Source organism: Equus caballus, chromosome 18 (genome assembly GCF_041296265.1).
Source record: "Equus caballus isolate H_3958 breed thoroughbred chromosome 18, TB-T2T, whole genome shotgun sequence".
Classification (NCBI taxonomy): Eukaryota; Metazoa; Chordata; class Mammalia; order Perissodactyla; family Equidae; genus Equus; species Equus caballus.
The window spans coordinates 45,291,714-45,535,506 of record NC_091701.1 but is presented as its reverse complement, the minus strand read 5'-3'; the positions used below and the strand labels follow the sequence as shown (position 1 = coordinate 45,535,506).

Sequence of the window (243,793 nt, the reverse complement as noted above, 5' to 3'; positions counted from 1 at the left end):
TAGCCAGACCCCGGCCCCGCCTGCGGTCAGCCGGGCCAGCCCCGCGCGCGCGCCGGCTCACATGGGGCCCCGCCCCCGGCGCGCGGCCCGCCCCGCCCCTGGGCTCAGCCGCGCGCCGGGCGCCCACCTGGGGAGGCGGCGGCCCGGGCCTTGGGCGCCGGCAGCCGAGCCCCGGCGCGGGCGCTGCGGGCCCGACGCCAGCGCCCCCGAGCGCCCCGGGCCACGCGCGGGCCCCCCGCCCCTCCGCGCCTCGCCCGCCGCCCGCGGCCCCCACCCCCCGGCCGCTCCTCCCCTCTCCCCACCTCCTCCCCCGCCCCCGCCCCTCCCCCGCCGCCTCGCCGGCTGCTCGGCCGCGCGTCGGAGCCGCACGGGCCCGGGGCGCCGGCGGCGAGGCCACCGCACCTGCAGCGCGCTCGGGCTGCCGCGCGGGCACCTCGCCTCCCGCCGCCCGGCCTCCTTCTACCCCGCGCCGGGACGCCCATGACGCCCGAGCCCCCCAGCCGGCGACAATGACCACTTCCCTGCAAGATGGGCAGAGCGCCGTGGGGAGGGCGGCTGCCCGGGACCCGCCGCTGGCCGCCCAGGTGTGCGGCGCTGCCCAGGGGAGGGGCGACGCCCGCGACCCGGCGCCGGCCCCCTGGCCGCCCGTGCGGGCGTTCGTGCCCCCGGCGGACGCGCCCCGCGGCGCCGCTGCAGACAGGTAGGCTGCCCTCGGCGGGCGCGGGGGAGTGTCCTGGCTTGGCAGCCGGCGAGGGGTGAGGGGGCGGGCCGAGGGGGGGAGCCATGTGCCCAGAGCTGGGCCAAGTTTGTGAAAGTCTCTGAAGACAATTCCTTTTGAGCTGGCTCCTACCGGATCAGCAGGACATTGCGATCTCCCAGCGCCTTATAAATAGCATCACCGTTTCATTGAGAGCTCCCGGTCTCTCTCGCCTCTGCCCATCGGTGTTAGCTAGGAGGCCAAGCTCCAGGCTGACCGCCCCCCTTCCTTATTTTTTCGTGGCCCTGCGTTTAAAAATATAAACAATCCTTTTGATTTTGTATATTTAAAAAATCGTGGCATAAATGAGTTCACCTCCCACATAGAGTCTTACAGCGACCCTGGAGAGGCAAAGCACAGATTGACATTTGAGCAGTCTAGCTCTTCGGCAGGAAAGAATAGAGGCTTTAAAAGGTTTCCCAATCTCCATAGCTTTCACCGCTAAGTGCCTTTAAGAGTTCACAGTTATGCACATACTTCAGGAAAGAAAAAGGCTGCAACAATACAAAAATCTGTAGTCCTTTATATTCATACATTGAAATGGTCCCTTTTTTTTCCCTTCAGATTTGCAAAGTGCTTCAACTTCACTGAAGTTAAAATTACTCTGCAGTGGACTAGAGTACATTCATACTAGCAAGCTCTATTCACTTACCTCCTCAAAAACACTGCCTTGCGGTTTAGTATCTATAAGCACTTGAAAAATCAACAGACTGTGTGTGGGCAACATTGTGAATGAAATCTGAAGTGAGATGAACCACAGTTATAATTAATAAACCATAACTTCCAAAAGTGATTAGTAAAATAGCATAGGGATGAATTCATTAAATGTTTATAGACTTTGTCACTTTACTGGGTGCACAACAATGTCTAACTCCTCAGGATGTTTTACATTAATAATTACCTAGTCTGTATTTTGGCTCCTGGAAAATTATTGAAAGTTCTGGAAATGGGGTTTCCATGCCCGGTGATTTTTTTTTAAAGCCCCCTCCCTCCAAAAAACACGTATAGGCATACTATAAAAGATTGATTTATATCAATTAACATATTTTATTTTGACCGACAGAAAGTACATCACTTACCTTTGCTGTATACTTTATATAATACTGGTGTTGTCACGGCGTGGTATGTGTTGGCCTTAACTTTTTAATCCTGACAGCAATTATATTTTACATTCTGTTTTATGTAAATTACATCCTATGTTCTCTTGGTGTAGGAGAAAAAAGAAAGATCTTGATGTTCTGGAAATGCCATCTATTCCAAACCCTTTTCCTGAGCTTTGCTGTTCTCCATTTACATCTGTGTTGTCAGCAGGCCTGTTTCCCAAAACAAATTCAAGGAAAAAACAGGTATGCATTTTAAAATTTTCTAATTCAAAGATCTTAGGAGTTCCCAATCTGTAGTCTTTAAGATATTCAGTAATTTATAATGTTAACAAAGGATTAGCATAGCCTACTTTAAATAAGTCTATTGACTGACATAGTTCTTTGGTAGTATTTTCCTTAAGGGTCTCAGTTTTCACAGCTCTATGATGGGAATGTTAAAACTTACCTGTCAGGCTTTTGGAATGGGTTAAATTAGAGAATATATGTAAAGTACAGAGTCTGGGAGCTGTTTTTATTCACAGGGTAGCTGGAGAGTTTTATGTGACAATAGATTATCAATTTTAAGTCAGAAATTGGAAGAGGGGGCAGTGGTATGGGGATGAGAAGGGGCTCAGCTGGCTCCTTTAATACTTTCTTTAACCTTTCACATTTTCAATCCAAGCCAACCTCATTTACCAAAGGCAAGTGACCTAGTGAATCTGTGGGAAAAGGTAATTGGAGTTTAGACTCGACGTGTCTTCTTCCTTTCAGTGAATTCCTCAGTTTGGAGGCTTGTGGCCCCAGAAGGCAGATGACTTGTAAGTGATGATTAAAAGATGGACTTTATTTTTATGATTTCCTTTCTTTTCAGGTTGCTAGTTTGGGACTGACTTAAGCAAACTAGATTTCAAGAACCAAGCAACTATGGGGAGATACATCGTGATTATACATTTGTGAGAAAAAAAAATTAGCGTATCCTAGAATAATCCCATGTCTTCTTAATGCACTTCCTCCCAATTTTGAGTCAGCAAAACAAAGAGAGGCTTTACTAGGCAAAATATACCTTGTTCTTGTAAGGAGAGAAGCAATCCATTTAAACAGTCAGATGCATGCAGTGAGGAGAGGGATGGTGAAGGGAGAGAGGACAGTCGATCATTTTCCCCCCATCTGTTGTTCTCTTTCCTTTTTTCTGTACTTTTACTACCTATGATGGGTTCAATACTGTGTGTTTATAGTTTGGTGAATGGAGAAAATACCTTAGGAAATAGGTGAATTCTTGATAACATACAGCAGTAATAGAGACAGTGGGAAAACATTCCTTGGAATATTGTGTTTTGGGAAGTCTGGTATTGCAAGGCATATATACTTTTTTTGGTGGGGAGGAGGTTGAAGTTTAATTGGTGCATGTACTTTTCCATAAGGATTGGAGAAAGTGGGAGTAAATATTCCTGGAGCAGAGGTTTGTTCTGAATTAGAGTCTTTGATGGGGGAGGCAAGTCCTCAAGTGAGCGGGACTCTGGCTTGGGATAGGGAGCTGAACAAGGAGGGGCCTCTCTTGAGCTTTATTATCAGAGTGAGGGTTGAAGTCAGAGCCCTAGGGCAAAACAGCCCTGCTGAAAGGCCTGGGCCTTTTAAGAGCTTGGCTTTTGGGTTAAGATATAAGATGGGAATATGGATGATAGATTTGACTGTGTGTCATGGTGGTGGAAAAAATTGATTCTGGATTGTCTCTGATCCAGAATGGGAAAAGGAAATGTCTGAGGATGACATAATAGCCATCCGGGGAACTGAATAGATGATTTCCCTACTTATGGGGGGCCAGCTCTGTTCCTTGCACCATCCTAGGCTCTGAGGCACTGGGCTAAGCAGACATGCCCTGCAAACCTGTTTACAAGGTGGGGCTTTGATTGGGGTTGGGCTGGGGCTAGGAGTTGAGCAGAGGAAGGGAAGTAGAGGGAGAGAGGCCTGGGCTTACTCTGATTTCGTGAATGAACACTGGGAGAATGCCTGTGTCTAACATATGGGTCGATGGGGCAGGGTTTGTTTGAATAGAGGGAGAAAAAGTGTTTTATGCTTATGTTAATAGAGGAGAAAAAAGAGAGAGTAAGTGTGGGCGCCAGGGTGTTCCCTAAGTGTGGAGTCATCATTCTAGAGTGAGACATCTTCTCTTGGGGATTGATAACATTTCTTCAGATCAGGCTTAGTAAAACGGCAAAATGGGAAAAGGGTGCTGTGTTACTTTGACTCCACTGGGTTTCCTGCTGTGGCCCTGTGTCCAGTTTCGATGATGACCTTCTCAGAGAGCATTGCATCTACAGGGACAGCTGTGCTGTTTCATGAGCAGGGAATTCTGGCCCGACTCCTGGAGACCAGTCCCAGGGGGGTGTTCCCACCTGAGAAGGACCCTTCCTGCTGCCCTCTTCCTTGGCTGAAGAGTTCAGGTCTAGGAAGAGAAGGATGTCCCAAAGTTGGGGAGGAGGAAGGTTCCTTTTCACGTTCTTGTATGTTTCCTTTTCCCCACCTAGACTTTGCGTTTAGCACTCACCCTTTGCTTTTATTCCTTGGTGTATGCACTTTCTTTGGATTGAGTGAAGTTTTGGGAATAGATGACTCTATGTCAGTAATTTCCCCAAGCTCTGTGTCTTTGTGACACAGACTACCCTTTTACAAGATGCTATTTCTGGCCCAATTATCTCTGACCTTCAGTTGAGATGATGTAAATGACTGTATGTGATAGTTTTCTGTTGACTTTATTTATGGTTGAAATATGGGAGATGATATCTCTTTTCTTTATATTCTCTCTTTCGTTTGTTTTGTTTAACCATTCCAGTCATTTTAGCAATTCTTTTCTCCCCATAGAAAAAGTGAAGAATTCCACTTGTTATTTACAAATAAGTGACCAGAAAGTTTGAAAGAATCCAGACTAGAAATGTTAAATTTCATGTGGGCTTTCAAACCACAGTCAAAAATCATTTTATGGGCCGTAAATATTTTTTTACAATTTGAGTTGCCTCCATAATGCATGAGTGGAAAAGTGCATTGAAGCCACAAATAGGATATGCTTTATCTCTTTTTGCAAATAAAATGTCTCAAAGTATACAAAACTGTAGGCTTTCAGTATTATCATTTTAAAATAAGAGTTAGAATGAGATAGACTCTGGACCTTCATTCCCTCTCCATCTTTGTATAATACTGGCCAGATATATTTCCTAGGTATATTTCTTTGTGTTTACCAATAAAGCAGATTTAAAGTGTAACTTTATTTATATACGTTGTCCAGAAAAGTTACTTGCAATTAAATTAAATTTTGTATTAAAAGTAACTTAACTTATGAATTTACATGGCTCCTTTTTTTCTATGTCTGGTTGAAATTTACCAAGAAATCATCCCTTAGCACTTATTATTTGAAGGAAGGGAAGGAGTAAGAGATCTTTAGCCCTTGCAGAAGAATCAGTTGTTGTCTCAAGTTTGTCTACCCTCAGGTCATTTTTGTGCTTGAACTAAGCTTCTATGGTAGCTCTAGTTAATTGCTTCCCAGGACTATGCAGTATAACTGATTCACAATAAAGGCTCTGAAGACTTTAAAGATAAAAAGACACCTGTGAAGAACTGTGTGTCGTGGAACGTTCCAGCTGCAAGAGATCTTTGAGATCATCTAGTTGAATGCTTTTCTTTTACAGATTAGTAAATGGAGGCTAAGAAGTGCTATATGACTAATGGTGGCACACCTGGGACCTGAAATCTGGATTTCTTGATGCTTTGTCACAGTCTTTTTGTAGGAAGGTAGAATTTCTGCAGAAATTGAGAACTGTAAGAGTAGTACAAGTGTTAAAGTTATATCAGTATTGTTGGTTATGACTGCCCAAAATACAAGAGCAGGGGTGACAAATGCCATTTATTTATATTCACCTAAAGACCTGGATTCCTCTTTTTTTCCTCCCTCAAATATAACTGTCTCTTTTTGTTTTTTCCTCTCCATCTTGTCCCTAAAATTGATAGGAAAAATTCTATCAGATAATTGGTTAATCACCAGATAAGATTTGCTAGTATTATTAATAACCAGGTTTGGTGTGTAGTTTGCAGTCCACAGTCACAAGAATGCCAGGAAGTGGGTCTGTCATCCGCATTTGAAGATTTTTTTAAAAGTGCAAAATCCGGAAATGATTTGCCCATGCTTCCACAGTTTAAATTGAGGGAGATCAAAAAGAATATCCTGTCTGAAGGTGCTTTGCCCTTCATCACACTGTTTCTGGTCTATTCTGTATTGAATTAAGCCGTTGTATATATCTCAGAAAAATAAAAAAATATCTTCCAAATAATTAAAAAATTCGTTTTCCACATGCTCTGCCTTTGATTTTATTTTCCTCCTACATATCAGGTACTATCAAAAGATAAGTTCATCTCTGTCACCAAATTAAAGGGCCTCTGATGTCATTCCTTTGTCATAGCAGTAATTGTCCCAGTTTGTATATGTTGTCTGGCTGCTCTACTAACCAAACTCTCATGTATTCATTTTTCTAATATACACAGAAGTAGAAAGCAATAAGCTATACCCCCATATTCCCATTTTCCATATTCATCTAATATTAAGTTTTTACCTCATTTACTTCTTCAATTCCTTTTTGAAATTTTTATTGTCTTTGTTGAAGTATTTTAAAATAAATACTGTCATTGCGTTCCTACTTAGTTTTGTATATATCTCTGAAAAATACATTTTCTTATAGAACCCAAATGCCATTATTCCCTAACAAAAAATAGTAATTCTTTGGTATCATTTAAAACCATCCAAAATCAAATTTTCTCCGTTGGAATGATCTATGACATCCTCAAACTACAAGCTGGTTATGTTTCAAAAGTCTTTGGAAATTTTTGGAAATTTAAATTCAGTTTCAGATGGAAATAGCATCATAAGTTGTATTTAGGCCCCCCAGGCCATTTTACAAAATTCCATTTAATGTGAAATGAAGTGCAAATATCATATATATGCAGAAAGAATAATAGAAACAATACTTGCTTCTATTAGAGTTTTGGACAAATGTGTCTTTCCAACAGCAATTTGCTACTTTTCAATGCTGGCACTTGATGAATATCATTTTTCTTGGGAGGAATTTGAAAGTACACAGATCTTTGTGGCAATATTGAAGCAGGCTTTAGAGCTGTCCTCCTCAAAGTGTCGTCACTGGCCCCCTTCCTCAGGATCAGCAGAGTTGCCTGTTAAAACTGTAGATACTTGAGCCTCTCAAAAAACCCACTGGATAATAATATCCTGGTGAAGCACAGAGGAATTTGACTTCTTATTTTTTTTCTCTTTGACATTGTACAACATCGGGGTACTCTTATTCTCTGCTGCAACGCTCTGGGGCGATCTGACTTTTCATAATCGTGGACAATTTCATTTAGTTGAGGAAAGGTAGGAATATTACAGATGGACTTTAGTTGGTATTTTATCCAAGTATTGATTGTTTGGGGGAAACAGAACCTCACATGAACTAGCCTGAAATGTTATGTTATAGTACCTGAAGGCCGAAAGTTCACTGATCTCATGACAGGTTGGAATTGGGAATTAGAATGTCAGCAAAAATCAAGGCAGCCACTTTCTCCATTCTCTCTTTTTTTCCTCCCACAAGCACAGCACATAGTCTCTGCTTTTCCTTCTAAATCCATTTCATTCTTGACATTTCTCTGTAGTCTTGCTTGTCTTGATTGCACGTCAGTGCATGTGGCCCCACATGGCCGTCCCTATTGGAATAAATATTTCCTCCTACTAGTGGTTTAGCACTTGGTGATTAACTTGAATCTGTATCTGGAGAGTGCTATTAACCCAGCTTGTCCAGCTCTTAGTCAGCTGTGGCCCAGGGGACAGAGGGACCTGGACCGCTGCTCACTCAGCAAGGGTTGTGGGAAGAAATTTTGTGAGTGGGAAGTGCAGGTTCAGTGGGTATGGTGTATGGCGGTGGGGAGGAAACAGTGGACAGCTAGTGGCCCAGGAAAAAGAGATCTCAAGCAAAAAGTAGCGGACGTGAAAACAAATTCTTATTGGATGCTATGATATATGGTGATCCGCTGATTCGTTTGTCTGACTTAGCCTAGACAGTTTACAGTATCCAAGTTCTTTGCTTCAAATCACTTAATTCACTTGAAGTGTATTTATTTGACAGTGGTTTCAGTTGATGCCACCCTTCAGTGATGGTCATATTCCTTGGCCGTTGTCCTGAGCTTGCATCTTAGTGAGGTCCCTTAGACAGGACCAACCAACTCACGAACCTGCCTACTTCGTGCTAGTTACCTTCATTTGTAACAGAAGACAGCTGTCTCTTTCTATTTTGGAACTTAAATCCCCTAGCAGATCTTCTGCTTGTCAAGGTTTTATTTCCAGTTTGAAGGTTGACTCTAATTTTTGGTTAATTTGCAGGGTACATTTGCAGTCCAACGTTTATCTGCAATATGGGTTTTATTTTTCATTTACTTGAAAGCTCAGCTTCTGGTTTGTTTTTCCCTAGGGGCATGTATTATGTTCTATCAAGAGAAGGAAAATTGGAGTCATTCATGGTTCAGTATAAATGTGGATCTTAATTAATATAAAAAAGCTTTCTGCAATCTTATGGATATTGAAACATGTCAGCGTATATGAAATAGTAAAAAATTCTGCTGTATAAATATACACTGATGTGTATTTGAGCGGGGATGAGCAGACTTGGGAATTGTCCTTAGGGCATTCTAGATGAGGGATGGCTCACTGGAGAACCTAGGAAATGGCCACAAGTCTTTGCCAAGGCAAGGGAGCGGAAGGGAAGCTTTCAGAATCAATTTAGAAGAGAAACGGGAGAGCTGATATAAGGAGAGCATCCTTTACCTCTCGTCCTTCCCTTTGGTTCCTCCTCATTTAGTATTTTTCAAAGCCACAGAGAAAATAAACAAAAATAGGAGGATAATATTCTTAACTAGTTTACAAATGCTTCTGTCTATTCCAAAAGATAATTCATAAGACTGCTGTTTATTCAATATTTTTTTTCTATAGATGTAATGTTACATGTGGTGGTTAGGTTGTTAGGGCAGTGAGTAAAAGTTTTTTAACCCATAATAGCTTCAAAGAATGATACATTTACAACACCTTGTGCTCCGTTTTTAATATTGTTTCTATGGAAAGATGTGAGTCAGTATGTGATTGAAAGATATTGGACTGGGAATCTGCAAGCCTAGTTTTTAATATGGTCCTGCTGCTGCTGAGTGATGTGATATGAGACTGTTGGCCACACTTTCTGGGCCTGAGAATGCTGCAGTTTTATTCTATTCCTGGAGCAAGTGATTCTCATGGCTCTTGAAATACTAATGATTCTGGGTAGTAGATACAGGAGTCACAGGAGGCTTCTTCGGTCCCATTGGCCCCAGAACTTCCCTCTCAGCCTTTGTTCAGATCATCCCACGTGGTCACCACACCTCCTTTGATAAAGAGCACATTTGGGTGCCATGGGGAAAGGAGCACAGGAGCCACCTCTATGGGGATGATGAGGGCAGGAGGGGCTAGTTAAACTAGAAATTGTGCATCAATGTCAAGGTCCAAATATTAGAAAGAGAGTCAGAAAAGAGATCATATCTGGGAGGGGCCAGATTGGGTGGTGAAGTTGTGTTTAAATTTAGAAATAAGGATTTGAAATTAGATGTGAATGTTTGAGGCTGGCATAGGTCCAATATGCACTTGGCTTTGCTTGGCTTAGAGGGTTTAAGGTGGTCTTAACCTCTAAGTCCTTCTCTAAATTCCTCTTGCTCCCCCTTCAAGTCATCCATTTGGTTGCTCAAGCCAAAATCCAAAGAGACTTCTTTCTGGTCTTTGGTTGTCTTGCTACATCTTTCATCACAATATACTTGAATCTGTAAACTTCTCTCCATCTCCACTGCTACCATCCCGACTTCAGCCACTGTTTTCTCATGTTTAGGAGCCTCATATATGGTCTCTTTATTTCTACTTTACCCTATTTTTGTCCATTCTTCATACACGTGTTAGAAGTCAACTTTTAGAAATGTCGATCACATCATGTCACTTCCTGGTTGAAAATTTTTTGATAGCTTATAATAGAATTCAAATTTTTTTTTTAAAGATTTTATTTTTCCTTTTTCTCCCAAAGCCCTGCAGGACATAGTTGTGTATTTTTAGTTGTGGGTCCTTCTAGTTGTGGCATGTGGGATGCCGCCTCATTGTGGCCTGACGAGTGGTGCCATGTCTGCGTCCAGGATTTGAATCGGCAAAACCCTGGGCTGCCGAAGTGGAGCGCAAGAACTTAACCACTTGGCCGCGGGGCCAGCCCCTAAAATTCAAATTTTTTCCTTAGCCTACAGGATTCTACACGTTTTGGCTTCTGTCTACCTGTTAACCCTCATCTGCTTTCTACTCTTTGTTCATTATACTCTAGCCATGGTGGAGGGGCAGTCCTGCCTTGTTCATGATCTTGACAAGCTTTTTTCTACCTCATAGCCTTTGGCTTGGCTGTTTTCTCTGCCTGGAACCACTTTTGCCGGCTCTTAACATAACTGACTGCTCTTTATTCTTTAGATCTCAGCATAAGATCATCTCATCAAAGAGGCCTTTTGAAATTAGTCTACCGAAAGTATCCCTCTACACCCGTTTTTTTTCCTCCTACTTCATCACATTTCCCAGTGTATTTCCTTGCCTGTACTTACTATAATCTGAATTGTCTTGTTTATCTATTTGGTATAATTATTTATTGTTTTTCTCTCTAAGTAGAATATGTTGGGTTCATTGTTCTTGGATTCTTTCATTGAAAGAATGAATGAGTAAATGGATTATTGAAGATAAATAGTTAAAATCAATTTTAACAAATTGTATTTTGACATATTAATTCAAATAATGATCAATCAGCTTCCTCCTCTTCATCAAATTTTAAAAAATATTTCTAATATTATTAACAAAAATAAAAATATATGCTAGGCCTCTGGACCAATGGGGTTTTAGCAGTATATATCTTTTGTTTTCATTACACACATAGGAATTGATCGTTTTTAATGAAGTTAATGGATATATTTCTGATTTTATACCTAATTCTTATTTAATGGAATTATAAGTGAAAAGTACTTGGCGGACTGCTGCTCTTTCTTCCAGCTTACTGGGTATTAACAAAATCCACATAGTTAGAAAAACTTAAGTGGAGATAGCAATTGAGTTTATAATATGAGTCTCTTTGAGCAAAGGATAGATGTTAGCAAATGTTTTAATTATTAACTATTAATGTCATTGGTGAATGTTTTAGGCCAGGGCTCATGGTGTAGAAATAGGGAGACATTTACCCTTTGAGTATTCAAGAAGACTTTCCAAGGGATGTACAAACTCATGGATTTAAGAGAATCAGTTTCCAGATCCTCATCTTCAATATGTACTTGTTCCTAAAACTTATCTTCTTCTCTCTCCCTGAATCGTCATCTTTCTGAGAGCCCGCTTGTGTTCACAATAACCTTCTCTGCTGGTGCAGTCCTCTGAGGCATGCAGACCTCCCTGGCATCACACGTAGGGAAAGCTTCCTTACTGATTAGTCAGAGTGCCACAAATCAGAAGGGCTTCCTGACTTTTTATGCCTTAAACATCGTTCGGATTTTGGCTAGTGCTGAAATGTTCTGAATTCAGATAGATGATGGTGTGATGGGAGTAATGACAATTTTCATTTCTTATATTTCAACTTCAATTACTGACTTAAGTTCTTCCCTCTCCTGACTATTGTCAGAGAATATATAACCTTTGAGGGAGAGTGTCCTAAGAACAAAGCAATTTATCACATCAATGGGAAATACTGATGCTAAAAATGGCCTTTGTTATGTATATAAATATATTTTCCTCTGTTCTCAATACTTGGGACACATCAGTAGCTGAAAAAAAATGCTCCTGTAAACACCGGATGGGATATAGGTTAGTGCTGCAGGTGGGGTTCCCTGGGAAGCCAACTTAGAGCAGAGCTTTGCCTGCAGGAAGTTTACTGGGGAAGAGCTTTTAGAAACAATGCCTGTGGGAATGGACTCAGGGAGAAGTTGGCGGCAGTGCAGCCACAACAGAGACCTCAGCTGATCCCATAGTTGCTCTGGAGCTGGGATGGCCCTGCGGAATTGTTTAGAATGAAGGGCAGAGGGGCCGGGCTGCCCAGGAAGGGCCTGACCTTGGGCCTGGTGGCTCTCTTAGCTGAGTGCACTGGTGGGTAGGGAGGACTTAGCCGGGAGGTCTTAGTGGCTGACGCTCTAACAGCTGAGAAAATGAGTGCTTTAGTGCTGAAAGGGGCGGGTTTGGGTGGTGTGCCACAGCATCTGCAACAGTTAGTAATTCTGATTCTTTTAAATGTAACAGAAATCCTTTCTGAGACCACCAAATTTTTGAAGATAAATTGAGTAGAACTCAAGGATATATATAACTTGCATATGATTTCTTTCAGATTTTTTTGTGTTATTCAATCTTGTGGTTAAAACCTATTTTATCAAATCCTATCATGAAATATTTCTTCCAATACCAGTCAATTCCCATACTTTATATCATAAAATACCTCAATATTTTCTATTTCCTGTTAATACAAAAATATACTAGCTGCGAGACTTAATTTTTTACAAGTATATACATTTGCTTTCACTAAAAACACAAATTTTTATCATGATGAATACTACAATTAGTGGAGCTATTTCTAATTTTATGTTTGATTTTTATTTAATTACATCCAAAAGGTGAAAAAATCAGGTTGGAAATGTACACACACAATTATCAAAGGAATTCCATGCCCTTCCTAGGGCTTCATCATACTCCTCAGAACTCTTAGTTCTGTATTATTCTAAGTTTGACTGCTTTCAGCTATTTCTCTTGTAAGATATAATTCATAATTAATTTTCAGTGTTTTTTAATACTTTTTGCTTCTCAGAATGCATATTGATAACCTCTTTTCGAACTGAAAAGTAAAGTTGGACTTTATCTGATAAGTCTGACTTGGCTGATTGATTTGAGAGTGAGGATTAACTTTTCCAGTTATATGGTTGACATTTTCCTTAAATTGAATAAACTAAGTTTAGAGCCTTAAACTTTTGATGAAACTATATTTAAAGCACATTATAAGACAAAAGCATTTTATTAAAAAAAAGTTGGAAAGAAATCATGCAAAAGCCTCACCAGTGTTTTAGTTTGGCCAAGGTGTGATAAAATTAATGCTTTTCCCCCCAATTTCTGTGAGTGTATTAGTTTGAACAAAGTGCATTTAAATGAAAGAGTAACATAACATTAATGGTAAAATTTTGTTGATAAACTATCCAGAAACTGAGAAAGTGAAATAATCTGATTGGGTAACAAATTTTTTCAAGTCAGGAAGTTTCCAACTCATTGCTTTCAGTTACATCCTAAGAGGCTTTAATTGATTTACTGGATGATGGATCATTAAAAACGATTTTAACTCAGATGGAATTCGAAGCTTGACATTGCCTCCCACCGCCTCTGCACTCTTTCCTCCCTTACCCCATTACTCTGACATACTATATGTGTTTATTCTCTGCCTTTTCCCACTAGAACGTAAATCCTGTGAGGGCAGGGACTTTGTTTTACATACTACTCAATCTCTAGCAGACAGAGCGATACCTGGCACTTAATATGCCCTCAGTAAGTTTTTGCTGAATGAAAGAATAAATGAATGAATGAATGAATGGGGAAGGAGCAGAGGAAGTGGTTATTATAAAGGGAGGGAAGGAGGGAGTATTTGGGAACATACTAATAGTTTAGTATAAATGATAAACAGTTTGCAAGGAAGCCTAGAAAAGTGAAATTCAGTTTAGTTACTAGGAAGGGTCTGATATTGTTAGATGTTAAAAGAGATCCTATTCAGGATAAACTTTTGAGTATAGATATACCACTATTAGCACATTCTAAATTTGGGTTACCCTTGCTCAGAATAAGTCCTGTTCTTTGTCTCTTTGGTCCCCTTGTAAGCATTTTCAGTCTTACCAGCCCATGTGTGCCACTTAAAAAGCACATATATTTATGGGGCTGAGTCCAGTAAAAGCTTTTCAATGAACCCACATTCACAGTGGAAGATTACTTTCATTCTTGGGAAGGGTGACATATGCATGTGCAGCCCAGTGTTCAGATGAAAGGGGTACTTTGGTATTATTTAACTGTGTATTGGCAAGATTCAGGCCAGTATCTGGTTTCTCTTTAGAGACATTTTGCATTATATTACAGTACTCTTACTGTGCTGTGCCAGGGAAATTAAGATCAGCTGGAACACTCTGTAGGTCATTGGCTTGGATTCTTAGGGCACTGGGAACTTGATGTTTTGTTTTAATGACCTCATTTAGGCTGAACCTGCCTTTGTCCCAAAGACATAAGGGCTCCTTTACAAAACCATGTCTGCCCCTTGGGAAATATATGGGATAGGTTTAGAGAAAAGTGACTAAATATTTGAAGGCATTGGGTCAACTGCCATGTAAACAGTACTTGATAAATTCTAACTCCTTAGTCAAGCAGGATGAAGAGGAGGCATAATTAAAGTCCCCTCGACATGGATGTAACTATCAAATTCCACAGTATCTGAAACATACTTTAAAGGTTGAAGAAGGTAGTTTTAAGAAAAATGAAAGGAAGAGATGCTTACGGGTCATGTAGCAGTCCATGGGACTTGTGCCCCCGCAGATGGTTTCTGCGGAGATTTCCAGAATGAATGAAGCACCTCCTCCATATTTCTCAAAGTGGGAGTATATGATGCATATATGCATATGGGGTGTGTGAGGATTGTGGGAGGGCCATATGGGAAGTTGCATGATAAACATGGAACACCTTTCTGGAACAATAATTTTAATTGAAAATAAGGGGAAAACATTTTTCTATTAAAATAAACACTCCTATTTCTATAAGTAAAATGCACACTTTATGCGGATTTTTATGAACAAATTAAATACCTTAGAGTTATTGCCTACCCTGGGATGGCAAGGGCTGTGTAATTACTTTCTTTTGCGTTTTTGGGAGTTGTGGTGGAAAAATTTGAGAAACACTGGTGTTGTTTTCAGTTCTGTGGGAAGTAGCTTTTTGTAATCCTCAGGAGGATTGGTTATCATCTCTCTTTTTCTTCTAAGTTCTTTTCTAGCCAAAGTTCTTTCTCTAAAGCTTCTCTGATTTTTTGGGTATCTATATCGTTGATATTGAGGATATTGGGTTGTTAAATATTTGAAGTGTTTTTCTATTCTACTTTCCTGCAGCTTGGCAGGAAATTGCTAAATTGCTAAATTCACTAAAGTCTCTGAAAACCACCTTATTCCCGAAGACCTCATTCAGTGCTTATTTTGACATCTCAGCAGTTTTGGGCATTTTTGATTACTCTTTCCTTCTTGAAACATTTTCTTGACTTTTACCTCTCACAGGTCTCTGTTGTAGGATGTTGGTGTTGGTGAAAACTTTCTGTTTTCATTTTACTGCTGGGGTGATCTCATTTACTCCCTGGCCTCAATAGCAATGTACATGTAAGTCTAAGCTAGGTTATCCTGGGCTGTCTGCTAGATATCTTCACTTATACAGTCCATAGACATTTCAAATTCAGCATTTTCCAGACCGGATTGATATTTTCCACTTAAACTTGCTCTTTTTCCTATGTTTCCCTTCATTAGGAATGGCATACTCTCTGTTCTTATTAGAAAATCAGATATCTAAGTTCTTTGGCTCTTCAGTATTCTTCTCTCTCCTCTTTCAATTGGTTACAAAGTACTCTTGGGAAAACAACTCTTGAATGTATCCATTCTTTACAACCTCTCGCCAGTTGCGCTCGTTTAGGCTAAATCATGTGTCTCATAATTGCTTTGAGAGTCTTCTCACCGATTACTCTATTTTTAGTCTTGTTCCACTCCTAGAAGTGTACTGTGCTTTAAAACAATTTTGTTTTATATTGAGGAGCTAAAATCCATCTAACACAAAATTAACTATTTTAAAGCATACAATTCTGTGGCATTTGGTACATTTACAGTGTCGTGCAGCCATCACCTGTAATTCCATCACCCAAAAAGGAAACCCTGGATCCATTTAGCAGTCTCTCCCCATCCTCACCTTCCCCCAGCCCCTGGCAACCACTAATCTGCTTTCTGTCTCTAAGCATTGACCTATTCTGGATATTTCATATACAGGGAATCATACAATATATGACCTTTTGTGTAGGGCTTCTTTCACTTAACATGTTTTTGAAGTTCATCCACATTGTAGCAAATAATAATACGCTTTTAACCATGAGATAATTCCAAATGTGTAGAGAAGCATATATTTTTTGTTTTGAAGAAGTAGGAGGTGGTTCATACATGATAGGAACCCTCTTTGTTCCTTTGTTCTCAATCCTGTTTTGTCTCTCCTTTTCCCCTACTTTGAGGGAACCACTGTTCTGAGCTTGGTGAGTATCCTTCCATGTTTTTATACTTTCACGGTGTATAGCACTGTGCTGTGTTTTAATGACTTATGTAAAAATATATGTGTATCTCTGCAACTTGCTGTTTCATTCAACATTTTTTGATTAATCCATGTTAATATGTGTAGATTAGTTTATTTTAATTTTGTTTCATTGTATGCATACATCACAATTTATTTATCCTTTCCCAACTGAAGAAAATTGAGAATCTTTTCAATTTCCATGATTAAAAACCACACTGTACATTCTTGTGCCTATGCACAAGGGTTTCTCTACTCTCTGTATTTAGAAGTGAAATCTCTGGGCTGTAGAGCAGGTGTGTGTTCATTTTTACTAGATATTGCCAAATTGTTCTCTAAATTGGTTGTACGCACCAGCACTATATGTGTCTCCATTTCCGTACTTTTTCATCAACAGCTGGTATTTTCAGATTTTAAAGTTTTTGCCAATGTGGTGAGCATAATGAAATTTAATTATGGTGTTAATTTGTATTAGCTTAATTACTTGTTGGGTTGAGTATCTTTTCATATGCTTCTGGCCATTCATATTTCTTCTTTGTGAATTATCTATATTTTTCTATTGTGGTGTTTGTCTTTTTTAATTGATTTGTAAGAGTCCTTTGTATGCTATTGGATACTAATCTTTCTATAATTATAAACATTGCAACGATCTTTTCTCGGTAATTGTGACTTGTCTTAACTTTGTTTCCAGTGTCTCTTACAATAAAGAATATTTTTGTTTTATTTTAGTTAAATCTAGTTTTGTACTTTTCTGTATCTTATTTAAGAAATTTTTTCTTCCCTCTCCATCCTGAATATATTTTCGTCTAATCATTTTAACATTTTACTTCTCATGCTTGGGTCTTTAACACAGCATGATTTAATTTTATATATGATAGGAATCTTATTTTTTCCAGATGAATATCTACTTATACAAGTACCATTTATTAAAGTAATCACTTCTTTTCCCAAAGCTTTTTAGCATTTCTTTGATCATGTATCAAGTTCTCTTTTTGGTAGTGGAGTGATAGTTTTAAAGGACAAATCAGATTATGTCATTCTTCTCTTAAACCATTCCATGGATTCCCGTCATTCTTTGAATACATATGTTAATAGGGCTCTGGGGGTACTGCATAGCTGGGCCACCTCTCTAATCCTGTCTCCAAAGCTTTCCTCCTTATACCCTGTACTTTGACCACACTGAACTTCTTTTAGTTTTCTACTTCATTCTTTCTCTTACCCGACCTTGGGAGGATCAGGTCTTTCCATAAGTTGTTCTGTCCTCCTGCATCTCTTTTCTCCTTAATCTTTAGATAGGTGGCTGCAAATCTGTCTCTTTGAAGACTCAACTGAGAGAGTCTTCTCTTCCCCTACCAGATCTGCATTAGGTGCCCTGCTTAGAGATAATCTACCAAGTCAGTTATGTTACGTTATCAGTCTATTTACTTAGCAGTGTTCCAGTGTCCAGGAAGCTCTCTAGGGGCAGCAGAAACCAAGTCTGCGTTGGACATCAATGCATTTCCAGACCTTAATGTTGTGCGTGGTGTGTCGTAGGTCCTCTGTAAATACTTGCTCAATGACCAGATGGTTCAGATATCACTTTTATCCGAAGTAGGACTTGTTTCTAAAATCTCTGATACATAGATGATCATCCATATAGTCTTCTTGAGCATTTTTCAGTGATAATGAGCTATTTTGCTTGTGATCAATAAAATCCTAATGTAAATGCTTTCTTATGAACTGCATATAAACCAAGCTTTGTATAATTGTTAGAAAAAAATTTAATTGCAAAAGTTTTGAATTTTACTTTTCCCCAATTAAACCTTTATTTTGATCCCTTATTCCAACATGTCAGGATATTATTAAATTGTATTTTTTCATTACGATAATTGTCTCAACTTTGCTTTGTATGCACCTAGGCATAGATGATATTAGTGTCTTCATTCAAGAGTGAAAGACGAAGCTCGCCACGTGAGCCTGCCTTCAAGGGTGGTGCTAGTGGATTAGCCAACACTTTACGTTTTCTCAGTATGCTGCTCATCCATTCACTCAGTGCTTATTGAGTGTCTGCTTTGTACTAGTCATTGTGTTTGATATATATATAATTGTGTTATCATTCTGGTCTTGCTCATCTTGTCTATCAGGCGTGTCATGAGGCATTTCTCAATTATTCTTTAGAAATCAAGATATGCTCAGTCTTAGATATCCCTCTGACCTATCAGTATAGAGACTTACTTAAAAAGTATAGTAGTTGCCTCTTATCCACAGTTTCTCTTTCTGTGGTTTCAGTTTCCTGTGGTCAATCGTGATCCAAAAATAGTAAATGGAAAATTCCAGAAATAAACAATTCATAGGTTTTAAATTGCACACCATTCTGAGTAGTGTGATGAAACCTTGCATCATCATCTAGCTCCATCCTGCCTAGAACGTGAATCACCCTCTGTCCAGTGTATCCACACTGTATACACTACCTGCTCGTTAGACACTTAGTAGAGATCGTGGTTATCAGATCAACTGTTGCAGTATCACAGTGCTTGTGTTCAAGTAATACGTTTTTTATTTAATAATGGCCCCGAAGCACAAGAGCAGTGATGCTGGCAATTTGGATATGCCAGAGAAGCCATGAAGTGCTTCCTTTAAGTGAAAAGGTGAAAATTCTGGACTTAATAAGGAAAGGAAAGAAACTGTATGTTGAGGTTACTCAGATCTATGGTAACTTTTATTACAGTATATTATTATAGTTCTATTTTATTATTAGTTAGTGTTGTCAATCTCTTACTGTGCCTAATTTATAAATTAAACTTTATCAAGTTATGTATGTATAGGAAAAAACATCGTATATGTATGTGTTGGTACTATCTGCGGTTTTAGGCATCCACTGGGGGTCTTAGAATATATACCCCGGGGATGAGGGGGACAACTGTAATAATTCAGTTGTTACTATTATTGCTAATATTTATTCAGTCTTTACACTGCACTAGGTACTGTGCTAAGAAGATAAAAAGTTTTATAACATCCACTTTTCCCAGTCCCTCAGTGGAGTAGACACTACTGTCATATCCATCTTATAGAGGAGGACGTTTAAGTTTATGAAAGATTATATGATGTGATCAAAATTATACAGATGGAAAGTGACGGAGGTGGGATCCAAACTCAGACTGCCTTGTATTAGTGAGATGGGTAGATTCCTGATAACCTTTCCTTCCTTCCTTGCTTGCTTCCTTCCTTTCTCCACTCTTTCCTCTTTTTGTTGTTGTTTAAAAAAACATTTTGAAAACAACAAAGGAATGTTTTTAGTAGATCAGGCCCATCCTGTGAGTAGTAGTAACGGGTAGAATTCTAGAGGTAGGCGTTGCTGAGATGTCTCTCATACATGGTGTAACCAGTGTGCCTGGTGGAACAGAACCAGTTTTAAAAGGTTCCTCTCACTGAACATTAGCTTAGACTTGATTCGTATATATACATAATTATAGTAATCACACAAAATTTAAATATAAAAATGCTTTTTGGTTCTTTGAGGAAAATGGTTCTTTAAAACTGTTGACTGTCTCCTGACTCATGGAGGTCTGTGCAGTTGTAAAGCAGTGTGACTTTTCTCTCACACTGGTTTTTAAGGGTGCATATATCCTGACTTTATATTAGCGATGATACAGTTTTCAAGGTACTTTCAAATATATTATCATTTTTATCCTCTTAATATCTGACTGTAGTAAATATATGAGTTAGTTTTATCTCACTTTCATAGACGGAAAGACATAGGGTCAAAGATCAAGGGTAAATTATATGGTGTTATATGACAGCCAGGACTTGAACCCAGATTTACAGATTTTACTTCCAGCCCTGAATACCTAACACAAAATTGATAGGTGGCATTCTATTTAAATTTAAATACAAAATACCTCCTTTGTGCTTTTTTTTGTACGTATATATGTATAAAAATACAGATTTTTATATATGAAACTTGGATTGTGACAGTAATAAAATGAATTGTCCTTTAAACTGCACGTGAAACCCAAACTTAATATATTCTGATCTCCCTCTACCTCTAATATTTTTCCTATGGTATTGGTATATTGCTTTCAGGAAATATAAAAAATCCTTTATATTACTGTTTCAGGAAATGTCAGAAATCCTTATTATTATTTTTTAGTTTGTAGGATTTTGAATGAGTTTTAGAAACTACCAGGGAAATTGGATCATTCTCAAATCAGGATGTATTCTTACTGAAAGAGTTTAGCTTAGCTTTCCTTACTCTGGGGTGTTAAATTAATTTTGATTGACAGAACCGTGCCTAGGATTTAATTGAGATTGAAGTTAGTAAAAATCTTGTCCCATGGCCTAGAGAACAATTGGACAAAGTAGATGAAGTAGAGAGGAGTGTGTTTTCTCAACCTTTTATTCCCTTTGGACAGAACCCAGGTCACCTGCACACACAGTAGATTTCTGGTAGTGGAGCTATCCTGCCACTGTGTGGTCACCATTAGCAGGTCAAACACCCATCATTAAAATAAAGGTGGGGCTATAAATATCAGTGCAGAGAAAACTGGTTTTTAAAGCATGAGAGAAAAAATGATGCAAATATTTAAACATTGAATTAAATTCTATTTTCTAAAAAAGAAGTTATCAGTCCTTCACATATCAATATGTTTACCCATCAATCTTAGAAAAGTTGTTCTATATGTAATGCTTTAGCATGGCAATTCTCAAACCTCACCAGGCATGTCACATACCTAGAGTATTTGAAATAAGTGCAGATTCCTGGGCCTCATCCTTGCGGGGTCTTTATTTGTAGGTCTGAAGTGGGGCTGAGGTATTAGAACTTTTCACAAGAACCTACCAGGAAATTCTTACGATTCTGATGCAAGTTGTCGGTAGACCACTTTTGAGCAAACCATGGGGTAATCTGATTCAAACAGGAGTTTCAGAAGGACAGCATTTCCCTTCTAATGCAGAGGGAGAATTGGACAATCTGCCATCGTTGTAGGGGGAAGTGTTATTTGTACAAACACATGCTTTATATACATTTGTGGTTCTGTAATATTTTTTCTAAATGATAACACGTGTCTAAATATTTTTACTTCTTCTTAAAGCTGATTTGCTTTTGCTTGAATTTTAAATTGCATTGCTTTAAAAAAGGAAGAGTATTTGTTCTTTAATAAAGAACCCCTATGGCAATGGGAATTGTCAGGGCTCCATGACTGCAAAAGTGGTTATTGAAGTAGATCACACGGGGGCGCTGTTGAAATATGTTTTCGTCTGTGGTTAGTTCCAAATACAGACAGCAGAGGGGGCATGCTGTAAATGACCCAAAGAACCTGTGACCTGCTGTTTTAGTATGAGTTAGTCTAGATTGCATTGTTAATTTGTTTCATTTAGACTATTACAGAAGTATCATTTGTCGAAACAAATGATGGATTTAAGAAAGAACCATGTGATTGTAGGATTTTATAAGTCAGTTATTTGAGGAAAAATATTTTAATCCTATATTTAAATGATTCTGATTTCTTTTCACATTTTTACGTTACATTATGAACAGTGGCTCTAGCTAGCATCTCTTGTAGGCTGGATTTTTATTTTTAGTTCCAAGAAGTAAGAGTCTGATATGTTAAAGTGTTAGTTGATATTATAAAAGTAGAATTGACAGATATCTCCAATACATTGTTTGTAGAATAAACTTTTATAGTGTTTTGCCTAAGAATTGAAGATGTATGTTGTTCAGACCATATTATATCATTAAAACATTGGAAATGAATCTTATTTCCTAAAACTTGTTTCTATTTCCTCCCAGATTTGGTGTATATGTAGAGACTTTGTTTCTAACTTGGTGTTCTTTTTTTGTGGCATTCTTCCATACATGCTTTCATCAATTTATGCTCTGTTAGTAACAATAGAATATATCAACTTGAGTTAGGTTAAGCAGAAAAAGAATGCCTCCTTTGCCATTCTTTTTGTCAAATTGTGACCTTTTTGAAGGCAGGGACTGTTCCTTCTTTTTTTTATCTCTTTAGTTTCTACTGTGAAACATTGGACAGAGTAATGAGTGTCACCACTGGTGTCAAATCCTAGGTACAGGCTATGGTGGGTTAAAGATGGCTATGCATGCTTTGCTATACCTCATATGGAGAGGTTGGAGTCTACGCCTTGTCCTCTAGTTCTTGGTGGGATCTGATTATTTGACCAATATAATACAGTGGAAGTAACACTGTGACAATTTCTGGTTCAAGGCTTTAAGAGACTGGCAGCTTCCATTTCCTGTTTCTTGGAATACTGTCTTTGAGAAATGTGGGCTTCCTTATCTGAGCCCTGTGTGACTATACTGAGACCACCATGCAGGAGAGGTCATGTGTAGGCTCTCTGATCTCCAAGCCCAGCTTTTCAGTCATACCTGCCAATATGCTAGACATGAGAGTGAGACAGTCTGGGATCCTCCTAACCAGCCCATCCGCCAGCTGAGTACTTTGTGATGTTCACTGACACAATGTAGAACTTAGGAATCTAGCCAAGTCCTGCCCTCCTGACCCACAGAATCATGAGATACTATGAAAGCATTGTTGTTTTAGATCACTGTGTTTTGGGCAATTTGTGATGTAGCAATAGGAAAACCAGAACACAGGGAAAGTACCTGAGAGAAGAACAGATGGTGGCGATCGGAAGGAACCTTGGAGAATCTTATTTAACTACTCCCTTTTGTAGGGAAAGACTGCATTCTGGAGAGATGAAGTGACATGTTCACTTCAAGGTCATCCAGACAGTGATGGTCACAGTCAGAACTCTAATCTCTTTGCTGTCCTTGCCTCTGGAAGACTCTATAACATCTTAATTTTACACTTTACAACTGATAAGTAGAGGCATATAGATATAGGCTAGAGACATCTAAAGAACTATTACCATGACAGAAAGAACTTTTGCGACCTCAAAAAGGACCCCCAGACAGTGTTTTTTTTACAGGAATACCCAGCCCAAACATTTTGTACTATTTATCTAGTATTATAAAAAGTTACATTCTAGTGTAAATGTATGTTTCATTTAATATTCAAATACAGTAAATAATACTAGAAAAATAAGCATGCACACAAATAGTAAATGCTCATTTCCTATATAGGCAATCTAAACATTTATGCAGTTTGTATTACAAAATTCCATGGTAAATTTGGAGACTTTGAATGTATTTTCCCATTGAAGCAATGATATTCAAAATTCAATTTAACATGTAGCATGCCTAACATATAGTTCTTTAAATAATCACCATATGTATCAATTTTCTGTGGGAAAATGCTTTCCGAATTCCAGCTTGGTATCTGTGAACCCATCAGTCCAACCTCTCCCTTTATTGGATTTTGACAGAGGATGTGGGTTCTACTCTTCCTGTGAGCGATGGGAGTGGGCCCCTTACCTTGCACTTAGCATCGGCTGGTGGCAGATATCTTATGTTTAAGGATCAGGGAGAGAAGGTTCTGAGGGCTCCATGCAGATGGAGAGATGGTGATGAGGAAAGAAAGGGAGCAAGAGCATGGTTCAGGACTTGCTAAATTTCTTAGTTCAGGTCTGCTCCTGGTGCTTTCCCTCCCTCTTTCTTGTAAGTATCCTAGAGGTTGGTGTACTTGCTTTCCTTTCCGTCCCTCCCAGTAGCTTCCTCCTTTCCAGGTATCATTCTTAAACTCACTAGACAACACGATGAAGTCTCTCCGTTTTTCTATACTTTCCTATTTCTAAAGATGACAGTGATTTTCTATTCTTTCCTTTTCCTTTTCCTTTCTCTTCTCTTCTCTTTTCCTCTCTCTCCCCTTCCTTCTTTCCTCTCCACCCATTGTCTTATTTCTCTTAAAATCAACCTAATTTCTTTTATGCCTTGGGAATTGTTAGCTGCTGTAGTTAATTAAATTCTTCAGTTTATTTTTAGGCTTAGGGAAGGTGAGTGGCAACTTTACTGCTTATATAAATAAGACAAAATATTTCTGTTAGATTCTAAGCCCTTAATAGGAAGGACTACAGCTGATATTTCTTTATCATTCCTTTTCACATACTTTTGACATACTTAGTAATGTTTGTTGTATAAATAAAGATTAAAGATCACAGTTATGACCTCTCTCTATGATTATATATCTGTGCTATGAAAGAGGTGAAATGCACTGAAGATTACTTTAAAATCCTGTGAATGCTTGCATATTGCCCACGTTCCTAATCTGTGTGTTTAGTGCAAGTTTATGGAAATTTTTAAGTCAAAATTTTACTGTTGGTTTTCTCTTTTACCTTTATTTGTTACTTTTACTGATGTTATGGTGTTACTGCTAGACTTTCTTGTTATGATACCATCAAACAGCAGAGATATGTAAAGCCATAGATGTGGTGTGGTTAAATTCCCTAGTAATAAGGGGGATATCTGACATTACTTCTATTCCTTAGAGTAGGATTAAATAAATGAAGGTTTTGTAGATTATTTCAAGGGTTAAAGACTAGATCGAGGAAACATTTAATTTTTTTTAGCTGAGTTTTTGATAAGTGAACTATAGTTCTTTAGTCGAACAGAATAATTTGCACTGTGACAGTCCAGCTTTCCTCAAGGATAAGACGAAAATTGTGCTGAAAAGTTCAAGGTAATTTTTGTATTTTATGTTTCCTTGAGCCTGATTTGAAGTGTAAAAATAAGATGCCAAGAAGTCCCAAGTTGAAGAACATATTATTCCACAAAATGTTATCTTTGCGTATTTATCAGTTTTTTTGCTCTAGCCATTCTAAGCTGTTTGCTATTTTTATCTTCTTAGACTAAATGCACTTTGAATAATTCCTCCAGTAATCAAGAAGGAAAACACAGCTATGAGAGAATCCCAAATAGTAATTTTAAGAGAAACTTAGAATAATATGTAAAGAAACTTTTTATTAAGGATCTTGGTTCATTCTTAGTGCTTTTCTTTTTAAAGAAAGTTGGCCATTTAATGACTTGAGAGGTATTAATTAACTTCTTATGTTAGAGTCAAGTTTCTTCAGACATCCATTGGGGCACAAATTCTTTAGAAACTCAGTATTTCAAAAGATGAAACTTAGCTCTATTTGCCTTACTAAAACAGGACTTACTGTTACAGATTTCATAAAAAGCAACTGTAATTATATCCCTTCTACCCCACTTAATCACTTATGTTTGGGAAAAATTTATTTGTGATTGTGCATAGAGTGGAATACCTACAGTATATGCCAAGTTGGAAGTTCATATGTAGGTACCAAATATAGAATGCAGCTTTTGTTTACATTGTCCACTAAGCATATTCTAATTAAACTCGTCATCTTATTCTGCCCTATTGCAATGGTCTCTAAATGCCGTCAACAGGTCTCCCAGATCATACCTTTCTCTTCTTTTTCTGTTAGTGCTAGAGTACTCTTTCTAAAAACCTAAATTTGAACATGACATTTCTATGTTAATTCTTGAATGACTCTCCACTGCCCATAGAATAGAGCCTCAGCTCTTAACTATTGCTTACAAGGCCTTCTGTGATCTGACTTCTGACCACCTCCCCCCTTGCCTGCTGTCTCTTCTCACTTCACATCTTGCTTTCCCCGTCAGGCATAACTTGCCATCCCAGAATGGATTATCACCTTTCCTAAAGGGCATGTCCTAATATCCTCAAGAAAAATGGATCACATTCTCTTTGGGCCCCACTGTATCCTATGCATTTGTTTTCATATTATCTATACCATCTGTGCCCTTATGGTTTTTTTATATCTGCCTCTTTCAACCACTAGGCTATCAGACCCTTGAGATTAGGGATTATGTCTTACTCATCATGGATCCTTAGTACATAGCCCTTGGCATAGTAGGGTTTAGAAAATGTTTATTGAATGAAAGAATGAGTAGGCTTACCAAACTGAACATGTCTGCTTGACTACATAAACATTGATATATTATAAAATCTTTTGCGTGCTCTCAAGTTAATTGATCATCTGGGCTTGTTCTATTGGTATGTTTCATTGATTTATTTAATAAATGCATGTTTTATTCCCTATATATATTGATACTGTGCTGGGCTCTTGAAGTGAAACAGTCATAGACCTATTAATGGGTCTGATACTGTAATTTGGCATTTGAGGATTAAAACCATTTTCATGAAGAACCCTTGGCTGAGCCTAGCAGAAACTGATTTTGTTGGTATGAATTTGGACCTTGAAAACAGTAGGGGTACTTTCCTCTTTTTCTTTCTCTAAACCCTGTTTTTGCTTTTGTAAATTTCCTTTTGTTATAAAAGTTAACAGGAAAATATCTAGTAGGTAAGTTAAAATTTACAAAATATTTATGGTAAAAATATATAGCTGTAGAATCACTTAATGAAGAAATTTAAGAAGAAATTGATTGCTTTTTCCTGCCCTTACACATGGCTACTTTAACTAACAACTTGGAGATCGTCAAAGTGTGAGTCCGGAGTTCCCTGTGCACCAGTGGTAGATAATGAGCAGTATTTGAAATTCCCTGGTAAATAATTACATGCAACTTCTGTACTTGACAAGAAAAAATACAGTGGACAGCATCCTGGAGTAAGACGCAAGAAAATTGATTCTACTCGTGGCTCTGATTAGCTAGATAGTTTTTGAATAAGTCAGAAGACACTCTGCGTGTTTCTTCATCAGTAATATAGAGGGGATGATACCTATCCCATTTATCTCACATGGTGTCATGAAGATTAAATATGAAGTTAGTCTTGAGGACACATGAACTTATTAGTTATCAGAATAATACCTAGATACCTTAAAAAGTCAAGAAGTAGGTTTTATAAAAGGAAAAGAAAGCCTCTTTTCTCTTCCTACCCCAGGGGCAAATGCCAGTAAAGGATTTAGTTCTTTTTTCCCGTTATTTAACATAGTAGTTTTAATCAATGTACATAAACTGTGGTCTTGTGAGTCCTCACATGTAATATTTTTTATTAGATAGACTGTAAACACAAGATATTGTAGATGTCTACTGACTTTCTACTGTGGCAGCTGAAGATTTTTAGTTCTTTGGCAGCCTCTCCTCCCCTCCTCCTCTACTGACAACATGGTCACATTACAATTTTTTGGTAATTCCTTTAATGTGACTATGTAAATATCATTCACTGCTACAATGTGCGTTATGATTACATTTCTTTTATTGTGAGAACCTTTTGTTTTTCCTGAACTTAATAATTTCCTCCTCTTTTTTTCTTCCATTTGCTTCATTTTCTTTGATCTTATGATTAAATTTATTCATCCTTCCAAAAATTTGATAAAATACTTTCAACACATCTTTCCAAGTGGTCAACTGTGCAGATAGTCTATTAGTTTCTTTCCCCAGCCTAGGTATCTCTCCTGGACCTTTCTGTTCTTCTATTTTCTTCTGCTCTTGTCTGGAAAGCTTACTCTCCAGGATTGCCACAGGGCTTTTGTCAATTTGGGATTTTGCTTTGCCTTTATTCTGGGAATTCCTTTTTTCTCTTTCCTGTATTGGATTTCCTATTTCCTGAGTCTCATGATTTATTTTTTTCTCTTTTTGTGATGGTGTACATAGCTGGGGTTGGGAAGAATAATAATTTTGAGACTGCTGGTCTGAAAATGCCTTTATAATTAGGCTTACAAGTCAACATTTGGTTTGTCTAATATAGAATTAGTCACTTTTACTCTTTTAAAGATATTTCTCCATTGTCTTGTATTTCTAGATTATCGTTGAGAGTTCCAGCTCACTCATAATTTCAATCCTTTGTGCCCTGTTTGTTCCTCTCTCGAAGCTTTTAGGATCACCTCTTTATCACTGATGTTTAGAATTCCATGATGAAATGCCTTGATGTGGGGATTTTTTTTTTTGATTTATTGTGTAGAGGACTTTGTAACTCTTTCAATCTAAGCATTAGTCCTTCTGTTCTGCATTTTTTGCTGTAGTATTTATCTGGTGTATTCCTACTTTCTGTTTTCTCTATTTTAGAGTTGTATTAAGTCAGATGTTGAGCCTATTGAGTTCATCTTTTCTTTTATCATTTCTTCTTTCATCCTTTTTTTTATTTGTCTTTCTGTTCTACTTTCTAGATGATTTTCTCAATTTATGTTTCCATTTTTGAAATAATCATTTTGTTTCAGTAATTAAATCTTTAATGTCTAAGAACTGTTTTCTTATTTCTAAATATTCCTTTTTTATTTTTATGGTATCTGGATGCTATTTCTGCCCTCTCAGAATATTATTCATAGCTTTTTTGAAGTTATCTTCTGTCCCACTCATTGTGTCTGATTCTTTTAATTTGTTATGCTCGCTTTCTTCTGTGATGGAAATATTCATCAAATATTTGTTGACTTGGCTGCCCAGTCATAGTTAAAAGTGAGGCTATAAAATGATGATTGAAAACTCTGTTTGTTGGCTAGTAGCTTTCATAGTATGGTAGTATAAATCAAGCTTATCCGGGAATCCGTGTGACCCTTTATGTCTTTTATCTGAGGCCATTAGCTCATCTAGACAGGGATCCTCCAATATTTTGCTTGGGGATATAAGCCTGGCAGCCAGTGTGTGGGAGCTAGGTGAGGACAGAGTGCTTAGGGAGTGGGTGTCTTGTTATTTGGGATGTAGTTTTCCACCTCCAGCCTCCTCTGATCCTAGAGCCTCTCCAATTCCATTTCTCTTAAGACTATATCTCCCTTGGGTGGTGGTAGAAGTAGTGGCCTGACTCCATAGGCTGAGGAAGGAGGTCTTGGGAGTGTAAAGACCCTTTATACAGATTTGCAGGCCATGACATTTAAAAAAAAAAAAAAATATATATATCTAGTAACAACACCTCCTCTGTACATGCCTTATATCTCTAATTTCTGAACATTTCGGAATTTGCAGGACATATTTGATTGTTTCTCATTGCTTCTGCTGCCAGATTTGGACTCATTCCATTCTCCTAACTGATCTACCATTCTTCCAGACATTTTATGTTTTCATACATTAAAGTTCATGGTTAAATCTGCTTCCTGGTCTCTTTGTAGATGGAGTTAGTGTCTTTGTTTATTGTTCTTGTTTGGGGAATTTGAAAAGGAGGAATTTCTACAGTCTTGAAACTTTAAAGCCATTGAAAACACATTCATTCACTTATTTATTCATTTAATTTTTAATTTTATTCTCTTGAGTAGGTATAACATACATATACTTCACAGTATAAAAATATATTAAAATTATTCATTGAGAACTCTTGCTCTCTTCCTTGAACCCATTGGTCCATGACATCTCCAATCCCTACAAGATTCCACTTTTATTAATGTCTTTTATGCATTCCCATATATACATTTATATAAATATTAGTAACTATAAATATATATTATTTATAGGCATACCTTATTTACTTTGCCTTTTGGCTTAGCAGTTTCTCTGGATATCTTTACATGAAAGCACTTTAAAGGTACAAGCTACTATATAACATACATTGATTTGTGTTAATTTATAGTTTAGGACTGATCTTTGCACAGTTGCAATCACCTGTTTATGAAACTCAAGACTTATCACTGGGAAATGCAAAATTTTGGAGAATAACACATCAAAGTAGTAGGCAGAGTTGAGATGCATTAAGAAATGAGAAAAATCGAGGTGGGTATTTAGGCCAGCTTTCAAAAACTGAGGAGTATTTCCACACACGCAAAAAATAGTTTATAAAGTACAGTGCTCAACTATATACAAAGCACATACAAAGTAAACAAAGAGAAGAGAGTCTTACCATATACTTCCCAAAATATTTGTAGTAAATAGCAAAGTTTGCATAAGAAAGTTTACCATTTCCAAAAGAGAAGACATAACTGTACGCATCTTGAAAAGTTTTGGTAGACTTGAGACTATTAACGTATTTCTGTGGCTTTTGGCTTGTACATGTATATTCAGCAATAAACATACATTCGGTGGTTCAAAATGAGGATGATGCCCTCAAGGAAGTTATTTTCCAAGCATCGATAACAACATTCTCCAAAAACGCTACTCAGAAACTTTGCTGTTTGGAATTCAGATGCTGAATAAATAATTCCATCAGGCTTTGTGTATATATAAAAGAGAAAGCTCTACTGAAACAGCATAAAATAATACAAAAAAACATTTGGTGATTTGGAAATATCCTGCTTGCGTGATCTTAAACATCAGTCTTTAGTTGGGAAATAATATAATTTTATTTTATATTTTAAATTTAAAATAAATACTTCCATTTAAATTTATTTAAACTCTTAAATATTATGGAAAACTAGAAACTATATCCTAAAAACAAAGGATAAAATTAAAACTACTGAACAAAAACTGCAAGCACAATCCCATTGCTTAGAAATAACTTCTGCTAACATCTTGAGTACTTCATTTTTTTCTACCTTTTTAATGCATCTAAACATAATTTTAAAATTTTTTTATGGAACACTGTATATTGATCTAGAATCATAAGCTTTTAGCAGGAAGGGACCCTATTAATGATTTGTTTTCTTCTTTTATAAATGGAGAGAGTGAGACCCAAGCAAATTAAATTACCTGCCAGTATTTGGCCAAAATCCCTTATCAAGTGGAGTGGAGGCGAGAGTAGAACTCAGGTTTCTAGTGATCTTTTACAGTGTCACTAAAGGCAGGTCCCACTGTTCCTGTAATGTCTCAGGTTGTTAGCAGGTTGCTGTGCACATGAATACCAGACTATGAAGACTAAGGCTGGATGAACACAGTGTGCCTAGTGGCTGCCAGCCACCTGCTTGGATCCCAGCCTGGCGATGCCCAAGAGGCAGGGCCTCCAAGTCAGAGCTGGCTTGTTCAGGGTTAGGTCCCAAAGGCCTCACTGAGATCAGTAGCCTATGAAGCAGAGGCTCTGGGCCAGGCTCACCAAGTGTGTCTGCTCAGCTGCCCAGAACAACAGATACTGCTTTGGAGAAGGCAGTGGGATCAGTTTCTGAGGATTAGTGAGGAATGATAGGGAAGTAAACTGCCCTGAGGCCTTTGGAAACCTCTAGCCTCCAGACCAACAACACAGAGGATTGGCCTTAGCGGGTCTTCTTGCATCTGTCCTCTTAATTCTCTGAAAATTAGCAAAAATCACAGGATGGTGTTGAGGACCCAGTTGGATCTGGGCAGAATAGCCTTTTCCCTATCCCTCTTTTGTTGAAGAATGTAAATACTATTAAGGTACCCTGGACCCCAGGCTATGCTTGAAGAATTATTGATGTAGGGAGTGGGAGGGATGGAAAGAATGATTTTTTTTTTAAGTCTTGAAACATTCCAAGACTTGTCACTCAATAGACATTTTCAATGCAGTGTTTTGATCAAAACCCCTTATTTAATGGACTGGGGTGGAAGGCACCTCAGTGAGATGCTGACAATAGTAACAAATGCTAGTGTAATATCCCTGAGTACTCTTTTTCTTTCCCTAGTCTTAGAAAGTCTACATTCTACACAGAAGACTGATATGCGAGAGTATTTTTAAGTGCCAATTTATCTCATTAACTGCTGGGTTTGAGAGGAGCTCTCAGTTAAATACACAGAAATTTCTATGTATTATCTCCAATTATCTTAATATTAGAACTGAAAGCAATTTTTTAGGGCTGATAGAAATTCATTAGGCCAAATAACTTTACTGGGTTAACAAACTACATAATTGATATAGGATTACAGCCAAGTATTGCCATCATTACACATGTGATGTAGCTGTTTGCAAAATAAATCGTGTCAGTTTTGCAAATATGGATTAGAATAGAACCAGTGCAGTTATGTATTTAGAGCACTTTTAATACTAAAATAATAAATGTTTTATTTTCATAAAACAAAGAATATAATTGTGTCTGGTTTGTGGAATTTTAAAAAAGTGAACCACTTTTACAAAGCATTGTCAAAGTCATGTCAGCCATAGGTTCAGATGAAGTAATGCTGTGGAAGAGACATGTTTAACCATGTAGGGGGTGCTGTATCTAGAGCATAAATTAAATGTCAGTTCGCCCTAGATTATAATCTAAATAATAGTTTTGTTGCTTTTTCACCTCAATACCATTGGACTCAGTTTCATTCGGGTATGGCTTCATGTCATGTGATTATTTATTTTATTCCAGAATTGATACATCAGAATGAGTGCGGTCTCATTGAAGGTAGTCACTGGGAGATGACATTGATTCTAGTGATGATGTTATCGCTCAATAGTTTTGGAATAAGTATCTTGGTTTTGGAAATTGATAAAAATCTTTTAAGCTTTCCCATTGGTGATTGATCTTAATTCCTTGTGACTATCTGATTTTGAGAAAGAGCAAATTTTGTTTAGAGCCAGTGCTGGAGAATAACATGAGCACGCCAACCAGGAAATATATGAAGAAGTTAATGGGGCTCTGAGTTTCTTGCATGACTTGAATACCTTGGTATTCCCTAGGAAGAATATAAATATTGCTTGTGGAGAGGACCATTGTTAGCTTCAGAATATAGGATGTCTAAAACTTTTTCTGGGACATTTTCTGTGGAACTGCAAAGTAGAATATTTTAATTAGGAGAGTATTTTTTCCAAGGCAAAGTATTATTATTATAATTTGAACTAAATACATCCTAGTACGACAGCATCATGAAAGCAAAGACACAATAACCATAAATCACTGTAAGTAGCAGTTGAATACAATCTAATATTTCAGCTCCTTTAAAATGTCTGTAAATGTACACATTGACTCTAGGAAAGACTCTGTTTACTGCAAAGTGTACGTTCAACATACAAAATGTGTAATTCTACTTCATCAATTTTGTCATGCAATTAATATATACCATAAAATGAATATTATCCATTTAAATATAAATATAAATCATTTGGAATAATTTATATGAATTGAGAATTTTCATAAAGGTATCTTGGAGGTTTAAACAGAAATCATCTTTTTCTCCAAATAGCTTTGACTGTGCAGCAAGCTGAACATTCAAAACTACTGCATTGACTTTAGAGCCACGTTACTTAAAATAGCTTGCAACTCCTCCCATTTAGGCTAGAAAATAAGTCTCTCCTCTGTTAGTAAATTGTCAAATGGATAAAGGTGCTGAAAATAAAAATATAGGTTTATTTTAAACAATTTGGGATGAAGCTCCAAATGGTGAGATGTACCTGAGTAACTTCTGAGACAGTCACTTTTAAAGGATTTCACTCATTTGCTGCATCTATAACTTCTGTTATATTTGTTAAATCAGTATCATTATCGCATAGTCACACCTCATAAATATTTGAATTTGTGGTCAAAAAAATGCATATTCTCCCACAATTACAGTTAAGAATACTTTTCTCTCTCCACCTACATACAACTCTATAATGATGTCCGCATTTGCTTTCTTGAAGTTTCTGCTGTGACCACGGGCAGAAACAGCATAGCAGACCAGATGGTCTGTTGATTTGAGTAGAGAAATTCTTTGGCCCTTGTTTAATTCAGTAGTTCTGCTCAATCTGCTCAGGAGAGTCTAATGAGAGAACATAAGGATGCTGCTGTTAAGAAGAGGTACATTGGCAACATTTCTGCATTTCTTGCCTACCCTTGGCTGGGCATTGTCGTTAGTTTTGTTATCTTTATAAAACCATTAAATGAATCATGGTTTTAAAAGCATTTTTCCATGAGGCATAATATTTTAAAAAGATGGCTCTAGCTTTAAATCCTCTTACCTGTACAGAGTTTGTGAAGACCGGAAACACAGATTTATCTGTTAACAATTGATGAGAAGTTGACCATCTCATTTGGCTTAAATATTTTGGTGACCGCTGTGGTTGTAATGTGGAAGGGTTGGAATGAGTAGGTGTGAAGTCCTAAACAAGTGCAGGGACTCTCTTTGGAACTGGATGTTTATATCAGAAGTTGCCATGACAAACACTGTCTTTGGAAAGACCCTTCCAGGGCTCACCTCCTTCTAGTGTTGTCAGCAGTAATTCTACTTAACTCTCTATCTGATGTGGTGTTTTTACTTCTGTAGAACATTTTTATGTCAGGTGCAGTTTTCTTTACAGTTAGTCCTGATATCTAGAATGAAAATTTGCTTTGGAAGATAATCCTCAATGTCAGTTTCTGATCAGTAAGGTTAGCTGACTTTGAATTGGGGAAAATAAAAATGAGTAAAGGTATTTGCCTTGAATTATTTATTGAAGTTTCAACTCATTGATTGCTCAACTCACTCCCTCCTTCCCCCCTTTCCTTTATTGTCAGTAAAGTTGTAAGCCTGTCGTATGAGAGTTGTGAGATATAAACAATATTACTTTATTGTTTCAATTCCAGTATTAAAAAATACCTATCTATAGATATATGGGAGTTGACCATGTTTGGACAATACAGTACTCCAATAAACTGATTTTTTTTAAATTAACTAAAAAACTTTTTTATGCAGAAAAACTGTCTTGGACAGAGGAGTTCACCTGAGATAATGAATGCCTACCATCATGCCTAAAATAGAAAGAATGTTCATCTATAATTAATAGAGAAAGGAGCTCTATTTTTAAGGATGTCTTCACTTGACCCTCACTCTTGTTTAATAATTTGGCTAGATATAGAATTCTAGGTTCAAAATAATTTTACTCTCAGAACTTTGAAGATAGTCATCTCCATTGTCACTCAACATCCAGTTTCGAAGATAAAAAGTGTGTTGCTGCTCCGAGTCCTTGTTTAATTTTAAGACTTGTTGTTTTGATTTGTTTATTGGTTCATAATCTCCTCTCTGGAAGCTTTGCAGTTTTTCTCTTAGTGTTAGGGTTATGATATTTCTCTAAAATATTTAAAAAATTGTCTTAAAAAAATCTTACTATTCCTGCTCTGTACTTGGTAGGCTCATTTAATCTCAAGCCTACAGTCTTTTATTCAGCTAAGAGAACATTATGTGTTTCATTATTTTCTCTCTTCTGTTTTCCCCTTCTGGGTCCAAGTTTTGCCAAGCATAATGTCAGCTTTGTGGTTTTGAGCAAGTTAACCTCTAACATCTTTGATCATCAATTGCATTATTATAAAGTGGAAATTATAAGCCCCAGGAGGCCAGTACCCAATATGGTAATTATTATTTCTCCTTCAGATGCCTTGCTGCTCTAAGCTTATCGTTTTGATCAAGGCACTTGAATCTAAATATAGACTTCTGGCTCTTAAAGTGATGTATGGGCTGTTTTTAGCATGGGTTATTGGGCATGACTCTGGTCTTCCTCATGGTAGCACTGACTCGTTTCTGAAGGCTTCTTTGGATACTGTAGCCTGTGCTATATGGCAAATATGGAGATCAGCACAAAGCAAACAGTCAAAGTATATGTGGAAATGGGAGATAAAACGTTAAATAACAGGGTGACACAGTTTGTTATAAGGTCTAAAAGAAGACAGTGGGATCTACAATATTTCTGTGTGGATTCATCCGATGAAGGGATACCAGGTTAAGTTTCCCAGAAGAACAGCTCTGGTCATGTCACACACTTTAAAAATCTTCATTGGATCCCCATTGCCTACAAGATTAACATAAGATTCTTAAACTTAATTTTCAAGTTGTCCACAAAGTTGGCTCCAGTGAAACTTTCCAGTATTGTATCCTGCTATTCTCTATGTGTTCAGTCAATCTAATCAAAATATATTACTCTGTTTCCCAGATCTGTTCCATGCTATTTGCTTTCCATGCCTGGAATCTGTTCCATGCCTGGAATTCTCACCTCCTGGTACACCAGTGAAATCCTTCTCTTTTAAGGTCCAACTCCACAGCCTCTTCCTTTAAAAGCCTTCACCAATCTCTAACTTTTTCTCTGTATGGCGCAAGACACATGATTTGTGCATCTCTTATAGCAGTGACAAACTGCAGTGAAGTCACTTTAGGTGGGAATACATTATACTCATCTGTGATCTACTAAGGTTTAGCAGTGCCTCGTGTAATCTGTGCGCAGTAAATGTGGTTGAATGAATAGGTGAAGGGATGCATTGCAGTCCTGCTGCATTGTAATGTTTAACGTGGAGCAAAATAACTTTTAGAGGGTCTTTAAAAAATTTTTAATGGAGCTGACTGGTATCCAAAATTGTGCTTTGTTGACTATTTTGATTAGAGGTTTTTATATTGTCCATATGAGCACTTCTTGATTTTTATGAATAACTGTAAGCATTTGCTAAGGACACAAGAATACTGTTGGATATTTGGGAAAGAGTTACTCAGCTTTCAGTCCTTTTCCTTTGAAGAGTTTATATGAAGAAAAATGAAAATCAAATATAATATTGCCTGTGGCTAAAAATCCTGTGCATTTTGATGAAGTTTCTTGTGCCATCTAACTTGTTTTGCTGTAGAAATAGTTTGAAAATAAACTGACTTGTTACTTGGGATTGATGGTAGTAAATCTAAGAGTTGAGGTCTGTTTCAAAATGCATTCTGTCTTCTACTTTGTTGGGTGAAATTGAAGATAGTGAAAGATCTTATTCTTTAAGTTGCAGCATTCTCTATAAGGAAGTGTGTTACTTTTATGAAAGCACTAGCAGCTTCTTGATGGATATGAAGAAGGGTGTGGTACAGAACATTACATGGCAGTTTATGTCTGATTTAAAATATTTGGTAGAATAGAAGCCATAGTTTTGTGTCTTTGGTTAACAGGGTGACATTGATTTGTGGCAAGTCAATGTATTCCTATGTATTTTTCCAACAATGACCATATTTAAGAGAAAAGTACTTAAATCTCCTGAAGAGGACTTTTAAATTGTGGGGACTTACTTCTAGTCATCCTTCTGATAAATATACGGATAGTTTCTTTCAGGAAATGAATGTGTTTTCAAGTTTATATTAATGGCTTTTTCCCGTTCTAATTGGAAGAATATTTAAAGACCATTTTTTAACAATACCTTGTTTTGCAGATAAGGATAGAGGCTCTGAGAGTTGGTAGAGGACTTGAGATCAAAACTCAAGTCTTCCAACTTAATGCTAACAATATTAACAACAACAACAATAATGATACTAACAGCTAGTAGGTATAATGTGTAGTATTTCCATATACTATCACTATTATAAGAAAACTGAGGCACTGCGAAGTTAAGTAGGTTGCTCAAGATCACACCATCAAGTGGTGGAGTTGGAGTTGAAATACAGATCATCTTTAGGGTCTCTCAATATAACCCAGAGATGTGGTGTCTGAGTTTTCACTTTTTTCTTGCTGAGGAGGATTGTCACTGACCTAATATCTGTGCCAATCTTCCTGTATTTTGTATGTGGGATGTCACCTCAGCATGGCTTGATGAGTGGTGTGTAGATCTGCGCCTGGTATCGGAACCCATGAACCCTGGGGCGCCACAGTGGAGCACACCAACTTAACCACCACACCACTGGGCTGGCCCTGAGGTTTCACTTTTTTTCAAAAAAATTTCACTTAATTTTATTGAGGTCATAATAGTTTATAACATTGTGAAATTTCAGTTGTTCATTATTATTTGTCAGTCACCATATATATGTGCCCTTTTACCTTTTATGGCCACCCCCTAGCCCCCTTCCCTCTGGTAACCACTAATCTGTTCTCTTTGTCCATGTGTTTGTTTATCTTCTACATATGAGTGAAATCATGTGGTGTTTGTCTTTCTCTGTCTGGCTTATTTCGCTTAACATAATAACCTCAATGTCCACCCATGTTGCTGTGAATGGGACAATTTTGTCTTTTTTATGGCTGAGTAGTATTCCATTGTGTATATATATATATATATATATATATATATACACCACATCTTCTTTCCATTCATCACTTGATGGGCACTTGGTTGCATCCATGTCTTGGCTATTGTGGATAATGCTGCAATGAACATAGAGGTACATAAGTCTCTTTGAATTGTTGATTTCAAGTTCTTTGGATAGATACCCAGTAGTGGGATAGCTGGGTCATATGGTATTTCTATTTTTTATTTTTTGAGAAATCTGCGTACTGTTTTCCATAATGGCTGCACCAGTTTGCATTCCCACCAGCAGTGTGAGAGGGTTCCCTTTTCTCCACATCCTCTCCAACATTTGTTATTTTTTGTCTTGGTGATAATAGCCATTCTAATGGGTATCAGGTGGTATCCATTGTAGTTTTGATTTGCATTTCCCTAATGATTAGTGATGTTGGACATCTTTTCATGTGCCTGTTGGCCACCTGTATATCTTCTTTGGAAAAATGTCTGTTCATATCCTCTGCCCATTTTTTGATTGGATTGTTTGCTTTTTTGTTGTTGAGTTGTGTGAGTTCTTCATATATTTTGGAGATTCTAACTCCTTGTCAGATATATGAGATGCAAATATTTTCTCCCAGTTGGTGGGTTGTCTTTCTTTCTGTTCTTGGTTTCCTTTGGCTTGCAGACGCTCTTTAGTCTGATGAAGTCCTATTTGTTTATTTTTTCTTTTGTTTCCCTTGACCTAGTAGACATGATGTTCAAAAAGACCCTTTTAAGGCTGATGTCAAAGAGTGTACTGCCTATATTTTCTTCTAGGAGTTTTATGGTTTCATGTCTTGCCTTTATGTCTTTAATCCATTCTGAGTTAAATTTTTGTGTATGGTGAAAGATAATGATCTACTTTCATTCTTTTGCATGTGGCTGTCCAGTTTTCCCAACATCATTTATTTAAGAGACTTTGCTTTCTCCATTGTATGTTCTTAGCTCCTTTTTTGAAGATGAGCTGTCCGTAGATGTGTGATTTTATTTCTTGGCTTTCTATTCTATTCCTTTCATCTGTGTGCCTCTTTTTTTTTTTTTTTTTTTTTTTTTTACCAGTACAATGTTTGATTACTATAGCTTTGTAGTATATTTTGACATTAGGGATTGTGATGCCTCCAGCTTTGTTCTTTTTTCTCAGGATTGCTTTAGCTATTTAGGATCTTTTGTTGCCCCATATGAATTTTAGGATTCTTTTTTCTATTTCTGTGAAGAATGTTATTGGGATTCTGATTGGGATTGCATTGAATCTCTAGATTGCTTTAGGTAGTATGGGCATTTTAACTGTGTTTATTCTTCCAATCCATGTGCATGGAATATCTTTCCATTTCTTTGTATCATCATCTATTTCCTTCAATAATGTCTTATACTTTTCATCATATAGGTCTTTCACCTTGGTTAAATTTATTCCTAGATATTTTATTCTGTTTGTTGGTATTGTAAAGGGGATTGTATTCTTGAGTTTTGTTTCTACTAGTTCATTATTGGATGATGGAAATGCAGCTGATTTTCGTAAGTTGATTTTGTACCCTGCAACTTTGCTGTAGTTCTTGATTATTTTTAATAGTATTCCAATGGATTCTTTAGGGTTTTCTATATGTATAATCATGTCATCTGCAAATAGTGAGAGTTGCACTTCTTCCTTGCCAATTTGGATCCTTTTAATTTATTTTTCTTGCTTGATTGCTATGGCCAAAACCTCCAGTACTATGTTGAATAAGAATGGTGAGAGTAGGCACCTATGTCTTATTCCTGTTCTCAGAGTGATGGCTTTCAATTTTTCCCTGTTGTGTAGGATGTTGGCAGTAAGTTTGTCATATATGGCCTTTATTATGTAGAGGTCCTTTCCTTCTATACCCATTTTGTTGAGAATTTTTATCGTAAATGAATGTTTGATCTTGTCAAATGCTTTCTCAGCATCTATTGAGATGATCATGTTTTTATTCCTCATTTTGTTAATATGGAGTATCTCGTTGATTGATTTGTGGATGTTGAACCATTCCTGCATGCCTGTTATACATCCCACTTGATCATGGTGTATGATTCTTTTGATATATTGCTATATTCGGTTTGCCACTATTTTGTTGAGGATTTTTGCATCTATGTTCATCAGCAATATTGACCTATAATTTTCCTCCTTTGTGTTGTCCTTGTCTGGCTTTGAAATCAGGGTGATGTTGGCCTCGTAAAATGTGTTAGGAAGTCTTCAATTCTTTTGAATAGTTTGAGAAGGATTGGTGTTAAATCTTCTTTGAATATTTGGTGGAATTCTCCAGAGACGCCATCTGGTCCTGGACTTTTATTTTTTGGGAGGTTCTTGATTATTTTGTCTATCTCTTTACTTGTGACTAGTCTATTCAGATTCTCTGTTTTTTTGGATCAGTTTTGGGAGATTGTATGAGTCTAAGAATTTATCCATTTCTTCTAGATTGTCCACTTTGTTGGCCTATAGTTTTTCATAGTATTCTCTTATAATCATTTGTATCTCAGTAGTGTCTGTTGTAATTTCTCCTCTGTCCTTTCTAATTTTATTTATTTGAGCCTTTTCTCTTTTTTTCTTAGAGAATCTGGGCTAAGAGTTTGTCAATTTTCTTTATCTTCTCAAAGAACCAGCTCTTAGTTTCATTGATACTTTTTACTGTTTTTCTTTTGTTTCAATTTTATCTATTTCTGTTCTTACTTTTATTATTTCCCTCTTTCTGCTGACTTGGGCTTTGTTTGTTCTTCTTTTCCTAATTCTTTTAGTTGTAGTTTAAGGTTGCTTGTTTGAGATTTCTTTTTTGTTAAGGTTGCCTGAATTGCTATGAATTTCCCTCTTAGGACTGCTTTTGCTGCATCCTATGTGAGTTGCTATGGTGGATTTTCATTTTCAGTTGTCTCCAGATAGTTTTTTATTTCTTCTTTAATTTCTTCAATGATCCATTGGTTGTTCAGTAACATGTTGTTCAGTCTCTACATGTTTGTCACTTTCCCAGCTTTTTTCTTGTAGTTGATTTCTAGTTTCATAGCATTATGGTTGGAAAAGATGCTTGATATGATTTCAATCTTCTTAAATTTATTAAGACTTGCCTTATTTCCCAACATGTGGTTTGTCTCTGAGAATATTCCCTATGCACTTGTAAAGAATGTCTATTCTGCTGATTTTGGATGGAGTGTTTTATATACATCTGTTAAGTCCATCTGGTATAATTTTTCATTTGGTCGTACTGTTTCCTTGTTGACTTTCTCTAGTTGATCTATTCATTGATGAGAGTCGGGTGTGAAGGTCGTCTACTATTATTGTGTTGCTGTTAATATCTCCTTTTAGATCAATTAGTAGTTGCTTTATGCACTTTGGTGCTCCTGTGTTAGGTGCATATATACTTATAAGTGTTATGTCCTCTTGGTGGAGAGTCCCTTTTATCATTATATACTGCCCCTCTTTGTCTCTCATTGCTTTTTTTATCTTGCAGTCTACTTTTTCTGACACAAGCATGGCAATATGTGCTCTCTTTTGTTTGCCAGCAGCTTGGAGTATCATGTTTCATCCCTTCACTCTAAACCTGTGTTTGTCTTTAGAGCTGAGATGTTTTTCCTGGAGGCAGCACACTGTTGGGTCTTATTTTTTAATCCATCCTGCCACTCTGTGTCTTTTGATTGGGGAATTCAATCCTTTTACATTTAGAGTGATTATTGATATACGAGGGCTTAATGCTGCCATTTTATCACCTGTTTTATGGTTGTTCTGTATTTCACCTGTTTCTTGTCCTGTGTATTGTGGAGCACCAATTCAGTTTGGTGGCTCTCTATGAAGGTTTTCTCTTTATTTATCATTTGTGTCTCTGTTCTGATTTTTTTGTTTAGTGGTTACTGTGAGGATTGCATAAAATATTTCATAGATGAAATAGTCCATTTTATGATCACCTCTTATTCCCTTCGTCTAAGCAGTTTCCATCCCTTTTCTTCCCCTTATAAATTATTGTTGTCACAGCTTATTCCGTTTTGTGTTGTGAGTTTGTGGTTAAAATGAAGTGATTATATTTATTCTTGATGTTTTCCTTCACTTTATCTTTAATGTTTTAATTAAGTGTTTGCTAATCTGTTCTGACAGACAGTTGAAACTTTTTGATTTTGTTTGCCTGTTTATCTCCTTGCTCAATGCTTTGTAAACCCTTTCTTTTTTTTGTTCAGATATGAGTGCCTTCTTGATCATGTCTTCTGGGGGCATCTTGTGGTGGTGAACTCCCTCAGCTTTTGTTTATCTGGGAAAGTTTTTATTTCTCTGTCATATCTGAAGGATATTTTCACTGAATAGAGTATTCTTGGCTGAAAATTTTTTCTTTTGGAATTTTGAATATATCATTCCCCTCTGTCCTAGCCTGTAACGTTTCTGCTAAGAAATCTGCTGAAAGCCTGATAGAGGTTCCTTTGTAGGTTATTTTTTTCTGCCTTGCTGCCCTTAATATTTTTCCTTTGTCATTGACTTTTGCCAGTTTTACTAATGTATGCCTTGGGGAAGGTCTTTTTACATTGATGTAATTAGGAGTTCTATTAGCTTCTTTTACTTGTATTTCCAGCTCCTTCCTTAGACTTGGGAAGTTTTAAGCTATTATTTCTTTGAACAAACCCTCTGCTGCTTTCTTCTCCCTTCTCCCTCTGGAATACCTGTAATCTTTATGTTTCATTTCCTAATTGAGTCGGCTATTTCTCTGAGAATTTCTTTATTTCTTTTTAGCCTTTGTTCTCTCTCCTCCTCCACCTGCAGGATTCGTATATTCCTTTCCTCTAAGTTGCTAATTCTGTCCTCCATAAATCAGCTCTGTTATTTAAGGACTCCAGATTTTTCTTTATCTCATCCATTGCGTTTTTCATCTCCAACATTTCTGATTGATTTTTCTTTGTAGTTATCATTCTCTTTTGTGAAGAATTCCCTTTGTTAATTAATTTTGTTCTTAATTTCACTGAACTGTCTTTCTGAGTTCTCTTGTAACTTGTTGAGGTTTTTATGATAGCTATTTTGAATTCTCTGTCTTTTAGATTGTAGATGTCTGTGCCTTCAGGATTGATTTCTGGGCGTTTGTCATTTTGCTTCTGGTCTGGAGTATTCATATACTTATTTATACTATTTGATGGGGTGGATTTATACCTTTGCATAGTGCCAGTGTCTGGTGGTAGATTCTACCTGCCATCATTGGAGGTAATACAGGAACTGTGTATTCTGAGCCCACTGCAATCCCTGTCAGCTGTGCCTGTCTGCACCTTAGCCATTCCTTAGGACTGTGGTGGTCCTGTGGGCTGTCCCACCAAATGGCAAGGCAATCATGTGGGGGCTCAGGGCTGCCACTACCTGCTCCCAAAGTCCTGCCAAAACACTGCCCCACCCCTTCAGGGCGGCAGTGGTACCATGGGCATTCGGTGCAGCTGGGAACTTGTTTGCTTGGGTCTGCAGATCTGCTACCGTCTCCTCCTCGGTTGCACCAGCTGTTGTGCTTGGTGGAGAGGGCTCCCCCCCAGGTCTGAGCCCGGGCCACTCCCTGGGGACTGCAGTAGCACTGTGGGCTCTCCCACTGGATGAGAAAGTGATCATGCAGGGGGCTCAGTGCTGCTGTCACCTGTTCTCACAGTCACTTGAAGGTTGCTTCCACCTTTGGGGCTGCTGCAGTGCTGTGGGTGCTCCAGCTCACAGAGAAGTCGTGCAAGAGTGCTCATTTATCTCCACCATCTTGCTGGGGGTAGTCCATCCATCATCAGATGTATAGCTGCACAGGTCTCTCAGGCATCCTCGTGCTGTGTGGCTATCCTCTGCTGATCAATGAATGTCCATTTAGTTGTAGTTCCAATGGGAAGAGACAAAGGGAACAGCTCACTCTGCCATGGTGCTGACATCACTCTGAGGTTTCACTATTTTCATGAAGATTTTGGTACATAAACGTTCTCTATGAAAATAAGGATTAACTTTAAATCTAACATCAGAACATTAGTATCAATAATGGTTTCCTAAATATTTCTTCTCCTTTCCCGAGCATACCTATGTCACAATTCATAAAGATAAAACAGTCATTTTTGGGCTGAATAAAATTTTCTTATTTAAAATAAAAATATGATGGAAATTGACACTGAGTTAAATCTTTTGCAGCTTATAAGTTGAATTAAATGGAATGCATTCTAAACTCTGGATATTAATGTAGAACTTGATTATAAGACCTAAGTGCATATGAGGTCACCAAATTGTGTTAGATCCCCAGAAAGAGAAAACAAGTATGATTTTCAGCACTGGTAAAGGAGATCCCCTCAAATAGGAATAGTTCCACTTCACTGAACTTATGCAGAATATTTACAGTCAGAAAATGTATGAAAAACTATTTCAATTTTGATGTAAAAATGAATACAATAGTTTTCAATTTCAAATGCTTTATTATATACCCTTTTACTATTTCCTACCTGTTTTATGTTACCTGTCTTTTCTTTCCTGCCTTCTTTTGGACTAATCAAGTATTTTAAAATTACTTAACTATTGGGGCCAGTCCCGTGAACGAGTGGTTGGGTTCGCACACTGCACTTCAGCTGCCCAGGGTTTCTCCGGTTTGAATCCTGGATGCAGACGTGGCACTGCTCATCAGGCCATGCTGAGGTTGCATTCCGCATGCCACAACTGGAAGTACCCACAGCTAAAAATATATAGCTATGTACCAGGAGGCTTTGGGAAGAAAAAGGAAAAGTAAAATCTTGAAAAGAAAAAAATTATTTAACTATTTCACTCTGTAAGCTTATGGTTTATAGTATGTTACTATTCGTTTTGTGGTTATCCTAAACTTTGTAACATGCATCCTGGACTCATTGAAGTGGTATTGTTGCCATTACTAAGACCAGTTGACAAACACTATTATTGCCCTCCATCTGTTGTGTTGATGTCATATATTTTAATTCTACATGTCATATATTTAAACTTCATAAGACATTAATATGTTCACTCAAAATTCAGTTTGAATTGCTGATATATTTACCTTTTCCAATGCTTTTTCTTGATTTGCGTTATCAATTTCCTTTTGCCTGAAGAATTCCCTTTAATATTTATTTTAGTGATGTTCTGCTAGTGATAAATTATCTCCAGTTCTTTGTCTGGAAATGTCTTTACTTTGAAGGGCATTTTCACTGGGCATAAAGTTGTAGGTTGGCATTATTTTCTGTTAACATTTTGTAGATGTCTTTTCATTGTCTTCTGACTTCTCTAATTTCTGTTAAGAAACCAGCTGTCAGTCTTAGTGGTTTTTCAAGAATATTTCCTCCCCAGGCTGCTTCTAAGATTTTACCTTGTCTTTAGTTGAGGTTACTTATTTTTATTTTTATTTTTATTTATCTGCTTGATGTGTATAGTGCTTCTTAATTCTTTGACTTGATGGCCTTCCTCAGTTTTTGAGTATCTTGATCATATGAAGAAAGTTCTTTAAATATTGTTTTTTTCCATTGTTTTCTCTGCTACCCTTATGATCTTTTTTTCTTTCCTCCTATATACCTCAAGCTCTTTTTTCCTTCCTTTTTGCTCTTCTTTTATCAGTCTGAATGTTTTTACTGAGATATTCCAGTTCACTTAATCTTCCCTTTGGTATTAAGGCCAAATTTTGAGTTTTTAATTTCATTATTGCACTTTTCAGTTCTAAGATAACCATTTCACTCATATTTATAGGTTTGACTTCTTTTGTGAATTCTCCATTTTGTCATCTATTTTCTTGAACATATTAGTTATATTTATTTATTTAGGTGAAGAAGATTGGCCTTGAGCTAACATCTGTTGCCAATCTTCCTCTTTTTGCTTGAGAAATATTGTCCCTGAGCTAACATCTGTGCCAGTCTTCCTCTATTTTGTACGTGGGATGCTACCATAGCATGGCTTGATGAGTGGTGTGTAGGTCTGCACCCAGGATCCAAACCTGTGAACCCCCAGCCTCCAAAGTGGAACATGCCGAACTAAACCACTACGCCACTGGGTCACCTCCAGTTACTATTATTTTAAAGTCTATATCTAGACCTTTTTCTATGGTCTCTTCCACCCCCATATTGCACCCCTTCTTCACCCTGTTTCTTTGTATGCCAGTAGATTTTAAAAAATCGAATGTTACACATTGTATATGAAAACTTGAAGACGTTCTAGATGAAGTCATTTTCCTGAGATATGAATTCTATTCTACACTGAGATGCATTACCTCAATCTATTCATGATGGTAGCTTAGATCACCAAAGATGACTGCTACAAGGAGGAATAGTGTGTGGTATAGTTTAATGATAAAAGATTAGCTGGGAAAATTTAGAGAAGAGAAAAGGAGACCTGTCTAAAAATAGCAGTGAGGAACAAAAAGAACCTCTGCCTACCTCTAGGTAAAGGGCCATGAGAAGTGTGGGAGAAATTATAATCATAATGTAAGAGGGCTATGTGCAGCACAGTGATCCTCAATGATAATCGGGGTTCAGTTAGAATGAAGGGGACTTTGAGAGAAGAAGTTGAGTTTTGGGAGTTTGTTCATGATTAACTCTGAGATCCAGAGGCATAGTAAAAGAATTTCAGTAGTTGGGGAAGTTTGGGGGATGAGGTAAGAGGAGGCAATGTACTGATCCTAAGCAGAGAGTCTGGGGCCTGAGAGTGGATGACCTCAGAGTTCTGGACTTGGAGTGACTGACATAAGCAGGAAAAAGGGCACAAAGAGATTTGTCTTGAGGAACTCAGACAGATGATCATGATGAAACTGTAAAAAGGGAGAATCTTTCTATCAGCACACAGAGTTCTATGTTCAGCTATTAGCTATTCCAGTGACAGTATGGAAAGGGAGGTATGTGGTCATGAAGATCTGAAGCTTCCACTTCATTCCTACAGTGAAGTATAAGAGATGAAAATACATGGATTGATTTGACAGATATTTAGGAAGTAAAATTAGCAGGACTTGATGATGGAATTGATATGAAGTGTGATTAATGAGGCATGTAAAAATTACTCCCAAATTTGTGGCTTATGCAACTGGGTGTATGATGGTGCCATTCACTGGGCTAAAAACACTGGAAGAGGACCAAGTTTGGATGGCAGATGGTGCCATCATGAGTTTGATTTGGACCTTTTGAGTTTGAGGTACATCTGAGTTATCCAAATAAGGATATTAAATAGCCAGTTAAATCTATGAGTCGACTGCTTCACAGAGATATCTGAGCAGGAGATATAAGTTTGTGAGCATCTCCCTTAATGTGGTAATTGAAGTCTTTTTTGTCTGAATAAGGCTGGCCAAAGGAGAGTCAACAGAGGCTAGCCAAGAATGTCAACATAATGCTGAAGGGCAAAGAGAATGGAGGGTGGAAAATGTCCATTTTACTTAGCTTCAGGGAGGTCATTGGTGAAAGAGTTGGATTAAGACCTTTAGAGCAGAAGTATTAGATAGTATTTGGAGAAGTCTGTTGGTAAAAGAGAGAAGAAAGATGTTTTAGCTGGAGGGAAATTTATTATCTTCTGTTTTCAAATCTAGGGACTTGAGTGTGTTTAAAAGCCAGTGAGGAATCTGGTTGAGAAATGGCTAAATATCCAGGAGAGAGCAGAGATTGTAAAGTAAGGCTCCTAAGAAGCTGGGAAGGAAAGAGGGATGTATTAGATTCCTATTTTTGCTGTAGTAAATTACAACAAGTTTAGTAGCTTAAAACAACACACATTTTTTTATCTTACAATTTCAGATATCTGAAATCAGTTCACTGGGCTAAAATCAAGTTTGTCAGCGGGGCCTTATTCCTTCTGGAGGCTCCATTTTCTTGCCTTTTCCAGCATCTAGAGGCTGCCTGCATTCCTTGGGTCTTGGACCCACATCTCTCTGACCCTGCTTCTGTGTTTACATCTCTTTCTCTCTCTCTGCTTCTGCTGACACATTGCCTTCTCTGACCCTGACCCTCCTGCCTTCTTTTTTTAAGGACCCTTGTGAATACCTTGGAACCACCTCGATAATTCAGGATAATCTTCCCTTATCAAGATTCTTAACTAAATCACATCTGCAAAGTCTGTTTTACCATGTAAGATAACATATTCACAGTTTCCAGGGATTAAAACATGGGCATTTTAGGGGGAGGCACAGATGGGAGATCCACAGAAGAAAGTGCCGCCCTAACAACTAGAGCCACTCCTTCACTTATTTAGCTAATCGTTATTAAGAGCCTGCTGGGAACCTAGTGGATACAGGGATACAAAGACATCCATAGACGATGTTTATTATTTTTCTGCATATGGAGGTTTCGAGGGTGTGCTCAAGGACCATTTGAGGAGTTTAGAAAGGATTCTAGGAACTATGTTACAGGAGATGACTTCATAGACAATTCCAAGTACTTGTTGATTGTATAAGTAATGGCTATTTCCTAAATATGATATATTTTAAAGAAATGGATAATGTATCATAGAATGCATTAAATGCCAATACCACAGATAATTCCTGGAAAGTAAAATACAGTAAGATTCCTCTCCCCTCAAACAAGTAAAACAAACTCCATTTTAAAGAGGAAATAGGAAACATCATCCACAAAATATGTTCTACTTCCACTACCAGTCAAACAAACCACTCATATCTTGCACTTGTCAATATTTGAGCAGTCAGAGCTCATGGCACTCTACTTTCATTAAATATTTGATTCTTAACTTGAATAATCTTATAATTTTTTATATTTTAATTTTTATATGAATAGTAAATGAATTATAAAAATAAATACATTAGAAATCCCTTCATGATCACATCTCTTACTTTCCTCCGTGAAGATAAAGATTAATAAAAATTTGGCATGAATTCTTCTGGGTCTTTTTCTATATGGGCTTAGCTACACTTATGTGTATATATAAAAGTATAGGTATTTTGTTTGTTTTTTACACAAATGGGGTCAAACGGAATTTGTTGTTAGTGCCATCGATGGATTCCAACTCCTAGTGACCCTGTGCACAGCAGGGTGGACCCTTGTCTGGTCTTTCTGTGCCATCCTCTACCTTCCAGCCCTGTAGCAGACAGTGCTCTGCTGCTATTCATAGGGTTTTCATGGCCACTTTTTTTCAGAAGTGGGTGGCCAGGACCTTCTTTCTAGTCTTTCTTAGTCTGGAAGCTCTGCTGAAACCTATCCACCATGGGTGACCCTGTTAATATTTGAGATACCAGTGGCATAGCTTTCAGCATCACAGCAACATGCAGCCATCACTCAACAGGTGAGTGTTTGGTTCCCTGACTGGAAAACAAATTCCAGCCATGGAGGTAAGAGGACCGAATCTTAACCACTAGACCGCCATACACTAAATTACTGTCCTGTAATTAAAAAAAGAAAAGTCAACAGTGTGTTTGGCAGTCTTTTTTGTTAATCTATACCTTAGTTATATCAGTTGCTACCTAACATTCCATAGTCTGAATGCAATAGGTTTTATTGATCTGTAACCATTTTCAATATATCAGTTGTTTCCAAATTTTTTCTCTTGTAAACAATGATACAGTGAACATTCTTCTAGGTTCCTTTCTAGATATTTGTGCTAGTTAGTCTTCAGAGTAGAGAACTAGCGAAGGAGTAGCTATGTCAAAGGATGTGGCTTGTAAAGATTTTTGTAGATGCTGCAAAATTTTCTTCCAAAGTATGTTCCAATTTATCCTTCTTTCATCAGTGTGTGAGAGTACCACTCTCTTCCTAACACTTGTGCTAGCATTTTGTATTATCAGTCTTTCAAATTTTTGTCCAGTAGTGAAAATGCCTTACTTTATTTTATTTTATTTTTTTGGTGGGGAAGATTGGCCCTGAGCTAACATCAGTTGCCAATCTTCCTCTTTTTGCTTGAGGAAGGTTGTCGCTGAGCTAACATCTGTGCCAGTCTTCCTCTATTTTGTATACGGGGTGCCACTGCAGCATGGCTTGATGAGTGGTGTGTAGGTCTGCATCCAGGATCTGAATCCATGAAACCTGGGCTGCCAAAGCGATGCGCGCCTACCTAACTACTACACCACTGGGCCAGCCCTGAAAATTCCTTGTTTTAATGTGCATTTCTCTTATTACTAGAGAGACTGAATCTCTTTTCCACTTCTTATGTTCAGTGACATAATACATTGATGTGCATGTGTGAATTGTGTGTTCATATCTGCCCTTTGTTCATTTTTCTTTTGGGATGTATTTATTTTTTCCTGTTAATTTTTAGGAACTTTTTATATACTCTGGATGTTAGTCCTTTCTTAAATATGTTGCACATATTTTCTCTCAATCTGTGCCTCTTATTTGAATCTTATGTATGGAGTCTTTTATGGCTTCTAAGTCTTATGAAGGAAAGCTTTTCCCACCACAATATTATTAAACCATTCTTTGGTAATTTCTTCTAACATGTTTATAAATTCGTTAACTTTTAGGAGTTTCTCTTTAGTTTTATAATTTTGGAGTCCGTTTTAGCATATCAAGTTAGGTAAAGAATCGGCATCTTTTGTTTGCTTGTATGGGTATAGTCAGTCTTCTTTGAGTGTTTCATCCTTTCTCCATTCATTTCAACTGTTGCATGTACACATGAATCTGTCAGTTCCTTTTTAAAAACTGGATGACTAGTTTAATAGTCTGTTACATACATCAGCTATGGAAAGACCCTCCTCATTGATCTTGTTCTCCTAATTTTCCTGGCTATAATTGTGTATTTTATTTACTTTGGATCAGTTTGAATAGCACAGAAATTATTTGTTCCTTAAAGATTATATCTGGGACTAGGCCACTTTTTTGGGGAGAAGCTCTTGGACGACTTTCTCTCTTTCTTCTGTGGTAATTGATGTCTTTGAATTTTCTGTTTTCTAGATTCAATTTGTGTAAATTCTATTGTCATAGAGAATTATCCATTTCATCTAGGTTTTATTTGCATAAAATTGAGGGGAAATAGTTTCTTTTGGAGGAAGATTAGCCCTGAGCTAACATCTGCCACCAATATTCCTCTTTTTTGCTGAGGAAGAGTGGCCCTGAGCTAACGTCCATGCCCATCTTCCTACACTTTATATGTGGGACGCCTGCCACAGCATAGCTTGCCAAGTGGTACCTAGGTCCACACCTGGGAGCCCAACTGGTGAACCCCAGGCCGCCGAAGCAGAACATGTGAACTTAACTGCTGCGCCACCGGGCTGGTCCCTGGAAATAGTTGGTTAATATTCTTGTAACTGCTTCTTCATTTCTCTGGTATTATTTCTTATTTTATATGTTGATACTTTCTCCTTTTTTCCACTTAGATTTGTTTCACTATTTATTTAATTTAATTTAATGATATTTTCTAATTTTGGGGTTTTAATGAGTTTATTTTCATTCTTGTTCATTAATAGAAATGTGTTTAAGGCTATGAATTACAGTATGATGGAGTTTTATTTGTGACCTAAAATGTGAACAAGTTTTCTTTTTAAATCACTTTCTTAAAGAGAAGTTATCTTCTTGGATTTACTCTTAGAGTTCAGTATGTAACAGTTAAATCTATTTTTTTAATTATATTAGTCTATTTATATTTTCCATATTTATTCCTACTTTTCTTTTTTTTTTCTTTGAGGAAGATCAGCCTTGAGCTAACTGCTGCCAATCCTCCTCTTTTTGCTGAGGAAGACTGGCCCTGAGCTAACATCCATGCCCATCGTCCTCTACTTTATATGTGGGATGCCTACCACAGCATGGCGTGCCAAGTGGTGCCATGTCCACACCAGGGATCCAAAACGGCAAACCCCGGGCCGCCGAAGGGGAATGTGTGTACTTAACCCCTGCACCACCAGGCCAGCCCCTATACCTACTTTTCAATCCACTGTGCTTCATGGTTTGAGAGGGTTGGATACTAGTCTATTAATAATGCATTTGTATCTGATTCTCTTCATATCTCCTATGAGGTGTGCTTTACAGATGTATGTTATATGATACCAAATATTCATAATCAGTGTATTTTTTATTGTGAATGACATCATTCAGGATTATAAAGTTTTCTTCATTGCTTGTTTAGTGCTTTTCTGTCCTGAGTTGTCTTGCATGACATTGACCACTACATCTCTTCCTTCCTTCCTTCCTTTCTTCCCTCCCAACTTCCCTCCCTCCCTCCCCCCTTTCTCCATCCCTCCTTCCCTCCATCTTCCCTACCTCACCCTCATTCTTTTGTTTTCAAGCTTTCTCAATCACTTGGTTATAGGGGTCTCTTTCCCACACAATAGAGTGGAAACTGCTTTATGATTCAAATGGAAAGTTTGTTTCCTTTCAACAGGTGAGTTTGGATCTAACATTTACTGAAGCAAGGTACAAGTTTGGTGTTATTACTCTTAGAATGTTTTATATTATGTTTTTAAACTTACGGGTTTTGAAAAAAATTTTGGTGTGCTCTGCTTTCTTAGCTTTGTGTTCTTTTAATTAGAAATGTTTATATTTCTGTTATTATAACTGTATGAAAACCCTTAATCCTCTTATTTCTTCAAACATTATCTGTTAATCCTATCTGAGTAGCAATAATAAAATTAATATTTTTCCTCTTCCTCCCTTCTTTTTACCAGCTAATTTTAGCATTATAAAATAATTTACTTAAATTCTCCTATGACTTCTCAGTTTTAAATAATATCTTTTGATCTCAGTAACATGACATGTTCTTTCTCCCTCAGCTTTCATCTTTTTTTGTGTGTTTTATCATTTCTACGTTGTTAAGGCTTATATTACTTATATTTTATTATGGCAACATAATCACATAGGGATTTAGCCCCATAATTAGTTTCAGTATTTATTCTAGTCCTTTTACTTTGATTTTTTCCAGCCATCTCTTGGACGACTGCAGTTTATCTTCTAGTAAATTCATCAAGAAGATCCCATGGGAATAAGACTTTATGTGTTTGCCTGTGTTCAAAACTTTTGAACATTGTCTGTTGCTTTATAATTAATGAGTTTGGCTGGGTTTAAAAATCTCATTTATATTTTCTTTCCCCAAGGATTTCATGGGCATTACTCCAGCCAGTGGAGTGACCAGTAGGCAGTGGGGTCCACTGAAAGCTATTGTTGAACACTGTTGTGGAGAAATACTGCAACAGACTGATCCCCCTCACATAAGTTACTAGAGCGTTTTTGCCTTGATGTCCAAAGGATTCTTGAAGTTTGAAGTCCAGTAGCTTTACTAGGGTTACTGTTAAAATGAGTTTCTCTGGGGAACTAGGTGCCCTTTCAATAGTTATTTTATTACAAAAAGTTTTCTTATATTTTATCTTTATGTATTTATTCTCTTCCATTATTTTCTTTTTCTTCTATGGAGAGTCCAGTTACATGTATATAGATCTCCTTTACTTGTCTTTGGATTTCTGTTTCTAATACTTCTTAAATTTAAAACAGTTTTTCTTCCCTCTTTTGCTGCTTGTCTTGTATCTCTCATTTATTTACCTTAACTCTGATTTACTACAGATTTCAATACACAGTGATGAAATCTGTTGAGCTCTGCCGGCTAAGGTTGTATTGTCTTGTTATTTTAATTTTCTGCTTTGTGTGTGAAGGATACGATTGTGCTTCATTAATTGTTATTCTTGGTTTCATGTATGATTTTAAATTTCATCTGATCTTTGGCTGTACTTTTCTTGCAAGTAGTCCTCATCTGCCATTTGTTTTTTCTGTACCTTTTCTCCTTTCTTTCCATTCATAGTATGCACAGATTTGATGATGGTTCTATTTTATTATTCATCTTTAAAGGGGTGGGTTTTTCTTGGAATATATTGTGGGAGGTTCATGAGGAAGATAGTCAAGGTCCAAGTACTAAGTTAAGAAGAATTTTCGTTTTTTGTGTTTGAATATTTTTTTCGGTCTTTAATTCTTCTAAGCTAGTGGAGATGGTGGTTGTGAACTTTTTCTTACTATAATAAGAAGTAGGGTGCCACAGAAGTAGGGTGTTGTCTGCAAAGATGGCTTTCTGATCTCCTTTGGTTTCTATTAATTTTTAAGGATTTTTGTATCTGTGTTCATGAGGGATATTGATGAGAAACCAGATCATATTCTCTTACCAGTCTGATTCTCATACCTTGCAGGTAGACATTAATTCCTTTCTCAGGAAGTGTTAAGAATTTTATCATTTCTCTTTGGAGTTGTCACACTTCCTGTTGTTGGTCTAGCATGACTCCTTTATCATTCAAATTGCTTAGCTATCTGTGAGCCCTTTTAATTTAAAGGCTTGTAACTTTCATCAGCTCTGAAAACTTCTCTTCCACCTCTTTTTTCTTATTTCTTCCACTTTGTTTTTTTACTCTTTGTGTAACTCATGTTCTATAGGGTTGATCTTTCTGGATTGTTGCTCCATGTTTTTTTCTTTGTCTTTTCTTTTCATTTCTTTGACTTTCTTTCACATTAATTTTATCTTCCATGCTACATATTAGTTTTTAACTTGGCTCATTATAAGAAGAAGAAGATCTTATATTATCATCTTCCCGTACAATTATAATATACAAGAATGGTCTGTGGTTCTTTGCTGCTTTTACACGGCAGTGTTCTATTTCATGAATGCTGTAGCCTCTTGAATCTTGACCCCATCTGAGGAGTCCAATTAGACTTAAAAAATTCTGATCTTTTTCCCTGAATTGTCTCTGATACTTTTGGAATGGGCTCATTATTTTTTGGTTCTCATTTACATCCTTTTTCATGTTGTTTTCTTCAAATGTTTAGTGATCCTTGGTTGTCTGTTATTAATGTGGAATTATTTAGATCTGTTTTTTTTTAATCTCTTTTGGAAGTTCTGGATTGCCTTGGCCTCTGCATTCCTTTTCTCTTAGGTATTTACGTGATATTTATAATAAGCTTCTGTTTTCTCTAGGCATACTCCAAGCATAATTTCTTTGGATCTGCCTTCACCATCATTTCTCTGATACACAAATTCTGGCTGTGATTTCATGTATTCTTATCAGTTTAATACCAACGACTTTCCGGTGTCTAGAAATTCTTTTGATTTGTCTTCCACTGAAGATACTTTTCTTATATCCCAGCACAGTAAAAAAAGAAATGATTTTTTTCTTTCTTAGTAAGGAAATTATTTCTTCTTTTCCTTTTCCTCTTCTTCTTGTCATTTGAAGCTTTTGGGGCATGAAGAAAGGCAGGTGCTTGTTTTCTGTCTTTTCTCTAGATCTAATCTCTCTCAAATTTCAAAGCCTATTTTCCTTAAGAAAACCTTAAAGTATATGAAATTTGAAGAGTTTAGACAGGATGTTTATCTTTTTATAGCCTTTACCTTTGTTAATTATAACTTGTGTTGTAAGCTCATATGGAGGAAAAATTAATGACTTTTATAGGCATTCAGCCACTTGATCCTGTTGTTTCTTTGTCATCTCCTTCCTCATTGTCATCACTGAAATCTTAACTTCTTTCTAATCTGGGAATTTCTATTTCTCTCTGGAACTCATTTAGGTCTTTCTAACTGTTTTGCTTGCTTCTACTTACCATTACCAGAAACAACACAGTTCGTCTTACACACTGAAGTAAAATGTACATCTTATCAAATATTGCTACTCTTGAGGACAAGAGTCAAACTCCTCAGCATGACACAGAATCACCATTCTTGTCTGGCCCCTTCCTCTATGTTTTTCCAGACTCATCTTGTATACGTTTTTCTTTACCACTAATTACCTTCCTTCTTGAATCTTTTGTCCACTTGGAGAACTTGGTTGCTATCTCATGGTGAAGTTCAGCTCTTCCTGTTCTGTGGTTCCAGCACTTTATTTATGCTCAGTTACAGACGTAACACATTGTTGTAATTAATTGTGAACCTGTCCTCCTGTAGACAGTAGTTCCTTGGTAGGCAGGCTTAATGCTCCTAGAAAACTATGTCAGGTGTGGAATACATAGGCACTTTTTAAATACTTGAATATACTGTGGATTGGTAATGTTTATCATCACTAGGGCTTATAAGTCATTTGGTAATATCTTTGAAAGAAGAAATTTTCTATTAGAGTTTAAATCAGTGAGAAACGCTAGACATGCTTGATAGAAGGAAGTAGCTGTCAGAGTGGAGGGGGAAAAATTGGTTAGAAGTACATCAGATGAGGCTCATCAAGTGTGAAGACTGATGCCATGTCATATACCTAGGAAAACGATGGGTCTTAGTGGAGTAAGATGAGCTGGTGGAACTAGAGGCACTTAGTTTATGTCTAAAGCTCTAGACTGTTAATTGCTATTACAGAATATTTTAAGATTTCTCTGAAACCAGTGTTCTCAGGATAACAGTTAAATTTAGTGTCCACACTACTGACCACTAGCAGAACTATGTCAGATAGCAAAAGAATATCCAAATGTTCTTGTGAAGAAGACCGTGTGCTTTTGTACAGAATAAATCATAAGGCTAGCAATTGTTAAGATGAGAAAGGAGGCTTGTCCACTATAACTGGAGTGACTAGTCTTTCCACATTGATTGTGTGGGAACATAATGCCTACTGTGTACAGAGAGCACTCTGCTAGGTATTCTGGGAGCAGCAGAGGAAATAAGAGCCTGAGTCCCACCTTTGAGGATTATATTTTCATTAGGCAGAAAACCAGGGCCTCTGAAAGGATTTATCAGTTACCACAGCAATGTATTAGTAAGCACAGAGCAAGACATGAGAAATGGGAAAGTTTAAGTCCTAAAAAAGTACAAAACAAGGAATGATATCATTTTGATGGAGGAATGACTTCTTGGAGGGGTGAATTTTGATCTGAGTCTTTGAGGAGATGATGAGCTTGGATAGGCAGTGAGCGTCCCCAAATGGGTAGCATGATGGCACAACATAACAGGGGGAAGAAGAAGGGGCAGGACCAGTTCTGTTTTGTGTAAGGCAGGAGATTGGTTGATTGGTTGGCTAAAGAAGTATTTGTACGACTTTGTAATTAAGAAGCATTCTTCTATCTTATTATTATTTTATTTTTTCTGTATAAAGCCACTGGGTAGACGGTGTGATGGTTAAAGAGAAGTACCCTCAGGGAGCCTACATTCTAAGTGATATAAAGTGCACAAACGTAAGAAATAGTAGCTGAAGCTTAAATAAACTAGTGTATGATAAAGGATAAAGAGACAGTATGGAAAGGATGGGTATGGTTTGAATCTGTAAAATGGGATTAAATAATACCTGCTTTACAGGTGGTTAGAATAAAATGAAATCACATGTGAATTGCATAACACTTAATAGGCAAATTGATATGTGTGTGTTCTCTCCCTCCTCACCTCTCAATTCTAAGGTAACTGGTGCCAGAAAAAAAAAAAAGGAGAGATACTTGAAGGATGCACGATCAATGAAACTTTCAGAAGAGGTGTGCCTTGGGTCATGAAAGATTTGTGCGTTTCCTGGGTGAACATTATGAACAAAGAGGTGGCACTACAGAACATGCTTTTGGGAGCTGCAAGAGCTTTTGTTGAAGTTAGGTGGGAGAAGAGGTTTGAAAGGCAGGCTTGGAACCTAGAGCTTGGCTGTGCATATGTAGCGTTCTTCTCCTGCCCAGATCCCTCTTTGCACACTCTGTTGACTAATTGTTTACATGTCACCATGTTTCAGCTCTTTTGATAAAGAGGAATCAGGAGTCAATGAACTTTGAGTTCCCCACAGCAAATAGCATAGTCCTTTACACATAGTAAGGCCCTCAATACATATTTATTAAGTGAGTTGATAAAACAAACAGATATTTAGGTATATCAGAAATAAGGGCTCTATGAAGATGACACTTTGTGCTAATATTATATCAAATTATATAGTACAGTGTGGGAGAGAATATTGTAGGGGGGCATAGTGGAGTCTCTTGGAGAGGGCCAGACACGGTTTTCACCCTGGCTTATATCCTTTGTGAACTTGGGCAAGTCCTTTTGCAGGATGTACTTCTGTCTGAGACCGTTTCTTAGCAGTCTGCTCTTTTGGCCTGAGTTTCCTCCTCTCTGAATAGTTAGTACCTACCTTATAGAGTTGTTGTGAGGATTAAATGAAAACTAGCTCAGGGCCTGGCTCATATTGGGTGCTCACATAAATAGTATTAATAATCATTGTAATAGTTTTGTTACTCTTAATTCACATTGAACCTCAATATGAATATTTTGAGTGGCAAAATTCACTCTTGTACTATTAAAATATTCAGCAAAAATCGAAATAATATGCAGTGCTATTCTATATACTTCCTTGTTAACCCTGCTGTATTAAGTTGGAAATTCTGTTATGTCGAGATTTCATTTTGGAAATAATGACCTGTGAGACAGTCTGGGGAGGCTGTATCTTAGGCCCAAATCTCTGCAGTGGCACTTCCAAGAGTGTTTTCTTATCCCCTGCCTTGGGCTCTTTCAGGTCCTATACAAACTTGATTTTCTTGATCTTCACAGCAATTCCAAAATTGTTGATCATAGCTTTTTATCCCTATTTTGAGGCAACTGAGGAAATTAAGGCTTAGGTGACAAGGTTAGTGAGTGTGAAAGTCGTTTATAATAATGATTCAAAACCCCACACAGGCTTAAGTTAAATTTTGAATCAGTATCGATAATAACTAGGAAGTAAGATAAAGTGCAGTCCATACGAACACTTGGGAAGAATGGCTGAAAAACTCGACTCTTAAAACTGTCCTTAAGTGTGACTCTCATCTCATTAGTCTCCCAGGCTGTTGACTATGAAAAGTGTATGTAAGTTTCATTTTTCAAAGACACTTACCTTTTTGGTAACATAGAGTCACAAAATGACATATTATGCTATTTGTGGTTTTCACTGAAAATTTATAAACTTCAATTTTGTAGTGTTCCAAAGAGATTACCTATTATACTTCAGCAGTTAGCTGTCTGTCAAATGTTTTTAAGCCTTTATAGGGCAGGTGTGTTGTACTGTAATAAATACCAAGCCTGGACATTGTTTTGACTTAAAGGATTCATTTTAGTGTTTAAAAAGCTCTACAGTGGGATATAAAACAGCATCTTTGATTTCCCACTCACCTTGACTTCAAACCTTGAAGTCAGCTTTGAGAACCTTGCTCCGTATCCACACCAGTTATCAGGTTCTGCATGTTCTTTTCCTCTTAGCACATGTCAAAGCAAATGGTTCCTCCTTGAAGCCTACCGGAATCTCCCCTCTGATGTGTACTTTTTCAACCTTGCTGCACCCCTGCTACTTGGCATTTAATCACTCTTAGATTTACTAAACCCACTACTGAGTGTGATTTTTTTTTAAATTTAAAAACAAATCTCTCTATTCCAGTATGAGACAGTGGCCACATCTTATTCCATACTGTGTTCCTACTGCCTCACACAGTGTCTGGCACATAGTGGGTACTTGGCTTCATGATTGAGTGAAATTAATTACTTTGATTATGGTGGAACCCCATTTTTCAGACCAGAGATAACGCTTCTTTGTAATATTCAAAGACTAAATTGAGCAAAGAAGAAAGAAAAAGCCAAATATTATAGATAATAATCTTGAAATTATGTAGTTACTGTGGGCTTTGTTATTGTTGGCCTGCCAAAAAGCAACTCAGGGTTAAACCAGAATCTTTTATTTTACTTCACAAGTGGTAACTCCCCTGCCAGTGTTAGTAGATTTTTGTTGGTAGATTTATTTAAAAGATCATGATAAACCTAACTGGATAAGGAACAAATGAATGCCCCCAAACTAGATCTGTCTGTGACTTTTTATATTAAGTGAATTTTTCCCCCTGCCTACCATTAGGAGGGATGTAGGTTTTGAAATTCAAAGCAGGGACCTTGGAGTTTGTGGTGTCTGTTCTCTTGGGGAATATGAGATCGCGGTGCATAGAAACACACCCCAGTGTCAGGCAGTAAAGCGAATCCTGCCTGATAGCACTCTAGATAATGAAATGGAAGGTTTGTGTCTGAGTGGCCAGGAATCTTCCATTTTGCCTTATTACTGCAACAACCACCTTGTCATCTAGAAATTACCAGGAGTTCCCCTGAAGCTGAATGCGGTTGGGCATCCGTGTGCCAAGGTTGAAGAGCACCAAGTAGGTACTTATTTATTAAGGCATCAGTCCAGCAGGGGTTTTATAAGCATAAAACTTCAGATAAGTTTTAATATTGCAATACTTTTTGTTATTTTTGAATGTTTCTTTTACTCTTTTTTTGGACTTTGTTGAAAATCTTTTTGTTAGCGAGCGATGTTTGTATTTGTGACCCTCCTCCAACCCCTAAAAATTTAAGAATACAATTTTTAGTTATTGTAAGAAAAAAGGCAAAACGGTTGTTAAAATTTTGAGGTCACTTTGAGCAATGATTATTGCTTAAATGCTTTGGAATGAAATATGCTAAATTATGAAGATCTGTGCTTTTTAAAAACATAAGCATTTGAGATTCATACACTGGGTTTAATACCCCCTTTATATTTAACATTATTATTTAGGTTGATAAGGTAATATTTAATAGGACTATTTAAGCATGTAACCTCAAGGATAGCTGAAAGGTCCATAATACAAAAATTATAGCTGTTTAGGAGATGAAATGCATAAAGGTATATGAAAAATGTTTCATTATAACATGTAAATTAACACTTTTGGACTAATTCTAACTCCAGGATTATTTTTTGTTGCCTCATATAATGTGTTCCAATTGACCCATTTGTCACTTTTATGAGCAGCAAAAGTAAATTTAGTTCATCTGCATATTTATATACTTTAAATAGACCAATGTAAACAGTTTCTTATCTGCCATATGTTGAAATGTTTTAGTAAAGTAAAGACATAACTGCCTAGTCAACAAAGATGGCATTGAATTGCACTGTTTTGGAAAAAAAAGTTAAGTGAACTAGATGCCTGTTAATCTGGTTCTTTAAATATCATAAACAAAAGTATCAGAATGTGTTTCCAAGGACAAAGGCGGGGTTTTCCGGGCTTTGATTGGTTGCTGCCTTGTCCTGTCCCACAGCCATCCTTAATTGGCTTTGGGTAGATTGGAATCACATACGCAGGGTGACATTTATTACTTTCTAGTTGTTTCTTTGCTCTGAGCCCTGAGATTCCCAAGGAGTAACTGTAAAAGATTTCTTTCATTTTGTCCATGATCTACGAGGGGGGATCATTCTGAGAAGAGCAGGCATGAGTTTGAGTGCGAGAAGAGTCACTCTGCCTGCAATCACGCCAATAGTTCTGCAGAAAAGGGTATGTGCCTCCTGCTTGTTTTCTTTTCTTTCTTTCTTTTTTTTTCTTTTCTCTGTGTTTATTAATATGTTGGAAACTTTAGTTACGTATCCTGAGAGAGACTGTAATTCATTGAGGCTATAGGTAATTAAAGGATATATTATTGGAATTGGACTAGGGGAAAAAATGCTGTGCTAGAACATCTCTGTAGTAAAAAAAGCTCCGTGTAAAAGCAGTTTGGTCTCAATTTCAGGTCATTGTGATTTAGAGACTGTATTGAAGCCTTTTCTTTTTCTTTTCCTTCTACTGTAACTTCAGGCCTTTTTGCCTTTAGTTCAGTAGGAAATCTGCTAGCTATTATGTGTTATATTTGTTTACTGAGGAACAGTTTCTTTGTTTCACTATAATTCATAATACATCCATCTTCAATGTTGAATGGACTATATAATTGTTTTACTGTTTAAACATATGGCACCAGTTTATTATCCTCTTGTTTCTACCCATTTTCCTCTAGTTCTTTTGAATTTCAGCCTATTTGCCTAAGAAAAACTTTCCATTAAATTCCCTATGAAAGGGCTTTCTGTTAATTATTAGTGCAGTCAATCCTGTGTATGAAAATGTTGCACGTATTAGTTTTTTGTAAAGTTTATTTCCATGTCTTACTTGAAGCATTGCATTTTATAAGCTAATTAATATACTGTGTAATGTCACAATTAAGTAAAACTGAATATACTAAACTTCTCTTGTAAATATACTAAATTAGAACATTGCATTGAACTCCTTAAAGAGTCAAATCTGTTGCACAGAAAAAGAAAACACCAAAACACATTTTTGGCAATCTGCTTTCTGAAAGGTTTTGGTGACACTAGAAACTGTAATGTTTATTTCCATACTCGACTTTTAATAGTTAACTGTTAGTTAACTATTAGTGTATTTCATTAAGTCAAAGGTCATGGTTAATTTGTTTGAAAATGACAGATCTAACGATTAGGGTCTTTTGGTTTTTTTTAAAGAAGTGTCTCTTTTTTATTGTTCCTAACTTTTAGGTTTTCAATTTATTTTCTTATCCAATTGATCATTTATTCACTAGGCACGTTTTACTTGGCATTGGAATAGTAAATGGTAATTTTGCCAACATTTGTTCTTTATCTTTCTTAATGCCTTTCGTTCATCTGAAGCAACTTTAATTAAAAATATTCTGCTTTGAGCTTGAATCTTTCCTTTGATTTAGACTTAGTAATGTATTAATAATGACCATATAGATTCCCTGACTCATTGGGAATGTGAAAAGTATATTAAAATAGCATATCAAATCTCTGTTCTTATGATTGAGCTCTTCTGTGCAGTTAATATTGTGGCTTAGATTGACCAAGAAACTTTCATTGTGTGGTCTTTTGGATGACAGGTTGGTATGGTGGAAAGCATAGCACCTGGGCTCTCTGTTTCCTAGCTGTGTGACCTTGGGCAAGTCATATAATCTCCCACAGTCATTATTTCCTCACCTGTAAGATAATAGCTGAGAGATTTTTGTTAAATGCTCTCTTCAGTCTTATTCATGTCTATAATTCTATGAACCAAATAATATATTTTGTATTTTCACAATTTTAGTGAAATATTTAAACCATTTCTTATTTTCCTAGAGAGAGTATAAAACATTAGAAAAAGATGCTGTCCTGTCGTTTTCAAGGACTTGAGCAGTTAGTCTAGGGGAAATTGGTATAGTAAAATGTGGTTAGAAAATAGCTGCTAGCACTGACTGGTGAGTAGCAAAACAGGATTACTCTGGAAAGCTCTGATTATAATTGATGTTAGTTCTGATCTGCCAGTGGACACATCATTGTGGTTTCTCTTGGTCTTTTATAGTAAGCTTCTTGTTAGGTTTCTATTATAATAATTACATAAGTCACAATTCCTTAGGCCCAAATCCATGTTATTCCTTTCCAATGAGTACCACGTATTAAGTATTCATATAATTTAGCACATCATCATTTGCTGAAAGTCCTTTCACCTGACTTTTAATCCCCAAAGGACCCCTTGTCTATAAGATTCTTCTGAAAATCTTGGTATCTCTTAATTTAGGAATTGGGTATTTTTCTGACTAACAAACATTCCATCTGCTTTGGTTACACTGTGACTTTTTTTTTTTTTAAATAGATTATTCCACACTTGTAATTGACTTGTCACTTTCTATATGTATCATAATTTAAGATGATCTTATAAATTAATATAAGCATTTCTCAGAGTATTTGGAAGGCAGCTTCTCATTTTCCCGAGAAGGCAGGTGCTTTTTGCACAGGTTTAGCAGAAAGTTTGTCCATCCTAATGAGTAGCTCTTGCAAAATAATTTGACAACTAGAATCCTAATCATCTGAAGAGCTGTGAGGGCATTTCTGAAAATGCTTAATAGCCTAGGGAGTAATTTTCTTATCAGCTAGTGTATCTGCTCTAAGTGGCCATAAGATTCTCCTGAGAGTGGTTAGAAACTTGCATTTTAAATACAGCCCTTAACATGGTATGGGTCTTTTTTGTAGCAGATCAAATACACTTTGATCTTTGAGGAACAGAGTATTTTGGTAGACTATCAAGTAAATTGGAAAGAAATTTTTGGCTTCCTCTAATTCAGTTAGGATCTGATTGCCTTGATCCAAGTGAATCAAGGTTCTAGTGAAGAAGGTTTTATCATATCCCTTAGAAATTGTCGCATCCTCCCCATGTGTTCTGAATGAATCCTTTACCTCTTAGTTTTTTTCTCATATAACTACAGGTTATGCCTTTTGTTTTTCAGATGAGAAGACTGAGTCTTTTAGGTGTTGAGTGACTTACGCAAGGTCACCCAGAAGGTCAATGGCAAAGCTAGAAATAGAATCTAGGTCTTGTGACATCCAGTGTGTTTCTCCTAGATCCGTGTTCCTCCTGAAATTAATATGTTAATGAATTGCCTTATGGTGTGTATAATTGCCATTAAACTTCTAGTCTGCAATTAGCTTAGGCAAATCCTTTCTTCTTCCTCTGCAGCTCCACCAACTCCCATATGCTCTAGTGTAGAAAACACTTTATTCAAAAAGCAATTGTAGGCAGCAAAGTGAGTGTGAGTGATAGTGTATGTGTGTGTGTGAGAGAGAGAGAGATGGAAAGACAGTTCATACCCAGAGCTCTAGATTGGTATGTTACTTCAAGAAAACATTTTAAGGGTCCAAAGAGTTAACAAAAGACTCAAGCACTGTAAGGTATAAATTAAGTGCAATATAAAATTCACATTCTTTTTCTAGAAAGCCTTCAAGGTCAGAAGGCCCGCTGTTCATATTCTGATTCTGTGGGGTAGGAGTGTTTCACGCCTCTGTCAGATTAACATTGTTTTTCAAATTATGTTTACAGGCATTTCTTCATTCTTTATCCACATGACAATTACAAGAGATATTCCTAAGCACGAAAGAGCCCGAAGTGTCTTCTGAAATTGCAGAGAAAAAAGGGATAATTTTTAGAATATATTTTTCTTAAGATTCAGATCCTTTTGCAAATCTGAAATTCATGAGTGTAATACGGAGCAATGCTGGTTATCAGAAGGTCCAATTCCCCATCTATACAAGAGAATAGTTTGTTATATTCATTTCCTTCCTCAAACCATTAAATTACTGCTATGATTTTTTAAAAACTACTTTGTAAGAATAAAAGAATACAGATCTTCATATCACTTTCTGCCCAGAAACTTTTAAATACCTACAAAATCCTTCCAAATGGACGTAGCATTCCGTGCGCCTCAGGGCCTGGGTGCACTGCGGCTTCCCAGGCTTCAGAGGAAGCCTCCACTCCAGCACATTGTTTTCCTCTGTGTGCTCCGAGCGTTTGATGTTTGTCTCTCTGTACTTCTGCCCCTAGTCTGTGCTCTGTGGCCCACAGACAACTCCACACTCCTGTTTGTTTTTCCAAAGGCTGTTGATTGTTTCCTAGCTCAGGCTGCAGTACCACCCGGAAGCCTTCTAAAACTCTTTCCCATCTATCCTAATGGTGTCTTGATTCAGTATCAATGGGTGCACCTGTTACTCCTTGCTTAATTCAGTAACTGCTGCCATGTGACATCAATTTTTTTTATTACCTTTTATGATATTTAAGTCTTATTAGCTATCCATAGGTGTGTATCTTAGGCTTTCTGGCTTTTCACATTTTGACTTTTAGTCTTCTCTGTATATCTTGTGTATTTTTTGCATATCTTGTACTATGTGCTTTTCAAAATTCATCTTTTTTGGTCTTACAATTAGATTTTAAAAATTTAAGGGAAAGGCTCTTTGAATAAAGTGCATTGTCAGTTATAGGCTGAGTTTAATTTCATGTAACCAGAAAACTCAAATGAGGGCATATTCAACAGGGAAGAGATTTATTTTTCTTTCACTTTATAAGAAGAATCATTCTGAAGCTGTTGTAGTGGCCCCACAACGTCCTCAGGCAACCAAACTCCTTCTTGTTTTCTGTTATATCTTCCTTAGTGTGGGTCCCTTTTCCTTTTATGTTCTCATTCCTAGGATACAAAATGGGAAGACCAGGAGCCTGCTGGCCAGTTTCTGTCAGATGTTAACGTGCCACCCTGGCATAACCGGGAGCTTCTGCTTACATCTTCCTGGCCAGGATTGTGTCACGTGGTCCACCCTGGACACAAGAGAAGCCAGGAAACGTAGGCCTTGAGCTCAACACACTGCCCTCCTCATCAGAATCAGGATTCATTAGGGAGGGAGAGGGCAAAGGTGGCTTTTGGTGGGCAGCTGGCCTTCTCCACTATAGGTGCCTCAGAAATATTGGGCATTCATTAGATATTTGTCCCTTGGATTTTTATTGTCATGCCAGATATGAAATATGGTTATGCTTTTTGAACAAATGTATTATATGACTTGTATAGGGAGAGTAGAAGGTGTGGTAAGTGGGGAGAGAGCAAGTTTTCTGAGTATAGGAGGGTAATGGAGGTCCACAGATGGTGCCCTGGGTTTAGATGGCTGGCTTGCTTGGAAGATGGTCATGATGGGTAGTGAGTATTGTTATTGCTGTTTATCTGGAATTCTCATTCTTGCTAAACTTTGGTCTGTCTTCTGCCCTTTTAATTTTTGTACAGGGTAACTTAGTTGCATATTCACCCAGGAAGGGTGCTACATAGATGAATGGTTTTTGTATTTTCACAAAATGTTCCCTTTCTCAAGAAGTGAGTTTTTAGGACGGGTGACGTAGTAGCGATTGCTTGCGTGTTTCGGAGCCAGGAACCCCTGAGTTTGAGCTCGCACTGTCATTGACGAGTGGTGTAACTTTGGATGTCTGCTTTTAAACCTTTCTGAGAATCAGTTTGTCTGTCTTGGGGATCACAGAACGGTTGTAAGGATTAAATAGAATAAATATTTAGAAGTACTTGACAGAGAGTAGAAGCTCAACAAATGTGAATTCTTTTTTTCCCCTCATCTGTGAAATTGCATGTTTTACTAGTTTCATAAACAATTTAAAAATCTCCCTATTGCTATGAATTTAAATTTTTTGTGCCCTGTCCTGTTAAGGTGGTTATCCAAAAATTTCCTTGTAGCAAATGAGTCAAACAAAAAGTGGTTGTCTTTGATATAATGCATCTAGAAAGAGAAAGACAATATGCTTTCAAATGCTTCTTCCTTCTGCTCCCTTTCTGTAACTTTAGGTGCACTCCAATTTGAACTTTAAAAATTAATCCAACTATTGTAATGCTAATAAATATATTTAATCTGGAATCATAGATTTAAATATAATAAGATAAGTGGTTAGATTATTTCTCCTTTCACTATTCTACGGAGTATCAGGCAGGGGCTTCTGGGTTGTATATTTGAAAGAGATAAATCTGTGGCTGGTGTAACACATTGTTTCACTAGACACAGGAGATGTTACTGGAATGTTAGCATATGCTGCCAGAGGGTGTGTCACTTTTGATCATCACTGGATTTAACTGCCCAGCACAGGGAAGGTCCAGAGTTAGTATATAATTACTATTTGTTGAATAAACACCGTTTCTCAAAAATGAAGATCGGCCTCTTTTGATACTGACCTGCTATTGGATTTTCCTTTTCTACGTTTGTCTTTCTGTTGCATTCGCTTCATTTTTCCTGGGTTTCATACCTTGTGCTGGAAAGCCGTGCACACAGGGCCCACCTGAACTGGTCCACCCTGCCTTTTCCTTACCTTTGTCCAGCTCCAGCTTGCTGCTGTGGGCAGTTTGGTGTACTCGCTGCCCACCACACACGCCAATAAAAATAAAAACAGCTATAATGTGTTGAGCACTCATTACACATTCTCTTTCATTTTCACAAGAACCCCCAAAGTTGGTAGACAAACCTGGTTTGGGATGGGGAAAGTGAGGCTTGGAGAAGTTAGGTGTCTTACCAAAGCACACCACCCAAAACGACGGAGGCAGGCTTGAGCTTCGGAATCGCATGGGTGCATGCGTGCTGCGGAGCGTTGTCCGTGCAGCTGCGGTGCTCTGCCATCTCGCCTATAGTCCACTCATCGGACAATCTCACCTTTCCTCCAGTCTGCCTTTTGCTCTCCTCGTTATTTTTCTCTTTTTGTGCACTCGGTCTTGCCTCAAAGACGTAGTGACTTAACCATGTGTCAGCTGTCCTTAGAGCTTAGTGGGACTGTAGGAGTCTGTTGAGACTTATCATGAATGCCTTGTTTTAAAAAATTTATAATAATAATGTCTAGTATTAACTGAGTGCTATCAGTTTGCCAGCATTTTGTCCATTTTCCAGTGTAAGGAATCTAAGACTCATAACTGAAAAGCTGGTGGTGTGGGATCCGATCACAGAATAAATAGACTCCAGCATCCCTCACTACCCTAAGCACCTGGGGTAAACCTCCTTGGGAGCGGGTCGTGCCTTATATTATTTTGTAAACTACGATGCCTGGTCCACGTTTGGCAATGAAGGCAGATTAAAAATAGCTGGGCTGATTAACAGTCTCAGACTCTTGCTTGGGGCGGTCTTAGGGCTGGCTCTCTTGGCTATGCCCCAGCAGCCGAAGCCAAATCTAGAAAATAAGAATCTCTTTTTGGCAGAAAAAAGAAGCAAGACTTTTGGTAATTTCAGATATTAAGCCCTCTGAAAGGATAAAGATTTTTCTACCCCTGTGGAATATTAAAAATGCTTGCTCTTAAGACAGTTCCATAAGAAGGATTCAAAAATTATTTTGGCAGAAACAACGTGGTCAGAAAGTGATTATAGCCTTCTAATTGGACGTGCATATTTGGACATATAGGTTCAGCAATATTTGTGAAAATAAGAGGGATGTTATTTTATAGTTTCAGAAGTCAAATTAGTTTGAATAGTTCTATCAAGATTTGAAGAAAAATTTTGACATCGTCATTCTAAATGCCTGGGAGAATCTCCTCCATGAATCCCAGGAAAGACTCCTGGTGAGGTGATTTTATTTATCTATGAGTGTGTGCATGTGTCTATATATATGCCAAATATCTATCTACCCACCCCAAAAAATCCCTCTTATTGAAGTTTAAGGTACAGACATGATTTATCTTAAAAGTTCAAACAGTTAAGAATATTTAAAAATAGATTTAAACTTTGTTAAAAGCTTGTAATTATATTAAACAGGACCTCCATGGGGTTAAAAATACTAATGTTAAAGTTGTAATTTTCAAAACGAGTTTTCTCTTTGCGCCCACTGAGAAATAAAGGCGCCCTCTGCTGGCGGTTTCAGTATATGCCGTTTTTCTGGCGGGCAGCGCTGAGAAAAGTGAAACACAAAGAAAACCAACTTTTTTAACCTTCCAAAAGCTAGATACTTTGTGTATATGTATTTTTATGTTCTGATGTTTAATTATCTACGACTTTTATCCAAGATATTGTGTAGAAGCTACAGCTTAAAGCAGCACGAAAGTTGGATGAGCAGAGGGGCGAGAAGAGGATCAGGTAGCCCAGAGACGGTTCCATGGCCTGCCCTGCCAGTGACCAGCGGCAGCTCCACGGGCACCTCAGACCATCTCTAGCCCTGGCTGCTTCATCTGTAAAATGAGAGGATTTCAGTGGATATCCCAGAGCCCTTCTAACCTTGAGTATTTGATGATTCTTACAGTACTGATTCCTTTTCTTTTATAGGAATATGCTCTAGACATGTTTTGTACTGATATAAGTATTTAGGAAAATGAAGGAAAGGTAAAATTAGGAAAATGAGTATAAATCGGTTGTTCCTAGTGCTGTCACAGCATGGGAATGTTAGGTCTAGGAAGTGATATTGGGTGTGCTCTTAGAAGTTGATAAAATAATACTCCCAAATGTTCCAGAAGGACTGAACATAGCATATTTCATGGATTTTATGGCACCTTAAATTACAAGAAGCATCATTATTTTATATGCTTCCAGTTAAACTGTGCTATACCTTTGATGGTAAGTTACATCTAGATTTCAGAGAAGTTAAAGGTGAGAAAATGTGCTTTTAAAAAATCACTGAAATAAGGCAGTTCCTAAAGTGTTTCAGTTAATGGCAGGCCACTCGAGAATTGCAACGAAAGCTGATGTATCCTGGGCTCTAATAAGTGGTTTCTTTCCTCGTGTTTTCCCCTTTTCCCTTCTAAATACTTTTCCTTCCTCACTCCCCAACTAGTCCTTCTTTCTCACTGGGTGAAACAGTTTTTACTTTTTCACTTAGACATGTCTTACAGTTATTCTGGGAATAAACGATTGCTTAAAAACTGAAAGGAGATACTGGAATAACATTGTGTCCAACATAAGCATGACCAGTGGTTTTCTGCTTCAAATATGAATAAGCATTAGCACTTGTGAAGGTTTTTTCACTTCAAAGATGAATTAGTCAGCATTGGCATCTTCACAGGCATTAGACGAGTTTTAAAAACACCAGGGCTTCAGGAACACTCCTTTGATGAAGTTGTTGGAAACATGAGTGTGGGATTTGTGATTTGACCCCTCTTTGTTATTCCTAGCAGATTTAGCTCCTAAAATAACATATGTATATACATATGGATATGTGCGTGTGCATGATTTAGGATATTTTTAGACTTAGTTTTTAATGTTTGCCTTCTTTTGTAAGGAAATCGGAGCTTTTTTTTTTTTTGCTTTTTTTTCCTACCACATAACAGAGCACATTGTTTCCAGGGCTTCCAGTTTCTCGCTTCGTAAAATCGAACCCCGACTTGAGTTAGGGTCTGTCTTTCTACCCTCTAGGGAGAAAGGAAGCCAAGGAAGGAGCAGTCTGCAGGGCTCTTGGCCTGAGAAGGAAAGCAGCAAGGGTCAAGAACAGAATAGGAGGATAGACTAGAGTAGAGGGGCTTCAAGGAGACTTTCCGGGCCTCCTTTGCCTGCAGACTGTCTTTCCATTCTTGGTTGGAAGCCTAGACGTGGCATGATTCGGCAGTGTCACTGATCCAAGCTGTCAGGTGTGGCAGTGCTAAACCGCCTGCCATGCCAAGTCTGGAGCATTTCCGGTAGTGAGTCCGTACTGGGCCTCTTTGGCCAGAAGCTGGATGGGAAACAAATTAATACATCACAAAACCCCATTGTTGCCATTTGACTTCATACCCAGAACTCCTGGAAGATCTGTGGATCCCTGGTAGTACAGGTCCTTTAACTCTGAATTCATCTCTTTATCCAGGCTTTATCCTATCTCCTCCAGGACTATATAGGATGGTTTCATTCATCACTATGTTTCATGGTTCACTACATGCCAGGCATTGTTCTAACTGCTGGCAATATAACAGGAAGCAAGCATTGACATCATCCCTGCTGTCATGTGGCATTCTGAGTGGTGAAGGCTGATGGATAGTAATTACATAGTTGTACACATGCATACATGGAAGAGAGGGCCTGGACCTAAACTTGGGAGGGTCATCAAAAGCTTCCCCACAGAAATAATGTTTTATCTGAGGGTTGGGTGTATAAAGTGGGCAGACAAGTGTTCTAGGCAGCAGAAACAGTATGTGCAAAGGCCCTGTGTCTGAAAGGAGGTTGGCTATTTCAAGAAACTGAGGGAAAAAAACCAACTATGGTCAGATTTAGAGACTAGGAAAGGGATTTTAGGGAATAAAGTTGAAAGGGGCCACAGGGATATGGAATAGATGTGTTTGGTCAGTCAGTTCCTGTAATTCTGATATTGTTTGAGTAATATCTTAGAACTAATTAAACACATACTGCTCATGCTCAGGTAAAATGTGTTGTTCAATATCTCTCTCAATGGAGAGAATTTAAGACTCCCTGCTACCTGGTTTCTCTAAACTATGTACTATTTTATTTTTTAATAAATATTTGACAGCTAGAAAATTAATATGGGATGGCAGTAAGGAAGTGACAGCTTTTCTTGAGCTGTTAGGATTTTCTGGAACAGTCTTTGTTTTTAAAATATAACATTTTGTTAGAGATTTGGAATAAGTAATAATGAATATATTATAATGAATATATTATGTCCCATTCCCTTCAAGGGAACTCTTTGAATTGCTTAATTCAAAGTATCTCAGACTGTCTCCTCTTATCTTAGGACACTGCATTCCTTTTTAGAAGAATGTAAAAGTCCAGGGCTGCTCTGACCTCGATATAAAAATATTTCACATGATTTAGGTACATTGCCTATCTGTTAAAAATAATAAAGAAAAAAATCTGAAACATTAAAAGATGGCTTTATAATCCTACTGTATATGAAATATAAACTTTTAAAGAGCTGAAAATAAGCTTTACTTTGAGACATAGCAAATTTCTATGGGCCTTATTGCTTATTTTCTATTAATTGTATGTTAATATATATAATTGATAGATATAATAAGTAAATGAGTTTATTTTTCTGTTGAAGAGTTATATACTTTAAGTATTCCTATATACTTTAAGTGGAGACCTAGCCGTCAGTTATTAATCAAGGCCTGGCCATTTGGGGCCAGTTGTTCCAGAAGTTATTGTTTACCTTCCTGGACTGTCACTAGAGATAGCAATCTGGCTTCTTGCGAGTCTGACTTCTGTCAGGCTGGCCTCCTGGACTGGCTGTGGTAGGTGGCTGCAGGTTGTGGGTCAGAGTTCTGTTTTTATCTATGGCCTGGCCGTTGTCTGTTTGTCTCTCTATTGAGATGTATAAATATTAGCTCTACAATTTTGATAAATGGGTACACCCGTGTCGCACATACTCCTGACATGATATAGAACAAGGTGTAGATCATTTTTAATTGCTAAAAAAATTTGAAACTTACTAGATGTTCAGTGAGTTTGGGCTGAATGAAAGGAAGATGTGATGAGTGAATGAAGAAGTGAATGAGATTAAAATCCCAGATCATTGCAGCATGGGACGTTGTGAGGGGGACACGAAGGAAGTAGAACCATGCTGTGATCCTGATTTCTTGATGGAGGAAATAGTGCTGCTGATTAAATTTAGACTTGATAGAAGAATGTAAATTTAAATATTTGTATTAAAAACTTGAGTAACTACTAAAATAAAAAAAGAGGCGCCAGAGAGCTCCCTTGCCCTTTCCTCCCAGTGAGGACATGGCAAGAAGGTGCTAGCTGTGAACCAGGAAGGAGGGCTCCCCAGAATGCACCCATGCTGGCACCTTGACCTTGGACTTCCCACCCTCCGGAACTACGGGCAATAAATTTCTGTTTATAAGCTTACAAAATTAAAAAATAATAAAACTTATGTATGTTACATCATGGTGAGATCCTGGTATTTAATTATGGCATTTAAATTAATTTAAATGAAATATTAAGAATTAGTTATTTAATTGATAAGAATTACATATTAAATGTGTATTTAAATGTAGTTAATTGAAAAATTCAATTTTCTTAAAATAGAAACTTTGGCATAGAAGGTAACCATGCAGGGGCTGGCCCCGTGGCCAAGTGGTTAAGTTCGCGCACTCGCCTTTGGTGGCCCAGGGTTTCCCTGGTTTGGATCCTGGGGCAGACATGGCATTGCTCATCAGGCCATGCTGAGGTGGCATCTCACATGCCACAACTGGAAGGACCCACAACTGAAATATACAACTATGTACTGGGGGGCTTTGGGGAGAAGAAGCAGAAAAAAAGAGAAGGTAACCATGCCTCAGTGATCTTTTCCCTCCTCTTTCCTGCCTTCTTTCTTTCTTCTTATTATTTTTAATTTCCCTCACTTCATCCTGAGGATTCCTGCTCATATATTTATCTGTGCTCTGCTTTTTACCTGCTGAGTGATTATCCCTCTTCTAGAAGAAACAAGAGATAAGTGGAGGGAAGCTGTTGAGTAGCTACTTACTTACCAAGGGGTCCGATGCCCCCTTTCTGCTCTGTGGCGTTGCCAAATGACCAGGTGACAACTCCGAATTTGTTTCACGTATCCTTGGCTGAACCAGGTTGGAAAAGGACCTGGCTGTACCGGGCCATCCTGTTCCTAGGGTCCGCCGGGAGGAGGAGGCCTGGCTGTTCAGCCCCAGCCCGTTCTTTCCTAAGGCCTTCTGCAGAATCTCTTAGAATTTCCAGGGATCGTGGCAGAGGAATACGATGCGTGCTTTGGCGGCAGGGTGATACATATTGAATTGGCTTTCAAATTTGATCTCTTTATTTTGTTTGTTTATTTTTTCAGAAATGGCCTTTGTCTGATATTTTCAATATTTTGTCTCTTTTAGTCTCAAGGCTTTAGGGGCCTCAAGCGTTTTTCTGAAAAGTTAACCATTTCTTGTTGTCTCTAGGTATTGGAACATTGTTGTGTCTACTGCTTTAAAAATGGGTTGTTAATTTTTAATCTCTTGCGTACACTTACTTTTTATGGAGGGCAGTTCAGGGAAGTTGAGGTATAACGTGTATAAACCGCATGGATAAGGGTGGCAGCCAAAACAGAGGTCTGGGCCACGCATATTCCAGCATATCCCCGGCAGGGGCTCCTCTCTCTCTGTGTTAGATTGTCATTGCCAGAAGTGTCATGCTCCCAGAGCAGTTTTTGAAGCTCCACTCCAAAGGCCAAGGTTGCTCTAATTGTCAAGATTGCTGTGACATTGAAGGCTTCCTAAACACAGCCTGTTTGTACACTGTGGGCCGTCCTTGGGCTCTCTCTGTTTATGCTGGCGGGCTGTTGTAGACAGACCTTATCAGTGCGTGTCTCTCTTGCTAGTCGAGTGTCTGTGCACTGATGAAACAAAGAAAGTTCCTGTTCTCCTGTAGAGTCTGTGTAGGAGTTCTTCCTGCTGGCATACAATTTTAGATGTTCTTGTAGATCAATTGATAGGAATAATATTCTTCTCACTCTGTTTTTTACTTTATAAAGCAAGCTGGGAATTTGGGCCACTGAACTGGAAATGTTTAATATCCCTTTATTAAATAGCATGATTATTTGATCTTCAAATCTCTTTTTTACCTCTCAGTATGTAGAGGAAATAGGATACCAGTATTTTGCTTTAATGATTTTTAAGAACAACTCTGCTCTTTCATTTTTACATGCTCCCAAAAGTTTTTAACATAGTTTTAATCCATGGTAGTCATGTACCTTTTCTAATGACTTGATTTCTTAAATAGGAAGGTTTAGTGTAGTAATACTTTGGCAAGAGGCATAGTCAACTCTCCTAGAGAATTAAGACTCAATTATCTTTCCCTTTTCATATAATTTAAGGAGAAATAAATAGAAATAAAATGAGACTTTTTAATGAAGGTATCCCATTGGTGGTGAAGGAATTTTTCACAATTACTGAATAGATGTAAAAGATGACAGGGCTTTGCTGCTGTGGAATATCAACCAGAATATAATTTTTCATTCATAGATGAATGTGTATTTTGGACAAATGTCAGCATTAAATTGGACTTAAGAAAAACAAGTTTGAAATGGAGCTCCAACGAGAGTATTAAGTTTTTCTCTCAGCAGGTGTTATTTATTTTAAAAGAGAGTCCATGCACGTTTTCCAGAAATTTAAGTGGGCTTAACCCTTCTAAATTTAGGTATCTTGATTCTTGGCAACTTGTTTCTTTCAGATTTGCAGCGACATAGTCTGAAGAAAATATTGGCATTTCCTGATTGGTTAGATACGTTTCTCATTTTCCCCAACTTTTCCTCTTGTTTTCTTCTTGCTCTCTTTTTGAATTTGGCTTAAGCTCCAGAACATCTCCAGTTTTTCATTTTCTTAGCTCCTCAGAGATACGTAAAAAAGCGTGAAAAATGAGAGCCTGCTCGTGTGACCGCAGGTGAGGGGAGTTTTCTGTAAAACAGCCTGCGGTGGTCTGGAAGCACAGGGAGCTTTTCCAGCAGCCGCCAGGTCACCACCAGGTCCCCCCATTTCCTGGCGTGGAATCTGCAGCGGCCTGGAGGGAACCGAAACTGCAGCTCTTCATTGCTCCACAGGAGGGAGCAGCCCCAGGGTCAGATCCCCTGGGCCTCTCAGGAGTGGTTGCCTTCGTGTTGCTTTTGGCAGGAGCACCCAGCAGTGCGTGGTCTAGTTGGTGTTGACCACGGCAGCGTGGATACCTGGTGAACGGTGTCCCTGAGCATCCTTCCAGTGGTCGAGCACAGGCACAGTGCTGAAGGCACCCGCTTGAGAGTGATCGTTTACCTGGAGCCAAACACGGGAAACACTGAGATTCCAAACAGATTTTGGGATCTTACTGAACTGCATGTATTAACCAAAAAATAAATGAATTGAAGTGAAAACACAGACAATTGCATCTGATTTTGGCAGTCTATTTTCATAGGACTTTGTAGCTGCCTCCATGACTTCACAACTCAGCCCTGCCCATTAACAGCAATGTTGAATCAATCCTTATCTAGGATTACTTAGCAGAAAACTTGTATATCTGTTGCTCACTAAGAAGAATTTTAATTTCCTGAGCATTAAATTTTAATCATACACTTTGTGACAGAAAATATTTTTAAATTAACGTTTACAAATGTATATTGAGTACCTAATATGTGCACAGCCCTTGGATAGGCTTTGCAGGGGTACAAAGTTCATTCGTTCCAAAGATCTTTATTAAGCCATACACTGCGGTGGGCTGGGTCCCCGGGATACCATGTCAAATGGTGAAAAAGCAGAGATTTTCCTTAAAGGTGCTTACTAGCACAGTTGAGGAAGAAGACAACCTGCAAACAGAAAATTACAAAATAAGAGCATGTAAGAGGGGCACATGACAAAGCCGTGGGCAGTCAGGGAAGACTTTCTGGAGAAAGTGTCATGGAAACTGGGGCCAGGTGATAAGTAGGAAGTTGCCAAATAAAGCGTGTTAGTGGTGGTCAGAGCATCGATTCCAACTAGGGGATGCCTCGTGTGCAGCTGTGAAGGAGTGGATTACAAGTGTTCCTCATGTTCCACTAGGGTCACAGTGACCTGTTCCAGAGGCAGGTTTTCTTGCCTCTAACTCACCATTAAATATTGGAATTTCTCAGGGTTCAGTCCTAGATTCTCTTTTTCCTTTCTTCTTCCTTTTCTCCCTTGTCAGACGTATCCAAGTCCCTGTGTTTGTTTACTATATGTAAGCTTGGTGATTCTCAAGTGAACTCTGAACTTAGGACCTTTCATCCCTTTCGCTTACCATCATGCTTCCCCACAGTTTCCCTGTCTGCTGCTCCTGCCATCCCTGACTCCTCTCAATCCTTAGAACCTGCCAAGCTCCTTTCTGCCCCAGGGACTTTGCACAGCCTCTGTTTTCTTAGCCTGAAATGCTCTTACTGTCTCTTTGCCTAGCTGTTGCCTACTCCTCCTTCAGGTCTTGGCTTAAATAGCACTTTTTCGTGGATATCTTTTGGGCTTGCCTAACCCCCATTTTATGATTTAGTAACATCTGCATTTTTATGCCCTACTTTGTAATTACTCTTTTTTTAATACTGCTTTTCACACTAGACTTTAAGCTCTCTAAGGGCAACAACCATCTCTGTCTCTGACGGCCTTATATTAAAGCACTTAGCAAAGGACTTGCCCCTTGTATGGGGTCTTAATAAACACAATGAGCTGCTTGAGTTAGGACAACAAGGAGCCCCTGAAGAATTTTAGTAGCAGAGCAACCCGATTGGTTTGGCTGTTAGAAAGTTTCTTTTGCTAGCACTATGGAGAGTGAGATGGAAGAGGTCCATGGCTACAACAAGGGAGCTAAGTAGGTGGCTGTTACCACTAACAGCTTACTGCCTCATAGCACACATACGACAAAAACACCGAGAATTCAAGTGCTCATTGATCCAGGGGCTCAACGATATTCTCAGGACTCTTTCCATCTCTTGGTATGGCTTACTCCTTGTAGTCTCCATTTCCCACAGTCTTTCTCTTTGTGAACAGTACCTGCTTCACTCTACATCTGCCCAGGAGAAAAGAGGGCCCGCTTTTTTGTTATGTGAGCAGATATCCAGATTGGCTCTGACTGGCTCTGAGTAGGTCATGTGCCCTTCTCTGAGATAATCGCAGTTGCCAGGGGCATTCTGGGTGCTGATCGATAAATTTGGATAACATCTCTCTGGAACTGAGACAGTGGTATGCTGGTAAACTGGCTCTAAAAATAATTTCTTTTTTTTTCTGAGGAAGATTCACCCTGAGCTAACATCTGTGTCACTCCTCCTCTATTTTTTTTGTATGTGGGATGCCTCCACATTATGGCCAGTGAGCGGAGTAGGTTCTTGCCTTGGATCCAATCCTGTGAACCCAGGCTACCTAAGCAGAGTGTGCAGAACTATTAGCCATGGGGTTGGGCCCTAAAAACAATTTTGTTTTTAAAAAGGCCTTATTTGTAGCATTTGCAAATTTCTTTGGTGTATGTACTCCCACCATGGCTAATTTCAAGATGCTTGGCTTGCAAATTCCTGAATATTTAACGACCAGCTCTTATAAGCCAATTCCAGCAGCTCCAACACACTATCACTGAGCTGCAGATGGAGCTGCCAGAATCACAAAAACTGTTGGTGAGGGAGGGAGTGGTGCTCTGCAAGGCAACCAGAATACTGTTAGCAGAAGAGGGGTAGGGGGCTGGGAGCCAGTCCAACAAGTAAGTTTGTACTTTACCATGTAGCATATACTTAGGTGTCATGATTTTATTTAATTAAGAATTTTTTAAAATTCTTATATCATTTCCTTGAATCACATTTTTAAGCACCATATAATATTCCATTCTGTGAAAGTATGGTAGTTTACTATTCTTTTATTGCCGAGTATTAGGTCTGTAATATTAGAATTATACATAGTGCTTTGCTGTATGTGTCTAGGCCTGAAGCCATTTTCTACATTTAGGACAGATTTATTGAGATAGTTTGCCTAACTGAAATTACTGAGTCAAAGGAATGGACCTTCTAATGTTTTGATAAATACTTTCTAATAGGTATACAAAATAGTTTTACCAATTTATATCACTCCTGTCATTGTAAGAGAGCAACTGTTTCGTTGCACTGTCATGAAGTATGATTTAAAAAACTTATTGAGAGGGCAGAATTGATACATTGTTTTAATTTGCATTTGTTTGAATTACTAACAACGTTGAAATGTTTCTATTTTTGTAACAGGTGTATTATGTTGCATTTTCTTACCATTTCTTACTTTTGTGTTGATCTTAGTCCACTGTTGTCATAGGTATTTACCTTCTTATAATTAATATACAACATACCATAATTAATAGTGGAAATTCTAGCATATAGCACAGCTTGGCAAATGTTGAAGGGAGTGTTGTATGAAACTCCCCCTAGTTCTATATAATTTAGGGTAACATTAGCTACTGTAATAGATAAATACAAATTCACAGTGAGTTAGCACCATAAAAGTTTATTTCTTGCTCATGTCAAAGTTCCATATGGACCTTCCTAATTGGGCACCTTCCCTGTGGTCATTCAGGGACAAAGCCTCCTTCTGTCCCACAGCTTTACCCTCCTGTGGGTCCTCCTAGTCACTTCCATGCAGTGGGAGGGTGGTGTAAGAGAACGGGGGACAACATGTGGGAGATTTTCATGGGTTGGGCCTGAAAGTCTAACACCGCATGTGCTCACATTCCATTGACTAAAACTCAATCCCATGGACACAACTTAATTGCAAAAGAGAAAAGGAAAGGTATTTGGTGAACTTCTAGCCAGTTTTTGCCAAAATTTCTATTACCTGAAATAGAGAAGTCTTTTCACAAAGTCTGATTCTGTTTACTGCTTTTACTACTTGTATATATCTGGGAATAAATCACCTGTGTTACCTGGATTATTTAAAGGACTTAAATATGGAATGGAAAATTTAAAATATTGATAAGTGATACATAGATTCTTACTATACCAGAGAGGTGGGGAAATGGCACTGAATGGTGATTGAATGGCCTCTCGTTTAGACGCTGAAGAGGAGAGAGTTTAAGTTGTTGGACAAAGTGATTTTGACTTGTTACAGTCAAGTCTTGGATAGGCAACGTTCACTCAATGTATAAGAAAATTAGATGAACAAGAAACTGTATAAGGGGTTTGTAACCAGCTTAACCAATAACTTTGATGACTTATTAGAATGATATCTTTAATAGAATGTTTTAGCTTCTTTTCTTATTTTTACCTATACAGGTAATTAAAGTATACAGTGAAGATGAAACCAGCAGGGCTTTAGAGGTACCCAGTGACATAACTGCCCGAGATGTTTGCCAGCTGTTAATCCTGAAGAATCATTACATTGATGACCACAGCTGGACCCTATTTGAACATCTGCCTCACATAGGTCTAGGTAAGGATAAAGAATTATAGTCACATCCTTGCTTTTCTGTTCCTTATAGTTTTGATTGTATGGCAAAGATTTTCTTCAGGTGTACAAAAATAGAAGAGATTTATGAATAGTCCTTTTCTTTACTATTTTTATTTTTGGTGTTGGTGGTTGAGAGGCAAAGAACGTAGCACAAAATGGAAATAAGGACAGAAATATTACACATGTACCATCCCTCTTTGTTTAAATGATGTATGGGAATTTGGGAGCTAAAACATAGAATCCAAATTGATGGAAAGGTAAAATTCATGATAATCCTTAGTAGCCCAATGAACATTTTTTGAGAAGTTAATGAAATAAGCTGTTAGCTGTTTTTTGAATGGATTGTAGTGCAGACGTGGAGAGTATCCACAGTGGTGAATCTCTTTATGGGAGTGTACACCCGAGAGTTTTCTTGAAGAAATACAGTCATGCATTGCTTCATGACAGGGGTACATTCTGAGAAATGTGTCGTTAGGCAATTTCATTGTTTGTGCAAACGTCATAGAGTGTCCTTACACAAACCTAGAGGGTCTAGCCTACTACACAGTTAGGCTCTATGGTACTAATCTTGTGGGACCACCATCACATATTTGGTCTGTCATCGACCAAAATGTTGTTATGTGGCACATGACTTTAGGTAACTCCTTCCCATTTTTAAATTACAAACATAAAGAGTAACCTTTCAAAAAAACTTTTAAATTGGAAATGCATCTCTGTATTGTGAACTGTAGAGGGCCTTTTTGCCAAATGTTTTAATAAGTTTATAAAGAGTTTTCTGTCTTCTGCTAGAGTGAGACAGGATTTGGCAACAAATTTATCTCCCCTTTTCTTATTTTTACAGATATTAGTGTTCAAAACATGTTCCTGTAGTAAGTGGATGAGAAAGGAAGGTGTTTTTTGTGGCAATGCCATTCGATTCTTTGAATTCTGTATTAGCTTCTTGTGGGCGCTGTGACAAATTACTTCACACTCGGTGGCTTAAAACAACTTATTCTCTCACAGTTCTGGAGGCCAGAAGTCTGAAATCAGTATCACTGGGTTGAAATCAAGGTTTCACCAGGAATGTGCTGCCTCTGCAGGCTCTACGAGAGAATCCATTCCTTGCCTCTTCCAGCTTCTGGTGGCTTCTAGCATTCCTTGGCTAATGGCTGCATCTCTCTAATCTCTGCCTATGTGGTCTCATGGCGTTCTCCCCTTCTGTCTGTGTCAAGTCTCCTTCTGCCTCTCTCCTAGAATAGTAGCCTTGAGGGCACACCCAGATAAGCCAGGATATTATCCTCATTTTAGGATCCTCAACCATATCTGCCAAGTCTTTTTTTTTTTGCCGTATAAGGTAACATTCACAGGTTCCAGGGGTTAAGGTGTAGATATCATTTGGGGGGCTATTATTTTGCCTACCACAAACTCCTTTGCATTATATGTTAAAAAAAACTTTTGGGGACTGCCCCGTGGCCCAGTGGTTAAGTGCGTGCGCTCTGCTGCGGCAGCCCAGGGTTTTGCCGGTTCAGATCCTGGGCGTGGACATGGTACTGCTCATCAGGCCACACTGAGGCAGCGTCCCACATGCCACAACTAGAGGGACCCAGAACTAAGATATACAACTATGTACAGGGGGGATTTGGGGAGATAAAGCAGGAAAAAAAAAAATGGTTGGCAACATTTGTTAGCTCAGGTGCCAATCTTTAAAAAAAAAAAAACTTTTAGTGATACATCATCAAAATTACTTTAAATACTTTATCAGTGATAGCTTAATTAGTTCTCTCACTTTGTTTAAAGAATTGAGAATTTTATACCTAGTCATAAGAGTCATTCGCCTTCTTGCATAGCCAACTACAAGATATAAAATTTTCTCTTTGATGCATAGAGAGTTTACCCCCCAGAGCAATATACCAAAGTAAGGTTCAGTTCAGATGAGAGATCTGTCTTTGTCTTATGAAATGAAATAAAGATGACGTTGGCAGAAAAGGTATGTTCTTAGGAAGATTTGTTTTTAAAAGATTATGGAAAGTGGTTCATGTAAAACTCCCTAAATCCCCTGGACCCTTCAGAAAATGTTTGTGTATTTCCAATTTGAAGACTACCATCCTAGGATATGTCAGAACCTCAGAGGACAGAGTGAAGCCTGTGGAAAAGAAGCTTGTGTAGTTTGATAGTGTCCACAGCGATTCTGAACCCCAGCCTACGTCCCCCTCCCCCCAGCAGATAGTTGACGAGCTACAATTGCCAGCTGATCTTGACAGCTGAGCATATACCTGCCAAAAACCCTGAATTCTGAAGGTATGTTGTACTGGCCAGTGCAGCTTGCTGTCTCACCTTCCTGGAGCAGAAAAACTTCGACATACGTCTTCTTCATTGCCATTTGTGACTAATTTAACTTGTATTCATGATCATTAATCTCCTAAAAGTATGATGTTAACTCTCAAGAGATAGCTCCATGTTCCAAATGATTTCGTTTACTTATGCTTGTAGGAGTATAGCTGTTAATTAATATATAATTACAGTATTTTATACTCAGATTTTTATTTTTGAGACTTTAAAAGTTTTATTTTTTTTGTTATAGGCACTATTGTTTATTCCTAACAAATAGCTTGAAGTTCAGTGATAAAGAATATACCCTGTAAATCAAGCAGCAGTGTTCTCTGAGATCCTGCAAGTTATACTAAGGAATAAAATGCACAAGTCTTTTAATATAGAGGCTTAAAATGGAACATTGAGAATTAATTTGAGCAACACACTAAATTTAAACTTTTAGCCATGAAATAGAAATAGAAGAATATTTCTCCATTACTATATTTTCTAGAAACTGCTGAAATAAAATCAAAGATGTGGGAATATTGTCTGTTGGCTTTATCAACCATGCAGTGAACCAAAACTTCTGAGAAAGAAATTTAGTTTCAGAGCTTTCTTGTGTTTTTTTTCTTTTTGTTTTCACTCAGATTGTACCTTTAAGTAGCAGAAAAATTACAGATGTTAATGCTACCCAAAATCTAATGTGTGTTAGATTAATCAGCTTCCATTTTTTTTCCTTTTTCCAAATTTTTATTTATATGCTTCTTTATTTCTATAAGGATAGACAGAAACAAAACGTTAGATGATGATAGCTAATGACTATCCGGATGAGCTCTTGAGGAACAGTTTTCTTTATCTTTTTTTTTCTTCCATTTCTTTATCTAACAATATAACAAGAGAGTAACTACTGTTGAGGTGCTGTGCTCTTCCTCAGCATCAAATATAAAACTGATGTTTTTGAATTTTGTTTGTGTGTGTAGCTTATAAATACTCTTGCAATATCTATTCAATCTAATAGTGGTACTAAGTAACATTTTTTCCATTTGCATATTACAATGAATGAGAAGAACTAGATTGGGGTTTTTTCCCCCCTTAAATGTGATATGCAGTTGCAGATGCCCTCTGTCAGCAGAATGGACCGCGGACACCTTCAGCAGCATGTCGTCTGCTAGTGCTATTGATATAAAGAGCTGAGGGACAAACTATTTGCCAAAACTTTGGTGACCAGCTAGTGAGCTCTGTATATTGTTCAGGAGATGTTCTTGACCTTTCTTTGATCAAAATGATGAGTTATCAGTGAACAGAATTCTAAAAGGGAGGAGGTGGTATCTATTATTTTAAAAAATATTTTTAATACCAAAATAATTCATCTCAGTGTAAATAACTGAGAAATGAAGATGTCAAGCAAACAATATTACCCATAATTTCACAATACTGAGATAACTTTTATTAGTTTCTCTATTTTAACATAATGTCTAATTCTACTACGTCTTCATTTTTGTAGACTGCCATCCCTTTTTATATGTGTGCCCTTAAAAATACATCCTGAATATGTTAATTTCTTTCTTTGCACTTTACAGATTCCATAAAAATTGGGAACTCTCCCTTCCTTTCCTTGTTGCCTTCCTCAGACAGTTTAGCAAATATTTGGTGACTATTCTGTAGCAAGTCTGTTTTGTGTGTAGATCCTGGTGGTAGAGGATGAGCATAGTAGACAAAAACACTGCCCTTGTGAGTGTGCCTTCTCGTGGGAAGAGAAAGGTGAGAGACACGTGACTAAAATTTGTAATCCCTTAGGTGATGAGAAACTCCGGGGAGAAAAGGCAGGCAGGGACGAGGGATGCTGGCGGGGGTGGGAGATGCACATTCAATAGAAAGATCGGGGAAGGCATCCCTGACAGCATGATGTTTGTGCAGAGACTTGAAGCAGACAGGAGAAGGCTTTGCAGTTACGTGGAAGAAGATTGTTCTGGACAGAGGGAATAGCAAGTGGAAAGGCCCCATCGTGGCAATGTGCTTGTGTTCAGGAAGCAGCCAAGAGGCCAGCATTTCTGGAGCGGAGTCAGTAAGGGGGGAAGCAGAGGGAGAGGACTTTCTAGAGTTACCGCAGAGCCAGCTCACGTAGGGTCTTGGAGGCTGGAGGGGCTTGACTTTTACACTGAGTGAGAGAAAAAGTAACTGGAGGTGTTTGAGTTGGAGAGCAATATGATCTGATTTAGTTTTAAAAATCTACTGCTCAGGGGGCCGGCCTGGTGGCGTAGTGGTTCAGTTCTCACACTCTTCTTCAGCAGCCTGGGGTTCACACGTTCGGATCCCAGGCACGGACCTATACACCGCTTGTTGAGCCGTGCTGTGACGGCATCCCACATACAAAAAATGGAGGAGGATTGGCACAGGTGGACAATCTTCCTCAAGCAAAAAAAGAGGAAGGTTGGCAACAGATGTTAGCTCAGGGCTAATCTTCCTCACCAAAAAGAAAAAATTACTGCTAAGAAGGCCAGAATTCAAGTTTTGACCTTTTGGAGGCTCAGCAACTTTGTTTTGCCTTTGCATCAAATTACCTGTGGCTTCCTGGATTGATCCTTGCTCAGCTGTCGCTTCTGCTAGTTGTGCCTGCCCCATTGTGCCATTTTCATGTTACAGTCTGCACATTTAGAGGGTTTTGTGTTTGTGAGATCTGAAGCCTTATAGGGAGAACATTTTGATTTAGGGGATAAATGAGAGAGAGTTGAGGGTTTTCTGCACTTTAGTTCATGTTAATCACCAAAATAAGCTTAGGAAAGTTTTAGAGACATTCTTTTAGAAACATTCTATCTATTGTTAGTTAATAGATGTGCTATTCCTGTTGCTTCTGATCCATTAAAGCACACCACAAATTCCTAAAGTCAGAAGGAGGAGCACTTGACATTCAAAATGTGGTAGGTTTATGGAATCTAAAGTCTGTTTTCAGAGTGACATTTTCTGTGGCAAAGGAAACTTCTATCTGATTAGTATTTTTGATATTGCATATGTGTGATAGCTACTATTAATGTGTGTCTTATATGTGCAAGGCACAGAAAGGTTTTACATTAACCTGATAGATGCACTCATTACTTAGTCTCATAGCAACCCTACAGAGTATGTTTTTTAAATCTCCATTTTACATACAAGAATACAAAGACTCAGTGATGAAATACTTTGCCCAGAATCAAACATTGCACAAATATAGGTGCCGGAAAATTCTAAAGACTGTGTATTTTCCACTGAAGCGAGTGGATTTCTCCACACCCCACTAGGTGAGACAAGTGTTCTTGAGATTCTGTGGTTGGTTTGTCTCTGTCTCACTCTCCATTTCTATGCCTCATGCATGCTATAAGCACACATTTAAATTTTGAAGCTTAGAGAACATTTTCAGATCAATCTTCCTTCCCAAGGTGGTATTGAAATTACTGGGATCAAACTGATCCAACCCAGTTCACTTTATAGCAGGGGCAGCTGTTTATTTTGGCTGAGCAAGAGGATCACGTTGAAAACGACTTGTTCTTGAATTTGTACACAACGTGAATGGTAATATGACATTTGGAACTTTGAATACCATATCAATATTTCATATCCTCTGCCCATAATTATTAATGTACACTGCTGGGAGTTTTAATAGGCAGAGTTAATTATCAAAGGCAGCTAGACATCCTGATTTTGTCATGAACCTCTGATTTGCCTGATTTTGGATCGTGTTATGATGAGGTTCTAGTTGTACATGTAGTTTTATAGATATTTAATTTAAAATATCCATCTATCAACAGATATTTCCCCTTCTCTCATGATATAACATCCCAAGTCTTGTAACTGGTGTGTCTTACTTTACAGCCACTGGATGTCACTGTAGTTCCCCAGATGGAGTCCTCTGCTGTTATAATCATTGTTAAGAACTTGAGTTTTCAGTCCTCTGGAACTTAATGGAATCTGTGTTTGTCTTGCTCCCATTTTGATTCCTAATTGAAGCCATGATATGAAGCAGTGGCAATTAACACAATACCTCAAGCGCATACCTATAAACTCCTCAGGAGGAGGAATTAATTGTATTTTAGTGTCATTGCTAGGGACAGCTGAGATTTCCATTGTGAATATCATTGTGGAGTGGCTTTAATAAGCAAAATGAATGACTGGGGGCTTTTAATGAAACTGTTTTTATGTGTGCAGCTGTACCCACTGGTCTAAGCTAGAATGCACAGTGGTGGTGAAGAAACCCTTCACGGCCGCCTGCTTTGAAGCTGCTCCTTCACTCTTTTTCTTTTTCACAAAAGAGGCACAAGTGTTTTTCCTGTTGTCTGTGCTGACACGTAGTTGTACCTTCTGTGCTGTTTGGAACCTACCAGCGGTCAGAGTTGTGACCACCGTCATCACCAGCAGAAATACTTGCGAAGCCTTCAGGACACGTGGCACTGGGCTCTCATCTGTACTTACACTCACACAGCCCTGACCTGAGCTTTGAGGAGACATGGTGTCCTGGTGGCACACTGAGGCTGGAGACGGAGGCTATGAAACCAGCAGAGTGCTCATGACTAAATCTGCCTCCTGGTCCAGCTGATTTTTCCTTGTCTCTATTCTCGTAGCCTGAGTCTGACCTCATCATCTCTCTCCTCTGGTATTACATTAGCCTTGCTACTGGTTCTCTTGCCTCTGGTCATAGCAAGGTTATCCATCTGAATGCAGACCTGATTCTCCTTGCATGAGGGCCCAAGGTCTTCTGCAGGTCTTATAGCACCTGTGACCTGACCACCCCTTGTATTTCCAGCCTCATATCTCGCCCCTCCCTCCTCTTAGCTTATACAGTCGAGAACTGCCTGGAGTTGCCTGCATACCCTACAGTTTCTACTCCTTGGTTTCCTTGCTCGTGCTGTTAAGATTCTCAGGAAGTCCTTTCTTGCCCATCTTAACCTGCCTAGCTGCTGTGCATCTTCCAAGGCTTTCTTGAAATTGTAGTTAAAAATGGCAGTACGGTATAACCACTAGCCATTTTCTAAAAATACCTATGAAAGTAAAGTAAGATGAAAACTCTCATCTGTCCAAACTGACTGACAGCTAACCTAGTGCCACATTCTGGGGAGAGGAGAGAGAGAAAAGCAGTTGGAGGCTCCCACGCTCAGCCTCGTGAAGCAGAGTCCCCCTTTCCCTCGGAGAGCAGGTAGGGAGACACATCTGCTTCTCCCGTAGCCCCTGGGCCCAGACCTCTGCTGCTCAGAGCTGTTCCTTGAGACACTCAGGGTACTTGCTGGCACCACCCCTTCTTGAACATCCTTTAGGAAATTACAAATCCCAAAAATAACAGAGTGGTGCAGGAAGTACTAGGACCGATATTGATGAGTTGTGTCCTGCGAGGTGATGCTCCTCACAGGTACACGCTATAGGTGGGTGGGAAACCAGCAAATTTGAACAAGAAGTAGATAGAAGGCTGATCAAGCAGGATTATTTACAATATCAATTAATTAGAAAAGTAAAGCCTCATGGTATAAAATAATAGGGGACTGTTGTAAGTTAGAGTGCATCCACAGGATCGAAGGTTATTGGCTTTTGATCATGTTTTTGGAGTTCTTTTTTTTGACGACTGATGTGGGCAAATGTAATATTGTAATGATTGAATATAAGTATATATTTTTCACAAAATTTAGGAAACGTATATGTGTATGTGTGTATATATATGTTTATATATATATGCTTTTATACATATATATGCACAGTATTTCCCAAATTTTGTCAAAAATATATACAAATGCACTCATATAGGCCCAGGGAAAAAGACAAGAAGGGAATATACTTGATTGATAGGTGTAAAAATGAATTGTGTTTGTCAGCTGTCTGTGTTTTTCAAATTTCTGTAATAGAAATATAGTATTTTAGTAATCAGAAAAAAAAAATTTTTAACTTTCTCAAAGATTTTTAAGGACTTAGCTCAGACATCTTCCTGAAGCCCCAGGTTGGACCAAGTACCCATCTTCTGTGCTGTTGTAACATTTTCTGCAACTGTCTTAATAGTAATAAAAATTAGACAGTAATTCTGTGAAAGCTGAGACCCTGATTATGTATACATCTTTGTAACCAGCGGGCCTACGACAAATAAATGGTTTTTGAACTAAGGTGTACTAAACTGTAAGGTATTTATATCAGACAGTTCAAAGGATGGCTTGCAAAGTACCTAGAAGGAAAAGACTTGGAAAAGAAGCCAAAGAAATTGCATGCCATGCCCAAATAGAAATTTACTCTGAGTCCTTAAAGGGTACTTTGGGTAACTTAGAGTTTATGGACGCTGTTTTAAAGTTCTTCAGGTAATTACCAGTCGGTTTGAAATAGTATATATGCAAATACTTTGTGGAAAAATAAGGCTTTCTATGAATACAAGTTGTGATCGTTGAGTCTGAGTTAACATGAGGACTGTTTCGATTTGTTGAAGAATGATCCACAAGGCCTTCACAGCCTTCAAGCTGAAGCGTCAAGATTTTCCTGTTAGAACGTTGAGGGAGCTGAATCTGGCCGTGGCAATTTTCTGGGGGATTTTGCCAGTATTAAGTAGTTTTCTTAGGTTAAGGAACCTTTTAGAAATTGAGCCCTGTTTTATTCTTTGCTTCTCCAGTTTTTGCTTTGCTTGGTCAGAGGCTGTTCATTTCTATCTGAAAATAAGATTGACAAAATGTATGTAGTTTCTACCCAGCACAGAGAAGTACAAGGACCAGTTGTCTCCTGGAGTTTCCTGTAACAAAGGTATACAAAGAATTGTTTTCTGGGCGAATTAGAGGTAAAAGCCACTTTTGTTTCTTCTCTTATCAAGTGATGAGAAGAGTAGGGACTCAGGTTTCTATTTGAGCCCACGCTGTACTTTCAGTGGATTCAGTGAAGAAATCCAGGCAGAAGGTCACAGGTGAACACTTTCCGTTCTGGGGGAAGATTGAGGTTTTTTAAAAGACTTTGAAGATAAATCAACAGTTTCAGAAGAAACTTCTTTCTTCTCTCTCTTTTTTTAAGAAAATGTTTCTGAAAACTAAATAGAAAATAGAATTATATGTAGTTATCATTATTTGGTAATCTCTCATTCTGTTACCATCAGGCTTCACTTGTCTATCAGAAACAAAAATAAAATTGAAAAAATATGAAGCTTTTGTTTTTGTTTTTAAAAAGCTTATTTTACTCTTTTGGAGGCTTTCTTCCTTTTTTTCCTCCCTTTTGGTTGCTGTTTTGAAGCGATTTAAGAGGGCTTCTCTCCTGTTTTCCTACCTACACAAGAGTGGTATTTGATCATTGTAATTCACTTTCCAATGCCTGAAAAATACTTCAGATAGTTTTTTTAAATAGACTTATATTTGTGAAGTTTTAATAATATATTTTAATATAGTATTTTAGATGGGTTTATGAAGTTTTAAAAATAAAGTCTTTAAAAGAATCTTGATGAATTTATGTGAATGATACCGGGGTCGTTTCTCAAATGATAGCTCAAAATGTATCTGAGTTCGTTCTGGGCAATAGCTCCTAATACCCTGGTTTTTTTGGACATTGTGGCAAAGAGTCTGTAGTTATGGAATTGATTTACTTCTTTTTGATATTTAAAAAAGATATTCTAAATTACTAGCAGGATTACTTAGATGGTTAAAATCTGCTTGGTTTTAGAATGGGGTAAAGAAGAGTCAGGAGAAAAGTGGAAACCATCCCGATGAGTATTTGTTTTGTTCTTCCTGCTCTTAGTTCTGGATGAGGGTGTCTTATGTCCAGGCCTAGGCAAGACAAGGCTGGTCTTCAGCACCTTTTCACCTCCCCTTCAAGCATTTTTCATTTCCTGTCAAAGTAATCCATCTAGGTATCTTGTATTTTCATGTTGAACTTTCTCCCTGTTAAAGTCTGTAGTTAGTTAGATTTCTGCCTTTTTTAAAGAAACGTGAACTTTCTGTAAGATGTAATTAATTGATAATCAATTATGCCTCTTAGGGCTATTTGGATTATTGTAACATTAATCTTTTAACATTATGAGACTTGGTTGGGGGATGGAATTTGGCAGTGTATCCAAATTGGGATGGGGATGTATGAATTTAAACAGATTCTTTAATGTAATACAATTTTAAAAAGCTGGAAATAAGAAAATTTTATTTTTGTTACCAGATGAGTATATGAGGTAAAAACCTGCAGCTTCATTTGATCCTCTAGACTTTGTTTATTTGCCCTCTTATATGTTATCTGAATGTTCGATAGAATAGTGCCAGAGTCTTCTTTGAAGGAAGGGAAAGTATGACTTTTGCTTTCTCACATGTTCTTGTTTTTTGCTAGCTTTATTTGAAGCAATTTTTCTTCTTAAGATTACCAGAATACTTTCCTGATGTTAGTAATTGCATTATTTAAACATTTGGTATTATAGTTCCGTGAAATGTTCTGCCAATATCATATCCCTTATTTTTCCTTTCTAGATTGGTGTGCTGGGCTTCATTTGCGTGTGGTCCACGAGACCCTGACTAGCCCGCCACTTGTTTGGTGACCACCTCTGTTACACCAGTTCTTTTGTTACCCATTGGTCATAGCTATTCACATGCAGCTTGGTTCTTCTGCACTTTTATTTTCTTTTTGGATGCGGTCCAAATTCAAATGATTTATTTGAGATTAAGATTGATATAATTTGAAATATTGTCCATTATTTTCTTTCCCCTTGCACTAAAATCGTGGGTTTTTTCACTTAGCACGTGTTTATTGAACGCATTTCAAAATAAATGATTTTCAGGCAATTGAAACATGAAAACCTCAGGAATGTGAAAGAGAGATTTTAGCTGACACAGAAAGAATGAACAGGATATAAATAGACGCAGCAGAGGAGAAGGGGATGCTCCTGCGGTGGGAACTGGAGCGAAGGCAGAGGCTATACCGTACAGAGGAAAGAGTGACATGGGGCCAGACCTGTGGCCGCCATTCAAATCCTCAGATGTTTGCCTTTCTGAACTTCAGGTTCATTTTCTGTAAAATGGAAATACGACTTGCTCATTAGATTTTGATATTAGTTTCCTAAGACTATTGTAACATATTACCATAAACCTGGAGACTTAAAACAATGGAAATGTAATCTTTAACAGCTCTGGAGGTGAAAAGTCCAAAATTAATTTCACTGGGCTGAAATCAAGGTGTTGGCAGGGCCACGCTCTTTCTGGGGGCTTTACAGGGAATCCATTCCTTGCCTCTTCTGGCTTCTGGTGGCTGCCAGCATTCTTTGGCTTGTGGATGCATCACTTTAGTCCTTGCCTCTGTGGTCATGTTGCCCTTTTCTCTTATGTCTGTGTCAAATCTTCTGTCTGTCTCTTATAAGGATACTTGTGATTGGATTTGGGACCCACCTGGATAATCCAGGATAATATCCTCATCTCAGTATCTTTAAGTTAATGACATCTGCAGAGGCTTTACCATATAAGGTAACATTTACACGTTCCAGAGATTAGGGCCTGATCTCTTTGGGGCCATTAGCCTACTGAAGATATTACTCAAATTAAATACAGTAATGAAAAAGATCTCAGATTGAGACTTGCAGAAATATAATTTTCTTTATTTCTATAACTTGAATTAATTTTTTACTCTCGGTCTCCTGCCTTCTTAATGGCAGACACTTTAATCTTCTATTGTTTGCTTTACAGATTGTTCTCAGTCTTCTTGGGGGTAAATAATAAGTTCAGGTTCTATAAATGAGTTACACCGGGTTTAGAATATTCTCACCTGAAGTTTCAGACCTACATTAACTCCGCCAACAGTCTGGTGGGGCATTTAAGTCCCAGGAGGGGTATTTGTCTGACTCTTGTCCAACTTGTAATGTTCTGGAAAGCCTTGCTCCTCTCAAGCTTATTGACTGTAACATAAAGTCCCTTAAGTTCATGGTCTTCTCTTAGCCCTTCCATCTTCCTTCTGGACTTGATACTACTGCAGTTCTCTTTCCCCTCACCTAGGATGCTGTGAACTCCTCTGCCTCAAGGGTGCACTCTTCCATTGCTTCTCCACCATGCCAGATGCAGGATTTCTGTATGAGCCTACAGATCTCCCAAGGCTACACTCTGGTTTGAGCCACACACCACCGTTAAACATATCTGGCATTTTATCACTATCAACTCCTCACTCTGCAAGAGTTCTGGTTCTCGGAGGGGACAGGAGACAGGGTCACTTGGGGCCTACATCATCCACTTATTGTCTACCTCCCTCTCAGTCTCCATTCCGCCCTTTCCTCCACTAACGCCTTAACTCCAGCTCCTTTCCCAGAGGACAGAGGCTGGATCCCTGTGTGAGGCAATGGAGACATGATTCTCTCCAAGAAATTCTATTTGTCAATGACTGATAAGTCTACTTTGAAACTCAAAATGCGTCTCTGTCATTTTTTCCCCGCTCTATACAGTGTATCTTGAGGGCAGAACATACGTTGTTTCCTTATGGTTGAGAGAGGTAATGGGTACAAAGAAATACAGGTTGGTAAAACAAACAAGCAAACATCTTTTTCACTGCCTTGAAATTTTCTCCCACTGTAGTTGCAAAGAATATAGATATAGTGCTTCACATACTGTGTGTTTAGTAATGTGAACCTGTGTTTCATAAGTTTGAAAACACCAGCTGGGTTTGGGTGAGAAGTCAACAAAAGTAAGGATAGAAAGAGTTGCAGCTTCCTGCTCGGTATCTCAGTGGCCACTGGATCTCCCCACAACCTGCTTCTCTTACATCTCGAGCTCATTAGTCGTAAAATAGTCCTTCTAAGAGCTTAGACGAAGAAGTTTAGTGTCTTTCTTAATTACCCTGTCTCTCTCATTCCATATCCAATTTGTCAGCAAATCCTGTGGGCTCTACCTTCAGAATAGATCCAGATTCTGCCTACCTCTTGCACGTCCGCTGCTACTATTCTAATCTCAAGCCATATCCCTTGTTAATTGCAATATTCTACTAAATGGTCTTCCTGCTTCTACCCTTAAGCCTTTTAAAATCAGTTCTCTACCCAGCAGCCAGTGTGATCCAATGAAAACATAAATCCATTTATGTTACTTCTCTGTTCAAAATGACTTCTCTAACTTAGAGGAAAAGCCAGATCCTCACTATGAATGGCAGGGCTCTATCCAATCCCCCCAGCTCATCACCACTACTTTTCTAACCTCTTCTAGTTCTTTCCCTGTTGCTCACTCAGCTTCAGCCACATTAACCTCCTTGCGGTACTTCAAACATCCCAGCCTTGCTCTTGCCTCAAGGGCTTTGTTCTTGTTCTTCCTCTAGATATCTTCTTGGCTCATGCCCTCTTCTCCTTTGGGTCTTTGTTCAAACATTACCTTCTCAGCGAGGCTTTCCCTCACAAGCTGTTGAAAATGAATTCCTTTCCCCTGTGCCCTCCTCTCTCCCTCTTCCCTGCTCTGTTTTTCTCTGTAGTGTTTATTGCCGCCTTTGAAGATTTACATTTTATTTATTCTTCATGTCTTCCCATTAGAATCAGTGATTTTTGACTGTCTTGTTCACTATAAAATTCCAAGCGCCAAGATGAAAGTCTGACACGTGTAGGCCTTCGATAAATATTTGTTGAATGAATGAGTGAATGAATATTATAGCTGCCAGACCACGTGGGTTTATAACAAGTAGGAAGTAGACAAGCTTTTTGAGCAGGGGTCACATCGACACAAATATTTTATGAGGTTTGCTGTGATATTAGTGTCCCGATTGGATTGGAAGAACTAGAATTCTGGAGATAAGTTAAGAGAAGGTGAGGGCCTAAAATGGAATGGCGATAGTGGGAATGGGTTGGGGGTTGTTGGTTGTGTGAGAGACGCTTGGAGGAAGAATCCCTGATGTCTGGGGATGCCAAGAGTGGAGGATATTGAAGTGCATATAGAGAAGGTGTAACGGAGATGGGAGAATTTAGGAAAAAGCAGTTTGAGAGGGAAAGAGGAAGATGACTTTGTTTTGTCTTTGTTTTCTATTTTTATTTTGGTAAAATGTACATAATATAAAATTTACCATTTTATCCCTTTTTAAGGGTAAACTTCACTGGCATTATGTACATTCATATTGTTGTGCAGCTATCACCACCGTCCATCTCTAGGACATTTTTGTCTTTCCTTAGTGAAACGCTGAAACCATTAAATGATAGCTCCTCATTCCTCCTTCCCAGTCCCTGTCACCATTCTACTTTCTGGCTCTGTGAATTTGTCTATTCTAGGTACCTCATGTAAATGGAATCATACAGTATCTGTTCTTTTGTGTCTGTCTTATTTTACTTTAAGGTCTTTAAGGGTCAGCCATGTTGTAGCATGTGTAATATTCCATTATATATATATATATATAATATATATATAGTATATATATAATATATCCATATAATATTCCATTTTATGTCTATACAACATTTTGTTTATCCATTCCTTTGTTGGCGGACAGTAGGATGTTTCCACCTTTTGGCTGTTGTGAATGATACTGTGGACGTTGGTGTACAAATATCTGTTCCAGTCCCTGCTCTCACTTCTTTTGGTTGTATACTTGAAAGTGGAATTGCTGGAATTGTTTAATATTTTGAAGAGCCACCATACTGACTTTGGTTTTAGACATTCTGTGTTTGAGGTGGTGGAAAGTCTGGCAGTTAGGCCTGGTATATGAGTTAAAACAACCGTAGCCTGAGATTTTGCTTCAAGGAACTTGACAGACGTGATGGCTGAAGAGGGGAGAGTGAATTAGTTTAGAGAAAGGGAAGGAAAAGCGTTGAGCCAAGGACTGCCTCTTAGGAGGGAGAAGGAGCTACAGGGGCTTGTCGATGAGACAGAAAAAGAGCAATGGGAGTTAGGAACAGGACCCAGAGTGTTGATAAACACTTAGCTCAAACTCATCCGTATTCATTGAACACTCTTACAAGAACTTCCTTTCAGATGAATAAGCTTCTATTTAAGTATGACATTACTTTCAAGGGTTCGGGTGTTGTAGGTCACAGATCACTCCCGAGTGTTGAATTTCTGAAACACAGGTACTTTTTAAAAAGGTCTTAGAGGCACCTAAAAAAGCAGATTTCTATATTCCTTATTTGGCTGTTCTCCATTCCCTGTTTTGCGTTAGTAATTTCACAGTTACTTTTCTTTAACCTTTTATTAAAGTATGACATACCTCAAGAAAAGTAAACAAACCGTATATGGACAACTCAGTGAATTCTCAGATATATATCTGAGGATCCAACAACACCCAGATCAAGAAAAAGAATATTACCCCCACCCAGTGATTCTCCTCCTGCCCCTGCCCATTCACCCTCTCTCCCCATGATCTTGATTTCTAACACCACAAATTTGTTTTACCTGTGTCGAGCCTTATATAAGTGGAATCATGTAATTTGTACTCTTTGTGTCTGACTTCTTTCATTTAATATTATGTTTATGAAATTTATGCATACAGTTATATGTTATAGTATATATTTCATTGTGTGATTTTACACAATTTATTCATTTTCATGTTGATAAGCATTTGGGTAGTTTCTAGTTTGGGGCTATTATGAATAGTATTGCTATGAATATCATAGTTTCTTAGTAAAATAGGAATTTTGAGTGTTATATTTACCTCTTTAAAGTTGTCATTGCTTATTTCATTTAAGTGCCTTTTCTCGTAAGAGCCTTCTCACCCTACCTACCTATCTTCCTTCTATCTTCATTCCTTTTTATTTTTTTGTGGTGAAGAAGATTGGCCCTGAGCTAACTTCTGTGCCAGTCTTTCTCTATTTTGTATGTGGGATGCCACCACAGCATGGTTTGATGAGCAGTGTGTAGGTCTGCACCCAGGATCTAAGCCAGTGAACCCCAGGCCACCAAAGTGGAGCGCCCGAACTTAACCACTGTGCCACTAGGTCAGCCCCCCATCTTCATTCTTAATAAAAAATATATTTGCCTGAACACTAGTTTTGAAGTGTAAGTGCCACAAGAAGTTAGGTTTCTTAAAAGATTCTGTGTACTTGCATTAAAATTTTCCTTTTAAAGCATTTGTTTTAATTTTTCTTAGCTTTCCATATTATGTGTCTTAAATGCATATTGAACCTGTCAAAATTTTTTGTCTCTTAATGAGGTGAATTGTTCAGCCTTGAGGCACATATTTTAATTTTGGCAACATGATGAATTAGAGAAAAAAAGAATAGCTCCATATTCTTAATGTAGATTTGTTATCCAACTTATAATTTACATAGCAATAAAAGGAGATTGAGAATTAGCAAAGAGTGCATTGTGCTATTTTATGTCATTTGCCTCTTCAGGTTGCAGTCTGTTTTGGCATAAAAATCAACATTATTAATTCAAAATTGGTGAGAACTTTATCCATCTGGCTATTTCAGAATTGAGTTGAAATTTGCTATGTTTAATAAAGATAGATGCATAATATATTTTATATAGTTTATGAATATTTATATCCTTATATATTTGTTTACCTACCTGTCTGTCTGTCTATCTACCTACCTACCTATCTTGTCTATTTGTTGACGTGTTCACTGAAACATTCTTTACAGAAAGAACAATAGAAGACCATGAGCTGGTGATTGAAGTGCTGTCTAACTGGGGAATGGAAGAAGAAAATAAGCTATACTTTAGAAAAAATTATGCCAAATATGAATTCTTTAAAAATCCAATGGTAAGTAAAATCCCCATTGATAGTTATGAAAAATAAATTAATTAGTTAAATTTTATTTTATTTTATGTGAAGAAAAGAGTCCCTATAAGTAAAATACACTTCCCTATTTGGTGAATTGTAGGTAAGAATTCTGGTCCTTTAAAATTATAGTCACATTTTTTCTTACTCTAATAGTGATTAGTCAGCATCATCACAGAAGTTCAGACACACAGTTTTGGGCAACTATTGCTTCTTTTTCTTTCTTTTTAAGAAAAAGAAAAAACTACTAAACATTTGGTTTGGGGAATAGATTATTAGAGATCCTCAAGCAGTTTCCAAAATATTATAGTTTAACACTTTTCACAGAATTTAGGAAATTTAAATAAGAATTTTTTAAAAGTAAAAACAGATTGATCATTGTTGGGAATGTTGTAACTTAGCCAGATATTTAAGATTGACGTGAGTCTTGCTGTTCCAAAGTATTTTGTTTTCAGTGTAATAATTACTGAGCTAAGTAGAAATGAGATAAAGACCAGTGCATTATCTAGTAAATAGTACTTTCATTATAGTTCTCTTTGAAAGAAAAAATAAATGTATGTCACATTCTAATGAAGATTAGGGATCTGGAGAAGTCAGAATAGCCTCTGGGCTCATTATTTTAAATTGTTTTTGTCTCTGCAGCTGTAGCATATTTTTACACTAAGTTTTGGATAATTGGATTGAAATGATCCTTTATGAAAAATATATGATACACACCATAATAGAATATTTTCAAACCCTGAAAGACCTCTTACTTTCTCTTTTATTTGAACCTATTAATAGAAACATAATGGGATGATCTTTGACAAAGAAGGGTCCTGAGAAAAATTAAACAGAATTAGAATTTGAAGGGAAACTGTTTTCTTGTTGTGAATCTTTATTAAAAGGAAGAATTTAAAAGTCATAGTTAAAGGCATATGGTTTAGTGCTCGTTTTTGGTTTTATCTTTCTTTTTAAATTTAAACAAGGTTGTGCATTCAGTTTGTAGGCCTATAGCAGTGGTTCTCAACTAGGGGGCAATTTGACAATGTCTGGAGACGTTTTTGGTTGTCATAACTAGGAGGTGGGGAGGGCTGCTCGTGGGTAGAGACCAGGAATGCTGCTAAACACCCTACGATGCACAGCACAGCCCCCCACAACACAGTGTTGTTAGACCAATGTTAATAGAACTACTGTTGAAAAACCCTGTCTTACAGGAAGTATAGTAGAATGTATTTTCCCAAACTTCTCTGATCATAAAAATTACCTAGGGGAGGAAGAGAGTGCTTTTTAAACACCCAGGATCCAGGACCTACCCAGACCTACTGAATTAGACACTCCGGGAATGAGGGTTGGGAATTCCTGTTTTAGACAACTGCCCTGGGTGAATTTTATGATCATACAAGTTTGGAGAAACAGTAGGTGGAAAGGACTGGACTTTCAGCTCCCTGGCCCCAGTCAAAGCCCTTGCTCCTCTGCACTGTGGGCTGTGACCTTGGGTGTACCCTTTACTTCTATGATCCTTGACTTTATAAAATAGAGTTGATAGTCTTTTAATACCTGCTGGAGCCGTCGCAGGACTCAGGGACAAGAGACGGGAGCAAGCACACTGTCACCCCGAGGACAGAGTTTTGTAACTAGACGTACAGGAGTCTGTGCATCAGCATCATCTGAGGGGTTTGCTCATCTTTGGGCCCTACTCTTTTTGTCTCATTAAGATACCTGAAGGTAGAGTCCAGGGACCAGCATTTTTACAAGCACTTTGGGTGAATTTCAACACATTGATTTGAAGAACTTTTGCTGTAGATTACTATATTGGTCATATCTGAATCTTTCTAGCATGGGTTTTGTGATAATGTAACTTGTATCTTTTCGTCAGTATTTTTTTCCAGAGCATATGGTGTCTTTTGCAACTGAAACCAATGGTGAAATATCCCCCACACAGATTTTGCAGGTAAAATATATTTTCGTTAAAGTATGTAAGTAATAACATAGAAAAGGGAAACTTTAAAATATGTATAAACATGCCCAGATTTTGAAATGTTATGCCTAGAATGGTTAATTTTTGCTAGAGGTAAAACGAAAAAGAAAAGAAGAGGAAAGAAAAGGACAAAACCTGCATAAAGAATTCCCTAAATTGATAAAGCCTCCAACAATATTATTATTCCCAGTTTTGGCCAATTGTCAAAGGATTTTTAGCATTTAAAACGTATCGTGAAAGGAAACTTCCAGAGTTTTGCTCTGTGATATGTTTAAAGATTACGTTAGTTTTTTTAAAAATCAAAATTCCCCGTAAATTGTAGATATTTTACTAACAGATTAGTGTTAACTTTTATAATAAATGCCCTGAACCCCTATTTGTGATAAGATATTTAGCAATTAAATGAAAGGAGAAAAAAGATACAGAATAGATCTATTTCTTGCACTCACATTTGTAATAGCTACATTTATAATAGCTATGATACAAATACTTCAGTAGAATTTTGTAGAATTTGCTGAATTACGAATGTAGTTATTTAATTAAAAATCTCTTTACTTTTGCATCTGTTGGGCTCATTTCTTCCAAACTGGCAGTGGCTTTAGGTGATCATTTTCCCAGACATTTTTCTTGCAATAAAAGAATGATTTCAGTTGCGATTTTGTTTTTGATAGACTAGTCGATTTCACATCAGAAGCTCTACAGTTGTTAACAGGTTAATGTTGAGCAATGTTTATGTAATGGTTGCTGTTTGAGTGAAGCCCTGGGCATCCCCATACCCATTCGGTATTCTCTGATCTTTGATGAAAAAGACTTAATATTTCCAGTATAGATAGCACTTTAAATATATTGGTATTTAAATATATTGTTTATCACAGATGTGTTTTCTAATAGGTTATATTTAATTTTTGCACTTCAAAATATTTTAGAAATAGGGTTAGCCTCAAGAGATTTTTCTTGAAAAAGCTACTTATATGCTACTGGGTTTTCACAGGCACCCCATCAGAATATTAGGGCAGGGCCCCAGAACCCCAGCTCTCAGGGCTTCTCGATGCTTCACTACTGTATTGTGACAGGGCAGTAGGTTGGAGTTTTTCTTCTGTCTCCTTTCCCAAGTTCTCCTATAATATAGTTATATTACCTTAATATTCATTTATAAAAACAAGAAAAATTTTAGCTTTGAAATCAGATAGTCCTGCATGTGCCCCTGACCTCTTCTCTCCACTGAGGCAGTGTTTCCACTTTCTAAAACGTTTCTTCTTTTTCCAGTGTGACCTCTATGACTCCCTTTTTAAAATTTAATTGGTTTGGTTTAATAACTTGGAAAGCACTCAAAACTAAAAAACCTACTTGCCTGTTTTGCATGTCAATTAATTAATATCTGTGGCTCATTAAATTTAATTTTTTTTAGTAATTTACTTTAAAAAACATAAATATCTACTATCAGCATTTCCCTGAGTGGCCTTTTAAAATATGTTACATTGTTTTAGCTAATCATTTCTCTTACTTTCAGTTTTTCCATTTTGCATTTGTTTATTCATAGGGATTTCTATTTTCTTCTTTTAATGAGACACTAATGCATTTCACTGTCTTATTAAAGATGCTGAGCACAGCCACTCGGATAGAGCCATTCCTTTTCATTCGCATTTTCCTGACCAACACATGCCTGCCGTCTCAGCTAATTATTCCTGTGTAACACACTGTTCCAAACGCTAATGGCTTAAGTACCCACTCACATTTTGCCAGCAATTTTATGGGTCAGGAATTTGGGAAGGCTTTAACCGGTGGCTCATCTCTGAGGCACATTGACTCCCAGTGCGGTTGAGGATCCCCTTCTAAGATGGCTTTTCACTGTGTGCCTGGTACTCCTGATGTTTCTTTCGCCACATGATGTCTCCTCCTTCAGGCCTGTTCTAGTTGCTTTGGGCTTCTTACCACATAGCTGTCTCAGGGTTAGTCACTTTTCTTATGTGACAGCTAGCTTCCGAGAGTTAAGTAGTGGAGGCCCCGGAAGCCCTCAGGTTAGCTAAGGACTACAGTTAGAACCACCTGTCACTGGTTCCATATTTTTTGGTCAAAGCAGTCACAAGCCTTACTCAGATTCAAGGGCTGGAGAAACAGACTCTCCGTTTCCTGATTCATTGGCAAGATTACTGTGCAGAAGAGCATGTAGGATGGAAGATATTGTTGCAGTTCTCTTTGGAAAACACAATCTGCCATTGGCACCCACCACTGAGAACCATAGAGGACAAAGAAGAGGTTGTTTGTTTTCCTCTCATGAAGGGAGTGAACTTGGCTCAGCTTTCTTAATAATTGAATAATTGAAGTCAGGATTGTGGTCTTAGACCATATGAAGTTGAAGTTGATAGGTTCTCAAGCAAAATCGTAGAAAAGGATGAAAAATATCAGGATTTAACTCCATAGATGAAGTCCAGCTTTTCAAATGGACATTCAGATAGCTTATAATTTTGGTGTTTGGTCAAGTACTGATCCCTTAGAATGTATATTTTGTGAATATATTTTCATTTGGAACTCGAAAGACTTATTTCCTGTTGTGTATATATTGTCATTTTTGCAATGGCATGTAAGTGGTATTGACATTGTTAGGTTTTACGTGTTTCTGTTTGAAATCTTAGCATGATTAGTATATAGTACAGTATCATTGATTCAAAAACAGTATGAGAATGTCTGATTTTTCTTTCAGATGTTTCTGAGTTCAAGCACATATCCTGAAATCCATGGCTTCTTACATGCAAAAGAACAGGGAAAGAAGTCCTGGAAAAAGATTTACTTCCTTCTGAGAAGATCTGGTTTATATTTTTCTACTAAAGGGACATCAAAGGTAATTGAAATATCAGTCGTGTGTTATGAATCTTATATAAGTTGTAAGTTAAAATGGATTTTGCTTTATTTATTACGTTATTACTTGATGTCAGGAGTTGGTAATGTTTTTGAATTCCAAACATTTGCCATAATCTGTTTAAAAACTATTCAGCTTTATTTACCACTATTTTCAACATACGTTGTTTGATGGAATCTAGGTACTCTCATTACAGTACCACATACCTTGCTCATTTCTTCCCCACTCTGAATTTTACCCCTTTCTCCTCATCCTAGGCCAAAGATTTTGAGGCCCAGCATAGTTCACGTCTTTTCTTTTTACTTCAGGTCATATGACTGGTCTTGCCCACTTCTGAACTTCTGTTGATGCAGTTAGTAATAACAGTTCTTTAATTCCTTTGAGTGTGTTAGTTTTGGCTCCTTAGCTAGATTATAAATTCCTAGAGGAAGTTATGTTATGATCAGGGGTAAATATATCTGTTTATTTGTGTGCTTGTATATACAGTTATAGAGACATGCGCTTGCAGATGTCCATACACACATAAGTAATCACTTATATAATTCCCACAGTGCTCAGCGCTATGTGATCTGTGTTTCTATGTAGTCTAGTCAATGTTGACTCTGCCATATGGTCTATGTTTTATAAGTGTTGACATTTTATGCAATACATTGATATCTTTTAAGTGGAACTACTTTTGAGAGTTTTCGTGAGAGGCTATTTTAATTCTATTTTCATTTAATCCATTGTTGTCAATGACAACATTGTTGATTCTTTATGGGTAAACTGTCATTTTTCCCTGGCTATTTTTCAGATATTGTTCTATTCATTTGTGTTCAGTAATTTCCCTGCCATATTCCTAGGTACGTTCAAATATATCCTGATAAATCTGGCTTGATTCTCAATATACACATTCAATTTGCAAATTCCTATTTTTCTTATATGCTGGAAATGCTCATCCATTATTTATTTCTCATTCTCATTATTTGATCCTTTAATTTGCAGTAGGATTTTATGTCTTGGCCAGTCATGGCTCCAGGTGCCTCTTTGATTGTGATGCTTAACTCCATCTCTGCCTCTGTCTTCAAATGACCTTCTCCTCTTTCTCTGTGTGTCTCTTATAAGGACATAGTCACTGGATTTAAGGCTGACCCAGATAATCTAAGATGATCCTATCTTGAGATCTTTAACTTAATTACCTATGCAAAGACCCGTTTTCCAAATCAAGTCATATTCACAGTTTCTCAGGGTTAGGGCATGGACATATCATTTTGGGGGCTATCATTCAACTCGCTGCAGGAAGCCAGTAAAAAATTTTGAGCAAGAGAGTGAAATGATCAAGTCAGAAAAAGATTAGAATGGCCATAGGGAGCTTAAAACATCAAGTAGAGAGATGGAGAGAGAGAGAAAAAGAGAGTGAGGGGGATGGAGCAAGGGAGGCAGGGAGAGAGTAGGAGGAAGGGAGAGAGATTGATTAGAAACACAGAGGCTAATTAGATGATCATTTCAATAATCTAGGGTGGAGGTGATAAGATCTAACCTAGGATGAGCAGTGGAGGGAGAAGAAAGGGATGGGTGCAAGATTAAGTGGTAAGTGGCCAGGTTTTGCTGACTGATTGATATGAAAGAAGAGGATGCATTTAAAAATGTTTTTGGAGAAAGAAACAAAGAAATAGAAAATGATTTAATAGAATAAACAGGAATAGAAGGTTTGCTAGAAGGTCACTATGTTAGAGATAAGATAATGATTTTAGTTCTAGATATACTGTGTTGAGGTTGAAGCATCCAAAAGGAAATCCCCAGAACGCAGTTAATGATGGAGACCAGATATTTGGGTAGTGGTACTAATGGGAGATTTGGAGCCTCAAAGGAATAATATTTGACTCTTTTCCATATTTTCCTGAACTGTTCTTTCATAGTTTCCTCCTTGCCCTCATATACAGTTTTCCTTTGTTGCTGTGTGTGTGTGTGTGTGTTGTGTGTTTCCTTGAGTTGTAACTCGTAGAAGTCTTCATGGAATGGGGCTCTACTAATTTAGTAACCCATCCCCTTACAGAAATCTTTCGTTTTAAGTGTGTATCGCTTGACTATTAGTATTCTATCTTATAGACGCATTTAAATAATTTTCCTTGAACATTTAAACTAGTTTTCAAGTTTTCCTATCATAATGTTAGGATGAATGATTATCCGTTTTTGTAATTAGGATTTTAGACTTTTTCTTAACCATTTTATTGAGGTTGCTCCTTTCCCAGTTTTCTGGACCATCAGAAAAGTGGCTTCTGAATTCAGTAATCATATCTGTCTCAGTGTCTTTCTAGTGATTCTTCACTGGAAGATATGATAATGTCTCTTTAATTCCTAAATTCTTACCTCTTCAACAAGTTTCTCATTAAAATCAACTGCCCATTATATTTTTACGTCACCCTTCACCTCCTGTCCCTCCCCATCCATTATACAACAAGACAGCGTTTATTCCTTCTGTTGGATCCATTCTTTTGTCCTTACAATGGTCTTCCCCTTGGCTAGGCAAAATTATAAGCATCAAATCTCTAGTCTCAGTCCATACCTTAGCTCTTTTCAGCATAGTGTCTGACTCTGCTATGCATCAGTACGTAATACTGTTCTCGCTAGCCTGTGCCTAATGAGCTCATGTTCCATAGGCTATACATGAAAATGATTTTAAGTTCCTCTCAAAAAGGAAATTTGAGGTATTAGATAACCTCAAGGATTATGACCTTGATACAAATTATGTAGGTTATCTGATATCTAATACGGCATTCCTACCTGGCAAGGAGATCATTTCCTGTCCTTTTTCTGTGAGAAGTCATAATTTATTTTACTTTCTAAAGATGTAGGCTACGTGGGAGTTAGATAATCACAGCAAGAGCCTTGCAGATGTGGCTATAACTTATGTTTCCAGAGAAACATCTTAAGTACCCCCCTCTCCAGTTCTCCCCTTACATACACATTGTGCATGCTTAGCTCTTGCTGACCATGCCAGTCTTAGTGTAGTCTTAGTGTCATAAGCCTTGATGTGTCTGCAATCATGGAACAAAAATCAGTCAAGAGAGAAAACTTCTCATGCCTCGTATGGCCGTCCACTGTTTCTCTGGCTGCCGTTGTCTTACGTCTGAATGACTCAGCTGCACTGACTTTTATAGTATCAGTGCACAGGGATGATTTTATTCCATCTTCGTACAAATCAGACCTTTTTACTAGTAAATCAGTGTCTGTCAAGGAATAAAGTTTGAAAGGCCATGACAATAAGAGTACCTTTCCTCCTCCCTTGTTCCAAGGGCCCTGGGCTGAGTTTCTTGCAACAGTTTTCTTTTCTGCCTTATTTTCCTGTGGAATTGGGAACAGTCATTCATTAGATCAAATGCCTAAGAACAGTGATGCACGGAGAAACAGTGACATACAGAGAAACTCGCTCTCACTCTTGCTCTCCCAGTCATCAGGCACGGGATAGCCTGCTGGTAAATGACTGAATTTCTTTGGGTTTGGATTTGAATGAGTTGCTCAAATTGCGGTTTTCTTTCTTTAGTTTTATTTTAGAGTACTGCTTCTCAAGTGTCCATGCACATGAATCACCTGGGATCTTGTTAGAATGCAGATTTCGATTCTGTGGGTGGTTCTGGGTTGGGCCATAGATTTTGCATGTCTAATAAGCTCCCAGGTGATATTGATGTTGCCTGTCTGGGACTGTACTACCGGTAGCAAAGTTTTAAAGAAGAAATGCATTTTGGTCAGTTTTGATTATACATTCAACCCCAGAATTAAGCCCTTCTCCAAGTTATTAACCTATCATAGGATAACATGACCCTGTGATTTCCCATGACCAGCTCTAAAGCTCATGGACTTACCAGGGAAGAAATAGCCGTTTATGATTCCACTTTGCCTTGAAGATCAGACACATTCCCCTGCCAGGTGATTTTCCTGAACTCGTTGGGACAGGCTTCCTTCTTTTTGGAAGGGAAGATAGTCATGCTGTCTATCTCGTTGCCTGCTGTGGTGTACTGGGCCGAACACACGGCAGGATGGTCTTTTCTGAATGAAGCAGGAGTCATCGGCTTTCCTTCTCCTCTAACTGCTGTGGAAGTGCAAGGCAACCTTATCTTCTTTGTTGAATTACCATTATTTGAAACCTGGACGAGGAAAACATTTTCAAAAGCCATTCTTTGTTATCTTCTCTCCCTCAGATTCCTTGAAATAGTGGTTAAAGAGAATAATTTTAAAATAGGAAGATGTGGTTTTTTGTATTTTGGAAGTTTAAATTATAAACAAATTGCCACTTCTCAAATTACATAATATTGTATCAAGCTCCTGGTTATTTAAGGATATAATGACTTAGTTTTTCTTCCCTTTTGTTTCTGTGACATTATTTGGAATAATTTTTGCCAGGGGGTAAATTATGTCATATAATAGAAATACAAAAGAGGTAGTGTGAAAACATGTGTCTGCTTCAACACTTAACATATACTTTTTTTTAAGGAACCACGGCATTTGCAGTTTTTCAGCGAATTTGGCAATAGTGATATATATATGTCACTGGCAGGCAAAAAAAAACATGGAGCGCCGACTAACTATGGATTCTGCTTTAAGGTACAGGCTTAATATTTTGATAGATGAATAAAGCAAGCCTCAGCCTTTTAGGTAAGCTTGAGTTTCTTTTAATTTCTTTTGAAAAGAGACAGCTTTCTCTTATATATAGGAGAATTTTAGTGACTTTTATTTCAACAGGTGTTACCTTCGAGATATGCATTAACGATAAACAATGTGCTGTGGCCTTCTAGCCTCACAAAGCGGGAGGGCCGCGAGACCTGAAAATGCTCTGTGCAGAAGAAGAGCAGAGTAGGACGTGCTGGGTGACCGCGATTAGATTGCTTAAGGTAATCTCGCTGCAGGCGTGCGTTTCTATTTTAAATGCTGGGAGGACCATCAGAGTTTGAAAATATCTGTATTTCAAAACACAAAGACTCACTATGCATCTGTGTGAGTATATGAGAAAGAAGAAAATGAACCACCACCAAATGTGTATATTTTACTTTTTTATCTAAAAGATGAACATTTGCAGAGTAAAGTGGAATAATCCAGTACATTTAGCTTTGTTGTGTGGAGTAAGTATTCCTTTTTAGAAATGTTCTGACTTTTATTTTTTGTAAGAGTATTACATATATACCCAGTGTAACTGATTGAAACTTCTCCTGTACACGACTTAGTGTGCATTTTGAAAGCATTGCCATTAATCTGTATGAAGTGTATTTAAAATGTGCCCACCTGGGCATGTTTAGTGCAGGTGTTTTATGTCTCATTTAAGTGTTGTACAAATTACTTTCTAGTTTAAGTATAACGCAAATTATTGTATGAATTTTACTGTAGATATATTTTTTAAACATCTACCTTTGTGCTAAGTAGATATTAGAACTTCCATAAACATAGTTTGTTAGTGAGCATTTTGAAAGGAGTAAGAATGTTCTAAAGGTAGGTAGGGAAGAGAAACAGAACTGATTTCTTCCATAGTATCTGGAAATCACATATAAATTATAAAAATTATCAACCACAGGGCTGGCCCAGTGGTGTAGAGGTTAAGTTCATGTGTTCTGCTTTGGCAGCTCAGGGTTTGCAGGTTTGGATCCCAGGCGTGGACCTACATGCTGCTCATCAAGCCATGCTGTGGTGGTGTCCCACATACAAAATGAAGGAAGATGGCCACAGGTGTTGGCTCAGTGGCAATCTTCAAGCAGAAAGAGGAGGATTGGCCACAGATATTAGTTCAGGGCCAATCTTCATCACCAAAAAAACAAAAAAAAAGATTATGAACCATTTCTTCTTGAAGAAGGGCAGAATAATCAGAATCAGAGTGATTAATTGTTGTACCAAGTTTGGAAGAAAGTTTTATTTATTAGTCTTTCAGCTTTTTAAAAATGAGGTGAAATTCATCTGACATAAAATTAGCCAGATTAACTATTTTTAATGTGAACAGTTCAGTGGCCTTTAGTACATTCAAGAGGTTGTGCAGCCACCAACTCCATCTAGCTCCAAAGCATTTTCATTACCTACTCTGTACTCATTCAGCAGTTACTCCCAGCCCCTGGCAACCGTCAGTCTGTGTCTGTCTCTAGGATTTAGCTATTTGGATATTTCATAGAAATGAAGTCCTACAATATGTGATCTTTTGTGTCTGACTTCTTTCACTTAGCCTATTGCTTTGTGATTCATCCACTTTGTAGCTTGTATCAGAACTTCACTCCTTTTTATGGTTGAATAATATTCCATTGTATGTGTATGTATGTTAGATAAATAATTTATCCATTTATCCATTGATGGACATTTGGATTGTTTGCACCTTTTGAGTATTATGAATAGTACTGCAGTGAACATGTGTGTACACGTTTGTACGTTTGTACATTTGGTACATTTGTTTGAGTACCAGTTTTGAATTTTTCACATATATACCTAAGAATGGAATTGTTGGTTGTATGGTAATTCTCTGGTTTAACTTTTTGAGGAATTGCCAAAATGTTTTCCACAGTGGCCCAAACCATTTTACATTCCCACCAGCAATGAATGAGAATTTCAAAATTTCTCCATATCCTCACTAACATTTATTATTTTCCTTTTTTGTTGTTGTTAATTATCCTAGTGGGTGTGAAGTGGTATTGGAAGAAAGTTTTAAAAAGCGTTTAAAGGAAGCTTTTGGATTAACTATGAAGTTTGCTTCCTTTTGCTACTGTGGCAAATAGCTACTTTAGTTACCTTTTTGCAAGAGGTTTGTTCTACAATAGCATCCTATTAAAATGACTAGCATGATTTCCGTTTCAACAAAGCTTAGGAGTCTTAACTCTTTGAAATCGTCATGATAAGTAGTTGCTTCTTTGTTACTCTCATTGTCATACAATTTAAAAAAAAGAAAAAAGAACTTTAGAGAGTCTTGGAAAGCAGTCAGTCAAGGGAGTAGTAAGTAGAACCAGATTGGAACACCTGAGCTTTCTAAAGTTCCAGCTGGCCCAGCCCCAGCCTTGGGGGAAACCCGTTTTAGCAGGAGAGCTCCGGGTGTTTGCCTGCCTGATTAAGAACCGCTGACTTCATCCAGTCCTCTTGTTTCGTAGATAGGAGGCTGGCACCCTTTGGAAGACTTGGCCCCATCGTAGTTATGGTAGAGAAAATGCCTGGAGGTCTCTGGTTTTCCCTCCCCTTCTGTCAGAACTCTGGAAATGAGGCTAGGCTTGTAGAGGAGATGCTCTCCAAACTTGTTAGCCAAGTCTTTGTTCCTTCTAACTTGGGCTCAAAGTCAGACACCCAACACAGAAGTGGATGGTAAGCCCCCTTCTTTTAAACAGTCTTTCAGTGAATCTAACACACCATTGATTTTACTAGAATACTCCATTATTTTTTGCATAACTTAATAGAAGAGAATTATGCCAATAAAATTATATGATGCTTTCGTATCACTTATAATTTTTATTTTCATTTAAGTAGTTGTTTTAGGTTTATTTAGAATTATAGACCTGTATTTTTGTCATTTATCAATTTTGTGTGCACACAGATAAATGTGAAAATATGTATGTGAAATAAGTAGGTTGGGGTATCTTTAAAACTTCTTCATATTCTAAGTCTAGCTTTTCTGAATCTTTGTCATCTCAGAGTCATAGGTATCCATATTTTTCACAGACCATTCAGCTCTGTGCCATCAAGAGCTTTAGGGAGGCAGAACTTGTCAGTTGAGTGCCCTGCCATGGTCTGTGGGCTTGTCTTTTTAGCCACTGACATCCGTTTTGCAAGGTTTGATGCTAATGCCTTCTTGATCCCATCAAAGATTTCACGCAATGACAAGTCACTTGGTCCACGGTGAAGATAGGATACCTTAGATTACTAGGCAAATTTATAGATGTTAAAATTTGAAAAGAAATGTGTGTCTAAGAATTGAGGAAAAGCTTTCTTTGATCCTTTCATATCTAGAAGGCTTAGTTTCTGGAAGATTGTCCCCTTCTCACTTTTTTCTTTTATCTGACTCTTCTCAAAGCCTCCTTTAAGTCACAGATGCCTGGTTTAAAAATACTCTGTGTATTAGTTTTCTATAGGTGCTGTAACACATTACCACCAATGTAGTGGCTGAAAACAACACAAATTTATGGTCCTACACCTCTGTCATTCAGAAATCTGACATGGGTCTTCTCAGCTTAAAAACCAAGGGGTCAACTAAGCTGCATTCTCCTCTGGAGGCTCCAAGGGGGAATCCATTTCCCCCTGCCCATTCCAGTCTTCAGAGGCTGCCTAAATTCCTTGGCTCATGGCCCCTTCCTTACCCTTAAAGCCAGCAATGTCCGGCCCAGTCCTTTTTATACTGCCCATTTATCTGATTTATCTGATTCTGTTTCTTTTGCTTCCCTCTTTAAGGACTCTTGTGATTACATTGAATCTACCTAGATAATCCTCGATAATTACCTAATTTCAAGGTCAGCTGATTAGCACCCTTAATTCCATCTGCAACCTTAATTCCCTTTTGCCAGGTAGCCTAACATATTCATAGGTTCCAGGCATTAGGATGTGGACATCTATGGGAGCTATTATTCTGCCTCCCATATCTGTATTCCTTGTTTGTTTTAACTGTGGTAAAGCTTTTCCAGATGAAGCTCGAGAAGGAGGCAGGCATCAGTGAGGAGCCAATTAGAAACCATTGAACAGTTTCAAACAGGAAAGTGATATGATGTGTTCTGCACTTTACAATGTCCAGACACAGGAAGCCAGGTGTCGCATCACAGACACATTTGAGGCACTCTAATAGGGGAGTGAGTTGGTTTTCCCTTGCAGCTTATTGTCAGTGGGGCACCTGTTTGACCCCCCAGGCTGGTGCAGCTGGGCTCACCTTGTGTTAGAGGTATCTTTTGATGGTCTCCTTTGGGTGTCTGTTGTGTTATTTCTAGCGTTTATCATTGTACTTCGTGGGGAGGAGCAGGGAGAGACTAGTCCATGTTCTGTTGGCTGGACTGGAAGTGCCTCTCTTGTTTTCATTATACACTGCTTATTAGATAATAGCCTCTACCAAGAATTTGGCCTCTTGTTTTATTTTTATTTTGCTTTCTCTTTCATATGCACAGGTAAACTCTTCTTGTAGCATCAGATGAAGATACTCTCATTCTCTTTGGAGAAATTCTAGTTACATATAGAATCATAGAAAATCTGAGACTTAGAAAAGGGGAGATTTGCTCATGTACAGTGTCCTAGTTACATGGTGTCTACTTCCCTTCCCTTCAATTAGAACTCTGCTAGCTTCTCTCTAACATATTTTGGTCCCTTATCTGCCCCTCCATAGGACAGGGAAATGTTAAAGTGACCCCTGCCCTACCCCTCGGTCAGAGTTAAATGCCTGCTAAAGGCCTCCAACAGCACAGAAGCAACTGCCTAACCCCACAGGTAGCGGGGACAATACGTCTTTGAAGAAAACAGTCTTATTAGTAGGTAGCAGGCTTTTCACTGCAGATAAATAAAAGGTGGCCAGGCAGCGTGTACCTTGTGAAAGTGTTGGTTGGAGGTTATTGTATATTCTCCAAAATGAACTTGACTAGGAATTAAGCTCCTCTGTCTTCTTTTTAAAGTGATTGTAGGCTCAGAGTTGATTTAAAATAAATTTCATTAAGTCCCATTAATGTCAATCACACCTTAAATTAAAAAATAATTTTTGGAAGTTGGGAAATAATTGGATAAAGAAGTCAACACAGAGAATTTTAAATGAGTGTGGGTTTGTATTCATATTAAAAGCAAAATCTTGAGAACAGTGACTTCCCTCACCCCTCTCTGATTTTATGCCTAATTATCAAATATATCCACTTTTCTGGAACTGCTTTTAAGGAAATAGCTTTTAGTAGAGAAACAGCTTTGTTGGACTGTTTAAATGGAATTCATCCTAAGGGTAAGATTGGATTCCATGGGGTCTCTTCAATCTCTTTTATATAGGACCTGCTTTTAAGTTCATTATTGCTCCATGAAATGGAGAGAATTGCAGACTGTAGCCCAAAAAATAGCCTGTCTGTCTCATTGGTTTCTTTCTTTCTTTCTGTTTTTTGTTTTTTTTGTTTTTTTTTTTTTCTAAACAGAGTGACTTAAATCAAGGAGGGTCATGTTCTAGTTTTTGATGGGGAACCCTGCAAGATAAGTCTGATCATGGCAGTTGGCATTCTTAATATTTTTCAAACAGATAACCGAATAGTAAACCAGACCCACTTTCCAACTGTAGCGTGGCAGCTCAGTTCTTATGATGCTGCCACCTGAAAGTAAAGATGTTGCTGTTCTTATCTACTGTCATTTACATTGTATTTTGTGACCCTTTGTCTGAAATTAGCCTGATTCCCCAATATTTTGATTTCCCTGAATTTAAAGCTAAAAATTAAGAGTGCCCTAAGAGTATTGTTACCAGAGGATGATACAGTGCCAAGAATGTTCAACATAGGGCCAAGTTTATGGATTTACTAAAGAGACAATGTAATTCATCAATCAGACATTGAACAGTTACAGTAAATTTTACCCGTGTTTGCTTAGCATATGTGTAAGATTTTTGGTGTCTTTGTACCAGTAAAGCCTGGCACCCTTCCCAAGTGAGCTTTCTTATCACTAGGTGATGCACCACTCCAAATGGTTTTGGTACTAAGAATAAAGAGTAGGAATGTCAGTTCCAGATCTTTCTACTAGTGAGCTAGACCTTAAGTGTGGGTCCACGTAAACACTGTCTTTTTAACTGTATCATTGTAGGGCACTAAAAGTTTACCTTTCAAAATTTTGGTTGCTTCACTTATTTATTTTAAGGAAAACATAATTTTTATTTTTTGTTTTGATGATATATAATTATCGAAATGTTAATTTTCATAAATTATGTAGTAAAAGTGTGGGAATGTTTTTGCTTGTTTATTCTGCAGTATGGCATGCAGCTGTACCAGAATTACATGCATCCATATCAAGGTAGAAGTGGCTGCAGTTCTCAGAGTATCTCACCCATGGTAAGGACCATATTTTTGAACCTATATTGTATTTTATATTTACTTTATATTAATTTGCAATTACCTTATGTTATAAGTGTACATTACAATACATTTATATTCTTTCCTTTTGGTCAAGTAAAGTAACTCTTTGGCATCATCCTATCATAATGTTATGTTGAATTATTTATTCTTGGATTTTATATGATTGCATCCTATATAATAAAATCAGAGCAGTAAAGTATACATGAAGTATTCAATTAAAATAGATAATGTTTGTTAAAGAAAATTTTTAAATATTTAAAAGAATTATGTGAGTCATTCTATGTCATTACATTTGAGGATTAGATCTTAATAAGATAATTTATAGAACATTTTCCTTGGGATTGTGGAATTTTTCTGAATTATTGATTTTGATTGTGGGTTTATTGATTTTAGTATTCTGAGATTTGCATAGCCTAATGTAAAGATGCCAATGATTTGGAATTTTAAAAGCCACATTAGACGCATGTGGGCTCTTTTGCATTCTGGCTTTCTAACAATGAAATTTTTAAAGTTTCCAGGTCCTTGAAAAGCAGACTGCTCTCCAGGAAGCCCAAACACTGCGAGCCAAGATATAGGTCGTGCATTACATTAAGTCTAGCACCACTTCTCAGATTTGTACTAAATGCAACTTGCTATTTATTTGCAGATGCATACAGAGACATTGTTCCCTTCTTTAGGACCTAATTTTAGTTTCCTGCGCGTTAGCATAAGAAATCTATTTCTGAACTTAAAGTTTATGTTCTGCTAGTTTTGCTTGCTTTCCTTAATATTGAGTGTATTAGGAATTCGGCTGTATGTGCGTTTGTTACAAATCAGCTAACGTGCTGCATTTGCACTTAGGTTAAAAATACGCTCTTCATGGCTGTGACCAAGGAAGGCACTTTTCCCCTCATGTAATGTAGCAGATGAAGAGCTCAGTTCTAGGAATGAGGCATGAAATAATGTTGATTATGAAGCCTGATAGACTAATATGGGAAAAGAACTCCAATTCTCTAGTTCCGTTGCTTTAAGTTATGGAAAAGTAACTTTTCATCTTTGTATCATAATTACTTTTAAGCCCTAAAATAAGGAACTAAGGAATGTAATGAATATTTATAAAAGCAGTCGCTTGAAGGTGAGTATTTTTACAATTTGTCAGCTTACCTTTATCTTTCAATTCATATATATATATATATATATATATATACATACACACATATATGTATGAAGAATAATGAATTTTATATCTTAATCCTTTCCTAAATCCTTCTAAATGTCTTTGAGAGTCTAAAGTGATTAGACTGAGCATATTAATAGCAGCCATTCATTTGGAGGCAACTATTGTTTAGTGTCTTCTTAATCATAGGAAACAATTGTTATAAACAAAGTGCTTTCTAGTCTTATCATTATCATTAGCATACAAGTATGGTGTTCTTCACCTTCTTTCCACTGAAGGTGATCCTACTGTAGATCAATATGTATATGATAGTGTCATTTGGTTAGAGTAGCTTAACTTGTTCAACCCCGTGTATAGGAAAAGACGCTCCTTGAGTGAATCTGGCTGGAAAGAGGGATTGAAGGAGTAGTAGTTTAGGTGCTTGTGTGGTGAGGACCCATCCTGTGTGCCAGTTGTCATATCAGAGGGAATAGCATTTAAGAATTGTATCGCCACTCTTCTTAATTTTCATGAAGGAAACTAAGAAGATTGAGCAGGCATTTGTGTTTACTCTGGTGTCTAGACAGAATGCCACCTTTTGAGATTATCCTGGAAGAATCAGTGACCTATATAGTGGATGCCAGTGCTCCTCACCTGCCTCTGCCAGTTTTCATCCAGGCACTATTTTCGGTGAACAACATAGAAAACTTAGTTTACTTTAGTTATGTTTCTAAAAGAAGAATATTATCTTCTTAACTTCTCCAGGGATACGTTTTGAGGAGGGAAATGAGGAAAAAAAATTTGCTCATACCATAATGAACATCACCTAGTAGCCACCCCTATCAACCTTTGAAATGAGAATCATAGCAGATATTTCAGGAAGCCAAATATATTTGGTTGTTTTTAGGGCAAACAAAGGATTCATTGAAAGGTGCCTCTGTTAGTATGGCCCTGGCTGGAGTGAGGGGATGGGGAAAACAAGTCTGCTCGAGTGCTTGTTATTTCTCACTTTTGACCCTGAGCTAGATGTTCCAGACTGCAGTTTCTTCCTTGTACCTCACGCGCTGTGGTACATAAAAGAACCGTCAGAGGGCCTAGCTGTTACTGCTTTTACCATAAGCTATTTGTGTGACCTTGGTCGAGTCCCTGGTGTCCTGCAGTATAAAATAAGGGAGATGGTTGCATAGTCTCTAGAATTGATCTAAAATCGATCTCTGATGTCCTGTGGCTCTGTATGAAGCAGATGAGAAAACAATATCTGAGGAAATTCTGTGCCCTCTTGCTAAGGACCGTGCTGCAGGTTTATCTGGATCTTTCAAATGGGGTGAGCGAGAGTATGTGGCTACTAGTTGCCACCTAGCTCACCTGTCTGAAAAATGTTTTACGTCCAAACCTCCCTAAGAGTGACTGGCTCTGATCTCAAAGTGTGGCCTGGGCAATCCAGGATGTACCCAACCCACTTCTTTCTTAAAAAGACAGGCATGCCATTAAAATCATGGACCTATTTTTTAGGACTTTCCCTGTTTATCCCACCAGGAAAAAAAGCTAGCAAAAGGGACAGATATTTGAGAAATACACTGGTTCTGAATGTTATCAACCTCACTTTCCTATGTGAAAGAAATTGAGCTGAAAATGACCTTTTGAGTTCAAGTCAGATTTTGCTTCACTTCCATTTCTTTGTCCACCAAAGGTGAACTATTAATGTTTCATCCACCACCTGCCATTCAGTCGGAGACATTTGCTGTATTCCTGTGTTTTCCTCTAGTGTAGTTAGTGTAGCAAATGAAAATTCTTATTTGTTTTGTAGACTCCCTACTTATGTCAAGTAATTATGGAACGGGGGATCTTGTTTTGCGTTCTGACCTGTCATATTCTAGGGGAAAAAAAACACTAAGAACAACTAGTTATGTTTATTTTTCTTTCCTAACAGCATTTTTATGTTATCAGGACCTTGCGATTACAGAGCCCATCTTGGCATGTGAAGTAGAGATATTATAAGGATAAAGCTATCATTATGATTGAGATTAGTTACTCTGTGGTTTGAGCAGGTGGAAGCTTTTCATTAGTGTCGGCAAAGCAAAAGTATATCCGACTGGTCCACAGCCCGGCACAGAAGATCACCGGGTGAGAAGGGCAAAGTAAGGTGTGACAGCAAATAGAGATTACAGAGACAGCATCTGTCTGGAAAGAGCAGCTGTCAGTTAAAAAGGCTCCTGTAGCAAATGAAAGATTGCACGCTGGATCTCTAGAAATAAAGATGAACCGTAATAAGATTGTGGACCACTATAGCATGGTTTGAAGAGGAAATAGCAAATGCTAATACAGTGGGATGTGGATGTGGTGATAAATGAGCCCGCCAGTTTTTTTGTGTGAACGAGATTTTGTTTCAAGCACACATTTGACTGTAGTGTATTTGACCAAGCTAGGTGTGGCTGAATCCATGGGAGGAGACAGGCAGCGGTCTTAAGCCACAAGTCTCCATGTGCACATTGACTCATCCTTTATCATCAGAACTCCATTTTTTGTCTTGCATCTCTATTAACCAGTGAAAAAAACCTGTTAAACATTGTCCATGCTGTTCTTGAATGTTTTGTCTTTTTTAGAGTTTTAATTTTTGTTAACTGAGTGACATTGTTGACTGGAGATTTTGACAATTGGCTTTTCTTAGGATGCATGACTTCAGATGGCATATTTTTTAAATAAAAATAAGGTCCAGGTTTTGAATATTTTATTTTCATCTTCAGAGAATATGAATACAAAAACTAATTGGCGAAAAGACGACTTTATTACTTGTTTAAAATTATGTTTGTTTAAAGATGTCTTCCTTTTATATCACTTCCTCTTTCGTTATTCAGACTTATTTTTGCAACTCTCATTTTGCCATATTCATCCCCACAAGATGAAAAAGTATTCATATATTAAATCAGAAATTTTAGTATTATGGAGTTACCTGAATTATTTCACTACATTTCATTTTCTAAGTAAGACGAAAGTTGAGGTGATAAACTTTTAAAACACATATTGTAGTTTGTTCCGTTATAAAATATGAGTATTATTTCTTTCTAAAGAAGTGATATAACTCAATCTGTTATAGCTTTAGTGTAGCTTGAATCTTAATAATAAACTGCTTCATAAGTTGATAGATTTGATATTTAAATGATAACTGATGAATCTCAAAGCTCAATAGAGAGATGAGTTCAGAAGTAATGGCTCTTTTTAGCCACAGAGGGATTATTCTTTTCTAAATTGGTGTTTTTCCCTTTTTACTAAAGAATATGTACAGATAGGGATGTTATAGGAGAAAGACATGCTTACCTTGAAAGCTTTTAATCTCTTATTCAACACTTAATGCGGTGATGTTAACAAATAACTGTGTAACCTCTTTAACCAAGATATTTGATAGCACCATTTTATCTTGAACATGTATTTTTAACTTTTTAATTTTCTGCTAGCCACCATTGGAACCACATCCTAGAATGGAAACATATTGCCGGCAAAGCACTGAAAGACAACTTCAGGCATATTTTCATGGTAAAAACTGTGGTTTTTTTCCAGAGAAGTATATCAGAGAATTCCTTGGTAGCAATGGACTTCTCAGGCCAGAAAAGCAGAGTTATAGAAAATCCCACAGAAGCCCTGTCTGTTGCTGTTGAAGAAGGACTTGCTTGGAGGGTACAAATAACTTCAAGTTCTTCAACTTATTTATGATTTGAGTTTGTTTCACCCAAAAAGTTGAAATTTGTTTCCCCCTTCCTTGTGCAGAAAAAAGGATGTTTACGCCTGGGCACTCACGGTAGCCCCACTGCCTCTTCACAGAGTTCCACCACAAACATGGGTATGTCTGTGCATATTCACTGGGACTGAACGGATGCATAGGTGTGCGTTTAGATGGAGCCACTGAGGGGTTATGGTGGAAAGTACATATACCTCAGTTATGATTATCTCAAACAAAGCTTTGTATCCCTCCATTTTATCTTCAGCTATCCACCGGTCCCAACCATGGTTTCACCACAAAATTTCTAGAGATGAAGCTCAGCGATTGATTATTCAGCAAGGACTTGTGGATGGGTATGTTCGAGTGTGAATGGTAGTCATTTTGATTTCTCCTATAATCAGTAATTACTTATTCCACACACACAAAGAGTTTTGACATCAGCTTATTAAAACAGAATTGACTTTGTATAAGGATGGTTACCATTGTATCCTAGCAACATCTATATAATACCTGTTACATAGTATGTGCTTAGTATTTGTGCATAAATGAACAGATAACTGAATAAGATGCTCTGCTCTTAACCGATGATCACTAGTATTACCCATTCTGTGCCAGTATTAGCATCTCAGATATTAGTACATGGGGAAAAAAAATTGAACTTGTTTTTGGATGTCAACATTTTGATTTGAATATATAATTAATGTGATTGCAAAGTATGGTTTGTGTCGTGACCTTATCTTACATTTTCTTTTTTGTTTTTAAGTTTGATGCAGGGTGTGTTAAATAAAAAGCTGTTTCATATATATTTACACTGTTTGCTTTATTTCTTCTGTTTACATGCCTATTTTCTCTTCTTTAAATTTTAGCAGATTAAAGTAATATAAACCTATGCGAAAAGTACATCTTGACTGTTTCTCATTTTATCTTTTAGTGGGGTACCATGGAAGATACAGGAGAAATATAAAATATATTACGAAAGACTTATAATCCGAAGAATTTTCTTTTTCTCAAATTATTCAGTATTTCAGATACTTCCTATAATACTGGCTAAATTCTCTTCTTAAGTGCAGTACAAATTAAGGAGGTTGTATTGAGGTTTGGATGAGAAATAAAACCAGCATCAATTTAAACAAGGGCTGATGGGATCTGATATTTTCAAGGATTGGCTTAAAATGATGCCAAGATTTCAAGTTGATTTAATACTGACATTTGGATAAAATGCGTCTTCACTTGGAAGATTATTAATAGCAAGTCAGCATTTCCCTAGACTCTAAATAAGGAAAGATTTTAATATGCTTCTCTGCATGGAGCACAGTCTTTTTAGATATAAATTTGAACAATCAGCAGAATTACGATCTGATGAGACCAAGAAAAGAAATAAACCACAAGGAATTGTCAAAATGTTTTGGAGGATTATTTCTGAGCCCAGTTTTTGTAAATTGAATGAAATAATTGCATAAAGAATGACAGTATGTTTACTTTTAAAATTTTTTAACTAAAAAAATTTTTTTTAGTACGCCTTTGGAAAGATGCAATGATGCCAAGCAGTCCACTAGGTGGTACTGGTGATCTGCTCAGGAGTGGGGAGAGAATAACAGCTTGATTTGCCAGTGAAACTCCCTTTTGTCCCATCTCCCAATGATGTAATGTCGGAATCTCACACAGCACAGATGAAATGGATAATCTCGTCAGACATCTGTGATGGCTCAAATTTGGCTGCCTCTTTGCCCAGGCACAGTGAGATTAGTATTGGAGTCACCAGTGGGGACTGTTTGCACAGTCTGTTTGCCAACAATTAATACAAAGCTGGTTTTGCACTGTATTGCCAGTAAATAAGAATCCACGCCTGGCAGCATTTTTCTCTTAGGTCATTAAGCCATGTCTTGTTTTTCTAGCCTGACGTTAAAGAAGTTTTCTGCTGCATTCTTCAAGGTTAAAGTACATGTTGTTTGGGTATTTCTTTCACTTAAAACATTTTCTTCAAACATTTAATAAATGATTTCGGGATTGATTTCTTAGAATATATTTATTTCTCACTTTCTGTTGTGTGTGTAACAGTAGGAACCAGAATCAAAAGAAAAAAAGGGGAGCCAGTGTAGAAGAGGGGGTTAAAAAATGATTTTAAGGGCCGGCCTGGTGGTGTAGTGGTTAGGTTCTTGCACTCTGCTTTGGCAGCCTGGGGTTTGCAGGTTCAGATCCCGGATGTGGACCTACACATTGCTCATGAGGCCATGCTGTTGTGGCGTTACACATGCGAAATAGAGGAAGATTGACACAGATGTTAGCTCAGGGCCAATCTTCCTCACCAAGAAAAAAAAAAAGATTTTATTCTAAATAAGGTATTCTTTTCAGGGACTAACATGACCCAAAAACTAAGAAAACAATATGCTAATACCCTATTCTCTGTACGAAAGAGTTACATGTGAATAACCAATTTCCCAGTAGAAAAAGGACATAACACTAATTATTGATGCCAACATAGCATTATATTGGTTATTGTAAGCAGTCTGACAAATGTATATTTATCCTATTAAAATTAAATTAGCACTGATAACAGTTTTGTAGTATCAGACTATGTCATACCATGTTGTTTACCATGTTGGATAATTCCATAATTTAATACACAGTAAAGGAAAACTCTGGCTACATTTATAAAGATACTTCCTGGGTTTGTTTCACACTATATTTTGATGAAATCCATGAGTAAATGTAGAAATATATTGAAATTCCTTCTCTCTCTTTAGAGTTTTCTTGGTACGGGATAGTCAGAGCAACCCCAAAACTTTCGTACTGTCAATGAGTCATGGACAAAAAATAAAGCACTTTCAAATTATACCAGTAAGTAATTTGTGATTTCACATTCGTATATTAGAGGTGATCTTAATGCATACGCTTTTGGAAACTTTGGTTTTCTTTGGGTCTTTTATTAAATATAACTTGGGAGCTTGCGCTTTGACTAGACTTAAGTTTGGCAGAAATGGTTTTATGAGCCTGAATTAATATAACAAATACAGGAATTGTAAAAATTAAATTTCCCTTTTTCCATGAAATATGATTTGGCAATATTGTGTAGACCCCATGCCACCTATTGTTAAAAGGCCACTAAAGATTCTTTCTGAATTCTACTAGTGGTTCTTTAAAAACCATTTTTTTAAAACCATTTCTCCTTTCTTGTCTCAAAGATGTTTTTTTGTTTTGTGATCATTATGATAGATACACAGGTGCTGCAGAACTGGAGAACATTTAAACTATTCTGAGCATATTTTAAAAAATTCTTTAATTCTGCTTCTGAGTGGCACAACTTGCTGTGGGATTTTTGGTGCTTGTGCTGCTGCTCTGTGTGTGTGCATGTGTGTATGCAAGTGATCTGTGTATTGGAACCGGATAGCGTGGAATAGAGAGTCAGTCCACTTTCAGCAAAGTATTACATAAGATTGCCAAATTGCTAGTGCTTCCTTTTGAATGGCCTCTTTTTTAAATTATCCAAAGTCCACATGAAATATCTTCCCTGCTTCGTTGATTGTGTGAGTAATGTCCCTGGCAAGTATGAATTGCTTAGTGCCAGAAGACCTCACTGCCAACAAAAAGACAACTGTCATTCCCTTAACATAATAATTGATTGTTTCACAGTTAATTTACTGATACAAATTATGTGAATATTCATTTTTAATATACTAAGTGTGGCTGTTAGGTAGACACCATTTAGAACTGGAAATTAATTTCTGTAAAATGGGAGCACTAAAATCTTTTATTTTTACACTGCATAGTGCAGATTTCTCTGTTTGTTGATTCAGATTAGTCACGCTATCCTAACTACAGAACATAGGGAGAATTGGAGGTGGAGAAAGTAGAACCACACTGCTAACGCTAGCATCAGATGATATTTCTTTTAAATGCAAGCAAACTTACAAAGAAGAAGTGGACACACCATAACATTCTTTTCACTGCCCTTTAGTCCTGTAAACTTGTCAGTTTTGACATATAAAGACACAGTGTGCAATAGAATATGATTATCTTTCTGGGTATTTTGTCCTTCTTACGAGTTTGTTATTGTTCCTCTTGCAGGTGGAGGACGAGGGTGAAATGTTCCACACCCTGGATGACGGCCACACGAGATTTACAGATCTAATCCAGCTGGTGGAGTTCTATCAACTCAATAAGGGCGTTCTTCCTTGCAAGTTGAAACATTATTGTGCTAGGATTACACTTTAGCCAAACCAAAAGAGACTTATTAAACTGTTGAAGAAAAAGGACTCAAGAAAGAAAAAAAGAAAGGGAAAAGAAAGACCATAAATAAGAATGGAAGCATTGCCGTGGTGAAAAGAATCTATTTCACCTACAAGTTACAAAAAATAGTTTGTGCATTGCAAATAAGCAAAGATTTGGATTGACAGTACATTCATCATTTAAAATTCATTAGTTAAAATTAAACCTGGGGAAAAAAAGATTTGGTGTGTTCTTGTATCATTTTACGTTACTGTAATATTTTCTTCAAATATGCACATTATGAACATCTTTCTTCCTTATTTACCATAGCAACATTAGAATTCTCAACCACAAAATAAGAAAAAAAATTGGGGGTTCAGGATGAATTATTTGCAGACTGAATTTCAATTACACTATTTTTTTTTGTAGCTTAAAAAAGTGTAATAAAAACTGGTTATCAATTAAAAAGCTACCCACAACCTGTTAGTAAAACTAAACTATTTTGAATTATGTATTTTCTGAGTTTATTATAATCGTAAAATCAAGTCATATTTTGAAGTAACTTAAAATTATTTTGAAATATATTGATTTTTTCAGGGTGACATTACGTTATTAAATAATTATAATATTTACACTAGTATTGTACCTATTAGTGGCACATTATTCACTACATTTTTTCATTCATTTAATGATTGACTGGAACTATTTGTTTTTAAGAAAATGATCAAAGCGTAGAGGGGATTTATATGATTTGCAGATGCTTTCTTGTGGCCTATAATCTATGACAATGTTACATTGTCACCTTAATATTTCACAAGTGCCCCATGTGGTAACTTTCAGAAGGCTCTTTAGATCCTTACATTACCAGATCATTAGCCTGGTCAAACTCAGTGAAATCAAAGATTCAAAATCTCTTAAGATCCTAGTAGATAAATTCATGCTGTTCTCTCTGCCCTCTGTGCAGTTTCTTATCTTGGCAACATCAAGATGGAAGCCAAAGACTTTGGAAACTTGAGACCGTAAAGTCCCATATCGCCTCTCTGAGACCCTCTGGGAAGTGTTTGTTGGGATTCTGTGCCTCTGTTTTTCCAACTTTGTGGGAAGGATGTTCATTTTCCTAAAAAAAGATGAGAAACAAAACATTAAATAAACATTTCGTCATATTGCCCATCTCCTCTAATTGATCCTTATAACAATATTATGAGAAAGTGAGGAAGATTTTATTTTTATTTATTTATTTATTTTGGTGAGGAAGATGGGTGCTGAGCTAACATCTGTTGCCAATCTTCCTCTTTTTGCTTGAGGAAGATCGTCACTGAACTAACATCTGTGCCAGTCTTCCTCTGTTTTGTATGTGGGAGGCGGCCACAGCACGGGTTGATGAGTGGTGTGTAGGTCCGTGCCTAGGACCCAAACCTGGTGAACCCTGGGCTGCCAAAGCAGAGTGTGTGAACTTAACCACTATGGCATTGGACTGGCCCCAGGAAGATTTTTAAAACATATTTCAAAAATTCATACTTTAGCTTTAGATAGAAGCTATACATTTTTGGTAACAGAACATCTGAAAGCGTTTATAAGATGCTAATAAAATGATTACTGAAGAAGAATTATTGGCAGAATTTTAAAAATATTCAATTTACTTTTAGCTGATGCAAACCTAATTCTTAAAACTTTGAACCTTAGAACATAAATCTGGTGTTATAAAATATTAATCTGATGTCTACAAAGGTTTGGAAGACACATAGGACGTCTAAATGGAGGAGTGAGAAGTAAGCACACTTGGCCCTTTCAGCTTAGCCCTGAGTGGTTTCTATTTATTTCCAATTTCTAAAAATATTTTGTGTTTTGAACTGAAATGCGTTTTCTCCTTTTGCACACAATTCAAATTGACAAATCAGAAAATGTAACATTTTAAATACTAGATTCTCATAAATTGGCCAATTTGTGCTTGTCTTTGTTATTTGTGTCTCTAACTTCATAATCTTCATTTATTATTGTGGAGCCCAGGTTTTGTATGTAATTGCTTACTTTGATCTTAAAGCGTGAGTCAAGAAAAATTATTGAGGAAAGGTTGACACTATCCTTCCTGACTCCTTCTGATAAAGGGTTTTAAGTGTGAATGTGTGTGAATCTAATATGAAATTAAATCTGAGAATGTCAGATACATCCAGAGTTAGTAGAGTATGGAAATGGATTTCCAAGAAAAATGTGAATTACCTTTGGGTTGTTTTTTATTTTGATTTAGCCAAATGCTGCTATTTTGCATCCTTTTGGGGGATTAGGACAAATCAGGTCTGTTTTCTTCTTTTTCTTTTCGTATGTTGGAGTTAGTGTGCTTCATTCTCCTAGAAAGAAGAAAACCCCGCAGACCATCTGGTCCACGTTCTTTTTTATTTCCTTATATGGAAGAATTAAGTAATTATTTCAAAACATTCAGGAAGCCTTGTCAAGATAAAAATTATTAGAAGTGTGTCAATTCAGAATAATTACTTGTGTCATATATATAATGGTATAAGCCCTGACTGGTTTGAGTATATTAGATGGAGATTTTTGTTTTAGTTCGGTTTTAGGGTGGTCAGCATCAGTTAATCAGAGTCCCATGTGGTCTCTGGCTTCTGATCACCAACAGTGACAACTTTACATATGGTAGTTGTATAATGGTAGTGATATTAGACTATGCCCTGGATTATGACTTCTCCGAAGAGAAAAGATTGTCATTGGTATTGGTTGCAACTTGGTGTTTCAAGCTGTCTCCACTATTTAGAAAGCTCTGCTCTCTATTGCCAGGCATTCTTAAGCTTTTCTGTGCCTTGGATTCATCCAGCAGCCTGATGAAATCTGTAGACCCCCTTCACAGAATGTCTTTAAACGCATAAAATAAACAGAATTTCAAAACAAACTAATTATAGAAACAACTCTGTATAATTGTATATGTAGGTGGATTGCAGGTGGAAACCCTGCTGCAGTGTGACCAGCTCTGTCTCCTGGCTGTGCTGACTACTGCCCATGCCAGACCTCCAGTTTTCTGTCTTATGTTCACTAGGGAACACAGTGAGTGATTCTCAGTCAGTGTTACCCACACCAGTGGGGCACAGAGTTGTAGTCTGCTTGAGATGCAAGGTTCTCATAACGCTTATTGAACATTCAACCAGACCTTCATACCTGCCTCTTGTGGGATGTATCACCTCCTGCCAGCCCTGGCTCCCACACTTGTCCCATCTGTAACATTTAGGCATGCTCACTCATAACTGGGGTCCTGCTTGTAATGTCTAATTCCATATACCTCAGGCGACAAATTACAGATATGAACAAGAAGACAGCCAGCCTCTTGGCTGAGTACCTCACTATACTCACCCAAAAGTTCATTGCAGAGATCCCCCAAGGTGAGAAAGTACCCAAGTGAATTTCTAACCATCAGAAACACTTGTTTCTGCAGTTGGCGGTATCAGGTGACTAGTCCTTTGCCATACCAATTCTCTTTGTAATTATAAAAAAGTTCACCAGTTCCTAATTCAACTCCATGTAATACTCAAGGCATTAGAAACTAAAGATTATAGCTTTGAAGAGACATTGTAGATATGAATTCTAGCCCATTACATAGTAGCTGTGTAGCCTTGGTCAAACCACAGTTTCTTCATTTCTGTAGAGGGGATCACCATCAACATCAGCATCATGGTGGTTAAAGTCATTCCTGTAGAGTGCTCAGCACATTGTCTTGAATCTTAATTGATATATTTTTTTTATTGCATTAGTGATTGTACAGTTAGGTACTCCACCTCCCTGGGACATTATCCTTTCCATCACTGAGTGTTTTTGCTATGTCACCTCTTGTGTGCCCTTCCTGCTGAGAATAATACAATGTACATTAGACATTGTGCCTCTGCCCTGCCTTCAGTCCTTCCTATAAGACTACTTCTATGGAAGTGGCCATGGTTACAGTACTGTGGGGGGTGCCCAGACCATCTGTAGGGACTATGTGGACAACTGTGCCCACCTGTGCCAGATCCTACAGACTCCCTTGCTCTTATCCTCTTGCTGATTAAAACTGTAAAGTGAGATTTGGTATTCTCACACTTTCCATCTCCCTTCCCTCAAATAGCAGTGATTCATACGGATGGGAAATATGGAAGGCTGAAAACCTGTTTTAGAGACCCTGCCTGCCTGGACAACACAGGAAATACGCTAATGCATGGCTGAGTGGAGGAAGATGAAAAGACTACTAGATGATTGGTGCATCTCTGAGAAATTAATAAACTTTCCGTGAGTGAACATGTCCCTGGTCATACACTCAGAGTGGCTTATGCTCCCCTCAGAAGCTCTTGTCATGCTAGTGGTCTGATTAGGAGCTGAAAACGATGTTCTTACCTTGTGTACTTGTTAAGTTCACTTCAGCACATATTGAGTGCCTATGATGTGAAAGGCACTTCCAGAGATGCAAGATTGAATAATAGAGTATAGATATACAAGTATCTGTCCTAGAAGCCAGGCTAGGTAAGTGTTATACTCTAAATACAATGGGAGAGAGACATTGGTTACACTTGCTGAAAGATGGGAGGAATAAGATGGGGCTTGTAAGAGTTAGATTTACAAAACCTTGGAGAAAGAGCTGTACAGTGTCATCAGAGGGGGAGTTGGCAATGCTAGGCAGCATGGAAAGGGCACAGATTGAATTTAAGAGTTTTTCAGAAAATGATAGTTTCATTGAAGCTGAAGTATACAAGGGCTTTGCGACAGAGAGGGAAGTCATGGCAAATAGGACTGGAAAGACAAGCTTCGCTGCATTGGGGAGAGCTTCAAAGCTAAGCAAAGTGGTTTACATTTTAGTTAAGGAAAGCCAGAGCCGGGTATCTCAATGTGTCATCCCATTCAATTTTTACCTGGTTGAAATCAGGAATGGGCTTGATTCATCTTTTGATCTCTGCCTGCATATTGGAAATTCTCAGAATATATATTGAATAAATGAGTGTAATAAATAGAGGGTAGAAATCCCCTGATGATGTCTGCATTAGATGGGCAACTATGTATAAGATGACTAAGGATGGGGAAGGGAACCGAAGGAGGATGACCATCAAGAAGCCCTGGCAGCAATGACGAGAAGAACATGCTCTAGAGCCACCGGCATGGAAAGGATTTTATGGAGAGGGAGTCATCAGTAATATCATCAGTGGTTGGATGAGAGGGATGAGGGAGAAGCAGACAGTGCTTGCCTGAAAATGATTGGTAGGTTTAGGGCCAGACAAACTAGGAAGGTGGTGATAATTATGCTGAAAAAGTAGTGATTTTAACAGATGTCATTGGAATTCTTAGAGAAACAATTGTCTTTATTTAGAACCTCTTTATATAGGAAGGTGAGGCCTGAAGGCTTGATGCTGAAAGAAAGAAGTACAGAGAACTTCATTTTGCATTGGAAGTTAAGAATTTGGGCGTGGAAATGGAGAAGGGAGGCAGTGAGAGAATGAATCAAGGGGCCCAATGAGATGGTGGGAGACTGAATGCTGAGGAGAAAGATGGCCATTGAGAAAGTCCAGAGATCAGGTGGCTAAAAGACGCTTAAGAACATGGATATTGAGTACATATTTTTTAGGATGTTTGCTCTGTGGTCCTACAATTTAACCACTTTCATCTTCCCAAACCTGACAGAAAGTCTCCATATGTACAAATAATGTGGAAGAGTATTGTAGAAGGTCCAGGGAGAGGACCATGCTCCACATCAAGGTTTAGGTGGCATGTGAAGTTGTAATACAAGTGACTGAAAGTTCGGCAGAAATGGGAAATTCAAACTACAGGGCCAAATAGCAGAAATTTTTAATTGGGCTTTAGACTTCCAAACCACAAGATGTGGTTTGTTCTACCAAAACCAAAAGGCAGGCTGCCCTCAGGTAACATATAATTTGCACTTTTTATAATAATTTCTTAAAAATAAATCACCGTTTGGTTGCCTTAGCAAAAACCATAACTTACTTCCTGCCCTCCTCCTTTGTAATCTGTGTTCTTGCACATCACCATTTCTTCTCTTGCCATTACTCATAAATCACTGACATCCCTTCCACCTCACCGAAACTGTGAGGCCACATCAAAGGAAACTTTTCAGACCTTTCTTACTTGCTCTTTCAGCAATTTTGCTGCTATTGACCACTGTCTCCTTGAATCACTCCCTTCTCTTGGTTTCCATGTTGAAAGAATCCTCATGTTCTTCCTATCCTTCTGGGTGTCTCTTCTTGGTCTTCTTTACAGAATCATCTTCGTTTTTTCTCAACCCTTCAATGTCGCTATTCTTAGCTAGATCTTAGGCTTAATTCCCCTCCCTTCTTATTTTACTCCATTCCTGTAGAATTTTTCCTTTATTTTCATGGTTTCACATACTGTGTAAGTGGCTTTAAACCCTGTGCCTCCTTCCCAAACTTCAGATCCATGTATTCAGCTACCTATTCAACATCTCCATTTGTACACCTTATGGTTATAAAAAACTCCACGTTTTCATGGATCTCTATCTTCCCTCAAAACCTGATCTCCTCCGGAGCTTCATAGTTCAGTAAATATGGTACCACCATTCAATTTCCCAAATAGTAATCTAGAAGGTATCGAATGACTATCACCTTGCATGTCCAAAGAACACCAAGTGCTGTAAACATCAGTAATATCTGTGTACTCCTCTCCACTGGCATTGCTGTTACACAAGCCCAGGCCACTTTCTCTCCTAGACTACTAGAGAAGATTTTTTTTTTTTTTTTTTGGTGAGCAAGATTAGTCCTCAGCTAACATCTGTTGCTAATCTTCTTCTTTTTTTTTCTCCCCAAAGCCCTAGTACATAGTTGTATATCCTAGTTGTAAGTCCTTCTAGTTCCTCTATGTGGAATGCTGCCACAGCATGGCTTGATGAGTGGTGTGTAAGTCTGTGCCCAGGATCCAAACCTAGCAGCTGTGAACCTGTGCCCAGTGGCGAAACCCCAGCCGCTGAAGCAGAACATGTGAACTTAACTGCTATGCCGTCAGGCCAGCCTCCTACAGCAGATTCTTGAATGATCTTTCTTCCTTTGGTCTTTCTCCATACCTACCCTCCCTCCCTTAGTTCATTCTATGGGCAGAGTGATCTTTACTAAAAATACTCACTTGACTGTAGGACTCTCCTACTTAAAAGCTTCAATAGCTTCCCACTCTCCTTGCATAAAGTCTATTCTTCCTACATGACTATGAGGCTTTCACGTTTTGGCCTTTGTATTTCCAGCATCATCTTTAGCCACTCTCTCTTACATTCTATTTTCCAGCCAGTCTGTTCCCTGGAATAGATTCTATTCTAACATTTTCTCTTTTACATACTGTTCTCTTTATCTTGAACACATTCCTTTACCCTTCTCTCCAATTCAGGTAACCCTTTTCCCTTTTTAGAGCTCGTGTAACACACCACTTTCTTCAGGACAATTTCCTTGACGATAGATTAGGTTACCCAACAATACATGCCTTCAACTATTCTGTTACAGTGCTCATCACACTCTATTGAATTACTTGTTAATTTTTGTTTTCCATGTTAAGTGGAAGTTCCTGGCAAGGAAGAATTGTCTTGTTCGTGATTGTAGCCTCAGAACTTAGCAAAGCACCTAAGGCCGGTATTAAGTGCTCAATAGAGATTTGCCGAATGAATCAATACAGTGATGAGGAGGAACAGAATATGAGGTCAGTTTTGGAATTTCCAAATCTGAAGTTCCTGTCATACATCCACAAGGAAATGATTCCAGGCCTTTGGAAATATGAAACTATCTATACAACTATATATATATATGTATAGTTATTCAGATATTATAAGATAGAAATCAGAATTCAGATATGCCCTGTGGTTGTTCACCTAATCATGATGATGATGATTTTGTTTTCCCTTCATCGCTTTCTTTTACTTCATCGAAAATATATAGTCATTTAAAAACTGCTTTCACATTGAATTTGGTTAAAAACGTCCAAGAATTCCCATCGCGTTTTTCTGGGTCAATGGCATGGTGTCTCTCCCATTCTGCTTTCAAAAATTGCTGCAGTTTCAGTACTCACCAAAGCTGTAGATTCAATACAACCCTCCTCAAGATCCCACTAGATCTTCTTCCCTTGATGTAATGACTCTAACTTTGTCCAGAAGAATAAAAATGCAAGGATAGCAAAGAACACTTAGAAAGTGATGGGGTGTTACTGCAAGAGACATTAAAACATAAAGTAAGAGTGATTAAAATAATTTTTAAATAGACTGACATGATCGTTGTATTACTGAGCTAACTCATCTCCTTTTTGTTGTTGTTGCTGAGGACTCACCAGAGAAGAAGCAAGCTCCTCCCTTGCCTGTGCTTACTTCAGGAAGCAGAGGCAAACATTGGGACTGTAAACATCAGAGCTACCCTTACACATTGGATCCTACACACACGAAAAGAGATGGAAGACCTTGCCTTTTAGGACTATTGAAGGGTAGTAAAAGCTAGATTATTCAAAGAGAAGAAAAGGGATTTTTATGTTGCCAGATGTGGAAATGGTCTAACCAAAGGACAGAGAAATATAGTTTATCTGAAATTAAGAAGCAGATTGTTGTTTGGGGTTTTCCTTGAGGAGCAGAAATCTGTGTCCCTCTTATCCACAGCTCTGTGGATGGGTGGATGATTGGGGGATGGCTGGGAGACTAGACTCGAAGTATTTTATCCCTGAGAGCAGAAATAAGGGCTTCTGTGGCAGAACGTGCAGTCAGGAGTAGACTACCCAGAGACCATGGTAACATGATACTGGAAGATCCATGTGACAGCAACATTTTTCAGCAAAAGGATCAAATGGTGCTGATTGCCAAAGAGAAAGATCAAGTCACAGTCCTTGTTGCCCGGGACCATGCCTTGGATGTTTATAAAGGTGAGGTTTGTTGCACTCAAGTGTCATTGAGCAAACTCAGATTTCTTTAAATTGAAAAAAAAGAGAAACCAGGAAAAGAATCAAGAATATGCATGGAATTAGAAATCAATGAGGGAACAGTTGAAATTTTAGGGTTGATGGGACAACTAACATTTCATCGCTCCCTACTTCACTCTATATGCCATAATGAATTTCAGATAGTTAAAGACCTAAACATAAAATAGGAAGTCAAAAAAAATTGGAAAAATTATGGGGGGAAATTTTTGGAAAATTCTGGCTGTATTTAATCATAATATTAAAGCCAGAAATAAAAGAAGCACTGAAACATACAAAATTAAAATCTATACCAAAAAAAGTACCATCATAAGGCTTAATAACAAAAGAAAAATAGTCTAAAATATTCATAACATTACTAAAAAGAAATAAGATAAATATTCCTACTGTGCAAAATACTTTATTTATCAATAAGCAAGATATGCATTCCAATAGAAAAAAGGCAGAGAAATGAACTGATAAAAAATAGATGGTCAATAAACATATAATAAGTTGTTCAGCCTCATTAACCTTCAGCAACCAAAAGTTAAATTTTGATCAGTTATTTCTTTTCTTAATAGGTTGGTGTCAAGTGTTGTCAAGGATGTGTGTGTGTGTGGTGTGTAGGGGGATTAAATATCCCCACCATGTTATTGGTGGGAATTTCAAGTGCTGCATACTTTTGGTTGAACAGCTAGGCAATATATATATATATATTTTTTTCAACTTAAAAAAATTGAAATATAATTGACATAATAACATTGTGTTAATTTTAGGTGTACAACATAATGATTTGATATATGTATGTACTGCCAAATGATTACCACAATAATATCCATCACCACACAGTTACAATTTTTTTTCTTGTGATGAGAACTTTTAATGTCTATTCTCTTAGTGACTTTCAAATATACAATGCAGTCTTATTAACTGTAGTCATCATGCTGTACATTACATCCCTAGGACTTATCATGTAATGGGAAGTTTATACCTTTTGACACCTTCGCTCATTTCACCGACCTCCCAACCCCCACCTCTGGCAACCACCAATCTGTGTTCTATATCTACGAGTTCAGTTTTTTTAACATTCACATATCAGTGAGATCATACAGTATTTGTCTTTCTCTAGCTCATTTTGCTTAGCATAATGCCCTCAATTTCCATCCATGTTGTTGCAAATGGCAGGAATTCCTTCTTTTGATGGCTGAATAATATTTGGCAATATTTATATAAAATAGAAAATATGAATTCCCTTTTATCTAGAAACTCTATTTCTAGAAATTTATTCTAAGGAGGAAATTGGTCAAGTAGTACATCAAGATGTACTCGTCAATTCATTTATTCATTTGTCCACTTATTCACTCATGCAACAGCTACTTTGTTTGCACCCACTATATGCTTGACTATGAGCAACTGATGCATGTGGAAGACACAATCACTGGTCTTGTGGAGCTTATGTTCTGGTTAAGGATACAGACAGAAACCAAGAAAATAAATTAAAAAGTATTTTCAAGTTACTTGTAAGAAACTACTAACAAGAATAAGAGAATGAGTAATGTACATTAGATAAGATGGCCAGAGAAGACCTCTCTAGAGAAGTGTCATTTAAGGAGAGACAAGCAATTAAAAGATCGCCACGTGAGAATCCTGTGGATGAAGAACTTTCTAAGCAGTGAAAAGCACAAGTACAAAAGCCCAGGGCAAAAATAACATTACATGCTTGAGGAACAGAGTGGTTGGGCATGGTGTGTAAAGAGGGAGTAGTACAGATGATAGTGGAGAGACAGGTAACATTCAGATCATACAGGCCCTTGGAGGCCATGGAAAGGAGCTTGGGTTTTATTCTAAGGGCAATGGAAAACCATTGATGGCGTTTAGACAAACAAACAAACAAAGAACAATAAAATAGGATCTATATTTGGACAAGATCACTCTTGAATCTTTGTGGATAATGGATTGGAAGTGGGCAAGATTGGATGTTTACTGCAACATCCATTTATAATAGTGAAAAATTGGAAACAGAAAATACCTAGAGGGTTGGTCATAATCATTATAATAGAAGATCATATATTTGTATTTATTGATATAGAAAAATCTCCACAATTTTTGAGAAAAAGTTTATGTGTGTATGTGTATGCATATGCATGCACATGCTAGAAGGATGTTCACAAAAACAACAGTAGGGGTAGTTGATCCTGCTCTGCCTATAATATAAAATTAGTGGAGTTTTTGGGTGACTTTATATTTGCCTTTATATTTTTTTCTTTCTAGCTTTTTATGAATGAGAATACTTTTTATAATCAGAAAAATAAATCTCCTTTCATTTTAGATAAAAAAGAATTATTTCCACAGGAAAAATTTTTTAAGTCATTTCATACTCTCTATTTTTCTAAGTTTGCCTACTTCAACTGTTTGTCATTTCTTAATGTGCACTGACATTCTTCTCCTGTAAAATACATACGTGGATTATTGGGTGTCTTGTCTGTTCAATCTAGTATTTTAATCTGAGCATGTTACTGTTCTGCCAAAACACGTGGATTCGTTATTTCCCATTGATTCTCAATGGACAATGAACACACATCTTGGCAGATACCTGCCAATTCTTTAAGGAAAGAAGAGAAGTCTAAATTTAGGCTCTCTCTCCAGGCTGTGGTCTTTGTAACTTTACGGAACTAGAGAATTTTCATTAAAAGAGACCTGTTTTTATCTTCTGAGACTAGGCTAGATTCCAGCTCTTATCCTGAAGACTAGTAAAGATTACAAAGTGGCTTCAGCATCAAACTCCTCAGTCCTCATCCAGGGGCATTATCTCAGACACACACGAATCTTACACAGGTCCTTGGGAGCCTGAAGGTTGTTTGAGCGTGTGTTCTGAAAGGACATTACTTTCTTGTTGCTCTACATTGTATCATTGTGACATTTTACTACAATAAAAGGAAATAACTTACCTGGAATTGCAATCAACCACGTTATTTTTCAGTCCCTCCAGAAAAAGGAAAACAATAGATTTCCCCCCTCTAACTTGGTTTTAGATGCTCTCTCCTGCTTTTACCATTTTATAACCCCATCTCTATAATATTTTTTTCTTGGTTTCTCATAGAAAATAGCTTAGCCTTTGTGTTTTCTTGACCTTATGTCTCTTACCTTCTTGGTTCTCCTCAAAATTATCCTTTACACCAAGTCACAATTATTAAAGTTATGAAATCATAGCTTTCAAATACCTAAACTCTTTGTTCAGTAACTCAGTTCTTAAAATCATTCACAAAGCTTCTGGGTGATTGAAGGCTCAGCTGTGGGATTTAGGGGGATGATGATAATAACAATGATGACGATTGGTTAAAGACTGTCAAGACCACGGAAAGCACCACTGAGTCCTCCCTGCACAGCCACAATTTCCCCAAAACCTGTAGGGTGTCTTTACATAAACTTACAAAAATAGCACCTCTTCATTACAGAAAAATAAGACAAAAGTAGCAAAAAAAAATTTACCTGTAATTTTACCACCCACAGATGACACAATAATGCTAACGTATTGTTATGTATAGTGTGTACAAATTATACTCATTATAATGAGTGTAGATTATGTATCACCTTTGAGAGTTTCATACTAGTTGTCCTCTGTCTATTTAATCTCATTTTTTTCTGAGCACCTGACTTTTATTTATAAACAATCATAAATTATTTCTGTCTTACACACATGCCTGAAAGATTTGAAAAAATATTTTTTCTTTTTTTGATAATTTTTGAATGATTTGATGATCAAATTTTGGGAATTGATGTAATACAACAGAAATTATTTAAAGAATTTGTTCCACTGATCAAGTTAAACCTCTTCCCCATCTTGCCTCCAATGGGATGTCCAAAATAGTATATGTTCTGCATTCTGTATGGAATGCCATGTTTGGAGCATTAGGGATAAAAGATTCTATGTCCTGGTGCAGCGTTCCTCAAAATGTGTTTTGTGAACCAACTGCATTAGAAGCTTCTCTCAAAGATTCTGTTGTAGCTATGCAATGGAGCCCAGAAATGTGTGTCTGTAATAAGCAATCCAGATGATTCTGATGCTTATCAAACTTTGAGAGCCACTGTCTTAGAGCACTTGACTGTTCCTGCCCAGTGCTAGTCTTTGCCAAATGCTTCACTGTTTTCAAAATTACAGCAGTAAGACAATTCACCAAATTCTCTTTAGTATAAAATGACAAAATTGATTTTCACAGATCATCTAACCAGTGAAGATGTTTTCTCCTCTCCTTATGTTTCAGTTTGTCTTCTTTCAAACTCACAGTGGTAAGGAGCTTCATTGGGGTCACTCAGAACACACAGGATTCTCATGTATTCTTGAATTTCAAGCTTTTAATAGTTAGACATATGATGCACTAAATGTAACGGATGTATTGGTTAAGCCAACTAGTGTTAGTATTAAAGACAGACATAAAAATTTAAAACGAACTGATTTTTTTTTTTTTTTTTTTTTACAAAATTTACACTAAAAATCCAAAGAATCTGAACGATCCTAAGGCACGGCCAGTGGATGTCACCATTGCGCCATGGATTTGTAGAACCAAGCACTGCTTTTGCTGTTACGTCTCAGACATAACTGTGGCTAGTGGTCTTATACCTTTGTAACATCCAATATTTTTTCCTTTCCTTATAAATTGTTGACTGACACGGTACCAATTAGTTCTACCAGTTGGTAGGTTTGTTATCAAGTTAAGCTTCAAGACAAGAACATGGACTCAAATGGTTAAAAATTTAGACGTTGTTGATTAAATATGCAGATAGTCTATGAAGCCACTTCTTGAAACCATTATATTGTCTTTTAATACTAATGATTTGTATAATTAATAAAAAACAAGCTTGAAAGCATTAAAGAAAGAAATGAGACATTAAAGGGAATCAGGTTAAATGCAAGAAAATAAGAATATAGTTCAATCAGGACACATTTCTTGTATGTTTTAGCTGTTTTTCTTAATATCTTTCCCTTTTAAGCAAAGACTATGCATTGAAATCTATAATCATTTTGGAAATTATGTGTTGGATCAGTGAGTGGTCTGAGGGCTAATTAAATACATTTTGTCAATTGTATACTTTTTCTTCCAATTAAAAATCTTAATTACTCCAGTGAATTTTCTGATTTGAAGGTTTATTGTGAACTATATGCAGTGAAGCGTAGATGTCCAGATCAAATTGGGACTGCTGTTGAGATCCCCGGCCTTACAATAAAGCTATTTTCAGTTAATTATAAAATTATGAATTTGCCCTAGCAACTCTGACCCCCAAATTCATGTTTTTAAAATGTATTTTTCTCCAGAGCATGGATTCTTCTCTGCTATGAGCACAAATTTGGAGTCAGTCCAGGTCTTTCCATTGTGTGATAGCAGAAAAGACGTTTAAACTCTGTATATTTCTGTTTTCTTAGCTGTTGTTACAGGGAAAATCAAACAATACCAGGAATAACTTATTTTTGGGCTCCGCTAAGTGTCAGGCACTATCATAGGCTCTTTAGATGGTTTACCTCATTTAGTCATTCCAAAAAATCCCAGAAGGGAAGTTGTGGTATTCTGATATTGCGGAAGAGAAAACAGAGAAATAAAACACTGGCACTTGCTTTTAAATCATAGAGCATCTAACTGAAAGGCCTAAGATCTTTTTTTACAAGTGTTCTTTTCAGTAGGTAATGATGATGCCACACTTTCTCACGCCTAAGCATTGTCCAGGCACTGCACTGAGTATGTCCCATGGGTAGTACATGGACTAAGGAGCTGGCAGCGTTAGCGCCATTGATGCCAAAGTATAACGTTCCTGGACAGAAATTATTCGCCAAACCTCTTCTAGTGCTCTTTGAAGGGGGCTCTGCCAGTGCCCACGCATAGCACTGAATCCAGTTGCTTACACTTTGGAGACTGTGGAGTCAGAACGATGCAGAACATTACTGTTTATTGTTTACATTTGGTGCACTATCATAAAGGAAATGGAACTGCAGATGAGATTTTCAATCTTAATTTAGAGATGGAAAAACCATGGTGAATATAAACAATAGCCTCAAGACCATTTCAAGAGTTCGAATTTAACTCTAGGATTGACCAATTCTTATGTTAGGCCCTGGACACCACCTTTTTGAGGCTGATTATCAATCCTACCTCTGTTGGAGACATTTTCTAAAGATTTCTTTCATAACTCCAGTTTTAGCTGGGTTATCATTACCTATGTGTTCTAACATCATCCCAAACTCAGCAGGACACCATTACATCTGTGGGTAAATACTGTGGGTGAATAAAATAGCAATTGTAAAATGATTTAAAATAGGTTAAATGATTAAGAAACTAAGGTTCTGGATCTGTGGAAGCAGGTATGTATATGTAAGCATGTTGATGGTATAATTTTTCTATTTCTTTGTATTTCGGGGTTTGTGTTTTTTGTGCAGGATTTTGGTAAAACTATTTTGCAATTTCTTACGTGTGTTGCTTTTCAATTGCTATTTAATGTGCATATGTCTATCTATATCTACAGTCTAATGCTGCATAACGATGTTTCAGTCAACGATGCACTGCATCTACGACAGTGGTCCCATAAGATTAGTACCATGTAGCTTAGGTGTAGTAGGTTATACCATCTAGGTTTGTGTAAGTACACTCTGTGATGTTCACACAACGACGGAATTGCCTAACTACGCATTTCTCAGAACATATCCCCGTCGTCAAGCGACACATGACTGTCTATCTATATGTGGTTATCTAGCTATACATCTCTTGTTTGTTTGTTTAAAACTACACTATAATAACTTTGTGTAGAGGACCGCTGTGACTGACTGTTTTAGTTGGAAGGGACCTATGGGAGGAAGTATGTATGTGCGGCTGCAGCAAGGGACAGGAAGTGAAAAAAGACCATGTGTTTTTGGTACAAAAAGATAGGAGATTCAATTCCACTTACCAGCTCTGTGACTTTGGGGCAAATAACTTCTCTGTACTTCACTTTCCTTTGACAAAAGGAATTACCATAAAGATTGAGAAAATATAAGTAAAATATGAGGGCTAGGGCCTGGCACAAAATAGCTCAATAAATATTGTTTGAAAAATCCTTTCCTTTCCTCTCTCTCTATGTCAAGATAATAATTATTCAATAAATTTTGGTTAAAAAGATAAAGGACTGCTACTATATTAATAACTTTTAAACCCATTTATTGATTATTATTTCCATCCTTATAATCTCTCAATGCTCCCCTTCCAAACTGTTTTCATTGTGAGCCTGTTTTCTCTAAAACCTGTCTGGGTTCTACTTTTGCTGATGAGTACATTTGTGTTTGGTGGGCACTCATGCCCTCCTTTTCACATCTACTCCCCTAGCAGTAGACTTTTTTCTCACCCAAGGCCTCCTTCACTTAGTCACAATCTTGCTGTACTTCAAAGCACACCTTGAAATACACCTTTTCAATGAAACCTTCCAAGAGAAAAATATTAGATTCACACAGCATGCAGTTCTCTCAAAATTTTACATTTCTGAGGCTATGTTGAAGTGGGCTTTGTAAAATTAGCATGCGTTTGAAACAGACTATATGGTCCTCATGAGTAGGGAATGTATTGCATATATTACTTAACTGTTCTCTCTTCTCAATGCTACCTAATAAGGTAGGCACTCAAATATTTGCTGATTTGAATAATAGATACATTTCCAAGCAAACCATATCAGAAAGAAAGAATATAAAATAATCCTTCTTCAGGATTTTAGAAAAAATTTTGGCCATTATTTCTCCCTCAATCTTCACCAGTAACTCCTTTTTTTTTTTTTTTAAGGAATACAAAAATAATTTTAAACGAATTTGTACATAAGGAAATTTTCAAAGTTGTTTTGTGGCCATGATTATTTTCTCTACTGCCAATTCATGTATTTAACACTTATTCATCACCTCCTATGTCTTAGACAGTGTTCTAGGTACCAAGGAAATAAAACATAAGAAAGACAGGGTCCTTGTCCTCAAAGAACTCATGAAAAGTGAGGAGAACAAACTCAGTTACAGATAAGTAAAAAATGTGGTTGGTGCCGTGATAGAACTCAGAGGTATAATGGGAGCACTCCATATGGGCAAATTCAACCTGCTTTTTGCTGCCATTTTTTCCAAAATAAGATATTCTTATCCCACAGTTGCCCATGAAGATTTTGATTCAGTGGGCCCACAACATTTTTCTTATCATCACACTTCTCTTTCCTATTGAATTGACTTCAGAAAATCTTAACGCTTTCAAATTCCATGTTAATTACATAAATATGTATATGTACAGATATATATGCACACGCATATATTTATGTGTGTATGTGTATGTATATATATATTCTATTCACAGGCCTTCTCCATTCTACATATGAAATTATTCTCTAGATTTCCTCTCACACCAATATTGATAATACATAATATATTCCTATTTGCTTATTATCTTACAAAATCATCAAGAATTTGGACAAGATCTATTTTGACTGTCAACATCTGTAAAGGTAATATCATATTTCTATACCACTTGATGCTTTTCAAGGCATTTTTATGGACATATGAGCCTTAGAAGTAATGTTCTCCAGGGAAGATGCCCTATGTTCACAGCAGAGAACAATGGAAGGAATACTTGGCCAATGCCATGTGTGGCAATTCTTTCTATACAAAGGCAGTCCAAGATGTTTAAGTAATTCTTGTCATGTCAGAGAGTGCAAATGTTCTTCAGGTATGGTTGGTTGATTTTATAAATGAGTTTTTCCACTTTCCATAGTTACGTCAACAGACATTTCATTAAATTATACTTAAAGATTTGACAAGACAGGTCCTGTGGAAAGCATGTTAGCTTAAATTTCACCATCTCGTCACACTGTGATTGGCCTAAGTGTGGTAGAGCCTGAAAGGATGGGCTTAATCAGCATGAACATTTGCAGAAAGTAATGAAATTTAATAATAAATAATTCCAAGAGGCCTTGTTAAGCTGGAACATTATTATCAAACTGAATATACATGTTGACAGCTATGCCAATAAATTTGAGAACTGTGAATATTTACCACATAAAATAACGAAGGTCCTTTAAAAGGCCCTGCTGCTCTTGTTCTGGGAAAGGACTACTCCTTGACCTTGTTTTCTTTCTTTGTCAAAAAGGGAAAAGTGAGGGGGAAAAACCTGGGTTTGCTGTCAGAGACACGTCTGTATAGAAACGCGGTAACACTACAACTAGAAGGACCCACAACTAAAATATACAACTATGTACTTGGGAGATTGGGGGAGAAAAAGCAGAAAAAAGAGAAATGCAACAGGTCTAAATAAACTGTAAGGAAAAAAATTCCTAAAGAAGTTTATCAGCTTTTCTCTGCTAGCAAAATTAAGACTACAGATCTAGCTGACCACGGCAATTTCCTTGAGGTTTTGTATCTTATCAAATTGCGATAGGGCTCTTGGATTTTAGTTAGGAAAAGGAATATAAGAAGATTGCTTAATCCCTAGATCTTGATTCTGAATGCAGAATTGAACGCAAACTCATTATAGTTGCTGCATTGAACTTAACAAAATTATGAGCCAATAATTAAATACTATGCTTGAGGACAGACTGTGTCATTTTTGCAACTACCAATTGTTTTTACAAAAGATAAAAGAAGCAGATAAGCTCCGTTAGATTTTTTTAGAATCTTTTGTTATAGAACATAGATACATTTTGGCATTAAATTGCCTTGGACATAAAAATACCTTGCATGCAACTTCGCATAGAGAGCTGCCAGCATAGATGATTACAATTTGGCTATGGCCAGAAGAGAATCAAATGCATTATGGAAGCTACAGTATAATAAATGAATTTGGTAAAGAGACCCATCCTAATGAGATTAATTTTAGGCATAATCGCACAAACTCTAGCATCATTGAAGACAAACAATGTAATCCCCTTAAAAGAGTTTTTTTCTTTTAATCTGTACAAAGCGTTTTTGGGACTTCAACAAATTTTCATTTACTTGTACTGGATCCAATAAACAGACATGAAAGAACGAGAATGAATGAGCCTCCTTTGATTTTTGTGTTTTCCCCAAAACATGTTAAATTATGGAAGACCTAGCACCCATTTGCCAACTGTAGTCACCAGGAAAATAAAAGATATCTGGCTTGAATTGTCTGGAAAAACAAGAAAGTCCTGAAAATGCCTCACCTGTGTTTCTGATTCAGAGCATCTTGTAACTATTACACTGAAGTTCTACACTAAAAGCCTTGAACTAAAACTATTTTACCCCCAATTTCTATATGTCAATCAAATATTTCAGTCTATCAAGGGATACTCTTAGGTGTGGATTGGGAAGTCTGCTCCTTCAGTGCTTGTCAACCCTCTTTTCAACCTTGCATTGACTGTCCTTTCCTGATGTCCTCTCTAGTACCTGGCTCCAACCCAGGATTACTAAGAGGTCAACAACATTCAATTTTCTCCCCTTCCAGGCACATGGAAGACAAACCCCTGGGGTGGGTGGTCCCCTGCGAAAAGACTGGGTGGTGGTGAAAAGCTGGGGTGCCTTTCCACTTACTCTTGACCCACCAATGGTACTGAGAAGTTTATATCTTCCAGACAGTTTAGCTACAAGATGATGAAGCCTCTATCACCTGGGTTTAAAAGAGCCTCCACCAGTTTCTTTGCATGTTAATATGAGTGAGAAAGAAACATTTTTGTGTTAAACCATTAGAGTTTTGGAGTTGTTCTCTACTAAACCAAATCCAACCCGACCTAACTCATAAATACTCTAAGGCAGGATATTTCCCACTTCTATTCTTCCTATCAAAACTTTCTTCATTTTAGCTGGCTGTCCCGTTACACTAGGAAGGTGTTAAAAAATTCCATGTGTATGAAAATATAAATAGCTACATCCATCCCTTGATAGTAAGAAAGAAGGCAATGGGAGGACAAAGACAAGGGTGGTCAGAAGTAACAATGCCGTTACCCAAGGAAATAACAGTTGGTAGGCTATCAGAGCGCTATGGCCAACTGGGAGGGGAGGATAATTCAGAGGGAGAGCCCTTCCTTATGTCTGCCCGGGGTTTTAGTAAAAATGTTCGTGCTTCCTGGATACCTAAATCTTCCATACTAGTTTATGTCCGTGTAAGCTCAGAAATCAGTTGCTTCTTAAATGATAGATATTTTAAGTTATTAGTAAAATTTATTCAAGTATTAATGTGAAAAATAACCATATCTCAAGTTCAGGTAGGTAAAACTTGTGAGAAATGAGGTACGACATCCTTGAGTGTGTAAGAAGCAGAAATTTTGCATACCCCCTCCCTGCAGCTTTAGTTTTCATGGCAGACAACACTCTTCTGCCTCCTCAAATTAATAAATAACATTTTGTCATATTTGCTTCATGCTATTTTTTAAAGAAATAAAACATTATAATCCTTCCACTTTTCTCCCCAAAGGTAATCACATTCACAAATTTTATGTGTATTTTTTAACTTTTACTAAATATGTAACTATCCGTAAATAAAATGTGTTATTTTCTGCAAATGTGTCTGAAAAATTTCATAAGGCTATCAGCCTGTACATGTTGTTCTATAACTTTCTTTAAAAAAACACAAAACTAAACGTTATATTTTGAGATCTTTCCATGTTGATCAATCGATCTATCACCTATCTATCATCTCCCTGTGATAATTCTATTGTTGTATCATTCTATCTATCTATTCTACCATTCTATCTGGCTATGTGCTTGTGTATATTTCATTTTTGCTCCTTGTTAAGATTATACCAAAATTTGTCCATTTTTCTACATGCTATTTTTTGGGTTGTGTCTAAGTTTTCCTATTGCAAATAATGCTGCAAAAATAATCTAAATTGTGTCTCCTTAGAGTTTTGCTTGTGTTATTTATGCTGTTGTTAAGAGTACGTACCTAGGAATTGAATTGTTGGATCTTAGATTTTGTACATTTTCTATATTAAAAGCTACCACCAAAATGCTTTGTAGTTGATCCTAATGATTTATACCCCTACCAGCAATTAAAGAGAGTTACCTAAATCCTCACCAATACTTAGTATTACAGGCGATTATTTTTGGCAGTCTGATTGGTATGAAATAGTATTTTAATAATAGTAATGTGTGTGAATATATTTCCACAGGGTTGTGTTAATTGGCAATTCAAGTTTTCTTTTCCAGTAGTTGTTCAAATTCGTAGCCCAGTTTATTATGTGGTTGTGTTTTTTATCACATATAAGAGTTTAAAAAATTTTCTTGATTCTAATTCCTTGTAGCATGTGTTTCGAATGTCTTCTCCTGGGATGTGGCTTATCCTTACTTTTTTTATGGTATGTTTAATGCATGGAGATTTTAATTTTGATCTGGCCAAATAAATTCATCTATTCCTTTATAACTTCTAATTGTTTGACATCTTAAGGCCACAAATATTTCCTATTTTTGTTTTTTTGTAAGAAGTTTTAATTCTCTTGTAATTTGTATCTGTGTATATTGTTTGGTTAAGAGTCTGATTTTATTTTTTTATTATTGTTTTATATGTGAAGCTAATATCCAAATGCTATTTTTGGAATAGTTTGTTCTTTGATAATGTGTTTTCAATGCCTATTTTACCATTTAACAAATTCACCTACATGCACACTTCTGTTTCTGGGATTCATACTCAGTTCCATTGACCAATTTGTCTTTTTCTACTCTATAACCACATTATATAAATTACCATGGCTTTCTATAAAAGTCTTTATTTCTAGTGGAACAAGACCACTTTGTTCCTTGTTTTTTTTTCCCAACATGTTTGGCTAGTTTTAGAGCTTTATTCTCCTATAAGGATTTAAGAATTATTTTGTCAAGATGTATGAAAAATCCTATAGTGCTTTTGATGGGAATTGCATTGAATTTATAGATGCCCATGGCATTTTGACTTTGTCTACAAAATACTAATATATTTGAATAAAGAATCAGTGTGTACTGCAGTCTTTAATGCTAAGCCACAAATAGCATGTATCACTTCCAAATCTAATGGGACTCTCATGAGATGTGAACCTGTGTTGGAGGTGCTTTAGAAAGAAGAGCAGGTGGTGTTTAAAAATGGAAAAGAGTCTGGAGAGGATTCAATTTTAAAAACAGAAATAGGGAATGAGCAAAAGAAATGTAACCATGGCAGGGGATGAAATGACATCTCGTCAGGTATATCGATGGGGTGAAGGGGGTACTAGGAGGAAATCACATGAGAATGCTAGTTGCAGTGTTTCACTCTTCCATGTCCTGAAATTGGAAACTTTTCCAGTGTGTTTCAAAGCAGTAACCATTTCCCGCAAATAACAAATAAATTAGTTTCAAAAACCACTGCAAAGTCCAAGCTCTAGAATCTGCCAGTTTAAATGGTCTGTGCCAATGCGTTCTTGTACACTCTACTTCCCTCTGCCAGCTTCGTTGCTGATTGGATACTGATGGATGGCATTGCTCTGTTCCACTGCAGCACTTTATAAATAACGTAATGCTGTGCTCTACAGCACAATGGCAATTCCTATTTTTGCAGCAGACTGGCTGGAAACAAATGATTTCCCTAATAGCAGGCCTTCGGAGGGATATTCAGCTCTGGATCCATCTCTAATAAACGTGTCAACGAGGTATTAAAACAAGATGTGTATATTCTTAGAAATGTGAACATTTTAGGCACAAAGCAAATTTAGTATTTAAATGCACTTGTGCTACCATAAGTGAAAAAAAAAACTAAATAAAATAAATTGATATCAGGGGAAATGTCAAGCACACTGAACATATTTGTTAGATAAACATTACTGTGTGGCATTAACTAATGTTAGTACTTTATGTCCCTAGTGTTTATTTTTATTTCTGGAGAATATTTACAATTTTTCACAGACATTTAAAAAAAATTCCATGACAATATTGACAATATTTGGATGAGAAAACTTTAACTACCAAAAATTTGACCAAAATTAAAAAGCTACCAAAATTTCAAGGTCGTCTATTTACAAGGATATGGGAACCACTAAACTTGATGATATTAAATGTAAGCCAGAAATTTACATCAGCTGATTAAGGATTCTGTCTGAGAACGCCAGGTGGCTAACTACATTAGAAAGACCCAAGAATAAATTCGGCAAAAACATTACAATGGATATTGTAAGAATTGTAAACTTCGGTAATCAGTAGAGCTGCAAGGAGTTACATTATCATTTTGTCCAATTCTTCTATTTTACTGATGAGAACACCAAGTACAACTTCTTCTGTAGTTTGAAATTTACATACAAGATCATTTTAATGTCAAGATTGGTGCCCTCCCGTCCAGTCGCGTAGTGGTACCTCCTTCCTGCACACCTGGAAGCCATAAACTTCCACCTACAGAATGCTTTAAATGCTTTGACTCTGTCACACTGTCTGTCTTGCTTACAGCCTTTTGCAAATGTTCCTTCAACTTACAATACCATTTCTTCCATCACCTTATCCATGCTGATAACCTCCTACATATTCTTTGATAGAAGAGTTAGTAACACTTATTGCATGTTTACTGTATGTCAAACACTGTTCTAAGCACATGACATCACTTTACTTATTAAACTTTCATATTGACCTGATAAGTATGTAATAGTATCATACCCATTTGACAGACGGGAAAACTGAGACACTGAACTCTCAAATAACTTGAACAAGAACACAAAGTCAGATTACTAGATTAAAACTCAGGCAATACACCTCCAGGGCAGGATTATTATAATCTCTATGTTATACTGGAACCACAGATTCAACTCATACTTCACGTGCTCTTGAAACTCTTCTACCCAGGAAATCTCTTTCCTGAGCACCCACAGAACCACTATATATTGCATCTTTCAGGGTGAATATTAGTACCTTTCATTTTGGCTCTCCTACTGTGAGCTCTTTGAAGGCCACAAACAGCATTATATAGGATTAAGAATTTGGATCTGTGATTGGATAGACCTGTATTTGAATCCCAGGTCTGTCACTTACTCAAAATATGACCTTGTGATATTACTTAACCTACTATTACTCAGTTTTTCTCATCTGTAAAATGGGGATAATAATAGTTGCTTCATCAGAATGCTACATTAGAAGGATTAAGTGCATTAAGCACATAGTTATTCAATATAGATGAACTGTTATAATAATCATTATCTCTGTCTTCTAAGTTTATTACCATCTTAGTGGTAGATGCATATTTATTGCATAAATAAGGCTACGAGGGGCACAGATGAAACAGATTACATTCTGAATTCACTAACTAGTGACCCACTTGTTTCATGATCTCTGGAGCTTAACTTTCAATATGGAGAAGAATCCCTTCCTTAGCTATGTTATCTTCAGCTTAGGGATCTACCTGGTAATGCATTTGTCATCTTATTTGCCGTATCAACTCAGGCTACCTAGGATATTATTTAGGGCACAGGGAATGGATACAATTTTTGATGCACTGATGTTTTCTGAACTGAAGCAAGGGTGGATACTGAGAGAACTGAGTCCTTTAAAAAGCTCCTTGAAGCAGAGGGAAGGGGCTATTGTAGATTGGCGATCTGAGCCATTGAGTTGCTGCAAGACCTTCAAGGTATTATTCTAGTTTTGTCCTAGAAAAAAGGAAAACAAAACTACAAAACTGTTGGTTCCCCTCATCCATCGCCCCTAGTGTGTCTGTGGGTGTGTGTCTGTTGTGCAGTGATGTGGCCCAAGCATCACCTTTGTCAATAAGTTGGGAGAGCTGGCTTAGCACTACAGTGGGAGGTAGGAGTCATGGTTCTGAAGTTTCTGCCTTTAAAAATATGAACTTTTAGTTAAAAAACTGGAACCTATGTAAACAAACAAGCATGCAAGCAAATAAGCCAAAAAGGAACGAACTCCTCTCAAAAGAATGAAGCTGTTCCTGAGGAAACCCATCATAGATCCAGTGTCAAAGCACAAGGGACTCATCAGTACGCCAGACATCAGTGTCCCAGTGCACTCAGAAATTCTGATGAGTATGATGGTGTGATCAGATGCCCAGATAAGAGAGGCATCCCCAGCGGAGTTTTCTGAGAATATTGGATGAGGTCCCACTAGTTAAGAAAAGATTTTGTCATTGGCGTGTGAAGGAGAGACACTTGTAAATCTCCATGACTAATCTATTCTCCACAAGTCAGCCGGAATATCTTTAAATGAGAATAAAGCCTATCTCGCCTCTGTTTGAACCTCTTCAATGGCTTTCCATTTTGCATTGCAATAAGAATATACTAGAGTTATTGCTCTGACCTATAGGATCCTACATGATCCAGACTCTGCTTCCCTTTGCAATGTCATCCACTCTTCTTCTAAGTATGTTCCCAGGCCCAGGGGCCTCTTTAATCCCTCAGTGCACCCAGAGTTATCCCACATCAGGCTTGCAACACATGCTGCTCCTCTACCCAGAATACTTTTCCCCCAGATGTAGATATGAGGCCTTTCTTCTCGTCTATATGGTATCCTTTTAAATGACATCTTAGAGAAGCCTTTCCCAGCTACTTTATCCCTCTACATCCTATTCTCTATCACTAGTCTCACTCATATCTTCATAAAACTCTTCCTAATTTGAATTATGGGTTTTTGTTAGTTTACTTGTGTATGGTCTTTTTTCTCTATTAGACTGTAAGTTCTAAGAGGGACCCTAATCTGCCATATTTACCACTGCATAGTCAACACTTAGCTTACTGTATAGAACATGGTGTGTAAGTGTTCAATAGCATTCATTGAATGAATGAATCGATAGTTCTAGTCTAGTCTCAAAGAGATCTATTAGATGAATTAGTCACATGAATTGGAGCCCCAGCTGAAAGATTCATACATTTATGAGGGTCCATCAACTTAAGACTTGCCTTTTTCCTTGCAATAGCAGAACGATGACTGCTGGAAGCCGATTTAGAGAAGGACTCCAAATGGCAGTGCGTCTGAATTCTGGTGAAGGTGAAGACTAATTCAATATTCAATGTGCATTTGTTATGGGCAAGGCACTCTGGAGGATACAAAATTGAACCGGACGTGATCTCTTTCCTATCACATGTTACAACGTAAGGTATGGGAGTGGTCCCACAAATAGGTAAGTCTAGTGTGAATGTGGCAGACAGGTCGGCACCGTGTGATAGTGCAACTGTGCTACCGTGTGCTAACTGCTGTGGGGAAATATAGGTAATACCTGGCTTTTAAAAATAGCACCTTGAAGGCAATGCTTCTACAGTCTTTCTAATTTAACCTGTTCTGTATGAGTAATGGGCTTTATGCATGTTTAGGTCTACAGACCATTACAAAAATCTAGAGTGGGACTGGTAAATCCATCGGTCTGCCATTCACTTATTGATGATGTCAGGGAATATTCTTTGATTTCCTATAAAAGATCAGGCACTGCGCCCAGTGTTCTAGGCTCCAGGGATATGGCTGTGAATAAGAGATTAGCTCCCTGCGCTCACAATATCCTTACATTTATGCCAGAAAGACAGACATTAAAAAAGAACTATACTGTCAGATTTTGAAAAGTATAATGATGGAAGGAGAGTGATTAGATGTGGAACCACTGGGGGACTGGGGTTGGGTCACTTTAGGTTGGCTGAGGAGGAGAGTCTTCCCTAAGCATGAGATATTTGATCTGAGGCTTGAGGGATGACCATGAGCTGCCCATAGGAGACCTTAGAGGAAGAATCTTCCATTTAGTGAGGGACTAAGCGTAAGGCCCTCGAGGTATGACACGGCTGTGTGTGTGCAACACTGAGGGAAACCAACGTAGCTGAGCCTAGTGGGGATGAGAGTGAGAGGGGGTCCCAAAGATAGATTGTGTAGGCTCCTATGGGCTATGTGTCAGAATTTGAATTTTATTCTAAGAAAGAACAAGGGAAGTCATTGAAGTGTTGTAGGTACAAACTGACAGGATCTCATTTATATTTTTAAAGGGTTCCTGCTATAAAAAGGAGTTGTAATGGGAGCATGAGCGAAATAAAGGACTTAACGATCTTGTAGATCACAATTAGACATATATTTCCTTTTATGACAACACAACTCAGAAAAAGTGTGTTGAGTGACCTCTAAGTGCCAAGCACTGTGCAGATATGAAAAGGTGGTGTTGCTGGATTTCATCAACAATATTGCTGGGTTTTTCTGTAGAGACACAACTGTCCTATTTTCCAAAATTGATTTCTGTATTCATTTTCAAGTTCCTTTTCATGATTAACTAAATCGAAAGCAAATGTTTGGGGTCCTTTTAACCTGCTCACCTCACACCCTCTTTCTCTTTCTGAACAGATCTGTAATTTCCCAAAGTAGTGCGTGGCCGTGGCGTGTATAGTACTTATCCCGAAGAAGCAGGTTCTGCTGGCGGTTCATGCTTGAGTCCATTTTTCTTATCTTTCTCAAATGGCCGAAGTTAACTGATTTGAAAGGGCCTCATTTTAAATTACATTCATTCAGTGAAAACAGAAATTAACACTTAGAGACATCTATATGCTAATGATTGTAGCTCAGGGAATTCACTTCTAACCTTTTCAAAAGGCTCTGGTAAAGAGCCATTTCACTTGAAAGCAACTTAGTAAAACTGGTAGATTAATTAAATACCGTAAAATTTCTTTAAAAAAATCTTTATTTCATTTATCATTTATGCCATTATTTTTTTCTTTTTTATGTAGGCTACCTTGACTCAGATCATGCCTTCTAGGACAAATTATTTAGTGGATTATTTGACATGAATAATGCAAAATCCAGAGCAGTAATGTAATGACATGAGTTTGGAAGATAGTAAAAGAATAAAAGACAAACAAAGGAAATCTGTTCATCAAGGCCACCCCTAGCTCATGTCGCAGCTTTGTGCAGATGTTTTTAAAGTGCCCTTTCCTTTGCCAGTGAAGCCCTGGGTGAGGGCACAAGCCCAGATTTGATGAGAGAAGTCGGGGTACAAACCCGACTTGGTCCTTCGGTCACACGCCCCGTGTAGCGCAAACATTGCACAGCTGTATGTGAAACCCTTTAGTGGCTCTGTGTCTCCTCTCTCTGCCTTCCTTATTTGTCTTCACTTATCTCTACTTACCTTCATTTATGATTTCATGTCTTTAAATTCTATTGTCAGGGAGAAGCAGGCTTTTCCCCATCTATCCATGCCCTCAAGAGTAAACTCTGCTGATTTTGGAGTAGGGTGCATTTTGTTGAACTGTATGAAGAGGAGATCACATACTGCAGCAGGGCGGCCCCTTCAAGGAGACAGGTTAATTCAGTCGAAAGCACTTGGTGTTATTTTCACATCCAATATATTCCTCTTATCTTCTGAATAAGTAGCAGCTTTTTAGGGCACGGCATTCTACAGTCAGACTTGCTTGTGATTCCTGGCTTCACCTGACGTTTACTGGTTGTATGACTGAGCATATTATTTATCTCTTTGAGCCCCAGTTTCCTCATCTGTAAAATGGGTACAGTAACACTTGCTGGAAAGATTAAGTGAGAAAAGGTATGTAAAGTGCTTGGTAAGATGCTAAGCACAGAGTAAGTGCTCAGTAGAGGGCAATGCTTGAAGTGGTGAGGATAAATTAAAGAAAGAAACAATTGGCAATATTGCTGCTTTCAGAAGCTGTACTCTAGAGAGTGATTCCCAAATTAAGCTGAAAGAAGGGACCTCAGATACCTAAACTGGGAATATTAGAGGGCCCCTTGGTTAAATATTCTTTAGTCACTCTTTCCTCATACTTGACTTCTCCTTGACCCGTGTCCTCAAAACTGGTACTCCATAATCGTCAAAGGGAATCATATCAATAAATCAGTCCATGGTATATTTATTTTTATTACCCCTCCATTTTTAACAACTGTAAAATTGGATAAGTTTTGACATATATTTACATCCACAAAACATTCACCATAGGGGCTGGCCTGGTGGCACAATGGTTAAGTTGCCCAGGTTCCACTTCAGCCACCCAGGGCTTGCCAGGTGCAGACCTACGCACTACTTGTCAAGCCACGCTGTGGCAGGCGTCCCACATGTAAAGTCGAGGATGTTAGCTCAGGGCCAGTCTTCCTCAGCAAAAAGAGCAGGATTGGCGGTAGATGTTAGCTCAGGGCTAATCTTCCTCAAAAAACAAAAAAAACCAAAAAACAGAAAACCCTTCACCACAACCCAAATAATAAACATGTCTATCATCCCTCAAAGTTTCCTTGTGCCCTTTTGTAATCCTGCCCTTTCCCCTCCTATGCTCTATCCCCACCCAACCCCTTCTTCATTCCCAGACAGCCACTGATCTGCTGTCTGTCACCAGAGATTAATTTGCATTTTCTAGAATTTTATGTAAATGAAATCATACAGTACGTAGTCTTTCTTTTTTGGTGTTGTTTTGATCTACCTTCTTTCACTCAGCATAATTATTTTGAGTTTTATTTTCAAGGCAAACATTTCGACCCCAGTGAAGGCATCTTTTCTACCTGAGTAGCGTCCATGCTGTTGTGTGTATCAATTATTTGTTCCTTTTCCTTGCTGAGTAGGATTCCATTTTACAGGTATAACATAATTTACTTATCCATTCACCTGTTGATGGATATTTGGATTGTTTCCAATTTTTGGCTATTACGAATAAATTTGCTATGAACATCAAAATATAAGTCTTTGTGTGGACATATGCTTTCATTTCTCTTGGGGAAATACCAGAAGTGGAATGGCTAGATAAGTAAATGCTCAACTTTTTAAGTAATTGCCAAATTGTTTTCCAAAGTAGTTGTGCCATTTTACATTCTTTCTATCAGTGTTTGAGTTCTAATTGCTCCATATCTTTACCAGCACTGGGTATGGCTGATCTTTTTAATTTCAACCATTTAAAGAGTGATGTAGTGGCATCTTATCATAATTTTGATTTTTCTCATGACTATCACGTGCCTCTTTGGTGTCCTGATAACCCCTTTTATGAAGTATCTATTCAAATATTTTTCTCCTTTTTTTATATTGGATTGTTTTCTTATTATTGAATTTTGGGAGTTATTTATAAATTTTGAATCAGAAATGTGATTTGCAAATATTTTCTCCCCGTCTGTGGCTGTCTTTGAATTCTCTCTATGGTGTCTTTGAAGGGAAGTTCTTAAATTTGATAAAGCCCAATTTATCAATTTTATCTTTTGTGGATCTTTGCCTAATTCAAGGTTACAAAATTTTTCCTATGTTTCCTTCTAGAAGTTTTATGGGCTTAGTTTTTACATTTAGGTCTATGATCCATTCTGATTAAAAATTTTTGTATGGTAAAAGATATGGATCAATATTCATCTTTTTGGCTAGTCAATTGCCCCAGTACCACTTCTTAAAAATACTATTCTTTCTGCACTGAATTGCCTTTGTACTTTTGTCAAAAATCAATTGATCACATATGTATGGATCTATTTCTGGACTCTCCATTGTGCTCCATTGATCCATTTATCTATTTTTAAGGCTGTGGTATATTTTGTGATCTTTAATCTAGAGGCAGTTTGCTGAGCGCCATTCCATCAGGCTCCCCCTCCTTCCATGTAGTTCAACTGGACAACTCAGTTTAATTTTCTCCTTTAGTGAAATTTAGCCAATGATTTAAAATGCGTTTAAAGCCTCTTTCTACTTTTTCCTGGTTTTGTTTCCCAGTTTTCATTTTTATCTGGTTTGTGCTTTTTTGGGGGGAAGGGCAGAGGTGTGATGAAAATACCTTGACCAACCGTTCTCTAGTGTAGTCAAATCTATAGAAACTGGCATAAATCATCAAATTGCTCATGGTAGGGTGGGGAGTGACAGTGAAAAAATCAAACGAAGAACCCAAAACAAACACCAAATCCTCTTGAAAGGATTTCTGCTAATGAGTGTGTCCATTTTTAAACTGTATCTAATTTTTCTCTGTCCTCTGCTGTATACACAGTTCACTTTTGTTTTAGACATTCGCAAAAGCAGAGGCAGGCCAGAAATCCCAGAGCAAGATCCAATTGAGCCTGCTTGAGAACAGAGCTTTCTCAGGTAGGATTCCACTTGTAAATCCCAGCTGTCAAACTGTGATGGACAGAGCCTCAGAAGAGGAAAGAGCCAGCCTAAGGGAGGAGTCAGGAGAGCCTGTGTTGCTAGCTATATGGCCTGGGTGGTTATCAGCCCTTTAATAGGTCCAAGCTGATTGGCGAGCTCCTTGTTGATGCTAATGAGGCTATTTTTATACTGATGGCTATATTATTCCCAGCAATTGTCATGGTTACACAGACAAAAGGAAAAGGCGAATGGTAAACTTTCTGAGTAAAGGAGATGGCATGAAATTGGAATCATTTAATCATTTATTCTAACAACAAAAACAGGTCGTTTCTAAGATGGGTTAATGAACTCTGTTTTACTCTGGAGGCTATAATCCTCTGCTGACATCAGTCTCCTCATCTGTTAAAATGAGGGGGCTGGACTAGATGATCTCTAAGGTGCCTTCCAGCACTGAAAATTCTGTGATTCTATGATTACTTAATCTATTTCGCAGTGACTGGGGGTTTTGCATTTACTATATGTAGAAACAAAGAGGACTTTTAACTTGCAAAATTTGAAATTCTATTTGCATAACAAGCTGGATTTCAAAAGAGAGAAGGAGTGGAGATGTTTGAATTAAAGAAATTGATCTCTAATACGTTTTGGACCATATATAGTAACCTGCCCACTTGGTGACACATTGTGGAGGGATGACATGAAAGCATTAAAAAATCCTGCTGGCTTTGGTCAGAGGAGCAATTTCAAATTCATGATAGGTTAGACCTTCTCTCAAGAATAGCCCGATATCTGTGCTAACTCCAAACCTCTTTCAAAATGGTTCTCCAACACACTTTGGCAGAATGCATCAAGCTAGCATGGTAGATGTGTTCTCTACTTGCTATTTGTCAAGGCTGCGCCTGACCAAACCAGGATGCTCATCTCCTAGCTTGAGCAGACTTTACGGAGGCATTAAAAGAATGCATCAGAATTCTCTCAGACAGGGGTCTTCAAGCAGATTATGAAGATTGTGTATATCTGGGCAAAAAATGGGCAGGAGTTTATTTTATTCTCTAAGGTTTTCATATCATAGAATCTGTAGAGAATGATCATAATGCTGGAATCAGCTACCTGAAAGTGTTAGCTCATTAATCTCCTATTTCCATTCACAAAATTACCTATGTTTCTTTCAGTCTATACCTGCTGTTTTAGGAAAAAGGCTATAAACTTCACAGCCTATGTATACAGTTTAAGCTGTAGCATAGAGAACCTTCTGTAGCCCTATCCTCAAGGAACTTACAGAGAGATAAGACCTAATTAGCAGTGCACAACGAGTGCTGTTGGTCGGGGGTCTGGAGATAGGACATGTTCATATATTAAGTGCTTACTGTGTACCAGGTACTGGGCCTAACTCACACTGTGAAAAAGATTATATCATTTCTGTTCTAGGATTAAAACATCGAGTCTCAGGAGATTAAAAAAGAAACACAAAAACCCTGGTTTCACATCTTTTGATCTGTGATTTGGATCCTGGTTGAACTGATGCCGAGACCTGTCCTATTTCCTCAGCACTAGGGATGGTAAACAGGTTTCCTCTCACCTGCCAATGTTGAGAATTGATGGAGCTAATTGAAGTGTGGATTGAGAAAGTTTCTGGGTGTACATCTGGGATCAGAGGAAAGTGTCTTTGTTTATTTGTGACATAGCGTGGATTCCTGAAATTTCCCTTACTTGCCCTAGTGCCTGCTGGCCAAATGAAGGGCACACACCTAAGTTATTGGAGGAACGAAAAGAAAGGAAAGCTCAGCAGAGCCTGCAAGTTTCTTAAAAAAGCTGAGAGATAAACCAGCCTCGATAGGTAGAATTTGGACAAGAGGACAGAAAGCAAACCAGCACTCCAAAAAGAGTTTGAGGTGTGCAGCAACAGGAGAGCAAACCTTTAAGGCAAAGATCCTGTAATTTTCATGAAGCTGAGACACTGGCCTTCTCACCTGTGTTCACTATGGGGCGATGGAATACAAGTAGATCATTTAAACTGGTCCAAAGCCTTTCTGTGTTTACACCGCTTGAACAATCTTTCTGTGTTTCATTACTTGCCAATAAGTTATCCCTTTGTTTCTGTGTTTGGTTTTATAGATTCTATTGTTGTAGTGATGAGAGTGAGGGGAAACCATGTAATGACAGGGGAAAGCACTCGCTGGGGGAACAAAAAACACTTTGAAGCGGTGGGGCTCCCAGGCTGCATCTGGGCACAATGCCATCTTTTCTGTAGCTGAAGTACTTGCCACAGAAACAGCTGGCAATGGCTACCATTCACCTGCAATAAAGACAACCGATACAGACCATGTCACACACTAACCAGTGATTTAATAATTGTGTCAATGAAAAAGTTTATTTGATCGGCTTTAGCAGATTAGAGAGAATCGCTCCTCTGCAGTTACATGCTGCCTTCTTCAACAGACTCACACATTTCCCTCCAGGACTTTTATTTTAAGACTCTCCTGGTTACAACTTTTATACCAAAATATATTAGAACATCACATACCCCTTAGACTAGTGTTCATTGACATTTATGGAAGTGCCGGGAAATTCACCAGGAAATGACTGAATAGATCTTTTCCCCACTCCATCTATCTAAGTTTGTAGAATCTATCCCTGGTGGCAGTATTGTCCCTTTGGGGGTCGTAGAACATCTTTTCTCCAAACGAGCGTCACAGTTTGGTCCGACTGAGGGAGTTTTATCAGAGAGAGTATGTATTAGGTTCCACCGCATTTTGGATTTTCTCTGCTCTCTCCGTCTTTCTCTGTGATACTGTGACATGTTCTCAAACCCAGTCAAAGTTTGATCCAATCACAAGTAGGATTTCCTATAGAGGATCCGGATGACTGTTTCCTCCCCACTTACCAGTGGCCAAATGAGCAGAAGCAATAAAATGTGGGGACACTCATTCTTGGCTTGTCCGGGAGGCACAGTAGGCTGCTGGCATGTGAGGGGGTGTCACAAGGCTGGTGGTCGTACGTAGCAGTTCCCACGATCGTGTTGACGCCAGTTCCTCCTCCAGGGGTTTTCACAGTGCTTTTTCCACCTTATCTTCCTAATCTCGTACAAAATGATGTAATTCTACATCATCTAATTTCTCAGATGTTAAACATTTTAGATTTTAGAAATCTGAGCACTAATGATATTGGATCAATTAGAATTAGGTCTTCATTGGTGGTAAGCCTAACATGACATTTGACTTTTATGAGAAAAAAATAAGGTGTATATATCATTGTATAACCAGCTTTTAAAACTTTGTTGGTAGTTATGCAGCATCTCAGAGAGGGGAAACAAAAAAATCAGGACCCTCCCACCATCAGCAAGAATAAGTAGGCTTAAAATTTTATAAAGGATTGGCTCTGGGTCCCCTTTCAAAAGCCAGGTTCCGGTTATTTGTTAAGGGTGCCAAACTCCTGCCATCCTGGGATCAGGCTGCCTAGACTTGATTGTTGGTGATTTCCTTTAAAATTTGAGTGTTTTTTTGTCTGTTATTTTCAACTGTGGACTTCTAGTGCCCATTTGGAGGCAAACAGAAAAGACCCACTCAACATTCTGATACGTCTAATGGCCCCTGGCAATTTTCCACATCTGGAAATATATTTGAATTGTATTATTTAAAAAATACCCATCTACTATCACTCCCCTCATCCCTGGTTTATCTTAGGTCCCATTAATTCAGGGCCTAATCTATGAGAAGATTGTGGCCCTTTTAAGTATATATGCGTTTTAATGGATTTGCTTAAGCCTTGAAAAAGGTTCAAGACACAGAGGACTGAGTGGATAATGGTGGGATTTCAGGCAGTATGACAGGTATTGAGGGATATACTTTTGGCCAGAGGCCCTGCCTCACTCCATTCAAATTTCACAAAATAGACAGTTGTCTCCTCTATAAGCAAATGAACAATATTCTTTTCTTCTTTTTCCCCTTCAAAATTTTGACATAAGCTATGCAGTGGAAAGCAGGTACTGACTGGTAGTATCCATTATGTATGGGGGCCAATTTTATTAAGGATCTAGGAAATCCCTCCCTTGGTGGCATATTTAGAAAGTACTATTGGCATCCCGTCCCTCCCTGTTACCAGTGAATGACATGTCAATGTCTTGATGGCTGATCTTAATTATTCACTCTCTGCCATTTCCAGAGCCCTGAGATGGCTTTCGCGTGTGCTGACACATGGAATATAACAAAGAGCATTAGAGAATTCCAAATATGACTATGAGAACAGAGAAGAGAAACGTTGTATATATATGTATATGTATACACATATACACACATACATACATATGTGTATATAAATAGATACACACACATATATAAAAATTGATAATTAAACCAGTTTAGTGGCACTCAGTCCATGTGGGGAGAACACCATCTTGTTCACACATGTAAGAAATGTGGTGACTTTTCTTTCCTGACCATCCCCCAGAGAGCACACTAGAGTATTTAAATGTTATCTCTTAATATTTATGCAGTGTTTCCTATTATGTAATCTGTAGAGCACTCTTTTGAGGGTAAAATAAGATAATAGATTTGAAAACACTTGGAAGATTTTAAATTGTAAATTGGAAAATACATTTCATCATAATTACGACTATCATTATTTTCATGTTACCCATTTGGTTCAAATTTTGGATGGCAACTGCCTAGGCAGTAGGGTTGATGTTACTTGGATTTTCAATGTGAGTGCCAGAATTGGACAGTTGTGAAAAAGGCACAAACACAGAAAAGCAGAAGGAACGGGGAATGCTAAGGAGCTTGAGTTTTATTCCCAGCTCACTGGTAACAAATCTCGTGCCTTGGGCAAATTATTTAATCTCGCCAAGACTTTCTGCCCTTATCTTTAAAATGAGGGTGTGAATCAGCCAATATTCCATCCAGATCCGATTTTCAGGATTTCTTTGAAGAACTTTTTAAAAATATCTGAAACCTCTCATGAGGGGAAGTTGCTACTACAAAGTCTTTCCTTCAACCACAAAAATTAGCTTTGGTTCAGGCCCCAGAACATGTTAGGTTGTAAGAATTTGGCAAAATTGAAATATTTTCCAGAAATTGTTTTAATGCCAACAGGCTGTTATCAGCTGTGCTGTGCCAGGACATTACAATGTGTGGGTAAAACCAGTAAGAAATAAGAAGACAAACAAAAACAAAAGCTTAGGGGGAAACCTTTTGCCGCTCAATGAATTTTTGTTGTCCATCTGATTTGTCTGACTACGTGGAAGTAGTAAATGAAAGTTTTTTCTTTGACTTTTTTCTTTCCCTTCCTTCCTTCCTTATAGAAAAATAGAGTGGGTAGAATCAACGTTTGAAACTAATTTGGAGTGGTAGAAACCATTTCAATTGGTTGTCAATAACCTTCTGGAGAACCCTTTGTAGGCATTCTCCCCATTTATGAAAGCAACAAGACAGAAAAAGCTCCAGTGGGAAATGTTTTTTTTAGCAGTCTCCAAGGAAGCCATAGCATTCCTACATTATGTTGTCATATAATGCACCTAAACTATATCAATGTTTGATTTTCCCCTGATATGGTGATAAATAATTCACAACTTTTATAATTTCTCTGTTTTAAAACTGTCTTGAAAAATTAGCTGGATTAAACTAGTTGTGGAAAAAACAGATTTAAACATCTCTAAAGGCCTTAATAGTAAGGTGATATTTGAACAGCAATCTGAAGAAAGTGAGGGAGCAAGCCCCTATTCAGATCTATGCTGGGAATTCCCAATCGAGTCTGAGGGAAGAGCTAGTGCAAAGGCCTCAAGGCATTTCTTGAGTCAGGAGGGTGCCTGGTTGGAAGAAAAGCAAGGAGACTAAAATGCCTGATGACAGAGAAGGGGAGGAGGCATAGCGGCAGATGATGAGAAGGGTGAAGAGGGGCAGGCAGATATTTTGGACTTTATAGGCCATTGTAATGACATGGGAAATCTTTGGAGGATTTGGAGAGAGGAATGACTTGAATCAAGTGATGTTGCCACAGAATATTTCTGGCAATAAACAGAGAGAGATGTTAGGAGACAATTAGAATAATCTAGGGGGTGGATGATGGTACCTTGAAACAAGATGGTAATTGTAATAGTGAAAGTGGTGATAAATGATCTGGATCTATTTTAACAGAAGAGTTGACATAATCTGTTGATGGATAGGATAAAGGGTATGAGAGAAAGAAAGAAGCACAGAATGGCTCAGAGTTTATGGCCTGAAAAACTGAAACCATGGAATTGCCATCAACTGAGATGAGAAGATCAGGAATTTGCAGGTAGAAGTTTTTGATGCCCATATAAAAAAAAAAATGATTTGTAAACCCTTAATCAGTACACTTGTATTGGGTAGCTATTTTTATTCATATTTAAATTCATATTAAATTTAAGAAAGAAGATTGAAAGGGGGCTGGCCCAGTGGCACAGTGGTTAAGTTCGCTCATTCCGCTTTTCAGAGGCCCGTGGTTCGCGGGATCCTGGGTGCGGACATGGTGCCGCTTGGCAGGCCATGCTGTGGTAGGCGTCCCACATGTAAAGTAGAGGAAGATGGGCACGGATGTTAGCTCAGGGCCAGGCTTCCTCAGCAAAAAAGAGGAGGACTGGCAGTAGTTAGCTCAGGGCTAATCTTCCTCAAAAAAAAAAAGACAGAAAGGAGATTGAGAAATGGAAAAAAAAAACCCCCAGGACTAGCCCATTCTCTTGATTTCATTTATTTATTCATTCATTCATTCATTTATTCAGTTAATGTGTACTGTAATCTCTTACACTTTAAAAGCTAGGTACTACGTGCTGAGAGAGGTAGAAAGATATTAAAATGTAAAGTATGCTATCTGCATGCATATAACTTAATAGTGGTACCTGATAAGGGATGGAAGTGTGTGTCATTAGCACAGGTAAGGTGCTGTGGTGTTGGATATACGAAATGTTTATGATGGGGTGACTTGAGATGGCCATAAAAATTGGTTGGTGCTATATATTCCAGGGGAAATGTTGTTACATTACCAAAGGCAAAAAGACTACAGAAGAGGGAAGGGATTTTCTTATTTGTTAATTACTTTGTGAGATTGTTGAATATAATCTGAAAGGCCAATCTAGACCAGCCCTTCTCAGGAAGTTTCGAGAATTAAGCCCTAATGCTTATTGTATGTAATGAATTTACTTATCTCATAAGAGTCTAGAATGCAATTAGCTATGTGCCATCCTTGGGATAATGGAGAAACTTGTTCTGTAGTTGAAAAAGGCTGATCTACTCTGTATGGGTCCTAAATTCAAGGTTATATTTAATTAGTATAGAAGATCTCAGCTTCTTGTCAAACTTTCCATTCCAGAAAGCAAATAAGATGGGTGGTAGACCTGATGTCTGCTGAATTTGACATCAGGTAAAAGGCTATGTAGGTAATAGCAAAAGAAATGGCAAAAGAAATAGCTCTTACTCGTGAGGATCATAGAATCTAATTGGTAAGACAAACACAATGACAATGATGATAGCCTTACAGCACAATCTAAATATTGTCCTGTGATATCATAGTCTGTGAGTGTGGACAAAGGGTAAGGTGGTGATTTGCATGAAAGAATAATCAAGGCTGGCTGGGATGAGGCGGAGAGGACATCTTTGAGGGTCTGAATGTTAAGAAAATATTGGCAAATCATTGATTTAAAAACTGACATTTGAGCAGGCAGTTATGAGCTAAATAACTGAGACTTTATAGGAATGCTGATATTCAGATGGCTCTCCTTGGTTTTAAAATAAATCTTCATGTTCAAAAATCTTTGCTTTACTCATATTTGTGCTTCTCAAGTCTGCTGGATTTTCCTCTCTGAAGGCTGACATCTGTCTAGTACTTGAGTTGTGAAAAATGTCCTCTTTGATAGGCTCTTTTCATTGACAGTTATAAAATTTCCTTTTGGAAATCACTGAGTGCTGCCTTCACAAAATGAACACTCTAACACGATGAAGACATTGGAGGAAACGCAAGCTCCCATCAAGGGAAATTGCCCCCCCCAGCCCCCCGCCCCCCCAGCGTGTGGATGGATAACTGACTGATACAGCTCTCTTTCTCAGGATGTGGGACTTCATAAGGGATTTTGAAGTACCACTGTTTGACTCAGCAAGGTACTTAAGCCTTGGAGCTCTCCATGCCAGTCCAGAAACATCCTAAACACATTGGAGAGAGCAGGAAATCACGCTGGAGTTTTCCAGTACCCCTTTGTGTAGTGTGTTGCCGAAACCAACAATTTGTAATGGTAGCATCTTGAGGTGAGCTGCGAAAGGCCAGGCGCTGCTGCAGAGGGAGGAGGCAAGATTGTGATGCTTTCTGAAGGCACGTTGAGGGAGGCTGGCATAACGTGACAGTGCCCCATGGTACCTGAGCACAGCGCATTGAAATATCACGTAAGTGATGCAGAGCATTTAATGAGTCGGGACTGAAAACTTTAATTAGCTTGTAGGGCTTTTTATTATTTTATTTTTTGTTCATTATATTTTCTGCTCAGTCTCTGTGGATGTTCTGCATTTTCATCATCAAATGACTGGCTGGCTATTTTTGTCAAACAAGAAGCCTGAAACCATCAACTCTGAGTGCGGAGACAGTCTGCCCGCTCTGTCAACAGGATGAAAGTGGGTTTTTTAATTACAAGGATAACATGTTCGCTCATCTAATAATGAAGATGGTTAGCAATTTTAAATTTTAATAATCAATTACTGAAAGTAATTCTCCATTAAACCACAAGAGAGCCATTAAATCTCAAAAGATGGAACATGCTGTATGTAACAGTAGCAAATTTTCTATTTTTAAATATCATTAGGGAATATCTGATTGTTTCATTTCTCTGCATTTCTTTTACCTTTTTCCTCATGCAGACCATCTCATTTTCCGCAGGAAGACAGCACATGATCTTATAAATAATAAAAGAAAACCCTTGTAAGACTTGATCCAGGGGTGTGAAATATGTGCTAAGAATGTAATTTATTTCAGTCTGGCATATTTTGACTGAATAATAAGGAAGGTGACTAATTAATATTATACTATGCTGTGGGCAAGGCAGCGCGGTGGGCTAATCCATGCTCCTTTCACCTCTGGAGACCCACGTTCAAGCCTTAGAGGAGTCAGGACTGCCGAGCACAGTTTGGGGGAGGGGAGGGGAAGGCATCAGATGTCTTTTCCAGGCTGTGGAGACCCCTGTCCATATTCTAAAGCCACCCTGAACGTCAGCCTCTGCTCTGAGGAGATGAGGGAAAAGACAAATGACTGCTACTTGGCTACGGCAATTGGGCTGACTTATATGTCAGGGGCAGAAAGCTCCGTGACAGCTTTGGCTGTCCTGGCTCTAGCCAGCTCACTTTCATCCGGCTTAAACATTTGGAGATAGACAGAATAAAAGAAATGGTGTGTGTGTTCAGGTAAGATGTTGGCTAGGGCTGGGGCACAACAATGAGATGGCCAGCAAACGGCGAATTGTTTAGAATCAAATTAGCCGAAGTCTCCATTAGAAGCAGCTGGTTCCATTTCTGCAGTATCCGAAGCTTAAAGAGTATAGAAAGGTACTGTGCTTTCTTTCTAAGGCATTTGCTTTGCTTTCAGACAATGGGAAGGCCACTCTGACTCTTACCAGTGGTACTGCACTCGGCACCCACCCACCTACCATGTTGCCTGTGGGACAAAGGAAATGGACTGCCTGGAGTACCATAAGCAACATGTCCAGAGATGAGGTTCTCATCATGATCGTTTTTCTGATGGGAACTGTGCCTGTGTTTCTGCACTGCACTGGCCTTTCCAGCAAGCAGCTTCCCTGGGCAGGATTAAAGTAGGAACTCTGCCAGGTCAGGCAGGATTGGGGAGGGTAGGGATGGATCAGGGCATGGATAATTAAGATGCGGTTCCTTTGCACTTTGTCACAGGAAATTTCAGGTCTCTGGATATTGTAGGGTTCCTGCTTCTCTCTCATTCAGCTAATTGGACTTTAATCATCATTAGGACCATGGCTGGGGAGCGCTGGTTTGGTGGAGATAAGTGAATGTTGGGTCGAAACTTGGAGAGTTCCCCAGGTGAAATTCGAAACTGACCACCATACAAGGAGGGCAAGGAGAGACCAAAGAAAGAGGCGGACCACTCCAGATTGGTAGGTGGCAGTTTTAATAAGCAAGGGAACTTACATATGAGGCTTGTCTTGGGGAGCTGCAGGATAAATTGGTCACTGTATCCACCTGCCAGAAGCCTAAAAGTTTATATAGAGGCCTTAACGGGGTTCAGTCACGTATACAATGCAGGTGGTCTCAACAATGCATTACTCTCTCAAGGCTGCATCACTGAAGTGGCTCCTAGTACAGGAACAGTGGGCAGAATGTACATTCCAAGACAGGAGAGTGGGTAAGGTGCCTCTGCTCGGATTGCCCAGGTCCAGCTTTCAGGTCAACCTGTGGTCATATCCTCTTGATGACGTCCTCCAACAGAGAAACGCAATCCACACTGGGTAATTTTGGTATTTGTTAGCACATCTGAGAGGTGACTTAGTGAGGAGGATAAGAAGAAACTATCTGTTAAAGTTTAAGTTCTGATGTGAATTCCAGTTACTAGCTATCATGACTAGTCCCTGTTCTGCCTTTTTACTATTAGGATGTGTAACTGAGTGTGAGTGATAAATATATTTTTTTGACATTGAGACATTTATTTACTTTCCCAGATCACCAATCATGGGTCCTTATGAGTGAACTATCATGATTATGAGAGGCTACATTTTGTATCTCCTCAGAAAAACTTAGCACTGTTGAGTGATTATGGCATCCAACGAAGAACTTCAATCTTTCGTCACAGAGTTAAGAGCTCCTGGTTTCACAGCCCACAGCCCTCTTTGAAATGAACTATGTATGTTTTAACTGGGGCAGAAAGACCCATCACCTCTGGATGACAGGCAGGTTTTAAGAACCAGAAATCTTTCTGGCAATTGCATTTGTAAATGCTGCGGACTGAAATCCGCATTAGTGTGTTTGGTTCTGCTTGAAATCTTAGTGCAGCCTTGGGTGTTCTTCCATATTCCGTTTTCTACAGAAACAAATCTGGTTCTTCAAAAGGGCACATAATAGGAAATACTGTTTCTTTTGTTTCAAATCTATTTTTAAAGACAAATTACAGCTCCTGATGCTGTGGTTTAGTGAAGCTGTTATTTTGGGGCATATGTGTTACTTCTGTAATGGGTGTAAAAACAACCAGGGCATGGAGAATCTGGCTTCATGCTGCCTGCTAGCTTTGTTTGGGCCATTTTAGATTGGTCCCTGGGGTGCAGGCGGGTAACTGGGCAACATACATTGAGTCTTCAGGTATTTGGTTTGGAGGTCAGGCCGTGGATTCCCTTTCCTAGGAGCCTTTACTACTTCAGAGCGGGAGAGAGTCAACTCTTAGTGGCTTCCCTAAGGACTATCTGACACTCCGCAGATAGTTGGAGGGAAAGGGCACTGCCAAATCTCCCTTACCTCCCCTATGGTGTTTGGGTTGTTCCCTAAAGGTAGAAAAAGTTGTCCTTGGCATCGTTGAAGGTAAGATTCTATTCCACAGAGAAGATGTCAAAGTCAGCAGGGGGCGACTCCGGGGAATCTTCCACTGCTTGCTGGGAAACTGAGAGCAGAAGAAGGGTAAATCCTAAGGGAGGACTAATCTAACACCCAGCGCGGGGAGGGAGAGACAATCAGGCAACCATGCTAGCAGGCTCAAGGCTAGAATCACAGAACCATTCTGATGAAAATTTGGATGACTCAGGAAGATCAAAGAGGTAGAGAGCAGCTCTACCTATGCCAAAACCGAGGATCTCTGATTCAAAGCCCTAGGTCTGTTGCATGATGAGATTGTCTACAGTGACGCAAATGGTTTTCCGATGAGGTGCAATGCAGCAAGAGCATAACATGGTAGGGAGAAGGTGGGCTTTGGAGTCAAACAATGCCGGATTTGAGGCCCACCTCAGCCACCTGTTAGCTCTGTCATCTCGAGCAGTTTATTTAACCTCTTTAAGCCTCATTTTTCTCATCTATTAAGTGAAGATAAAAATAGGGCAGGGTTTCTCAACCTCAGCACTATTGACATTTTGGACTGATAATTCTTTGTTGTGGGGGCCATCATGTGCTTTGAAGGATGTTTAGCAGCATTCCTGGCCTCTAGCCCTAGATGCCAATAGCACAACCCCTCCCTGCCGAGTTACGACAACCAAAAATGACTCCAGACATTGCAAAATGTCCCTTAGGGTCAAAAATGGTCCCAGCTGAGAACCACTGCAATGGTGCCATAGTGGGAATAATGCAGTTCTGTGTAAAGCACTTGGCATGGTATCTGGCATATAATAATTGCTCAGTAGATATTAGATATTTTTACCCATTGATAAAAATGTGAGTAGTACTTTTATTAGATATTAAATAAGACTGATTATTAGGGGATACCATTCACTCTCTCCGGCCGTGTGTGAATAGTCTTAGTCCAGAGTTTCAGATGGCTCTGCTGTCTTTCGCTTTGAACAAGGGGAAGCGGGTTACAAAAAAAAGATATTTTTTCTGTGTTCACATTCTTAGTTCATGTACACCATGCAGATACACTCACAGCTCACCTGGTAGAGGGTTTGCATAACAGTAGCTGCATGATTCATTGATTAAACACTGCAGTGTTCATAGCATATTCTGGGAGAACAATTACAACTTCCTCAGTGTAATACACATCTTCATGTTGAGTAGCTGCCCACAGTATTCTTATTTGGAAAGACATTCATGACGGTTATATATTCCATTAAAAATGTGTTTATATTGTTTCCAAACTATAGAATATTCACTCGTTTTGTTGACATAATCTAAAGAGGAAGAATGACATTCATTTTTGTGTATCATGCACATTAATGTCCTATCTTGTTTGGCTATTATTTGATAACATGTACAACAATATAATCATTCAGAATGCAATTCTAGCTTCTCCTTGAATTCAGTGATTGAAAAATAAACCACACAACATGATCCACTGTCTTGGCTTCGCATCAAGCTCCCACCACTCCTCCAGCGAAAACAAACTTCAGGCTTCTAATAAGAATAGGCACGACTAACCAAGGTAATTTCTTCCCACATCAATCTTAAGAGTCATCAAGGTTTCATTTCTTTGCCTCCAAATTGAACTGCTGAATTTTGCAGAAGGCATTACAAGTTACAAAAGGGAGATTAAATTAAAACAAAAGGCAAGTGTCATTAAGACAACAGTAATAAAAGGTGGAGGAAAAATCTTAAAAAAAATGTATGCATGTAGTTTTTGAAAGACAACTTTGATCTAAGAAGAACCATTTTTCAACTTGCAATGGAAATATTTGGGTTTGGTTCTTTCATTTAATTTGCTTAGAGTGAAACTCATTAGAGTAACTTATGGAACACTGATTTGACAGATACTTTAGGCAAACACTTTGGGCCAATGGTATATTAGAATTAGAATTTTTGTTTTCCAATTGCAAAAGCAATTTGAAGAACCAAATCAAAACAAGGTTTTATTTTGCTTTTTTTTCTTTTAATTCATATCTGTGTTGTGTGATCTTCAAGGCCATCTGTCAATCACTCTTCTTCAACTTTCCAGCTCTTGTTTCTTCTACAAATTTATTAGCCCCAAATATACATTCTCATGCTTCTCTACCTTTTCTCTTTGGACATCCATCTTCATCACTTCCTTGGTCTTCTGGGTCAAAACTCTTCCTTTCAATTTTCTTTTCTAGTTACACCTGTACACACTGATTATGCCTTCATTCCATATCTCCTTATTACTTAGGTAAATATTTTTTACTATATTATTTTGCACTGGTTTGTATGTTGCTTAGCAATTTTGTGCTGGTTACCTGTGTTTTGTGTCTTTCCGAGTAGATTGTATCGTGGAACGCATAGAATGTCTTTGACTTTTATTTTTCTCAAAGTACCTACCCAGATGCTGTGAATGTATAACAATATGTATGGGATGAATTAATGAATACTATTTTGAGCTGTTTGAAAGTGAGTTTTTATGGAGGTCCTCTTATTGAAGTGCTTAAAATTATTTGATAAATCTATATAATATGCAGTAACAACATCAGAAATACCACTTCATCAGAATGATGCACTGGTTTAATCTAGTCTGATTCTCATTTTGCAGATGAAAAAACTGAATGGATAAATGAGTCAATTGGTATAAACTCAATGATCAGGCCAGAAGAATAACTGGATATTCCCACTCCTGGCCCCCAGTTTTTACCTCTTGGTTCCACCTCTGGCTTTAGTTAAATATTGCCAATGAAAAGACATACTGATCTAAAAGAAATGGAATATTACGTCACCTTACACTTTGCAAGAGGGACAATATATAGAATGCTGGAGGTAAGCTCATGCTTAAGAGGCATACAGATCTTCAGATCAAGGGCTGGCTTTGCCACTTAGCCTGGAGAACTCAGATGAGTAACTTTAACACCAAACTTTGTTTACCATCTATAAAATGGGACTAATAATTGTACTTACCTCCAAGTACCTAACGCGTCTGAAACATTTGTATGGCATATAAAAAGCTATTAGTAAATGCTACCTATAATTATTAACACTTTATGGCTTTAGAGTTTAAAAAGAATTTTTAATTATATTAATTTAATCTATTTTATAGATATTACATATGGATATCAATTCATCTATTTTTTAGCATATTTAAAAAAAGTATATCTTTGTGCTCTACTTTTCAGTATCCCCAAGAAGATTTCTAAGAGTAGTTTTTTCTAAATTATCTAAAGAAAAAAATTCTTCTGTGTTTTCAGTTTAGAGAATTTGGATGTTACAGATACTTTTGTTTTCATTTTCAGGAGAACTCTCATGATTCTCCTTTTAAAAATAGCTGTCAACATCCTTAAAAATTATCTTATAGTTTTAGTCATGTATCTCCTTGAAGAACTGGCTTTTTCTTTCAAAAAGTGAAATGATGAAAAATAACACTGAGATAAATGGCTTATTTTATTCTTATGGAGCACAATATTTCATAGCTATTTCTTTTAAAATCATAGATTGAATATAAAATTCACATGAGGATGGAATTGTACATTTCTTTTATTAATTTTATATCTTATCTGTTTTAATTTCAACTCACACCCCTTTTCTCAGATGACTGGAAAAAAATAACTTTATGGAAAATGTGTTACATAACATTAATTTTTTTTAAACATTTGCTATTATCTAAAATCAGACTGGCACAAATGTCTTTTCTTGCTCACAAGCAGGTTTGAAGTATGGCTGGACCAGGGCTAACTCCAAGTACCTACTCTACATAAATTAATCTCCCAAAGGAAAATGCATTATGCTTATAATTGAAGTTATCATTTCTAATACCACCATTAATGCTGATTGAATCTTAAATTTGTGTTGGGATCATTTATTTGAAGACACTATATTTCTTAAAAATTCATGTCAAGTACACCTTATAAAGGTTAATCTACAGTCTTGAAGCTATTTCTTAGACTTTGGCAACCTGGAGAAGGTCAGATTATGAATCTATGCAACAATAAGAGCCTAGATTTTTAATGCATTAAGAGCGATGTCCATTTTACAGGAAGATAGGGATTGGCAATTTAACTTAAGGGTTTTATTTTTTAAATTTAAAGAGCTGATAGATCTGTTCACAATATCATCCATTTTTTTCAACTCATTTTCATTCTGTTAAATTAGAATTTTCATTTTAAGCCATTTCCTCTACTTTTCATATGGTGAGTTCTGGGAATAAGTAATGTCTTCCAACCAGTCCTTTTTTCTCTCTCTCTCTCTCTTCCTGTTTCTTTCAACCCTTTTTCTACATAGATGGGTGCCATCACTATCTACCCAGATGCTATATTTAGAAACTTTGGGGGAGGGTCACTTTTGAGGCCTCTTTTTCCCTCTCTTTGTCATATCCAATCAATCTTCAAATGCTGTCTATGTCTTCTCAAAAATAGCTACAGAAGATATGGAAAGCATCTACATCTTCCTGTTCTTCCTCTCATTATTTTAGTGCAAGCAACAGCTGCCTAACCGTTAGGCTGAACCATATGAAACTGACTTTTTTTGGTCAGACAAAAATACTCATGTATTCACAATTTATGTATTTCAACCTAAATAATTTTTCTTTCTTTTTTTTTCTAATTCATTGTTTCACCCTATAGTAAGAGAAATCTTCCAAAAACACAAATCTGATTGTGTTTTACCCTTGTTAACCTCCTTCAATGGTTTCCCATTGTCCCCATGATAATGTCTGAATTCCTTTCTGTGATCTACAAGGTCCTGCCCTGCATGAGCTGGTCTCTATTGATTTCTTTAGTGTTATTTTTTGCAACTTCCCGCTCTTGCAATATAGCTCATCTTATCTCTGGTCTTTTGTAGGTATTGTTTCTTCTATGTGGCCTGTCTTCACTGCCTCTTTGCTTGGCTGAATCCAATTCATCTTTTAGATTTCAATGTATCCAACACTTTCTGTAACCAGCCAGGACTGAGTTAGAAGCTTTCTTACAGGCTTCTGTAGCCCTCACCACACTATTTAATTTCATATTTATTTTTTCTCTTCTTTACTCGGTATGCTCCATGGGGGTAAGGGCCTTGTCTTCTAGCTGAGCCCTGGGCTTCTAGTGCTAATGGATTGCAGGTATTTAACACATTCTTGGGCAAGTTCCTTAATCTCTCAAGTTATCCTCAATTTCCTCATACCAATGGTGAGGATAACCTCATAGGGAGGTGGTGAAGATTGGATGACAACACCTTGTAATAAGACCTTTCAGCAGACTATTCTTGTTTTAGATCATTGTACTTCCCCTTCCCATCCACTTCTTGAGTATTTGTTTGCTTCCTTTCATTTGGAAGCTTTATTTTCTTACTGGTAGAGTAGAGATTTGGTGCATGATGTAGGGAGGATGAAGGAGAATGGGAAATGAAATGGAGTCACTTTTCTAATCCCCCTGCCAACTCACATCCCTGGGACTGGGTTTAGGCAACTATCCAAAGAGATGCAGAAGTGGTGGGACTCCTTGGGGCTGCACTGTATCTAGGTGATAAAGTGGGCACAGAATTTTAAAGGAGACCCTTTCGCCCTTTTGCATGGGACCCAGTATTTTGTGACTCTCGGAGGACTGGGACCTTGAGTTTGCCAAGCTCAGTTTATAGGGTTATTGTGAGACTACGCCTGGCAGTAAGAAAGGCAGCATTTATCTCATGGGAATACAGAACAGTAAACATAACATGCCAGCCTTTCCAGAGACGAGCACTAGATTAAAGAATCTCTAAGGGATTTTCCTTTTATGGGCCTTCCTTTTTGTTTTCTTCTATAATGGTGCTCCAAGACATTATCAGCACTGTTGTTGTTTTTGTTTTGTCTTCTCTCGTCTCCTCTTTCCACTAGCTGCTTTACTCATCCTCTACTCTGTATGTCCTTTTATCTATCTCAAAGCTTTATCTCTTCAAAGCATCTACTCATGGCTGAAATTGTCTTCATTATACCTTGGAAGATAAGACTAAATGGGAAGCCAGCTCAGCATTTGACTTTGAACTTAATTTCTGATCTTGTGCCCCTGCAAGCATTACTGTATTTACTTATTTATTCATTCAATGAATTCATTCAACAGATATTCACTGAGCTTCTACTACATTTCAGGCACTCTTCTTGGTACTAATAACAACACCTAGATGCTATACACATAAAAGTCCCTGGCCTCAAGATACTCACATTCTGGCAACATTCAAACAATTGCAATTTAATATTGGAAATGGAGAAGAGACTGAGACTAGGGCAGAATTCGAGTAGTTACCAATGTGATATTACTTGGAAAGTGATCAGCAAAGTAATGGATGAGAACATTGAAGTCTGTCCTCAGGGTTCCTTGAGACAGCTCCGTGCTGTCATGCTGCCTGTTGATTGCTCACAGCCTCCTCTTTTGTCTTACCTTCTACCTTTTCTCCCATCAGACTGCTCCCTCTGTGTCCCATTGCTACACAAAACCACTCTGTTTCTCTAGGTCATGGATAATTTATCCGGGAAGTTAACTTACGGGTTGGGGAGTACTCATGAATTAATGCGTATTATACCCAGGTATTTTGTTTACATTTCAATAGGGAGTTTCTGTCATCCTAACCCCCTACTACAAAGCTCTTCTATGGATAATTTCAGACCTTTTTTTCAGGCTAATGGGGAAGCAATTTGGTTGACAGGCAAACTTTTGATAGCTTCCCAAATCTCACTATCTATGTGGCCAATTGGTAAATACTCTCTTCAAATCCCCACTAAAAGAGAAGTAAGACAGAATCATTTATGTTTTTATGACAGCTGTTGCATATGCACTTCATCCTTATAAAAAAGAAAACATTGTAAATCTATTATGAGATTATTTTCACATTATGCTCATTAAAAACTTAAAATTAGGTGTTTCTTGTGTTTGACATTATAAAGAAGGAATCCTGCCTGAGATCTTTCAGTGGGGTGGAAGCCATCATCAGTGAATAGCTGTTTAAATACAGAGATGCAACCCAATTACACCGCTGCATTATTTCTCATCGGGCTGTTACTGCCATTCCCCTTGGCATTATTTTATCTTAAATATCAGTGCATTTATTGCCTTGGACCCCAAGATTCACCACACTTGGAGTTATTGGCTGCTTTGAGGGGAGAGCCTGCTTTTGAACACAATAGAAGGCTTAAATCTTAGTGTTTCCCAGCTGTCATTCTCCTGTCATAGCCCTCTTTAAAAGGGTTTGGGGTTCTCCTTTCATTACACATGCATGACTTCCATTAGTGTTAATCATATGCTCCATTTTAGAGCTGTTTTGGCCCCTCCGGTTAAATGGGCGTTTAAGCAGTTTTTAATGCATTATATGTACTTATTTTTTAAAGGAGTATTATATGCCCAATTGACTGGAATGAATACAAAGTCCATCAGGTGAATACAGATTTATAATTGTTTTTAAAGCATGTATTATTTATTCGACCAACCATGACAGCCCTTTTGGAGTCCTTCCAGCTGAGAGGGGAATACATGTAGGTGTCAATACTGAATAAACCTTCATGAAATCTTTTAGTGAGGTTCTCTCAGTTAAGCTTAAAGCTTATTTGGCTAATCATTTCCTGTCAACTTCTCTCTCTCTTCACAAACAAACAAATTCTCAAAATATCGCGCACTATTTTTAGCTTGCATTGTCATCATCTGTGAACTAGAGGACAGCTACACAAAGCCCTATTCAATTCAAATAAATTCAACAAAATATATAGTGTCTACACAGCATTAGACCCTGAAACTGAAAAAGAAAAGATATGCCCAGTTCTCAAGTCATATATAATTGACTACTATTAAATAGTAGACTTTAATAAATTATTTCATTGTACAAATTATTCAGTCTTTCTAAAAATTACTAAAACTAGGCAGACTGAAAAGAAGTTAAATATATTCCTTGTTCTCTTCTCAGACATATGAGAAAAACTCCACTCTGCTTTTCTTTCATAGCATTAACCATGTTACATATCTTTTCTTCCTTCCTCGGGTTAGTAAGATTATTCCAAAATTATTTTCCAAGACTTTAATGTACTTTTTATTTTTGTAGTATCTTCACTTTTTACTATAATAGATTGACTGTATACTAGTGCACTGGAATTTATTTTTATTAGCTTTAAAGCTCAAGACAGATACATCATGCAATTCTACGCCAAATGAAAGATGGCTGCTCTAGGCCATGTCTAAACCATGTCCTGTGATTGGTAGAATTAAAATCCATGTGAGCTATGAGAAGAAAATGTATTGCTTATCACCAGAAAAGAGCAGCAGATGGAACTTCAATTTTTGACAGTGAAATTTAAGAATTTTAAAATTTCAAAAGTACTTTAGGAAGACCCTGCCATTCTTTACAGTTCAAAAATGAGGGCTAGCCCCAAGGCTGAGTGATTCACGTACTCTACTTTGGCAGCCCAGGGTTTCACCAGTTCAGATCCTGGGTGCTGACACAGCACGGCTCATCAAGCCATGCAGAGGTGGCATCCCACACAGCAGAACTAGAAGGACTTGCAAATAGAATATACAACTATGTACTGGGGGGCATTGAGGAGAATGAGGAGGAAGACGAGACAGAGGAGGAGGAGAAGAAGGAGGAATCGGAGGAGGAGGAGGAGAAGGTGGAGAAAGATTGGCAACAGATGTTAGCTCAGGTGCCAATCTTTAAGAAAAAACAAAAACAAAAACCCAAAAGTGAATGCATGAGAAAGACTGTATTCATTGATGTGACCAAGAATAATCCTCTCTGTGCCGTTATGCATGTGAAGATAGTTCTTGGGGTGAGTGCTGTAGCTCCTGTTCACAGAAACTGGTGATGTTGGCAACTCTCCATCTTAGACGAGTCAGTTTGAGACTCTCATTGATAGAGTCTTCCCAGGTAGCAGGACTCTGAGAGGTGTGTGCTGGCTCCTGCTGTTGTCCACTGGTTTCCAAGGGGGCCATTGGTTGATAGTTCATAAGAACACCTGTGGGTGGTTCTTGTGTGGCGGTCACAGAGGGAAGCTTAGTTATGACAATGTGGTTCGGAAACTAGGCAGCGATGGGTAGAATGTGTCTCTTTACTTGAAACCAAAACATAAACTCATCTTTACAAAACGTGTCCTCGGAGAATTATAATGATGTAAGGTGAGCTTATGTTATAAAAAAATCCACGTTGAAAGTTTCATTAATGGTTAAATTGTCAGCCCAGCGACCATGTTTATATCTGTGTTACTTAATTATAGATTGGTGCTGTTCCTTATCTGATAGCCAAGGCTGTTTAACTTAATATCAATATACATTTTATATCATTCTTTTTCTTTTGGTTTTCCTGCTATTTAGCTTTCTTATTTAAGTCTGCCCATGCTTCCATTTCTCCTTCTTTTCTTTCCTTCTCATTTTCCTCTTCCACAAATACTGATTGAGAATTTCCTACATGTTCCTCTCTGAATTAGGCTGTGAACAAAATATGGCTCAAATCCTTAAAATCTGCATAGTTTAATAAGGACTATATACATGCAAAAAAGGTAATAATTCAATATGATAAGTTTATAAGTATAATGTTAATAAAAATATATCAGTAGATTGGGATATATATGATTGTGATCCATTGGTGGCTTGAGTTTTTTTATTTGTTTGATATGGGCATTTCTATATCAGTCAACCTTTAGCAGTAGCAAGAGTTTTTCTTAAATTGGAGGAAGAAATTTTCCTGGAAGAATCGAAGCAATCCTACTAAAAAATTATTGGAAAGTTCCCCAATACCCTTCTGAGTGAGTATTTTGGTTAAATATATGCATTTTCAAGAATATAAAATATGTAGTTAATACATTCCATACAATAAAAGTATCATATATAAAAGTAATAGCTTGACCTCAAGTTGGGAAGTATTATCATTATCATTACGTAACCTAATCAACCAGAAGTATAATTTACAAAAGAATAAAATAGGACTTTACATAATATTGTAAAAAGATTGTAAAAAATATTTGCACTGCATTTTCTCCCCACTTTTTTCAAAAAGCCATTTAAAATTGTTCATGAGTTAGGGGAAATATCTCTGGAGCAGAGGAATCTTTTTTTTTAACCTCTGACATCATCAGCATATTTTTTTTTTTTTTTTACTATTTTGTAAGCAACCTGCTTCCATCCCCATGTCCTTGTTCCGTAGTACAAAGTCCTTGGTGAATGGGCCACATTCACTTACACATTCAGGTCCCCGCAGCATAATCGTGTAGATTGACTGATCTGGACCATTAATTGTTACACTTGAAGAACTCTATAAACTTGAGTAGAGAAATGAGTAGTAATGTGACTGGACCTTAGAGATTGGCATTTTCTTTTGTTATTGTTGGTTTGCTTGTATTTAAAATTGTTTTCTATTGTCTGGCTATTTCCCACTTGAAAGCAATATCACTGAAATGTTTTATTAAAATAAACTACATCCTCTTTAGTAATCCCTCAAAATACTCAAGCATTTCATTAGTTGGAATCAACTCTAGATTTTACGGAACTCTTACGTTAGCGAGGCAGCAAAGTAATAGCTTCTGCACGTGCCTTCTATGCTGCCTCAACGTGAAAATGTTAAGGAAATAAAAAGCATCAATGTCAAAGGAGTACTGCTGTTGCATTTCAGAAAAAGAATTTAGATGAAATTGTGATTTTTTTTGTTTATTGAAATTAATACTTTGAGCTTCTCTTCTCTCTGTTGTGCAGCTGGTGGCTTCAATGACAGCTTTTCTGGTGATAGAATAGAACAAAACAAATAAAACCTAATCAACCCAAAGTATATTTTACAAAAGAATAAAACTTTACGTGATGTGTGACTGTAAGAAATCTTTCCACTGCATGTTCTCGCCACCTTTTTTTAAGCCAGGTGTTAAGTACACGTATTTCTATGTCGTTCTTTTGAAAGCACATGTCTCTTGAATATCTTAGTCTATTCTTAAACACTTCTAAATGTTTGCTAAAATGTTAAAAGCCTACCAAGCTAATTCAAACAAAAAGAAATCAGTTTGCTATGGTAGATATAGCCTCAGAAAGTCGTTTGTCTGAGAAATAAGAAAACACCTTCAGGTTTTCAGAGAAGAGGAATAGCAGATGAATTTTAAGAAGTTGAAGTATTCTTTCTCTCTGTCTCTCTCAGAACTCCCTGGAAGCGACTCTGCAGCTGAGCTGATTTCATGTTAGAAAGCTGTTCTAAATCCACACTGACAGAGGGACCGTGTGGATGGACTCAGAGCTGTCTGCTCTCTCATACGTGCCGCCACACATACTCTCAGGCTCTGAATTGTTTAAGAAGACTGTGCGCAGAGTCCTCAAGCTCGTTCTTAAAATACAGTCTAGTTACGATGAATGCAGACTCATGCTCCTACACACATGTGCATCTTGAGGCTGAAAACAGTTTCACTGATATTTACATGAATGTGTATTAGAAAATTATAGAATCATCGTTAGCATCTTTATTGGCTAAATAAACATTCTGGTGTATATTGTGATTGATCCAGGAGAAAAAAACATTAGAATAAAAAGAAGTAGATGCGCTTGAACTTGGTATGGTTGATTTGGAAGGTGCTTTCTTAATTTCCTTGCGTGGTACAATGAAGCGCTGAGAAGAATCTACAGTGTTATAAAGAAATAGAATTCCTATATATCTTTATTGAATGTGACACAATATAATCAAAGAATGCACATAATTAAGTGTTCAAGCTCAAAGCATCTTTGAAGCAGGAATTCTGCTGATTTTTTATTTATGTGATTGCTTACAGATTAGTTCTTTATTTGCTCCTAAAGAATATACTTAAACACTCAATCAATGAATAACCTACAGCAGTTTGTTGTAGATTCAATAATGGGGAATGGTGCATTGTACCAGGATAGTCAGATATACCCATAGGGAGTGTCAGTGGTCAAAATGCTTCCACTGCCAGAAGGTAGTCTGAAAATGGTCTGGAAATTCAGTACAGCATTGACCCTACATTGTATACATGATCCACAGCCAGTTTCTCAAGCATACTTGAAGTTTTAAAAAGAACCATGGAAAAAAAGTTGGAATTAAAAACAAACCTATTTCAAATTTTTTTGTGTGTGTGTGAACAGTTGATTTTAAATGTATTAGTTCAAATGAGCTCAATAGCAAAATATAATTTTTATTTTAAGTTAATTGTGTCTAAAATTATTTTATTTTATTTAAAAATAATTTAATGAATATTTTAAAGTTTTAGAAATAACTTAAAAACTTTAAAGTTCAATAGTAATATTTCTGTTTGTGTAAGTATAGTTAAATGCTCATCTATTTCATCCTACTAAAATCTCCTGATTATTAAACAACGAGCAGCCGTATATGGACATACACCTTGTGATTTCTATTAAATCATCTTATTTCTTTATTTTATCAATGTATTGAGAGCAAGGTAAGTGGCAAGATTTCTAAGTTAACACATTAGGGTCATTTACGAAATATAACATGAATGTGTTTGCTTTTTCTTACATTCTGAGAATTGCCAGAATATTTTCATTAGAACATATCAGCTTTACATTCTCTAATTATGAGGTGCTTTCATTTGCGTAGTTATTCCAAATTGCTTTAGGATGACAACTTTGTTATTCTGAAATAAGATAAGAAATTAGAATTCCTAATAGAAAAAAGATAACAAATTATTTTGGAATATGCTTAATTTGGGAATATAACAATTTCTTGTCATCCTCATATACTCACTGAGTTCCTTTTCAGAGATTTAATAAATTGAGAATGTGTATTAAAATGATATCACACCAGATAAATCCTAGCAACCTATTTTGTAAATTTTAGGCTTCTCATTTTTAAAATTATAAGAGAGCTACATTTACATTTTAAGAACTGCAAGCGTACCTACATGTATCATCGTAAATTTTATATATATGTATGAATATGATACATATATATGTGCATAAACATACACTTTCAGTATTTCACTTGGGGGATAATAAATGTATAAATGAGACATAAGTTCCATGTACTTTAGAAGCTGGTACTAAAATTTTAGTTTGACACCTACGGTTACTTGGTCAAATGCCATGGCCAAATCGTAGAACCATCTTTTTTTCTGTTTTTTTTTTGATTGGCACCTGAGCTAACATCTGTTGCCAATCTTCTTCTTCTTCTTCTCCCCAAAGTCCCCCAGTACATAGTTGTATATTCTAGTTGTGAGCACCTCTGGTTGTACTATATGGGACGCCACCTCAGCGTGGCCTGATGAGCAGTGCCATGTTCACGACCAGGATCCGAACCAGAGAAACCCTGGGCCACTGAAGCAGAGCGTGCAAACTTAACCACTCGGCCATTGGGCCGGCCCCAATAGAGTCATCTTGTGATGTTGCTGAGAATAAAATTTTTGATAAACTTTTGACAGTTTCCTGTTGATTTCTCTCATGCAGATTTTGTACGTTAGATTTCAACAGTTGCTTGAAGATAATAATTTGAATGGTAATTTTTTTCTACATTGATTGACAGGTTTACGTTTTCTCAGCATATAAGAGACTTCTTTAGGAAGTTAAATGAAACCTTATGGCTTATCAACTAATATAGTAAGTCATTAAGATCCCTTTACAAACTCTGTTTAGGAAAAGTGCTCTTTATCTCATTACAGATGGAGAAATAGTGGTTTAATGGGAGTTGATTATTTCACTCACTGAAATAAGAGCTAATTTTAATGATACATTGGTTTTTCTATTTGACTTCCTTCTATTTTAAGATAAAGATTGTCCTAGTCTATACAATGATTTAGCTGATCTTAATCTCCTTAGAAATATATGAATGTTGTGAAAATATGCAAAGTGCCTGGAACTGGGCTAGGCACACAGATGTGTGACAAATGTTAACTCTCTTTCCTTGTATTCATCACAAGAATTCTAATGTTTCGTATCTTTTGTGAGAGAAGACTACATTTTCTAATTTGGGAAAATCAGCTGGGAAATTACAGAGTACCTTGAAAATAACACAGACTATAAAACAAAATTTGTAGGAGGATTAAGAACTAAAAACCTTAAGGATTAAGGACCAGAAAAACCTCCCTTTCACCCTGACTCATAGTCATAACTTTATAGTCATGATCCTGAAGCTGATTTTCTAGTTTAAGACTAATTTATAGGCTCCAAGAGGACTGGGCTGTGAATTTGTCCTGTTCACACTTGTTTACCCAGCTCCAAGCACACAGCAGGTGCCCCATAAATGTTGGTTACATGAGTGAACAAAAAGCTACCATTTTTCTTCATTTACATCTTTATAAAGGCAAGTAAATTAATTAAAAATTGATTTCATGAGCTCATGATACTTTTTAAATAGTCAGAACATTCTATTCTAACACTGACTAACTGCTCCAATTACTGTTTTTCCTAAGACTGAAGCTAAAGCAGTTCCATATGATCACCATCCAGGCTCCTTATGCTGAGGAATCTCTCATCGGCATTTCTTCTTTTCTGCTCACTCTGCAGGATGGTATTATACCTAGCACAATATCCCTCCCTCGACTGTGGGACTTGTCAGAGCTTAATGATGTTAATTTATGGATCATTGTTTTTTAAGTAGCTCTCTCTTTAAACAAAGACCTTCACCATGGATGTTTGTGAGTGGGAACTTTGAAAGGACTTTCACATACCTAGAAATTAGTGCATGCTCTCCTTTCACTGATGCAAATATTTACTGAGAAGAGACAGAAAGAAAATAACCTTTCGGCCTTTTTTTCCTTTTCTGAAACCTAAAAGCATTTTGTTTTCTAGAGCTCTATAAAAGTTCAGCGTATAAAAGGTTAGGAGGCTGACTTTTTTCTGTCGTGTATATCTTTGAAAAATTGGTTTATGAAGAGTCATACATCATGTAGCCAGACATATGGGAATAGTTAAAGATTAAGGTAAATAGACAAATTGAACTGCTTTAAATCATTTTCCTGGTTTCAGTTTTATGAAAGAGCTTATGAACAAAAGCTGACATTAAGCAATCACAATAGGCTCTTCTATATGTTTTAGACAGTGGTAAAGACTTTAGTGTCAGAGAGTGTTGCATCACCAATAGTTACATCAATTTGATTGGTGTCCAGATTTCAAAAATGTTACCTTGTCAAACCATAACCTTTTCCAAGTCTTTCATTTGTCATTGTTTTGTAGATTATATCATTTATTTTACATTACCTGTATCAGAAAGCATGGATCATGGATTATAAGATTTTTTTATTATATATTGGTTGTTTTTGTTTTTTAAATAAAATTAATACTGTAGGCATTTGTGTTCAAAAGAGACTAATCAAATATTTTGGAAGGAAGTTTGATTTCATGTAACAGACATTAGTGTAACTTTGCCTAAGGAGACCTTTGATTCCTTTTTGCTAAGGAAAAAAAAAAAGAGAGAGTTTCAGAACCATTAGGATAACATTTTAAATAAATTGAATAAATACACTGAACTTTTCCAGGGTACCTAATACACTAATATCCTGTGGAGAGAAGCTGGCTGTTGGACTTTAAGGTAGGTCCCAGGAATTTGCTCAGTGGCATGGTGACAAGCCCCTACTCTTATGAAAAGTGCTATGGGATCTTTAATGTCCACACGGGAGAGGAAGGTCTCATTTGAAAAACCCCTACATAGTAAACTGCATGGAACTCAATTTATCTACCTCGGAAAGGAAAGAGGCTTTGTAGCCCCTGAACCTGTAAATCTAAGAAAAGCTGTGAATATATGCCTTCATATTCATGCAGCACCAATCCCCTTCTTAAAAAAATAATAAAAATAACAAGGTCTGTGATCATCAGGTTGATGTAGATAAAAATCCATTAACTTTTCATCATTATCACAGCTCTCGTATCAAAGTGCAGACATTCGTGGGGCTAGCTCACCTCCCCTGGTAGCTGTGCAAAGAGACAGATGAAGATCTTTTACATACTTCTTTGTTGGTTTGCCTTTTATAGTGTATGTGCTCGATTTAGGAACTGCTGATAATAAAAATGTAATTTAAGAAGACTGCAAATATTTGCACAGGTATGTGAACTCAGCTTGTAAGACATCCAGCTAACGAGGGTTCTCATATTCTTAGTAATGTGAGTGACAGGAAAAAGAGTAACTTCTAGAAAACATTGACCAAGTTTACTGCAGAGCTTGATCTCATTCCATGTGAGATAATGTGTATGTTTATGCCCAGCCTGGAGACTGATATATAGTAGGCACTCCATAGGTGTTAGATTTTTTTTCTTTTGAAATATTCTAATTGTCACTAGAAATATATAAAAGAAACAATCTTGTAAAGTTTGCTGAAATTCCTTAGAATCGAAACCTATCAGTGTTTCTCGATGAGAAATTTGGATGTAAAGTAGGAAAATGCCACCATGTATACTTTATAAAATTCTAGCATTTTTGTGAGATGGGAATCTTTCTGGGGTTGGGTGCCTCTAGCAATTTTATTTTCAGTCTTTCTTTATCATGTCTGCAAGCACAAAACCAGATAGTTTTGTTTCACTTAAAGGTTGAGATTGGGGCTGGCCTGGTGGCACAGTGGTTAAATGCATACATTCTGCTTCAGTGGCCTGGGGCTCGCCGGTTTGGATCCTGGGTGCAGACATGGCACTGCTTGGCAAGCCATGCTGTGGCAGGCGTCCCACATATAAAGTGGAGGAAGATGGGCATGGATGTTAGTTCGGGGCCAGTCTTCCTGAGCAAAAAGAGGAGGATTGGCAGAGTTAGCTCAGGGCTAATCTTCCTCAGGAAAAAAAAAGGCTGAGATTTTTGTCTGTTTGTTTTACAGGTCAGGTTAGCTAAGTGACTTGCTTATATGAATACAGTTTATGCTTGCACAAAATGTTACTATAAATTGATGATTTCTAATTCCTTCACTACACGTTTAGCCCGTCAACCCAGAAAGATATATCCATTATTTAAAACTGAATACACATTTATTCCCTGTATGTATTCTTTTTGATGATGAAATTCTATTTCAAAATATAGCTAAAACGATTGTTTTGCAGACTTTTTTTATCTTTTCAGCAGGCCCATTTTAGTCCAATATAGTCATGACTAAAATGCGATTTACTATTTGTTTAGTGAAGGGAGTTAAAACTAAGAGAAAACAGAAGTTATCATTTAATCATTTGATGAGATCTTTATTGCTCACTTTTAAAATTTATTGAAAAATTATTTATGAGAAGTCAGATTCATCGAAAATTTGGATTCAGAGGTAAAGTTTTTTTCTTCCCACTGTTACTGGAAACAATGAAGTTCCATATTTCATTGTGTATTATGGCTTTGAGCATGAAACAGCCTTTCTCTTTAAGGTGTTGTCATAAGTTACGTTTTTCTCAGTTATTCCAGAAATTCAAACATTTAAAACATATCCTGAAATATCCATAAAATTTGACAATGTGTCACTGAAGCAATGCTCTAATAAAGTTAATGTGCTATTATAACTTAAAAAAATCTTAGATCATTTTAAATTTCTCTGGTATGCTTGATCACAGAATGGTATTAAAACATTTTTAAGTTTAAGAGCACATTTAGGTCACTTGTGGTGATGGATATACTTTTTAAAGTTTCTTAATATTGGCCATAAAGCAAGTGTCAATGAGCTTGAACTGCATACAAATGGCTTTTGCGCCTTCCACAGGTGCTTCAAAGCTGTGGACACTAGAGGGTGCTGTTGGCACTGATACTAACAATGAGACACCTGAACTTGTTCTTTTAAAATCAATAGTATCAAGACCCAAAAATGTTTCCAATGAAATACTATATCGTTATTAGTTTTTAACAGTGGGCTCTGTGAATGTCATCAGCACAACTTCCAAAACAAATCACAAAGCAGTAATTAAAGCAAAACTTGACAACTTTGTTGTTGTTGAAAAGGAAATCAAAATTCTCCTCTCCCAGCCTTTTAGATACTCTCCCAGTCCTCCTCCAGGATGTACAGGTTGGTGATACATTTTTATAAATGGCAAGGAAAACGGGCTTGTCAGGCAATTAACATTTTCTTTGGACGTTAAGCGCACATAGCCATAAAAGGTTGTTTCTTAAAAGAAATGTGTCAAGAGGCTATGAGTCCAACTTTTCTCATGGTGTTTGTGAGAAACTGCGGGCATTCAAGAATGCTTGCACATGGAGATACAGCATCCTCATGTCGGAAAATGTTGCTTTATGTGAAAATTGAGGAATCATCTCCGCCCCTGCCCCCACCCCCGGTGGTTATTTATGAAGCGTCATCGGTAGCTGCCTGTCTTAGACCTTCCCCGCAGGCATGATCAGACTCAAGCAGGCAGCTATTTCTCTTTAATTTTCCACAGCAAGCCAGTAATGCTTATGATTATTGTGAAGTCAGGAAAAGTTTAGTTTCATCAAGTGACATGTAGTGATACAATTAGTTACTTAAGCACTTCTCATAAAATGTTCCACCATGGAAGCTAGTTTGTCAGATGCAGCTAAATATTAGCGTCTCACATTAAACACAAGAGTGAAACTGCCTCGTGGAAAGCACAGCTGACAGCTCTCAACATGAGCTGAATGATCACTCTCAATTGTAATCGATTCTGTAAGTACTGAACACAAACCCCCAGGCAATTGAAGAAAATAGGATGATGAAGGACTGCAAACTAATATGTTACACATCTTCATTGATTAGACATTGATTAACCATTATTTTCCTGAATGACAAACAGCTAGCGGTAGAGTAACTGAGGCTGTGATTTATTCACATCTTAGACAGAGCTGACTTTATTCGGCTGATTGTGAGCTCATGCTAAACCAGGAGACAGTGATAGTTTCAGAATCCAGGTTGTTTTCTTTCTTTCCATTAAAAAAAAATACCCTCTCTGGCAGTCTTCTTAGATGTCTGCTATGTTTCTATTAGAAACAAATTTCACTTGATTTAAAAATGATCAGTTGAATTCCGAAATAGAGAACATGTACCTGTGGTATAACTACATTTAAAGGGAAGATCATTTTATAGACTTGGTATTTACAAGCATATTGATCAGTGTTTATTGAACATTTAATTTAATTCTCTCTTTTCTTCAGTGCCTTATTGGCAATTACACACAATTTTAGAATAAGCTGAATAAGAGTTTGTGTCTGTTGCTTATTTTTCTTCAATGAAGCATATTGCTTTAGAACGATGTGAACCTATTATTTGTTGAGACATGATACATGTAAGGAGGCAAAATTTCAGTTTGAGTAATTTTTGGTTCACATAAAACTGGGATATTATAGACAATCTTGGATTTATGTAGCAAAATCTTGCAGTAGTGTAGTCAATTTTCTTAAATCTGTTTCAATAGATCTCAAACAATATGCCCGATGGTAAAATTTGCTCTTGACTTTTCAGGCAGTCTCTTTTCTATTACAATGCAGAGAGTAAGATGTTCTTTGAAATGAACTGCATTAGCACTAAGTTAAAACCAAATTATAATGAGACTAGCATTTTTATTTTTATTTTTTTGCTTTCCAGAGCATTCCTGTGCATTTTGAAGATTTGTGGGAAACATTATTTATAAGCAGAAATAATTAAGATGTTCTGGCATTCTTCATCATAATGGTCATCATAAAGACTTTTGATGCTCAAGAAAGCATAATTTGCTTCTCCGTTGGAATTTGATTGTAAATTAGCACTAATTAATGTTCACTTAAGTGTTACAGATGTTGTGTTGTGATATATCCAGTTGGTTACTAAAGGGGTAACAGTAGAAAATTTGTTCTTTGAAAGCATATGAATTCGGAGTAATGATTAGAATGTCATTTTAAAAAATAGGAAATTCATTACCATTTTTACAAGTCAATGTTAGTATTTATATAACTTAGGAAAGAAGAAATTAGTAAACCATATCACTTCAATTAGTATAGAGATGCATTCAACACCACCCTTATTAGTTATTGAATTATTAGACATATAACTGTGAAATTTCATTGTCTTTTGCCCTTTAATGTAATTCTAACTCTAGGTTAATAAATCAAATCTGTTCTTTATGGACATTGCCAGTTTTATCAAAATAAATATGTGAATATGCTTTTCTCCAAGCAACTTCTATTAGGCTCGTCTAAGACAGTGGGCCTCTGTGTACAGGTATATTAACTCAAGGCTTTTTAGTTAAAGATTTGTTGTACAGTTTCAGAATTTTAATTATAAGGTAGAGAGAAAAATATGTGAAGTTCATTTCCATATTTTTACTGTTAACAATTGGAAGACTAGTCTACTTGTTAAAGAAATCCAGCTGTACTTTAAGGGAAATAGACTTGTTAAGTTTTAAAAGAGGAAGACTATCTACTTGGAATAGCATGTGGTACTCGAACTTTTACAAAGGACGCTGAGAATAAGCTTGACCCGCCAGCGGCCGTTAGTTTAAAGCACATCAGTGGACCCGTACTAATTATAAATCACCTCCTTAGTATTATTTTGGAGGGCTCATTTCCTCCTTAGCTTTATACGGTGCTCAGAACGTAGGGAAAGAACAGTGTTGATTGGCTAGTGGAGCATGAAGAAAGAACAAATGAAAAACCATCCAACAGCCATATCCCAGAGGGAGCTCGGAACCCCAGAAAGAAGTCTAATAGTGTGTTGTTTCCTTGTTCAGCTGTGTGCAGGGGAGAGCACCACTGCAGGGGTCTGTGTGTAAATGTAAGAATCAGAAACCTGGAATTTTACAGAAGCAACGACAATGTGATATTTGCACAGCAACTCCCTTTTGGGGAAATAACAGGCACTTCCTTTGGTGTTAGCTGTCTTCTCTTTTGAGTGTGTGTGTGTGTGAGCGCTGCACGTGTGCACACACACATACACACATACACAGAGGCTTATGTGGAGCTGAATATGCTTCAGTTTCTTCAAGCATATTTAACATCTAAAATTTTAAATGAAAATGTATCTGTCAATTTTAAACTAATTTGGATGGACAGCAATAAAATGCAAACCTCACTTCAAATTAGAATTTTCAGTGAGGATTTCTAATGGAAAGTAATTGCTGACAATAGGAAATGACAAATTACTAATTACTTAGTTCAATTAGACTTTTGTGCCTTTGGTCCTAAGTGGCAAGCATACAGCAAATCTTGCACTTTTATAACAATTAATGACACTAAAACTATTTAAACTGCCAACAGATGTGAGCAAGAAGACATGAATTGAAACTTACTTAATTTACATACTATCCCTAGTTTATATCAAGTAAAGGGTGTTTAATTTTTATGCTACAATTAAATATTACTGGTACAGTCCAATTTTCATAGAACGTTGTAGGGCAAAATATCACTGCTCAAAAGCTGGTCAGTGTTAATGTTTCCTTTTTTCTTATCACAGCAGTCTTCTCTTTAAAAGATTCTTAGAGTATTAATTTCTGTCTGTACTGTGTTTATGCCTATACGTCAATGTTAATTAAATAGTGGCACCCCTGTGTTTTGCTTTTCTTCTCTTTATTTTTTGTCTATTTTGTACATCTTTAATTTCCTAATGATCTATTTAGAATCCATATATTTTTTACTTTCCCATCTGCCTCCTAAGACTAATTCAGGTGTGGTTTTGTGGAAGGATTTTGTTTAGAAGTTCCATTTCATTAACTGTCTCTGTACTGTTAACTTCTGGCTGTAGCTCACAGGGAACTTAATTTGGTATTCCCGGTGCTATCATTTTTGATAATTTTGATTTTGTAAATATAGGGTTTTTTTTTTTTTTTTTTTAAAGATTTTATTTTTTCCTTTTTCTCCCCAAAGCCCCCCGGTACATAGTTGTGTATTCTTCGTTGTGGGTTCCTCTAGCTGTGGCATGTGGGACGCTGCCTCAGCGTGGTCTGACGAGCAGTGCCATGTCCGCGCCCAGGATTCGAACCGACGAAACACTGGGCCGCCTGCAGCGGAGCGCGCGAACTTAACCACTCGGCCACAGGGCCAGCCCCAATATAGGGTTTTTTTAATGTTTCCAGTTATAATCAGAAAGATTTTTTCTGTACAGGTCAGCAGCTCAGTAGACCTATTGCAGATGCATGTGGAGTGAAAAAGAAAGGCAAGGGATCCAATTACGTTTGTAATGATCAATTTCCCTATTAAGAGTTTAAATCTATTTATTCTTTTCTCAAAGCATGTAAAACAGTATTTACTTGTGAAGTGAAAATAAAAATGCTGATCAGTACTGAGGCAAATTCACCCAGCATCCTGTGCCTACAGAGTGAGGGCAATGATTTTAGGCAACTAGATTAGCTATAAAAGTAAACATAAAAGGATGTTATAGAAAAACAAAATACATAACAACACTGGTAAAATTAAGGACTTTAAAATCATTGCATATCTAAGCAGAGAAGTGATTCAAGTGTAGAAGCCCAAACTGACTATTGTATTCCACAATTCTCCTCTGGGAATTTCTTTAGCCCATGTGATTCTCTGCATGCTGCTAAGAACTCAGGTGTCAGGAACTCGATCATCTTCCCCAGTGTTCTGGAGAAGAATGCAAACGTCCTATTCAAATTCAATATATTTTCTTATACTTATTACTTAACAGTTTAAGATGGCATATATTCTGCATCCTGTTACTATTGAGAGTTCATTGTAATTGGGTGAACAGTAGCCTGTTTGGTCCAATTCTCCTGTAAACAAGGAGAAAATGTACATATACCTTGTTTTATCCTATGGATGCAGGGATGGGACAAATTGGAGGGCCCTAAGACTTGAGAATAGACCGATGACAACAAGCGCTTTCTCCAAGGCTTTTGCTTGATTTTTGAAGGTTTTTTTCCCCCCTCTGAGAAGCCTGCAATTAAGCTATTGTTTGGAGGCAACACTGTAAATTAGATCCAAATAACCAAGGATAGTTTTTGGACAAACCTCTGTTGTTTCACCACAGCTGTAGTTTTCTTTTCTCATGAGCCCTGTGAACTTTAAGGGCTAGAAATATAACAGAGAGCATAGTAGATAATAGGGGGAAAAGGAAAAGCTTAGGCAGGGGGTAGGAGGCCTGGGCAGGGACAGAGGAAAGAAAGACTTTGACAAATCACAAGAAAAATGGCACTGGCATTGTGCCTAAAAAAAGATAACATGGAAAAGAGGCCTTAGCAGCGATAGACTTAGCAAGTATATTTAGAGCAAGAATGATAGGAAGAAAGAAGTGGCCTAATTAGAAGAGGGAAAGGGAGAGAGAGGGAAAGGGAATAAGAGTGCAAAGGAAGTGTCGGAAAAAACCCAGAAAGTGATGAACCTAGGGAGATTAGCAAAACATACAAAGCTAAGGATCTATCCTCACTTATGCAACAATGCAACAGGAGAATAGACTGTCTAGGTTGATTTAAACATCCAAGGAATGCATCATTTCTTTCCTAGTTTCCATCATCGTTATTGAGACACAAACAACAAGTAAATGTCACTTTGATAATCCAGATTCCTTTCATGTAGTTACCTGAGGAATTGAAAGATATGTACTGTCTACATAGTATGTTTTATGAATTATATGAAGTTGCCATATACCTACTTCCATATACTTTGTATCATGTACATGGTTTACACATATTCTGTGCTCAGTGAAAATTTTGAGGCAGTTTTTAAGCTCCAAGAATTTTGATCTCTTAATTCTTTTTTAAATAGGGAAGCATATTGAATTTTTCAGAAGATTTTGAGAGAATTGTATTGTGTAGTTTTTCTAGATGATATTTTAGTGATTATATATACATATGCTCGCAGGAAGAAAACTTTTTATTGAGTTGCATTTTCCGTATGGAGATCTTACTTAGATGATCATGCTTTCTATTTTGTTGTTAATTCCATTTCGTTTAGGAACACTAGAGCTAGATTCTGGTCAGGTGTATAATCTTTCTAGACAGGCATACAGAATTGTCTCAAGATTGTTGTCAGGCGTGTCCTTCCTTCCTTCCTTCCTTCCCTCTCTCCGAAGCTCCCTCCCTCCCTCCCTCCCTTCTTTTCTCCCTCCTTTCTGGAAGTACAGGGCCTATTTGGATGAATTACCCATTGGATGGATGGATTGGATGTTATTCTGAATATGATCTTGTAACTTCATGGGATGGATGGATAAGAGCAAAATTTCCTTGAAATAATCTTTGGAGCTGCTTCAGAATGTTCGGTGCTTTGTATCATTAAAACAAATCTAGCCACGCAGATGCTGGTCAGCAGTAGATATGTTCTTGAGCTGCCTCCTTCGGGTTTGAGATCAGAAGCATTTGAACGATCTGGATAAGATCTTGACAGTTTCTGTAACATACTCCAACCTGACTCGTCCCATTGATTCCAGTTAAGACGCTGGCAGAGCGCTAAGTGCAACTGTTGCATAGCTTAGGAGAAAGTTGCCCGATACGAGGTCACTTTTTGGTGTACAACAATTTCTCTCTTCATTTCTTTCTCAGAGGCTGAGGGTTAACATAGCAAAGATTAAGAAATGTACAAATTGCTTAGCATTTTTGTTTGATTGGAAACTACTCTCTGCCTCCTGGAGAGGTTTCCTTTTCTCAGATTTTATGCAGACCTAAAAGAAAGAAGGAAAAGCTGAGGGACATCATGTCCTAGACGATGAACAACTTTTACTCATAAGGAGAATTTTATACATGTGTTTGTGTGTGTATATCTACATATTTATGTATATATCTCCTAGTAAAATATGTTTTCTAGTCTACTTTTGCATATCGCTGCAAAATTTTTGAGGCTGATTCAAATTTCCTCAAATAATTTTTTATACCCTGGAAGATTTTGATTTACTGAATGAAATATATACAGATTTCAGGGTCAAAATTCTCATTTTCACTGTCACCATCTTTATTTCTACTCCAAGATTAACAAGGAAAATCTATTTTCAGTGTGATGCAGATATCTTAGTAGAAAAATGTGTGGATTCATCACAAGCATAACAAAAGGAATTTGAAATCATAAGATGTACCTTTAAGGAACATTTTCTTAGTTTCTGTGGGTTCTTAAACTTCAAAAGTGCTCCCTCAGAGAAGATTTATGGTGCTAGCAACTTATAGTCATGGCCCATTTTTTGTGAATTTCTTGCTAATGGTGACTGATGCACAGAGAGTAACTTGACTTATTTTATGTTAAAAGAAATAAGATATCACAATTTTACATAATAACAGCAGAAAAAACTTTAACCAATAAACTAAATGTGCTTTTTGGAATTTGGATGATTTTAAACTATGTCAAATTTCGTTAAAATCAGAGGCAGGAAAGGTCTCCTGACAGATGGGAATTCATATGCAAAGGCATTGTTCCGGAGATGGGGGCCAGGAGGTGGGGACCTCGAAGGAAAACATATTAGTAGGGTACAGCAATTCAAGAACTAAACACTATATTTATTCAAAAAATCTATCTGGCTTTTGGATAAATAGTAAATTTAAAATTTTCAATTTTGAGAAATATGAAGTATATTTTCTTTCCTTAATTTAGGAAAACAAAACCAAATTGACCTTTTCTGTCTTGAATAAATTAAAGAAAATTGTGAAAACATTATCCATCACTCAGTTAGGCTCTAGAAGTTAAACATGTGGGTTTGAAATATACTGAGGTCTGGGCTAAAAGCAGAGCAAAGTTCTGTTTCTAAGTCTGCCATGACTTGCTCTGTGATCTTGGATGAGTCATTTAAACCTTTCTGTGCTAGAACAGTCATTATGGAATGAAGATAACAATGTCTATCTTTTCTAAGTTTGGTATTGTTTTATTTATTTATTTATTTTGATGAGGAAGATTGGCCCTGAGCTAACATCTGTGCCAATCTTCCTCTATTTTGTATGTGGGATGCTGCCACCACATGGCTGATGAGTGGTGTGTAGGTCTGTGCCTGGGATCCAAACCTGCAAACCCTGGGCTGCTGAACTGGAGCATGCATACTTAACTACTACACCACTGAGCTGGTATTGATTTTTGGATAAAGTAATACAACAACTACTTTGTGAAATACAATGTGTGATAAAAGTATCGGTAGAAGCATGATTTTTATTTTTTTAGTAGTCATTAAGGTATTCTGAAATAAAGTTGTTGCTTTTGAAACATTAACACTGTAATGATTAAATATACCTTTTCTAAAAAATAAAATTCGCTATTAAATGTAGATGCTTCTAAATTCCAAACACCTTAAAATCATAAAAAGATTGCACAAATATCACAACTATTTCAATGTAAATTTGAAAAAAGGGGAGAGGGAGAGGAGAGAAAATGAGGATTAAGAAGAAAAGGAAAATATCACCAGTAATTACACTTTAGAATTGCAAAATATGTTTGCGTTATTTGAAAGCTAAGCTTGTTAATGTAAAACCTATGTTAAAATAGACTGAGGCCCTTAATATATTTTGATTATAAATCATTCAGATTACTTGAGCAAAAGTGTTCATTATAGATTTATATTTGACTTTGCATTTAATCTTTCAATTGTATCCAAATTGTACTAAATTAGATAGGACAGTAATATGCTAAAACCTCAAAGACTGCCATAATTACAAAAAAGCAGAAAAATCAGAGACCGAGATAACTGGAGTTCTACAGGTCCTGAGGGCTCTGCTAGTCTAAGTTCCCATGTCATTCAAGAATCTTTATTACAAGGGTCTTGAACATTGATCATCCAGGCTTTGCCTGAATATGCCTGGAGATGGGAGGCTCACATGCTTACATGGCAGTGTTTTTGGCACAATATTTGAGATCCACTTTTCATAATTTGGATAATGGATACCTATAAATAACAATTTTGGCTCATACTAAAGCTTTTGGAAAACTAGATTATTCTAGATTTATAAAACAGAGATTCAATTACATCTGACAATCAGTTGTATAATATGGACATAGGGGTGTCAAGTATAGTCATGCATTGCTTAATGACAGGGATGCATTCTAACAAATGTACCCTTAAGGGATTTCATCATTGTGTGATTAGCCTAGAGGAGACTTACACAAACCTAGATGGTATAGCCTACTACACACCTAGGCTGTATGGTACTACTCTTATGGGACCACTGTTGGATATGTGGTCTGTTGTTGACTGAAAAATCAGTATGCAGTGCATGACTATACAGAAAATCATAGACATGAAACTTAACATCTGGGAACTCATAGCTTATAAGGAGAAAGACTTGAAACACATAATTACAACATGGTGTAATAGGGGCAATAATAGAAGTATGAATGTACTACAGAGGCACCACAGGAGAGGATTTAGTAGATTTAATAGAGGTGTCTTTGAACAGGAGAGGTTTAATTGAGCAATTGGTAAATGTGATGAATGGTGAGAGGGAAGGGAATGCAAGGCAGAAGAAAATGCACATACAAAGGCACCGAGTTCCAAATAACATAATACGTGTGGGAAATTGCAAGGGAGGGACCAAATTAGGTTTCCCCCATCCTTTATTTTTTTGATTGATTTTCTTAACAGCTTTATTGAGGTATATTTCATATACAAAACCTGCACATATTTAATGTTTACAATTGATGAGTTTGGACATATGCAAACAACTGTGAAAACACCACCATAATCAAGGTAATAAGCAAATACATCACCTCCAAAAGTTTCTTCATGTCCCATTGCTTTTTTGTTTTTGTTTTGATGGTGAGAACACTTAACAAGAGATTTACACTCTTAAATTTTTTTAAGAGCATGACCCAGTATTGTTAACTGTAGGTACTTTGATGTTCAGAGATGTTTAGAACTTTTTCATCTTGTATAAATAAACATTTATACCCATGTAACAACTGCTCTCCATTTCCCCCTACCCTGGCAACCACCATTCTACCCTCTGCTTGTGTGAGTTTGACTGTTTTAGATACCTCGTATCAGTGGAATCATGCAGCATTTGTTTGTGACTGGCTTATTTCATTTAGCATAATGTTCTCCAGGTTCATTTATGCTTTTTACATCTAAATCTAACATCTATTTTTGTTAAATTCTGCCTCATTGAATGATTTATTAATCAATTCTACAAATAAATATTGAGTGTCCTCCAAGTTCCAGGCACTATTGTAAGTGCTGAGCATAGATGAATGACCAAAACTGGCACAAACCTCTGCCCCTATGAAGCTGACACTCTAGTCGGGGGGGTGGTGGTAGGCTATAAACAGGATAAATAAATGAGGTATATAGACTGTTAATGATTAAATGCTAAGGAAAAAATGTAAACCAAATGTCGGGGGGAATCTAAGGGAAGAGGAAAGGTGCTACAAATTTAGATAGGATGGTCAAGTCTCACCGAGTAAAGGAAACAAAGAGTGAGCCATTCGGCTCTTTGGGATTGATCAGTCTAGGTGGGGAACCAGAGAGGTCTCGAGGGGAAGGTGTGCCTGGTGTGTTCAAGGAACAAGAGGAAGACAGTGTGGCTGAAGTGGAATTAGCAAAGAGGAGATTAGGATGAGATCAGATAGAAAAAGTGGCTTCATGTGTCACTGCAAGAAATTTGAGCTCTTACTTTAGAAAGCCCCATTTTGAGTAGAGGAATGACCTGAGTGACTTACATTATAGCAGGATCATTTGGCTGCTCTGTTGAGAATAGACCAAGGCTGGCCATGGGCAAAGTAAAGAGACCAGGTCCAGGATTTTTGTTTTGTTTTGAGGGAGCGGAGGTTTCTATTGCAGATATTGGCGGCTGGGACTAGGATAGTAGCAGTGGAAGTGGTGAGAATCAGTTGTCTTCTGGATGATTCTGAATGTAGAGCAGGCAGGATTAGTTGAAGGATTGGATGCAGAATATGAGAGAAAATCATGGATGCCAGAATTTTTGGGCTGAGCAATTGAAAGAATGGAATTGCTGTTTACCTAAATGGGGAAGAGGAGCAAGTTAAGGAGGAAATATCAGGAGCTTATAAGTTTTATGGATCAAGTGAATATTCAAGAAAAAATGTTGACTAAGCAGTTGAACACACAAGTCTAGAGTTCTGGGAAAAGATATGGGCATTTCTGTGTGTCTTGTTAGCAAAGGCACTTATTGTCTTTTTGTTCTGGACCATCTTTTCAAGGATTTTTGTATAGCAAAGAACCTTGGAAGTTAGAGATATAATCTACTTCCCTTTAGAGAGAAGGTGGGTTTGCTTATTTTCTGGTATAATGTAGATAATGTCTCATCCTGTTATAAAATATTTGCGTTCCCTAAGCTCAAAGTTCCTCTCCTGTAATGCAACTTGCTGCATGTGCAGCTATCACTTGCTTCTCATAATATTGCCCTGTGGGAATTGGGGCTCAGGGAAGTGTATTTGTCTGAGTTCTCTAAAAGAAATAGAACCAATAGATAATATAAATATAAAGAGGTTTTATATACACATATGAAGAGATTTACTATAAGAAGTTGACTCATGTAATTATGGAGATTGAGAAATTCAAGATCTGCAGTCAGCAAGCTGGGGACCCAGGAGAACCAATGGTAGAGTTCTAGTCCGAGTCTGAAGGCCTGAGGACCAGAAGAGCTGATGGTGTAAATTCCAGTCCAAGTGAGAGTCTAAAGACAGGAGAAGACCAAAGTCCTAGCTCAAAGACAGTCAGGCAGGGAGTGAGTTCTTTCTCACTCAGCCCTTTTATTCTATTCAGGTCTTCAATAGATTGAATGAGGCCCATCCACTGTGGGGAGGGCAATCTGCTTTACTCACTCTATGGATTCAAATATTAATTTCATTTGGGAACGTCCTCACAGACGCCCTCAGAAATTTTTAACTGAACATTTGGTGTCTTGATTTGGGCTGCTATAACAGAATACCATAGACTGGGTGGCTTAAAGAACAAACACTTATTTCTCTCAGTTCTGGAGCCTAGAAATCTGAGATTAGGGTGCCAGCCTGGTTGGCTTCTGGTCTTGTCCTCACATGGCCTTTCTTGGTGGGTAGAGAGAGAGAGAGAGATCCTGTATCTCCTCGTCTTTTTAAAAGGGTGCTAATTCCATTATGAGGACCATACCCTCATGATCTAATCTAACCCCAATTACCTCTCAAACGCCCCCCCCCCCAAATACCATTGCATTGGGGGTTAGGATTTCAACATAGGAATTTTGGGGAGGAGGACACAAACATTTAGTCCATAGCATCTGAGCACCCCATGGCCCAGCCAAGTTGACACATAAAATTAGTCATCACAGGAACCATCACAAGAAAATGGCCATATTCTCCCTACTGTGATTTCTGGGAGTAATAAACAATCCTTTGTGTCCAACCTAGGACTCTCGTGACTTTTGGTATCACCCATGAAATTGTGGCAAGCTAAGTTTTATCTGACAAGTAGAGTGAAATCTCAGACCCTTCATAAATCTTAACAGGCTAAGAACCTGGACCACTCTCCATGTTAACAGAAGGGTAGGTAGAGTTTATGGTCATGGATACAGATGGGTGGCTGCCATGGCTTCAATTTTCTCAATGAAATTAGAAGCAAAGTCATTAGAACATAGTGATGATGGAAGAAAAAGTGTTGTTGCTTGAAAAGAAAAAGTCGTGAAACAATTGTTTAGGAGAGTGAGAGAATGAATGAACCAGAGAAATACAATCCTGGGTGGTATTAAGGGCTACATGCTCATGAATTTAAAGTGAAATTAGATAGCATGGCTGTGACTAGTTTAGCTGCAGTCAATTCAAACGTTCAAACGTTGCAATTCAAACGTAGGTTTAGATGTAGAGGGTGAAAGAAAAGCCAGGGACAGGCAAGAGAGCTAAGAGCTAAGAGTCTATGCAAGAGAATGGTTGTAATGATTGAATCATGGAATTTAAACTGGCTTAGGAGAGTAGTGAGGGCATCAGGGTGGTGGGGTGGGGGGCGGCCAGTGAAAGGTGGTAGGATAGTTTGTAGATCTCACTCTCAAAGCAATCAAAAGACTTTGGACTTGTGGTACTAAAGGAAGAGAGCTAGAAAGATTATTCTGGTTGTCTATCATATTAGCTATTCCTCCTAGTCTGTGTCATTTAAATTCTATTATTTTATTCCCATCCTAATTTTTTTCTAAGTACTTTGCTCTAGTCAAGATAGTAGTATTTCCTCCATACTCTTAGTGTCAAAGTGACATTATTAAAAATACAAATCAAGTCAGTTGTGCAAGTTATTTTCAAAAAGTCACCTTGGTTTCTAATGATCACTACATGCTTTTCATTATATTTACATTTCTGTTCAAATGTTCACAAAATATCTCTTCTAGAATGCTCCTGATTATTGATATTAGCCTCACAGATCTATTATTTGTGGATTTTATATCTTCCAAATCAATGTTTTTGATAGTGCACTTATGTAAGTACACTTATGGTAAAGTATTTTTATGAATTTGTATCCCAATATATGTTTAATTATGTATAAATTATGTTCTTATATTAAAATATAAATATAATCAAATACAGCTATGATAAATATATTATAAAACTTGGTCAATGATAGGAATTGAAAAAGAATGAAGTTGAATGCAAAATTATTTATTTATTTTCAGTGTGAAAACTTTTTTCTCATTTAATTTTAATAATTATAGTCAATATTAATACTATTAATACTATTAATACTATTAATTTTAATATTCTGGTGATAGTAACATGAGTGTATTAGATCTGATGAAATTATCACTGACTTTTAACTCATAAATGTCTGATAAGAAACTTGCCCAAGGGGGAAGAAAGATCTTAGCACTGCCATTTTCTAATTCTTTAGTTGTACTTTGTGTTAATAGAATTGCCTTTGATCCATGGCTCCTTTGCAAGAGTCCTGTTGAATTTCTTGTTCATTTTGTGAGAGTGAATTTCATTAAGCCTGGACAATGTGTGGGCTGACCCCATGGCCGAGTGCTTAAATTTCCGCACTTCAGTGCTGCTTCAGTGGCTTGTGTTCCTGGGTTTGGATCCCAGGCATGGACCTACTCTACTCATCAACTATGCAGGTGTCCCACATACAAACAATAGAGGAGGATTGGCACAGATGTAAGCTCAGGGCTAATCTTCCTCAAGCAAAAAGAGGAGGATTGGCGATGGATGTTAGCTCAGGGTGAATCTTCCTCCAAAAAAAAACCCAAAAAACAAAAAAACTGGACAATGTGATCTGTAAATCTGCTTAACTGGTGCACTTAAATTGCAATAGTTCAAATGTGAGCAAAGGCCACTTGTCTTACTGACCTCCCACTGTTCCATCAGGATGTCGTGATAAACCATGCAGCACACACAGTGGTTTCAAAGATGGACTCAGTGAGGATGGCCTTGCCCATCAGTGTGTTAAATATTAGTACAGCTTCGTGTCTTTCTGAATTCTAGCCAAAAAAAGAAAAGAAAAGAAAAGAAAAATTCTAATGTATTATTTCCAACCCTAGCAAATTGTTTCATTTTCCTCCTACCACAGAGACTCCCTACCATGGAGACCATCTTAGTCTATCAAATCCATGAAACAATAAACTGTTTCTCTTTCACAGTTCTATTTGCAACATCTATCATAAGAACTAACATGTATTATGTGCTTAATAAATAGTTGGTGAATGAGTAAACTCATAAACTCCCCCTGATTTAAAAAAATTAGGAACCTCCTTGTTTCTAGTGTTTTGATATATATTTTGTGATTTCTTATAGATTTCTTACAGTACTAATAAAATCTCATTTGCTTGTCATCATCCTGAATAGAATATGGTTAAATCTCATCCTATACAGGACTTATTTGAAAATTTAGGGCCAAAAGCCATTTTTAAATGGTCTCCTTCTGTGTGTGATGGCTGGCTATGCTTCTGCTGTTTTTTCTTTTCGTCTTATTATTCTAACGTATTTTTCTTTGAATGTTTTTAAAGCAATGCATATATATGAAATAATTTAACATAATATGTGATAAAAATCAGGTTCCATAGCTATAAATCCATGTCAGTTTGCCCATAATGACTTCCAGGAAGAAGGTCAGGAACCATCCTTAACTGATGGCTCCAAACCTAACTCCAACTTTGAAAAACTCTGGAGCTGTCTGAAAAACGGGCAGCCGTGAGCTGACAGCCTTTTGTTGGCACTGCTTTTCCATCATAGGAAAGAATTTAATTAACATAAGAACATATGGTGACTACTTATGCAGTGAATGGTATATGGATGCTGAAATTCCTCACCCCCCTGAGACTTTATTCTTTAGTATGCGTCCCTCACTTCATTCATATCTGATGTAAGGATTCAGAGGAATAGGGTTCAGAGGTACAGATTCTTTTGGTCTAACGTCCTCACTCACTTTACTGTGGTTCTCACCTCCACTCCTTCAATACCTGCAGTCATCTTTGGAGTTCTTTTTTAATTGAATGTATTTGTTGTCTGAGATAACTTTGAAATCTTTTGCTCAATTATTAAAGTTTTAATACAGAAGAAAGGAAGTAAAAACTGACAATGTTTTTAGGTGATTCCAACTTTTTCTTTTTTGTCACGCTATTGTGTTTTTCTTCCTGACTTTTTCTTCTGCTAAGAAAATGACTTCTTATCTCCCTCATCCTGCCTTCACAATCACTGTACAGACTCTTTCAAAAGTATTTTCTCTGTCAATAATGTCCCCATGTTCCCGATTGATAACAACCAGAGGCTTGTCTGTCAGCATATACAGGGCAAACGTAGCAGTATCTTTTCCGTACACTTTCATTATGTTTAGAGAAAAAATAAATTTCCCATTACTTTGTCAGAAACTTGGGAATATTTTAATCGGACAGAAGTACAACTTAGATTTCAGGGAGAGGCTATATTTCAACACTTCAAGTCATCTGACGTTTCTTCTTTTCATGCAACAGTTAAGAGAGGAGGGAGAATTGAAGGCAAGGTTTTTAAACAGATTCATTTGAGAATTCCTGTGGTTCACTTTCACATACGGTCATTCAAGCCTCTGGAAGTCTCGTTAGTTTAAAATGTACTTAAACTAGTTCTATACTCCCAGTCAACTATATTTTTTTTTAGCAGATTGTAACATATGTTTACTGAGAAGATCTAAAGTTTTTTTTTTAATAAGAGAACGAGGATGATTTTTTTGTTTTGTTTTTGTTTTTTTCAAAGATTTTATTTTTTCCTTTTTCTCCCCAAAGTCCCCCAGTACATAGTTGTATATTCTTCGTTGTGGGTCCTTCTAGTTGTGGCATGTGGGACGCCGCCCCAGCCTGGTCTGATGAGCAGTGCCATGTCCGTGCCCAGGATTCGAACCAATGAAACATTGGGCTGCCTGCAGCGGAGCACGAGAACCCAACCACTCAGCCACAGGGCCAGCCCCGAGGATGATTTTTTTAAACTTGGGTTACCGTTTTAATTTATTGAGGTGTCTGGACTGCAAAGGCCAATTCTGAAAGGAATTAGTAACAGTAACAGAAGACTGGTCGGGACTATTTCTTTTAAAAATAAAATTTAGTGTTTGGTTTCTGATTACAAAAGTAGTGCACACTGACTATATTTGGGAGATATAGACAAGAAGAGGAAAATCATTACTTATTACTAGATAGCCCTCACAGAATTTTCCTACATTCTTGAAAAGTTTAAATAGCATGAGAAAGTTGAGTTTAGTTTTTGACACCTTTTCCCCTTTCTTTAGGGGTTAGTGGCTTATTCAAATTTTCTACTCCTTGGATAGATTTTAGTAGTTTTTTATCTCCTTATGAACTCTTTTACTGAAAATTTCATACTTTTATTTACTGCTACAATTATAGTTAATTTATTTTCTGATTTTTATTTGGAATATTTTTCTTACATTTGCATATTCATTTGTGTATGCAAGATCTTCAATGTCACTTTTTTTTTCAATTGTGTTAGTTTCTGCTTTATTTTATTGCTTTCATTCATTTATTGTTAAAATTTAATTTATTTTCTTCCTCAACCTCCCACCCTCAGCTATTGAATTAAATGCCAGGTTCACTGAGTTTTATTCTTTCTTCTTAAATAATGAGAACATCTTAGGGTTATGAATTCCCTCTAACCACAGATTTGACTGCATCCTTTAGGTCTCATTATGTAGCTTTTCTCATGTTGTTATTTTCTGTATAGTCTGTAATAGCTGCTGAATTTTCTTTTGTATCTACACTTGATTTCCCTAAGGAGCCTGGAGTGGGCAGCACTCCTTAATCACTGAGGTGCTCCTCTCTTACACGCTATCATACCGCTGAGTGAAGTAGTCAGAACTATAGGACTATCTACTTCTAAGGAGGGAACATCTCCTTCTAAGACAATGCTTCCCAAGATTCCTCACGTCATGGCCAACACAGACAATAATAATGTGTGTACAGCACAATAAGGCAAACAGTTGAGACTGCTTCCAGCTGAAATACCTCGTTTAGGAACTTTGGGGCCCAGGACCTGCTCAGCTGCCCTCTGACCTAAGAGATCAGCATCCTTGGTACACCTGTACCCTATTCTTGGCACACTACTTGAGAATTTCTACTTTGAGAGACTTTCAAGACCACGTTCATCATGCTTCATTCATGTAATTGTTTACTTCAGTGTCAGACATCCAAACCTTCATACTTAATATTATCAACTCATTTAAAAAAATTTATTGATGTTTACTATGCATATAGTAAAATTATTCCTTTTTAGTGTACAGTTTTATGAGATTTGATAAACGCTCATAGTCATGTGGCTACCATCATAATCAAGGTATAGAACAATTCTATCACTCCAAGAAATTCCCTTGTGCCCTTCTTAGTCTACTCCTTCATCACCCACTGACCCGAAGCAACTACTGGGCTGTTTTGTGTACCCTATAGATTTGCCTTTCCAGAATATCATATAAATGGAATCAGACATCATGCATTCTTTTGAATAGAGCTTCTTCCATTTAGCACGATGGGCTTGAGATTAATCCATGTTGCTGCAGATATCAGTAGATTTTTCTTTCTCTTTATGGTTGAGTAGTATTCTATCGTATGGATGTATTTCATCCAATGACCAGCTGAAGGACGTCTGAGTTATTTCAAAGTTTTAGTAATTAGGAATAAAGTTGCTGTGATGATTTGTGTACATATTTTTTTTTTTTAAGATTTTGTTTCCCATGGCATCTTTTTTTTTTTCCTTCTTCTCCCCAAAGCTCCTCAGTACATATTTGTATATTCTAGTTGTAGGTCCTTCTGGCTCTGCTATGTGGGATGCCGTCTCAGCATGGCTTGATGAGCGGTGCTAGGTCCGCACCCAGGATCTGAACAGGGGAAACCCTGGGCCGCTGAAGCAGAGCACACGAACTTAACCACGTGGCCAGGGGGCTGGCCTCTGTGTACAGTTTTTCGAGTGAACGTAGTTTTCATTTGTCTTGGATAAATACAGAGAAGATAGTGCTGCTACCTAGTTAACAGCGATTTTTCTACAGCCATGAATATTGTATGAATATAAATTCATTCTTAAATGGACTTTCATTATAGCACAGAAAAACTACTATGATGTTCTAGAAGATTACTTTCTAATTCTTTAAGCCTCCCAGCTTCCCAAGACTAAATTTCAGATGAAGACCTTACTTCATTCTTCATTGATTACTACTTCTTTTTGTTCCATTTTAAAGACTTTTGTTGCTAAAGCTGGAATATTTCAGAGTCAAATTTAACTATTTCAAGACATTTGGAGCAGTCCTAGAATGCAATGCAGTGTTTTCCATTTTCAGTTTTAATTTGCTCTATTATTATCTTCTCCCTGAAACTTTTAATTTTTAAAACTTTCAAGCCTATGGAAAACTTTCAAGAATAGTGAAAAGAACATCCATATACCCTTCATTTTGATTCTTTGATTGTTAACATTTTGCCCAATTTGATTTCTTTCTCTCTAAATCTGTCTCTCTCTCTGTAAAGAGAGATCAATAGATATCTATGTTTATATACACCTAAACAAAATATTTTTTCTGTATTATATATTATAATTTTAACAACTTAAGCCTGTAGGTTTAGGTCTATGACCCATTTTAAGTTAACTTGTGTGTCAGGTGTGAAGTAAGGATTGAGGGTTCTTTTTCTCTCACTAAGGATTTTTGGGTTTTTTTTAATAGGCTTTAATTTTTTAGAGCAGTTTTAGGTTCATAGCAAAATGGAGAAGGTACAGAGATTTCTCATTTACATCTTGCCCCCACACATGCATAACCTCCCCCGTTATCATTATCCCCCACCAGAGTGGTACATTTGTTATAATTGATGAATCTACACTGACATGTCATTATCACCCAAAGACCATAGTTTACCTTAGGGTTCACTCTTGGTGTTGTACATTCTATGGGTTTGGACAAAGGTATAATGACATGTATGTACCATTATAGTATCATATAGGGTGGTTTCACTGCCCTAAAAATCCTCTGTGCTCTGCCAATTCATCCCTCCCTCCTTTCTAACCCCTGGAAACCACTGATCTTTTACTCTCTCCATAGTTTTGCCTTTTCCAAAATGTCATATGTTGGGAATCAGACTATGTGGCCTTTTCAGATTGGCTTCTTTCCCTTAGTAATATGCATTTAAGTTTCCTCCATGTCTTTTCATGACTTGATAGCTCATTTCTTTTTAATGCTGAATAATATTCCATTGTATGGACATACCAGAATATATTTATACATTCTCCTCCTGAAGAACATCTTAGTTCTTTCCAAGTTTTGGCAATTATGAATAAAGCTACTATAAACATGTGTGTGCAGGTTTTTGTGTGGATATAAGTTTTCTAGTCCTATGGGTAAACAGTGAAGAGTGTTATTGCTGGATCATATGGTGAGAATATGTTTAGTTTTGTAAAAACTACCAAACTATCTTCCAAAGTGGTTGCACAATTTTGCAGTCTCACCAGCGATGTATGAGAGTTCCTGTTACCTCACATCCTTGCTAGCATTTGGTGTGGTCAATTTTCTGGATTTTGGCCATTTTAATAGATGAGTAGTGGTATCTCATTGTTGTTTTAATTTGCATTTACCTGACGACATATGATGGCATATGATGTCATCAGGTAAATCTTTTCATGTTGTTATTTGCAATCTGTATATCTCCTTTATGATGTGTCTATTAAGATCTTTGGTCCACTTTTAAATTGGGTTATTTATTTTCTTATTGTTGAGTTTTAAGAGTTCTTTGTATATTTCGATAACAGTCTTCTATCAGATGTGTCTTTTGAAAATATTTTCTCCCTGTCTGTGGCTTGTATTTTCATTCCCTTGATGTTTTCTTTTGCACAGCAGAAAATTTTAATTTTAATGAGATCCAGCTTGTCAAGTCTTTCTTTTATAGATTTTGCCTTTGATGTCCTATCTAAAAAAGTGATCACTAAACCCAAGGCCATCTAGATTTTATCCTATGTTTTTTTCTAGGAGTTTTATAGTTTTTTGTTTCACATTTAGCTCTGTGATCCATTTTGAATTAATTTTTGTGAAGGGTGTAAAATCTGTGTCTAGATTCATTTTTTTGCTTGTGGATCTCCTGTTGTTCTAGCACCATTTGTTGAAAAGACTATCTTTTCTTCATTGTGTTACCTTTGCCCCTTCATCAAAGATCTGTTGACTACATTTATGTGGATCTATTTCTGGGTTCTTTGTTCGGTGCTATTGATCTATTTGTTTATTCTTTTGCCATTATCACAGTGTCTTGATTACTGTAGCTTTGTAGTAAGTCTTGAAGTCAGGTAGCGTCAGTCCTCCAACTTTGTTCTTCTCCTTCAGTGTTGTTTGGCTATTCTGGGTGGTTTACCTCTTCATATAAACTTGAAAATCAATTTGTTGATATCCAAAAAAATGACTTGCTATGTTTTTTATTGGGATTATGTTGAATCTATAGATTAATTTGGAAAGAACTCACATCTTGACAATATTGAGTCTTAATATCTATATATATATCACTCCTTTTATTGAGTTATTCTGTGATGTCACTCATCAGAATTTTTGTAGTTTTCCTCATATAGATCTTGTACATATCTTGTTAGATTTATATCTAAGCATTTCTTTCTTTCTTTTTTTCTTGGTGCTAATTAAAATGGTATTGTGATTTTAATTTCAAATTCCACTCGTTCATTGATGTTATATAGGACATTGACTGACTTTTATATATTAATTTTGTACTCTGCACCTTTGCTATAATCACTTATTAGTTCCAAGAGTTTCTTTCTCAATTCTTTTGGATTTTCTACGTTGACAATCAAGTCATCTGTGAACAAAGATAATTTTATCTTTTCCTTCCCAATCTATGTTCTTTTAATTTTCTTTTCTTGTCTTATTACATTAGCTGTAATTTCTGGTACATTGTTAAAAGTGAATGGTGAGAGGGGACATCCTTGTCTTGATCCTGATCCTAGGGGGAAAGCTTTGATTTTCTCACCATTACATATGATGTTAACTCTAGATTTTTTTGTGGATATTCTTTATCAGGTTGAGGAAGTTCTGCTTTATTCCTACTTTCCTGAGAATTTTTATCATTAACGAATGTTAGATTTTGTCCAATGTTTTTTCTGCATCTATTGATGTGATTGTGTGATTTTTCCTCTTTAGCCTGCTGATGTGTTATATTACATTAATTGACTTTTGAATACTGGACCAGCCTTGTATATCTTGGATAAATCCTACTTGCATGTGGTGTATAATTCTTTTTATACATTGTTAGATTCAATTTGCTAATATTTTATTGAGGATTTTTGCATCTATGTTCATGAGAGATATTGGTCTATAGTTTTCTTTTCTTGTAATGTCTTTGGCTGATTTAGAGATCAGAGTAATACCAGCATCTTAGAATGAGTTAGGAAGCATTCCCTCTGCTTCTATCCTGTGAAAGAGACTGTAAAGATTTGGTACATTTTCTTCCTTAAATGAGTGGTATAATTCACCAGTGAACCCATCTAGTTCTGGTGCTTTCTGTTTTGAAAGGTTATTAATTACTGATTCAATTTCTTTAATATATATAGGCCTGTTCATATCATGTATTTCTTCTTGTGTGAGTTTTGGGAGACTGTGTCTTTCAAGAAATTGGTCCATTTTATTGAGGTTATCAAATTTGTGGGCATAGAGTTGTTCATAGTATTTCATTATCCTTTTCATGTTCATAGCATCTTCAGTGATATAGCTTCTTTCATTTATGATGTTAATAATTTTTGTCCTCTCTCCTTTTTCTTAGTTAGCCTACCTAGAGACTTAATGATTTCATGAAACTTTTCTAAGAACCAGCTTTTGGTTTAATTGATTTTCTCTGTTGATTTCCTATTTTCAATTGCATTGATTTCTTCTCTAATTTTTATTATATCTTTTCTCCTGCTTACTTTTTTCTTTTTTTTTTCTAGTTTCCTGAGGTGGAAGCTTAGATTATTGATTTCAGATTTTTCTTCTTTTATAATGTATGTATTCACTACTATAAAAATTTCCCTCCAAGTACTGCTTTTGCTACATCCCACAAATTTTGATAAGTTGTGTTTTCATTTTCATTTAGTTCAAAATATTTTTAAAATTCTCTTATTTCTTCTTTGACTCATATATTTTAAGTCAATTTTTGTACATGTAGATATCCAATTTTTCCATTACCAGTTGTTGAAAGACTATTTTTTCTCATTGAATTACCCTATCACCTTTTTTGAAAATCAATTGACCACATTGGTGTGAGTATATTGCTAGACTCTCTGTTTTGTTCCACTGTTCTATGTGTCTATCTTAATGCCAATACCACACTGTCTTGATTAATATAGCTTTATAGTCTATGTTAACATCAATTTACATATTGTAAGTTTTCCAACCTTGCTCCTTTTTGAAATGACTTTTTATTTTAAAGCAGTTTTAAATTTACAGAACTATTGAGAAGATAGTGCAAAGAGTTCCTGTATATTCCATACCCAATTTTTTGTGTTATCAGCATCTGACATTAGTATGGCATTTTATCACAGTTAATGAAATAATATTGATACACGATGTTTATACTTTATTAAGCTTTCCTTAACGTCTTTTTTTTCTATTATAGGATCTCACCCAGGATACCACATTACATTTAGTAGTTGTGTCTCCTTAGACTCTTCTTGGCTGTGCCAGTTTCTCAGAATTTCCTTTTTTTGATGAACTTGACAGTTTTGTGGATTACTAGTCAGGTGTTTTGTAGAATATGCCTCAGTTTGGAATTGTCTGATGTTCTCCTCATTATTTTTTGGGCTAATGTGTTTTTAGGAGGAAAATACAATGGTAAAGTGCCATTTTCATCATGTGAAATGTATGTGATGTGTAAATACTGTAAATACTTTGATGTATATCAAGGGTACATACAATCAATATGACTTTTCACTACTGATATTGGCTTTGATCACCTGGCTTGAATTATGGTCTCCTTCCTTAAGAGCAGAGGATTTACGTAACTTCTTTAGATTTTATTTTATTTCTTACACAGGAGATTCTCCCTCACTTATTTATGAAATCATTTATTTATATCAATATGGACTCATGGATATTTATTTTATACTTTGAATAATCTCCTTCTCTTGGTATCCGTAATCTCTCACTCTGATAGTGAGAAACTAACTACCACTGTCTGCCATCCACTTATTTGTTCAGTTTTGGTATAAATGTATAATAGTTTTAGAATTGTTAATCTGTACCCTTAGGGAAACAACTTTTTCAAAAATAGTACAGTGCTTACATACAGTTCTTTTTGCCTTTAGTCTGAGACTCCACTCATTTCCAAAGTTACTGAGGTCAGCAACTTTCTCCCTCATCCCATTCAATGATGTTGTTTCAGACATGTGTAATACTGTTAGATTGTTTTGTCACATTCTGCATTCCATCCTGGAGCCCTGAAACCTCTTAAATTATTTTTAAAAATTGCATACATTAATCTAAACTCTTTGTGTTATAAAGCTCTATTTGTTTTGACAAATGCATTACATCATGTGTCCATCATTACAGTATAATACAGAATAAAATCCCCTAAAAAAAAATCCCGTGGTTGACCTATTCAACTCTCCTTCCCCAACCCATAGTAAACTGATCAGTGAATCAGTTTTCTATCTCTATAGTTTTGTATTTACTAGATGTCATATAGTTGGAATCATACAGTATATAGCCTTCTCAATCTGGCTTCTTTTACTTAGCAGTGTACATTTAAGATTCATCCATGTCTTTATGTGTCTTAAGAACTCATTTCTTTTTGTCACTGGTTAGTATTCTATTGCATTAATGTACCGTAGCTGTGTATCCATTCATCTAATGAAGGTCATCTTGTTTGCTTCCAGTTTTGGATGATCATAAATACATCCGGTACAAATGTTTGCATGTATGTTTTTGTGTGGACATAAATTTTCAACTCATTCAGGTAAATATCTAGGAGTATAACTGCTGGATCATATGGTGGGACTATGTTTAGCTTTGTAAGAAACTACCAAACTGTCTTTCAATGTGGCTGTGCCATTTTGAATTCCCATGAGCAATGAATAAGAGTTCTTGTTGGTCTGCATTCGAACCAGCAATTGATATTTTCATTCTTATAGGCACGTAGTGGTATTAGCATTTTCCTGAAGACAAACCATGTTGAGCATCTTTTCATATGCTTATTTGCCATCTGTAAATCTTTTGTGGTGAAATGTCTGTTCATATCTCTTGTTCATTTTTTAATTGGGTTGCTTATTTTCTTATTGTTAAATTTTAAGTGTTTTAAAAATATTTCTGATGCAATTCTCTTATCAGATATGTGTTTTGCAAATATTTTCTCCCTGTCTGCAGCTTGTCCTTTTTTTCTAGCAGTGTCTTTCTCAGAGCAGAAGTTTTCATTTTAATGAAGTCTAATTTATCATTTTTTCTTTTATGGGTCATAATTTTGGTGTTGTGTATATGAACTCATCACCAAACCCAAGGTCACATAGATTTTCCCCTATGTTTTTTTCCAGTTGGTTTGTTGTTGTTGTTTTTAGCTTTTCATTTTACACTTAGGTCTATAATCTATTTTGAGTTAATTTTAGTGTAAGGTGTAAGATCTGTGTCTAAATTCATTTTATTTGCATATGGAACTCTGATTCTTTGAGCATTTGTTTAAAAGTCTATCATTTCTTCATCGAATTGCCTTTGAGCCTTTGTAAAAAAAGTGTATTGACTATATTTGTGAGTGCCTATTTCTAGGTCTTACATTCTACTATGTTACTGTATAGATGTATTCTTTTGCCAATACCATGTTATATTAATTGCTTTATCTTCATAGTAAGTCTTTAAACAAGTTTCTGTTATCATTTTTCTTCTTTACTATTTTACTGACTATTCTAGATCCTTTGCCTTCCCATATAAAATTTAGAATCAGTTCATTGATAGTGACAATATAGCTTCTGGGATTTTGATGCGAATGTCATTGAACTTATAGATCAAGTTAGGAAGAATTGAAATTTTAACTATATTGAGTCTTCTAATCTATGAACTTGGACTATCAGGTCATTTTTTTTAGATATTTAATTTCTTTTATCAGTATTTTGTAGTTTTCTACATACAAAGCCTATATGTAGTTTTTTGATTTGTACCTAAGTATCGCATTCTTTTGAGGATACTGTAAATGGTGTTGTTTTATAACTTCTAATTCCAGTTGTCTTTTGTTGGTACATAAGAATGTAATTGTTTTATATATTGACCTTGTATCCTATGAACTTGCTGTACTTGCTTATTAGTTCCATGTGTTTTTTTGCAGGTTCTTTGAGGTTTTCTACATAAATCATGTCATCAGTTTATATCTTCCTTTCCAACCTGTATACCTTTTATTTTTTTTTTCTTGTCATAGTGCACTAGTTAGAATTTTTAGTATAACATAGAATAGGAGTGGTAAGACAGGACATTGTTGCTTCATTCCCAATCTTAGGGAGAAAGTGTCTAGTCTTTCACTATTGATGCTTGCTATAGGCTTTTTGTAAATGTTCTTTATTGGGCTAAATAAGTTTACTGAGTTGAAATAGGCATAGAGTTGCTTCTGCTGAATTACATCAGTCAAAGCAATAATAGAGCTCACTTAATTCAAAGAGAAGAATGATAGGCAAACTCTTAATGAGAAGAGTTTCAAAGAATATGCAGCCATCTTTAATTCACCGTAGTCTGCCCTGAACCATAAATTGTTTATAGTTCTTCTGCATGGAAAATAAACTTACTTCCTCCAAATCCCACAAATTCTTCTTCTATTGCAGTATCATTTCAAAATCCAAGATCTCATTTCTCTAAATAAAGTCCAGCTGTATATTGTGTGCAGTTCTTCAGATATGGTTTCTCTTCAACTCAACCTGTGGACGAGATATGAGTTGTGTGTTCCCCACACTCAACATACAATGGTCAGATAGGCATAGGATAATAGCAATGGACACTCCTTTCCAAAAGGGGGAAAACAGAAGGCATATTGCAATCTCTGGTCCATAGCAATTCTGAAATCCAGTCAGGCATGTGTTGCCACTAAAAAAAAAGTAGAACCCAATATTCCTCCTTAGAAATGATTCTTTGTGCCTATTGGCTTCTCCCTCTGAGCTCTTGGTTCTGACATTGGATTCACCCTTCCTTTCTATGAGAAATAACCTATGTTTATAGCTGAGTAATTTTCTCAGCTGTCTTTTTGCCTGCAGGAAATTAGGGTCCAAATGCCTTTTTCATTCTGTCATATTACTATCTTTTTCAGTTCAAGTGGTATAATTCTTTTAAAAGCTTTGTGGACTTCACGTGTATCAATTTACAATCCATTTCAACAGACAACACCACACCCATAAATATCTTCAAAATAGGGTCTTCTATACCTTGGGCACTCTGTGAGGCTAGAGAATACCCTCAAGATTCTCAGAAGTCCAATATTTAAAAAGAGAGGGTCTATAGAGCTTTCCTAAGAAGGCTTTTTGTCCTTAGAAGTCGTTTTGTGTAGCTGAAAGGCTCTATGAAGCACTATCTTAAGTCTCTCTGAGGTCTTAAAAAAGGTTTTATACTTTCACCCTTGACTTCATCTTTACTCTCAGACCATGCTTTACTAAACAGGGACCTGAATTTGATCTTTTCTCTGAGGCTATTTCTTTTTTTTAGCAGGTTTTATTTTTTTGACTTGTAAAGACTGTCCTGAGCCTGTAGTATTTCTTCCGATTATATTAGAAAACTTAAGGATTTCTTCCTTAGTTTGTCTCTCTCATCTTTCATTTTGTCATGGGTGGCTAGAAGAATTTGTGCCTGCAAATCTCCTTAGCAAGATTTGTGAGATCATTAAGACTTTTCTATTTTCCATATTGCTGCAGGCAACAGTTTTGCTGAGCGTTCTGCCTGTATGTAACTCAGCTACTCTTTTCACTGGCCTCCAATAACATTTTCTTCATTGTCCTTGAGGCCCTAATAGTCTCCCTAAAGCAATTCAAGAATTTCACAATAGTGCCTTTCAGCTCCTGCCCACTAGCCAGTCCAAGCCAACACTACATGTTTTATGCCTTTTTGTTACCACAACACCTCAGTTCCAGGTACCAAGTTCTGTTCTAGTTATCTACTGCTACATGACAAATTACCCGAAAACTTGGAAGCTTAAAGCAAGAAATGATGTATTATATCTCACGATTTTGTGAGTCAGTAATTTGGGCAATGTTCAGCTGGCTCACACATCTCTATAAAGTTCAATGATGCTGCTTAGTAGTATTCAGCCAGTGGATGTGATGGTCTGGAGGGTCAGGATGACTTCACACACATTTCTGGTGCCTAGTGAGGGGGTGGCTGAATGGCTCAACTCATCTGGGCTTTTTGAAAACAGCATCTATATCTGGCCTCTTTGGCATGAAGGTCTCAGGGTAGATGGACTATTTACATAGCAGCAGCTCAAGGCTCACAGAGAGGGAAAGTGGTCCAAGAGACAAGAAGTTCACGATGGGGGTCTTTTAAGGCATGGACTAGAAACTGACTTGGGTGTCTTTCCACTGCATTCTACTAGTCAAAGCAGTGACAGAGCTCACTCAGATTCAAGGTCAGTGATCATAGAGTCATTTCTTCATGGGAAGAGTCTCAAAGAATTTTTGATCATCTCTAATCTGCCATACCTCCAATTTCTATTTTTCATGAACTATAACAAACTGAGACTCTTGAGGTAGGGGCAAATTTTTCTTAGCAAGTATTTGGAAAAATTGAAAAGCCTTGAAACTTGGTTATCAGTTAGTAGTTATTTTATTAGTGAAAATTCCTCTTTTTAAGAAGATATACTCTAAAAATAATCTAGTCCTGGTCCTTGGAAGAACATGGCTTTAACATTGAAGAATTATAGGCTTCCCATTAAATATCAGTTCTATCATTTATCAGTTTTATAACCCCACTGAGCATCTTGATTTTGTCGGTTGTAAAATGTGTGTGCGTGTGTCACACCCATGGTATTCATATAATTTGGTCTAAGTGAGGCACTTTGGGAAATGCTAAAAATGAAGTGGCCGTATCTTCTTGGTAAAAAGCAAAAACTGAGGCTATCTTGGGTAAATGAGGACTCATTTGCCTCTCTATTTCTCCAAGATTTTGATGATCAAACAAGGCTATGTACATCAATGAACATTCAAGATTATAAAATGTGCAACAGAGGCAAGGTAGTGGTATTACTTCTAATACTTTTGGGGAGATTATTTATATCTTCAGTTTAGACACTTCTAAAACAGTTTCTAAATCTGTTTAAATCTGAATCACCTTCAGTATTTAACAATGCTAAATGTATGCTGCTTTTCCTTAATTGTAGAACTGGTATAATATATTTTAAGATAGTTTCTTTTTATTCTGTTCCCAGGGAATCCTAAAGGCTGATCATGACCCACCTTTGTGCAGTAACTTTCCCCACTTGTTACAGCTACTCTTGTATGTTTTTAGTTAGGCCTTTTTAAGACTAAGTAATATCAGGTCCTTTATGTCCCATGTTTCATCTTGTTAATATAGTTTGATATTTATCATAGTAGCTCCACAATGGTTTTAAATTATAAATCTCAGGACAGTTTTCAAACTGATCACCCATTAAATGAAGTTATCCTTTTACTTGAATATAATGAAAATCTTTAGCTTAGCACATACAAATTGAAACCATTCTCAAGCACACTAATTGAGAGTGGTTTGTCTTAGATGATTTCAATAATCACCCTGATTTTTCAGGCCCAGAATATTATGTCCAATTCTCTGGCTTAGTATGTCACGAATTCTCGTCTAACTCTAGCTATAGGTTGCTGGTCTTGCTTTTTGATTCTGATACAAAAGAAACAGCATTTGAGCAGCACGGTCTTTGCTGATCCTGGGGTAGAAGAAAACTGGAAGAACAACTCTGAACAAAATCTGAAATTAAATTTTCTCCAAATAAAACTGGTCTTCAAAGACGGGAAATTTCTTCCTTGTGGGAACTGGAAGTATCAGATAGGAGCTCAATCACTGGCTAGAACTCAGTTATGGGAGAACTAAGGAACAAGGTCAGATCATTCCTAGCAACACTTTGGACTCAATCAAACATTAAGGGAGTGATGACTAATCCACGACTCTTCACATTCTCACATCTCAGGTCCAGGATGAAGACTCGGTTTGGATTTCTAGAGAGCTTTATCACAAGAAAAAAAGGAGTTGCAATCTCTGTGTTAAAAAACTATGCAATATAATAGGAAGTGTGGTCAAATTTGCCAAATGTGCAATAAAGAGAAATTAGTACTTATAAAATTCAACAAGAACATTGAGGAGAAAGGATGAATTGGCAGGTTGGAAAGAGTTAGGTTCTAGTCTAGAGCGGGGTATGTGCAGCAGAGTGCTCGGTTAACGTTTGCGTGTGGGTGCAGGAGTCTCGGTGAGGTAGTGTTAAAGCAGGCTGGAGAAGAGCCATCATCCTCAAGTCCAAAATAAATACGTAAGTGATACTAGAAAACTGCTTCAAGATGATATTTTAAAATGGTAATGTAAAACCTATTCTGTCAGGGTTTGATGCACCCGTGTCATTTTTAATTTAATGCTGTATTAGTTGAACATCCTTCGGATTTTGCTAAGAAATGTTATTTAATTTAGCGCGTATTTCCCCTACTTCTATAGTGGGCTTTTACCTTGCTTCAGATCTCAAATATTTTCTTTCAGATCACTACAAACTATCAGTGGTGCTTGATTAAGTGGCATCGATCTGAATGGAGAAAGTGCCAGCCTTGCATATAGTGTCAACAGCAGACTTAATTATGCTGTGAATTGTGAGTTTCCACTATTGTGTTAAGAAAGAAAATTACAAGCACTCTCTTTTCCTCTTTTTTTAAGTATGGCATTGCATTTTTTCCCCCAAAGAAACAATAATTAAAGAAACACTTTACAGTGCATGGTTTCATAGCTATATTCAGTAGAGTCATCTGTTTTGATAAATTCTTACCAAAAATTCTGATTATAAGAATCACTTATTTAAAAGCGATTGTAATAGTCACAAGACAGAGTTCATTGTTTTCATTTTGTAGAAGTTTAATTATAGGGAATAAAATAGACTTTTCCCTTTCTGCATTTCCTTGTCTCCAGATTATTTTTTGTCTGCAATAAATTTGTATATAATTACATGTTTTACTATACAATCTATTCAAAGATGATAAAATGAAAATTCATCCTTCAAAAGTTTCAAAAATAATACGTAAAAACTTCTAGCTGGTAATCTTTGATATTAAGAACACATTCCAAAACATTATTTGTTAGGTTGATATAATTTAATTGTGAATTAAATATATTTTATTCTTTAAATATAATGCCATTTAACATTTAGCTCTGAGACAATAAAGCAATGTTATTGCAATAATACTTCCCTCATGGAATGTATAATCATGTTGAATTATTGCCAATAGAAGAATTTATGTTTATTGCAAATTTTAAATTATTGCAAGTAAAATATTATTTTCTAACTGCATTTGGACTCATTATGCCTTAACTTGGCCAGCTAGTCTTCTAGCCACCTTTCAGCTTAGTTGCCTTTCCTTGAAGACTTTCTTAAAATGCCTCAAAACATGAAAGTCCTGGGGCCAGCCCCAAGGCCTAGCGGTTGGGTTCGCCACTTCAGCAGCCCTTGTTTGTGGGTTTGGATCCTGGGTGCTGATCTACACCACTAGTCAGCTACGCTGTGGTGGCAACCCATATATAGAGTAGACGAAGACTGGCACAGATGTTAGCTCAGGGCTAATCTTCCTCAAGCAAAAAAAAAAGGAGGATTGGCAACAGATGTTAGCTCAGGGCTAATCTTCCTCAGCAAAAAGAAAAAAAGAAAGAAAGAAAGAAAGTCCTAAATTCTTAGTATTTTAGGTATGTATATCATGTGTTAAAATGCTTTACATTTCAGGGCTGGCCCCATGGCCTAGTGGTTAAGTTTGCAGCTCCGCTGCAGGTGGCCCAGTGTTTCGTTGGTTCGAATCCTGGGTGCGGACATGGCACTGCTCATCAAACCATGCTGAGGCAGTGTCCCACATGCCACAACTAGAAGGTCCCACAATGAAGAATATACAACTATGTACTGGGGGGCTTTGGGGAGAAAAAGGAAAAAAATAAAATCTTTAAAAAAAATGCTTTACATTTCAAATAGTGAGTTATTAATTACATTAATTTTAACTAAAGTTGTTAGTTATCATATACTTTAATAATATTTTAGATTAAATATTTGTTTTTTTGTCCATACTGTTGAATGTTGTCTACTCTTTGCTTTTTCCTTAATGTACTTCATAGTGTATATAATATTTGCACTTTTTATTTAACCAGTTTTTATTTAGAATTTTTTCCATTATTATGACCCATATATCTTTAGTATGTTTTAATAAAATAGCTTTTAAATACTCAATTTTAATTTTACCCATCACATCACACACAATGCAGAGTTAATGCTACTATTTTATAAATTATTAAAAGATTATTTGTGCAAAACTAAATCCTAAACTAAGATGGTTATTGGAATAAGGTAGTCCACAAAGGGCTATTTTCCTTCTCTACCACTGATATCACCTGTTTTATTTGCTATGTCTGAGGTTCAGTGGACATATCTGTAAAATGGGGAAACTAATACTTATCTGTTTGGAAGGAGGAAAATCCCATGAGGTACATTTTATTGTAAGATCTCAGATTCCCTGATCATTGATTTCCTTCTTGGTTTGGAGCATTTGGATTTTAAATGTTTATTGATAGACTCAGAATTATGCTTATAAGTCTCTGGGTGGCTAAACTCTAGAAAAGTCTGGTCATTGGCCTTTACTGATTCCTAGTATATGTTATGTTTATTGCATGTTTACATAACATGAGATGTATAATTCTTGGGATGCGGTCAGGAACCATTCCATTAAGGAACCAAGTGTGAGCAAGTGTGAGCAGATGCTCAAAGCAATACAAAGAGAAGAGCCTATGAGACACATATTGAATGAGGAAGTTTGAAAGCATGCTAGCTCTATGATGCTGCCAGAAAAAGAATTACCTTAAGTTGGGATCAACCTTCTTAACTTTTACAGTTCCTTCAGTTATTTTGTAGTAGGGGAGGGCTCAACCTTGGTAGAAGACAGTCCTACTCCCAATGGGAAAATGTTGTGAAGAAGTCTGATAACTGGTGGATTAAGTTGAAGGAAGGGGCTTGGAAAGCGTATGAACTCAGAGGAGGTGGCAATTGTGGGAAGGTACTACATCTCAGAGTGAGGGCAGCAGTGTAGAAGTGGGAGGTATCAATTGAGAGGCTTGGTTATGAAAGAAGAAAAAGCATGTGAAGATAAGGAGCTAATGAAACAAGGAAATGCTCCCACATGATTTGGACTAATTGCAAATGTAAAAGAAAACCATGAAATTCCAAATAGACTTATCAGAATGATGTAAGAGCTGACTGAACCAAGGAAATAATTGAAGAAAAAGATAAAGTCATAGTGGTAACAAGGTTTAATTACAATATGCTCAAGGGAAAATAGACATTTGATAATAATAAAAGATGCAGAAAATAAGAATGAAAGAAGTAAACAAAATAAAAATAATAAAGATGGGAGGAGATTAGAAAGAAAAAGATTGATATGATTGGAGTCCAAAAAGAAAAAAACAACAATGGAACAGAATTAATATTTAAAATGACAATCTAAGAAAACTTTCCTGAAATAAAAGAGACTTGCTTATACATGTTGAAAAAGCCTTCCAAGTGCTGGCAAAATTTACTTTGAAATATATTCTAGCAAAAATTTTAAAGATAAAGAGAAAAATTCCTTCGGGCTTTCAGATTAAAAAAAAATCAAGTCACTTAAAAAGGAAAGAAAACTAACTTGTCATCAGAATTCTTGATGGCAACATATAAATCAAGACAATAGTGGAGCAATGTTTTCAAGAAACTCAAGGATAGAATGACAGGATTTTATATTCATTCAAGCTGTCTTCTAAGAATCAGTCTAAAGCAGATCAGTTTAATACTGTAAGAACTCCAAGGACATTATATTCTCAAGCTCTTCTTGAGGAATCTACTATGGAGCAAATTTTATCCAACCTCTGAATGGTAGGGGATTTTCTGGCAAATAGATCGATAATGAGAATTGAAGACATTTAGATGGGTAAGTATGGAAGAAGAGTATGTAATTCTTATATGTGCTTGACAAAGTAGAGATAACACAACTAAGAAGAAAATGGGAAGAGAAGGGAGAAAGTGTCAAATAGGAAAAGCCCGTGAAATGTCATGTAATTAGCATTTTGGATTAAAAAAGTATTTCAAGGTGAGAAACCAAATAGGAGAAACTTAAGTAAAGAAAAGGAGGAATAAGGAGAATATACAAAAGTATTAGTATAAAAGGAATCAACAGAAAAAATTACAAATCTTCCTATCAAAACAGTGCAAAAAAAAGGAAGAAAAACAAAACATAGTGAAAAACACAACACATATAATACAGTTAATTGTACACATATAGGTCTATCTATCTATCTGACACAGCCGAGACCAAATATATCAGTCATATTAGTATATCTAAATGGGATTAATCACTTATTGAAAAAGAAGCCTTTGTGTTTTTTTTTGAGGAAGATTAGCCCTGAGCTAACATCTGCCTCCAATCCTCCTCTTTTTTTTTTTTGCTGAAGAATATTGGCCCTGAGCTAATATCCGTGCCCATCTTCCTCTACTTTATATGTGGGACGCCTGCCACAGCATGGCTTGATAAGTGGTGTGTAGGTCTCCACCTGGAATCCGAACTGGTGAACCCTGGATTGCCAAAGCAGAGTGTGCGAACTTAATCGAAGAATCCTTTTTTTATTGGCTTACAAAGCAAAACCTAACTGCTATGTGCAGGTTACATCTATGAAACAAAATGACTCAGGAAGACTAAAAATAAATAATATTGGTCAAGCTATGCCATGTGTATTGGACACTTTTGAACACCATTCCTAATCCTTTTAGGTCCTCTTCTAACTCTAGACACTGCCATGGCTATTGGTTCCAAGTAGGCTTTGCAGTGGTGTGAAGTTGACAGTGCCTCACTTTGAACTTGTGCCGCTTACCTCACTTCCAGTGGAAGGGATTCTGTGATGCCATGGCTATGACTACTTAAGATGACCTGTTCAGCAATAGTGAAAGACCCAGAAGTGTAGGGGAATTAACACCTGTGGAGCCACACTTGAATAAAGGAGAGTGGGTACCTATGGATCAATGGTTCTTCCTTTCATCTACTGGGTGAATTGTTATGAGATGCCTTTCATAAGGCTCTTTCATAGTCCTGCAGGGTTGAGAACTAGGTATCTGTAATTGTAGACAACTTGATAAGCCAATATAATTTGACTGAATTCGTTTTACCTCCTTCCTTATTTCACCTTCCCCATCCTTTGCTTCAGCTCTTTAAGACTGTTTGCTTCAGGCTATGGTTTTGATCTGAGCCACCAGTCAAATTCAAACAAAAACAAAACAAAACAGGGATTACATTCTTAGTATCTGACACACTTGAGCTCAAGACTAAAAGTAGTAAATAAAGCATGAAAGGACTTCTAATAAAACTAGAAGCTGCAATTCACAATATGCATATAACCATTATGGATATGTATGCACCAAATGACACATCTACTACAGAACATGCAAAGAGAGACACTGTAACAATATCAGTCTTTATATGTGACACTCACAGTCCGTTTAAGTATAAAAAATATATAATCCTACAGAAGACTTAAAGTACAAAATTAATCTAGTTAATTTTATGAATATATATTAAAGTTGGGAACCTGAAAATTGAGAAAACTCAAACTTTTCAAATTCACAAGACTCTTGACTATACACAAAGTCTGACTACATATTAATCATTAAAACAAAAAAGTTTAATTCCACAAAAGAAAAATAACATGAATGACACTCTGTGGTCCAATGCAGTAAAAATAGGCATTTAATGACAAAATTTTTAAAAGACCCTGCTTATCTAGAAATCTATAAAACTTATTAAACAATTCTTAGGTCAAAGTGGAAACACAAACATCCAAAACTAGTGATAACGGAAACACTACATAGCAGATTCTCTGGGATACCATTAAGGCAATGATCAGAGGAATTAAATAATTAGGTTAATAAAAAGGAAAGTAAATAACTTCTGATTTCCTGTTTGCATATAAGGAACTCAAAAGTCGCCTCTCTGTCCTCCCAACAAGTAAAAAGCTGAACAGATTGAAAAATTGACATCCCTTCTTGGATCTGGAAGAGTGAGGAGGACACAGGAGAAACCACTGCCCTCAAGATTGGAGAAACAGACAGATGAATGCAGGGTCACGGCTTACCGGAGCGGAGACTCATGAGTGGAAAACTCTGTAGAAACCAGGGCCAGGATAGGAAAATCTGAACTGTAATTAATGAATTTCTGGAGGCTGAGCGTGGAGAACACTGGAACTTAAAATCTCCAGGAGGATCCAGTCATGGGATGAGGGGCACGTTATTGTGATATTTACCTCCAGGAGCTGGACTAAGTTTCTGCAGGAAATATCAGAGAAAAATCCCTTTATGCTTCCAGCGGGGGGAGGGAAAAATAAATCATTTTGAAATATAACAGAGGAGTCTGTTCTTAACAAGGCCTGCCTTCAGGGGAAACTAGTTAACCAGAGCCTGACTTTCTGGGGTATTATCAGAGCCTAACTGACCTGGGAAAGAGGAAATATCCAACTCCAGCCCACTCTAGCCATCCTGTACCATATATAGGTGGGGCACAGGGTAGCAGTGGGGAGGAACCAAGGAACACTTGTGAAGTTCACCGCCCAGAGGCGCAGGGTCACTAAAAGCTGAGACCTAATCAAAGGACTGTAGAAAGCTTCCCTTCCCCCCACACTTTACCAGCACATTAGTAAAGGTCTATTTGTAGGAGTTCCAAGTACATAATGTCTGGCCATTAAAAAAAATTACAAAGCATACCAAAAGGTAAAAGGCACAATTTAAAGAGACAGAGCAAGCATCAGAACCAGACATGGCAGGGGTGTTGAAATTATCCCACTGGGAATTTAAAACAGCTAATGGTTAAATGATAAGGGCTCTAATGGATACAGTAGACAGCATGCAAGAACCAAAAATAAATGCTGGAGATAAAAAGCACTGTAACAGAAATGAAGAACGCCCTTGATGAGCTTCTTAGTAGACTGGACGTGGCTGAGGTAAGAATCTCTAAGCTAAGGGATATATCAACAGGATCCTCAAAAACCAAGAAGCAAAGAGAGCAAAGACTAAAAAAATACAGAAGAGAATATCCAAGGTCTGTTGGACAACTACAAAAGATGGAACACACATGTAATGGGAATATCAGAAGGAGAAAAAAGAGAGAAAGGAACAGAAGAAATATTTGAAACAATAATGACTGAGAATTTCCTCAAATTAATGTCAGACACCAAACCACAGATCCAGGAAGCTGAGAGCACTCCAAGCAGGATAAATGCCAAAAAATCAAAACCAAACAAACAAAAACTACACCTGGGCACATCATTTGTAACTACAGAAAACCAAAGATAAAGAAAAACTTCAGAGGGGAAAAAATACATTACCTGTAAAAGAACAAAGATAAGAATTACATTTGTCTTCTCTTCAGAAACCAGGCAAGCAAAAAGAGAGCGGAGTGAAATATTTAAAGTGTGGAGAGAAAAAACTCCCACAGACTTAGAATTCTGTACCTTCAAAATTATTCTTCAAAAGTGAAGATGAAATAAAGACTTTCACAGACAAATAAAATTGAGGGACTTTGTTGCCAGTAGACCTGCCTTGTAAGAAATGTTAGAAGTTCTTTCGAGAGAAGGAAAACAATATGTCAGAAACTTGGATTTACATAAAGTAAGGAGAGCATAAAGAAGGAATAAGGGAAGTTTAAATGAGAACTTTCATTTTTCTTATTCTTGATATATACTTACGCATGCTTATATATAAGTGAAATGAATGACAGCAATGATACAAGGGATGGAAGGGAGGAATAGGGATATTTTGTTATTATAAGAGACTTGCAATACCTATAAAGTGGTCTAGTGTTATTTGAAAGTGGCTTGGATTAGCTGTAAACGTAACAGTGTATTTGGGATTTTTACCGATATGATTAGAACAAAGCAAACAATCAAAGGCAGCATATGAATTAGAAAGGACTATCTCTAGTGTGTGTGTGTGTCTGTGTTTGTGTCTGTGTGTCTGTGTGAGTGCAAAAGAGAAAGGGAAGAAGAGAGTTAAAACAAATATAGCAAAATTAAGATGGAAGGTATACAGATGTCTATAGGCCTATTCTTATTTATTAGGAACTCAAGAGACATAAAACATTGTACTCAGCGTACAGAGTGTTTATTAAAGATAGACAGGCTTGGTCTTTGCCCTGTAGATACCTATGATCCAATAAAATATACAAACAGATCAAATACACAATCAACAAAATGATACCATTGTAAATTCTAAAATTATCTCTTGCGAGAAGTTGAAACATGATTATGTTGGCAAATTAAGAATGGATGACTCTAATACAAAAGTTTCTGAGAAGAGGTGGAGCATGAAGGAATTGTGAGAGAAATATGAGTTGGCAAACAGGAGGAGGGAGGAAACTGAGTCATGAGGTTCAGCTCAGGCAAATGTGGCTATTTGTGTGAAGAGGCCCAAGTTGCAGGGTGGGCAGCAGGAGCTCATGCACATGTGAAAGAACATTTTAAACAAGTCGGTAGGCTCCAGCTTGGGGTGAGGGAGGGGGGAGAAGAAAGGGATCTGTGTGGAATATCAGTTTCCTCCTTCTCAGTTGTTGCACTGTTCAAAAGTCTGCAGAGGTTTGTAATTGAAAGTGTATAATAAAAGTAATAATAAGAATGATAGAGTTAACCTTTATTAAGCCCTACTGTATACTAAAACATTTTGCTAAGTAAGAAATGCTAGGCTCAGCACCTCTATGTTATTTTCTGCTATACAGTTCCTTCTCTCAAAATTCATAGGGGCTCTCTGCTGTCACAGAAGCCTGAGTAGAGAGCCACTCAGGAGGCTGTGATCTCCTTCCCAGTCAGTGATAAGTGGGGGGCACAGTCTGGCCCACCTCCCATCTGTGTCCGAAGTCCAAATAAGAGCAGAGAGCTCAGGAGGTATTATTGTACATGCCCTTTTCATTAGCATTCAGTTTTGGTCTGTTGCTTATGATGAGATAGGACAAGCATTTTCAGGGTGCTCCATTAAATTTCTTCCTAACGCCTGAATATCTTTATGATAGTGGGAAGATAAGATGCCCTTGTCCTCCACGTCCTTTTATTATTCACTCTAACCTGGTTCTCGAGTGTCTCCATTCACCCATTCTGAAGCCTTCTTTTCCTAATCTTTGTAGATTATTTCTCCATTTTTTGAAGACCGGGCAGTTGGCTCTTAAATGTTTCCTGCGGTCCTTTCATTTCACTGAATTTTAAATATTTCAGCCAATTTGAAGAGTTCATAATGATGAATAAGATTAAGCTTGGAGCTTAACCTTTTGAAACTGGGTGACGCGTTAACTCGGCTGGAACGCTGGTTAATTTAACAGCAGGAGTTGAATTAACTTGTCACAGCTCTGCCATTGTTAAATTTCCTGCTCCTGATCCTTGTCCCAGTCTCACAGAGCTTGGTTGTCCTGGGACCAGGGGATGAGCTGGGGTGAAGAATGGAGCGGAAATGGGAAAGGAAAGATGGCACGTATTGTTAGAATGGCAGCAGGGTGACCAGAAATGGCCAGATGAATAATCCATTTTAGTTGCAGAAGACTAGAAGAAAACAGCAGAGGAGGGAGCATGAGAAATAAAGGACAGTGCAGGGCATCATGGAGGGTGTGAAATGAAGACCAGAGAGAGAGGATGAGACGCTAAAGAGAGGAGGCAATGGGCGATGTGACTTGAATTTCTTGGAAATGCATTATGTTCAGCACATTAGAAGCTCTTAATAGTGGCAATCTGCCACACAAAAGTAAAATTACCTGCTTAAAAATACCCTGCATTAGGCAGAAATGAAAATGTTGAGCCATGGGAATAATTTCAGAGATGTTCTCAGCAAAGACAGGGAAGTTCTTCTAAATCTGGCTCAGCAGAAATATTTATTTTGCATATTTGTAGATCTTTCTCAAACATTTTGGCTTAATGCACTTTAGTTGGGAAGAGGGGAAGAGAGTGAAGGGTGGAGGGAGTGGGGACAGTGAATTGATGGAGGGGCAGAGGTGAAAGCACGGTAGTCTTTCCCCAAGGAGGAATGGGGAGAGCATTTGTGGAGGCTGGGGATAGAAAATAAAAGCAGAAGCAGCCCCAGCAGTTATGTTTACACAGCTACCTTTCCCTTAAACAAAGTAGTGGGCATTGCTGGGCTGGAACGCTCTGGGCATGGATTGCGGACATCATGAGTAACTCTCAAATATACGTTACCTCAGGTTTGCTATTCCCTCTCAGACAGGAAGCTTTGTGCAGTAGAGTAAGCTTCAGGGCAGAGGCCTAATGACACCTGAAATACAGGCAAAATAACCAGTCTGCTTCTGAGCACCAGCTGCTTTGAGGCCCATCGATAGCGATCACCTAGAAGCCTGTCTTCCTTTCAATTGTTTCAGCAGCGCCTTAACAGCGAAAGGACATTTTCTTTTCTATTTGTATGATTTTGTTTGAGGGCTCATGTTATTCCACGGATGCTCTAACAGGTTTTCAATTTCCAAGGTAGTTGCCTGAAAAGACTGTTGGCTGTTCGGGAGCCTAAGCGGTGCTCAGTAGCTGGATCTGAAGCGGATTACTAAGGATTCCAGGGCCTTTTGCTTCTGTCCCAAATTACTTTAAGGTCTAGCTATCAGATGGCGGGGCTGTGTCTGATGGATCAAGAGAGAGAGGCAAGTGGAGAGAAGGTGAAAGGGATAAGTCGGAGCGAGAGGACAAAAGGAAGGCAGAAAAGAAGACAGTGCAGCGAGAGAGGGAAAGAGCGAAGAATTTCTTGTTTAGTTTCAGGATAGAAATTAAACCCTCGAGGCGTTTTAAATTCACCAATTGATGTTAAAAGGCACTAAGAAAGTTTTGAATCTGTGTAGCTATAAAGCAAGGCACTGACAAGTCACCTTAATGAAAGAGACTTGATGAATTAGTGGGTAAGATGGAACTAGCCTCCCATACCAAGAGCAGTTGGCTGAATGCATGCTTGTTTTGCTTCAGAGAGTCCAGGCAGGGGGACCATTGTTCATGAAAGTTGGGCAGACTTTGGGGGTGTAAATTTGCATAGTAGCTTACACTGCAATAGTTAACTACGTTTCCTTTTTCAATGGAAGTAAAATAAAAAAATTTCCTTTTCACCATCCAAAGGGTATATAAGTCTCATAATAAAAACAACATCTAGTATGAGGTAGAATTGTCTTATTCTCCATCAAAAGGATTTAGTTTTTTGGTTTTAAGGGATCTTTAAATTATTTGGTGTGTGGAGCATGAACCCTAAAGGCCATACTCTATAGAAACTCTAACACCATCCTTGAACATGACGATTCTCAGTGTTGCTTGGCACACCTACCTGAGTTTGCTTGAACTTAGCATTTCTGTTAGATAATGAAAATGAAGGAAAATTCAATTAAAAAAAGAGGGATGCAAGAATTTCTCTTGTCTCAGATGAATAAAACAATGATTTCCAAACTATGCTTCGTGGACTGTTAAATGGAATGGCTCTCTATGACAAAGGTATTCCAAAACTTTATTACTGCACATCTCCAGCATGTGTAAAGAACTTCTCAAATATATTTACCAGAGAATCACTTTCTTCGCAGAATACCAGTCCTTACATTTCAGAACAGAGCTATTCTTCTGAAAAATATTACAGTCTTTCTTTCACCAAGTGTTCGTGAACATTCTCAGAAGCAACTGACCTACAGCCCATTCAGAGAAAGGATAGAATTTGACATTCTCACTGCCACCAGTGTGATTTGTTGCTATAGGGTTTTCCGTAGGAAATATTTGGTTATATATGTCATGCTAGCTTGGGCAGTGCCCTCAGCTTGTGGTGACTTCTATTTGTGGTGGACAGTGTCCCAGTAACTTTGTGTGTACAAGCTAAAGAGGTGCCATGGAGTTGCTACCAGGAAAACTCTCAAGATCTCAAGGTTTCAATGAGCTAAGAGGGTACATTTTGTAGCTTCAGAAAAGGGGGAGATGTGGGCTGCTCTGCTGTGTCTGGACAGGACATCTGTTCTCCTAGTCAAATGGCCATCCAGGCACCTCAGTGCTACTTTATGTGCCTGTAATTTCCATTATGACTTTAGACTGTCATCTTTCGGCATATATTCATTTATTGTTTTTAGCTACAATCAGGGCAGTAATAGGAGAGCAATTCTGGGGAGTGAGTGCGCAGATAAAATATCTAGACCCTGGCAATAGTGAGGTCTACTTTGCCACACCTCATATTTCAGTTCACAGAAATGTGTGTGGGGGCTGACATAAGTACTCCCTGTTGTGTTATTGCTTACGGCTCAGTAGCCCTTTGAGAAGAGCGGAGAATAAAGGACTGCCGAGAGCGGGTGTCGTCGAAACGACAGTGCTAGAGAGGGTGCCTACAAGCACCTGAGAGAGTTTTATGTTTTTCAACAAATGTTTTCTTGATGTTATCCTTAAATCCCACCTGCGTTTCCTTCTCTCGCCATCCACATCAGTCGCCTCTCTGCTTTTCAGGCTTCCTTTTGAGGCATCAATGAACCTAAAGGAAACCAGCATGGTGGGAATTTCACGACACCTTGCAGCATATCGCGCTTTCTTGGCAAGCAATGTCACTGAATGGCATTCAGACTCTCACGGCAGGATCACAGCTGATCAATAATTTCCAGGTGCCCCTTCTGAGTGTGTCAGAAGCAAAACCAAGGAATGTGACTAGACCAGTTAGAAATAGCACCCTGACAGGAAAATTCCAGGGCAGTCAAAAGATAAATTGTAACATTTGGTTATATTACTATGTGCTAAGGCTCCTTCTTGACAGGAGACATTTGGTTCCCATTTTAAGGCTGCAGAGGGCTTTAACTAAGCATAAAGATATGAGTGTCACCAAGGAGTGTTTCAAACAGCTACATTAATAAATTGAGGTTGTCAAATCTCCCCTTGTGATTTTAAGGCTGAGAAACGATCATCCAGGTATAGACCAAAAGGTTCCATTAGAAAACTATTTTAAATGCTCTTACCCTGGTGAAGCCTCCCCTAATGAAATGGAAATAATGTTATGATTTCTAAATGATGTTTTCCCCACTTTTCTAAGAAAAAAGTCTCTCATCTTGCAGTACAATATGGTTATTTTTTTTTTTTTAGCCTCATTTCTCTTTCGTAGTAGTAGGTCTAGTTATATAGATAGTGGCTACATGATTAACTGGGAATTCCAACAGTTTATTAACTTTTTAAAGTATGAAATAATACAATGCCAGTCCAGCACAGTGCTAAATATAAGAGAACTTGTTAAGTATTTTTGGGTGAGGAAGAGCACAAAATCCACTCTCTTGCTTTGTATTGAGCATGTAGAGTGGAAGACATCAACTATTACAAACATCCCTGTCATCAATGCCAGACATTGATGGCTGCATGTAGAATGCAATGTGTTTGGGGATAAGGAAAAGGAAACTCAATTTTTGGACTCGTATCCTTATCCTCTTTTTGTAAATTAGCCAGCTGAAGGTCAGACTCCTTGAGTGGTCCTGTAGGTCATAAATGGTCAAGGCAGAATTTGCAAGGAGATCTCCCAGACTCTAAAGCCCTTGCTCATTCTTTAATACAAGACTGTGTCCTAGTCAGTACCAAAAAAATTGGTGCTAACAGCTTATTTATTGTTTTCAGCCTCGGTTATTTCATCTATAAAATGGGAATAATGTTACATTCATTCCAGAAATTTCAAAAGTGCTGTAAAGAAAAGAGACGAGAGATGTACAGAAATTAATATAGTCTCCTAGTTAATGGTGTTAAAATTAAAGTAGGCTCTTAGTTAATGGCATTCTTCACGATCATCATCCTCATTATCCTCCACTTCAACCAAATTGTAAAGTAGCTTGTAAAGTTAGTTGGGATAAGTCATCTTAAAGGGATAAGGTTAATACTGATCAGTTATTCGAAAGGGCTAGCTTTGACAGAGAAGGGGAAGGGTCATTCAAGTTTACACGGAATGTCTGTGCCATATCTTGGAGGCAAGATAATTTTAATTTAATGTTGTTGCTTTTGGGGGCTGCAATGGATCCTTCTTAGACTGATGGCAATTGTCAAGTAAACAAATTTCTTCCTCACCTTAAAATCCAACCAGGAGCGGAGGAATTCCTTTTCCTCAGCACAAGCACTTAGCAAACCCGAGGCTGTTTGGTCATGGCCAAATACCAATAGGCAAGTTGTGTTGGAGCAATTGACCTTAGTGACTGCTCCTTTCAGTGCTGTTGAGAGCATTGCTGCGTGGAACTACTGATTCCAGTACCTTACTCCTCTCCGTTTGTACTACAGGGGGTCAGATGGGCTAGGGTAACACAGGGTCACCCTAGAAGCCTAATCTACTCTGGATCTTGTGGACCCAGAATACTCTAAACATGGAACAGATTTCTTGGAGAGAAACTCCAAAAAAAATAGCAGGTTGGCAAGACTTGATCTAAAAGGAACCACATTTTCAAGAAGCTTGGAACCAATTTCTAGAGTTGGTTTTTCAGGGATATTCAGAGTTGATTCGGAGTCTCTGAGTGATTTACACGAGAAGAGCGAAAAATAGCAATCTCTTCCCCTTGGAATTTGTTGTTTTGTCACTCGTATTATATAGGCTACTAAAGAGAGCCAAACTCAAAAATGTTATCATAAAGACAAAGTGAATTAATATTTATCTTGGAACTAGTGAGCCACTGAATGCTGTCTAAGAATTTGGCTAATTAAGAAAGACAAAACATTTCTTGTTTTGCAACAATTTTCTGAATTTTATATTTCTTTTCTCCTTTAAGGAATGGAAAATGCAATACTGATATGGCAGTCATTTGAAATTAATTTCAAAAGCCTACTCAGTTTACTACTTAAGATCAAAGTCTGCATTTTTCTGACATTCTTTTGATACTAATTACCATTAGAGCTTAATTGACTTCCATCTGGAGAAGGATATACGTATATATACATATATACACATGGAAGTGTGTATGTATACACACACACACATGCAATGTTGTTTTACATACACACGTGTTTGTCTATATATATAGACACACATATACATGTATGTCCATAATATGCTAAAATAAACCAGTAAAATAACTGAGTTTTAAAATCCAGAATTGACTTATTAAGACATTTTAAAGGTATTTTACAAAATAAAAGACAATAGAAACCAAGCATGAAAGTAAGTTAAAGATTTTGTGTAAGAAAAAATTCTGTTCCAGCCCCCTTGCCACTCCGTAAGACCTTTTTGAAATGTAGAAGCAAAAGCGCAAGCCACTCTCCAAGCTCTCTCTCTCTCTCTTTTTTCCTCACATTTTATAAAACTGCAGTTTTATTGCGAGATAATATGGTAAAAAAGATTCATTGTAAGGGTTACCTAACAACATTGGTGGTGTTGATGAATAGTTGCAATTAATACATTCCCTTAATTAGTCTGATACCCAGAAGATGCACCTGGCAGGTCATTTTAATACTACAATTGATTTATAGCTGCTAGAAATGATTTTACCAGCTATCTTCAGAGAGTACAATTAGAGTGGATTTTATTTTTTTATGCATTTTCACTGAGGAATAAACATAAAAGGTCTATGTAATTCAGAACAAAGCAGCTATAATGTACTAATGGTTTATGGATTTTATTAATATTCAGCTAACATTAGAGGCAATTTTAGGGGAGAGCAACCTATTTTCTTTATGAAGTATTCAGTTTTTTAGTATCTGAGTGCTTTGTTTAAAAAATAAACCTTGATATTTTCTGTTGAGTTGCTTCTATTTCTTATAGGAAAAACATCATAAGTTACAACATATGAAAAAAGAAAATAAAAATTTTAAGTGCTATTTATTAATTGCATGCAGATGCATTTATATTCTGGATATTTGCTTTTTTAAATACATGTAAATTTAAAAATAAGCCATTAGGCATTCATGTGATTTAAATAGTGCTTGCATTAATATAATTGTTGGGCTAATGGATGGAGTCTGTTAGTGATGGAGAGACTTGCACTTCGTGCTTGAACAGGTAACAGAATATTTTAAGAACCTGATTACATATCTGGCTTTTAATTCCCTGTTTATCTGGGATATTAATTTTGCTAATCGGGAATCTTTGTCCTTCTCTCTGATCATCCATAACATGGGACCAATTTACTTGTTTAGTTTAAGATAGTAGGACAATGAGAAATTGGTTTCACAGCTAAAGCCAATAGTCCTATGAAAAATATTAATATTTAAATACACCATTCCTATGACTAAAGTGAATGCTACTGAAAAAATGTCCTTATCAAAGAGTGAGTGAATCACTATTAGCGCAAGGAAAATCTACATATAATAATCCAAAATTTTGGGGGCCAGCCCAGTGGCATAGTGGCTAAGTTCACGTGCTGTGCTTCTGTGGCCCGGAGTTTGCAGGTTGGGATCCCGGGCGTTGACCTACACACCACTAATCAAGTCATCCTGTGAGGCGTTCCACGTACAAAATAGAGGAAGATTGCCACAAATGTTAGCTCAGGGCCCATCTTCCTCACCAAAAAACAAAAATAAAAAAAAACCCTCCAAAATTCACTTAAAATTTATCCTATGCCTATTTAGCGAAGGCCTACTACATTCAAGGTACTAAGCTTAGAAGTGCTGTGTATTCAAGAGGGAAAAACAAAAGGTCTCTGTCAACATGGAATTACAGTGTGGTGGGGAAGGGCAAGAGGATTCGTCAACTGAGCCGCAAATACAAAATTGTAAGCTGTTGACTTCCATGAAGGAAAAGCTGAAGAGCATGTGAAAGGATATCACAGGGACACCCGGTTACTGCTAGATTTGTGTGGTATGGAGTCTAAACTGGAAATTGACAGCCTGGTCCAAACCCCATAGAAATGCATCACAGCCCCCATGATGTCCCATAATAATCTCTCTCCTCCGTCAACAGTGAAGAGCCTTCTGAACCCCCATCACTAAGTGATTTTGCCTTTTTTGTTTGGTTTGTTTTTTGTAGTTGGTAATAGATTTGCAGAGTCATTTTGTATCTTGCCCAAATTTCCATCTTATGAATGCTACACATTGCAAAGACAGCCAGCCAGGGTTAGCAGTAGAGTTTAGGATCAAGTATTTGAATTCTTTGGCAATTGATCATCCACGTAGAGTATAATTCATTAAATCTCACAACATATATTTTTAAAATAAGGTGTTCGCAGCCAGTGTCATTCTGGATAACTGAGGATTACTTTAAATTAGTCTTAATCCATTTGTCTGGAATCGTTAAGGCAAGATGATATCTCAAGACACTTTAAGGCCTTTGATTCTGTACCTTTTCTGTAAAACTGCAAGTTAAAAAAAAAAAAAAAATCTATGCTTGTTTACCAAACAGTGCTGCTGCCCATAAAGGTTCTGAGACTCCCTGGAGAAGGTCCTAATGCCAATAGGATGTGGCATGATGACTTCCAGTAGCATTAGAGGGCCACAGGAATTTGAAAGTTTCCAGGTCTTGGAAGCAAAGACATTTTCTTCTGCTAACATTCTGGCATAGCTGACAGAGGGTTAAAGTAGGATGCCTGTTGGCTTCCAGTGCCTGCTAACCCCTCTACGACCACTTCTGTGGTTATACTGAAGGAGTCGGTTACCATTTCCTAAATTACAGGATAGGGACTTCAAGAGGTCATTTTACCCATCCCTCTGCTTCTGGGCAGGACAGTACTTAATTATCTTGACTCACAGAGCTCTCTCTGAAACCAATTGATGCATAGATGCAATCATTTGCCTCGGGGGAACACGATGCTATGTAGATTGTTTTTGTTTATTTCTAGTTTTGACGAATGAACATTTAAAAGTGAAATCCTCTCCCACTTGATTTTGTTTGCAATGTGCTCTAAATTATATTCTGCTCTGGTTCTCATGCTGCAGGAGGTTTTTAATGCCGAACAGGATCACTAACAGCCATCTGTGCCTGGCCCCAGGCAGGGACTCTCCTAGGATATGTCTACACTCACCTGTCAGCACCACAGGTTTAGGCTGCTAATGTCATTTGAACACTTTGCATTGAAAGAAATAGGAATAAAAAGGTAGTTTTGTGTCCTGTGGGAGAGTCATTATTCTTACAACTTGCTGGGCAGCTCCTCCTTCCTAACTTCACTGCTGGCAGTTGAAGCAACTCATGTGACTTTACATTCTTTTTCAAGAAAATTTTTAAGAGGAGCTAAAACTAACTTCTGATTTAAATGCTTAAGAGATACTTGTCCCTGGTGCTTTTTCTCCTAATTTCCCTCTAATTTCTGTGCTTATGAAGACACAGGAAATCATGAAAATCAAAACACAAAATCATTCTGTGGCTTGTAAATAATTTTTAAACAAGAAACAGACGAGTCTCAATCACCTAAAAGAAGGTGGGCAGATTCTTTCTTCTTTCAAAGTGTGCTTCCTGACTCAGAAGCCTAGAGTCTGTATCCAGCAGAAGACTAGAGGACATCTCACCCCTGGTGGTGGCTTGTGGGAGCTGGACAGAGACTGTGGCCTGTGGACCAGCAGCATCTCCATCCCTTGGGAGTCTGCGAGAAATGAGGGATCTCGGATCTGCCCAGACTTACTCAATCAGAATCTGCATTTGAATAAGATCTGAAGGTGATTTGTGTACTCATCAAAGTTTGGAAAACATTGCTTAAAAGTTTGAGACCATCTCCCACTATGCGGCTTTAAGAAATATACATGTTAAGAGAGAGAGATGTTGAAGATGAGAATTTTAACCAAAGTTAAGGGTATTCTATTTCAGCTCATGCTGACAATTTTTAAGTTAGGAGACCTAGTAAAAATTGTCTTTTTTTCCTCTTTATCCACAGCAGAGTTGCATAGGATAATAAAATGGCTTTTTTTACTTTTTTAAATTTCCAGGGTACTTTAGTAATTAATTTTTGCGTATTTAAACTTATACTAGATGACCTGGGACATGACACTTTGCTTTAATTTGAGAGAGGCTATCTAGTGGTGGATATCACTCATTGATACCATTTTAACTTCCTTTCCAACTAAGATCTCTGAATGACTCTGTGTTAAGTACACTTAAAAATCAGAACAGGGGCCTATCTCTCTTATAGTCAGACAATTATATTACTTAAAACTTAATTTATGCAGTTTTATTCATGCAATTAGATGAAACTATGTAAAAACTGCAGAAAGCCTGGAAGTACACCAAAATATTCTCTATACTTTTTTGTATTTTTGGTTTTCTATATAGAATATGTTTTTTTCCTGTGGCAGCTGCCACATGAGTTTCAATAAAGGTGTAATAAGTATTTTTGAGTGGATGAATGCAAGTGTGTAGAATTTACTCCTTCATAGCTAGTGTTAACTGTGAGGGATTTGCATTATAAATTTTGAGATGGTGTCATCCATAAGGCTTGAATTATAGTGGCTAATTTGTACAGACCCAATCAAGTCTGGTTAGTGATAGAAAAGTACAGTCTTCAATGCTCTCTTCCTATTTCTTTTCTTCCAAACATCGTGGAATTTCGTAAATGAATGGTTTAACTGAACTTTCCCATACTTTAGAACCATATTGTTTGGTATATATTTCCTTAAAAAGCAATGCACATTTAAATTAATTAGTGTTTCCTAATCTCTTTAGCATGTGATATAAGTGGTAATGTTGATAGAATAATTGAATTTTGGCTGGAAGGTACAGACTACTCATTTCAGAGATTTTAAACACGTTTAGCTCTGGAATGCTTTTTTCAATGTATTCTTAGTGGAAGCATGAAAATTAAGTACAAACAAGAAGTTCTGGTTGTATGGGGTGGAGGGAGTTCAGGCTACTGTCTGACTCCTAATGAGGGGCCCTAGGGGCCTGGATTTAGGAGGGACAGTCTGAAAACCTTAGAATCACAAAGCATTTGGATCACTGGGTTAACGTAGAATATTTTTTCCTCCCCAAGGTACAAATGGCCCACTAAAATATAATGATTATTTAACATATTTATATCCATCATCTTTTGTGATCTTCTCTGTAGCACTGAGAGTCAGTTCCTCACATTACTAGTGAAGAAGAAAGGTAGAGACATTAGGGGCTGGCCTGGTGGCACAGTGGTTAGGTGTGCACGCTCGACTTTGGTGGCCCAGGGTTTGCCGGTTTGGATCCTGGGTGCAGACATGGCACCGCATGGCAAGCCATGCTGTGGTAGGCATCCCACATATAAAGTAGAGGGAGATAGGCATAGATGTTAGCTCAGGGCCAGTCTCCCTCAGCAAAAAGAGGAGGATTGGCAGCAGATGTTAGCTCAGGGCTAACCATCCTCAAAAAAAAATGTTAGAGACATCAAATGGGCTGCCCAGTTTGACTCACCACTGAGGGCCAAAACCAGGCTTTGACCTCAAGTTAAAAGAATGAAATCCTCACCTACTTTCAGTGTAAGACAGTGCTATACATATTAATATAAATAGCTCACAAGTTAGTACTTATCGTTAACTAGAGAGGCAGTATAGTGGTGACCAAGAGGTCAAGCTCTTGATTAGACTACTTGGGTTCAAATCCTGCCTCTGCCACTCACTAGGTCAATGACCTTAGGCAAGCTACTGAATTTCTCTGTGCCCTTGTATCCTCATCTGTAAAATATACTCATCATAACAACCACCTTATAGATTAGTTTGGAGTTTAAATGAGTTAATATAAGAAAAGTACTTAGAACAAGGCTTGGCAATAGTAAGTGCTCCATAAATGTTAGCTATTTTGAGTATTTAGAGTAAGCCAAGAACAGCACTAGGATTTTTTTAATATACTATTTATATTTAATCCATACCACAAAGCAATGAGGTATTTTTTTAATTCCAATTTTATTGAAGAATAAACTAAAACTCAATAAGTATAAGAACTCTGTAACGATAAGAAAGGTAAGTCATGGATCTGGAATTTTAGCCCAAGTCTCTCTAACTCCAAAACCAATGCTCCCAATTATTATTATGTTTTAAATCGTGATAACTTATTTTTAAACAGGACAAAGTTTCATTGAATTATTTTCTCAAATTAGTGTGAGTAACAATAATCCTTGAATTTATTTAATCTTATTCTTCTGATGATTTTAAAGTACTTGCTTTCATTTATTTTTGTAATCGCCCCACAGGATAGGGAGTAGGAAAACACTGGGATTCCCTACAACAAAAAAGTTATTTAAAATATGTTTATACAGAAAATACCAGTAGCACAATCCGTATTAACGCAGAGCAAAGTATGTGAGAATGTAAACCTCAGTGCAGAATGTGTTCTGTCTCCCTGGCAATCAATTCTCCTACTTTATATTTAATAATCCTAATAGATTTTCATATTTTTAGTTACTTCTTTTCTTTTGGTTCACTACATGTAATACCTAGTAGTATTTAGAATAACCATGTCCCGTAATTGGTATTTCACACCATATCATTGAAATTGATCATTATTTCCTTTTGATGGCAAAGGCATCAGAATATTCCCCATGGAGTTCACTTCTGCAAAGTGTTAATTTCCTATCACTTTTTTATTTAAACGAGGATGGAAGAAAGAGAGTTCAGAAGGTAGTATATATTCTTATGCTCAGCAATTAGGAAATTGAAATAAAATTTTAAAAGCTTAATGGGATTGAAAATGGCAAACTGTGCCCTACTAAATTAGCAATTTGTCAACTTCGAAATAATTCATTAGAACCAAGAATCTCCCATGAGTGACTGTTAGATGATCTATTATGAAATAAGTCAGTGAGCTGAGTCTAGTTTCAATTGGCTAATCATAGACCTAACAAAAACTAGATATTATTCCCTTCTTCTCCTGAAACTTGCTACTACTTAGCAAAGTAGACCAAACTTTAATGGAGAAAACAACTGGTCTACTCCTTCACCAAAGAAGTTGTCCTTTTCGTTTGGGATTGAGTCATGTTTCCTTTATTGCAAATGGCAGTTCATATTGAGGCTGTCATTTATATTGATGTTCTTTTTTCAAAATGACACCTCCGTGTAATTTTTTTCTGCAGAAAAATTGGACTCAGTGTTCAGGGTCATTGGTAAGAGATCTTTCACTGATTCAAAATTCATTTAAAATTTTTAGGAAGAAGAGGAAAAACAGAACAAAAACTCCCCAAGAGAAGTAATACGTACCTTACTCGGAACACCTAGTGCATTTTAAATGGACTCACCAAATGGAAGACAAGTTTTTTTCCTTTGCCAGTTTAATAACAACACATGGGAATTTCTTTCTCTAGAATTTTGTGAAAACTTACAATTATCATAGGACTGAGTGCAGTTTGTTTGCTCCCCGGAAAAGCAGAGATGATTTTTATTGACCAATCTTTGATCCAAGAGATTAAAGAAAGTACTGCATGAGCAGCGAGAAGGATAACACCACGGGGGTCAATAGGCTTTACTGCTATTGGAAATGAAAGTGAATCATTCCATTGGGAGACGGGGTAATTTAGCATTTTTACTAGGAACTCCAGACTCTTTCTTTTTCTCTCTTTTTTTTGGAAAAAAATAATACTCAGCGTATGAATGGGTTTCTCCATGACTTAATACCATGGCCACACATGAGGTCATTTGGAGGGCACTAGATTCACCGATATAATTCTATACAATGCTTTTTAGTCCAAATGGCCTGGCTGTCACATTCTCACACCCTTGATAGAAATGTCCCTAGTAGACTTTTGGAATGCAGTCTGAAGGCTTAGTGACTCAATATTTTCACAGTGAATACATTTCCAATCTCGTAGAAAGTTGCCACTAACTATTGCAGAGGTTATGTCTCTTTCAGTTTTCCTCTGAAATACTGTATTTGGAGCAAAATTCAAGTTTAGCTAGGTTTTGAGAAAACAGGATATCATAAATCCATACTGCCATTATTTGCCATTATAATACGGTTCTGTTCAAGTAAAAACTCTCCAGCCTACCATCTTTAAGTGATAGTCTATGAAATAGTTACCTTTTTTTCCTATTGTCATAAATAGAAGGATAATGTTTTCCCTTTCTTTTTACTATAAGCCAGGGAATAAGGGTTGGAAGCAAAACATCTGGTGTGATTGTAATGGGATAGTGCTGAAATACCATCGTTTACAGAATATTCACCAGGACTCCTGAGGCCTGACAAAATGCTCATGTTATGCTTCTTCGTTTCTTTGAAAGATTGCCAAAGAAATTTCATTGAATTGTCCAATTGTATCTCCCTTCCAATTTTCTAAAGACATATTTACTGCTTGGGGAAATATATTTTAAACTTTTGACTAATTATTTTTTAACAGAGTTCTTATTTGCAAATTTAAAATGTACTTGTTCCTTTCTCTACAAAAGTCTTTGGATCTAAGAGCTCTGTCACGGTGATTCTCAGTAACTTACCACCTAGAGCTATCCAGTTCTGGTCCAGTTGGTTCCCAAAGCTGATTTAGCTTTGGGATTACATTAACAAACTTAAAAGTTTTGATCAAAACTACTGATTCCTCTGGGGCCGGCCCCATGGCCTAGTGGTTAAGTTTGCACGCTCTGCTTTGGCAGCCCAGGGTTTCGCCGGTTCAGATCCTGAGTGCGGACCTAGCATGGCTCATCAAGCCTGGCTGAGCCGGCATCCCGCATAGCAGAACTAGAAGGACCTACAACTAGAATATACAAGTATGTACTGGGGGGCTTTGGGGAGAAAAAAAAAAAAAGAAGAAGACTGGTGACAGATGTTAAGCTCAGGGCCAATCTTCAAAAAAGAAAAGGAAACAAAAAAACTACTGTTTCCTCTCATCTCCAGGCATGTTGCTTTCCTTAGCAAGAACACACAACTAGATTCTATACATCATGCCTACCCCTCATCAAATTATTTCATTCCAATATAAAATTGTGGTTAATAATGAGCATAATTCTCTTCTCCTTAGGGGGAAAAATTACATTTATTAACATTTACAGGGACCTACTGCTGTAAGTTTACAAGTTGGGATATGATTCCCCCCCCGCTTTTTCTAGCATACAGTTTTGCATTTATTTATCTAGATTCCTCTGGTACCATTCAATATCTTGCTCTTGGCCATGCCAAATGGTGTCCAAGTGGCTAGGAAAAAGCACATGCTTCTTTACAAAGTGTTCACTTTGGTTATTAGTAAGAATCTGTGCAATGACAAAGTCTGCTTCATTCAGTGTTATTTATAAATTAAATTTTGCCCCATATCTCATAATTAAAATTAATAGAAAATAATAACTGATTCAGGAGACCTAAGCTCTTTTCTAAACTAGGCATTGATTTATCTTTGATGTGAGCCAAATAAATCAATTTGCACTAGGTGTATGTAACTTAGGAAGAATTTTTTGTTTTGAAGAGAGAACTGAGTGATATTTTACTGAAAATCACAAAAGATTTTTCTTTCTTAAACTGGGCAACTTCTGATTATTCTGCACATTAGGGTGGAGGAATGGTGCTGTCAGGCCAAAGTACCCAGTGCCTCTATCTAGCTATGTGATCTGGGCTCAAATCAATTATTGGTACGTGCTTGACCTAAACGCCAAGGGGTAGTATGGAGTCAATCTTAGTGCTATAGATGATGTTGAGTTCCTGTATGGTAAGGTACAATACTTAAATAAAACTATAACAATGATAGTAGCTAATATTTATTGAGTCCTTACTGTATATCAGAAATTGTATCTTACCTGCACCATGTCATTTGATCCTTAAGATAAACATATGACGTAAGTGCTGTTAGGGACTGAATGTTTGTGTCCCCCAAAATTCATATGCTGAAATCTAATCCCTAATGTGAGGTGTTTGGAGGTGGAACTTTGGGGGGCAATTAGGTCATGAGGGTGGAGACCTCATGAATGATGCTAGCCCCTTCATGTGAAGCTGGCTTGCCCTCTTACTACCGTATAAGGAGCCAAGAAAATGTGGACAGTCGGCAACTTGGAAGAGGGCCCTCATCAGAATCTGATCATGCTGGCATCTTGAACGTGGACTTTTAACCTTCAGAATGATGAGAAATAAATGTTTGTTTAAACTTCCCAGCCTGTGGTTATTTGTTATAGCAGCCTGAACTGATTAAGACAGATATTAATAGCATCCCCATTTGATGGTGGAGAAAGCCATAAAATACTGAGCACATCCAGAACTGGGATTCAAATTCTGGTCTGGTTGTCTCTAGATTTCACTCTAAAAACCAATCTGCTATAATTCTCCCCTTGACCTCTGTACATTTGCACAGTCCATGATTGTGTATAATCCACATTGACTTCTCAAAATCACGTTTTAGTCACCAGATTTCTTGATGGTGTTGTTTGCCAGCCAATTATTCTTTTTTTGGAGACTTGTCACTTTGAGCAAATGTTTGGGCAACTGAGGACAGTTTTAGTGAATTTTGCCAGTAATGTATAAAAGTGAATATAAAATAGAAAATGAATATGCTTATACTAAATATATGAAGTATAAACTATTAAACTTAAAAAACAGTCATGAGAAAGATGGAAATTAAGTGCTAAAAAGAATGAATCTTAAGCCTCGTTTGGAAGCACGTTGGACTTAACCTGGTTGACTGTGAGTTTTTTAAGAAAACTTGCATAATTATAGAGTATGTATGAAATGTTGGAAACACAGCATCAAAGACTGCTTCTAAAAGTGTATGCCTTTACTATTTGTGTATATTTCAATTTTGTTATACTGTATAAGTCATTTGATGTTCATATACTATGTATTTCACATTTTTTCAGGTACTCATTATATATAAAAGTAAGGGACTGGGTATAGTTTAAATTACCTTTACCTAAGAGTACCTTATATTCCAAATAAACACATGGACCGATGTTAAAGACTCCAAAGCAACACCTGATTGTTTAATTAGACTTAGCTGAGGACCCAAAAGCTTAACAGAACACCTTCAAGATACAGATTGCTGAAGGTCTGTTTTCCACTATTTTTCCTCCACAGGGCCGCTCTTTTCAGTGGTTATAGTAGATAAGATTTTGGTCTTTGGAACACACAGAGCTAGGTTCAAATCCTTGCTCTACTACTTATTAGCTGCTAAGCCATCGACACTAAGCAATCTTGAGCAAGTAACTTCGTCTTTTTTATCAATTACCTTGGTTGGAAATAGGACTAATGCTACTTGCCTAATAGAGCTTTTATTAAGATTAAGTGAAATAAGGTATAAATATGCTTATCATACAGTTTTGGCACTTAATAAATATCAATTGTTTTAATTATTACTGTTATGAAATATAGATAGGACAAGGTCTTTGACATAATGATTGAGATTGTGGGGTCAGTGGGCATGGTTTGCATTTCTGGAGACTCACGGAAGCCTTTAAGTGAAGGAAGCAGTAATTCTTGTCTGGCCACTGAAACTGCTGGAGAAGTCTTAGTTCTGTACTCCTTCTATAACACAGAACCAGCCTTGCACCTTGGCTGTTAATGAGAATAGTGTTATCTATTTCAGAGGGCCCCTGCTCAATTCCAGTTGTTTGTTTTCTTTGGCATCCCCATAGCTAAACGCTATTGTAGTTTATAGAGGATTTAGGATGTTTTGAAGCTTTGCTCATTCCCTACCTATTTTCACTCTATTCAAAATAAACACTTCATATCATTAAATGCAAAATGGCTATTATATTACTTGATCCATTTCCCTTAGGGGTTCTTCTAAGGATCAAAAACTTCAGCTTTGATATTAATATGCATGTCTACCATCTCTGTCGTGCTGTAGTTTAACTCATAATTATGTGTTGAGATAGATATTTCTCAACTTTGGTATTTTACAAAGCAAAAGTAAAAATAAATTGAGTTTTTGAAAGGTGCAATTGTGGCATTTTCAAGAAAAGCAGGAACTTTTTGATATGAAGATGAAAACTTTCCCTCTTCAGAAGATTCAGACCAATTCTTGAATGTTACCATATCAAGGAAATATTTACAGTTAGTTCCCGGAAATAAGCAAAATGAAGAATAAAAAACAGTTTCATAGTCAATTGATGTCTTTTTAAGCTTTTCTTCTTTTCTTCATATCTGTAGTCCAAACTATTTCATCTTACATTTATTGCTTGAGTACAAAAGAAACACAAATATTTCTTAAGTTTTTGCATTGAAAATATAAAAAGCAATAATGGTATACTGCATATAGCTTCAGATTTTCTCTCATCTTGTCTATAGTTCAGCACAAATAGGAATCAGGTAGGTGATATTATTCTTCAGCTTCTACAACAACTGAGATGAAATTACTTTTCAGGGAGAACTTCTGCTTTTGTAAAATAAGACCCCAGGACATGTAGAACCTCTGTAAAGTTAGAACTTCTATTGTTGAATTTCACTTGGAAGATCCCAGAAGTATGTTATACTTATTTTATCTGCTTCTGAATGAGGAAAGACTAAGTTAAATGTGCTTTGGTTAAACTTGAATTTATGGATATAATGCTCTGCTGTTAGTGATGGAACTCTGTGTTGTATAAGTGTTGACTGGTTAACATCTGGGAAATGGGAGTATTATTAAATAAAAATCTTATAGGCATATGTGGTAAGAAAAATCGCTTTAAGTTCATGGAGAATCAAGTTTTTCTATATTGAATGCAATACAATTCTCACACAAACTACCTGGAGTTAGCACAGACTTCACAGGCTGAGGGCATTGTTTTCCACAAGACTCACCTCACTTTAGATGCCAGCCACAAGCTCTGGGGTGCCTAGGTTAACTGTGCCTCTGACCAACTGGCTGCAAATTCAGGGATTCCCTCTACCCCTCAGGTTCAATGATTTAGTAGAACAACTCCCAGAAACCAGGAAAGCGCTATTCTTATTATTACATTTTTATTGTAAGAGGATACAGATCAGGAACAAACACATGATACAGAAGAGACACATAGGGTGATTTCGGATTGAGTCCCAAATGTGAAAACTCTGTATTCTCAGTACCCATCAACCTCCCAGTCAAGCTATGTGTATCACTAAGCAGGACGCTTGTCTGAGCTTTAGTGTCCAGAGTTTTTACGGGAATTTTATTAGGTAGGAATGATTGACTGAATATTGGCCATGTTGTTGAACTCAATCTCCAGGCCCTCTCCCCTCCCTGAGATCGGGTTGATATCATGTGGCTCAAAGTCCCATCTCTCTAATCACCTGGCTGGTCTTTCTGGGAAGGCCAGCTCCCATCCTGAAACTCTCTAGGGGTCCACTGTGAGTCGTTTCATTAGCATAAACTCAGGTGTAGTTTGAGAGGCCAACCGTGAATAACAAAGACCTCCTATGACTTAGGAGATGCTACAGATGTAGAAGCTCTCTCTCAGGTACGAGCAGATGAAGACCACACAAATTCTTTATCATACAACATTGAAGTTCCCGAGATCGTGGTTTTACTTGTGTGCATGCTATACAATATATTAAATAAAAATACGTGTACAATGTCTTACTCACGGGAATACTATGAATAGTCTTTCTGGGGTGAATCAAATGTGGCTTGCTTAACACCAGCTCATGCTGTCCCTGCATGTGAATATCCTTCTACCATCCCTCAGTGAAGCCGTATCCCATCCCTTCCTTTACAACCTGAAGGTACACCTCTTCTAAGAAGTCATTCTCATTTCGTGCACTTTGTGCTAGTGGTTTTCTTTTCTATAATCCTAACTCTACAACGATATGTATCAGTGTACGCATACTAATATCATTCGGCTGCTTAATTTTTTCTATGGACATTTGGATTTCTGACAACTCAGACTGGGCAAGAAACTAGGATGCAGAGAATTAAAATTGATTGAGGATGAAGGAAGATTCTAGATACAGGAGGATTTTGATTCCTAGGACGTAGCTAGTAGCCCATGTTTTCTGTTTTTAAACAAATTCTAGTACAATGAGGTTCTGCATTATGTCTGGCACTGGTCTTGGTTCTTAGATACAGTGATAGTCAAGATAAGTGAGCTCCCAGGAACAATGCATCTTAGAGAAAGGAGATAGATATAAGTAAACAAACACATGCACAAGGTAATTTCAAATAGTGATGAGTGATGTAAAGAAAAGGAGAGGAAGAAAGTGTGGGGCAGGGAGCTGGCTTCAGTTTGGGTGGTCTCTGAGGATGTGGTATATTGAGCAGAATGATATGAAGGAGTCAGTCACACAATGATCTGGGGACAGAGCGCTCCAGGCAGAGGGAAGAGCTGACACAAAGGCTCCAAGACCAAACTCCACTTGATATATCTGACAAAACCAAAAAAGGCCAGGGTAACTTGTGATCACAGAGTGAAGGGGAGAGAAATATGAAATGAAATCACAGAAGGCGGCCACGATAAGGGATAGATTTTATTCTGAATGTATTATAAAATATAAAAACTACAGAAATGAAAGAAAAAATAACCAATAGCCCAGTAGTGAACCATGGACAAAATATCTACTCATTTCTCTTCAGTACTTTTTACTGCATATATCGAAACACATATGAAAAGATAAGATCAGGAGTAAATAAGGTACAGTTTTGTGACTTGCCTTTTTTTCATCTAACAGTGATTATTCCTGTATTTAAAACCTTGCACAAATTTCTGGCTATTCCTTCTGGTTAAATTCTTAAAATGGAATTACTGGGTCAAATATTATAAGCACCTTTAGGGCTTTTGATGCATAAACTTCTTCCCAGAAATATACCAATTTGCCCTCTTAGTCCAGTGGTTAAAGTTTCTGACTCACTGCAGCCTTATTTTAAAAAGGACTGTACCTTTAACAGGTAAAAGTCGTATCCTGTAGATTTTTGCTTACCATGTTTAATGAGGTTAGTATATTTTCCATTCACTTATTGGTCTTTATATTTTTGAATTGGTATGTTTTTCATAAAGCTTTTCTTGATTCACTAGGTAAAAGTTCTTCATCCTCTTCTGAACTTCCAGAGCATTTTATCTTTGCTTTATGAAATTATTTTCTCCCTAGTATCTTAGCATTGCATGCAAATGTCCTAGTTCCCTCATAGATGTGAGGCTGGAATCTTTGTCTCTCTTCCCAGATCCTAGCACAGTGTAACACAGAAAGCAAGTGCTTAAGATGTATTTGTTGTGGCAATAACCGATGCTCAGATTTATTTTAGCAGATACTAGTGTAGAGCTACTGATCTTGATTTGGGTGTTATTTTAGTCACATTCTTAAGGATACTTTTCAAGTAAAGTATCAGTTTTGAAGTGGTCCTGTTTTGATGAGCTTAATATGCTAAAATCTGATTTACTGCATCGTGAATTATTACTCCATTATCGTATTTCTTCCTAACTTCCTGTTATCATTGTGCACTTACTTGATTCTATGCCAATTACAGATTTTCATCAAATGCAATAGTACTTGAGCTGTTAGTTTAGTTAGTTCGAACTTTACTGTGTATCAGAATCACCAGGAGGACTTGTTCAAACAGATTAATGGTCTCTGCCCTCAGAGCTTGTGATTCTGTAGGCCTGAGGTCGGGTCCAAGAATTTGCATTTCTAACACATTCCCAGGTGATGCTGATGCTGCTGGTCTTCAGATCATATTTAGAGAACCACTCGTCTGAATGATATTCAGCACGTCTAGCATCCCCTTGGAAAGAAACAGAAGCTGCTTCTTTGCATAATTTTCCTGATGAAGTCTGTCCTAGCAAGGGATGTAGAAATGGACTTAGAGAAGAGAATTTTGTTTCTAGCTTTGGTAAGTGGACTGCCTTAATGCCTTGCATTTTCTCTCGCTGGGAAATCCTCCTGTTGAGAGGGCCACCACGGTTAGCATTTTAGAACTTGTTCTACTTTAAAGAACCAAGTGAGTTCAGAAGAGAGAAGAGAGAACAATGAGAAAGGACACCTGTGATGGACACAGGAGGGGGGTTCGGGTGTGATCAAATGAGTTCCATCAAATCACCAACTCTCCCAACCCCCAAATAGAGAAGTTGGCATGTTGGCTCTACCTAAGGCTGTCTCAGAAGGGAAATGTCATGAAAGTATAAACTGCTGCTTAGGGCAGCGCAAGTCCCATGGGGGCGTCAACTTCAACAAAATTTTTAAAAAACGTGTGCCAGCTTCAAGTTGGCAATTTCGAGTTCACTTCACTATAGTCAATGACGCACCTTCACACAGTAAGCGCAATAGAGACAAAGAGGTGCCTTGCAACTGCCGGAGAGAGAAAAGAGTCCTCTGAGATGAAATGTTAACATAAGAAGCGGAAATGGTTTGTCATAGTTGCAAGCTGGCTCTTTGGGGTTCACTTTCCTATAGTGAGTGAACTGTAGTGTGGTACCCTAGCAAAAGAGTCTCAATAAAATTAGAACGATCGTTTAAAAAGGGCAGAGGGAGAGAGAGGCTTAGAGAGAGAAGGAGAGAGAGTTCTTTCTTTTGTGTGTGTGTGATAAGAAGCTTAACAAAAGTGGAAAAATGCTTTATATGGATGTGAGTTTTCGTGGCAGTCTCAAGCCGACACTCGGTTGCCTTTATTATAGACTAAGCTACTTTAGCAAGCAAAGGATAATGGAGAGACAGAGAATGCTGGAAACAACAGTCGGGTGGGGAGCCGGGGAGAGACCTTTTGACAGGAAATGTTCTGTAACTAAAGCAACGATATACATTTTCTTTCTGTTTTTCACTCTGTACTCCTTATAAGGAAGAAAAAGAAGATGTGAGTTTCTCCCTGCGCTGAATCCTTGAAGTTCTTTTAAAATGGAATTTAATAGATATACTAATTTTTGGGAATAAAATAATGTCATATTTCATGTTTAGGGCCAGGGAAAGTCTATGTATGTATATAAGAGAAAAGCACAGATGGAATGTGTTCAAATAGGAATCATTTAAAAAAGTTTGTTTCCAGTATATTACAGTGAGAAAATAAGGGGGACTTAATTATTGGAAAACAAAACAAACAGCCAGGGTCCTCGCTTTTTTACTTTCTGAAATGTACATACGGGTCAAGCTAGTCCACAATTGGTGGGAGGAATTGAAGGTTGACATTACATAACTTGCCACCTTATTTCAACGGTTAGCTCAAATTTTACTCAAACTTTTAGATTTGTTTTGTTTTTCTTTTACTTACACGAGACTCGATGGAATCATAGAAAGCGAGATTTGGAAGAGACATTAAATATGACCTATGGACAGATGTTTGAAACCACTGGAAAATATCTCCAACATACTGTACTCCAGCCACTTCTTGAATGATGGTGTCCTCATCAAGAGAGCTACTTCCATGTTTGAATGTCTTTAGCTGTTAAATTGGACCTAAAATCTGTCTTCTTGCGATTACTATACCTTGGTCTTCCATTTAGGTCCATATTAAGCTGATCACGTTCTTCTTCCCTGGTACAGTCCTACTGATACTTAGAGACAACTATCACATCTCCAGTTCTACAGGTTAAAAATTCCCGGGACCTTCATCACTGATTGTGGTATTTCAGGTGGTCTGATCAGTATAGAGTAGAGGTCCATAATTTATACTGAAGCAATTTCAGATCAATTTCACATTTGGTGGCCACTGTACAGTATTGACTCTTCTTAAAATTAAGTATAGATCCTCCAAATCCTTTTTATTTTCGTACATGTTATCCTAAGCAGTTACATCTCTTTATGTTTTATTTGTGCTGATGGTTCACTGGACTCAAGCATAGGGCGTGACATTTATTCCTATTCAACCTTTTCTTATAAAAGTCTATGTCCTTTCCTGTCTGTGGAGAACTTTTTGAATCCAAACCCTATCATTAACATATTTTGTATCACTCCAAGCTTTGTGTAACTCACAAATTAGCGTGCTATACACGTTCATTTGTATATGTGTGGACATGTCCTTGTGTTGCTGCATGTGTATATATGCATGGTTATTCAGAATGGGGTAGTAATTGAGAGCTCGTTCTCTGAAATCAAACAGATCTTATTCAGATTTTGGCTTTGTCACTTACTAGTTCGTGATCTTTGGCAAATGACTTAACCTTGCAAAATCTCTGCCTTCGCTTAAGTGAAATGGTTCCTACCTCAATGGGTAATTATGAGAATTGGACATAATAATGCATACAGAGTGC

At 37.3% G+C, this 243,793-nt stretch overlaps 1 protein-coding gene and 1 non-coding gene across 4 annotated transcripts; one reads left to right on the top strand and one right to left on the bottom strand.

Annotated features, from left to right (window-relative positions):
• The first annotated feature begins 349 nt into the window (after nucleotides 1-349).
• Nucleotides 350-121,497, top strand: GRB14 (growth factor receptor bound protein 14). Of its 3 annotated transcripts, XM_023623038.2 has the most exons (14): nucleotides 350-700; nucleotides 1,971-2,103; nucleotides 79,310-79,466; nucleotides 96,250-96,371; nucleotides 98,248-98,322; nucleotides 101,051-101,188; nucleotides 105,677-105,787; nucleotides 105,979-106,074; nucleotides 112,096-112,176; nucleotides 116,891-117,007; nucleotides 117,098-117,170; nucleotides 117,316-117,403; nucleotides 119,795-119,888; nucleotides 121,116-121,497. In XM_023623038.2, exons 1-14 carry the CDS (start codon nucleotides 510-512, stop codon nucleotides 121,260-121,262), a joined length of 1,623 nt encoding a protein of 540 aa, XP_023478806.1. In that variant the 5' UTR covers nucleotides 350-509; the 3' UTR covers nucleotides 121,263-121,497. The 3 variants fall into 3 exon arrangements, with proteins under 3 accessions (XP_023478806.1, XP_023478808.1, XP_001493671.2); XM_023623040.2 differs by lacking the exon at nucleotides 116,891-117,007 and having other exon boundaries at nucleotides 351-700; XM_001493621.6 differs by lacking the exons at nucleotides 350-700; nucleotides 1,971-2,103 and adding an exon at nucleotides 60,589-60,880.
• A 41,314-nt stretch (nucleotides 121,498-162,811) lies between these two features.
• On the bottom strand, nucleotides 162,812-162,938 carry LOC111768952 (small nucleolar RNA SNORA25). Its single transcript, XR_002801631.1, has one exon. It is a non-coding gene; the product is annotated as a small nucleolar RNA SNORA25 (small nucleolar RNA).
• Nucleotides 162,939-243,793: the final 80,855 nt, after the last annotated feature.

Coding starts and splice junctions, on each gene's coding strand:
- GRB14 (XM_023623038.2), top strand. CDS start 510: ATGACCACTTCCCTGCAAGATGGGCAGAGCGCCGTGGGGAGGGCGGCT. Junction 79,467..96,249: donor TCTGCCTCACATAGGTCTAG/GTAAGGATAAAG, acceptor CATTCTTTACAG/AAAGAACAATAGAAGACCAT. Junction 106,075..112,095: donor CCGCGATTAGATTGCTTAAG/GTAATCTCGCTG, acceptor TTTATTCTGCAG/TATGGCATGCAGCTGTACCA.